Source organism: Elephas maximus, chromosome 5, assembly GCF_024166365.1.
Source record: "Elephas maximus indicus isolate mEleMax1 chromosome 5, mEleMax1 primary haplotype, whole genome shotgun sequence".
Taxonomy (NCBI): Eukaryota; Metazoa; Chordata; class Mammalia; order Proboscidea; family Elephantidae; genus Elephas; species Elephas maximus.
In genome coordinates, this window is record NC_064823.1 from 55,226,757 (window position 1) to 55,504,309 (window position 277,553).

The 277,553-nt window shown below is 37.4% G+C and overlaps 1 protein-coding gene across 6 annotated transcripts; it reads right to left on the reverse strand.

Annotated features, from left to right (window-relative positions):
- Window positions 1-386: 386 nt before the first annotated feature.
- On the reverse strand, window positions 387-180,316 carry RAP1GDS1 (Rap1 GTPase-GDP dissociation stimulator 1). Of its 6 annotated transcripts, none has more exons than XM_049885653.1 (15): window positions 180,121-180,316; window positions 156,791-156,898; window positions 121,414-121,536; window positions 114,590-114,715; window positions 75,161-75,307; window positions 62,737-62,865; window positions 58,142-58,267; window positions 41,199-41,342; window positions 40,443-40,574; window positions 38,961-39,095; window positions 37,915-38,040; window positions 21,534-21,673; window positions 9,050-9,176; window positions 3,723-3,851; window positions 387-1,065 (listed from the first exon to the last, which is right to left on the reverse strand). In XM_049885653.1, exons 1-15 carry the CDS (start codon window positions 180,122-180,124, stop codon window positions 938-940), a joined length of 1,824 nt encoding a protein of 607 aa, XP_049741610.1. In that variant the 5' UTR covers window positions 180,125-180,316; the 3' UTR covers window positions 387-937. The 6 variants fall into 6 exon arrangements, with proteins under 6 accessions (XP_049741610.1, XP_049741609.1, XP_049741608.1 ...); XM_049885652.1 differs by having other exon boundaries at window positions 21,534-21,670; window positions 156,791-156,901; XM_049885651.1 differs by having other exon boundaries at window positions 156,791-156,901.
- Between the last annotated feature and the right edge of the window lie 97,237 nt (window positions 180,317-277,553).

The following is a 277,553-nucleotide window of genomic DNA, read 5'->3' on the forward strand; positions in this document are numbered from 1 at the left end:
ACTATGAAAGATAAATTTCTTGCTTTCAAGCTGAATGATGAAAAATAGCAAATAAATCCATTCTCAATGAACTATACTCAATTTCCTCAATTGAAAACAAGTGTCAAGTGACTTTTAAAGACAAGTGTTGGACAATGCTGATTAACTGATGGAAGAAGTTCTGAGGTGAAAATGCACATGTATCAGAATCTAGAAAAACAAGATCCACTAATCTAATAGGGGTTCTTCAACCCCTTAGTTCAACACTGAAAACTACAAATGTTTTCAACATCAAGCTACTGATGACAGTCAATTATAATATGGAATCAAAAACCTCAGAAAGTCTGAGATAAGTTTATGGCGGTTTCAATATCCTACAGATTTAGGAAAAAGGAGAAACCATAGGGTAAAGAGTAAGACCATTAGAATTTTATTTAACTCTAGGTACCATGGGTTTGACATTAGTAGATAAGATTAATGAATGAGCGGCCATACAATTTTTTGGTCACTGTGCTTCCCAAGCACCAAAAATGGAGCTATTTTTACTATTCAATTCCATCTTTAATAAACTAGACAGCTCCTGCTGCATTCTGTTTTGTTTCTAATTTATCAGTACATAATTATGCAGTTTACTGAGGGTGAAGAGCAAGTCATTTTGTAGTACCAAGTTTACATCATTGTAGGACTACAACATGCACATTCTACTTAATGTAGCTCAAGCAACAGGAAGAAAACAGTTATGGGTGGAGACTTGTTTTTGACAAATTCATGTTCACATGAACTATGGGTTTAGAAATCTTATTGGGCAGGTACCTACAGCAGTTCTTCAATTGGTACTGGAACATTACACGCATGCACAAAGTGATACGGTAGTGAATGAAGTGGAAGAGGCAGTTGGATGGAGGACAAAGGGGAAATCAGAGATGGGATGATGCCATGTATCAGGGAGGGGTAGGTCTCAGCTTTCCACAGTAAGTCTCTGCTCTGTGAGAGAGGCCTGTTGGGCAACACTTTTGTTCTCATGACTGCGAAGTTTGGACACAACATCTAGAAAGGCCAAATCTTGTACTTCCTTGTGTAGAGATTCTGGAAGACAAAAATAAGATAGATATGCTCCCGTTGGTTGTTCTAATTTTACTGTACAATCTATCTAAAACATATACCCAAATGTTTATTTTGTGAGACTGAGTTATAAAACTAGTGACAATTCTGAAAAAAGACACAGCAGTAGCTTAACAATGTCTTTTTTAGGGGTATATAATAATAATAAAAATAAAAACCTTACTTGCCATATTTATAAAAAGATAAATCAGATGTCAAGTTCTGCAGTCTAAGGTTGATTAGGGTAATGAGTTATACTTAAACACAGCTTGTTGTGTGATCTCAAGGTTCTGTCTTAAGCCTATAACCAGTTCAAATATGAAGTCCAATGACTTACAGAAAAATGTCAGATCTACTCTAATTAATTCTGTGGCAAATCAAGAGTTTAAACTTCACATCCTTTCAACAAATTTATTGGTCTGCTTTATTGTCTATATATCGTTAATTTTCCCCCAAATTGTATGGCAGAAATATAAAACTCTTGGTATGGCCAAACTATCAAGTAATCTAACATTTCTTTCCCTCCCTTCATCTCTCTCTTCCTCCTGCCCTCTCTCTCTTCCTTTCTTCTTTCTCTCTTTCCCTTCCTCTCTCTCTTTCCTTCCTTCCTTTTTAAAAAAACTCTTTGTGAGCCATTCTAATCTAGACTGGTTGTTCTCTAAACTGGCTGTGCAGTAACCATAATTCTTAAATGCGGGCTTGGAAATACTTTATCAAAGGTGCTCTAATGAATATGGTTATCTTAAGAGCAGCATTCACTATTTGCCAGGAAACTGTGATGATATCCATGCTGCTCTTTCCAAAGTTTCACTATGATGCCCAGGTTTTAATAGAAAAATGATTTATCATACCAAGAAACAGAAGATCTAATCTGAATGAAAAAACAAAAAAACCCATACCAACACACATCATAGTCAAACTTCTGAAACCTAAAGACAAAAATAATTTTGAAAGCAGTGAGAAAAATGACATTACCTATAGAGGAAAAACCATTAAAAAACATGAATTTCTCATGAGAAACCATAAAGGCCACAAGAAAATGGCACATCTTTCAAGTGCTGAGAGAAACAACTGTCAATTCAGAATCCTACACCCAGCAAAAAATGTTTTTTCAGGAATAAAGAGGAAATCAAAACATGAAGACAAACTAAGAGGAATTTGTCGCTAGCAGTCCTAGCCTAAAAAAAAAAAAAAGCTAAAACAAGTTCTCCAGAAAGGAAATGAGAGAAAAAAAAAAAAAGGAAGCTTGGAAGAAAGAAGGAACACAGTAAACAAAAACATGGGTAACAGATTTTCCTTTTTGAGTTTTCTGAATTGTAATTGGTGGCTGGAACAAAAATCAAAACACTATCTGAAGCAATTCAGAATGTATGTAGAGGAAAAAATTAAGGCATATTACAAATGAGGCAAGGTAAGGAGAGCTCAAAAGAGGCTTCTATACTTGAACTGGTAAAATGACAACACCAATAGACTGTGATAGTACGTATGTATAATGTAATACCTAAAGCAACCACTAGAAAAACTATAAAAGGAGTACTCTAACACTATAAATAAATGGAAATGGAACAAATGGATATATCAAAATATAATTCTAAAAAATGTCCAAGCAACTCACAGGAAATCGGGGGGGGGGGGCGGGACAGAAAACGAAAAATGAAACTGCAGATTTAAGCTATAATACATCAACCATTACATTAAATGTAAATGGCATAAATACATCTATTAAAAGAGACTGACAGACAGGCTTAAAAAAACATGACCCAACTACATGCTGTTTACAAAAGACTTGCTTCAAATACAATGACATTGGAGGTTGAAAGTAAAAGAATAGAAAAAGATCTGTCATACGAATTTATAAAAATAAAGCGGGAGTGGCTATATTAATATCAGATATAGTAGATTTCAGAGCAAAGAAAATTACCAGGAGAGGGACATTACATAATGATAAAAGAACCGATTCACCAAGAAGGCATAGCAATCCTAAATGTATATGCACCTAAAAACAGAGCTACAAAATATGTGAATCAAAAACTGATAGAACTGGAAGGAGAAATAGATAAATCCACAATTACAGCTGGAGACTTCAACACCCCTCTCGCAACAGTTGATAAAACAACTAATTAGATAATGAGCAAGGATATAGAAGACCACCACCACCAACCAAAAGGATATAATCGAAATTTATAGAACACTGCGCCCAACAACAGCACAATACTCTTTTCAAGTGTCCATGAAACGTATACCAAGATATGTCAAAGATTCCTGGAACAAATTCTTTACTTAATATCACACCATACCAAACCAAAACTTGTTCTTCATAAGTATAGGAAGAATCTTCCAGGAATATTTTCAGTGTAAAAGTAATTCTCTATTCTCCATTAACTAATTTCTAATGCATTCAAAACTCAAAGCCATCATTTACTACAGTAAAACCTCTGAAAGCTGGAACCTGTCAGAGAAGGAAAACTCAAATATTTTCCACTAATAGAGAACAATAGAAAAGTGGTAAGACTGCACCCTGTGTCAAAGGTAGAAAACTTATAAGACCCAGAAAAACAAGGCAGTACTGTCGAGTTTCAGCTCTCACAGCTGGAAATTATTCTATATTTAATGTCAACCATATGTTGATGGGAAATACTTACCAGATCCCATGACAGCACAGATCAGGACCATAGAATTGTATTTGATTTCAGGAGCACTTCTCTCATCTGCTAACAGTCTGTGTAAAATGCGTACAAGTTTAGCACTTTCTAGATCTTTCTCGGCAGTGCCTAGAATATGAAACAAATGAAGTATAAGTTATAATCACTGTGTATGAACCTGGTACAATCTAGCTGAAACACTGCTCCTTTTCTAAAAAGTAACCACGTGAAAACTTACCAAAAGGGACTGAAAACAATGACCTAGATATGTAATATTAAATTCAGACCTTGTGAAAAGAATAGAACTAGATTTCAGCAGACATTTCAGGAGTTTGGGCTTAACATTCAATATTACAGCACTGCTTTTAATATGAGACAATTAAAAAAAGCTTTGTTATGAAATGCACTAAACACATACAAAAATAGGAAAGACAGTATAGGTGATACCCCTATGTACCTATCACCATCTTCAAGAATTATTATGGCCAATTTTCTTTCATTCATCTCTACTCTCATCCACTCCAAATAATTTAGGAGGAAATCCTATAATCAGATCATTTCATCCATAAATATTTCAGTATGTATCTTTAAAATATAAGAACTCTTAATACAGTTCCTATCAAAATCCCAACAGTTTTCTGTAGACACAGGCAAGCTTATTCTAAAATTTATATGGAAAGGCACAGGCCATAAAATAACTAAAACAATCTTGACAAAGAATAAAGTGGAAGGAATTACTTTGTCCTATATTAAAACTTATGGAAACCTTGGTAGCATAGTGGTTAAGAGCTACGGCTGCTAACTAAAAGGTCTGTGGTACGAATTCACCAGGCCCTCCCTGGAAACCGTATGGGGCAGTTCTGCTTTGTCCTATAGGGTTGCTATGAGTTGGAATTGACTCGACGGCAATGGGTTTGGTTTTTGGTTTTTGATATTAAAACTTATGGGAATAATGGTGGTTCAGTGGTAGAAATCTTGCCTTCCATGTGGGAGACCCAGGTTCAATTCCCAGCCCATATACCTCATGTGCAGCGACCATCCGTGTGTCAGTGGAGGGCTGCACATTGCTATGATGTTGAATAGTTTTCAATGGAGCTTCCAAAGATGAGGAGGAAAGGCCTGGCAACTTATTTCTGAAAACCAGCCAATGAAAACCACATGGATCACAATGGCCTGATCCACAACTGATCATAAGGATGGTGCAGAACCGAACAGCATTTTGTTTCAACTGTGGATGGGGTCACCATGAGTCAGGGAACAACTTTATGGTACCTAACAACATATTAAGGTTTACTACATAGTTACATTAATCAAGGGAGTGTGGTATGGGCAGATAAATAGACACACAGGTCAGTGGAACAGAACAGAAGACCCAGAAAAAGACCCACACAAATATGCTGAAATGATTTTTGACACAGGTACAAAATCAACTCTGTGAAGAAAAGATAGTCTTTTCAACAAATGGCGCTGAAGCAATTAGACATTCATAGGCAAAAATAAGAATCTTGACCCAAACCTTGTACCTTATACAAAAATTAACTCAAAATGGATCACATGCTTAAATGTAAAACTAAAATGATAAACATTTTTGAAGGAAAAAAAAAACGCAAAACATAGATACCACTGACTTCTGACAGGGATCACAACAGAGGGTCCTGGACAGAGCGGGAGAAAAATGTAGAACAAAATTCAAATTCATGGGAGAAGGCCAGACTTACTGGTCTACAGAGACTGGAGGAACCCCTGAGACTATCAACTCCGCTAATTCAAAATGGAAACCACTCCCGAAGCCTACTTTTCAGCCATAGACAGGCCTATAAAACAAACAGCAACATATGCAAGGAACGTGCTTCTTAGTTCAATCAAGTATATGAGACCAAATTTGCAACACCTGCCCAAAAGCAAAGATGAGAAGGCAGGGAGCTACAGGAAAACTGGACAAATAGACATGGGGAACCCGGAGTGGAGAGCAGCAGAGTGCTCACACATAGCAGGGATTGCAACCGATGTCACAAAACAATCTGTGTATAAATTTTTGAATGAGAAATTAATCTGAGCTATAAACTTTCACCTAAAGCACAATTAAAAAAAAAAAAATCTTTGGGACCTAAACCCATGCTGTCGAGTCAATTCTGATTCATAGTGACCCTATAGGGCAGAAGAGAACTGCCTCATAGGGTTTCCAAGGCTGTAATCTTTATGGAAGCAGAGTGTCACACACTTTTGCTCTTTAGGACCTAGGGCTAAGCAAAGAATTCATAGAGTTGACACCAAAACCACAATCCATAAAAGGAAATAATAAATTGGACCTTGTCAAAATTAAAAAAACTTGCTCAGTAAAAGCCCATGTAACAAGCCCTGGTGGCACAACAGTTAAGCTCCCAGTTGCTAACTAACAGGTTGTCAGTTTGAATCCACCCAGTGGTTCCACTGGGGAAAAGACCAAGTGACTTGCTCCTGTAAAGACTACATACAGCCTAAGAAACCCTATGGGGCAGTTCTACTCTGTCCTATAGGGTCACTATGAATTGGAATCAACTTGACAGCATGCAACAACAACAAAAGCTCACGTGAAAAGGATGAGAAGAAAATCTACGGACTGGGAGAAAATATTGGCAAACTACATATCCAACAAATGACTAGTATCTAGAATATATAAAGAACTCTCAAAACTCAGTAGTAAAAAAAACCCAAACAATCCAATTAGAAAATGGGTAAAAGACATGATAGACATTTCATCAAAGAATACATATAGATAGCAAATAAGCACACGAAAAGGTGTAAAACATCATTAGCCATTAGGGAAATGCAAATTAAAGCCACAATGAACTAAAAAATTACTATATAGCTCCCAAAATGGCCAAAATAAAAAATAGTGACAACACCACACACTGGTGAAGATGCAGAGAAAGTAGATCACTCATGCGCTCTGGTGCAAATATATATCCACTCTGGAAAAGTTTCTTAAAAAAAATCATTCAACTATGATACAAGCCAGTGAGTGCACTTCTGGGCATTTATTGCAGAGAAATGAAAATTTACGTTCATGCAAAAACCCGTATACAATGTTCATAGCAGCTTTGTTTTTCGAAGCCCAAAACTGGAGTCAGTACAAGTATCCTTCAAGAGGTGACTGGTTAAACCATGGTAAAAAAAAAAAAAAAAAACTACTCAGCCATAAAAAGAACGAACTATTGATACATGAAACAACTTGGGTGATTCTCTAGGTTATCATGCTGAGCAAAAAAATTAATCACAAAAGGTTACATACTATATGATTCCATTCATATAACATTTTTGAAAAAACAAATTTTAGTTATGAACAACAGATTAGTAGTTGCCAGGGGTTAGTGATAGAGTAGAGAACAAGGGTGGGAGGGAAGTGGGTGTGGTTGTAAAAGAGCAACACAAGGGATCCTTTGGGAGTTGGAGCTGTTCAGTATCTGGATTGTGGTAGGAGACACATGAACCGACACAGGTGACAACACTCTACATAAATTATCACACACACATAAATGAGTACAAGTAAAACTGGGAGTAGTCTGAATAAGACTGATGGGTGGACCGTATCAATGTCAATATCCTCACTGTGGTATTATACCATAGCTTCGGAAAATGTTTCATTGGGAGAAACTGGGCAAAGGATCCAAGGGAGCTCTCTATTATTTTTTACAATTGCATGTCAATGTATAATTATCACACTTACACAAAATATAAGGACTCTTAAAAATATACTATTATATTTTTATAATTATATACTATTATCCTACAAATAAATATAATAGTTACTTAATCAAATAGCCAGTAAGGATACAAAGCTGGAGAAACACAGTTTTCAAAGTATGATGTATAGTTAAAAGGATGTAAAGATGTATTGCCACTTTATATAGTTCTATGGTAAGGTAATCAGGCAAATGCTCAGCTATTCGCAAGATGATGAAATTATAGCTTGTTTGGAAGGTACTGGTTATGAAGGGCACAAACCCAGATTTATCCCAGGATGAGAAGTCAAGAATATTCTGAAATTGATCCATTGCTTTAAGCCATATAAAATCAGACCATGATCCCAGTTCGGTATTAAAATGTCCTCACTGATTCCCAACCTTTCATAGATTTCCCCTTAAAGGTGTCTGGACTTCTAGACTGACTTATACAATCTACCCAAATCATGTGAGAGATGGTAACCACAGCAGACTAGGCTAGGACTAGAAATCTCTGAAGGAGTCACACAGGCCAGTTCCACCAAAGCATCTCGAACCACAACATCAGTGTGAGCAAGCATAAATGTTCATGAAGGCTTCTATTTTATCTTTAATATCCAAGCAAATTTTAGACCCTACTTATAGTATTCCTATGAATTTATTTTTAATTATAAATTACTTTACAATGTAAAACTCTTTAAGATGACAGAAATTCAAATATTTCGTACCTCAGATCTGAGTAAATCTAACACTGGAGGAAGATATACCACGTTTATGTTTCGGTTTCTCCCTCCTAGGATAGGTCTGCTTGTCCCAGTTTAAGAATTATGGATATAAACCATCGGTGGGAATTAAGAGGTGATCAGTTACAGTATTTACTGAAATGGTTTTAAATCAAACAGGACACTGCCTACCCCAAGTCTGTAGTCCCTCTTTGTGTAAAGTGACCTTAGGTTTTAACCGTCTGTTTTAGAGACTGGATTTTGAGGCTAGATGCTTATGAGTTAGCATCCCTTGAAGAATTTTGCCCAAAGGAATGCTCTACGTTAGACAGAAACTAACTGAATCAATTAGGCTCTGCTTTTTTTTTTCAGGAGTTCTGAATGCAAAACACATGAAAGAGTACACAGAAGCTGAGAGCTCAGAGTGGAGGCAATGCTACAAAGCAACAGGAACCATGGTGATAGGGAAAGGGAGATTAGAGGAGAGAATCTGTAGTAGAGAACCGGCAGAGATGGAAGAAAAGGGCTGAGTCACTGGAAGAATAACAGATTGCTATACTTGTTATTGTACTCTAAATATGGTTTCAGTTCTCCATGAAGCCTACTGAAAATGTTTTCTGTACCTTCATGTAGTCTTAAAGTGGCTATAACTTGAGGTAGTACTTGAAAGTTAAACTAAGCTGAAAGCATTGCGCTAAAAATGCTGCCAAAAGCTCAATCAAAAGAAACAGCTGTGGTAACAACTATATACACGGTATGATCTTCTATATACTCAGATAAAGGTGCAGACAGAAGCTGACAAAGCGCTTCCAGTCAAGGTTCTGTCTGACTTCTATTCCACTCCTGCGCTTCCTTTCATCCAGATAAAAATAGGAGAAAACAAGTTTGTCACTGGAGTACTTACCCAATTCTAAAGCTGCTATTAGTGCCAAAGCAACAAGGGCTTCATTCTGCATTATTACATGTTCACTAGTTGCCATGGTAACTAGATGCTTGATGCCACCACTCTGTACAATGGTTTTAATTACATCCTACAATAATAAATACCACAGAATTATAAATTTTAATTTTAAACATAAAGAAAGTATATTATAATCAGTCAATTTATTGTTGAGTGGTTCTTCTGGCAGTGTCTTGTACAAATCATTACATTTAACCATAAATGTTTTTTCTTCCCAGATGAAAAAAGCTTTCAGCTTTAAATAAATTCATCAAAAAATGACAACTTAAATTGCCTAAGTGGAAAAGACCATTGCAGTTCACATTCAGTGCAAGAAATAGAATCCCAGAAGCTACCAAAGCCAAAGAAAAATGCCATTGCCCTAAAGGTGGACCTGTCACAGGATCAACAAAATTTGAAATTAAAAATGTTCTTCTTTTGGTAGTTGTTCTCCAAATGCTATGGGTAAATTTGTTTTTGTTTGTTCTGGTAGCTTTTACCCCTTGGTTGAACCTGGCAAATGTGAGAACTGGAACACACACAGACACACAGACACACAGGCACACACAAAGGGACTTGTGCAGAACTTCAATGAAAATTCTCTGTCTCCCCCTCTTTTTCAGGGTGCCTACAACTTTGGACTTTCCGTGGCAGAGAAAGACATAGGCGCCACCAGATTTGAGAAATCCCAGCACCAACACTCACCACTGACTTTGAGCAAAATACTGAATCTCTCTGTATATCAGTGACTTCATCTATAATGCTGGGATAAAATAATTGTGTATCTCATCGATTTCTGTGATACTTAAAATGCTATCACATGAAAAGCAATTATAAGCATGTCTGGCAAAAGTTATATATATATATGTACATATATAAATAATGGTTACATTTATTTCTATTACCCATTTTTTGTCTTCATCCTACTGAGGGTTTTGTTGTCTTAGAACTCTTGAAAAAAATATGACTTTGTGTAAAGTCTCAATTACAGAGTATTTTAAAAGTAATTTTCTTTGCTACTTTTCACTATTTTTAGTAATTTGAAGTAATTGCTGGATATTTTAAGAAGCAGCCTCTCCAAGTTAGATAATGATATAAAATTAACTGTAAATAAAATATTTTCAAATTAATTTGCAAAAATCTCTGAAAAAGTTTCTTTTATGCTTTCTTCTTATGTAAATTTTTAGAAAACCAGAGACAGCAGGTTTGTTTTGAGCCCAAACTTGCTGAGTGAGCGAACATTCTAAATCAATGGAGTCCAAGTATCAATTTTTATAATAGTTGTATTTTAGCATCTAATGAATCTTTTCCCATCAACCTCTTTTAGAAAGTGATACTGTCTTTTAAGGCCTTTTCTAAAGAATATGCTACAATATGCTACAATACAGTGTTTCTTCACTGGGAATTTATTTGAAACTGATGTTACATTCTTAAAGCTAGTAAATACTGTGATAAAAATTATAAAGAAGCTTATCAAACAAAGAAAACAAAAGATTCATAGATACATATGCCATCACCTAGGAAAGGTCCCTGGAGAGTCAATTCATCCTCTATTTTATGATTCACCTTGAAAAGTCCACTATAGTAGAAGGAAGAGCAGGGAATGAATGAAGGAAATTTGTACATCAGGAATGAATAGCACCTCCATAAGTATAGCTTCTTTCCCATCTCACTTTTCTGGAACAGGTATCTGCACATTTCCTTTTAAAAAGAAATGCTCCTCCTTCTTCAACAACTGAAGAACTACTCTATAGAGTCACTTTGCCTGATATAACGGGGGATAAAATCTTAAAAAAAAAAAAAAAGGGCAGGGTACTTCTGACATGACAGGAGAACACAGTAATACTGATAGCAGTGGTTAAGCATTCAGCTGCTAACCAAAAGGTTGGCAGTTCAAATCCAGCAGCTGCTCTTTGGAAACCCTATGGGACAGTTCTACTCTGTCCTATAGAGTTGCTATGAGTTGGAATTGATGGCAACAGGTTTGGTTTTTAGTTTATCCTTTATGGAGCAATAACTACATGCTGGGCACTGTACTGGGTATCTTACAGATACCAGCTCATTTTTATCCTCACATAGAATCCCATTTAAAACCCAAAAACCAAACCCAGTGCTGTCGGATCAATTCTGGCTCATAGCGACCCTATGGGATAGAGGAGAACTGCCCCACAAAGCTTCCAAGGAGCGCCTGGCAGATTCGAACTGCTGACCCTTTGGTTAGCAGCCATAGCACTTAACCACTATGCCACCAGGGTTTCCTCCCATTTAGGTATATGTTATTTTCTGCTTACAGATGAAGAAGCTGAAGTTCAGTTATGAAATTTGCTTAAGGTCACACAGTGATTAAGCAGTAAAGCCAATATTCAAATCAGCAGTTTGGCTTTGGGGTCCTTGTTCTTAACCATTTGTGATCTATCCAAAAGTTTATGTGCTGAATTCATTATAGCGCCATGCACAGGCAATCATTTAATGTGTTTTGAAGTTCTATGAATATACTTTAAAATTATATGTTAACTTCGAGATACTAAAAAAAAAAGATACTTGTACTAGTTCATAGAGCAAGAAGCTTCACATGGAAAATTACAAATAATTTTAACCAACAGACTTCTAAAATTAATCCAGAGATGATTTGAACCTCTCTGAAGTCGTTTCACTTCCGGTAAGTGGCATACATAATGCAGCATTTCTCTGAGTAGTTCTCCTAAACCCCAGATGTCTCTGCAAAGTCTAGAAAATTTTCAGAAATATTTTACACTGTTTTACAAAGTCTGAAACAATATATTATTTTGCAGTCCTATTTATTAAAGGCTTTTCTTATGGAAAGCTAAATTTTAGTACATATAAAAACCAAAGCAAATTATTCATGCTAACAATCTCATGTTTATAGCCAATTTGCCTTTGATTACTGACATAAACCCAGCTAAAGACTTTGTTGAAACTGTGTAATGATGCTGATTTTAACTGCATGTTGTGAGATAGGCTTGGAGTTGAGATAATCAATTTATAAGATTGCAGATTGGTGTAGCCACTAACCTAATAAAAATGTTCTTAGCACTGTATCATAAAAGCCCAGTTTAGTATAAAATTTGAATTTGGTGGATGAATGAGCAAATGAATAAATACATTTGTTAAAACCAGGTTTTAGCTTGCTAACTAAAAAAGAATGTTTTATTCTTAAAGAGTAAGTACCTACTTTGATAGGAAGGAGTTTTTTATATTCCTAGTGTAAAGGCAAACTACCATGTTTTTCTGTTTTTAATGTCTGGAGTCAGAAAGACCAGATAGCTGGTTAGGAGTCCTAGCCTAGGGCACTCTTTCAAGGGAAGGTGTGAATTTACCTAAGGACAAACAAGCAGGAACAAGCTGTATGTGGCTGAGATGACTAAGCCAGTGCAAAACCCTCTGAGTCAATACAAACTACTGGAGAGCTGGACTACAAGACAGGAGGTTAGCGTACTTTAAAAGGATTATGATCTTCAAAGCTTAATAACACAAGCAGAAAGCTGTGATCCACAAGTTAGTCAAGAATTTGTAAAAATATAACAAATTCATACCTAGTGTTTAATTATTTCAAAAGCTTATTCCAGACCGGTATTTTCCAAATTGTATCCTGTGAAATGTCAATAGATGTCACTTGCAAAAAGTGAGATAAATAGCTCAGTCAAACAGCTTGGGGATCAGTGGATGAAGTAGCTAGGGAGGTTTATTTGTAGGAGTGGTAAAGTGTGCTATGAATCTCAAAGGGGAGGAGAGGGAATGCACTATTCTCCTAACTCATCCTACCTCGTTTTTTGTAAAACATTCACTGGGATTATTATTTGACTGAACATACTTTTTTTTTTAAATAATTTTTATTGTGCTTTAAGTGAAAGGTTACAAATCAAGTCACTCTGTCACATATAAGCTTATATACAGCTTACTCCATACTCCCACTTATTCTCCCTCTAATGAGTCAGCCCACTCCCTCCTTCCAGTCTCTCCTTTTGTGACCGTTTTGCCAGTTTCTAACCCTCTCTACCCTCCTATCTCCCCTCCAGACAGAGACGCCAATAGAGTCTCAAGTGTCCACCTGATACAGGTAAGCTCACTCTTCATCAGCATCTCTCTCCAACCCATTGTCCAGTCCCTTCCAAGTCTGATGAGTTGTCTTCAAGAATGGTTCCTATCCTGGGTCAACAGAAGGTTTGGGGACCATGACCGCTGGGATTCCTCTGGTCTCAGTCAGACCATTAAGTCTGGTCTTTTTATGAAAATTTGGGGTCTGCATCTCATTGTACTCCTGCTCCCTCAGGGGTTCTCTGTTGTGCCCCCTGTCAGGGCAGTGAACGGTTGTGGCCAGGCTCCATCTAGTTCTTTTGGTCTCAGAATGATGTAAGTCTCTGGTTCATGTGGCCCTTTCTGTCTCTTGGGCTCATAGTTATCGTGTGACCTTGGTGATCTTCATTCTCCTTTGATCCAGGTGGGTTGAGACCAACTGATGCATCTTAGATGGCCGCCTGTTAGCATTTAAGACCCCAGACGCCACACTTCAAAGTGGGGTGTAGACTGTTTTCATAATAGAATTATTTTTCCAATCGACTTAAAAGTCCCCTTAAGCCATAGTCCCCAAACCCGCACCCTTGCTCCGCTGACCTTCGAAGCATTCAGTTTATCCAGGAAACTTCTTTGCTTTTGGTCCAGTCCAATTGAGCTGACCTTCCATGTATTGAGTGTTGTCCTTCCCTTCACCTAAAGCAGTTCTTATTTACTAATTAATAAGTAAAAAACCCTCTCCCACCCTCCCTCCCTCGTAACCACAAAAGTATGTGTTCTTCTCAGTTTCTACTATTTCTCAAGATCTTATAATAGTGGTCTTATACAATATTTGTCCTTTTGCCTCTGACTAGTTTCGCTCAGCATAATGCCTTCCAGGTTCCTCCATGTTATGACATGTTTCACAGATTCGTCACTGTTCTTTATCGATGCCTAGTATTCCATTGTGTGAATATACCACAATTTATTTACCCATTCATCCGTTGACGGACACCTTGGTTGCTTCCAGCTTTTTGCTATTGTAAACAGAGCTGCAATAAACATGGGTGTGCATATATCTGTTTGTGTGAAGGCTCTTGTTTCTCTAGGGTATATTCCGAGGAGTGGGATTTCTGGTTTGTATGGTAGTTCTATTTCTAACTTTTTAAGAAAACGCCAGATCGATTTCCAAAGTGGTTGTACCATTTTACATTCCCACCAGCAGTGTGGAAGAGTTCCAATCTCTCTGCAGCCTCTCCAACATCTATTATTTTGTGTTTTTTTGGATTAATGCCAGCCTTGTTGGAGTGAGATGGAATCTCATCATAGTTTTAATTTGCATTTCTCTAATGGCTAATGATCGAGAGAGCATTTTCTCATGTATCTGTTAGCTGCCTGAATATTTTCTTTAGTGAAGTGCTTGTACATATCCTTGGCCCACTTTTTGATTGGGTTGTTTGTCTTTTTGTGGTTGAGTTTTAACAGAATCATATAGATTTTAGAGATCAGGCACTGGTCGGAGATGTCATAGCTGAATTTTTTTTCCCAATCTGTAGGTGGTCTTTTTACTCTTCTGGTGAAGTCTTTAGATGAACATAGGTGTTGGATTTTTAGGAGCTCCCAGTTATCTGGTTTCTCTTTGGCATTTTCAGTAATGTTTTGTATTCTGTTTATGCCTTGTATTAGGGCTCCTAATATTGTCCCTATTTTTTATTCCATGATCTTTATTGTTTTAGACTTTATGTTTAGGTCTTTGATCCACTCGGAGTTAGTTTTTATGCATGGTGTCAGGAATGGGTCCTGTTTCATTTTTTTGCAAATGGACATCCAGTTATGCCAGCACCATTTGTTAAAAAGACTATCTTTTCCCCAATTAACTGACACTGGGCCTTTGTCAAATATCAGCTGTTCATATGTGGATGGATTTATATCTGGGTTCTCAATTCTGTTCCATTGGTCTACGTGCCTGTTGCTGTAGTACCAGGCTGTTTTGACTACTGTGGCTGTATAATAGGTTCTAAAATCAGGTAGAGTGAGGCCTCCCACTTTCTTCTTCTTTTTCAGTAATGCTTTACTTATCCAGGGCTTCTTTCCCTTCCATATGAAGTTGGTGATTTGTTTCTCCATCACCTTAAAAAATATCATTGGAATTTGGATCGGAAGTGCATTGTATGTACACACGGCTTTTGGTAGAATAGACATTTTTACTACGTTAAATCTTCCTATCCATGACCAGGGTATGTTTTTCCACGAAAGTAGGCCCTTTTTAGTTTCTTGCAGTAGTACTTTGTAGTTTTCTTTGTACAGGTCTTTTACTTCTTTGGTAAGATTTATTCCTAGGTATTTTATCTTCTTGGGGGCTACTGTGAATGGTATTGATTTGGTGATTTCCTCTTCGATGTTCTTTCTGTCGATGTAGAGGAATCCAAGTGATTTTTGTATGTTTATCTTATAACCTGAGACTCTGCCAAACTCTTCTATTACTTTCAGTAGTTTTCTGGAGGATTCCTTAGGGTTTTCTGTGTATAAGATCATGTCATCTGCAAATAGAGATAATTTTACTTCCTCCTTGCCAATCCGGATGCCCTTTATTTCTTTGTTTAGCCTAATTGCTCTGGCTAGGACCTCTAGCACAATGTTGAATAAGAGCGGTGATAAAGGGCATCCTTGTCTGGTTCCCGTTCTCAAGGGAAATGCTTTCAGGCTCTCTCCATTTAGAGTGATGTTGGCTGTTGGCTTTGTATAGATGCCCTTTATTATGTTGAGGAATTTTCTTTCAATTCCTATTTTGCTGAAAGTTTTTATCATGAATGAATGGGTGTTGGACTTTGTCAAATGCCTTTTCTGCATCAATTGATAAGATCATGTGGATTTTGTCTTTTTATTTATATGGTGGATTACATTAATGGTTTTTCTAATATTAAACCACGTGGTATAAATCCCACTTGGTCGTGGTGGATTATTTTTTTGATATGTTGTTGAATTCTATTGGCTAGAATTTTGTTGAGGATTTTTGCATCTATGTTTACGAGGGATATAGGCCTGAAATTTTCTTTTTTTGTGGTGTCTTTACCTGGTTTTGGTATCAGGGATACGGTGGCTTCATAGAATGAGTTAGGTAGTATTCCATCATCTTCTATGCTTTGAAATACCTTTAGTAGTAGTGGTGTTATCTCTTCTCTGAAAGTTTGGTAAAACTCTGCAGTGAAGCCGTCTAGGCCAGGGCTTTTTTTTGTTGGGAGTTTTTTGATTACCTTTTCAATCTCTTTTTTTGTTATGGATCTATTTAGTTGTTCTACTTCTGATTGTGTTAGTTTAGGTAGGTAGTGTTTTTCTAGGAATTCATCCATTTCTTCTAGGTTTTCAAATTTGTTAGAGTACAATTTTTCATAATAATCTGATGTGATTCTTTTAATTTCAGTTGGGTTTGTTGTGATATGGCCCATCTCGTTTCTTATTCAGGTTATTTGTTTCCTTTCCTGTATTTCTTTAGTCAGTCTGGCCAATGGTTTATCAATTTTGTTAAAGAACCAGCTTTTGGCTTTGCTAACTCTTTCAGTTGTTTTTCTGTTCTCTAATTCATTTAGTTCAGTTCTAATTTTTATTATTTGTTTTCTTCTGGTGCCTGATGGATTCTTTTGTTGCTTGCTTTCTATTTGTTCAAGTTGTCGGGACAGTTCTCTGATTTTGGCTCTTTCTTCTTTTTGTATGTGTGCATTTATCAATATAAATTGGCCTCTGAGCACTGCTTTTGCTGTGTCCCAGAGGTTTTGATAGAAAGTGTTTTCATTCTCGTTGTATTCTATGAATTTCCTTATTCCCTCCGCGATGTCTTCTATAACCCAGTCTTTTTTCAGCAGGGTATTGTTCAGTTTCCAAGTATTTGATTTCTTTTCCCTAATTTTTCTGTTCTTCATTTCCACTTTTATGCCCTTGTGGTCTGAGAAGATGCTGTGTAATATTTTGATGTTTTGGATTCTGCAAAGGTTTGTTTTATGACCTAATATGTCGTCTACTCTAGAGAATGTTCCATGTGCACTAGAAAAAAAGTATACTTTGCAGCTGTTGGGTGGAGTGTTCTGTGTAAGTCTATGAGGTCAAGTTGGTTGACTGTGGCAATTAGGTCTTCCGTGTCTCTATTGAGCTTCGTACTGGAAGTCCTGTCCTTCTCCGAAAGTGGTGTGTTGAAGTCTCCTACTATAATTGTGGAGGTGTCTATCTCACTTTTCAGTTCTGTTAAAGTTTGGTTTATGCATCTTGCAGCCCTGTCACTGGGTGCATAAATATTTAATATGGTTGTATCTTCCTGGTCAATTGTCCCTTTTATCATTATGTAGTGTCCTTCTTTATCCTTTGTGGTGGATTTAACTTTAAAGTCTATTTTGTCAGAAATTAATATTGCTACTCCTGCTCCTTTTTGCTTGTTGTTTGCTTGATATATTTTTTTTTTTTCCATCCCTTGAGTTTTAGTTTGTTTGTGTCTCTAAGTCTAAGGTGTGTCTCTTGTAGGCAGCATATAGATGGATCGTGTTTCTTTGTCCAGTCTGAGACTCTCTGTCTCTTTATTGGTGCATTTAGTCCATTTACATCCAGCGTAATTATAGATAAGTATGTGTTTAGTGCTGTCATTTTGATACCTTTTTATGTGTGTTGTTGACAATTTCATTTTTCCACTTACTTTTTTGTGCTGAGACGTTTTTCTTTGTAAATTGTGTGTTCCTCATTTTCCTAGCAGTTGAATTTATGTTTGCTGAGTCGTTATGTTTTTCTTGGTTTTTATTTTGAGTTATGGAGTTGTTATACCTCTTTGTGGTTACCTTAATATTTACCCCTATTTTTCTAAGTAAAAACCTAACTTGTATTGTCCTATATCGCCTTGTTTCCCTCTCTATCTGGCAGTTCTATGCCTCTTGTATTTAGTCCCTCTTTTTGATTATTGTGATCTTTTACATATTGACTTCAATGATGCCCTGTTTTGAGCATTTTTTTCTTTTTAAAAATTAATCTTAATTTGTTGTTGTGATTTCCCTATTTGAGTTGACGTCGGGATGTTCTGGTCTGTGACCTTGTGTTGTGCTGGTATCTGATATTATTGATTTTTTGACCAATTTCTTTTAGTATTTCTTATAGCTTTGGTTTGGTTTTTGCAAATTCTCTAAGCTTGTGTTTATTTGTAAATGCTTTAATTTCACCTTCATATCTGAGAGAGAGTTTTGCTGGATATATGATCCTTGGCTGGCAGTTTTTCTCCTTCAGTGCTCTATATATGTCATCCCATTGCCTTCTTGACTGCATGGTTTCTGCTGAGTAGTCTGAACTTATTCTTATTGATTCTCTTTTGTAGAAGACCTTTCTTTTATCCCTGGCTGCTTTTAAAATTTTCTCTTTATCTTTGGTTTTGGCAAGTTTGATGATAGTATGTCTTGGTGATTTTCTTTTTGGATCAATCTTAAATGGGGGTCAACGAGCATCTTGGATAGATATCCTCTCGTCTTTCATGATGTCAGGGAAGTTTTCCGCCAACAGGTCTTCAACTATTCTTTCTGTATTTTCTGTTATCCCTCCCTGTTCTGGAACTCCAATCACACACAAGTTACTCTTCTTGATAGAGTCCCACATGATTCTTAGGGTTTCTTCATTTTTTAAAATTCTTTTATCTGATTTTTTTTCAGCTATATTGGTGTCCACTCCCTTGTCTTCCAGGTCCCCCACTCTCCATTCCAATTGCTCGATTCTGTGCCTCTGACTTCCTACTGAGTTGTCTAATTTTGTAATTTTACTGTTAATCTTTTGGATTTCTGAATGCTGTCTATGGATTCTTGCAGCTTATTAATTTTTCCACTATGTTCTTGAATAATCTTTTTGATTTCTTCAACTTCTTTATCAGTGTGTTCCTTGGCTTTTTCTGTAGATTGCCTTATTTCATTTCTGAGGTCATCCCTGATGTCTTGAAGCATTCTGTAAATTAGTTTTTTTATTCTGCATCTGCCAATTCCAGGATTGTTTCTTCATTTGGGAAAGATTTTGATTCTTTAGTTTGGGGAGTTGTAGAAGCAATCATGGTCTGCTCCTTTATGTCGTTTGGTATCGACTGCTGTCTCCGAGCCATCTATAAGGTATTGTAGTGATTTATTTTATATTTGCTCACTGAGTCTCATCTTGTTTTGTTTTCTTTCAATATATGTAGATGGGCTACTAGATTGCGCTGTCTTGATTGTTGTAGTCCTTGAATCACTTCTGTCCTATTACCAGGTGGCTTGGGCTGTTACCAGATATATAAGCCTAAGAGTCCATTCACTACTCTTGAGTAGAATCTCATTTTGGGTCACCAAGTGTGTGGTGCAGACTGTCACCTATCCACCTACAGGTGTAGTGGTGATAGTTGTGTGCACCAGATTCTAGTAGCAGCAGGGGTTCACACTCCACAGGGGGCAGGATGCTGACAGGCTTCCCCCAAGTGCCAGTGAGGTACGTGTGTATCTATTCCTAAAGCACTTTGGTGGGTGGGCTCTGCAGCTGTACCTTAGGCACCCAATGCAAGTACCTCTACAGATTGGTAGGTGTCACCCTCCTTAGACCCCTAAGGCAGGAGGCTAGGTGGTCTGGGGGGAGCTTCAGCCCTCAGTTCCCTGTTGTGGGTCAGTGAGGACTCTGTTTAATAAGCAGAGACATCAGACCTGGGAAACTTGTCTTTCCAGTAATCCGCTAAAACAATTACAGTCAGATCCGTATCAGAAATGCCTTTGCATTATAATAGCCACCTTGTTCCCTGTAGGGATGAAAGCCCAAGACTGTGGATCTCATATACTTGGCTGGAGCTGGTTCTGTATTTTCAGTCCAATTTCGGGAAGTCAGGGAAGGATTTTTGGTCCCTGGGTTTTTTGTAGCTCCTTCTCTCAGGCCAGGAGAATGGGTTAGGAAAAGACAAAAAAAAAAAAAAAAACACAAACAAACAAACAACAAAAACCGCAGAGCACTTCACTCTCTGGCTCAGGAAATTCCAAAGGTAATGAAGCCGCCTGGGAAGGGGAGGGGAGGGATCAGATAGATAGGAGAGAGTACCACCCCGGAATATAGACAACGTTACTTATCTTGCTTGGGATGACTGTTTTATCTGAGATTCCCGAGGGGTGTGTAGCCTGTCTGCGTTGGCTGGGTCGAGATTTCCCCCAAGGGTCAGGCCCGCGTCCTTTGCTTGTGCTGTCTCAGAAGCCGTGGTCAGTTCCTCCACTCCCAGTGCAAAGCGCAGCGCCAAGGTTCCCTGGCTGGGACGCCACACTTCAAGCTCCACAACCAGTCGCTGCCTCCCAGTGACTTCTCCTCATGTCAGCTGCGTCGCTGCGCTGCCTTCGTGCACTGGCTGGGCTTCCCCTGTGGTCACTTCCGGGGGCTAGGCTGCGTCCCGTGTTTTCGCCATCTCAGGATGCCGTGTTCAGCTCCCCTGCACCTAGTCCAAAGCCCGGCACCAAGGTTTCCTGACTGGGATGCTGGCTCCAGGCTCCGAAAACAGTCGTTGCTTCCCCATGGTTGTTCGTTCTCAGTCTCTGTCACTCAGGTCAACTCTTTAGATCTGTGTTTGATGGTCAGGGTTTGTAGACTGTCACGTATGCAATCGATTCACTTGTTTTTCTGAGTCTTTGTTGCAAGAGGGATCCGAGGAGGCTTCTACCTAGTCAGCCATCTTGGCCCCGCCTCCTGATCGAACATACTTTGAGAACTGCTACTCAAAAGGAATGATCAAATACACTTCAATGTTTGCCAAATTTAACAGTAATTTAAATTTTAAAAGGGTGAGAAAAGTAACGGTTATAATCCAGAGCTCACACAAAATACAGACCTTGTGGCGCTTATCATGTGCCAGGTACCAGCTGAACACTTCATATATATGATCTCACTGAATCCTACTCAAAACACTTTCAGGCAGGTATTATCATTCCGGTTTTATGTATTAAGATATAAAGTGACTTGACTAAGTAAATGGTAGAGAGAAAATGTGAAGCCATACTGTCTGATTCCAAAGCCTTACTCTTAATTATTATGGAATTTGTTGATGTTGTTAGGTGCTGTCTAGGTTCCTCTGACTCATAGCGACTTTACTTATAACAGAAGGAAACGTTGCCCTGTTCTGCACCATCCTCAAAATTGTTATTATGTTTGAGTTTATTGTTGCAGCCACTGTATCAATCCATGTTATGGAACAGAACTAAATAAAAAAGCTCAGTCTTCAATCTTTTTTTCACAATCATTGATTAATGTACTTACCTCTTTGGTAGACATCTGATAAATTCAATTCATTACGGTTTCTCCATGGAATTCACTTTGAACAATATACATAAATACATAAAAATACAAGTTTATGATGTAGAATTTAGGGTACTGGGTTTTCCAAACAGGTCACTCAATGGTTACCAGGGACCCGTAATCCTCTGGAACTTACCTTTGATTTACTGTGTCGTATGAGGGCAGACAGCAGTCTGTTTGACTCCCCCATCACACCAGCATGGTCTTTGGCTTCACACCATTCTACCAAACGCTCCACTAATTTCACATTCTTTCCCAGTTGTTCAGCAGCTTCTGCTATAGGAAAGAAGGCAAGCCACAAAGGAATGAATCACTGATAGGCAATCAACTGAAATAACTGGTAAAGATGTAAGAGTGGAAGAAAATTACATGCCTGAAAATCACAAGATTAAAGCACGAACTACAAATACAGGTAGCCTCCAGGGTTACAAACACTGACTTATGGACAACTACTACTTGCCCTCTAATGTTATGGAACTTTGCCCTCACTTTGAAACTACTGAATCAACCCCTACTTGCAAAACAAATTCATCATAATCACCTTCACTTGCAGCACATGCAGCTTTTAAGTCACTAAAAAGGCTTCAGAGTCTTTTCTTGCACTAAAAACCACCAAACCAAACCCATTACCTTTGAGTCAATTCCAACTCATAGTAACCCTTTAAGGCAGATTAGAAATGAAACAGGCTGCTCAGCCATATCTTGAACAGTACCTGAGCCATTTTTTTCTCGTTTCTTCTTTCTCTTCTTTCCCTCCCCCAGCCCATCCCTGCCTCCAAGTAAGATTCTGATGTTAGCTTTCCAAATAGTTAAGTGTTAACCAATGTTTTCTCTAGGACTGTGGAAAACAAGTGATATTGATCTAAGCCTGTCGAATAAGACGAAGGATGGCGCCAGCTACCCGCTGAGCTACTGGGATAATGGCAGGAAAAGATCAACATGTTTGAGATACAACCACCAAAACCAAACAGAAGAAAGAACGTGCACATTCCACAAGTCCCCAAAACTTATGGCCCCTTTATCCCTTAAAAACCTGAGCTGAGAGAGGCGGGGCCAAGATGGCGGACTAGGTGGACACTACTGCGGATCCCTCTTGCAACAAAGACTCGGAAAAACAAGTGAATCGATCACATACATAACAATCTACGAACTCTGAACAACAAACACAGACTTAGAGACGGACAACCAACAAATACAGGCAGACAGCGATCATTTTCAGAACCAGGAGCCAGCGTACCAGGCAGGTGACCTTCGGAGCCCGATCTGGGGCAGAGCCCAGAGGGGCAGACGGCACAGAAAAGGGACCCAGCTCTACACCCCGAACTCATCCCGGGAGGGAGCCTAGCTGGTTGGCGCGGGCGGCGTAGTGGCGCAGCCAGTAGGAGAAGCACCCGGGAGGCAGTGACTGATCTTGGAGCGGGGAGAGCAGCGTCCCAGCCAGGGAGCCGTCCCGCCAGGAGTTTGGCCGGAAGCGGGCGTGGCGCAAGCGTGGGGATCAGCTATATTAACCTAAAGCGACCCCGGGGGCGGGCCCAGCCGTTCGTGCGGGTCCGCCCACCCAGTTCGCGCGAGCGGAGCGGCGCTCCGGAGGGAGAAGTCCCCGAGAGGAAGTGACTGGTCTTGGAGCGGGGAGAGCAGCGTCCCAGCCGGGGAGCCGTCCCGCCGGGATATTGGCAGGTGCGGGCAGAGCGTGAACGCGGGACTCAGCTCTATATTCTGAGGTGCTACACTCCTAGCTCTCTGATCCCTCCCCCACCCTCCCCAGGCAGCTCCATTAACATCCGAATACCCTGAGCCAGAAGGAGAACTCTGATAGGGATCTGACTGCATTTTTTTTTTAGCTGATTACCTGGAAAAACTAGTTTCCCAGTGATGGCTCGGAGCCAGCAGTCCATATCAAACCACATAAAGAAACAGACCATGACAGCTTCTCCAACCTCCCAAAGAATCAAAATCTTTCCCAAATGAAGATACAATCCTGGAATTATCAGATACAGAATATAAAAAACTAATTTACAGAATGCTTAAAGACATCACAAATGAAATTAGGCTAACTGCAGAAAAAGCCAAGGAACACACTGATAAAACTGTTGAAGAACTCAAAAAGATTATTCAAGAACATAGTGGAAAAATTAATAAGTTGCAAGAATCCATAGAGAGAGAGCATGTAGAAATCCAAAAGATTAACAGTAAAATTACAGAATTAGACAACGCAACAGGAAGTCAGAGGAGCAGACTCGAGCAATTAGAATGTAGACTGGGACTTCTGCAGGACCAGGGAATCAACACCAACATAGCTGAAAAAAAAATCAGATAAAAGAATTAAAAAAAATGAAGAAACCCTAAGAATCATGTGGGACTCTATCAAGAAGGATAACTTGCGGGTGATTGGAGTCCCAGAACAGGGAGGGATAACAGAAAATACAGAAAGAACAGTTGAAGACCTGCTGGCGGAAAACTTCCCTGACATCATGAAAGATGCAAGGATATCTATCCAAGATGCTCATCGAACCCCATTTAAGATTGATACAAAAAGAAAAACACCAAGACATATTATCATCAAACTCACCAAAACCAAAGACAAACAGAAAATTTTAAAAGCAGCCAGGGAGAAAAGAAAGGTTTCCTTCAAGGGAGAATCAATAGGAATATGTTCAGACTACTCAGCAGAAACCATGCAGGCAAGAAGGGAATGGGTCGACGTATACAGAGCACTGAAGGAGAAAAACTGCCAACCAAGGATCATATATCCAGCAAAACTATCTCCGAAATATGAAGGAGAAATTAAGATATTTACAGATAAACACAAGTTTAGAGAATTTGCAAAAACTAAACCAAGACTGCAAGAAATGCTAAAGGAGATTGTTTGGCCTGATGACCAATAATATCAGGTACCAGCACAATACAAGGTCACAAAACAGAAAGTCCTGATATCAACGCAACTCAAATAGGGAAAGCACAAAAACAAACAAATTAAGATTAATCCTAATAAATAAATAAATAAGCAAAATAATACACATAACAGGGAATCATGGAAATCAATAGATAAACGATCACAATAATCAAAAAGAGGGACTAAATATAGGAGGCATTGAGCTGCCAGATGGAGTGTGATACAAGGCGATATAGAACGATACAAGTTAGGTTTTCACTTAGAAAAACAGGGGTAAATAATAAGGTAACCACAAAAAGAAATATCAATTCCATAACTCAAGAAAAACGTAACGTCTCAACTAACATAAAGTTAAACATTATGAAAATGAGGATCTCACAATCTACTAAGAAAACCTTCTCAGCACAAAAAAGTATGTGGAAAAATGAAATGGCCAACAACCCACATGAAAAGGCATCAAAATGACAGCACTAAAAACTTATTTATCTATAATTACACTGAATGTAAATGGACTAAATGCACCAATAAAGAGACAGAGAGTCACGGACTGGATAAAGAAACACGATCTATCTATATGCTGCCTACAAGAGACACACCTTAGACTTAGAGACACAAACAAACTAAAACTCAAAGGATGGAAAAAAATATATCAAGCAAATAATAAGCAAAAAAGAAGAGGAGTAGCAATATTAATTTCTGACAAAATAGACTTTAGACTTAAATCCGCCACAAAGGATAAAGAAGGACACTACATAATGATAAAAGGGACAATTGATCAGGCAGACATAACCATATTAAATATTTATGCACCCAATGACAGGGCTGCAAGATACATAAACCAAACTTTAACAGAACTGAAAAGTGAGATAGACACCTCCACATTTATAGTAGGAGACTTCAACACACCACTTTCGGAGAAAGACAGGACATCCAGTAAGAAGCTCAACAGAGACACGGAAGATCTAATTACAACAATCAACCAACTTGACCTCATTGACTTATACAGAACTCTCCACCCAACTGCTGCAAAATATACTTTCTTTTCTAGTGCACATGGAACATTCTCTAGAATAGACCACATATTAGGTCATAAAACAAATCTTTGCAGAATCCAAAACATCGAAATATTACAAAGCATCTTCTCAGACCACAAGGCAATGAAGCTAGAAATCAATAACAGAAAAACTAGGGAAAAGAAATCAAATACTTGGAAAATGAACAATACCCTACTGAAAAAAGACTGGGTTATAGAAGACATCAAGGAGGGAATAAGGAAATTCATAGAAAGAAACGAGAATGAAAATACTTCCTATCAAAACCTCTGGGACACAGCAAAAGCAGTGCTCAGAGGCCAATTTATATTGATAAACGCACACATACAAAAAGAAGAAAGAGCCAAAATCAGAGCTCAGAGGCCAATTTATATCGATAAATGCACACATACAAAAAGAAGAAAGAGCCAAAATCAGAGAACTGTCCCTACAACTTGAACAAATAGAAACTGAGCAACAAAAGAATCCATCAGGCTCCAGAAGAAAACAAATAATAAAAATTAGAGCTGAACTAAATGAATTAGAGAACAGAAAAACAATTGAAAGAATTAACAAAGCCAAAAGCTGGTTCTTTGAAAAAATTAACAAAATTGATAAACCATTGGCTAGACTGACCAAAGAAAAACAGGAAAGGAAACAAAAAACCCGAATAAGAAACGAGAAGGACCACATCACAACAGAGCCAAATGAAATTAAAAGAATCATTTCAGATTACTACGAAAAATTGTACTCTAACAAATTTGAAAACCTAGAAGAAATGGATAAATTCTTGGAAAAATACTACCTACCTAAACTAACACATTCAGAAGTAGAACAACTAAATAGACCCATAACAAAAAAAGAGATTGAAACGGTAATCAAAAAACTTCCAACAAAAAAAAGTCCTGGCCCAGATGGCTTCACTGCAGAGTTCTACCAAACCTTCAGAGAAGACTTAACACTACTACTGCAGGTATTTCAAAGCATAGAAGAAGATGGAATACTACCCAACTCATTCTATGAAGCTACCATCTCCCTGATACCAAAACCAGGTAAAGACATTACAAAAAAAGAAAATTTTAGACCTATATCCCTCACGAACATAGATGCAAAAATCTCAACAAAATTCTAGCCAATAGAATCCAACAACACATCAAAAAAATAATTCACCCTGATCAAGTGGGATTTATACCAGGTATGCAAGGCTGGTTTAATATCAGAAAAACCATTAATGTAATCCATCACATAAATAAAACAAAAGATAAAAACCACATGATCTTATCAATAGATGCAGAAAAGGCATTTGACAAAGTTCAACACCCATTTATGATAAAAACTCTCACCAAAATAGGAATTGAAGGAAAATTCCTCAACATAATAAAGGGCATCTATGCAAAGCCAACAGCCAATATCACTCTAAATGGAGAGAACCTGAAAGCATTTCCCTAGAGAACGGGAACCAGACAAGGATGTCCTTCATCACCGCTCTTATTCAACATCGTACTTGAAGTCCTAGCCAGGGAAATTAGGCTAGACAAAGAAATAAAGGGTATCCAGATTGGCAAGGAGGAAGTAAAGCTATCACTATTTGCAGATGACATGATCGTATACACAGAAAACCCTAAGGAATCCTCCAGAAAACTACTGAAACTAATAGAAGAGTTTGGCAGAGTCTCAGGTTATAAAATAAACATACAAAAATCACTTGGAGGGCGGAGCCAAGATGGCGGACTAGGCAGACGCTACCTCGGATCCCTCTTACAACAAAAACACGGAAGAACAAGTGAATCGATCACATACATAACAATCTATGAACCCTGAACAACAAACACAGATTTAGAGACGGAGATCGAACTAATACGGGGAAGCAGCGATTGTTTCCAGAGCCTGGAGCCAGCGTACCAGTCAGGTACGGCACAAGCACAGAGAGCGGCTCCACCCCCCTGAACTAACCCCGGGAGGGGGACCAGCCGGTTCCATGGGCGGCGTGGGACGCAGCCGGTAGGAGAAGTCCCCGGGAGGCAGTGACTGGTCTTGGAGCAGAAAGAGCAGCGTCCGAGCCAGGGAACCATCCCGCAGGGATTTGGACTGGACGCAGGCGGCTTCATTAACATCTGAATAGCCTGAGCCAGAGGGAGAACTCTGATAGGGTTCTGACTGCATTTTTTTTTTTAGCGGATTTTCTGGAAAAACTAGTTTCCCAGTGATGGCTCGGAGACAACAGTCCATATCAAACCACTTAAAGAAGCAGACCATGACAGCTTCTCCAACCCCCCAAACAAAAGAATCAAAATCTTTCCCAAATGAAGATACAATCTTGGAATTATCAGATACAGAATATAAAAAACTAATTTACAGAATGCTTAATGATATCACAAATGAAATTAGGATAACTGCAGAAAAAGCCAAGGAACACACTGATAAAACTGTTGAAGAACTCAAAAAGATTATTCAAGAACATAGTGGAAAAATTAATAAGTTGCAAGAATCCATAGAGAGACAACATGTAGAAATCCAAAAGATTAACAATAAAATAACAGAATTAGACAATGCAATAGGAAGTCAGAGGAGCAGACTCGAGCAATTAGAATGCAGACTGGGACATCTGGAGGACCAGGGAATCGACACCAACATAGCTGAAAAAAAATCAGACAAAAGAATTTAAAAAAATGAAGAAACCCTAAGAATTATGTGGGACTCTATCAAGAAGGATAACCTGCGGGTGATTGGAGTCCCAGAACAGGGAGGGGGGACAGAAAACACAGAGAAAATAGTTGAAGAACTCCTGACAGAAAACTTCCCTGACATCATGAAAGACGAAAGGATATCTATCCAAGATGCTCATCGAACCCCATTTAAGATTGATACAAAAAGAAAAACACCAAGACATATTATCATCAAACTCACCAAAACCAAAGATAAACAGAAAATTTTAAAAGCAGCCAGGGAGAAAAGAAAGGTTTCCTTCAAGGGAGAATCAATAAGAATAAGTTCAGACTACTCAGCAGAAACCATGTAGGCAAGAAGGGAATGGGACGACATATACAGAACACTGAAGGAGAAAAACTGTCAGCCAAGGATCATATATCCAGCAAAACTCTCTCTGAAATATGAAGGCGAAATTAAGATATTTACAGACAAATACAAGTTTAGAGAATTTGCAAAAAACAAACCAAAGCTACAGGAAATACTAAAGGATATTGTTTGGTCAGAGAACCAATAATATCAGATATCAGCACAACACAAGGTCACAAAACAGAATGTCCTGATATCAACTCAAATAGGGAAATCATAAAAACAAATTAAGATTAATTAAAAAAAAAAATACATAACAGGGAATCATGGAAGTCAATAGGTAAAAGATCACAATAATCAAAAAGAGGGACTAAATACAGGAGGCATTGAACTGCCATATGGAGAGTGATACAAGGCGATATAGAACAATGCAAGTTAGGTTTTTACTTAGAAAAATAGGGGTAAATAATAAGGTAACCACAAAAAGGTAGAACAACTCTATAACTCAAGATAAAAACCAAGAAAAACGTAACGACTCAACTAACATAAAGTCAAGCACTATGAAAATGAGGATCTCACAATTTACTAAGAAAAACACCTCAGCACAAAAAAGTATGTGGAAAAATGAAATTGTCAACAACACACATAAAAAGGCATCAAAATGACAGCACTAAAAACTTATTTATCTATAATTACCCTGAATGTAAATGGACTAAATGCACCAATAAAGAGACAGAGAGTCACAGACTGGATAAAGAAACACGATCCATGTATATGCTGCCTACAAGAGACACACCTTAGACTTAGAGACACAAACAAACTAAAAGTCAAAGGATGGAAAAAGTATATCAAGCAAACAATAAGCAAAAAAGAAGAGGAGTAGCAATATTAATTTCTGACAAAATAGACTTTAGACTTAAATCCACCACAAAGGATAAAGAAGGACACTATATAATGATAAAAGGGACAATTGATCAGGAAGACATAACCATATTAAATATTTATGCACCCAATGACAGGGCTGCAAGATACATAAATCAAATTTTAACAGAATTGAAAAGCGAGATAGATCCCTCCACAATTATAGTAGGAGACTTCAACACACCACTTTCGGAGAAGGACAGGACATCCAGTAAGAAGCTCAACAGAGACACGGAAGATCTAATTACAACAATCAACAAACTTGACCTCATTGACTTATACAGAACCCTCCACCCAACTGCTGCAAAGTATACTTTTTTTTCGAGCGCACATGGAACATTCTCTAGAATAGACCACATATTAGGTCATAAAACAAACCTTTGCAGAGTCCAAAACATCGAAATACTACAAAGCATCTTCTCAGACCACAAGGCAATAAAACTAGAGATCAATAACAGAAAAACTAGGGAAAAGAAATCAAATACTTGGAAAATGAACAACACCCTTCTGAAAAAAGACTGGGTTATAGAAGACATTAAGGAGGGAATAAGGAAATTCATAGAAAACAACGAGAATGAAAATACTTCCTATCAAAACCTCTGGGACACAGCAAAAGCAGTGCTCAGAGGCCAATTTATATCAATAAATGCACACATACAAAAAGAAGAAAGAGCCAAAAGCAGAGAATTGTCCCTACAACTTGAACAAATAGAAACTGAGCAACAAAAGAATCCATCAGGCACCAGAAGAAAACAAATAATAAAAATTAGAGCTGAACTAAATGAATTAGAGAACAGAAAAACAATTGAAAGAATTAACAAAGCCAAAAGCTGGTTCTTTGAAAAAATTAACAAAATTGATAAACCATTGGCTAGACTGACTAAAGAAATACAGGAAAGGAAACAAATAACCCGAATAAGAAATGAGAAGGACCACATCACAACAGAACCAAATGAAATTAAAAGAATCATTTCAGATTATTATGAAAAATTGTACTCTAACAAATTTGCAAACCTAGAAGAAATGGATGAATTCCTGGAAAAACACTACCTACCTAAACTAACACAATCAGAAGTAGAACAACTAAATAGACCCATAACAAAAAAAGAGATTGAAACGGTAATCAAAAAACTCCCAACAAAAAAAAGCCCTGGCCCGGACGGCTTCACTGCAGAGTTCTACCAAACTTTCAGAGAAGAGTTAACACCACTACTACTAAAGGTATTCCAAAGCATAGAAAATGACGGAATACTACCCAACTCATTCTATGAAGCCACCATCTCCCTGATACCAAAACCAGGTAAAGACATTACAAAAAAAGAAAATTATAGACCTATATCCCTCATGAACATTGATGCAAAAATCCTCAACAAAATTCTAGCCAATAGAATCCAACAACACATCAAAAAAATAATTCACCCTGATCAAGTGGGATTTATACCAGGTATGCAAGGCTGGTTTAATATCAGAAAAACCATTAATGTAATCCATCACATAAATAAAACAAAAGACAAAAACCACATGATCTTATCAATTGATGCAGAAAAGGCATTTGACAAAGTTCAACACCCATTTATGATAAAAACTCTCACCAAAATAGGAATTGAAGGAAAATTCCTCAACATAATAAAGGGCATCTATGCAAAGCCAACAGCCAATATCACTCTAAATGGAGAGAACCTGAAAGCATTTCCCTTGAGAACGGGAACCAGACAAGGATGCCCTTTATCACCGCTCTTATTCAACATCGTGTTGGAAGTCCTAGCCAGGGCAATTAGGCTAGACAAAGAAATAAAAGGTATCCGGATTGGCAAGGAAGAAGTAAAGTTATCACTATTTCCAGATGACATGATCGTATACACAGAAAACCCTAAGGAATCCTCCAGAAAACTACTGAAACTAATAGAAGAGTTTGGCAGAGTCTCAGGTTATAAAATAAACATACAAAAATCACTTGGATTCCTCTACATCAACAAAAAGAACACCGAAGAGGAAATCACCAAATCAATACCATTCACAGTAGCCCCCAAGAAGATAAGATACTTAGGAATAAATCTTACCAAGGATGTAAAAGACCTATACAAAGAAAACTACAAAGCTCTACTACAAGAAATTCAAAAGGACATACTTAAGTGGAAAAACATACCCTGCTCATGGATAGGAAGACTTAACACAGTAAAAATGTCTATCCTACCAAAAGCCATCTATACATTTAACGCACTTCCGATCCAAATTCCAATGTCATATTTTAAGGGGATAGAGAAACAAATCACCAATTTCATATGGAAGGGAAAGAAGCCCCGGATAAGCAAAGCACTACTGAAAAAGAAGAAGAAAGTGGGAGGCCTCACCTTACCTGACTTCAGAACCTATTATACAGCCACAGTAGTCAAAACAGCCTGGTATTGGTACAACAACAGACACATAGACCAATGGAACAGAATTGAGAACCCAGACATAGATCCATCCACGTATGAGCAGCTGATATTTGACAAAGGACCAGCGTCAACTAACTGGGGAAAAGACAGCCTTTTTAACAAATGGTGCTGGCATAACTGGATATCCATTTGCAAAAAAATGAAACAGGACCCATACCTCACACCATGCACAAAAACTAACTCCAAGTGGATCAAAGACCTAAACATAAAGACTAAAACAATAAAGATCATGGAAGAAAAAATTGGGACAACCCTAGGAGCCCTAATACAAGGTATAAACAGAATACAAAACATTACCAAAAATGATGAAGAGAAACCCGATAACTGGGAGCTCCTAAAAATCAAACACCTATGCTCATCTAAAGACTTCTCCAAAAGAGTAAAAAGACCACCTACAGACTGGGAAAGAATTTTCAGCTATGACATCTGCGACCAGCGCCTGATCTCTAAAATCTACATGATTCTGTCAAAACTCAACCACAAAAAGACAAACAACCCAATCAAGAAGTGGGCAAAGGATATGAACACACATTTCACTGAAGAAGATATTCAGGCAGCCAACAGATACATGAGAAAACGCTCTCGATCATTAGCCATTAGAGAAATGCAAATTAAAACTTCGATGAGATTCCATCTCACACCAGCAAGGCTGGCATTAATCCAAAAAACACAAAAGAATAAATGTTGGAGAGGCTGCGGAGAGATTGGAACTCTCATACACTGCTGGTGGGAATGTAAAATGGTACAACCACTTTGGAAATCTATCTGGCGTTATCTTAAACAGTTAGAAATAGAACTACCATACAACCCAGAAATCCCACTCCTAGGAATATACCCTAGAGATACAAGAGCCTTCATACAAACAGATACATGCACACCCATGTTTATTGCAGCTCTGTTTACAATAGCAAAAAGTTGGAAGCAACCACGGTGTCCATCAACGGATGAATGGGTAAATAAATTGTGGTATATTCACACAGTGGAATACTACGCATCGATAAAGAACAGTGACGAATCTCTGAAACATTTCATAACATGGAGGAACCTGGAAGGCATTATGCTGAGCGAAATGAGTCAGAGGCAAAAGGACAAATATTGTATAAGACCACTATTATAAGATCTTGAGAAATAGTAGAAACTGAGAAGAACACATACTTTTGTGGTTACGAGGGGGGGAGGGAGGGAGGGTGGGAGAGGGTTTTTTATTGATTAATCAGTAGATAAGAACTGTTTTAGGTGAAGGGAAAGACAACACTCAATACATGGAAGGTCAGCTCAATTGGACTGGACCAAAGCAAAGAAGTTTCCGGGATAAAATGAATGCTTCAAAGGTCAGCGGAGAAAGTGCGGGGGTCTGGGGAACATGGTTTGCGGGGGCTTCTAAGTCAGTTGGCAAAATAATTCTATTATGAAATCATTCTGCATCCCACTTTGAAATGTGGCGTCTGGGGTCTTAAATTCTAACAAGCGGCCATCTAAGATGCAGCAATTGGTCTCAACCCACTTGGAGCAAAGGAAAATGAAGAACACCAAGGCCACACGACAACTAAGAGCCCAAGAGACAGAAAGGGCCACATGAACCAGAGACCTACATCATCTTGAGACCAGAAGAACTAGTTGGTGCCCGGCCACAATCGATGACTGCCCTGACAGGGAGCACAGCAGACGACCCCTGAGGGAGCTGGAGATCAGTGGGATACAGACCCCAAATTCTCATAAAAAGACCAAACTTAATGGTCTGACTGAGACTGGAGGAATCCCGGCGGCCATGGTCCCCAGACCCTCAGTTGACACAGGACAGGAACCATCCCCGAAGACAACTCATCAGAAATGAAAGGGACTGGTCAGCGGGTGGGAGAGAGACGCTGATGAAGAGTGAGCTAATTATATCAGGTGGACACTTGAGATTGTGCTGGCAACTCTTGTCTGGAGGGGGGATGGGAGGATAGAGAGAGAGGGAAGCCGGCAAAATTGTCAAGAAAGGAGAGAATGAAAGGGCTGACTCAAGAGGGGGAGAGCAAGTGGGAGTAGGGAGTGAGATGTATGTAAACTTATATGTGACAGACTGATTGGATTTGTAAACGTTCACTTGAAGCTTAATAAAAGTTATTAAAAAAAAAACAAACAAAAAACAAAACAAAACAAAAAAAAATCACTTGGATTCCTCTACATCAACAAAAAGAACACCAAAGAGGAAATAACCAAATCAATACCATTCACAGTAGCCCCCAAGAAGATAAAATACTTAGGAATAAATCTTACCAAGGATGTAAAAGACCTATACAAAGAAAACTATAAAACTCTGCTACAAGAAATTCAAAAGGACATAGTTAAGTGGAAAAACATACCCTGCTCATGGATAGGAAGACTTAACATAGTAAAAATGTCTATTCTACCAAAAGCCATCTATACATATAACGCACTTCCAATCCAAATACCAATGTCATATTTTAAGGGGATAGAGAAACAAATCACTAATTTCATATGGAAGGGAAAGAACCCCCGGATAAGCAAAGCATTACTGAAAAAGAAGAAGAAAGTGGGAGGCCTCACTCTACCTGATTTCAGAACCTATTATACAGCCACAGTAGTCAAAACAGCCTGGTATTGGTACAACAACAGGCACATAGAACAATGGAACAGATTTGAGAACCCAGATATAAATCCATCCATGTATGAGCAGCTGATATTCGACAAAGGACCAGTGTCAGTCAATTGGGGAAATGATAGTCTTTTTAACAAATGGTGCTGGCATAACTGGATATCCATTTGCAAAAGAATGAAACAGGACCCATACCTCACACCATGCACAAAAACTAACTCCAAGTGGATCAAAGACCTAAACATAAAGACTAAAACGATAAAGATCATGGAAGAAAAAATTGGGACAACCCTAGGAGCCCTAATACAGGGCATAAACAGAATATAAAACATTACCAAAAATGCCAAAGAGAAACCAGATAACTGGGAGCTCCTAAAAATCAAACACCTATGCTCATCTAAAGACTTCACCAAAAGAGTAAAAAGACCACCTACAGACTGGGAAAGAATATTCAGCTATGACATCTCAGACCAGCGCCTGATCTCTAAAATCTACATGATTCTGTCAAAACTCAACCACAAAAAGACAAACAACCCAATCAAGAAGTGGGCAAAGGATATGAACACACATTTCACTAAAGAAGATATTCAGGCAGCCAACAGACACATGAGAAAATGCTCCCGATCATTAGCCATTAGAGAAATGCAAATTAAAACTATGATGAGATTCCATCTCACACCAACTAGACTGGCATTAATCCAAAAAACACAAAATAATAAATGTTGGAGAGGCTGCGGAGAGATTGGAACTCTCATACACTGCTGGTGGGATTGTAAAATGGTACAACCACTTTGGAAATCCATCTGGTGTTATCTTAAACAGTTAGAAATAGAACTACCATACAACCCAGAAATCCCACTCCTCGGAATATACCCTAGAGATATAAGAGCCTTCACACAAACAGATATATGCACACCCATGTTTATTGCAGCTCTGTTTACAATAGCAAAAAGCTGGAAGCAACCAAGGTGTCCGTCAACGGATGAATGGGTAAATAAATTGTGGTATATTCACACAATGGAATACTACGCATCGATAAAGAACAGTGACGAATCTCTGAAACATTTCATAACATGGAGGAACCTGGAAGGCATTATGCTGAGCGAAATGAGTCAGAGGCAAAAGGACAAATATTGTATAAGACCACTATTATAAGATCTTGAGAAATAGAAAAAACGGAGAAGAACACATACTTTTGTGGTTACAAAGGGGATAAGGAGGGAGGGAGGGAGAGGGTTTTTTACTGATCAATTAGTAGATAAGAACTGCTTTGGGTGAAGGGAAAGACAACACTCAATACAAGGAAGGTCAGTCTAATTGGACTGGACTAAAAGCAAAGAGGTTTCCGGGATAAAATGAAAGCTTCAAAGGTCAGCGGAGCAGGGGCTGGGGTCTGGGGAACATGGTTTGAGGGGACTTCTAAGTCAATGGGCAAAACAATTCTATTATGAAAACATTCTGCATCCCACTTTGAAATGTGGCGTCTGGGGTCCTAAATGCCAACAAGCGGCCATCTAAGATACATCAATTGGTCTCAACCCACCTGGAGCAAAGGCAAAGGAAGAACACCAAGGTCACACGACAACTAAGAACCCAAGAGACAGAAAGGGCCACATGAACCAGAGACCTACATTATCCTGAGACCAGAAGAACTAGTTGGTGCCCGGCCACAATGATGTCTGCCCTGTCAGGGAGCACAACAGACAATTCCTGAGGGAGCAGGAGACCAATGGGATACAGACCCCAAATTCTCATAAAAAGACCATACTTAATGGTATGACTGAGACTAGAGGAATCCCGGAGGCAGTGCTCCCCAGACCTTTTGATGGCACAGGACAGGAACCATCCCCGAAGACAACTCATCAGACATGAAAGGGACTGGTCAGCGGGGGGAAGAGAGATGCTGATGAAGAGTGAGCTAATTATATCAGGTGGACACTGGAGAGTTTGTTGGCAACTCTTGACTGGAGGGGGGATGGGAAGATAGAGAGGGAAGACGGCAAAATTGGCACGAAACGAGAGACTGAAAGGGCTGACTCAATAGGGGGAGAGCAAGTGGGAGAAGGGAGTAAGATGTGTGTAAACTTACATGTGACAGACTGATTGGAATGGTAAATGTTCACTTGAAGCTTAATAAAAAAAAAAAACAAAAACCTGAACTGATTGGTAGCTTGGTGAGACAGACAGCTTTAGGAGATCATCCCTCTCTGTCTCCATATACCGGTATATCTAATAAAGCTCTTGCTCAAGAATTGGCTGTTTGCGGCAGGCGGCTCTAACTTGTGAAACTGCGGTAACAGAAGTGCCCCATAAGGTTCCCAAGGCTGTAAATTTTTACGAAAGCCGACTGTCACATCTTTCTCCTCAGAGCAGCTGGTGAGTTTGAACCACCGACCTTTTTTGGTTAACTGCCCTAAGCGTTTTAAGCACTGTGCCACCAGGGCTCCCTTTTCTCACACTATACCAAAAAAAACCCCCACTGCCATGGAGTCAGTTCCGACTCATAGGTGCCCTATGGTGCAGAATTATAACTGCCCCAAAAGGTTTCCATGGCTGTAAATATTTATGGAAGCAGACTGCCACATCTTTCTCCAGCGGAGCAGCTGATGGATTTGAACCTTTTGGTTAGCAGCCAAGTGCTTAACCACTGCACCACCAGGGCTCCTTTTCTCATACTAAAGTAAGGCTAACTAATAACCATATGCACCTGCTCACTTTCCTACAAATTCGACTTAAAGACTTAAAGACACAGGAACTGATCTTGTTCATTACCTGGGGACTACCCGTACTCCATATCTGATGGACTATTTGGCTTTTTCTATAAAGTTGTGAACTTTCATGCAAAATATAAGAACAACTGTATGCTCTCTTGGTTAAACCTGACAGTCTATTAGTACTATGGCAGACTGTAGCTAAAAGCTGTAAGAAGGACTCTAAGCAATCAATACAAAGAGGAGTTTAGAATTTAGAAAGAAACACAATTCATTCCAAGGGGTGGTTTTCAATGCTATCTCTAGAAATAAAAAAATGCTTTTCCTGTTTGCAAAATTAATTACAAAAAATTTTTCACTGTCACAGCATTGAGGCATGATGATTTTAAAGACAAGGTAAAGATAGGCATGGAATGCCAAAAAACAAACAAATGAACAATCCTTCAGGAACTGCTAATTAAAAGCCACAACTGAATCAGTTGCTGTCAAGTCGATTTTGACTCATGGAGACCCCATGTGTTTCAGAGAGGACTGTGCTCCATAGGATTTTCAATGGCTGTGATCTTTTGGAAATAGATCACCAGGCCTTTCTTCCAAGGCATCTCTTGGTGATTCGAACTGCCAACCTTTTGGTTAGTAGCACAGTGCTTAATCATTTGCAATACCCAGCCAGGTACCATAAACCAACCTAAAAATAAGATTGAGGTACGGTACAATTTCCATGTAAACCGAATTATAACAGGCAAGGGAACTAATAAAGGGGATTCCAAAACCAATCTCTTTTTCTCCTTTATTTGGTATTTATCTTCATGATTATATAATTCTGAAAGCTATAAACAAGCCTTTTCTCCGAGTAGACACATTAAGACTATCAAAAATGCAACTTCAGAAAGCTTTTGCTCTTACCTTGTGCATCTATTAACATTCTTAATGTTCCCAGAAGTTTGAACTGAACTGGAGGCATTTCAGATTTTAGGAATTTCAAAACTGCCTCTGTGACCCCAGCTGATAACATCTTTCCTTTATTTACAACTAGAGAGAGAGAAAGAAAAACTATGGTTAAAATGGTATTAGCACTCCTGATGATAAACACTCAAAGATACATTTATTGGATGTCTACTGGTAAGGCCCTATGCTATACGTATCTGTTTAGAAAAGTCACTTTTCTGTGACTTTTATGTATTTTTTTAATAAATATCTTGTATGTCCATAGGAGTATAACATACAAAACCATATTTGCTAGCTTTTTAACATGAATTATCAAGACATTTACTTGAATAATCTATAAAGGATATCTGAAAATGTATTCTAATTCAGCAAACACAATTTTTTCAGCTTTCCTGTCATTGACCTGTGTTAATGTAGATATTAACAAATAATATTAATCTCCTGTATGAACCAAACTGAATTCACATGGATTGGATCTTAATATAGTTATACTTATTTACCTAATCAGAAATTTATATTTAGGAAGTAGAATAAAAAAATAGTTTTAACTATCTTCTGTATTATTTCCCATGATCATGTGATTGCATGGCTCAAAAGCCTTTAATCCAAAAAGACACATCAATTTTAAAAAGCTGTATGTCTGCTTGTAGAAAAAAAGCTTAAAAAATCATTCTTTAGGGGATAAGGCTAACTGATGCTACTATATCTCAACTGAAGATGCTTAAAAAAGTTTAACTCAAAATGATGAAAATCCAAGAGCTCACAAAAGGTAATACAATATCTGAATGATCGGAACAAAGACTAAGATTATGCTCATACAGTCTCAGAAAAGCTACTTAATACACACTCTCCAGTTGTTCGTAACAAAAATGTGAACAATTGGAAGACTTTTTTTTGTTCTTTTCTTGGTTATAACAGGTCAACTAATATTTACATACAGTAAATATCTTCCCAAAACAATAGATTTTATTGCCTACATAGCTGCCTCCTACTTTCAGCCTCACCTGGAATGGCCAGGTTTCTGAGGGCACTCAGTGCTGCATGCTGTACGGTTACATTTCCATCTTCTACATGTCTGTTCAGGAGATCCATCAGGTTTTCTACAATCCCATTGTCTACCATATGGATACAATTTCCATCTGAACAAAACAAAAGCACTTTTTTTATACTCCTCTAAAAATATCTACAAATATTTTATAGTATTGGCTCCTGCCCATTACCTACATTAGAGAAAATGAAGCTACAGAAAGAGTGAATTCTACTGCTTTGTCTCATCCAATTTATAGATTTTTCTGTTTACTGAGAAAGAAGTCTAATGATAGACATTATTAAAACAGATAAATTTAAAAAATGGGGAATCTCTAGCTTAGAACTTGATGAGCCAGAGGATGAATAACTAGAAACCACAATGCTTAAAACGTCCATCAATAGTTTCCACCTATAGTGAAGTCTGTTTGCGTTCTGCAAATGTTAACACTACAGTAACGGTGCGCTGTATTTTGTTATCATGGTTAATACTTGTTTTTCAATGAAATAATTTATTAAATATTTGCAAAGCAGTGAGAATGGTATAATGAATTGTTATGTACCCCTTATCTACTTACAATGATCATCCATATCCCCAGCCTTAACTCCATTATTTTTAACTAACATATGAAATCAAGATGGTCCCCAAAAAGGAAGGAGTAAAAATGGAATAAGTAATACACTATAACATGCTATACCAATTGTTTGTATTGGAATAAGGTGAAATTAAAAAAAAAAAAAAAAAACCCATATTTCCTAGACATAGTATTATCATGAGTTTTCTGACTGAACAGTAGGAATGCCAGATTTCAGAAACAAACATAAAAGGTCTGGTGCCTCTGAAATTAGTATTAAGCTCAACCAGAGGATTAACCACACTTAAGTTTTCTAGGCATAAAAGTATGAATTGAGGTACAACAACCCTAAGATGAATACTCAGATTACTAAACCCAAAATCAAAGCACGAGGCAAAAGAGCATGCCCTCTCAGATCAGATGTCTATCGGAAGGAGACTCAAGTTTACTAAGCTTGGGAGCGCAAAGTACTCAAAAGAAGCACTTCATGAACTTTTTCTGTAATATATTTAAACTACTAAAAAAAAAAACCCACCAAACCCGAAGCCATCGAGTCAATTCCAACTTTAGGGACCTTATAGGACAGAGTAAAACTGCCCCATAGGATTTTCCAAGGAGTGGTTGGTGGATTCGAACCACAGACTTTTTGGTTAGCAGCCGAGCTCTACTCCACCAAGGCTCCATTTAAACTACTAAAAAAAAACTAGAGATAAGTTAAACAGCATAAAATATGTAATTATTTCAGAGCTCTGAAAAACTAAGAACACACATACATACTACAAATACTTCTGAACTGTTCCAGTTTTAGTACACGTGATGTCAAAGCAAAAAACAACCAAACGATATAGCATATTTGATATTACAAGGATGAACTAATACAGTTACCATTTCGGGCAAAATTTGCGATCGCCAATGCTCCAGCAAGCTGAAGCTGGTGGTTGCTGGATGGAATCCAAGAAAGCACCTTTTGAAACACATTGCCTTTTCCTCCTTCAAATAATTTCTGCATGGATTCATCTGGAGGTAAATGAAACAAATAGTTAAAGAAGAGAAAAATAATTAGGAGTAACAAATATCCCTTTCTAAATGAATATCCAACTGGGAAACTATATATCTCCTCATGTACTACAAATTCATAAGGAGAAAAATAATGGTTCTTTTTATAATCAACTTCAGTAAAGACCAGACAATAGAATTTAGAATTTTTCTAGTCCAAGTCACACTGGATGCTGACAAGCAGCTATCTAGCTGTTACCTGAATAGAAAATCAGCCTTCGCTCTTGCACACTGCTATCCCCCTCAACCTCTGCGTGCTAATCAGCAGAAAGTTTTCCTTCTATAACGCAAAATTTGTGCCTTGCTGTAATTTCCATTTGTCCTAGGTTGGCCCTTTGGTGCCACAGCTGTCTCTTCCATATGACAGTTCTTCACAGATTGGAAGAGAGTCAAGACTCCTCTTTTTCAGGTTCATTATCTCTACTTTTCTTCGTATGAAATGTTCAAGGTTTCAAAATCACCCAACTGACAAGATTAAATAATAGGAAAACGGGAAAATGCCTAGCATGGTGCCTACGGAAAAGACTTAATATATTTTTAAAAATCTGATTAGCATGTTCTTAGCTAGCATAGAAGACAACTCACCTCCAAGAAGTAGTAAAACCATTAGATCTGAAGCTGTTTTGAGCTCAGCAATATCATCTTCTTTGTCACTATCCACCTTCTGTTGAACAATCTCTAGTAGACATTCTACCAGGCCTGCTTCAACCAGCTGTAGCTTAATAGCATCTAAAGAACAATGTCAAAAAAATAACCAAAATTTGAGATGAAACAGGAACTCTGACATAAGCAATCCATTATAAAGACGGAACCAAGGAAAAGGCATGAGTTACATAACATTCTTGAAAGATTTAGTTTCAAAAGGAAGTATCTGACAGTACGGCTTAAATACACAAAAGCTTTATTTCAGTTTTCTATTTGAAATTATGCCACCATTCACAATGTCTCACAGCACATAAATGAACAGATTCTCAGCTCAGAAGGCAGGTAATATCACTCCACTATTATTCCAGATCCTACTTTCATTTTAAAATACCGTAAAATATTTCACAGTAATTTAAAATAAAACACACAATACCTGTTATAGAAATTAAAAGATATCCACTAATGGGGCTGGACAATTTGTATCTGCTACAAAGTTACTGAAAAGTAAAAACAAAAACAAAAACACCCACTACAGTCGAGTCGATTCCGACTCACAGTGACCCTGCAGGACAGAGCAGAGCTGGTGGATCTGAACTGCTGCCGACCTTTCAGTTAGCAGTCAAGCACTTTCACCACTGTGTCACCAAGACTCCTCATCGAAAAACAGAGCGTTATCCATAAATTTCAGTCTATACCATACGTGTATCTGGATTCATGTATGTATGCACAGTATTCTTCCACGGCAGTTGATAAATCTGTAACTTTATAGAACTTGAAAAGTCATGTTTTTAAAAAGAGCTTCAGGTTTTTATTAATTTAAAGCTCTCTTGAGTGATGGGTACATGATGGTTTATTATACTACACTCCTCTACTTTTGCATAGTAAAACTGAAAGGAAAAAACCTTTGAAGCTTTCTGATAGCTAACAAAATAAGGAATTTTAGAAACAATTTACATACGAATTATATTTAAAAAAATTATCTCCACAGCAAACTCCTCTTGCACATCAAATCAATTTATTATGCCAATGCCATTAATATCGTGACTAGTCCTAATTACAGTACTGATTCCACTAGCCTTTTTTGTTATGGTAAATACATACATACATATATATATACATATATATATATAAGTATATATAACAAGTCATTTGCCATTTCAACATTTTTCAAATGTACAGTTCAGAGACATTACATTTATCATATTGTACAACCATCACTGCCATCCATTTCCAAATTTTCCCATAACCCTATAGAGAAGCTCAGTGTCCTCTAAGCAATGGCTCTTCTTCCCTTCTCCCTCTCACCTGTGGTAACCGCTAATAAACTTTGGTCTTTACACATCTGCCTACTGTGGTTGTTGTTAGCTGTCTTTGAGTCATCTCTGTCTCATGGTGATCCCATGAACCAAACATTGCCCAGTCCTGTACCATCTTCCCAATTGTTGGTATGTTCAATTCCATTGTTGTGGCCACTGTGTATTTTGAGTGCCTTCCAACCTAGGGGGTTCGTCTTCCAGCACTATATTTTTTTGTGATCCATAAGGTTTTCACTGGCTAATTTTCAGAAGTAGATAGCCAGGACTTTCTTCCTAGTCTGTCTTACTCTGGAAGCTCTGCTGAAACCTGTCCATTATGGGGGTCACACTCTGCTAGTATTTGAAATACTGAGGGCATAGCTCTGAGCATCATAGCAATATGCAAGCTACCACAGTGCAACAAACTGACAGATGATGGTTGCCTATTTCAGTTATTTCAATATTTCATTTAAGTGGGATATTTTTATTTGTGCTTTTGAGGCTAACTAATTTCACTAAGCTTAATCTTTTTAAGATTCATCCATGTACCAGGATGTATCATGACTTCGTTTCCCTTTATGCCAGTGTAATTTTCCAGTGTCCGCAACACGTTTTGTTGATCCATTCATCTGTTGATGGACATGTAGGCTGTTCCCATCTTTTAGCTATTGTGAATAGTGCTGCAATGAACATTGATTGTACATGGATCTATTTGTGTTCCTGTTATAAATTATTTTAGGTATATACCTAGCAGTAGAATTACTGGGTCATATGGTAATTCTATGTTTACCTTTTTGAAAAACAGCCAAACTGTTTTCTACGGTGGTGATACCATTTTGCAGTACTGCCAGCAATGCATGAGGGTTAAAATTTTTCCACATCCTCACCAACACCTGTTTTCTATTTTTTTATCATAGCCATGTTAGAGTGGGGATCAAGTGGCTTTTTCACTGTAGTTTTGATTTGGATTTCCCTAATGACTGTTGGGAGCTGGTAGTGCAGTAGTTAAGAACTTGGCTGCTAATCAAAATTTGGCAGTTTGAATCCACCAGTTGCTCCTTGGAAACTCCATGGGGCAGTTCTCTCTGTCCTACAGGGTCTCACTGAGTTGGAATGGACTCAACAGCAACGGGTTTGGGTTTTTTTTTTTTTTTTTGGTAATGACTAATGATATTGAGTATCTTTTAATGTGCTTATTGGCAATTTGCGGTTTTTAATAAAATGTCTATTCAAGTTCTTTGCCCATTTTGTTTATGACTGGTTGTCTTTATGCTGTTAAGTCTAGGGGTTCTTTAAATATTTTGGATGCTTAACCTTTATCTGATATATACCAAAACCCATTGCCGTTGAGTCGATTCCGACTCACAACGACCCTGCAGGACATAGCAGAACTGCCCCATAGGGTCTTCAAGGCTGTAAATCTTTACAGAAGCAGATGCCAAATCTTCTCCCGTGGAGCAGGTAGTAAATTCTAACCGCCAATCTTTCAGTTAGCAGCTAAGCGCTTAACCACTGTAACTCCAGGGCTCCTTTATCAGATATATAGTACCCCCCCCCAGCACCAATTTTTCCCCAATCTGTAAACTGTCTCTTCATTCTCTTGATAAAGTCCTTTGATGAACAAAAGTTTTTAATTTTAAATTAAGTCCTATTTATCTACCTTGTCTTTTGTTGATCATGCTTTTGGTGTCAGCTCTAAGAATCCATTTTTAAATACTAAGTCCCAAAGTATTACCCCTATGATTTCTTCTAAGAGTTTTATGGTTCTAGTTCTTATATTTAGGTCCTTGACTCATTTCGAGTTGATTTACATGCATGGTGTGACATCTGGGTCCAGCTTTGTTTTTTGGTATGTGGAAATACAGTTGTCCCAGCACCACTTATTAAAGAGACTAAAAAAGAACACAGTAGTTAAAGTGATTGTTAACTGAAAGCTCAGCAGCTTTATTTCCAGATTCTCTCAATTCTATTCCATTTGTCCATATGTCTATCATCATACCAGTACTAGACTGTGTTGATTACTGTAGGTGTACAGTATGTTTTGAGATCAGGAATTGCGAGTTTTCCGACTTTGCTCTTCTTTTTCAAGATTGCTTTGGCTATTCAGGGCCCCTTACAGTTTCATATAAATTTGAGGGTTGGTTTTCCATTTCTGCAAAAGCCAGAAATTTTGATGGGAATTGGAATGAATCTAGAGAATGTACTGGGTAGCACTAACATCTTAACACCTGGTTTTCCAATCCATGAACCCAGAATGTGCTTCCATTTATTTAGGTCTTCTTTAATTTCCTTCAGTAATGATTTAAAGTTCCCAGTGTACAAGTCTTTCGCTCCTTTGCGTAAATTTATTCCTAAGTATTTTATTCTTCCAGATGCTATTGTAAATGGTACTGTTTCTGTAATTTCCTTTTCAGAATGCTCACTGCTGATATACAGAAACCCAAGTGATTTTTATGTGTTGACCCTGTATCATGCCACTTCGACAAATTACTATATTTTTACGCAAATAATGCTAGCCTTCTACTTCTGTCTGCCAACTGTGCCCTCCACCTGCATCGAAAGCATGCTGTGCTAATTTTTTTCTTACAGCAACATGTAAAAAAAAAAAAAAGTATTGGCAGAGTGGCACTTACAAAAATATCTTGTGGGGGCAGGGCATGGTTGACAAACATACAAGGTGTACATTATTTGCATAAAAAGATAGTAGCTTATTAGCTTTCTTATGGATTCTTTAGGGCTTTCAATACATAGAATCGTAACATCAGCAAAAAAGTCATAGGTTTACTTCTTCTCAATTTGGGTACTTTTTATCTCTTTTTCTTGTTCTGTTAGGGATTCCAGTACAATACTAAATAGCAGCGCTTAGAGGAGGTGCTTAGAGGAGGCATCGTTGTCTTGTTCCTGAACTTAAGGGGAAAGCTCTCAGTCTTTCCCCATTGACTGTGATGTTAGCCATGGGTTTTTCAAAATGTCCGTTATCATATTAGGAATGCCCCTTCTATGCCTATCTTGTTGAGCGTTATCATCAAAGGATGATGGATTTTGTCACATCTTATCTGCTTCAACTGAGGTTCTTTTCCTTCGCTCTTTAATGTGGTGTGTTACAAGGACAAATTTTTCTAATGTTGAGCCACCCTTGCAATCCTGGGATAAATCCCACTTGATCGTGGTATATAGTTCTCTTAGTATGCTTTTTGATTCAAGTTGCTAGTATTTTGTTGAGTATTCTGTCATCTATATTCATAAGGGACAATGATCTCTAGTTTTCTTGTGGTGTCTCTGGCTTTCGTATCACGGTAATGATGTTGTTGTTGTTAGGCACCATGGAATCTATTTTTGATTCACAGTGTCCCCACGTGACAAGAGTAGAACTGTTCCATAAGGATTCCTAGCCTGTCATCTTTACAGAAGCAGATCAACAGGTCTTTCTCCCACCAAGCTGCTGGGTGAGTTTGAACCGACACCTTTTGGTTAGCAGTTGAACGCTTAACCATTGCACTACAAGGGCTCCTTGAGTAATGACAACCTCATAAAATGAGTTAGAAGGTATTCCTCCATTTAAGAAGAATTGGGGACACTTCTATAAATGTTTGGTAAAATTCCCCAGTGAAACCATCTGGCTGAGGCTATTCTTTTTTGGGAGATGTGAGATTACTGTTTCAAACTCTTCACTTGTTATGGGTGTATTAAGATCTGCTATTCCGTCTTGAGTCAGTGTAGGCAGTTTGTGTTTCCTGGAATTTTTCCATTTCACCTAAGTTATCTAATTTGTAGGTGCACAACTGTTCACAATAACCTTTATGATCACTTTTATTTCTGTAGAGTCAATCATAATGTCCCCACTATCACTTCTGATTTTAGGTATTTGTGTCTTCTCTTTTTGTCAGTCTAGCTAGAAGTTTGTCAATTTTTTTGAACTTTTAAAAAAAAACCAACTTCTGATTTCACTGATTTTCCATCCTCTATTTCATCTATCTCTGTCCTTCTTCTGGTATAGCTTTAGGGTTGGTTTGCTCTTCTTTTTCTGGTTACTCAAAGTTGCAGAGTTAAGTTATTGATTTTATATCTTTATTCTTTTTTAATGTGTTTATTGCTATAGAGTTCCTTCTGAGCACTGCCTTCACTGCATCCCACAAGTTTTGGTATGTTGTGCTTTCATTTTTATTTGCCTCTAAGCATTTTCTAATTTTTCTCATTTCTTCCTTGCTGCTTGTTTAAAAGTGTGGTGTTTAATTTCTCACATATTTGTATCTTTTCCAGCTTTTCTTCTGTTATTAATTTCCAATAAGAGAAACTGTTGGAGAATATACTTTATATGATTCCAATCTTTTTAAATTTATTGAGGCTTGCTCTGTGACATAACACATTGTCTACCCTGGAGAATGATCCATGTACACTGGAGAAGAATGTATAATTGTGCTATTGGTAGGTGGGATGTTCTATATATGTCTGTTAGGTATAGTTGGTTTAGTGCTGTTCAGTTCCTCTATTACCTTATTTTCTTTTGAGATGTTCTGTCCATTAAAGTGGTACAATGATATCTCCAACTATTATTTCCCTCCTCAATTCTGTCAGTGTTTGCTTTATGTATTTTGGGCCTCTAATATTTTTAATGTTAGGTAGGAGCGCTAGTGACACAGTGGTTAAAAACTTGGCTGCTAACCAAAAGGTCAGCAGTTCGAATCCACCAGCCGCTCCTTAGAAATCCTATGGGGCAGTTTTACTCTGCCCTATAGGGTCATTATGAATGAACTGGAATCAACTCGGTGGCAATGTGTTTGGTTTGCTTTGAATGTTAGGTACATATATAATTGTTATACCTTCTTGAACTGACCATTTTATCATATTATATTGTCCTTCTTTGTCTCTTATAACAGATTTTTTCTTAATGTCTATTCTGTCTGATACTAAATCGGCCATGGCAGATCTCTTCTGGTTACTACTTGCACGGAATATTTTTTCCATCCTTTAATTTTAAAATAATTTATGTCCTGTGCCTAGGAAGTGCCTCTTGTAGACAGAACGTATTAGATTTTGTTTTCTTTTATCTATTCTGCCACTCTCTGACTTTTGATTTGAACACTTATTCCATTATTATTCACAGTAATTACTGCTAAGGAAGGACTTCTGGCATTCTGTTATTCTGGGTGTGTGTTTTATACCTTCTTTGTCCCTCATTTCCTAAAATACTCCCAACTTTTGTTAAATTTTTTCCTCCTTCCCTTTTGTGTGTATTTAAAAAAAAAATTCTTTGTGATTGCCCTGATGGTTGTTATTTAACATCTTACATTTATAACGGCCTGCTTTAAACTGATAACAAACTTCAGTAACATACAAAAACTTTAACACCATTCCCTTTCCCACTAATGCTGTTTTATCACCTATTACATCTTTATACATCATGTGCCCTATAACATTAGTTTATACTTATTTTTTAAGGACGTGTTATCATAAAGCATGAAGGAAATAACAATTAAAATTGTCAGGCAAAAATATTTTAAAACGTGACCTTATGCTTTCCCATCCAATTACCTTTAATGGAGACGTCTCTTTCTATGTACAGCTTTGGGTTACTTTCTAGTGTCCTTTCTTTCCTACCTGAAGGACTCCCTTTAGGATATGAACTCTCAGCTTCTATTTATATGAGATTGTCTTAATTTCATCCTAATTCTTCTTTTTTCATCCTAATTCTTGAAGGACAGTTTCACCAGATATGGTATTCTTGGTTGATATACATGTATATATATATATATATACACACACACACAGACATATATTTTATATATATATATACTTTTTTTTCCCCTTTTCTTTCAACACTTTAAATATGTCATTCCATTGCCTTCTGGCCTCCAAGGTTGCTGAGGAGAAATTATCACTTAATCCTATTGGGGATCCTTTGTATGTATCTGTTCCTCTTTTGCTGCTTTTAGGATTCTCTCTTTATCTTTAGTTTTGAGAGCCTGATTATAATGTATTTCGCTGTGGATCTCTTTGGGTTTATCCTACTTGGAGTTTGTTAAGCTTCTTTTGTTTGTAGACTCATGGCATTTGTCTGATTTGGAAAGTTTTCTGCTATTATTTCTTCAAATATTCTTTCTGTCCCTTTTTTCTCTACTGTCTCCTTCTGGGGTTCTCATGATGAGTCTATCTGCTCCCTTGATGATGGCTTATATCATCAAGCTAAACTCAGAAGACTTGAGCCTTCTCTTGTTGCTCCTCAGTCTCCATATTTCAATTACCTTGTTCTCTAGATCATTGATCTTTGTTCTGCCAGTTCAAATCTATTTTGAAATCCTTCCAATGAGGTTTCTTTTTTTAATTTCAGTTAGTCTATCTTTTAATTCCAGTATTTCTGTTTGGTTTAAGTGTCTCTTTTTTTAATACTCTCATTTTGTTCATCCATCATTTTTCTAATTTAATTCTTTGTATATATTTTCCTTTCGAATTTTGATCTTGTTTAACGTTGTATTATATTCTTCAATTTATTCATTGTTTAGGGTCCCAAAGATATAATTTCTCTCCTTCTGTCTTGTTCACTTGAATGGCCCATCATTTCCATTTGAGTGTGTGTGTGTGCCTTGTGACTTTTTGTTGAATCCGGTACATTCAAGTTTTATAAGGTGTTAGCTTTCTCAATTCTCCACCTGTATGGTGCTTTTGACAGCACAGATTTTTGCAAGAAACTTTTAGAAGGGCACTATTTTCGGACTTTGATTACTGCTCCTTCTCCCTCCCTATGTATCTCCAGCTCAGACCAGACCAAGGTTTCAGTTTTTCAGAAGCTCCCAGGCAGATCTGAAAACACACTAATCAATCCACCCTTTTACGGGGGTATCCTTTAGTCTTTTGGTTATTGTCTCTCACCTGCTGTGAGGGTTCCTTTAGCAGCTCCCAGAAAGGCTAAAAAGCACACACTGAATAGATCACCCTCAGTATATGTGTATGCCCCTTGGTCCTTTGTCACTGCTCCCTTCCTTATGATGTGAGGGCTGCAAGTTTGGCCAGACTGCAGTTTCAGTCTCCCAGGTCACCTTCAGACTGGTCAGAATATACTTTGAGAACAGTCTGCTAGCAAGATCTGTTTTATTTATTTCAGAGCCAGCGATCAGGATTCTTCCCCATCCACAGGGGAGCCGCTGGCTGATTAGCGCTGCAGCTGCTTCTGTCTGTCTGCCATGCTGGGAGCAGGAGGGGTGGGGTCACCATGAACAGTCCACCAGGGAGGTCTGTGCTTTTAGTTTTGGAGCCAAAGGTCAAAGCCCCTATGAGTACACAGGAGAGTCCTGTTTTGGTTGGTGGTATGGTGGGGCAACAACTGTAGCTTTGCTGGTGCCATCTGCCACCCTAGGAGTAGGGGGGGGACACTCTGAACACTTCACTGAAAAGATCTTTGATATTCATTTCAGAGCTAGAGATTGGGGAATCTTCCCACTGCACAGGAGATCATGCGTTGGCTGGTGGTGCAGAATGGCTGCAGGGCACTGAAGCCGTCCATCTACTACTCCAGGAGCGGGATGAGGGCGGGCAGTGGGAGAAGCACTTTTTCTACCATATGATTTATCCTTGTCTTTTTCAGTTTACAATTCCTTGTTGCTGTTCTTTGTCCACCATTTCAGAGTTCTCACAGGGCTGAATATGGGGGTGCTAGTTGCTTCTACTGGTGTTCAGGGGAAGGGTTGGGCTATTAGATCTGTTCACACCACCATCTTCCTTGACTGAAGTTTTCATATTCACATCCATATCTGTCTCCTCCATTAGGGCAGCTATTGTATCTTATTTATCTTTGTATTTTAACCTAAACTGGCCTACATACATGCTCTATATGTATTTGATACTACCTTTTTTTTTTTTTTTTTTAGTATAAAGGCTGATTACAAACTGCGTTTAGAAATACATACGCTACATGGGGATTTTTTAATTTAGATTTTATTTTTTGGCTAGATTTTATTTTAATCCTTGGTATCCCCAAGCTGCATATGCACACATGGACAGCAACGGCAGTTTTAACTTGCCATTTGGAATAAACACTTAGACTTTTTAAAATTTAGACTGTTTAAGGCAATTCTGGGTGTAAAAACTTAGCTTTTTTCTACCACCAGGACCACTGATCTTTTTTTAATAGTATCTTAGGATACACAGAATACTCAACCTGGAATTTTTTTTTAAAGGTACATTTGCACTGTGCTGTGCTGAAAGTAGGGCGTTTCCTTGGTTACAGAATGCTAGGGCTAGAAATGCATGGCGACTGGTATTGAAAACCATGATGCAAAAGCCTTCAAATTAAAAATCTCGAACTATACAAATCCCAACTTAAAATGTTGGAACCACTCTCCTTTGCATATCATGAAAACCAAGAATGATATGCTAAGGATTAGTCCAGAAGCAAGTTTTCAAAGGTATCATTCAATCACTGCACAATTATAAAACAGATAAAGATTAAGGTGGTGTGGAAGAAAATAGGAATAAGTTAAAAAAAATTCTTATCTGAAATATTCAAGGAAAGTTACAGGTAATTTTCTGGCAAAAAAAAAAAAAAAAATGACTGAAAGTCATGATAGAAGTTTTATTTGGCCAAACTACCAAATGAGACAAAAACCAAATATCTCCCCAATGAACAAGACCTAAAGTATTTACAAAATTTAAAATGTGTCAAGACTGAAGTTTGCAGATCTCCTCAGTTTGTCGGTAATTCCATATATATGTGGGAGGATTAAAACGCCATAAATTAGTAGGAATAGCAAGGCATTCTGCCAAAGCAAACAGCCCAGGACACAATTACCAACACCATTCTGCCCAGAGACGTCTACTTCAATTACTGTTTGTACATATGTGTGTGTACACATACACACACATAAACATTTAAATATGTATAAATGGAGAAAAAACCCACAAATGCATAAACGTGCATAAAACATACATATTAAGTTTGGTCAGTTACTAAAAAACAAATGAGCATGTAACTACCGCTTAAATAAAAAAATTTTGTTCCCAACAACCTAGGATATCCCCCTGTGCATTCACCTTTCCAATTTTAAATCCTTTACTTCCTCCCTCTCAAATAATTACACCGATCTTTATGGCACTCTTTTCCCTACTTTTCTTTATTGTTTTGCCGTAAATATTCATTCCTAAAAACTATAGATTAGCTTTACTTTCTTTTGGAACATTATAAAAATGGAACCATACGAAGTGTATTATTCAGGGTTAGGCTTTTACCTTTCAACATTGTAAGATTCATCCATACTGTTGGTTATAGCTGTCTTCATTACTTTTCATAGTTGTATATTTTCCATTACATGAACACACCCAATTTACTTATTCTGTTGATGGACATGGGTGTTCGGTTATTATAAAACAATGCTGCTATGAACATTCCTATAATGGTTTCTGGCATACATGTACACACTTTTTCTGGGTATATTCCTAGGAATGGAATTAATGGATCATAGGGAATGCACATCTTCAACTTCAGTAGATACTAGCTGTTTTCCAAATTATATCAATTTACACTCCTACCAGCAGTTAATGAGCATTCCCATCACTCCACACACTCATCAACGCTTACTATTACCAGACTTTCCAGTGGGTATATGGTGATATTTTTCTTTTTGGCTTTCTATTTACAGAATATTTTGCATTCCCTGATTCTAAATGAGACTGACCATATTTTCATTTACTTACCAGCCATTTGGATTTTATCTTTTGTTTAGCGCATCCTCAAAACTCTTGTACATTTCCCACTGGGTTTTCTCTGCTTTTCTTAATGATTTGTGAGAGTTTTATATATATTGTACACATGAGACCTGTCAGTTATATATGTTGCAAATATCGTCTCTCACCCACTGTCTTATTTTTCACTCTTTCTTCATGGTGTCTTTTGAACAAGAAAAGTTTTTACTTTTAAAGTAACCAAAATTTATCAATCTTTTCCTTTATGGTTTCGGCTTTTGTGACCTACAAAAAATTTCTGTATGCCAAAGCCATAAAGAAATTCTATCTTACCTTTTAAGACAGCTTTCTGGTTTTAACTCTAGTATTTAGGTCAACAGTCTATCTGAAATTAATTTTTGTATGTAGTATGATGTGGGAGAGGGGTGTTTCCAATTGTATTTTTCTTATTCCCAGCTTTAATTTTTCAAAGAACTGTTCTTTTCCCATTGCTTTGCAGTAACATCTTTCTTTAAAATATAAATTAAGCATCTATTAACACATTCATTTGTTTCTGGGCTATATATTTGTTCTGTTGGTCCTCCTGTCCATCCTTTTAGCAATATCACACTGTCTTAATTAGTACAGTTTCAACACAATTAAGCTTTATTATTGTTACCCAGTAAAACCAGTTCTGCCATCGTTTTCCTCTCACAGTATCTTGACTATTCATGGCCTTTTGGATTCTGGTTAGAATTGCACTGAGTCTACAGATCAATGGGGGGGACTTAGCATCATTATAAAATTGAGATATCCAATCTATAAAAAATGATATTGCTTTCCATTTATTTAGATCTTTTTTTCTTTCAGTGATATTCTGCAGTTCTCTGCATAGCGATACTGCACATCTTTTATTAGTTCATTCTAAAGTATTTAATTTTTTATACAATAGTAAACAGTATTGTCAAGGATTGAACTGTGTCCCCCAAAAGTATGTGTCAACTTGGCTAAGCCATGATTCCCAGTATTGCGTGGTTGCCCTCCATTTTATCATCTGATGTAATTTTCCTATGTGTTGTAAATCCTTATCTCTGCCTGTGGTTAATGAGGCAAGATTAGGTTATGTTGAAGAGGATTAGGGTGGGATGCAACACCCTTACCCAGGTTACAGCCCTGATCTGATGTAAGGAGAGTTTCCCTGGGTGTGGCATGTATCACCTTTTATCTTACAAGAGACAAAAGGAGAGAGAGAGGGACCTCACTACCACCAACAAAGAAGAGCCAGGAGCAGAGCATAACCTTTGGACCCAGGGTTCCTCAGCTGAGAATGTCCTAGACTCTGGAGGAAGACAGATGCCAAGCCACACGAAGATTACCCAGGAGTAGAAGCCCAAAGAGACAAGGACCTTCCTGTTGAGCCGACAAAGACAGAAAGCCTTCCCCTAGAGCTAGCACCCTGTGAGAAATAAACTGTGAGAAAATAAACTAAACTGTGAGAAAATAAATTAGTTTGCTAAAACTATGCACTTGTAGTATTTCTGTTACAGCAGCAGTAGATAAGAACATTAAAAAAAATTTATTTCCTAACAATTTTTTTTTTTGCTAGTAATAAAAATATAATGGGGGGGGCTAGCAATCTAAATTCTGATTAATTCCAAAAATTAAAATATAGATTGTTTTGGATCTTTGACAGAATGATATCAATATTTTATTTCTTTCTTATTCTACTACACTGAATAGTTCCTACAATATAATATTGAATAGAAGTGGTGATGATCTTGCTGTTAATCCCAATCTCAAAGCAAATGCCTCTGTTTTACCACTGAGTACTATGTTTTCTGTACGCTTCTGTTATATACCCTTTTCAGAAGAAAGAACCTCCGTCCTAGTGCTGGTTGCGCTAAGTGTTTTTTTTAAATCATTAATGTATGTTTAATCTTATCAAATACACCCATGAGTCTGAGATGATCATATGATTTTTCCCCTTTGATATTTTAGTGTTATGAATTATATTGACTACATTTTGGATGTTAAACTAGTTTGCATTTCCATAATAAATCCAACTTGGTTATGATGATAAATTTTTAAATATAGTTCTGGATTCGGTTTGCTAAAATATTTTGGGAAATTTTGGAACTATGTGCATGGGGAGACTGCTCTTTAATTTTCATCCTTGTATTACTTTTGCTGGGATTTGGTATAAAGGTTATGTTAGTCTCGTTAAAATAAATTAGGAAGTATATCTGCTTTTACTATTCTCTAGAAAAATTTAAGATTGGTATAATTCTTACTTTATAAGTTAAGTAAAACTTACTGGTGAAACTACCTGGGCTTGGGGTTTCCTTTCTGGGAACGTTTTTAATTATAGATATAATTTCTTTAATAAGGTTACTCAACTTTTCTGTTTCTTCTTGTGTCAGTTTTAAGTTATATTTTTCTAACTATCCATATCATTCATATTTTAAAATTAGCACCAAATTGTTCACATTATCCTCTTAATGTCTATAAGATCTGTGATGTGTCCTTTTGCATTTCTTTTTTGTACTGGTTATTTACACCATCATCTCTCTCTTTTTTCTGATTAATCTTATTAGTAGTTTACCAATTTTGTTAACCTTTTCAGACTTAATATTGGCTATTATATGCTTGCATTGTATGTTTTCTATCTTATCTATTTCAGCTTTTTATTTCCTTCTTCCTACTTTTTTTTTTGTACTTTCTTTGGGTTTAATTTGTTATCTTCCCCCCAACTTCCTGAGATAAATGCTGAATTCATTTTTTTTAGCTTTTTTCCTTTTATAATATATGCATTTAAAGCAAAGAAAGTATGGATTTATCTGCATCACATAATATTTGATATATAATATTGCATTATGAGGAAATTTTCTAATTTCCATTATGACTTCTTCTTTGATCTATGAGGTACTAGAATTGTATTTCTTAGTATCTAAACATTCAGGGATTTCCTAATTATCTTATTACTGTTGATTACTAGATAATTCACTTAGGTCAGAGACTGTACTCTGTATGATTACAATTCTTTCAAATTTGTTGAAACTTTTTTTTATACCAGGTATATATTGTCAATATTTTTAAATGTTCCACGTGTACTTGAAAAGAAAGTGCTCTGAAGTTGGGTGCAATGTTCTAAAACATGTCCATTAGATCAATTCTCTTAATCATGTTGTTCTAACTTTCTACATGCTTGTTTTTCCCTCAGCTTGTTCTATAAATTACTGAAAGAGGTATATTAAAATCTCCCACAATGTTTGTGGGTTTGTCTATTTTTCCTCATAGTTCTGATTTTTTTTTCCCATATGTTTTGGGCTAATGTATAATTATTGTATCTTCCTTGGGAATTGAACTTTATATCATTACAAAGTCATATTTTTATCTCTAGCAAGTCTTTTTACCTTAAAGTCTATTTTATCTAATATTAATCTAACTATTCCAGACTTCTTTAGATTTGAATGGTATATTTTCCCATTCATTCATATTTCCTGATATTTAAGAAGTATCTCTTTAAAAAAGTATAGGTGGTTTTTTAAAATCCAGTCAATTGATTTTTTAACATTTAGGCCATTTACAATTAATGTAATTACTGAAATACTACGTTTTAAATCTACTGTATTTTTAATGCTGTAGAGAGAGCATTGTTCCCTCTGTTCCATATTCTTTTTTCTCTCCTCTCTTGTATTCTTTTGGATTGATAAACTATTAAAAAAAAATTTCCCCCATTAACACTTCTATTAGTTAGTAGTTATTATGTTTTGATTATTTCAGTAGTCACTCCAGAAGTTGAAATCACTGAATAATAAAAATCTAATACCACCTTCCTCCACACAATACAAGAGTCTTGGAACCCTTTAACGCCAAACCTCCCCCATGATTTATGTTCACTTTGTGGTATATTTTTAGTTAGATACATTTTAAATCTCAAAATAAATCATTTTTATAATTATATATAGTCCATGTTCATGAGCTTGACTGACATATTTACTAGGATTTTTTTCTCTTTGTATTCTTCCTTGCATCTGTAACTTCCCATCTGGAATAATCATCCTTCTACCTAAGAAACACCCTTTATCATTTCTTTTAGTGAGGGTATACTGGTGGTGAACTTTACCTGCTTTTATCTGAAAATGCCTTCATCTTAAAGGATATTTGCATTAGCCTTAGAATTCTAGATTGGCACTTATTTTCTTTCAGTCTACAGAAGACATTGTTCCACTGTCATCTGACTTTCACTGTTGCTGTTAAAAAGTTAGCTGTCAATTTAATTGTTGATCCTTTGAAGGCTATTTTTTCTGGCTACTTTTATGTTTCTGTTATTGGTTCTCTACAATTTCAATACGATGCATCTAGATGTGGATTTATTTTTTGTTTATCATGGTTTGGATTCACTGGGCTTCTTAAATTTTTTATATTTTCCATTAATTTCTGGTAAGTTGTCTCTCATCATTTCTTCAAATATTACCTTAAACCTTTCTTCTGTCTCCTTCCTTCTGGAGCTCCAAAAAAAAAAAAAAAAAGTATATGAGAGCTTCTCCTTTTTCCCACTGTATCATTTCTCCTTTTATATGTACACTGGTTCTTTATTTTCTCTTTATGCTTCGTTCTGAATTTTCTTATGAACTACAGCTGGTCCTCAGGTTACGAACACCTGGCCTATGTACAACCTGTAGCTGCAAACCAATCCCCGTAAAGCTCATTATATTAAAAATTCAAGGTACATACAATGGTTCATGATAACAAATGAGAGCTACTTTGCAACATGCATCAAAATGTTATAACTGTATTATGTCAAAGATGTTTTAGTATATCTGAAAGTGTTTCTTTAATGCTTTTTATGCATAGAAAGGTACACTATATAGTATAAATGAAGACAAACATTTGACTAACTAATGTTAGATATGAACCGTATCTAACTGTTCTGACTTACAAATTTGACTTAAAGACAGACTTAGGAATGGAACTCGTTCATAATCCAGGGACTTTCTGTATCTTACAGTTCCCTGGGCCTCTAATTCAACAACATGTAATCTGCTGTTAAACCTATCCATTAGATTCTTAATTTTCATTGTGTTCTTCAGTTCAGGAATTTTCATTTCTTTTTCAAATCTGCTATGTCAATTCACATGGCTTCTAGTTTCCTTCTAAATATTTCAAGCTTATTTTTAACTCTTTGAACATAATAGCCATACCTGTTTTGAGTCGATGTCTAATAATGCCAGTATCTGGAGATTTGTTGCTGTTGACTATTTGTGGTGCTTCTTGCTTACAATGTCTGGTCCTCTTTGGTTATGTGTAAGATACTATATCTGAAAAATTATTTATTAAAATAACTTGAGGCCTAAACTGATGTTATCTTTCTCCAAAGAGGATTTTTGTTTACTTTTATTATGTTCCTAAGAGTAGTATCAATCTGAGATCATCTTAATCCATGCTCATAGTCTGAGATTAGATGGGTCACTTATATGACTCAAAGTTAGGCTGTAGTTAAAGGGATAGCTTGGTTACTCTGGTTCACTCTTACTCCTACGGTACATCCCTTAAGATTTTTAGCCCAAAGAAGGGAATGGTTTCACCAGTGTCCTCACTCTTTGCAGGCCCAGGACTTGAATTTTTATCCCTGCAAGGGTACAAAAATGCAGCCCAGGGTCTCAGCTGCCTTTTTCTGCGTGGCACAGGAATGTGAAAGTTACAGAACTATCTTGACTTACATTTTAAAGTCGAAAGATTTTGGAAGGTAGCTTTGGCCAATGTAGATACAGTTATGGAGCGGATAATGTAGTTGAAGCTAAGAGATACCCAAAATAAAATTCATCACATTATTAATAAAACAAAGAAGGTTTTGAGTAAAACAGCTGGTCATTAGAAAAGCAAGTGAAAATGCTAACATTATAAAATTATGAAGATATTCATTTATTTTCTCACCATTTTCTGCCAATGGAGCAAGAACTTCAAAAATCATTTCCCTTTTATCATGTTCTATTTGTTTCTTGAAGAGTTTTACCAGCTCTTCAGCAATGTTTGTACTGGCAAACTGTTCTTTACTTGACTCTGCAAAATAAAAGACAAAACTTAAGCAAACAATATTAAACCCAGAAATTGTTTCCTATTACTTTCAGTGTTTGGTCATTTTGTAGCATTACTTATAAACACTCTTCAAATATAGGAATAAGTGAATCCATAATTTAATGCTCTTCAAAAGGAAAAATGTCTAAGGCTTTAGAGAACATGTTCTCACCCTATTATACTCAAGGGTATAAAAAAAAGTTCACTTGTATAACATATAGGTAACCATAGCAACAATAAAAGCACTAAATTAAAAATTCATACTTTCAAAGCTTTTAGTAAAAGAAAAAAATTAGTTATAACAGATGGCATTTTACATGACTGAACTAAATGTGACCTATCTTATCTTTAGTATTATTAAATGGTATGCTTTTGCACTGTTCCTGGCACCCCTATTAATAAAGGCCAATTCTTCACATGTATTTGAGGTCTCATTCGTTTTTGCTCCTTACTCTAAGAGCCTCACCATGATCATTTAAATATATTTTAGTATTTCTCACATTAAACAAACAATATCAAAACAAACACACTCCCTCTACTCCACTCCTTTCTTCAACTACCAATCTATGTTCACTTTCACAAATTCTTGACAAAATTGTCTTCATATATTGTCTACTTTCTTAACTCACACACATCCCTATGCCCATTTCAAATTTGTTTCGGCCCATCTCTAAACTAATCCTCAGTTTCTTTGCCACCAGACCACTATAAATTCTATTTCCTTGGGACTTGGTCCTTTGGCTTCTTATCTTCTCAGTACTTACTCTTACCCTAGGCAATCTCTCTTTCATATCATCAAAAAGCATCTATATATTGATACATAATTATATCCCTGGACTCTAGGCTACTTATTTAATTCTTGTTTGACATTTCCACTTGGCTAACTCTCTAGAATTCCAAACACAGTATACCCAAAATGAACTTTTCATCTTTCCCTGATATCTGTTCCTCCTCCAGACTTCCTTAACTCAGTAAATGGCCACATCAGCTATCTGTCTGCACAGGCAGAAATCTGGGAATCATGGTCACCTCTTCTGTCTCAACTTCCACATCCAATGAATCATCAAGGTCTATCAATCAACTCCCAAAAAACATCTGGAACCCATTCCACTCTCTCCAATTCTCAGAATTTCTTTGGCCACATCAGGTATCCTACTAATTTTTCTAAGATAACTTTCTCTTAGAGAATTCTGACCTAATCTAATCTAGACTGGCTGCTCCCTCTTTTGGGGGCACTGTTGACATCCTGGAATCTCCCATTATCATTGTCTTGGTGGATCCTTTTACCATTTTCCTATGTTAGATACGTTATTATCTATGTCATTTCTCCTCCATATATGTTTTGTTTTGGTGGAGACAACCTCCAGGACCTTCCTGAGAAAAGGTGGATAGAGAAGGTATTTTGAAATTTTGACCGAAAATGCTCTTTCTCACCTAGAATCTATGTCTCTAATTTAAATTAATCCTTTACTTCAATGCATTACTTTCTTATATTACCAATTAATGAGTAATTACATGCTTAATACAATTGCAAATTCAGTTAATAAATATCCATGTCACCCACTAAAACATAAGCTTCTTGAGGGCAGGGGCAGTGTATACTACTTTAACCACCAAAAACACAGAACACGGTATAGTGCCTGGTACACAGCAAGTGTTCAAAATAAATCTATCTATTGAATGAACAAGTAAATGAATACTAGAATTAGATTCTGCTATCTAGTCTTCTGTGAATCTCGGTGTTAATTATCAGATAAGAAACATTGTAAACCCCACTTTAAAACAGGAAGGACAAAAACAAATGTTAATATGGCATAATACAGTTTTGATTCACTCTATGGTTATACTACTGTTGGTGCATGCATCAGTAGTTCTATATCCAAATGATGAAAATCCCCTTCAATACTTTAGCATGATTCCTTAAAAAAAAAAAAAAAAAAAAGATTCCTTAGTGCCATAAAAAAAGAGATGGGGTGAGGTGTCTTTTCCCATAAGCTACCTAAACCTTTGGAGATCATATCCTGCAATTGTTAATACACCCTACCCTAAAAGGAGGTTAATTTGAACCAAATAGGGATGATTTAATTCCTGTACATTTTGAGCTGTTCCTGTTTCAGACAATTCTTCAAATGAAATGAATTTCAGAAGCATAAAATCACAGGTGAAAGACATCACCACTTATCTAGTTATATGCTCTTACTCTTTAAAATAATAGTGTTAACACTTTTATCAATCCATATCCTATTCCTCCAAACATTTATTAAACTGAAACAAGATCACTGCTACTGTGTAACTCAGGCCCTTGTTGCCAGCACAAGAAACGATGCACCATGAGTAATACAGGAATTAAAGAACAAAATAATCTGTACATTTTCTATAATCCTATAGGTGGGTAGAGAGAAAAGACAGCGTGAAGCATGATTTGGACACAATATCTGAATTAAATGCCATGGATTCTTAACAGGCCATTAGCAAGAAGTCTCATTTTCTAAGGTTTTATTTTTATCAGTTATACATGTATCTACTTTAAAGAGTTATTTAAGTTATAATACTTATGCAGTTTCCAGGACCTTCTCCCTCATTTCTTCTTCCTCAGAAGTAAGCACATAAAGTTCTTTTAGTTAAGTCATTGGATTAACTATAAGGATTAGGACCGTATCTACTTCATAGGGACCATGTAAAGATACGTGAGGTTTAGTACAGATCCAGGACCCTCTTTTACAGTAAGACTTCTATGACTAAAATCTCTCAAGGTCACCCTTCTTTGATTAAAATCGTTCTTATATTCATTTCACCATCAGATGGTTACAATCACTAATCCTTTCTCCTTGATTCTCCATTGAGAAATGGAGATCATGGTTCACTGGGGTGCAGTGTACCAACAACTCAACTTCTCGTGAGATTAAGCAGTTCTTCAGTTCCTGGAGTACTCAAAAGCTTTGGGCACATAAACATAAAAGCCAAGAAAAGGTCCTCAGTGAGCAGCTGCAATTATTTAAGTTCTTATACAGCACAGTTTATCCAAGGACTACTACTCCCTTTTCTTTGCTTTGTGCTTACTATTTCTCAAGATATGGTGAGATAAAATTCAACAGTCTTAGCTTTTTATACACTCTTCTAAAACTTTAAAAAAAAAAAAAAGGAGGCCCTCCTTAGAATGAAGGATGACTTTGTTGTAGAGTTTATACTCTGGAGCACCAATGCCCCACAGAAACGTAATGAGAGCCACAAATAGGAATCACAGATGTAATTTTAAATTTCCTCTTAAACACACTAAAAATATATATATATAAAAAGAAACTTGAAATTAATTTTAATGATGTGTTTTATTTAACCTAACATATTCAAATTATTACTTCAACATGTAACCAACATAAAAAATATTGGTGAGGTATTTTACATTCTTTTTTTCATACTAAGTCTTTGAAAACCAGTGTGTATTTTAAACTTAAAACACACCTCAATTCGGACAATCCATATTTCAATGCTCAATAGCCATATATGGCTGGTGGCCATTGTATTGGACAATGCCATTCTAAGGACTACTTTTATACAAATGTAAAATTAAATGACTTGTATTATATACTTTGATAAAACTAAAGGCACATTAAAACAGATTTGAAACAATCAAGTTTATGTTTCCGTTACAAAGTTATAAAGTATCAGTGTGGGATTATAATAGGATTTCTGTCTTATTTCTATCAACTATACTGTGCACAAACTCCTACATCCCATTTTAATAATGCAAAACAATAATCTCATGAAAGAGTAAAGAAATGTTCTTTCATTCTTGGTCTCACTCAAATGATGGAAAAGAAAATTTGTGTTAGAGACTAGTATGGAAAAGAAGGAAAGCTGAAGAGAAGACACACACAAATACATGGAATATGAATGACTTAAAAATTAACTCTGATAAATAATTCTAATTCCCTTAATTAAAAGCATTGATATCAAGACTTTTGTGTATAGCCCATAAGAACATGGGTTTTTCAGTTAGAAAAACCAAAATAGAGTCCTGGTGCTTTCATTCCTTTATAAAGTAGGGATAATTAATAAAATAGAACTGATTTATTTGGTTTCACTATCCCCATCAACACCATTTGGCTTCACTAACCCCATAATAAACAATGTTCTTATGAACACAGAGTATATGAGAAGATGAAGTGCCCTAGTGGCAGAGTGGCTAAGCACAGCTGCTAACTGGACGGTCAGTGGTTCAAACCTACAAGCCTCTCCTCAGGAGAAAGATGTGACAGTCTGCTTCTGTAAAGATTAACAGCCTTGGAAACCCTATAGGGCAGTTCTATGCTGTCCTACAGGGTCACTGTGAGTCGGAATTGACTCGATGGCAATGGGTTTTTGATATATGGATTTCCAGGTTCTTAACATCCAAAGGAGAAGTTGTAAGTGCATTAATAAGTTAGTAACATTTGTGGTTCATAACTAGGACTTACCAAGTTCTGCTAAATTGCCAAATGCAACAAGACACATTTCTGTAAGAGCTGCATTTTGGCAATGGATGCCCAGTAATTTCACTAAGGTAGGAATAACACCCATATTGATAAGCTGAGCTTGAAGGGAATCTGTAAAAAAGAAAAAACAAAAGTTCACATATTGAATGAACATTATTAAGAAGGAAACACCTCTTATTCTCCCTTTTTGACAATATTTTGAAATAGCGAACTCAGTGCTATTTCAATTATAGTAAAGGAAGACGAAGTCCATTCATAAGATTGTCTTGAAAATTTTAAAGACATTGGTTCAAAATGAGTTGAGTCTTCACTCTTTTCAATGTCCCAAAGAAATTTAGAAATAAAAACAATTCAAACAATTTATTAAATCTTTTTTTTTTTAAAACAAGGTCTTATACCTTTTATATCAGGCTTTCAAAATGCACCAATAAGTAAACATCAGTGGCTTTTAAATGAAAAGGTTAGACAAAGTAATATTTGCATTATAGGAAATCACAGAGTATATGAGAAGCACAGGAAAAAAGAAAGTTTAATAAAGACCAAGAAAGGAGAAAAAAGTCTTAGAATTCCTTAAAAGTTTCTTCATAATAAAGAATGAAAAGTATATAATAAATACACAAAAATTACTGGTTCAGAGTACTTGCAAGCAGAGAGTTCTTTGATAACTGTTAGGAAAGAATATAGTTTTAACAAGAAAAAAAGCAAGTTACTTAAAATTTTTTTCTATTCATAGTTTTATTTAATTATACTGACAGATCTTCTCAGTAAAAGAAAGGAAAATTTGGCTTGAGAGGTGAAGAGAAGGAGGTCAACACAGCCTTGTCATCATTGCTTGCCTTCATTTTCTAAGCGACTAATTTGTTTTAACGTATTAAACGTGCCTTGGATTTCCACAATGGTTCTTCGTGGACAAATGATAAAATACCTGCAGCAAAGTTGAAGGGAAATAAACCAAAATGAAAACCAACAGAATTGCCTCTTAGAGTAAGGTAAGAAAAAAGACACTCACAAGCCTATGCAAAACACTATTACTGTCAATAACTCGTTCGTTCAAAGATACAGGGATATTCTTTCAGTAATTTTCTTTTTCTCTTTAAAATTATATGCCATTTTCAAGTTAATTTTCCCCAAATTTTTTAAAATTACCGATCAGAAATCTAAAGATTTCTTAGAAAAGAATTCCTTTTATAACACGCACCCCTTTGAGAGAGTTTTCTTACTAATCTTTTTATCGCTCTTCATGGTTAATTTGTGTATGAGGAGGTGTTTGGTGATTATCAGAAAGCAACATTACGCCAGGGCTGAGCTGCCTCACAGGCCAGACATTACTTCCCCAGTGGTCTTTATGGAGAAATTTTCAGCTTTTAGAGTGAAGTATGAAGAGAGCCAACAGAAGCTTATTGCTCATGAAAACTGATGAGTAATTATGGGTAACTACCTGGTTTTTTTTTTTTTAGATGATGAGGGTACATCTATACTAGAAAGGGGTCTATTACTAAAATAAGAATGAAAATTGGGTCTGTGAAAAAAGGAAAGTTGCATTTAGAGTTTAAATAGTCTAAAACAATTTCAAATTTTGCAATGGAATTATAAATCCTAAAAAGATGAAATACACTGATTAAAAAAAAACTAACCCTAAAAAAAGATTTGGAGTATTAAACTCCCTGAATCTCCACGTTCGTACATTAAGAAAAAAAAAAAAAAGAAAAAGTAATGTGCTGAGTTAAATGATTTGTTTTTCGCTTTTGATGGTAAGTACAATTCACCAAATAATGATTCACAATACGTTTTATCTTACAGGCAAAATATTTGCATTATATTATAGGGTGTAGTATTATACTTAAATATTCTATTGGCAGAACACTTGCATTATTGGTTACAGTTTTTATAATCATGCACAAAAGAACTTCTTTCCAAGTCAGAAATAATTTTGATTACTTACCAGTAACTAGAGTTCTTTATTACTAATTCGGCCCTGCAGATCCTTGTTTTAGCAGTATTCGTCTTATTATTTATATGGTTATTTATTTTAATTACCTCTTCAAATACTGCAGAGCTGCTGGATCATTAAATTTTAGGTACGTAAGCGTGAGCACTAGCGCATGCATTGAGTGTGAGTCAAACTCCACTAGATGTCTGCATATATGTAAGCATCACACACCCCCTCAGTACTGCTGGTACAAACTATAAAAATCCAACAGTCCAGGGACATCAGAGTGTTAACAAATTTTGTGAAACGGATAACCAGCAGGGGAATGCCACTTTGAAGACCATGTTCATGTTCTCCGAACTTGGCTTCTCCACCACAAATGTCCCACTTTTAAAATATTACAAATTTTGGTTCAGGGAAGAGGGACAAAATGTTAAGAAATGTTGCAGAACAGAGCTTAATACAATCTTTGGCATATAAACTGAAACAGAAATACTTGATATTGTGGCAAATCAGGAGAAAAAGCAGCAAAGCCAAATGGCATATGGTATGAATCGCCATAATTCGTGAAAATCATGTTATTTGTAAAAATGTGTTTTAAAGCTACCCAGGAGCCAAATTAATTATATACTCACATACAACACACATACCACACACAAATAAAAAGAAAAATATGTAGTCATCCAATTGGACAGGCTCACTTTGGACCATTTAGGTGTTTTCTTTTATATCTGCTTCTACGATGCTAACAAAAACAAAAATTATACTCAATTCTACACTGTTCATACTTACTGAAAACAAGTCATTCTCCTTGGATAATGAAGGCCCAGAGGAGAAAAAAAGCTCTACTTAAACAAGATGATATAAATCCGTTATTTTTTAAACAAACAGAACAGTGGGTCTCAAAGTGTGGTCCATGGATCCCTGGGGGTACCTGACAACTTTTCAGAGGATCACAAAGTAAATACTATCTTCATAAAAATAGCAGGATATTATCTGCCTTTTTTTTTTTTTTTTTTTTTTTACTGTCTCGACATTTGCACTGAGGATCCTAAACCTTTGGTAAGTAAACTGCTGGTGCCTTAGCATAAATCTAGACAGTGGCACCAAATTGTACTAGCAGTCATATTCTTGACCATCACACAAAGTAAAACAAAATACATTTATTCTCAACAAAGCTTTTGAAAAATTATTTTTCACAAAAAATGTTATTTTATCCTAATGTAATGGGTTTATTATTACTCTAAAATGCAATACTGAATAATTTAAAATAATTTCTTCATTTTAATTTCAAATACAGTAAATGTCAATAGCTATAACTCATACACATATAACAAAAGTTCTTTGAGGTCCTCAGTAATTATTAAGACTATAAAAAAGTGTCTTGAGACCAAAAGTTTGAGAACTGCTGTCCTAGAGAAAAAAAAAAAGAGGATAACCTAATATTTATTGGAGATTGAAAAAAAAAGAAACATGGGAGAGATTCTGAAGTTCGATGAAGTTTTTGGCAGATGTGATAACAGGAAAGAAAGAAATAAAATTTAAAAGCATGCTACGTATTCTAGATTTTGGTGCTCAGATATTTTGGGAGAAATCACAATAATAAAGAACCTGAATATCTCATCTTGCATGAGTGATATCAGGAATGTGATTTTTAAATGAATGACTAACTGGAAAAAATTCTTAGAACCACAAATAGTTCTAATCCTCTAAATACATTTGAAAGAAAGTGAAACAACAGTAAGACTGAGACTTTTACGTCCCTCAACAAATACCAGCAACTCCAGGGGAATGTTTATCAGAGCTCAACAAACACAACAATTCACGAAAATGCAACCCAGGCCCATACACAGCAAACAATTACCATGTGTGAAAGACAGTCTTTAGACAGCACAATGTCATAAAAGTCTGAAGACTTTAAAAAACTGCTCCTGATACACATCACAGACAAATACTGACCAAAATACAGAATTACAAAATTACATAATATCAAGATGGCACAGGCCCTACATGATCTATGGGAGGAAGAGGAAGAAAGGCACTGAGGGGGTGCAATACAGATGCATATACAAAGAGATATAAGGCAATCAACACATGCGCTGGTGTGAACACTTACCTACCTACATTTGAATTTCAATGGTTCCAAGTTCTTCAGGTCACACTCAGGGAAACTCCAAAGAATGGAGATCTGGAGAGAAGATCTAAAGTTGAAGAACCTTTTCCCCCTGAGTTTTAGGTTTAATGTTTAAAACACTGGTATAGACTATAGGTCCAGGAAAGTATGCAGAGAATTCCAGTAACTCAGTTGAAGTTATATTGATCAATTACTAAAAGTAATACACTTCTTAAGATTATAAAAGATTTATCTCATTCCTAAGAAAATGCTCTTATAGACAATGTTATAAGGTTATGAAGATTATTGGTAAATAGAACTTAATGATGAAATTGTGTCAAAGACAAGACAGACACACAATTCAAAATACAGTTATAACATCTGTGTGTGTGTGTGTGTGCGTGTGTGTATGGCATATACACTATTCAGAGTATATCCAGTACAACATTTCTATTTATAAATATAGGCTTGTATATAAACCCTATTAACAGTCAAAGGAGTTATTTACACTTGAAAAAAATGAAGACAAGCATATGCCAAGTCATGATCAGAGTTCTGACACAAACTGGCTAAAAACCACGTGGGCGTAATACAGATTGAAGAAAATTGCCCTTGACTAACGGCATTATTTGGAGCGCTGGTGGGACAGTGGTTAAGAGCTTGGCTGCTAACCAAAAGGTCAGCAGTTCGAATCTACCCGCCGCTCCTTGGAAACCCTATGGGGCAATTGTACTCTGTCCTATACAGTCACTATGAGTCAAAATTGGCTTGATGGCAACAGGTAATGGCATATTTATATTTCCCAAAAAAGGATATGAAAATTTAAAATTACGTAACAGTGAAGAGCTTTTGAGTTTAATCAAGTTTTAGCTCTCTAATAACACTGAGAAGAAAACGAATCTAAATAAGCCACCAAGGGAATGATTAGTGGCTGAAAACTTTACACAAAAGACAAGTGCAGGTACAGGCAAAGACTTTCTTTTCAGTTTCTTTTTAGTATATTTTTACTGACTGATCAGGACAATGGAGAACTTTTACTCTAAACCTAATGTTGAGCATAGAAAACTGGAGATATTTATGTGTCTTTAAAATTAACTTTAAATCAATTATTTTTAAGCAAAACATGCATTATGTGTCTTGGACCCAGATTACTCTTTTAATTTAAGCCCCAGGTGATACATTTCAGTGTTACATAGCAATTTGGAAAGAAAAAAAAAAAAGAGAATAAAAATTCATTAGTATTAAGAATATGAAAGGTTTAAAACAATACATTTATACATTTTTGGTTTTTTAAAAGTTAACAAAAAATAGGAAAAGAGAATTCAAAACTTTCTGGGTTCTGCAACAGTCTCTATAGAGCAAAGTTTTCCTTCTTGGAAAAATTTTAGATATAAATGATAAAATTAGGTGAATGGGTGTAATGTAAAACAACTGAAACAACAGCAAAAAACCCTAAGCAAAAATCACAAGCAGTAAGAAAAACGTTTTATTGTTAAGAGATCTACCCATTTACCGTTGCAAGTAACTCATGTAACACACCAAACATATTAACAAGATACACCTTTATAATCATAACTTTCCAAAATCCAGCTAATATCCCAGTTTTTCAAAGAGTAATTTAAAAAAATTCAACATAATACAGGCAATATAGGCAGTTCAGTACTAAATGGATTTTACTTGTAGTCAGAATACAGAATTATTTATTTTTATAAAAGTTAATTTACACATTAGAATTTTCTGCTTGTAGTTTCTCTCTGAATGGACTTTTTATGTGGCCTAAATTAGGCATGCACTGATACTTAGCTAAAATACATAATTCATCTGAGTTGTTAGCCTTAAGTTTTTAGAGCGCCAAATGTCATTTCTGGCATTTATAAACTTGTGCACGATTAGATCATGTACTTGGTCCTTGTGCTCGCAGAGAATACCATCACATTTTAACTACTGTAGTAACATCAGTATAAACACCAGACATTTGAGAAAGAGTCAGATTTATTGTTACTATCTGAATATTCATTCCACATATAGGTATTCTTGTACAGAGAAAATCTCCCTATGTGCTTCATATGCTGACATTTTATCAGTAAACTGAAATATAAGCACATATTTATTATTACAATATTAAAACTCTGCAAGAGTTAATGATGGCAAAACACACACACATATACAAAAATACACTGACAAAATAAGAGATCAGATGTTCTAATCTCTGCATAATTTATAACATAAGATAAAATAAATGTTAGACATTTTCAAAACTGTTTTAGTTACTTAATTCCATTCAGGCCATGACTCTTCCAAGAAAAAAGTCCAATTTGGGAATTCTATACCTTTTGTGAGGATGAATTAAGATTAGAAAGCCATCTTCGCCACCTCGAAATTTTACAATAGAGGATAAAAATCTCCAAAATAATACTGAATAACATCTATGATTAATCAGTCACCTTCAATCCAGATATAAAGCAAATAAAGAAAAGAAAAACATGTTAGAGAATGAGGATTCCCAAACATATTTTGTTCCTCCATTTCCCCCGGTTAAAAGTGGACCATCTATTCAGTATCAGTCATAATGCCAAACATGTTATCATGACTGCAGAAGCAATCTAGCAGCTGAAGATACTAAGGAAAATATTACTTCTGCAATATAATACCAAACTTCAACTATTAGGCTACTAAAATCATTAACAAAGAAACCGTAACAATGATTTCATTTTTGTGACAAAATTTCACATTTATTCTTACATCGAGAAGTTCACTCTACAATGGCCAAAGCTGAATATTAACTCCAACATTCGACAATGTGAAACTCGACTAACATGTGCATTTGGTGCACCTCCACTAAAAACCAAGTTCTCAGCCTGCCCATTCAGTGAGAGTATTATTATAATAATCATCTAGGAAGATCAGGACTAGAAACTAGCCTTGTCTAATCGGTCAAATTTAATAGACTGAATCAGCAGGAGAGATAAAACAGCTCTCTTTCAACAAAGTAGTTAGTTTAAAATGTCATTTGTAGCTGAACTTCACGAATGTAACCTGTTTCAAAAAACTGGTAAGAAAGCTCTGTTGGACCAAGTAAAAATTCAGAATTTTTTTACAAAGAGAACAACAGTTAGTAAATAAATAATTTATATCTTATTAATATTTTTAAAAAGCCTAATAACTTCTCCACTGCAGAATAAAATCTTAGCCTACTTTTTATTAGAGGGACTAAACATAACTCGTCTTAAAAAGATGCTAGCTTAAAAGTACATTTCCTGTGCTTTTATGAACAGAAAACAAAGTAGAATATTAAAAAAAAATCATATCATTAATCAAAAATACAATGCTTTTGACTGAGATGATTTTAGGCAGTAAGGTTTTAGTACTCAGTAAATAAATGGAATTATTAATGAACTTGTACCCAGAGTAAGTAAACTTTGGAAACAGTTGTTCACGCATACAAAGCAAATCATTTTCTAGATCAAAAGATACATTCTAACACCTAGGAAATTGTTCTTTCTCACCTATAATAGAAATATAAAAGCGTTAAGAGTGTGCATGTAGCTTACTCAGGCCAAAGTGTTTTCAGTTGGAATTATTCCTAATCAGTTTCTATTCTTCCCATTTTAAATATGAAAAACAAACTAAGTCGATGCACTGACTTCACTAGGAAAATGAATAAACTGATTAAAACTTTGAAACTTTTGCCCCTGGCTGAACTGAAGGTATGAAATTAGCAGCTAAAATTAATTACATACTAAATGACTAGAGATTAGATTAAATTAAATTAGAGAAGAAAAAATACAGTACAGGCCTACTTCAAACAACTGAATGTATTATGCTTAATACTCACATTCAATTGTTATGCTTAAATAACATAACCCAGGAGTAGCGTTTCCTAAATAGCATAGACTGTCACCCTTCAACTACAGCTCAGTTATCCCAGCAGCAAATGAATGTGAGAATTATCACGAGAGTATCCCAGAGAGAGTATCCCAGGTACCACAAAGAAAGAGAAATTAGTATTTCAATAACAAGGAGTTATTAAGATATTAGAGCTCATTTGTAGGTACTACATATATTTTTATGCATATGTATACATAATACACATATATCTATGCAGATATATATGATAAAGATCACACGAAGAAATCAGTCATAGATTGTGTATGTTAATTTTAGAAGGAAACTAATTTTTTCTTCCCTGATGATGTGTTTATTGCCTCTACCTTTCTTATGGTGCAACTTTTGCAAAACAAGTAACCTTAGTTTTTGCTTTACTGCTTTTCGTTATTTATAACTTTATTCAGAGTTATAATAAAACTTTTCTCTCTATAATAAACTTTTCTCTTTACTTTGTGTCTCTAGTATGATATATTAAGAAAAAATCTAAACTTTCAATTACAGGGTGCCAAAGAGGTATTTATTAATTATGGTTACTTTTAATATAACAATAATGATGGCCACCAACATACTTACAAAGTTTTAAATTATCCTGGTCTCTAGTGCTTTGCTTTAGATTACTGTTTAGATTACCTGTTTGCTTTTATTCAAACTTACAATTAACTATCAAGTAAACAGATTTATCAAGTTTGTGGATCACCTACTGTAAATTTTTAACCATAGATCTGGTATCTACTACTATCAGCATGTTTTAAATGCCACTTTCTGCTGCTTGCTGCCCATCTATGTAAACAGGGAATATCAATGCAGTATGCAACAGTTTATAATGCTTCTAACTTTATTAAAATGTATTCCAAAAACTATTTTTCCACTAAGTGTTGATTTTGTTAATAAAAAATTTTAGACAATACTAAGCATTCAGAAAAGTGAATCAATACTTTCCAAAATCCTACTATGTCCTAAAATACTATTATGTTTGAAAATAGCTGGATAACTGAGCAAAATTTTCAGTCTTCACTGCAATGATTTGTTTTTTTTTTTAATCAAAGCTAGGAAAAAAACAGACTCAAGAAACTTGAGAGAAAAAATATCTACAATAAACGGTCCGAGTCTCTTATTTATAGAACTAAAATTTTAAAGTTATAACTAGGTGAAGAAAACTTCAGGAAGTTCAGCACATTCCCTCAAACTCAAACATCAATGTGCTCTTCTCTAGCCACAATCGTTAAATATTCAGACTATTTTGGCAAGTCAGAGAATTGAAAAGTAATTTTTATCCATGTGAAAAACAGGTATGCTTTTCCAAAAAGGATGAATTTGGAATGATTATTTACTAAAGAAAAGTCTTATTCTATTTAAATATGATTTTAATTATAAAATACTGATCCAATTTCTCTGGCTAAGCAATTATGACTTTTATTACTCACATATTCCATACTTAACCTGTCTGAGTGGAGAAACTCTTAATTGTTTAATCAGTGAGGAAACTTGTAATATACTTGTACTGGACCTGTATGTTAACTTAGGACTTTAAGGACTAACAATTTGCCAATGTTGTTTATGAATAAGGCTTAAGTTACTGGGACCAAGAACAGAGTAAATGTTTCTGCTAGAGTAGAAAGGAGAAATTTATCATTCAAATATTTTACTCATACACTAGCAGAGGCTTGTGTATCAAAATTCAATAACAGACATAAAAAAACCCTGATATATCTGTGCTAATAAACATGCCTCCTGAGTTTAGAAATCTTGTTTTTTTTTTTTTGGTCTCAGTGACTCACTGAAGTGCTCAGTATCAATACGAAATGATATGAAGTTAATAAGCCCCCAAAACAAAAGCCATTGCCGTCGAGTCAATTCCGACTCATAGCGACCCTATAGGACAGAGTAGAACTACCCCACAGAGTTTCCAAGAAGCACCTGGTGGATTTGATCTGCTGACCTTTTGGTTAGCAACCACAGCACTGAACCACTATGCCACCAGGGTTTCCATAAAGTTAATAAAGACCCGATATTTAATTTGGTAAGTTTTTAAACACAAATTTTAAAGAAAAGAGTAAGTCATGAGATACAACAATAAAGGATATAATTTATGTTAAAGAACATTAAGGAGAAAAAGGAACACTTCGTAAAACTATGATCCTCAGTAAAGACAGAATGTAATGAGGTGGCAGAGGAAAGAAGAGAAGAATTACAAGTCTGGCATTTGCTTCTTTACAATACTAAAGATTGCTTCTATTTTATCTATTAAGTTTTGAAAGCTGCATTCAAATTGTAGCTTTTAGAATAATAACAAAAACATTCCTGGTCCAATAATGTTCTGAGAAAAGCTGATACAGCTTTCCAAAGTACTTAAGTTATTCTTTAGGAATACTTGCGCACTAGGAAAAAAACCTTCTCTCAACAAAGAAATGTACTATGCGTTTACACTGTGCACTTTGCGTGTTGTTAATCATTACATTCTCAGTACGTACACTTTTTTAATCCTCAAATTAGCGATAATTTTGAAAACCATTTGGCCATTTGATACGATTTTGTATAAATTTTTGAACAGTTTCTTCAAAGGACAAGCTAGTTCAAATGCATAGTGAGACCAATTCTTCATATCTTACAGCTGCTACAATAACTTTATCACTAGTTTCTTTTATTCATCATGCTAAACCATTCTGCCACTTAGAACTTGTCTTACTTTCTCAGGTGTCCCACTTGAACTGAAATAGGAAAAGGAATCAACATGAACAATTGGCAAATGACTTCTTAGCACAACTCAGACACCTGTGTTTTATGGTCAAATTTCGATTATTCATTTTGTGGATTATCCGGATTCTCCTTTTTGTTTCTCCTATTCATCTTTAGGACACTTTCTTTTAAAAAAATAATTTCATCAGAGGGCAGGAAAAGTAAAAGTAATTACCTCTATAAAGACTACCATTTATTATCAGCTTAATATATGAGTTGGAATTGGCTCGACGGCAACAGATTTGGTTTTGGTTTTAAGTTTAACAGGCAAACCACTTGATGAACAAGAACTATTTTTTATATTGTTATGGATAATTTCAATTCAGAGGTTTAAAAGTGGTGACCCTCAGACAGGATGCAGCCTGAAGATATGCTCTGTTTAGCTTGTATATGGTGTTAAAACGGCAAATGTAATCCAACATTTAAGAACCAGAAGATGTCACATAAAAAGCTATATATTCAGTTTTTACTCTCTCAAATCAAAAGATTCGCAGTACTTGGCCAAACTGTCACATAGAAACTACTGGCTAGAGAACACCAGCTCTCCTCTTTCAATGGGATGTGGACTTTTCAATTTGCCACATAACACCAAGGCCAAATGTCAGCAGCTATTTGTCATCATTATTTAACTCTTTTTTAAGTATTTCTAATTCCTTTTCATTATTGCTCAGACCCACAACTATGAAAAGTGAAAAAATAAAAAATACACTGTGCAAACCTATAGGACAGAGTAGAACTGCCCCAAAGGATTTTCAAGGAGCGGCCAGTGGATTCGAACTGCTGACCTTTTGGTTAGCAGCTGAACATTTAACCACTGTGCCACCCGGGCTCCAATTATTTTTCATTATTACTCGGACCCACAACTACCAAAAGTGAAAAACTTAAAAAACATGCTGAGAAGACCATATATTTCCAGAACACATGGAAGTAAAAAATAATATTACATGCTTAATATGCAAATAAAATGTGTGTCTGTCAAAAGACTACAACTTCTCTGCCATTATGAAACAAACCATAGAAAAACTTCTTTGTGCTAACCAGGCACCTACAGGAATTTGAGTTTCTGATCCACGCAGTAATTCATATAAGATAATAAATGAATGAATGAATGATACACCATACTTGTAAATGTATAGTGAAGGCCTTAATATTGTTTTTATGCTCAATTAACAACCATATAGGCTATCTGGTAATTTGTTGCTAGATTCGAAGAATGTGCTTTAGACAGAAAAGAAAGTGCTCTTTATGAGTATTTATTAAATTTCCAAATTCAGGTATCTGCAATTACTCTGAACTTCATTTTTCGAAGGACAGCTTTTAAAGTAATGATATTTTAATTCTTCCAAGGAGTAAATCTAATAATTTAGATAAAATAATTTTACTTATATAGACAGTGTGAGTGTTTAAAAGATACTCCTGGAATTAATATAAAGTAATCAACATGAAGCTATTTTAATACTGTTTACTGAAAAATATTGATAGCAAAGCTTAAACCATACCATAGTTTTTTTTTGGCAGGGGGGAGGTACTGATTAACATAGGGCAACCTTTCAAAAACTAGTCCCATCTAGTATATTATACCATTTTGTATTTTTTAAACATTGTATTTTAATATTGGATAATTGTCAATTTTATATGCCACTTATGAATTTTTATTCATTGTTTCTCTAGATATTTTTGTTTTATACTATAATAAAGATGATTTTTAAAGATAAAAGCAAGTTTTCAGTTTTGTTTACCATTCTCATTGCTATAGTTCATCAGCATGCCACAAAAGACAGTCAAGAGCTTCTCATTGGCGGGATCTGTTATACCGCACAGTGACCTTAAATGGTCAATTACAATCTGTGCACCACCTGCTTGGTCAACTGCACTTCTGCCCTCATCTGTAAAACAAAGAGTTAAATTAAAAATAAAAGAAAAAAGAAATGTACCTTACAATTTCAAATACAAAACACAACAGTGTTATTCCTTATTTAGTGAATAAATAGAAATTAAATCTAAGCAGGACATTAAACATGTCTTCTTGGAAAAACAAAATAAAACAAACAAACATGAAAATGGGAGTGGATGGGGAAAAGAAACAATCAAAGATTACTCTCATTGGCATCATATAGAAGATAAAGGAAACTCTTTGTGCTCTAGGAGTTTATACCATGTGAAATTTTGCTCCTCTTTGTTTCACAAGTAACAATTCTGTGTAAGAATGGAAAAAAAAAAAAAAGGAACTAAGTGATATTCTACCAGTATAAATTTTTTTCCCTCAGACTAGAAGCCACTAAATATATCTATCACTGGCTTTTAAAGTCAGTTATTATCAAAGAAAACAGTTTGGGACACAGCATAATTCTAGATCACAACACGTAACTCCTAAATATTAGTATTAGTCTTCTTAATGGCATTTTCTGTAGTCCAGAAGTGTGTTCCCTTTTCCAACTCTTGATGGTTTATGTTTCATTTTTCCTTATTCCCTGCATTATAAAACACACTAATAAACTTCATCATAACAATCAGTGGTCAACTGAGAGTCATGTGTATCTTTCATTATATGTACCTCTAAATTACATAGAACAGACGTCATTTAAGTGTTAGACTATATGACTAGCTTTAGATTTTCTAATATTGAACATAGGAAAGAATTTATTTCTAAATCTGACTTACTTATATAACATATAACAGACTCTAGAACAGTGCTATTCAAAAGAAACATGAGTCCATACGTAAATTAAAATTTCTAGTAGCCAAAATGAGAAGGTAAAAAGAAACGGGTGAAAAAACTTCAGTAATTATAAATCCCAAATATTATCATTTCAACATGTAATTAATATAAAAATTACTAATGAGGCACTTTACATCCTATTCTTTGTACAAAATCTTTGAAATCCAAGTGTACTTACTTGCACAAAAGTGAATTTACATCTCAATTCAGACTGGCCACATTTCAACTGCTCAATAGCCTAGCATAGCTACTGAGTAGCGACTGGCTGCCATACAGGACAGCACAGCTCTAGAAGCAGAGCAAAAGAAATGGCTCACAAAAGCAATATAGCTATGGAGTTGGTAGGCAAATAAATTTTTTTTTTTCATTTTCCTAGTAAAACATGTCATATCTTTATAATCTTTATAATCATTGGTGGGTCATATTAAACAATGGAACTTAATATATCATTTCTTATGGTTCATATATAGTAAGGCCTCAGAGACACTAGTTTCAAACTCTCAAAAAATTTTAAGGCAATCCATGGTAAAAGGAAACAAAACAGTATTTCAGTCTTATGTTCATGTAGTACTATTATATAAGTGCAGGGTAAGATCCTATGATAATCAGTTAATAGTAAAATTACAGAAAATTCCTATAGTGTCAGATGAGAAAACCAAGAACGTCAATCAAATCTCAATTAGAAATCTAATTTCCAAAGTCTTACTTCCCAATAACATAAATGGAAATTATCTAAAATTACTGGATCCTTTGTGTGTGGATGATGTCACAAAAAACTGAACATTAGGATTACAAATCTAAATTTTCAGACCTTCAATAACATAAATGTAAAGTATATCCCATCCCTAAGTTATAAAACTCAAATAGTATTTAATTGCTGAGCAAATATGGCTTTTAAAATACAACTTGTGCATACTCAGTACTCAGAAAAAATCTTACAGAGCAGCTAGACTAAGCCTTAATTTCATTTACTGGAAAACTAAGGCTTAGAAACTACATGGAGCAGAGTTGCACCGAATTTTAAATGCTAGGGTGACTTCCTGTCAACATGTTCCAAAATTTCAATAATTTAATAAATTTTAACACAAATTTATTTTAAAAATTTAATAATCCAATAATTAAGAACATAACTACAATTAAAAGGCAAATTAACTATTTGTGTTGCAGAGCCACAAATGTTTTTCTTCCCTTTCTTCCATCCCTCCCCTCTGTCTGAATTGTCTGCAATATAGCTCTTTACTCATGTGTTATCAAGAGTAGGCTGAAGAATATAAACTCAATCTCTATACTAGAAACTACATCATGACCAAATTTGAGAAGAAAAACAAAGCAAAACAGTAATGGACAGTACAGCTGGAAAAGTATTAACTATCATTACAGGAATGTTTATGCAGTTTTTTTGACAAGTCAAGGAAATAAAATGAGAGAATTTTAATGATGTTTTTAAAAGAATATGAGGATGCAAAGGATTAAATAATAATGCTGCATTCTTTTACCCTACCAGAATCAGTGACAGAGTCAGTGTTTAAAAGGATCTTACAAAGCACTTTAAATACATATTAGAACATCTGTAATTCCAAGAATCTGTATACACCTAAAACCCAGTGCTGTGGAGTTGATTCCGACTCATAGCGACCCTATAGGACAGAGCAGAACTGCCCCATAGAGTTTCCAAGGAATGCTTGGCGGATTCGAACTGCTGACCCTTTGGTTAGCAGCCGTAGCACTTAACCACTATGCCACCAGGGTATAGGGTTGCTATGAGTTGGAATCGACTCGACAGCACTGGGTTTGGTTTTTTTTTTGGTATACACCTACTTCTCACTTACTACCTTGTTATCTGACATTTCACATTTACGACTATAGCAAAAAAAAATAATCTACTATCCAACTATGTTGCCCGTTAATGAGGCAGTGGGCAAGGCAGCAATGGCTGTGGAGCCTTCCCTTCCTTGAGGAGGGTCTCTGGGTGGCCTGTGGTAGGCTGGGCTATGCTGCCCCGCACCTTTTGCCAGGGGAGGCCCCACGTCCACCTGCCAAGAGGAGCTGGCCTCCTCCGTGACCACAGCCTCTGGGGGGATGTGCAGGTAACACTGACCCAGCAGGCGCCTGTTCTGGGTTCCCAGCTCTTAGGTGGCCTGAGCCCCTGCGATTCAAAACTGTGGTGGGGTAGAAAGGGAGGAAAGAGAGAGACATCGGAGAGGGTGTTTGGAAGAAATGCACGCGAGTTTAATGACATCCCAAAATGAGCCAAACTGGGCTTGAAGTCTCAGTGTTGGTGGGGCCCGGTGTGAAGTCAAGCTCCCAGTGCCCTTGCTGGAAGCCTCAAGCCTTGGCCCAGAGAGCACAGCAAGCTCCAGGGATCTTGAACCAGGACTTGCAGGGGTAGGAGTGGACCCCTGGAGGCAGCTCCTTGAGGGAAAATCTGACCCAGCACAGGAGGAAGGTGAAGTGGTTAAGCCTTGGGCCCTCCAGTCACACAGCCTGGCTTTATCCACCTTTGTCTCCTCCAAGCCTTCTCCACAGAGGAATAAGCCATAATTGGACTCATCACAGTGAAAAGCACATCAGTAGTCTTAAGCTATTATTTTTATATTTCTAAATAAAAAAAAAAATCAGACAAATGGATCATCTGAAAACAGAAAAAAAAAAAAAACCTCTCCGTTTTAGTGTAACGCCAATTTTCACGTAATGCAATGTATGTTCTCTGGAGCCTAACCATGTTGATAAATAAGAAGTGTAAGCTTGGTTTTCTACAACCAAAGTAACTCTACAGTTTTATGTTATTAAAATATCATTATTGTTGATTAAAAAATAATTTTCAAATAAAAACAAGTTCTAAAATCCCTGAATGTGGGTTCTTTTAACTCTCCTCGTAATAAACGTCTAGCTTGTAAGCCACCCTGAGCTGTCACCTCTAGAAATATGATTTAATTAATTTTCCATCATTATGAGGTATCCAACCAATGAATAAAGTGTAGCCCACCAACTCTTTGAGCACTGCTATATTCTTCAATGGTGACCTGTCTCAGAGTAGTTTCCAGTACAAGAATGACCTTTCTTCACCCTAGATTACCAGCAGGGCTTTAAATGTAAAGGACACTGTATTTCCATTGCTCTTCAGTAGCCCACAGCAGGAAGCAATAAACCATGCGTGTGTCATGGTTATTTTGAGAAAAAGTGTTGCCAGGTAGGTATTCTATTATCAGGAAAAGTTATACAATAAGGCTAAGGAAAGAACCTAAAAGCAACAAATGAATACAACTATTGTGACATGTGTTATATAAAAAATGTGTTATATAGTGCTTCCTAATTTCAGATTTGCCCTTATCTCCCCAAATAAGACTTCCCTCCTTATGGGGACTACATATTTACCTTGTGGGTAGCACATGCCTAATACACAGCAAGCATCTAGTGTTTACTGAAATAGGGCCTATGGCTAGATTTTGGTAAATTATCATTCACCCTAAGGACAAGTATGTGGATAGGGAGGTGGGGAGGTGAGAGGGGGAGCAGGTATGAGAATATGAATGAAAATAATTTGCTTTATGTTTTTACCAACACAATATGGTTTACATCTTTGTTTTTTGAACTTTATTTGAATAGAATCTGTTGTTTATATATTTTGTGCTTAGCTTCTTACAGTCAACATTATGTTTGTGAAATTCATACAATTTGCTGCATGCTTCCTTGCTGTATAATACCTATGGTATGACTACCCCACTATTACTTGTCTATTCCTTTATTATTATTTGAGATGTTCCCAAGTTTGGGCTTTTACTTACAATGCGCAAATGGAATTGCTGATTCATAGTCTGCATATCTTCCACTTTCTAGATAATGACAAAATGAAAAACAGGTTTCCAAAGCTAGTGTATACTTCTTCCAGCAGTGTGTGAGAAATCCTGTTGCTACAGTCCTTCGCTATCACTAGGTATTATTGGATTTTTAAATTTTAGGCGATCTGATGGGTTAGGCTGAACCTCCTCCAGAATATATGACGAGCAGGTTTGCCTACAGGTCACTTTTCTATGCATTCAGTAGACAGTTAATTTAGTGTCAAGAGTATACAGCATGTACATGGGAAAAAAATAATACAACAGTTCAAGATAAGAAGGGGAACAGAGATAATTGAGATGGATGGATAGATGGATGGATGGGCAAGTGGTTGAGTGGATATTCAAATTTAAGGAAAAAACTGAAAGAAGCTATTAGAAAATAGCTGACAAAATTAGTTAGGAATGACCCTGAAACTTTTTTACACACACGCCTATAGAAAAGCCTTATAACGACATCAACACACAAACACACATATATTTATTTCTATTATCACCAACATTTCAAAAAGAGAAGTAAGAAGGTTCAAGCCTGGAAGACTAAGGAGGAAAACTGGGGAGACAGTCTAATACTGGGGGAAAAACACTGGCATCTGACCTGGATTTAAAAAATCTCAGCCCTACAACAATTTCCCAGCTGTGTGAACTTGGACAATTAGTTACCTAAATTCTGAATTTCCATTTCGTCAGCTATGAAATGGGGATAATGATTCTTCCATCTCTGCGGGTGCAGTAAGAATTAAACAATGTAAATGGAAATACATGGGAGCCCCTCCCTAATACACTGTCTAGACACAGTAAGAACTCAATGTTTCCTTTTCTTTTTATTCTTAAAGTCACTTTTATTTGGTTTGACTATAAATAAAATCAAAGTAGGCTCAGAAGAGAAGCTCATTATATAAAAGAAGTCCATAAACTACAACAGTTACTTTATCTAAAATTAATTTTTCAAAATACTAATTTTTTTTTACAATTTAAAAAGCCTTTAATTTTCATGCTGCCTTCCACTTCTGTGGCTTAAATACTACATTTTTCTTATTCTCAGAAATTCTCAGTGTCAAATACAAATTCTATTGTAAAAAATTATATCTATATACATATTGATATTAGTTTTCCTCCCACAATTTTATTATTTAGATAAAAAAGAATCTTGGTTTCTTATGAGAAACCCTGGTGACACAGTGGTTAAGTGCTTAGCTGCTAACTGAAAGGTCAGTGGTTCAAACCCACCAGCCACTCCATGGGAGAAAGATACAGCAGTCTGCTTCTGAAAAGATCTACAGTCTTGAACAATCTATGGGGCAATTCCACTCTGTCCTATATGGTCACTATGAGTCAGAATCAACTTGATGGCAATGGGTTTGTTTTGGGTTTTGGTTCCTTATGCATTCATCTGCTCAAACTACTTATTCCCTACCAGAAGTTATACTCTTTTGTAACATCAGGAATGGTTACTATGGTAATGATTTTAGGATGGAGCACAACATAAAATTATGACTACATTAGAGAAATAACAACAGGAGATGGTCATACTAATAAGACGATTTCATCTAAAATGTGTTAAAAATTAATACTGAGAAACTTGAGAAAACAGTGCAGATGTGGAGACATTATTGTTGAATAAATAATCTTTTCTGATTTCAAAGTTTTAGCAACTAAAAAGAATTCGTCTTTAACATTTTGATGTGTCATGTATTTGTGAACTGCCTCGCTCTGTGTTCTATAACCGAACCCTGAGTGGCACAAACAATCTGTAAACAATTCCTAACTCAAAGTTTGCTGGTCTGAACCTACCCAGCAGCCTACGAAAGAAAGGCCTGGCGATCTGCTTCCGTAAAGAATATGGCCAAGAAAACCCTCTGAAACAGTCCTCCTCTGTAACACGCTGGGTCACTATGAATCAGAACTGACTCGGTGACAACAGGTTTTGTTTTGTTTTTACAGAACATAAAGTTCTAAAAAGGCTCTCCTGTGGTGCAGTGGTTAAATGCTCAGCTGCTAATCAAAAGCTCAGTAGTCTGAATCCACTAGCCACCCCCCTGGAGAAAGGTGTGGCAGTCTGTTTCCGTAAAGATTACAGCAGTTCTACTCTGTCCTACAGCATCACTACGAGTCGAAATCAACTAGACAGCAGTGGGTTTGGGGTTAAAACTGCAAATGCTTTTTTTAAAGTCACTGGAGGCCAAAATGAAAGCTCAGGCACTAAGGAGCTAGATACAAAAAGATTTTTATTGTAAATGTACTTCAGAGATAGCAACGATGTAATTAGTGAATTAAGAAAGTAAATTATAAAATAATAGTATATTTCTTTTTTTCTCATATTTTCGCTCAGGTTTTTCTTAAATGATGATGATTAACGGTGAAGTCTGCTCAACTTGACCAAAGTAAAAGATGACGCTAAGAAGTACACAAGAATAAGACAAGATAATGTTCTACATCCTAGACTGGTGAGTAGTGTCTAGGGTCTTAAAAGCTTGTGAGCAGCCATTTAAGACACAACTATTGGTCTCTACTCATCTGGAACAAAAGAGAAAGAAGGAAACCAACGCCTCAGAGAAGAAACCAGGCTGCAGGAGTAATGGCTCACACGAACCACGAAGCCCTGAGGCCAGAAGAACTAGATGGTCCCCTGCTACCACTGACAACCATTCCGACCAGGGACAGAGTAGATGGTCCTGGACAGAATGGGAGAAGAATGTACAACAAAACTCAAAGTCCTAAAAAAGGGCAGACTTAGTGGACCACTACAGACTAGAGAAACCCCAAGACTATCATCCTTTGATATCCTGTAAACTTGGAACTGAAGCCACTCTGGAGGTTACCTTTCAGCCCAATAACTGATTGGCTCATAAAACAAATTACCACCTGTGAGTACTGTGCTCCTTTTAAATAATCATCTAAAAGGAGCCCAAACGGCCAATATTTACCCAAAGCAAAGATGAGAAGGTAAGGGGGAGACAGGGAAGCTAGATAAATGGAAACAGATCAGAATAGAAATAATGAAAATGCTAACATATTGTGAAAAATGTAACCAATTACACTGAATAGTATGTATACAAAGGGGAACCTAATTTGCTGTGTAAACTTTCACAAAAACTGCAATTAAAAAAAAAAAGAAAAAAATTGTGATGATTAAATACCAGCATTTTAAACTAGAACTTGGAAAATCTGAATTCTAATTCAAATTTCCCTTAGTAACCAAAAAAATACTATTGAAAAAAAGGCACACTGAAATAAATATTCAGTTCAGCAAGACAATAGCACTTTTTTGGCTTTAATTGAGAACCTATTTTTGAGGATTCACTTCCGAAAAGGTCTTTGGCACCTTTCCCCCAAAATCTTTTTAGGGTAGCCATGAACTTAATAAATATTAACATCAATCTATATCACAGAATAGCTTCTAAAATGCATATTAAACAGAGAAGTCAACCGGCAAAATATATTTCACATGTAATTGGCTCAGAGCTGAAAGTGGTATAATACAATCACTTGGTTTTCATATCCACATCAAAACTAACGGAGAGTCACAAATCCATTCATTGAGATCCATTTTGAGAGTGACAGAAATTTCTAAAACCTTATGCCTTAAATAACAATACTTAGAAGCATAAGAAAAAGTAAAAAACAAATTCTACAACCTTTTCTTTAATTTTGTAAAATTACAGGCAGTCCCCGGCTTAAGAACATCTGACTTACAGACAACGACTACTTGCTCTTTAATGTTACATAAGCGAGCGTTTTTTTTTTTTTTTTAAGCCTGCCCTCACTTTGAAATGACTGACCCAATCCCTACTTGCAACAAATTCTTCATCATAATCATCTTCACTTGTTGCACGTGCAGCTTTTAAAATGATCAAAAAGGCTTCCAGCCTTTTCTTGCACTAAAGTAAGGCTAAACAGAACCGTATGCACCTGTTCCGACTTAACTACAAATCTGACTTAAGGACTTAAAGACATAGTTAGGAATGGACCTTAGATCTCATTTGTAAACCCGGGACTGAAGATACCAGTTACAAGATCCTTGTTTTTCCATCCTCTACTTTCAGACTCATGATCGTGTCCATCTTCTCCAACCATTTTAAGCACTGTATTTTTATGCAAATAATGGGTGCCTTATGCATTTGTCTTCCGGCTGCTTCCTCCATCCCCTCCGTGAGGTATTTTTATAAGTGCATCACGCTACTTTTTTCTATTAGGCACATAAATGGTTTAGAAATGAGTCTTTGCTCCATAGGCTAAGAGTGATAGTGATGGATGCTTTGCATGCTAGTGAGCAATTTGAGACTTAAAAAGATGTACTTGTCAACAGCAATCTACAGCTGGGAGAGACACAAGAGGACATTAGGAATCCCTGTGTTCCAGGCATACAAGGATGACAAAAGACTGAATGGAAAGCAGGACTACTTGGAAAAGCCCTCCAGTACCCACAGACCCCATTCTAAGTACAAGGTAAGAAAACCCACTACTAAAGCAATCTGAAGACTATACCGCATAGAGATAACGTTGGCAACAACAAAACCCAGACCCAGCTCAACTGCTGACTAGATTAGCTCAACCCCTAACCCATACTAAAAGCCTGAAATAAAAAATGTATTTCCAGTTGTAAATACTGTTAATCTCAATATCTACTGTTTTTTTACACACAGCGTCCAGCATTCTATTAAAAAAAAGATATTTTAAAGAAGAAAAAACAAAAATCCATTGGCAAGAGATAAATCATCAACAGAACTAAATTCAGAGGTGACCTGGATGTTTAAATGATCAAACAGGGACTTTAAAGTAATTATGATTTATATATTAGAGTATACAGTGGAAAAAGAATAGAGGTAGAATTTTGCAGAGAAATGGAAACTCTAACAAAGAGTTAAAAAGAAATGCCAGGAATGAAAAACATGGTATCAAAGATGAAGAAACACTGAATCATCTCAAGAGGCTGATTAGCAGACTCAACAAACAGAGGAAAGGCTCAAGAGAATTTGAAGACAGGTCAACGGAAGTTAAACTAAAACACAAAGGAACAAAAAGGATGTGTTGTGGGGGGAACCCAGAGCATTAAACAAGAACTGAGGGACAACAGCAAATGGTCACACATCAGTGTAACAGAAATCCCAGAAGGAGAAGAGATAGCAGGATAGAATAAATATCTAAAGGGTAAATGGCTAAGAAGTTTTTTTCAAAAATAATCAAAGGCATGCCACAAATCTCTAAAACTTAGAGAACCCCAAACAAAATGAGAATACATATACTACACATGATGATATAATATTTGAAGGTAACCTACAATAAAAGGGAAAAAGGTACAAAGAGTAGTTAAAACAATAAGAAAACAACCAGAAAGACAGATTTTAAATCAACTATATAAAAATCACACATTAAACACATATGGTCTAAAAAACTAACAAACCACTTACTGTCGAGTCAATTTCTAACCCTATGTGTGTCAGAGTAGAGCTGCACTCCCTAAGATTTTTAATGACTGTTATAGTTCAGAAGTAGATTGCTAGGCCTTTCTTCTGGACGGACTAGAACGACCAACCTCTCAGTTAGTAGCCGAGAGAGAGCTTAACCATTTGTGCCATCCAGACAAGCCCATATAGTCTAAACCTCCAATTAAAAGGTAGATATGGTCAGACTGGATTAAAAAAGAAAAAAAAACACACTACCTACAAGTAACTTAGTTATAAATAAGGACATTAAGTTAAAAATGAAAGGATGGCAAAAGATATACAAACAGTAAACAAAGGAAAACTGGTGTGTCTATGTTATCAGACAAAGTAGATCTACTTCACAACAAGCAATATTACCAAGGATAAAGAGGGACATTATTCAGTGATAAGGGGTTAACTCATCAAGAAGGTAACAACCCTAAATGTATAAGCACCCATCAACAGAGCTTTAAAATATGAAAACCTGACCAAACTGGGAAGAAACTGACAAGCCCATAATTATAGAAATAGGTGATAAAAATTTGTTAACTTAGTATTTTTTGTGGCAGGCACAATGGATAATAACAGGAATATTAAAAAGTCCTTGCTTTCAGATTTTCTATTCCAGTTAGGAAAACAGAGGAGTAAACAGAATAAAAGGTTCAAAACAGTTTTATACAGTGTTATGGAAACACATACAAGGACAAATCAGGAAAAACGGAGAAAGGTTTACATAAAACTTCACAGAAAAAAAACGTTCATTAAAAATATATTCGCCTACTATCTACCTGGTGGCGTAGTGGTTAAGCGCTACAGCTGCTAACCAAAGGGTCGGCAGTTCAAATCTGCCAGGTGCTCCTTGGGAACTATGAGGCAGTCCTACTCTGTCCTATAGGGTCGCTACGAGTCGGAATCGACTCGATGGCACTGGGCTGGGTACTATCTATAAGTAATGAACTTACAATAACAGGCAGATTTACATGGTAAAATGTGTTTTCTCCAGCTCATCTATATTCTGAATAGAAATAGTATTTCCTTATTCAAAGGACTGATTATTTACATATATAATCAGTTTAATTATGGTATTTCAACACCAGAGACCAAATTAGCACTCATTTTCATGCCTTTATCAAACTCTTTTGGAGGTTTTTTACTATGGGTGGTATAGTGGTTAAGTGCTACGGCTGCTAACCAAAGGGTCAGCAGTTCGAATCTGCCAGGCGCTCCTTAGAAACCCTATGGGACAGTTCTAGACTCTGTCCTATACGGTCGCTATGAGTCGGAATTGACTTGACGGCACTGGGTTTGGGTTTATTATGGGTCAGGAGCCTTGGTGATACAGTGGTTAGGCACTCATCTGCTAACTGAAAGGTCGGTGGTTTGAACCCACGAGCCACACCACATGAGAAAGATGTGGCAGTCTGCTCACAGAAAGATTTGCAGCCTTGGAAACCCTATGTGGCAGTTCTATTCTGTCCTACAGGGTTACTATGACTCGGAATTGACTCAATGGCAATGGGCTTGGTTTTTTTTTTTTTTTTATTTAAGCATTGGACTACTAAAAAAAGGCTAGCGATTCAAACCCACCCAGAGGCACCTTGGAAGACAGGTACCTCGAAGATATGCTTCCAAAAGGTCATAGCCTTGAAAACTCTACGGAGCAGTTCTATTCCACACACATGGGGTCACCATTGAGAAGGAATTGACTTGACTCGATGATGAGGACAACAACGTGATTCACAGTTTCAGAGCTAGGTGCTAGAAATACAAAGATAATTTACAGTTCTATTTGGATGAGGGGAAGAAAAGAGAAATGTGAAGAAAAACATTTAAGCAGTAAACGCAATTATGCATTAAGAGCACAAATAAGGAAATCTGTTTTACCTGGAGGAGTCAGATAAAGATTCATGGTCATGATTCTTAAAAGGTCTTTCAAGCCCTTATTGTTTATCAAATGATTTTAAATACTGTGGATTTTTTGCTTAGATTATGATTGGAATTTTTTTCCTTATTCACTCTACTGAGGAAAAATTTATGTAAAATAAAACTACATATATTTAAAGTGAATAGTTGATGAGTTTCTGACAGTACTATACACCCTGGAAACTGCCACCACAATCAAGATATTGAACATTTTCATCACAACCAAAAGAGTCCCTGTGCCCCTTTGCAGGCCATCTCTCCTGCCTTTGGACCTAGGCAACTATGGATCTGTTTTCTATCACTATATATCAGTTTGCATTTTATATAAATATATTCTATAATACATACTATTTATGCCTGGCTTCTTTCATTCAGCCTGATTTTGAGACTTAACCATAGCGTCAGTTTAAGTGGTTTGCTGGTTTGTTCTTCACTGCTGATCGGTAGTCCATTGTATAGATTTAAGACGTAATCAATACTCTGTTAACCTACGTTGATGGACCTCTGTGTTGTTTCTAGTTTTGAGCTACTGCGAATAAAACTGCTTTGAATATTTATATGTAGGTTTTTAGGTATCAAAAATTGGAATAATGAACTGAAACTCGAACAGCTTCATATCTAGGTGTGATGGTTAAGGTCAGTCAACTTGTCTGGGCAATGATTCTCAGTGGTTTGACAGTTATGATGTAGTCTGTCAGGGATGTAATGATGTAATCACCTCCATGATGAGATGTAATAAAATGTAATTACCTCCATGATGAGATCTGCTATGAGCAGCCAATCAGTTGAAAATGAGATTCTTTTGGGGCGTGGCCTTCATCTGATATATATGGACTTTCTGGAAAAGCTCGCTGCCTTTTGCTTGCTCAGGATACTGCATCTGGTGAGTAATCATCTGACCGCTGGTTCTTGGGATTTGAGCCAGTGGCTTGCTGTACTCCCACCAATCTTGGGATTTATTGGCCTCTGCAGCCTGTGAGCCAACAGCCTGCTGTCAGACCTGCTGATCTTGGGTCTGTCAGCCTCTGCAGCTATATAAGTGAGAAGTCTCCAGCCTGACGCCTGACCCACAGACTTGGGACTTTCCACTCTCTACAACTGAGTGAGACATTTCCTTGATATAAATCTCAATCTCTTTCTCACTCTCCCCCCTCCCTCTCTCTCTATATATGAGCTTCACTGGTTTTGCTTCTCTAGAGAACCCAGCCCAAGACACTAGATAAGCACAGGGCTTCTCCAAAATCAATTCAGTCAGTTTAGAAAAGCATGAGCCCCATTTAAAAAAACTGATTTTAAGTGTATAACTTTTCCAACTAACTTTACGATAGCATAATCATCCACTTTCAGAAAGAGAAAAAAAAAAAAAAAAACAGGGCTAAAAGACACAAGGGTGGTTAAGAAATAAAATTCCTAGGAATGAATAATAAGAAATTATGTCATAATGATTCAGGACTGTGATGAGAAGGCAGCAACTAGACCTTTTATAAAGACTAACATAACCTATCCCACTCTTGTTGTTGTCAGGTGCTGTCTAGTCAGTTCTGACTCATAGCAGCCCTATGCACAACAGGACAAAACACTGCTCAGTCTTGAGCCACCCTTGCAATCGTTGTTATGCTTGAGCTCATTGTTGCAGCCACTGTGTCAATCCACCTCGTTGAGGGTCTTCCTCTTTTCTGCTGACCCTGTACTCTGCCAAGCATGATGTCCTTCTCCAGGGACTGGTCCCTCCTGACAACATGTCCAAAGTATGTAAGATGAAGTCTCACCACCCTTGTCTCTAAGGAGCATTCTTCTAGGACAGATTTGTTCATTCTTTTGGCAGTCCATGGTATATCAAATTTTCTTCCCCAACACCACAATTCCAAGGTGTCAGTTCTTCTTTAGTCTTCCTTATTCATTGTCAACCTTTCACATGCATATGATAAAATTGAAAATACCACAGCTTGGGTCAGGAGCACCTTAGTCTTCAAGGTGACATCTTTGCTCTTGAACACTTTAACGAAGTCCTTTGCAGCAGATTTACCCAGTGCAATGCATCTTCTGATTTCTTGACTGCTGCTTCCATGGCTGTTGATTGTGGATCCAAGTACAATGAAATCCATGACAACTTCAATCTTTTCTCCGTTTATCATGATGTTGCTCATTGGTCCAGTTGTGAGGATTTTTGTTTTCTTTCTGTTGAGGTGCAATCCATACTGAAGGCTGTGGTCTTTGATCTTCATTAGTAAATGCTTCAAGTCCTCTTCACTTTCAACAAGCAAAGCTGTGTCATCTGCATAATGCAGGTTGCTAATGAATCTTCCTCCAATCCTGATGCCCCGTTCTTCTTCTTATAGTCCAGCTTCTCGTATTATTTGCTCAGCATACAGATTGAATAGGTATGGTGAAAGAATACAACCCTGATGTATACCTTTCCTAACTTTAAACCAATCAGCATTCCCTTGTTCTGTGAGAACAACTGCCTCTTGATCTACGTAAAGGTTCCTCATGAGCGCAATGAAGTGTTCTGGAATTTCCATTCTTTGTAATGTTATCCATAATTTGTTATGATCCATGCAGTTGAATGCCTTTATACACTCAATAAAACACAGGTAAACATCCTTCTGGTATTCTCTGCTTTCAGCCAGGATCCATCTGACATCAGCAATGATATCCCTGGTTCCACGTCCTCTTATGAAACTAGCCCAAATTTCTGGCAGTTCCCTGTTGATATACTGCTGCAGCCGTTTTTGAATGCTCTTCAGCAAAATTTTGCTTGCGTGTGAGATTAATGATATTATTCTATAATTTCCATATTCAGTTGGGTCACCTTTCTTGGGAACAGACATAAATATGGATCTCCTCCAGAGAGTTGGCCAGGAAGCTGTCTTCCGTATTTCTTGGCATGGACGAGTGAGCACCTCCAGCGTGGCAACCGTTTGTTGAAACATCTCATCCAGACTAAGACAGACTAGGAAGAAGGACCTGGCAGCCTACTTCTGAAAAGCATTAGCCAGTGAAAACGTTATGAATAGCAGCAGAACACTGTCTGACATGGAGCTGGAAGATGAGCCCCCAAGGTTGGAAGGCACTCAAAAGATAACTGGGGAAGAGCTGCCTCCTTCAAAGTACAGTTGACCTTAATGGCACGGATGAAGTAAACCTTTCGGGACCTTCATTTGCTGATGTGGCACGACTCAAAATGAAAAGAAACAGCTGCAAACATCCATTAATAATTGGAACCTGGAATGTACAAAGTATGAATCTAGGAAAACTGGCAATTGTCAAAAATGAAATGGAAAGCATAAACATCGATATCCTAGTCATTAGTGAGCTGAAGTGGACTGGTTTTGGCCATTTTGAATCAGACAATCATATAGTCTACTATGCTGACAATGACAACTTGAAGAGGAATGGTGTTGCACTCATCGTCAAAAAGAACATTTCAAGATCTATCCTGAAGTACAACACTGGCAGAGGTAGGATAATATTCACATGCCTACAAAGAAGACCAGTTAATCAACCACGAAAAGACAAACAACCCAATCAAAAAGTGGGCAAAGGATATGAACACACAGTTCACTAAAGAAAATATTCAGGCAGCTAACAGATACATGAGAAAATGCTCTCGATCATTAGCCATTAGAGAAATGCAAATTAAAACTGCGATGAGATTCCATCTCACTCCAACAAGGCTGGCATTAATCCAAAAAACACAAAATAATAAATGTTGCAGAGGCTGCGGAGAGATTGGAACTCTTATACACTGCTGGTGGGAATGTAAAATGGTACAACCACTTTGGAAATCTATATGGCGTTTTCTTAAAAAGTTAGAAATAGAACTACCATTCAACCCAGAAATCCCACTCCTTGGAATATACCCTAGAGAAATAAGAGCCTTGACACAAACAGACATATGCACACCCATGCTTATTGCAGCACTGTTTACAATAGCAAAAAGCTGGAAGCAACCAAGGTGCCCATCAACAGATGAATGGTTTAATAAATTATGGTATATTCACACAAAGAAATACTATGCATCAATAAAGAACTGACGAATTTGTGAAACATTTCATAACATGGAGGAACCTGGAAGGCATTATGCTGAGTGAAATTAGTCAGAGGCAAAAGGACAAATATTGTATAAGACCACTATTAATAAGTTCTTGAGAAATAGTAAAAACTGAGAAGAACACATTCTTTTGTGGTTACGAGAAGGGGGAGGGATGGAGGGTGGGAGAGGGTTATTTACTGATTAGTTAATAGATAAGAACTACTTTAGGTGAAGGGAAGGACAATACTCAACACAGGGAAGGTGAGCTCAACTGGACTGGACCAAAAGCAAAGAAGTTTCCGGGATAAACTGAATGCTTCGAAGGTCAGCGGAGCAAGGGCAGGGGTTTAGGGACTATGGCTTAAGGGGATTTTTAAGTCAATTGGCAAAATAAATTCTATTATGAAAACATTCTGCATCCCACTTTGAAGTGTGGCGTCTGGGGTCTTAAATGCTAACAAGTAGCCATCTAAGATGTATCAATTGGTGTCAACTCACCTGGATCAAAGGAGAATGAAGATCACCAAGGTCACATGATAACTATGAGCCCAAGAGACAGAAAGGGCCACATGAACCAGAGACTTACATCATCCGGAGACCAAAAGAACTAGATGGTGCCTGGCCACAACCAATGACTGCCCTGACAGGGAGCACAACAGAGAACCCCTGAGGGAGCAGGAGAACAGTGGGATGCAGACCCCAAATTCTCATAAAAAGACCAGACTTAATGGTCTGACTGAGACTAGAAGAATCCCGGCGGTCATGGTCCCCAAACCTTCTGTTGGCCCAGGACAGGAACCATTCCCAAAGACAACTCATCAGACATGGAAGGGACTGGACAATGGGTTGGAGAGAGATGCTGGTGAAGAGTGAGCTACTCGTATCAGGTGGACACTTGAGACTGTGTTGGTATCTCCTGTCTGGAGGGGAGATGGGAGGGGAGAGAGGGTTAGAAACTGGCAAAACGGTCACGAAAGGAGACTGGAAGGAGGGAGCAGGCTGACTCATTAGGGGGAGAGTAAATGGGAGTATGCAGTAAGCTCATATGTGACAGACTGACTTGATTTGTAAACTTTCACTTAAAGCACAATAAAACTTATTTAAAAAAAAAAAAAGAAGAAGACCAGTTAATACGGCTATTATTCAAATTTACCCACCAACCACTAGGGTCAAAGATGAAGAAATAGAAGATTTTTATTAGCTGCTGCAGTCTGAAATTAACCGAACATGCAATCAAGATGCATTGACAAGTACTGGCAATTGGAATGCAAAAGCTGGAAACAAAGAAGAAGGATCAGTAGTTGAAAATATGGCCTTGGTGACAGAAACAATGCCGGAGATCGAATGATAGAATTTTGCAAGACCAACAACTTCTTCATTGCAAATACCTTTTTTCACCAACATAAACGACGACTACACACATGGGCCTCACCAGATGGAACACACAGAAATCAAATTGACTACATCTGTGGAAAGAGACCATGGAAAAGCTCAATATCATCAGTCAGAACAAGGCCAGGGGACGAGTGTGGAAGAGACCATTAATTGCTCATATGCAAGTTCAAGCTGAAACTGAAGAAAGTCAGAGCAAGTCCACGAGAGCCAAAATACGACCTTGAGTATATCCCACCTGAATTTAGAGACCATCTCAAGAAGAGATTTGACGCATTGAACACTAGTGACCGAAGACCAGATGAGTTGTAGAATGGTATCAAGGACATCATACATGAAGAAAGCAAGAGGTCATTGAAAAGATAGGAATGAAATAAAAGACCAAGATGGATGTCAGAGAAGACTCTGAAACTTGCTCTCGAACGTTGTCGAGCAGCTAAAGCAAAAGGAAGAATTGATGAAGGAAAAGAACTGAACAGAAGATTTCAAAGGGCATCTCAAGAAGACAAAGTAAAGAATTATAATGACATGTGCAAAGAGCTGGAGATGGAAAAGGGAAGAACATGCCTGGCGTTTCTCAAGCTGAAAGAACTGAAGAAAAAATTCAAACTTCGAGTTGCAATAGTGAAGGATTCTACGGGGAAAATATTAAACAATGCGGGAAGCATCAAAAGAAGATGGAAGGAATACACAGAGTCATTATACCAAAAAAAATTAGTCGATGTTCAACCATTCCGAGAGGTGACATATGATCAGGAACCAATGGTACTGAAGGAAGAAGTCCAAGCTGCTCTGAAGCCATTGGTGAAAAACAAGGCTCCAGGAATTGATGGAATATCAATTGAGATGTTTCAACAAACGGATGCAGCGCTGGAGGTGCTCACTCATCTATCCCACTCTTAGAAGTCATTAAATATCTTCATCTGCAGGTTTGGCTGTCAATCAATTTTAATATCAAGTTACTTTAAAAAAAAAAAAAGCACTCATGATTCTCATTCACTTATGGCTTCCTGAAATATACAGTAATCGGAAACAAATCTTCTAACTTATCTGTATTCCTTCCTCTTTTATTATAAACCATTGGAATAATACTGATTTGCTCTAATAAAGATTAGGTGATATAAATAACATATATTAAATACTTATTAAAAAAACAAAAAAAAACCTAACTGGCCAATATTCTAAGTGTGTTGTCATAGTTGTTGTTAGGTGCTGTTGAGTTGGTTCTGACTCCTAGCGGCCCTATCTGCAACAGAACAAAACACTGTCTGGTCCTGTGCCATCCTCATAATTGTTGTTATGTTTGAACCCATTTTTGCAGCCTCTGTGTCAATCCATCACGTTGAGGGTCTTCCTCTTTTTTGCTGACTCTCTACTTTACTAAGCATAATATCCTTCCCCAGGGACTGGTCCCCCCGATAGCATGTCCAAAGTATGTGAGATGAAGTATTGCCATCCTTTCTAAGTAGCACTCTGGCTGTACTTCTTCAAGATAGATTTGTTTGTTCTTCTGGCAGTCCATGCTATATTCAATAGTCTTCACCAACACCATAATTCAAAGGCATCAATTCTTCTGTCTTCCTTATTCATTGCCTAGCTTTTGTATGTATATGAAGCAACTGAAAATACCATGGCTTGGATCATTATATGCTTGATGGCGTAAAATAAATGAGTGTTCACTTCAAATGACAAGTGGTCCAAGAAAAGAACCTGTTAGTTTTTGTTCTTTTATCTTTTTATTCCTGCTTATTTTAAGGGTGTTTTCAGGTCACTAAGAAAAACTGTTTGCTCCTAACTTGACACATTAATATTGTTTCATTATTTAAGCACCAATGTATTTCATTTAAAGCACAGTATGAAAAAAATTTTAAGAGAGCTACTAAATAGAAAATACAGGGTCAGCAAAAAAGAAAACCCTCAATGAGATGGATTGACACAGTGGCTACAACAATGGGCTCAAGCATAACAACGACTGTAAGCATGGCACAGGATGGGGCTGTGTTTCGTTCTGTAGTACAGAGGGTTGCTATGAATCAGAACCAACTCGACGGCACCTAACAACAACAACAAGCTAAATAGAAAAAGTTAGCCTTGCAATACCAATAAGTGAGAGAAGCTGAAAAGGTCATATCAATCAAAAAAAGCTGAACAAAACTGAATTAAAAATTGTATTTATAAAAATATGTAGGGTGTGTATAAATTTGCATACCACTCTTCATTCCAAGAAAAAAGAAATTTATCTAATACACTAAGGACAACGTAATTTTAATTTTCTGTACACCTAGTATGTAGTAGAAATAGTAGTACAGTAAAACCTGCGAAAGCCTGAAACCTGTCACAAGAAAAACTCAAATATTTTCCACTGATAGACAGAAAAGTGGTAAGCTATACCATGTCAAAGGCGGAAAACTTGCAAGACATGGAAAAACAAAGCAGTCCCGTCAAGTTTCAGATCTCACAGCGTTCACTGCACAAAGTAACAAGTATATGTCTGAAAAACTGAGGGGTAAGCCTACGTTCCATCACGTGTCTATCAGTCTGCTGTACTGTGGTGGTCTGCTTGTTCCTGTGATAGCGGAAGCTTTGCCACTGGTATTTCAAATACCAACAGGGTCACCCTTGGTAAACAGGTTTCAGGGGAGCTTCCGGACTAAGACAAACTAGGAAGAAGGACCTGGCAGTTTACTTCTGAAAAAATTGGCCAATGAAAACCTTATGAATAGCAGTAAACCACTATCTGATACAGTGCCAGAGGATGAGCCCCTCAGTTTGGAAAGCCCTCAAAAAGTGACGGGGTAAGAGCTGCCTCCTCAAAGTAGAGTCAACCTTAATGACTGGGCTAGAGTCAAGCTTTCAGGACCTTCATTTGCTGATGTGGCATGACTCAAAATGAGAAGAAACAACTGCAAACATCCATTAATAATCAAAATGTACAAAGTATGAATCTAGGAAACTTGGAAGTCGTAAGAAATGTAATGGAATACATAAACATCAATATCCTAGGCATAAGTAAGTTGGAATGGACTGGTAAGGGCCATTTTGAATCAGACAATCACATAGTTTTCTGTGCCAGGAATGACAATTAAAGAAGAATGACACTGCATTCATTATCAAAAAGAACATTTTGAGACCTATCCTGAAGTACAATGCTGTCAGTGATAGGACAATGTCTGCAAGCCTACAAGGAAGACCAGATAATATGATTACTATTCAAACTTACGCATGAATTACTAATACTAAAGATGAGGAAACTGAAGATTTTCCCCAACTTCTGCAGTCTGGAGTTGATCAAACATACAATCAAGATACATTGATAATCACTGGTGATTGGAATGCGGAAGCTAGAACAAAGAAGGATTGGTAGTTGGAAAATATGGCCTTGGGGACAGAAACAGTGCCGGAGAGCTCATGACAGAATTTTGCAAGACCAACGACTTCTTAATTGCAAATACCATTTTTCAACAACATAAATGGCAACTATACACACGGACCTCACTGGATAGAAAATACAGGAATCAAATCAATTACATCTGTGGAAAGAGACAATGGAAAATCTCAATATCATCAGTCAGAACAAGGCCAGGTGCCAACTGTAGAGCACACCATCAATTGCTCATAAGCGAATTCAAGTTGAAGCTGAGGAAAATTACAATTCCATGAAAGCCAAAATATGACCTTGAGATCCCACCTGAATTTGGAAGCCACCTCAAGGATAGATTTGACACATTTTAGACTGATGATCAAAGACCACACGAGTTGTGAGAAGACATCAAGGGCATCATATGTGAAAAAAGCAAAAGGTCATTAAAAAGACAGGAAAGAAAAGGCCAAAATGAATGTCAGAAGAGACTCTGAAACTTGCTCTTGAACACTGAGTAGCTAAAGCAAATGGAGGAAATGATGAGGTCAAAGAGCTGAAGATTTCAAAGGTCAGCTCAAGAAGACAATAAAGTATAATGACATTTGCAAAGACCTGGAGCTAGGAAACCAAAAGGGAAGAACATGCTTAGCATTTCTCAAGCTGAAAAAACTGAAGAAAAAATTCAAGTCTTGAGTAGCAATATTGAAGGATTCTACCGGAAAAATAACAAACAATGCAGGAAACATCAAAAGCAGATGGAAGGAATACAGTCACTGTACCAAAAAGAATTGGTCGATGTGCAATCATTTCAGGAGGTAGCATGTGATCAAGAACCAATGGTATTGAAGGAAGAAGTCCGAGGTGCACTGAAGGCACTGGCAAAAAATAAGGCTCCAGGAATTGATGGATGATCAACTGAAATGTTTCAACAAAGAGATGCAGCCCTGGAGGCACTCACTTGTCTGTGCCAAGAAATTTGGACGACAGCTAGCTACCTGGCCAGCCAACTGAAAAGATACATATTTATATCCATTTCAAAGAAAGGAAATCCAAGAGAATGCAGAAATTATCAAACAATATCATTAATATCATATACAAGCAAAATTTTGCTGAAAATTACTCAAAAGTGGTTACAGCAATACATAGACAGGGAACTGCCAGAGATTCAAGCTGGATTCAGAAGAGGACATGGAATCAGGGATAACACTGCTGATAGCAGATGGATCTTGGCTGAAAGCCAAGAATATCAGAAAGATGTTTACCTGTGTTTTATTGACTATGCAACAGCATTCAACTGTGTTGATCATTCCAAATTATGGATAATATTGAGAAGCAAGGGAATTCAAGAACATTTAATTGCACTCATGAGGAACCTGTACATAGATCAAGAAGCAGTTGTTCGAACAGAACAAGGGGATGCTGCATGGTTTAAAATCAAGAAAGGTGTGTGTCAGGGTCGCATCCTTTTACCATACTTATTCAATCTGTATGCTGAGCAATAAACCAAGAAGCTGGACTATATGAAGAAGTATGTGGCATCAGGAATGGTGAAAGACTCATTAAAAACCTGCAATATGCAGATGACACAGCCTTGCTTGCTGAGAGTGAAAAAGACTTGAAGCACTCACTGATGAAGATCAAAGACCACAGCCTTCAGCACGGATTATGCCTCAACCTAAAAAAAACAAGAATTCTCACAAATGGACCCATAATGAACACCACGATAAATGGAGAAAATATTGAAGTTGTCAAGGATTTCATTTTACTTGGATGCACAATCAACACCCACGAAAGCAGCAGTCAAGAAATCAAACACATCTCATTGGGGAAATCTGCTGCAACAGACCTCTTTAAAGTGTTAAAAAGCAAAGGTGTCACTTTGAGGACTAAAGTACACCTTACCCAAACCATGCTACTTTCAATTGCCTCATATGCATGCAAAAGCTGGACAATGAATAAGGAAGATGCAAGAAGAATTGATGCCTTTGAATTATGGCGTTGGTGAAGAATCTTGAATATACCACAGACTGCCAGAAGAATGAACAAATCCGTCCTGGAAGAAGTACTGCCAAAGTGCTCTTTGGAAGTGAGGATGGTGAGACTTTGTTTCATGTACTTTGGACATGTTATCAGGAGAGACTGGTCTCTGGAGAAGGGCATCATCTTGGTAAAGTAGTTGTTGTTGTTAGGCACCATCTTATAAGCGACCCTATATACAGGAGAATGAAACACTGCCCGGTCCTGTGCTATCCTCACAATCGTTGCTATGCTTGCTTGAGCCCATTGTTGCAGCCACTGTGTCTTCCATCTCGTTAAGGGTCTTTCTCTTTTTTCCAGACCCTCTACTTTACCAAGCATGATGTCCTTCTCCAGGGTTGATCCCTCCCAATAACATGTCCAAAGTATGTGAGACACAGTCTCACCATCCTTGCTTCTAAGGAGCATTCTGACTGTACTTCTTCCAAGATAGGGCAGTCCATGGTATTCAATATTCTTCACCAACACCACAATTCAGAAGCATCAGTTTTTCTTCAGTAGAGGGTCAGCAAAAAAGAGGAAGACCCTCAATGAGACTGATCAACACAGTGGCTGCAACAATGCGTTCAAACATAAGGATTGTGAAGATGGTGCAGGACTGACAGTGTTTCATTCTGTTGTACACATGGTCACTATGAGTTGGAACTGACTTGACGGCACCTAACAACAAGCAGACCAGGTATGCCTAGCTGGTTTACTGATAATATTAAAATCTCTCATTTTTAATTTCCTTCATTTTACTAGGAACCCCAAATTAAAATGTCCCTTTTTCACCCAATCAATAAAAAGGGAAGGCAGTATTTCATACACTCCTCTACACTTACAGTGTTGTGAAGAATAAAGGACCAAACATGATAAAGCATGTTTACACACACACACACACACACACTCTAATGAAATTTTAAAATTTTCAAAATATATTAAAAGCTTTTTCTCTATCACTTGGTTCTGCTCCACTTATTTCAGTTAGGTAGAGTTTATTTTTATGATTTATAACACACTAAATAGAACGTTAGTTAGGATTAAGCAAAAAACCAAACCCACTGCCGTCGAGCCAATTCTGACTCATAGTGACCCTGGTAGTGTAGTGATTAAGAGTTCGGCTACTAACCAAAAGGTCGGCAGTTCAAATCCACCAGGCGCTCCTTGGAATCCTGTGGGACAGTTCTACTCTGTTCTATAGTTAGGATTAGATAAGAGCTGAACTACTAATACTGAAGCAGAAGCATATTTAAATGACAGTGATAACTGCCTCTGATGTAGTACTTAGAGATACGCTTTTTAGTCCAACACTATCATTAATACAGCTTTTGACCCTGAAAAAGTCACTTAAACTCTCAGGCCTCAGTTTCCTTATCTGTAAATTTTCTAAGGGGTGGATCCAATGACTTCTAACGTCCCTTCTATTTTAATCCTAGGTAGCTTTATGCCCTTTAACTTTCTAATTTCTCTTGGTTCTGTGGATCTACCTTTACATCCTGTTCACTACAACTCAGATACCCTGGTCTCCTTTAGGTTCTTTGAACAAACTAAACTGCCTCCACTCTCAGTGCTTTGTAATTGCTACCCTTTTATATATTCTTCCCCTTCTCATTAGATAGCTAACTTATTCTCATTGTTCAGACCTCAGCACAAATTAACGTCCTCAGCGAGAACTTCCTCTACCCTCAAACACTCCCCATCACATAACCTTGTTTACTCCCTTGATATTGATGATCACAATCTGTAAATAGCTTGTTTCTGGAGTATTTACTTACTTATTGTCTATCACCTCCTACGCAAGCCCCACAAGGATAGAGACTTCTTGTTCTTATTTTCTCCTGTGATCCAATTGTCTGGTACAGTAGCCTGAACACAGTGGGCTCAATCTTTATTTGTTGATTAAATGATTTGGTGTACATATACGCCAAAGAATGCTAAGTAATAGAATGTGAATTTCCTGGCATTTACTCATCATCACTACTGCAAACATACTCCAATCATACGGCTCATGGTGTAGGTACAGAGACTTTCTGTAGGCAGGAATGGCATGTCTACAACGACATAAAAATATATTCCTAATTCTATTTTCACTCAGTAGAGAGAAATTTTTCCCCGTGTTATATATATAAAAAAGGCTATTAAAACAAAAAGATTCAATGGGTTAAATCTTTGTTACTTTATTAGCCTACTATGGTAGCATCTCTCTCGGTTTTTATCTGCAATCCTCAGTATCATACTATATCTGGATTCAAGAAAACATTTTCTAAAGGACAAAGGATTATCTTCCAGTATAAATATTCTAGTCCTTAAATCCACATAGTATAAATGTATTTTCTCAGTAAGTGAATTTTATTTATAAGTACAACCATTACCGTACGTGAGCTATATCCTCAAAGGAGGGAATGGATCATTTTTGATGTTAAATAGGGGTCTTCATACTCAAAAAGGTTTGGCAACAGATGACCTAAATCATTAATAGTATTGTCATTTTTGTATGTCAGATGATTCCACTGGCTATTCTGATATGCAAGATTATAAAGGATTTATTTTTTGTACTCCTATTACATATGGTCTTTTAATTTTGCCACGTTATTTTATTTTCTTGGGGTAGCAGAAATGGTAAATACACATACCTACATGGTTTTAAAGATAAAGTCAAAAGGTATTTATAAATGTTACTAGGGAAGAAAATGAAATTCTGATGCTAACATTTTCCTCTATAACTTCGTCAAAATAATCTCTATTATGTAGCTTAGATATATTCAAACATGTTTTAAGCATTCGAATAAAAAATTTGAACCCATCAACATCTTTTCTGAAATTCAAAAAGCAATTTTATTCACAGCTCCAGGTAAAATGCATGAAAGACTAGATACAAAAGCAAACGCTACAAATGTCACATCAGTGATATTATAAAAACGAGTCATGGAAAAAAAGCCACCATGACCATTAAACACTTATCAAAAAAGAAGCATAAAACTTACAGTTCTGTGACATGGTATGATATTCAGGTTTTAATTTTGCTCTTATAAGAAAATTTCAAAGTATTTTATATTTTCATTTATAATGCACGATATGGAGAAAAGGAACAGAACAAAATCCTTCAACTCCCAAAACACTAGTTCCACAGATGCAGTTTAAAATTAGGTCACTGCACATTTGATGGACATAGCTTTGGTGTGCCCGATGGTATTTGTATTAATTTCTGTACTTCAATAAATTTTTCCCATCACTCCCAACTGTCTGCTAATTCTACTTTTTCAAAAATCCTTTATATAATAACAGAGCATTCATAAACAATCTACATTTGCTAAAGATATCACTGAAGTTTTTCTACTCCATATCTTTATATATTTCTGTATTATCATTTCATTAGTAAGACTGAATCCTTGTTTTATAAACAAATTATAAAATAACAGTAAACTATTTCCATTAAAATTACCTAAAATGGCTTCTCAGCGTTCAGAAAATATAAATAACTTATTACTCCAATTTACTAGTCCAATATGTTCAAGATCCAAATTAAATTTTATCCTAAATATTTTAAATGAGATGTTTTTGTGCCAACTATTTCATACTTAAAAGAAATTATATCAGACCAACGTATCCATGTGTGTATTATGTATATATATAGTTACAACTCAGAATTTAATCTGAACTGATGAAAGCACAGTTTCTCAAAGGGTACAAATATTTATTCTGATTCAGCAGGGAGAATGTGAATTATTCACCTTTAAATAGTATTTCTGTTTTATATCCCCTTCTAGCCAAGAGAAATAATCCCAACTTGTAGCAGGGATAACTTTAATTGTAAGCAAAAAAGTTCTCAGTACCTCAGTGCTTAGGCTCTGTTCCCAACAAGAGAAAAAAAAAAGAACACTATTAAGAAGCCCCAGTACCCAGTGCCGTTGAGTCGATGAGTAGAAGATATATGTTGACTATATTTCAATAAGCAGATTAGAAATTTTATGTTAAATGTATCCAAGCTTATACTTCATCCTTAACAAGTAAAATCAGAGTGCTAAAGGTAGGAAAAACAAAATAGATTTAAACAACAAAAACAAAAACTTATTTATCTATTTATACAGAGCTTTACTATTAGACTTTTTCCACTCTAGCTACGACTTGCTACTCAGGAAAGACAATTCCAAAGGCCATTCGGGCTTTTGATCTGGAAGCTGGAAGGAAACCTGTTATCTAAGAGACAAAAAATCCAAGAGATCCCCCCATCCAAAATTTACTTGACAACCATATATGACTTCTTATTGAACTCAAAAATATGTTATGTGCAATGCTCTCTCACATTGCCTTAACTTTCACATCTATAAACTTGGTAACAATTATTCAAAAACTATCATTCCATTTATTTAGCAGAACATCAGCTTTTTATAACATAGTATTTGGAGGAGGAGTTGCTGGGTGGTACAAATGGTTAATGTGCTCAGCCGCTAATCGAAAGGTTGGAGGTTTGAGTCCACCCAGAGGCACCTTGGAAGAAAGGCCTAGTGATCTATTTCCCAAAAAATCAGCCACTGAAAACCCTGTGGAGCAGTTCTACTCTGATACACATGGAGTCTCCTTAAGCCGGTGTCACGGATTGAATTATAACCCCCCAAAAATGTGTGTATCAACTTGGTTAGGCCATGATTTCCAGTAGTCTGTGGTTGTCCTCCATTCTGTGATTGTAATTTTATGTAAAAGCGGATTAGGGTGGGATTGTAACACCCTTTCCAGGTCACATCCTGATCCAATGTAAAGGGAGTTTCTCTCGGGTGTGGCCTGCACCGCCTTTTCTCTCTCAAGAGATAAAAAGAAAGGGAAGCAAGCAGAGAGTTGGGGACCTCATACCAGCAAGAAAGCAACACCTGGAGCAGAGCACATCCACTGGACCCAGGGTACCTGAACCTGAGAAGATCCTCGACCAGAGGAAAATTGAGGACAAAGACCTTCCTCCAGAGCCGACAAAGGGAGAGAAAGCCCTCCTGTGGAGCTGATGCCCTGAATTTGGACTTCTAGCTAGACTGTAAAAAAATAAATTTCTCTTTGTTAAAGCCATCCACTTGTGGTATTTCTGTTATAGCAGCACTAGATGACTAAGACAGTCAGAATCAACTCAACGGCAACTAGTTTATTTGGAAACTAATAAAGCATTGGAAAAAAAGCAGCTATATATGCTCTGTCCAATAATTTTTATCAAGGTGAAAATCTACACTCTTGGATTTCTTAATACGATTTTAATAAACAAGAGGAATTTCAATGTGATATTAAGTACAAAAATGGAAAAAAAGGTCATAGTTTCTCAAAGTGTAAACTATCTGAAGGGTTACTTAAGTACTTCACATTGCTTAAAACAGATACAGTGCTATAAAAGAACCAACCAAACTGAGAATTAAAAACCTAATTTGGGTACTGTCTCTCACTTTGTATTTTAATTTCATTCTCTGCGCTAGAATGTATTTACATTACACCTTGGCTACTTTAATAGCTTCCTGATACCTCTGCTTCATATCTCTTCCCATTGCAATCCAAACTATGTGCCGAAAACATTAATTCAAGTTATTTTCAGTGACTGTTTCCTGTCCACAAATCAAAGTACAAAGTAACTCCACAGACTACATACATTTTAAGTGCAAACTCATAGTAATAAGTGGATGTAAAATCTCTGACCACAGAAGACCTCTCCTACCACCTGGTTATTTAACCTGCCTCTATTTTTTTCACAGCCCCAGTTCTGAACATTCCCCGCTCACCACAAGTTTCCAATCATCACCTTGCTGCTGACTTTTAACAGATGGGTTTGACTCCTACTTTATTGGGAAGACTGAGGTCATGCCAGAAATAATCCCTGACTGTTCTCTTCTACCTCAAAATTCTGCGACACTTTCTGCTATCTTCTCTCCTTTTCTAAGGCAGAAATGTTCCTTCCCATTCTAACACCAACCTGTTCACATGGGTTCATGATTTCATATCTTCATATTTCATCTCTGACCTTTCTTCACCAATTATCCCCTCTTTAGGAACTTTATTCTGTCCTTGTCCATAGGGTCTTAGCCTCCACTACTCCATGTAACTCTTACAACGTTGCCTTTTCCTTAAACTACTATCATCTCTTCTTTTTATCAAGCTATTTTCTTATCACTTATCATATCCTTTGAAATTAGATTTTTCTCCACAAGACTCAATTAAAAAAATTTTTTTAAATGATTGTCTCTTGATCAAACCACTAAAAATTTAGTATGGCAGTACTAACATTCAACGTTTTTAGAATTCATGACAATAAACCTATTTTCCTCAAATATTTCAGTGCTTCTTTATTTCTTTTACCCCCTAAGTGTGAATGTTTCCCTCATTCTTTCAATTAAAGATTTCTGACACTCCCACAGGTCAACCATCACTTTTAAATGCATGAATCTCGAAGTTCTGTCATCTGAGTGTGCCAATAGTACCTCAAGCTCAGCGTATTTCCAAACATATCCACCTGGTAGAGAATCTCACTACTTCTATCATTGGTGTTACCTAGATTCAAATTTTGGACTCAGATTCTTTTCCTCTTTCTTGATATCTACATAGATTTTTAAACATACACACACACACAAAAGCATACACACCCTTACTCTTTCTCATTCTCTCTTCCATTTGTTCAAGTTTGACCAGAAACAACAGCCTTAACCCACTGCCGTCGTGTCAATTCCAACTCATAGTAACCCTTTAGGACAGAGCAGAACTGCCTCACAGGCTTTCCAAGGAGAGGATGGTAGATTTGAACTGCTGACCTTCTGGTTAGCAGCCAAGGTTATTCTTCACTTAGTCTACCAATAATCTGTAACTAGGAATGTGCATTAGAACCATCTAGGGAGCTCCTGCAGAACAAGCATACGTATACCAGTCTAAATTCTAGCCTCAGAGATTCTGATTTACTGGTTCTAGAGTCTGGCCAAGAAAATGTATTTTGAAAAAGCTCCCAAAATGGTTCAGATTCAAACTTCCGGTAAAAATGACTGCCTATTTTATAATTACGTCACTTTCAAATTAATTTTTTCTATAGTATTAATTTAAGCAGTTCATTTTTTTTCCTTATTGGCTCCTCATTGTACAAAATCTTCCCCATTTTAGTTCCAGGCATTTCTTTCTACCATATTATTCACTTTTTAAAAAATATTTCTGGAAAGTCTCTTAATCTTCTATTCACAGTTCTAAATTCAATATAGATTAAATGTCTCCTTCTCCATAAATACCACTAGATGAGCTCAAACACAAAACGAGCTGCTTCCTAGAACTGTATTTAGCATGGGAAAAAAAAAAGATTTGTTGCATGACTAGGCGGAGAAAGATTATCAGAAAAACCATTTCCCCCCTCACATTATTTGCACGAAGTATTATAATGAAATATGCAAAGACATGGAGATAGAAAACCAAAAGGGAAGAACATGCTCAGCATTTCTCAAGCCGAAACAACTGAAGAAAAAATTCGAGCCCCGAGTTGCAATACTGAAGGATTCTATGGGGAAAATACTGAACAACGCAGGAAGCATCAAAAGCAGATGGAAGGAATATACAGTCCCTGTACCAAAAAGATCTGGTCGATGTTCAACTATTGCAGGAAGTGGCATATGATCAAGAAAGAACCAGTAGTACTGAAGGAAGAAGCCCAAGTTGCAATGGTGAAAAGCAAGGATCCAGGAACTGACAAAATACCAGTTGAGATGTTTCAACAAACAGATACAATGCTGGCAGCATTCACTTGTCTATACCAAGAAATTTGGAACACAGCTACCTGGTCAACTGAATGGAAGAGATCAGTATTTATGCCCATTCCAAAGAAAGGTGATTCAACACAATGTGGAATTATCAAACATCATTAATATCACATGCAAGTAAAATTTTGCTGAAGATAATTCAAAAGCAGTTCCAGAAGAATATTGACAGGGAACAACCAGAAATTCAAGCTGGATTCAGGAGAGGACATAGAACGAGGGATATCATTGCTGATGTCCAATATTGGCTAAAAGCAGAGAATACCAGAAAGATGCTTACCTGTGTTTTATTGACCATACAAAGGCATTCGACTGTGTTAATAATAACAAATTATGGGTAACACTGAGAATGAAAATTCCAGAACGCTTAATTGTGCTCATGCAGAACCTGTATATAGACCAAGAGACTGAACAAGTGGATACTGCATGGTTTAAAATCAGGACAGGTGTACATCAGGGTTGTATCTGTTCACCAAACTTATTCAATCTGTATGCTGAGCAAATAATCCGAGAAACTGGACTACAGAAAGAAGAATGCAGCATCAGGACTGCAGGAAGACTCATTAACAACCTGCGATACGCAGATGACACAACCTTGCTTGTGGAACATGAAGAGGATTTGAAGTACTTACTGATGAAGATCAAAGACTATAGCCTTCGCTACAGATTACACCTCAACAGAAAGAAAACAACAAATTCTCACAACTTGACCAACATCATGATAAAAGGAGAAAAGGTTGAAGTTGTCAAGGATTTCATTTTACTTGGATCCACAAATCAACACCCACGGAAACAGCAGTCAAGAAATCAAACAACATGAGACTATGTTGGCATCTCCTGTCTGAAGGGGAGGTGAGAGGATAGAGAGTGTCAGAAGCTGGCCGAATGGACATGAAAAGACATAGAGGAAGGAAGGAGTGTGCTGTCTCATTAGGGGGAGGGCAATTAGGAGTATATAGCAAGATGTCTATAAATTTTTGTATGAGAGTCCGACTTGATTTGTAAACTTTCACTTAAAGCACAATAAAAACTAAAAAGAAAAAAACTACTAAAAAAGAAACCAACTTATTGCACTGGGCAAATCTGCTGCAAAAGACCTCTTTCAAGTATCAAACAAAGATGTCACTTTGAGAACTAAGGTGTGCCTGATCCAAGCCATGGTGTTTTCAATCATCTCATATGCGTGCGAAAGCTGGAGAATGAATAAGGAAGACTGAAGAAGTGATGCTTTTGAATTATGATGTTGATGAAGAATATTGAATATACCACAGACTGCCAAAAGAATGAGCAGAACTGTCTTGAAAGAAGTATGGCCAGAATGCTCCTTAGAAGGGAAGATGGCGAGACTTCATCTCATGTACTTCGGACATATTATTAGGAGGGACCAGTCCCTGGAGAGGGACATCATGCTTGGTAGAGAGTCAGTGAAAAGGAGAAAGACCCTCAATGAGATGGATTAACACAGTGGCTGCAACAATAGCTTCAAACGTAGCAAAGATCTGAGGATGGCACAGGACCAGACAGTGTTTTGTTCTGTTGCACATAGGGTTGCTATGAGTTGGAACTGATTCAATGACACCTAACAACAAAAACATTATTTGCACTGGTTTTCTAGAACAAAGGTTTATTAATTATTACAAACTAATTACAGGGTGATACTAACTAACCAGGAATCACCTGATGTAGAGGCTTGTGGTCCAGTATAGAAATTCTCCCAAAGCTACAGCTGCCTCACCTATCAATACAGGTTGTAAAAGAGAAGGCAGAAGCTAGTAATTCCCTGTTGATTACCTGCTCAGACCAAGGTCCAAAGATTATTAATTTCCTCTCCTCAAATCTTATTTTGGGGCTGCCAGTTTTTTGTTGATGTTTTCCTAGAGTCCAATTTGGAGAGAAAAAAAAATTAGAGGCAATTCTGCCCTCCACTTGAATTGCACAAACCCAGTAAAAAAATTACTATTGCAACTCATGCTTCAGAATTTTATAGATATGTATTTCTCATCACATAAGGCTGAAAGAAGCAAGGTCATTTCCTACAGAAGACAGACTATGTACGTCTCCTGCATATTTTTTTTTAACTTTTAATTTTGAAATAATTATCAACTCACAGGAAGTTTCAAAAAACAACACAGAAAGGTCTTATTACCCTTCATCTAGCTTCTTCAATAGTAACATTTATATAATTCTAGGACAATATCAGGAAACCCTGGTGGCGTAGTAGTTAAGTGCTACGGCTCTTAACAAAGAGGTCAGCAGTTCGAATCTGCCAGGTGCTCCTTGGAAACTACGGGGCAGTTCTACTCTGTCCTATAGGGTCACTATGAGTCAGAATTGACTTGATGGCAGTGGGTTTTAATGGGTTAGTACAATATCACGACCAAGACATGACACTGGTACACAATTTACAGATCTTACTCAAATTTTATGGTCCCTGGGTAGCACAAATGGTTTGCACTTGACTACTAAAGGTTGATGGCTCCAATCCACCCAGCGCCACCGTGAAAAGTAGGGCTGGTGATCTGCTTCCATAAAGATTACATAAAGAAAACCCTACTGGAACAGTTTTACTCTGTAACACATGGGGTCAGCATCAGTCGGAATTGACTTGATGACAGCAGGGTTTTTATTTATTTTCTTAAATTCAGATTTTACCAGTTTATACACGCATGCATGAGTGTGTGTGCGTGCATGTATAGTTCAATGCAATCTATGAAAGCCAAAACTCGACGGGACTGTCTTATTTTTTGGGGTCTCACAAGTTTTTTGCCTTTGACAGGGTGCAGTCTTGCCACTTTTCTTTCTCTCTCCTTTTAGTGGAAGATATTTGAGCTTTCGTTCTCTTGACAGGCTTCCACTTTACAAAGATTCTGGCTTTTGCAGGTTTTACTGTATATTTGTGTAACCACCACCTGTATGTGACACTTAGAAATATTCACTTTCATGCAAATCAGATTTTTCTCAAATTGATAGCTGTCCTTTAAGTCAAAATAAGCTTTTTATTTTGGTCTCAGAAATTAGGACTTGGATATATTATACAACACACAGAAACTGCCCAGGTATAATGAATGCAAAGTAGAATTGTACAGTGGTTTAAAACTAGGAATAGATTCAAATCAAAACTTCAAATTTTTAAGTTCTATGCTTGAAGCCAAGTTCAGCCACCAAAAAGCAACACATCTGGGCTATAGCACCCTAACAGAACAACCTCTGCTGAAGTACTCAGTATTAACTCTTGGATTCTGTTAGAGGTTAGGACGAGAAACATTCGTACGGTGAACATCTGGGCAGCTTTTGTAGCACTATTATTGAAGACACTGTCCATAACACTAGTCAATAACATTTACATATTTTAACTAGGGATGTGCACAGACTAATCCAGGTAGGTGATGTTATTCTGATGTTAAATTCCTCCTAGCATTTTGTCACAATTTTTTGTTTCAGAATTAGAATATTTCTTTTTAGCATAAAATAGAAATTACATGGCCTATCAAGTTCTTTTTTCACCTTGTGCTACATTAGTGCTCATATATACTATATTTATATTACCCTTGATTCCAACTAAATGTATATGATTTCTAGAATCTGTATCTTTATTTTAAATATCTTGGGTTCATTAGCACATTACAACATGTACTTTTTAGGAATAACAATCATAGTATTTTCTTTGCACAGTGCTTTATAAATTGTATTGTACTTCTATATATAAATCTTATTTAATCCATATACAACCCCACTTGACCAATGAGGTAACTAAGATTCAGAAAGATTAAATAAAAATTTTGTTAATGGTGTAACTGTAACTAAAATCCATTTGCACTATCTGCTTCTAGAGGACACATTAAAATACTAATTTATAATTAAGTTTCAAATAAATTACTGTATATTTCTTTTCTAAGCAATGCACTATTTGCACAGTTTCTAAAAATGGCTCCAATTGGTACTGTGCCCTTCTGTATCCTTTTATTTTTATTCTGATCAGAAACTATAGGTTTAGCTTATATTCTGTAACTATCATGAAGTTGTGTTTCTGTATGCATTTTGTCTTTTCTACTACATTAAACGCTTTTTAATGGCATGAATCTTTACTGTAGAGCCTATCACAATGTTACAAAACAACATTTATTTCAAACTATATATTTGGGATATCTTTACAATGGAGTATTTTCATGTGGTAATAGTTACAATTACTATCTTTAAAAATAGTTGTTTATTCTTGTATACATGAAGTACTTTATAATAAGCCCATTCATGAAACACAACATATTGATAAAAATTGAGGAATCTTATTTCTGTCACTTATTGGCTGATTATTCTAAAAATGAACACTGAAAAAAATAAGGTAAATCTATAAACCTGCAAAACCTTTTAATAATATAAGTAATTAAATAACCTAAATTATAACCCTGAAATAAACACTTATTTTAAATTCCAGAACATAAATAGTTCCCTGTTGAATATAATTGCTGCAAACACACTTTGATCACTTACATAATTTTGAAGCATGCCTGCATTATATTAAAACATACTTATCCAACCAACTTGCATTATAAAACATTGTACAATTATTGCTAATTATTTTTCAACATTTTGAAGTCAGATCTATAAACTCTTTCTTTACCCTTTATATAAAAATACTGTTAAATAACTAGAATCAGTAAATATCCAAATAGATCCATGCACATACCGTAATTTTACGCAAATAAAATTACATGCCTTGTATGTTTGTTTGCCAACTGTGCTCTCCGCTCACAAGGTATTTTTATAAGCACCCCGCGCTGATTTTTTTTATATGCTGCTATTAAAAAAAATTTAGCATAGCACACTTACAAAAATATCTCACAGGAGGAAGGCACAGTTGGCAAACAAACGTAGACAGTGTGCGTTATTTGCGTAAAATGAGGTATTTGGGCATCATTTCTATTCATACTTGAAGTCAATGAATTAAAACTTATTTCACTTCATAAGCACTGGCTTTGGGAAACCTAATTATTGCCTCACTTTGAATATTTATTCATTCATCAGGAACAAGAGTACAATTTTCTTTTGTCTATCACATAAAACAGCATACCACATAAGCTTAAGTGTGTATTTTTCTTTCCAATAACAGGAATAATTATATAATAACAAGCATTAACATTATTTCTGTAAGTGGGCATATTTGTTTAATTTTAACATGTGTCAATTTCATTTATATATATTACTCATCCTCTGGAGTATAAAAAGTCACAAAAATTTAATTTCATGTAATTATTTCCTTCTATCTACAAAATACCTTTTAATCAGTCTATTGAATATCAATTATTTCCTGACATCAAGCACTAACATCCACAAACAGAAAATTCAGTCTCCAATCACCAAGTTGTCCCAAAGAATTCCAAATATGGGTGGCAATGTAACATGAAACTATTGAAAAATATAAGGCCATTTAAATATATCAACAAGGTAAGATGCATGGTTATACAAACAAAATTAATAACTAAAAGAAGGGAATACCAGTACAAACACAGCTTGCTGATTTCTTTCCTTATTAAAACACAAAACTTTCTTCCTTAATCTGAAAGATGTCAAGCTGCTCTTGAAAAATTATTTCAGCAAAGTTAAAGGGCAGAGGAGTTTTCTAATACTGTTTATACCAGAAGTCTACCTGGATACCTTGAAACAGAAACCTATAACTGAAGCGCCCTGGAGGCTCTCTGGGAGAAAAGAGAATAGCCATTTTAAATTAAAAAAAAAAAAAAAAAAAAGTCCCTGCTCGTAATTTTTTCATTTCTATAAGCAAGATAGAGACTGGGACTCAAAAAGTTCATCAGCAGTAAAGCCTAACTCCACCCCACTCAGCAGTTGTATCAGTCTGATGTTAGGATTATATGAGACGGTTCTCTTCCATTAGGAAGAGCCCCTAAAATGGGCACTGTCAAGGCTGGTAAAACTGAAATCTGACCACTTTTTTCCCCAAAAGATTTCCTGGATTTTATGGTGTGTGTAATTCTTTTTACAGCTAAAGTTCTTCTTTCAAATACACTAACCCAGTGCCCTCGGGAACTGAAATATGCTAGCAAATGTTTTATTTTTTAGGTGTATAAGTAAAAAAATTTATAAAATGCACACAAATTTCTCAAACTTTTATTTCCAACAGTGAATTCCTTATAGTACTTTCTGTATACATCCCTTTTACTATCTTTGGTAAGCATAATATGATCCTGAATAAACCCATGCCAAAAAATTACTCACTTGGAGTACATTTACAAAACGTAAGTCAACTGATTAGCTTGACAACTAAGACTGATGAAACACCAACATATGAATTTTAAAACACACTTTATTTGGAAGAAAATGACTCTATGTAAATTTTTCTATTTTCTTTTTAAGAATGAAGCATTACATTCTTGAGAGGAAAGAAGGCTGATACATTAATTAATATACAAGTCATCAAATACTGTTTAAAAAAGAAATTTCTGGGTTCTTTAAAACTTCTAATTGTCACAAAATGTAATGAGAAACTCATTTCAAGTAAATTCACAAATCAACCACACAGCATTACATTTACAGATTTTTATATCCCCCTTTTCATTCAAATATAGGCACTGTAGTTTTCCTACAAATGATTATTCTAGAGAAATCACTAAGAAGTTCACAGAAATTTAATTTCAAATAAAAAGATAAGAAAGCATGCAGTCTTATGAAATTTACATGCATAAGACAGCATGGCACAATGAACACATTTTCACCATGTTTTTTAGTAATATATTACTTCTCATATTTATTCATTTTTAAGACTGCTAACTTTATTTCCCTTAAATAAGGTTAAAAGATGGCCTGTATGCTTAATTTTTCATTTAACTATAATTTCCACTGAACTGAATGATCATGGAGTGCTTATATTTATAAATGAATGAAACCCAGAAAATTTTAACTTCATATCCACAGAACTTCATACTACAGACTTTATAAGTATAGAGTAAAATTATATGATAAACATTGCAATGCTAAACACTGTAATAACAGGCTTCGGTTTCATCAAGAATGGTAATCTTATTAACTAGACATTTATTACCCTGACTTCAAGGCCTCTTTAGAGTACACAGGAAATAAAATTACTCTGTGCCCATAAAGATCATAGCAACACAAGACAAAGGTCACTGTTTCTTCTATTTTGCTAATATTAAATGAAACTCCAGGACTAAAGTACTCAAAACAGATAATATTTCATATGTTCAAACATGCAAAATTCAAGAATAACTAAACAAGATTTAGAGAATACTTTCGGTAGTCTTAAATTCCAGTAATAAAAACATAAGAAGGAAAAAAATGAAAACAGTAATGATCAATACTCTTTACACATACATGCCATCAATCTTTGACTATAATCTGGCAGAGATTTTTTTCAATACATAATGTTAAAATTAATCATATAAAATATACATTAAATAGCTCATTCTTGAAAGCTGAGATTACAAGCTATGGTGTTTAATAAAAACCCTAAAGAAATACAAAACTAGACAAATAACACTAAGTTTTATAAATAAAGCTAATAGCCTAGGATAAAAAGAATCGGCACGTAGGAGCAGACAGGTAAATTTGTAAGCAGTATTGGGGTCTGGAAACTGTAATTTAAGAGTTATATTAAGACAGCTCATGCTCAGAAAAAGTTTCAGAAAAAGTAAACAAAGAAAAAACAAATTAGGCTTTTTTTTTTTTACCACTACTGTTACAGATAAGTTATAACTGATAACTGCAATCTTAATCCTTTTTTCCTATTTCCTTTTTATACCATAAATAAATATTTTTATGACCTGATTTTTTATCAGGCTCATAGGTATAAAGGACTTTTTGAGTAATTACATATTATAAAAAGGCCTTGTCTTTTGTGTTTATAACAAAGATGTATTTTGAAAAGTGATTATAAACTCAAGGGCAAAGTAGGCATTTAAAGCTATTTTAGTTATATAAATAGAAGTAAAATTTCTAGGCTTTCAGGTGAATGATAAAATGTGTATTTGTTTCAGAAACCAGAAATCTAAATAAAATCAGGATAAGCCTAATTAAAGTGAATGTACTCAAGATTTTTCTGTATTTTGTCTATATACAGGTAGGAGGGAGAAGTAGAAAACGTAACGTATTTGTAATAAACCCATACCCAAGATCTTCCCTCCCTCTGCCTAATATAGCGATGTACTACAGCAGGCGGGGAGGATGACAATGATGTCACGACAAATCTGAATGGAGTCAATGCAAATGCAGCCAGCCATTCTAGCTTTTGGGAAGATAATGGATTTCATGAATGGTTTTACTGAACTGCACGTAATTAAAGATGTATTTGGACAGACTTAGAAACTTCAAAAAACTGTTCAAAATCATTCTCATTCAGATAGTACTTTAATAAAAAAACTTAATTAAAAAGACATCTATATATTTTTCTTCTAAATTTAAAAGCCCCAATGTCTTACAAATTAACTTACTTTCCTCTGAAAGAGTATCCTCCTCTTATGATACAGAGGGAAAAAATTCATTTCCTGTAACCTCTCAGTTAAGAATGATACGGCCTAAATTTCCAACAGTTCTGCTAAATAAGTCATCCTGGCCCATGTCAGTGTCTTAGTAAGCCTAGAAAAGTCAGTGCTAACACCAGAAGTAAAATTAATCTGAAAATCGTAATTCTTAAACAAAAAAATTAAGTGTATTATTGATACTGCAATACTTACGACTGTCATAGCATATGTTTCCCAGAGCCCTGCCTGTTTGCAGCAGCACTTCTTGGTCTTTGCTATTTAGCAGCTGCACCAGAGGTGAAATCAATCCAGCATCCACACACGGAATTCGCATAAATTCTGAAAGTAAAAGATACTTTATTAAAAATCTAAAGATTTTCAGTTTATATAAATCAACTCCCTTAATAAAATACCTACTATCAAAATGTGTACAGGGTTTTACTATTAAAGAGTACATTTCTGTTCAAAAGTACCCTGCTAAAACCTTACTAAAAACTTCATGAAATTAGTACACAAGAAATGAATGGGGTCATATTTTTCTTTGCTGATAGTCTCTGCCATAACCAAAGGGATTTTTAATTAACTTTCATGACACCTAATTTATTACTCTTTTTCCATAATAACTGGATGTACTTTGAAAGTAAACATGTGATGATGGAAATATTGTCAGCATTCTTTCTACGAGCCTTATAATTAAAGTACTGCGGTGAAACTAAGCCATCAACTTGCCTAATTTCTTTCATTATAACCCAAAAACCCATTGCCTTTGAGTTGATTTTGACTCATAGCAACCCTATATGGCAGAGTAGTACTGCCCCACAGGGTTTCAAAGGCTGTAAATCTTTTCAGAGCAGACTGCTGTACCTTTCTCCCACTGAGCAGCTGGTGGGTTGGAACTGCTGACTTTTTGGTTCGCAGTCGAGCGCTTTAACCACTATGCCACCAGAGCTCCTTTCTTCTACTATATGTTCTCTAAAAAGCTAAAACATAAATTTCTTTAAAAGATTCCAGTGAATCATTTAAAAAATATAGGTTCTTTTCATTGGTAAGATCTAGCAGAATCATCTATTCCTTATCATCATTCCTATAAAAACATTCCTATCCTTTATTAAAATCCATTTTTATGATGTCTCACTCTATCTACTGTTGCACCCACACATTCATAGGTCTAAAAAAACACCAAATGTTAAGCTTTCTTAAAATTCAAACTCACTTTTTTCCTTTGCTTTAAAGTAAAACATTTACTGATGCCCAATCATACCACCAAGAAGCCCTGGTGGCGCAGTGGTTAAGAACTTGGCCACTAATCAAAAGGTCAGTAGTTCAAACTCACCAGTCACTCTGCACAAGAAAGATGTGGCAGTCTGCTCCCAGAAAGATTACAGCCTTGGAAACCCTATGGGGTAGTTGTACTCTGTCCTATAGGGTCGCTATGAGTCGGAATCGACTGGATGGCAATGGGTTAACGATACCACCAGAGTCATGATTAGAAATAAACATTTTTTAGCAATTTATGGTGGGCTTTTTTACTATAACATTTGAGGATAACGAAGATTTCTAATGAATGGAAGTTCATCAATAATGAACACCTGAATTGTCATTTTGGACATATGACTTACCACAAGGATGTTTCAGTCAATAAAGTTACTCAACAAATAGCTAAGTCCTTGACCCATAACCAATTCTAATAAAAAAACCACAATCTTTTCAAGTGGGTCCACTCAATTTTTTCTACATGCACACACATAACCAATCCTTCCTCACTTCCTCTTCATTTTCAAATTCCTACTGCACACCATATAGGGGTGTTATGTGAGCTGTTAGCTCTGAACCAACTTCATTCCCCATCTAACATAACCATAAGTCACAGATGTGCTCCTCACTACCTAAACAAAGGATTTCATTTCTATTATGTCTCTTACTTACCACTATATTACTGAAACCTTCTCTAATTTAAATTTCCAAGATTCAGAGTCCTTCTTACTTCTAAAGCTAACTTTTGGTAGGTTTGGTGGTTTATCAACTCATACCCCACCAAAATCCCAATGCTGTCAAGTTAATTCGGATTCACAGTGACCCTACAGGACAGAGTACAACTGCCCCACAGGGTTTCCAAGGCCATAATCTTTACGGAAGCAGACTGCCATATCTTTCTCCCATGGAGTGGTTGGTGGGTTCAAACCGCTGACCTCTTGGTTAACAGGCAAGTAATTAACCACTGTACCCCCAGGGCCTCATATTCCACCACCCACTGGGAAAACAAATTATGTTATATACTTGCATGAATTTAACAACTACCTATAAAAAAAAAAAAAAAAATTTTTTTTTTTTTTTACCTATAGGGGATCACAAATCAATCTACTTGTCTACTTTTTAAATTAATGGCCACTTTAGAATTTTTTTTTTTTTTTAGGAGCCCTGATGGCACAGTGGTTAAGAGCTTGGCTGCTAACCAAAAGGTCAGCAGTTTGAATCCACCAGCTGCTCCTTGGAAACCCTATGGGGCAGTTCTATTTTGTTATATAGGGTCGCTATGAGTCGGAATTGACAGCACAAGTTCTTTTTTGGTTTTTGAATTTTTATAGATTTTAAATATTAAATGAACATGCCATCACCTCAAATTAAAGACAGAGGTGTTTATTATCCTTTTCACCTAGTTTCCAACAATGGGATCATTTCAATGATGAATGAAACAAAAAATTTAGGAATACTTTCTGATTTGTAATCTATTTCATAAGTGAAAGCTGTTGGTATATCTTATTGCTTTGTTTTGTTGTTGCTATTTTTCTAATGGCGGAAATATCAAATTACTTTTTTTCCTTGTCCTTCTGTTCTAATTGCTCATATGATAACAATCTGTCTTTCAAAATATTGACTCTAATCAATAGCTTCAGGTATTCTTTAAATGATGGGGGGTAAATAATTATAGGAAAATTGTAGAATCTAATAACTGTTCTGAACCACTTTATACTCAACAGCATATAAAGACAAAACAAAGCTAGTATATTCTTCGGCTTTTAGTCGATGTAAAAGTAATACTTCAGTCCCTGGAGGAAGTAAAGTCCTTCTAAAACCTTTTGCTTTTCAATTTATTTTTTTAACTGAGGAGTGGCAGCCCTCCTTAGCTAATCTTAATGACATGAAGTCACCATGCTTCAGATGGATATATGTGTGAAAAATACACCAGGAATTTATAAGAAATATGTTTAAATTATATTGGAGAGGCTACAAAATGGCTACAGTGGTTATCCTCACTCAGAAAGGGTTCCTACTACACGTATCCCTCTATTTACACCACATGAGCCTGCTACCTGGGCACAGCAGACTGTTCTCTGACCTAAGTTCAGCATATAGACAGGCTGACCAACAGCCTATCAAGTGGTCTGGTGTGAAAGAACTGCTGAACAGAGCAATTGTGATGAACTAAAAAAATGAGACCCTTTCTCTAGGGAATCTGAACTCCAGAGATCTATAAAGTTCTTGAGGCGGGGGCAGTAGGAGGGAGAGGCTGAAGGCAAGGTACAGAATAACCGTGACTAGAAATCAAAATCAGTGGAAGCCATTAGGCAACAGAAGGCAGAAACCTGTATTTGTATATGTGTCTGTATAACACAGAAATTTTTTTTCTGCATGTATAGAAATTCATACAAAGATTCTGAAGAATAGACACCATTCTATCTCAATAACCATCCAAATTTAGTAACACGAAGCTGATTTCCTCCTATTATTCTTTTTTTTCTTTGAATGTAGCAAAATATTCACTTAAATTCTTGTTGACTGAATATTTCTCTATCTCTCTAAATTCAGAGTGCCGATTCCTTGCTCTCTTGCTTTTTCTTTCTCAAACCTACCTGAATTACATATTCATTATCATCAGTAACGTACAGGCTGTGATGAAGACCATAAACTAAATCATTTTCTTTTTATACACACTGAGATTTATAAAATGCCTTTTTGCATATCTACTTACAAACAAAAAAACCCGACAACTAAATGTATTTTTCCTGGTATCAGCTACTTTAATCTAACGTTTATAAGCCAAATAAAAACACTGAGTGTGAGAGTCTACCTTAATGTTTGTTGGACTTCACAGTAGTGGATATTCAGAGTATGAATTTTCTCTAATAACCTCCCTATATTTTCTCTTGGCCTTTTATGCTTTTCTTTAAAAGAACGAGGAAAACTTTACTGTTTGAATAGAAAAGAATAAGTAGTTTTACAAGCGGGCTGTCAAACTGATACTATTTTTCATTCATACTTTATCTGTGTTGCCCTTGTTTTTTAAAGATAATACTGATAACCATGATTTAGACTATGCTTGTTTATATAGCATGCTTACAAAAGGAGTTTAAGCTTCCTACACTGAAGTGCCAAGTGAAACTTTAAGTTACCCAACAAATATGGTGCAATTTTTCTAAAGTATTGATTTTACTCAAAGATTTTTTTGGGGTATACACATTTTACACAAAATAAAATGTACTTATTATGGAGTATGGGGCAAAATTAAAATAGATTTAAATGAAAAAAAACATGATACTTTCCTGCTTCTGGTGGTGCTGCCCACCCCCAGCACCTTGGGAGTATACTTTCACTCTTATTGTTAAAAAGGAAGAAATAGTCAATGGATAGATAATTCCTGCCTTGTTTACTTCTCCTTTGCCTCAAATCATTCTTAAATCTATTACATAGGGGAATATTTTTCATTTAAAAGTCTAAAAGCCTTTTACTACAATTTAGGGCAATAGCTGTTCTCCCATGTGAAACTTTTCCATGGAACTTATTAACATCGTCTGGATTTTGTATGTCAGCATACAGTGCAGTATGTTAATCTGCAGAGATTCTTTTTGTATGTGCAAATTTTAAAATAATTATATTTTATGTTTAATCCAGCTCTAAAAATTATATACTAATATTTCTCTTTTAATAGTTATATAATATATACAGCATATTACATGTTACAGATTAATTCCAATCTCTTTTTTCCCAGATTCATTTGATCTTTTTTCATTGTCAAGCTTCTAACAAGAATACAAGCCCAATTTATAACCTCTGTTGGGTTCTGGGTTGGGTCATGTTACTTTAATAAAGCTTTAATATACTTTTTCAGCCAGTCATTTAAAAAAAGAAAAGTGGTGGCTAAGTAATAAATATCCAAATTGTTTTAACCAGTATCCCATTTATTTTCATCAGTAATGGTTAGTGATATGCCCTAACAAGCCTCTGATTAGAAGTAAAAAAGGTAAAAATTCTAGTGTCTATAAAACATAGCTTTTATTTACTACAAAATTACTAAAGGAAACTTCTACCAGCAGAGTTATCATGAAATTGTGATAAAATATCATGAGGATATTAAGTAATAGTACACAGGAATGCAATTCATTTTCCAAAAAAATTTATTATCCAAAATTTCTCAATCTATACTATAATGTGTCTGCCCATTTTTACAAAAAAGGATTTCAAGATCAAATCTGAATTTCTACCTTAATTTCTAGAAATTTATACTGTGCCTATAACAGGTTTAAAGATAAACTACTTGATCTTAAAAACCATGCTGCTTTGTGTGTAAGATTCAGACAGGGGTTGGTCTAGGTTATAAAACAGTATCTGGAAGAGTTCCAGTTTTAAACCAGATCTGCTTTTAGGTGTTCTTTGCTGCCCAAGGCAATCACTACCTATTTGGAGGAGTTCAAATCTGCTTAACAGTACACTGAATATGCCCAGGCCACTAGGAAGCCCATGGACATTTAAGATCAGCTAGAATCCAAAACACGGCATGGTGATTACATAATTGTAACAGCATAGATGGGACATACAAACAATGGTTGGCCAGTTTTCAGTTAATCAAAAACCAAAAAATGATTTATCAGCATAGAATCTCACTGGTACTTGAAAGATGTTTTAAGAACCTCTTAAAAAAGTGAAAAGGTTTCATGTGCTTTTCTTTTTAGTAACACACATATGAACAAGTTGTTTTACTGGGCCAGAAAAACAATGAATACCAGTACTTCGCAATACAACTTGCCATGGCGATTACACAAATGAAGCCAGAAAATTTTAAGTTCTTCTCTTTAAGGTATAATATATGCAATTTACTAAAATAAACGGTCTAAAAATAATATCAAACTGACAAATTGAAGCATACTAAAGGTATTACATTTAGTACGGGCCCTCTCTCATGCTTACAAATTCCTTTAAGAATTGTGTTCTTCTTAAGCTGACTGAACTAAAATAATATACTAATACTTCTGCTATAACTTAATCCTTCCAAGGAGTCCCTCACTGGATATAAACTAATAGAATGGGATGGATTAAGTATTATATAATCTAAACTTTGTCGCTATTGTTGATTTTCCAGAGTATTCTTACATGGAAATTTAAGGAATACATGTTTGCTCAGAAGGTGAGGGAAGAAGACAGAACTGCACTTCTGAAGTCGAGTGTCAGTGTCAGGAGGACCAAAACCAAAAACCAAACCCAGTGCCGTCGAGTCGATTCCGACTCATGGCGACCCTACAGGACAGAGTAGGACTGCCCCATAGAGTTTCCAAGAAGCGCCTGGCGGATTCGAACTGCCGACCCTTTGGTTAGCAGCCACAGCACTTAACCACTACACCACCAGGGTTTCCATCAGTAGGACAGGCCACACCAAAAAAAAAACAGTGAGTTTATCTGGTTGTAACACAAATCAAGATATACATAAAAAAGGTAAGCCCTCCTATGACAATGAAGATAAATAACTTATCTCAAAGATCCTATAACCAAAGAAATAAATAATACAAGTATAGCTGGGACTAGCTGTCATTTTCCTGAATGCTACAGCAAAGGAAAGCAATAGCAAATGAGAAATGTATGGATAGAATGACTATAACTATAGTCATTTTAAACAATTACATGAAAAAGTCAAAGAAAAGAGAAACAGAAAGAAAGAAAAAATGTCTACTCTACAAAATTAAAACATAAATGAATAAAACATACTGACAAGTAAGGTGTAAAACTGAAGATGTTCCCAGCAGAAAAGTTCTTGAGGAAAACCTCACCATTTTTGGCTACTTCTGCTATGATGTTAGCTACTTTGGCTGTGCAGGAAGACTGTGGAGTCAACAGATCTGCAAAGAGTTGAAGTATTCCACTTCCTTGGATTTTTTCACTTGTTTCCGTATCTGAAAGAGAAGCATACAAAGACTTTCAATGAAAACCTTCAACTGTAACAGTGACAACTTTGTCTACAATGAAGACTTTAAACTCTTCAAGCATTCTTCCCGTCCATAATAGAAATTAGTTTCAGTATATATTCAGAAGTATGTATTTATATAAAATAACCTTCAGCTACATGTTACTGTTTTTATCTTGAGTTTTAATCTGCACTAAACACTTTAAAATACAATTTTTTGTCAGTCTACAGTCAGACTATAAAGGAAGTCTTTCTGCATGTACCACTTGCATACCAAACTTACTTTTCAATGTTAGTTCCAAATTTTCAGAGGAAGGTTTTTTTTCCACTTCCTTTTTGATTTCTTAGATCTGTAATAGTTATTTTAAATAAACTCTATGGTTCCCTATAATCCTAAAGCAATTTTTTAAAAAATGAATGGCAACTATTAATGAGCAAGAAACTCATCTATCATTTTATATGGAATGAATGAGGATAGCTGAAGAGACTACATAGTTCCATATGACTATTCAGTTTTCATACAACTCATTCAAACCACCATTAGTGAAGAATGGAAATAGAAAACAGTAAAACAGAACTCTATTTGGTGACACAGAAATTCAAGAGGCCCTTTCTTCTTTCCTTTCCTTTCCTAAAAATATAAACAGGCTATGAAACCAAACCCCTTATTTTGCTGTGTATATTTCCAACAACAATAAAAATAAAATATATTAAAAAAAAAAAAAGTCCAAGCCCTTCCATGTACTTGTTATTTAGAGTACAACCTATTAAAATAAAAGATGATAGGAATATCTGAAATGATGAAGAAAGTAAAGAAAAGCTCAAGGAAATAAAATTTAAAATTACCATTTTATTCTGAACAATGAAGAAAATAACATGTATTTAAAGACAAGATTGTAAGGCTCATTAAAATGTTTAATTTGATGATTCTATGTGTACCTCCATTACATCCTCTGAATATACATACAAATAATAAAGAACCCTAAAAACTTCCTGTTAAAGAGCAACTGAAATAATCAATAGACAGTAGGAAAATAACTCTTAGTAGGTTGTCCACACACACAAAAAAATCATGTATTTCTTTACAGCAAGTACTGACTGGTTAGTGTACTGGCTTTCAAACTGTAGGTTCCAATCCATCAGTGAGCTCTGAAATCTATTTGGTGAAGGAGAACCAGAGATTTTTTAAAAAGAGAAAGAGAATTAACAACACATGCAACAATAACAAAAGAACAGAAAAAAAGCTTTGAACACAGTATGGTGAAACGCTACTAGTGAAGCTTTAGTTTGAATTATGTGCATAGGTATATGACTGTACGTATATGTGCATATAAAATGTATTTCTAATCGTGGGTTCTGGTCAAAAGTTAAAAACCACTGTATCATGCATCCCTTGACTGCCTAGGACTATGGGTTAAAACACACACAAAAAAACCTGCTGCCATCAGGTCGATTCCAACTCACAGCGACCACAGCACTCCTTTAATATCATCGGGAGGGGTTAGAATTGTCAAATAGTTTGTATTCACTGAAGCAACAGAAAATTGTGCTTTTACAGATTTATTATCTAAGAAGAATAATCATTTGCAAATCATAGTGTGTGTGTATGGCATTAGTACCACAGAGAAAATAACCAAGATTATTCATGCTGAAACTCCTTCCATGCATTTCCTTTTCCTGCTGTAAGCCTAGTCACTTTTCAAACACTGTATTTTAGTTTCTTATATTTTATGTACTATATAATAAAAAGGCTCTTTTGGAGACACTCTAAGACAATCTTTATTAACGGAAGGGAGAGCAGCCCAGAAAGATGAAGTAAACTTATCTAAAGTCACCAATCATAAAAATCACAGAGCTTAAACTAAAGTCTCAGATTCTACATTAACAAGTGAACATGTGGGTCACCTGGTGTCATTTTGTTTAGAAACATATTTAAGCACTAACAGATGAAATCTGTCCTATTCTATGCTATCATTCTACTGTTTCTTACAATTCAGGTTATTACAAGTGCAGAGGACACATGATAGGGCACACAACAGAGCACCTATACTTTCCTCGAGTCTAGTTTAAAATATAATGTGCCTTTTTTGCTTTTACTTCTTGGTCTAAAAAAAATGTTTTTAAGGCACAGAAAATATAATACCTAAGATCCATTAATTTATTTCTTTTTAGGAAGAAGGCAAAAAGAACTGAACTCAATTTGCCATGTTAAAACCCTTCCTTCCCTGACCACTGCTACCAGAAGATGCAACCTTAGGATGCTGGGTCAGATTGCCCAGGGATTTAGTCCCACCATCTGCTGATGCTGGGATGACAGCAAGAGTCTGGCAAACGGCATGAATCGTGATTAAATGTGATGCTGTGACATTTGTGTATGTGAAGGGGAGCAGTTAACTGCAAATCACCCATGCATGTCCCATTGTAACTAGAACTGAAATAACAGCTTCACAGGCACAGGCAAAGGAAAAAAAGAAAACAAAATGCAGAACTCTTGTGCTCTGACTGATGAGGCTTTCCACAGATTAAAATCCAAAGAACTAGAAGAATAATCACAATTAAGTATTTGGGAATAGTATTTTTTAATGCTATTGGCAGAGAATTAAAAGGAAAAATATAATCTAACTTTTCATATAACTCTGATCTAATATTCAGAAATATTTAACAGGAATTCTATTTACTTGCTAACGTGGATTTCTATGTAAGTTTGAGTCTAAATTAAACAACTGAGAATTACCTTCTTTGCTTTGGCATAAAAACATGAACCAAATACTCCTTATCACTGAAGTGCTACTATCTAATCAATATTCCAAATTTCTAACCTCATTGAATACAAATACTTTTTCCACTGCCATTCTATTGCATCTCAAAATGTATATTTATCTGTGAGCCAAAAGATTTTCTCAGATATTTGTAAGCACCCTTGAAATGATTTTAAACGGGCATCAAGAAGTAGTCAAAGGTTGACGTCTGCAGGTCTAAATGAACGGCTACTTGTACAAAATCATGCACTGTGACCAGAAGTTCTAAAAAAAAAAAAAAAAGTAGACTTTTCATTATCTTTAGCCAGACTATTACTGACATTTTAACTACAACTTATCGGCACTCATTTTTAATGCTTACGGGAATCAATTCAACATCTTTCTTCCTCTTCACATTTAGGTGCAGTCATAAAAATGTTTGCGTATGCCTATAGATTACAGGTAGCTGACAGTCCTGGAATTTCGAAGGACCCATATATGCAGGGCACTGCTACTTTAAAATAGTATCTGTGTGAGTAACTGCAGGAGTCCTGTCCATCACAGTTGCCCTTGCAGTCCTGCAAGCAGTCATTCTGTCCCCGCAGCCCTATGTCCACACTCCATCTGACCTGTAGCAGCTTAGTTATGAAACTGCCAGTGATACAAAGAAGAGGAAAACTGGGACTTTCAGCCAGAGAAACTTGAAGCCAGGCTACAACACCATATGGGGAGAAGTTAAAGCACGGCTCATACAACTTCTCAAGGCCAAGAGGAGAAGGGAGGGAATAAGTGGAATGGGAAGGAAATCATAATTTAAGATTATGGCACGAAAAAGGCTAAGGTTTCCAACAAAGCTGCCAAGTAAATACATTAAAATAATTGGCTTTTCAGTTAAATACCAAGAGGAGGCTTTCAAGTATGCTGCTACAGTAAGCTGAATTTATGATGTTATGTTAACATATAGGTTTCACAGTGATAAATTAATAAAAAGCATTTGATAACCAATTTACAGTAAACCTCGTTAGAAAATAAAAATGACTGCTATTACTATCATTGTATTTTGATGAAAATGTATGCAGATTAGATTGATGGTATAAAAAATTTTTTTTTTAATAATTTTAAAGTAATAAAAATGTTTTCAATTTTACTTAGATTTGCTGGAACAATAAAGAACTGACACTTTCATATTCTCTGTTTAAGGGATCCTTTTGGCAGATTGTGAGGAAAAGACAGGTTTGTATCAAGGACTAAGATTTCGGATTGACTACAAAGACTAGAACTATGACTCAAAGAGCCACGGGTCTCCAGGTCTCTGGAAAGCTGTATATTTCCTAAGTAGCAGGGTTTTAGAATAGAATATAACAAGAGACCTGATCCTGTGTCTAGGTGATCTTATCCAAACCCAAGGCATTTACTACCACAGATAGAAGTCCCAATCCTCTCTCATTTTAGCCAATGGAAAACAAAACATTTGCACTTGAATATACCACAAATAACTCAAATATATTCAAAATCAAATTTGTCCTCTTTCCCTTAAATTCATTCTAGTCTATCTCAGTAAACGGCAGGAAACCCATCTAAGCCAGAAGCCCTAGAATGATTATAAATTCTTCTTTTTCAGTAAACGCCTTCCTAAATCACCTACTTTAATCATAACTCAGGTCCCACAGATGCCACCTCACTATCTTTTGCATCTATTCTTTCCTTTCTACGTTCATATTTCAAGTTCTTCTCAGTTCCCACCTTTATTAAATGCAATAATCTGCTAAACAATCTCCTCCCTACCTCTTGTGCTCCCTGTTTTCCCCCAAGCTATCATCTACAACGATACCAAGATAAACTTCTGGAAATGCAAATTTTATGTCACTCCCTTATTTTAAATTTTTAAGGGTCTTCCCTAACTTTTAATTAAACATTCAAACCTATCCATGATATTTCCCAATCTTATCTCCTAATACGCCTCCAGAGGCATCTTACATTCTAGCCAGGCTAAATTACTTACAGTAACTCACATTAATCATCTTATTTCATATCTCCTTACTAAAGGCAATGTTCCCTCTCTAATATGTAGCCCCACCTCTACCACTTTAGCTAACTCCTATTCAGTGTTCTCATTCAAGGCTACTTGACTGAAAGTCATTCAATGTCTTTTTAGTGGTATTTGACTACCATAAAAACTGTATTTAAATATATATTGAGAGCATTTAATTTTTTTAAAGCATTTTCAAACACATCTCTTTACTTTTAAAAGTCATATGATAAGCAGAGAAAATACTGAAGTTATCAAGGATCTCGTTTTACGTGGATCTATTATCAACGCCCATGGAAGCAGCAGTCAAGAAATCTGCATCGGGCAAATCTGCTGCAAAAGATCTCTTTAAAGTGTTATAAAGCAAAGACGTCACTTTGAGGACTAAGGTGCACCTGACTCAAGCCACAGTATTTGGTATTTCCAATTGCCTCATTTGCATGTGAAAACTGGACAATGAATAACGAGGACTGCAGAAGAATTGATGCCTCTGAATTATGGTGTTGGTGCAGAGTATTGAATATACCATGGACTGCCAAGGAAATCCTGGTGGCATAGTGGTTGAGAGATACGGCTGCTAATGAAAAGGTCAGCAATTCAAATCCACCAGCTGCGCTTTGGAAACCTCGTGAGGCAGTTCTACTCTGTCCTGTAGGGTCACCATTAGTCAGAATTGACTTGACGACAACAGGTTTGGGTTTTTTTTTTTATGATCCTATAATTATTAAAAAATGAAGAGCTGTATGGTTAAAAAATAAATACAAGATATTTACTCAGTAACTGAACATCAAAAAGAACTGTGTTAATGGTTGTGGTAAAACAGGACTATGTAACTAGAACTACTCACCTAGAAGCTGAAAGTAATTATTCAAGACATGGTCAGCATAGCAAATACAGATTTCCTCACTGTAAACTAAGAGAATGAGGATATAGTAAAATATAATGAAAGAACAATAATTCCAGTAAAAGACCCATCTCCATTTTGTCAAACACTTTGGGGGAAAATACGAAGTAAACAAAGTTAAATAGATTTGGCATGTACAGGAGTCTACAGTATTCTTCAAAGTCCTTTATCTGTTAACTGTGTGAGCCTACAAGGTTACACACTGTTTCTCAAATAAACAAGCCATTTTTTTTCTTTTATTATTTTGTTGTTGAGAATATACATAGTAAAGCATACACCAATTCAACTGTTTCTACGTGTACGATTCAGTGACACTATTACATTCTTCAAGTTGTGCAAGCATCCTCACCCTCCGTTTCTGAGTCGTTCCCCCCCATTAATGTAAACTCACTGCCCCCTAAGGTTTCTATCTAATCTTTTGAGTTGCTATTGTCAATTTGATCCCATACAGACAGTTCTTAAAAAAGCATAATGCTCAGGGCAGACACTCCTTACTAGTTAAAATATTGTTTGATTTTAAGAAGACTTCAGGGGACACATTTTTCGGTTTATCTCAGGGCAATAATTTCAGGTGTTCATCCAGCCTCTCCATGGGTCCAGAATGTCTGGAGTCCATGAGAATTTATTCTGCATTTTCTCCTTTTTGATCAGGATTCATCTATAGACTCTTTGATGAAAATGTTCATTAATGGCAGTTATTTCTTGTTGGAGCACCTCAGAGAATGAGTGATCAAAGGAACCCACTTAGGGAAATACAACTTTACACAAATTGCAAGTCAATGCAGTTTTAAAATTTACTCTACTTTTCCCCAGAAAACAAACAAAAAATGTAAATAGAAATGCAAAAGAAGATGAGGAGTCACTTAAAATTTATATTATATAGGCATTCCTTGGAAATTCTATGGGGCAGTTCTACTCTGTTCTATAGGGTCGCTATGAGTCGGAATCGACTCGATGGCACTGGGTTTGGTTTTGGTTTTGGTGACCTTAGTCAAAGGAAACAAAATTGACTGGCTCACAATATTATCTTAAAGTAAGATATAAGTAAGAAATGTCCAACAACAGATATTCACATTGTGGTCTATTCATCCAAAAGAACATATACAGTCATTAAAAACATCATTTTAAAAGAATATTTAGCACCATGGATAAGTGTTGAAAAATAATTTAAAAAAACAAAGCTAAGACATTTATATGTTAAGATTCAAATTTTAAAATAAAAAAATTTTTTTCTGCATTTTCCAAATGCTATAAAATGTTTACACTATTATATATCAGAAAATATATTTTAAAATCTGTATGTATCAGGGCACAAAAAGTAAAAGAAACACTTTTGTATTTATCAGCTCACATAACTGCCAAGTCTGGATGTAGAGTGAGTTTCATGAATATTCTCACCACAGCTCCTGCTCCATTACTCTGAAATCCTCTCAACTCTCCTATTTGCTGGCATTGGCCCCAGACTAGGTCACGTTATGGTTTTAAAAAAAAAAAAATGGCTGTAGCAGTTCCAGGTCTTCTAGGTACACACTACACAATTCCGAGCAAGACAAAGTCTTTCCCCTCTCCTTGAAAGCCACCCCCCAAAGATGACCAAATGGATCACGTTTCACAATGATTGAACCAGTATGAACTAATCACTTTGGCCAGATAAATGACATGTATTGACTGGCTTGGGCATCAACCAATCTCTGAGAATGGGGAGTTGAAGATTCTGATTGGCTAATGCTAATCATAACCTATCCCTGGACTCCAGGGGGTCAGAGAAACATCTCACTGTAATCTAATGGCCTTCCCAAAGGAAAAGAGATAGGAAACAGAGAAAAAGATTTTAAAAAAGGAGGTATAATAAAGAATCTTAAACAGTAAAGAAAAAAATAAATTGAAAAATAAAAAAGCCTAACTGATCAAGGTCTACGGTAATTTTGCTTTATTAAAAAACGTAATGAAAAAGAAACCAAAACCAAGTAAAATCATTTGTATTAAGTAAAGCTTAAAAGTGTATAAAGTTCTTTGGGAGTTAAATTACAAGTTCTTTTTAAGTACAATCACAGAGAGAAAAGAAATTCAAAGTTATCAAACTAGGCTCAAGAAAAGAAATGAGAATGAGGAGCAAAAAAGAGGCTACTACATATTAAGAATAAATGTGATATTACTTTTAATTTTGCTAAGATTAAAAATCACTTTAGGACAGATGGCCTAATGCTGAAATGATAAAGAATCAATAATTTTAAGTAAGCTCTTTGTAGCGGTATTAAATTTATTATAGAGAATGGCTAAGTTACAAGCTATGACACAAGAGTTGTTGACTATAAACTATGAGGAAACTGATTATTTATAAAAGTACGTATTTAGGAAAAAATGAAGTCCTATCTTGAGAAATGAATGGAAGAAATAACAAACTAACACACTTCAAGAAAAGTAATATACAAGATTTGTCAGGTAAAATGGTGACTGTTATTGAATAAACTATGAGAGACTTTGAGAAATGATAAACGAGTATTTTATCATTTCTCAAAGTCTCTCATAACTTATTCAAGACATCAAGAGTATGGCTGAAATACCACCTGGAAAATGCTGATAATTCTATACAAAATATAGAAACCTAGCACTACAACAGAAAACAAAAATCCTCACAACTGGGCCAATGAGCAACATCATGACAAACGGAGAAAAGATTGAAGTTGTCAAGGATTTCATTTTACTTGGATCCACAATCAACAGCCATGGAAGCAGCAGTCAAGAAATCAAAAGATGCGTTGCATTGGGCAAATGTGCTACAAAGCACCTCTTCAAAGTGCTAAAGAGCAAAGATGTCACTCCGAAGACTAAGGTGCACCTGACCCAAGCCATGGTATTTTCAATCACATCATACGCATGTGAAAGCTGAACAATGAATAAGGAAGACCGAAGAAGAGTTGATGCCTCTGAATTGTGGTGCTGGCGAAGAATATTGAATATACCATGAACTGTGAAAAGAATGAACAAATCTGTCTTGGAAGAAGTGCTGCCAGAATGCTCCTTAGAGGCAAGGATGGTGAGACTGAGTCTTACATACTTTGGACATGTTGTCAGGAAGGATCAGTCCCTGGAGAAGGGCATCATGCTTGGCAGAGTACAGGGTCAGCGGAAAAAGGAAGACCCTCAACGAGGTGGATTGACACAGTGGCTGCAACAATGAGCTCAAGCATAACAACGATTTTAAGGATGGCGCAGGACCGGGCGGTGTTTCGTTCTGTTGTGCATGGGGTCGCTATGAGTTAGAACTGACTCGACGGCACCTAACAACAACAACAAGCACTACAACTGCACCGACTCATTCTGAAAACAGAGCAAGAATTAAGTAGAGATTTTCAGGCAGTTTTTCCGTGGGATGAAGGATTAACTTTAGTCTCTGGTTCCTAGGAGGTAACCTCTAAATCCATAAAATTTCCCCAGTAATTGGAATGTCCCTGTTATTCATAGAGGACTTCAGGCCGCACCTGAGAGTATTTGCTAAGATGATGACTCAGGATGGGGACTGGCCACAGCAGAAAGATCTACTACCTGATTATCAGTTGGACTTCTAGGGAGGGAAGGAGCCTGGAGATTGAGGTTCAATCATGTGGCCAACGAGTCAATCAATAATGCCTATGTAAGAAACCCCAATAAAAGCTCTGAGCACCGAAGCTTGCGTGAGCTTCTTGGATGGTTATAGACACTAATGCACCGAGATGCTAACACATCCCTGGACACACAGGTCCTTCTTTTGTATTCCTCTCTCCCTCCTCCTGAACCTCTGGAAACTACTCATCTTTTTACTATCTCTATAGTTTTGCCTTTTCCAGAATGTCATATACTTGGAAACACAGTATGTAGCCTTTTCAGACCAGCATCTTTCACATAGCAATATGCATTTAAAGTTGCTCCATATCTTTTCACAGCTTGAGAGTTCATCTCTTTTTATTGCTGAATTATATTCAGATATACCAGAATTTGTTTAACCATTCCTCTACTGAAGGGCATCTCGGTTGCTTCCAATTATTGGCAATTATGAATAAAGCTGCTATAAACATCTGTGTGCAGCATTTTGTGTGGATTTAAGTTTTCAACTAATTTGAGAGCTATTTCAACTATTTGGGAGTGCTGTTTCTGGATCACATGCTAAGCCTATGTTTGCCTTTATAAGAAATCACCAATCTGTCTTACAAAGAGGCTGTATTTTGTATTCCTACAAGTAATAAACAAGAATTGCTGTTGTTCCAAATCGCTGCCAGTATTTTGAATTTGAGTCTTTCTAATGGGTATGTAGTGGTATCTCATTGTTGTTTCAATTTGCGATTCCCTACTGAGATATGATGTTGAACATTTTTTTCACACGCTCATTGTCATCCGCGTATCTTATTTAATGAGGTATCTGTTCAGACCTTTTGTCCATTTTGTACTTCGGTTCCTGGTTTTCTCATTGGTGAATTTTAAGAGTTCTTCGTATATTTTAGATACAAGTCCTTTATCAGATATTGTTTTACAAATATTTCTTCCCAGTCTGTAGCTTGTTTTTTCATTCTCTTAATAGTGTTTTTTTTTAAAATAGTGTTTAGTGTAAAGCAAAAGGTTTTGAATTTTAACGAAGTCCAACTTATCAAATTTTGCTTTCATGTATCATGCTTTCAGTGTTGTACCTAAAAAGTTATCACCAAACCCAAGGTCGCCTAGATTTTCTGTGATCTTCTAGAAGTGTTACAGTTGTGCATTTTACAATTAGGTCCATGGTCTACTTTGAGTTAATTTTTGTGAAAGATGTAAAGTCTATAGGTCAATTTCTTAGCTCTCTGTCATGGATTGAATTTTATCCACCAAATACATCTGTCAACTTGGCTAGGTCATGATTACCAGTGTTGTATGACTGTCTACCATTTTAACATCTGATATGATTTCTCTATGTGTTGTAAATCCTATCACTATGATGTAATAAAATGGATTGGCGGCAGTTACACTGATGAGGTCTACAAAATGAGATAGTGTCTTAAACCAATCTCTCTTGAGATATAGAAGAGAGAAGCCAGCAGAGAGACATAGGGACCTCATACTACCAAGAAAGCAGTGCCCGGAGTTTTGGATCTGAGGTTCTTGTGCTGAGATGCTCCTAGACTAAGGTAAGACTGATGATAAGGACCTTCCACCAGAGCTGATAGAGAGAGAAAGCCTTCTCCTGGAGCTGGCACCATGAGTTTGGACTCCTAGCCTACTGCACCATGAAAGAATAAACTTCTCTTCGTTAAAGCCATCCATCTGTGGTATTTCTGTTACAGCAAGCATGAGATGACTAAGATACTCTATTCTGTTCTACTGATCTATTTATTATTTTACCAATACCACACTGTCTTAATGACTGTAGTTTTATAAACCATTGCTGTTGGGTTGATTCCAACTCATAGTGGCACTATAGTGCACAGTAGAACTGTCCCATAGGGTTTCCAAGGAGCAGGCGGTGGGTTTGAACTACAGACCTTTTGGTTAGCAGCAGAATGCTTAACCACTAGGTCTTAAAGTTGGTTAGTGTCGGTCCTCCAACTTTGTTTTTCTTCAATATTGTGTTGGCTCTTCTTTCCATATAAACTTGAGTCAGTTTGTTGATATCCACAAAACCACAAAATAATTGCTGGAACCTTTTTATTGGGATTGTGTTAAATCTGTAGATCAACATGGGAAGAACCGATATCTTACGAAATCTGAGTCTTCCCATCCATGAACATGGAATCTCTCCCCAGTTATTTAAATCTTCTTTAATTTCTTTTCCAGTGCTTTGTCCCCCACGTGTCTGTCGGTTTGTCGTACTGTGTGGGCTTGTGTGTTGCTGTGATGCTGGAAGCTATGCCACCGGTATTCAGATACCAGCAGGGTCACCCATGGAGGACAGGTTTCCACTGAGCTTCCAGACTAAGACAGACTAGGAACAAGGACCGAGCAGTCTACCTCTGAAAAGCATTAGCCAGTGAAAACCTGAGGAATAGCTGCGGAACACTGTCTGATATAGTGCTGGAAGATGAGCCCCCAGGTTGGAAGGCACTCAAAAGATGACTGGGGAAGAGCTGCCTCCTAAAAGTAGAGTTGACCTTAATGATGTGGATGGAATAAAGCTTTCAGGACCTTCGTCTGCTGATGTGGCACGACTCAAAATGAGAAGAAACAGCTGCAAACATCCATTAATAATCGGAACCTGGAATGTACGAAGTATGAATCTAGGAAAATTAGAAATCGTCAAAAATGAGATGGAATGCATAAACATCAATATCCTAGGCATTAGCGAGCTGAAATGGACTAGTATTGGCCATTTTGAATTGGACAATCATATAGTCTACTATGCTGGGAATGACAACTTGAAGAGGAATGGTGTTGCATTCATCGTCAAAAAGAACGTTTCAAGATGTATCCTGAAGTACAACACTGTCAGTGACAGGATAATATCCATACGCCTACAAGGAAGACCAGTTAATACAACTATTATTCAAATTTACGCATCAACCACTAGGGCCAAAGATGAAGAAACAGAAGATTTTTATCAGCTCCTCAGTCTGAAATTGATCGAACATGCGATCAAGAGGCATTGACAATTCCTGGCAACTGGAATGCAAAAGTTGGAAACAAAGAAGAACCACCAGTAGTTGGAAAATGTGGCCTTGGTGACAGAAACAATGCTGGAGATTGAATGAGAATTTTGCAAGATCAAATTTCATTGCAAATTGCAAATTTCATTGCAAATACCTTCTTTCACCAACATAAACGGCGACTAAACACATGGACCTTGCCAGATGGAACACACAGAAATCAAATTGACTACATCTGTAGAAAGAGATGATGGAAAAGCTCAATATCATCAGTCAGAACAAGGCCAGGGGCCGACTGTGGAACAGACCATCAATTGCTCACATGCAAGTTCAAGCTGAAACCGAAGAAAATCAGAGCAAGTCCACGAGAGCCAAAATATGACCTTGAGTATATCCCACCTGAATTTAGAAACCATCTCAAGAAGAGATTTGACGCATTGAACACTAGTGACCGAAGACGAGATGCGTTGTGGGATGACATCTAGGACATCGTCCATGAAGAAAGCAAGAGGTCACTGAAAAGACAGGAAAGAAAGAAAAGACCAAGATGGATGTCAGAGGAGACTCTGAAACTTGCTCTTGAGCGTCAGGCAGCTAAAGCAAAAGGAAGAATCCATGAAGTAAAAGAACTGAACAGAGGCCTTTCAAAGGGCCTCTCGAGAAGACAAAGTGAAGTATTATAATGACATGTGCAAAGAGCTGGAGATGGAAAACCAAAAGGGAAGAACACGCTCGGCATTTCTCAAGCTGAAAGAACTGAAGAAAAAATTCAAGCCTCGAGTTGCAATAGTGAAGGATTCCATGGGGAAAATATTAAACGACGCAGGAAGCATCAAAAGAAGATGGAAGGAATACACAGAGTCATTATACCAAAATGAATTAGTCGATATTCAACCATTTCAAGAGATGGCATATGATCAGGAACCAATGGTACTGAAGGAGGAAGACCAAGCTGCTCTGAAGGCATTGGTGAAAAACAAGGCTCCACGAATTGATGGAATATCAATTGAGATGTTTCCACAAATAGATGCAGTGCTGGAGATGCTCACTTGTCTATGCCAAGAAATATGGAAGACAGCTTCCTGGCCAACTGACTGGAAGAGATCCATATTTATGCCTATTCCCAAGAAAGGTGATCCAACTGAATGTGGAAATTATAGAACAATATCAATATCACATGCAAGCAAAATTTGGTGAAGATCTTTGAAAAACGGCTGCAGCAGTATATCGACAGGGAACTGCTAGAAATTCAGGCCAGTTTCAGAAGACGCCGTGGAACCAGGGTATCATTGCTGATGGCAGATGGATCCTGGCTGAAAGCAGAGAATACCAGAAGGATGTTTACCTGTGTTTTATTGACTATGCAAAGGCATTCAACTGTGTGGATCATAACAAACTACGGATAACACTACAAAGAATGGGAATTCGAGAACACTTAATTGTGCTCATGAGGAACCTTTACATAGATCAAGAGGCAGTTGTTCGGACAGAACAAGGGGATACTGATTGGTTTAAAGTCAGGAAAGGTGTGCGTCAGGGTTATATATTTTCACCATACCTGTTCAATCTGTATGCTGGACAAATAATCCAAGAAGTTGGACTATATGAAGAAGAACGGGGCATCGGGATTGGAGGAAGACTCATTAACAACCTGTGTTATGCAGATGACACAACCTTGCTTGCTGAAAGTGAAGAGGACCTGAAGCACTTACTAATGAAGATCAAAGATCACAGCCTTCAGTATGGATTACACCTCAACAGAAAGGAAACAAAAATACTCACAACTGGACCAATGAGCAACATCATGATGAATGGAGAAAAAAATTGAAGTTGTCAAGGATTTCATTTTACTTGGATCCACAATCAATAGCCACGGAAGCAGCACTCAAGAAATCAAAAGACGCATTGCATTGGGTCAATCTGCTGCAAAGGACCTCTTCAAAGTGTTGAAGAGCAAAGATGTCACCCTGAAGACTACGGTGCGCCTGATCCAAGCCATGGTATTTTCAGTCACATTATATGCATGTGAAAGCTGGACAATGAATAAGGAAGACCAAAAAAGAGTTGACGCCTTTGAATTGTGGCGTTGGCGAAGAATATTGAATATACCACGGACTGTCAGAAGAATGAACAAATCTGTCTTGGAAGAAGTACAGCCAGAACGCTCCTTAGAGGCAAGGATGACAAGACTGTGTCTTACATACTTTGGACCTATTGTCAGGAGGGATCAGTCCCTGGAGAAGGACATCATGCTCGGCAGAGTACAGGGTCAGCAGAAAAGAGGAAGACCCTGAACGAGGTGAATTGACACAGTGGCTGCAACAATGAGCTCAAGCATAACGACGATTGTAAGGATGGCGCGGGACCAGGCAGTGTTTCGTTCTGTTGTGCATAGGGTCGCTATGAGTCGGAACCGACTCGACGGCACGTGACAACAACAACAAGTGCTTTGTAGTTATCTTCATACAGATTTTGTAGATATTTTGTTAGGTTTATAACTTAAGTATTTCATTTTCGTGTGTTAAATGGTATGCTTGGAATTTCAAATTCTAATTGATCATTGTGGATAAACAGAAAAGCAACTGATTTTTGTATATTAACCTTGTATCTTGCAATTTTGCTATAATTGCTTATTTGTTTCCAAGAGTTTTTAGTAGATTCTTTGGGGTTTTCTGCACAGATGTCTAATTGTGCTGCCTGCGAAGTAAGTTTTATTGTTTCCTTCTCAATTTGTATATACCCTACCCCCACCCCCTTTTCATGTCTTATTACATTAGCTAGGAAAATGCTGAATATGAGGGATGAGAAGAAACATCCTTGGCTTGTCACCAACTTTATGGGAAAGTGTACAGTTTCTTATCATTAAGTATGATGTTGTTGCAGGTGTTTGGAGGTGTTCCTCATCAAATTGAAAAAGTTCACCTCTGTCCCTGGTTTGCTGAGAGATTTATGAGTATTTGTTGGATTTTGTCAAATGCTTTTTTTCTGCATCATTTGATATGGTGTTTTCTAGGATCCTTCCTCATAGCCTATTGATGTGATGGATTACATTAACTGATTTTCAAATGCTGAATCAGCCTTGAATACCTGGAGCAAATATCACTTGGTCATGGTGTACGATCTTTTTATACATACCTGGATATGATTTTCTAATATTTTGCTGAGGATTTCTACATGTATATACTTGTGAGAGTTATTGGTCTGTAATTTTCTTCTCTTGTAATAGCTTTGTTTGATTTTGTTATGAGGGTCATGATGGCTTCACAGAATGACTTAGGAAGCATCCCCTACATTTATTTTCTGGAAAAGGTTGAAAGAATTGGTATCATTTTTTCCTTCATTGGTAGAATTCACCAGTGAAACCATCTGGGCCTGGTGCTTTCTGTTTTGGAAGGTTATTAATCGTTGAGTCAATTTTTTTTTTTTTTTAAACAGGTATAGGCTCAGATTATTTATTTCTCCTTGTGAGCTTACGTAGACTGTATCATTAAAGAAACTGATAAATTTCATTGAAGTTATCAAATTTGAGAGTGTGGAGTTGTTCACAATACTCCTTAATTATCCTTTTAATTTCTATGCACCTCTTTCATTTCTAGTAATTGTAGAATATTAGTAATTGTATCTTCTATTTCCCTTGGTTACTCTGGCTAGACGTTTATCAATTTTATTGATCTTTTCAAACAACCGCTTTTGGTTCCACTAGTTACCTATATTAATTTTTTCAATTTTATTGATTTCTGCTCTTATTTTTATTTTTTTCTTCTTGCTTACTTTGAATTTAATTTACTGTTCTTTTTCTAGTTTGCTAATATGGAAGTTTAAATTATTGATTTTAGATCTTTCTTCTTTACAATACATACATTCAGTGACATAAATTTCCCCCTAAGCAATACCTTTCCTGAATCCTATAAATTTTGATAACTTGTATTTTAATTTTCATTTAGTTCAAAACATAGTTTAATTTCTCTTGAGACTTCTTTTTTGACCCATGTTTTATTAAGAAACATACTGTTTAAACTTCAAATATTTTGGGATTTTCCATCTATCACTGCTGTTGATTTCTAGCTAATCCCACTGAGGTTTGGAAACATGCTTTTATGATTTGTATTCCTTCAAGTTTGTTAAGGTGCTTTATGGCCCAGAATGAGTTCTTGTTAGTGAATGTTTCATATGAGCTTGAGAAAAATGTATATTCTGCTGATGTTGGATGAAGTACTATATAAATGTCAACCAGATCCAGTTGATTGATGATGCTGTTCAACTATATCCTTAATGATTTTTTGCCTGCTGGATCTTTCAATTACTGACAGAGGAGTACTGAACTCTCCAGTTACGAAAACAGATTTGTCTATTTCTCCTTTTAATTCTATCAATTTTAGTCTCACGTACTTTGATCCTCTCTCTTGTTAGCTGCATGAACATTCAGGATTGATATGTCTTAATGGAGAACCGACCCCTTTATCAATATGTAATGCCATTCTTATCCCTAATAATTTTCCTTGCTTTGAAGTCTGCTTTGTCAGAAATCAATATAGCTACACCGGCTTTCTTCTGATTAGAGTAAGCATGGTATATCTTCCTCCATCATTTTACTTTTAATCTATTTGTGTCTTTATATTTAAAGTGGATTTCTTATAAAAACATACTTGGGAGTTTTTTTTTTAAATGCTGCCAGTATCTATCTTTTAATTGGTGTACTGAGACTATTCACATTTAAAGTAATTGTTAATATAGTTGGATTAGTATCTACCATATTTGAAACCTTTCTATTCATTTTTATTTATTTTTTTTGTCTTCTACTGTTTTTCTGCTTTCTCTGGTTTTAATTAAGCATTTTATATGATTTTACTTTCTTTCCTCTCTTAGTGTATCAGTTATACTTCCTTTTAAAATTTTCCTTAGGGGTCCTAGAGAGTTTTCAAATTTATAACTAATCTAAGTCCGCTTTCAAATAACAATATACAGCTTTATAGGTAGTGCAGGTACATTATAACTGAGTATTCCTAATTCCTCCCTCCTATTAAAGCCATTCTTCATTTCTGTCATGGTTCTTTTTATTTTTAGTATTTCCTTTTAATTCCTTTCTTAAGAGTTTCCATCTCTCTACTTACATTACCCATCTGATCTTGCATGTTGTCCACCATTTCCATTACAGCCCACAGCATATTTCATCATGTTGTTGTTAGGTGCCGTCAAGTCAGTTTCAACTAATAGCAACCCTATGTAAAACAGAAAGGGATAATGCCTAGTCCAGTTCATTCTCACAATCCTTGCTATGTTTGAGCCTATTTGTTGCAGCTACTGTCAATCTATCTCACTGAGGGCCTTTCTCTTTTTTGCTGATCCTCTATTTCACCAAGCATAATGTCCGTCTCCAGGGACTGGTCCCTCCTGATAACATGTCCAAAGTAAGAGACACAAAGTATCGCCATCCTTGCTTCCAAGGGACATTCTAGCTGTACTTCTTCCAAGACAGATTTGTTTGTTCTCTGGCAGTCCATGGTATATTCAATATTCTTTGCCAATACCACAATTCAAAGGCCTCAATTCTTCTTTGTCTTCCTTATTCACTGTCCACCTTTTATATGCAAATGAGGCGACTGAAAATACCATGGCTTGGGTCAGGTGCACGTTAGTCCTCAAAGTGACATCTTTGCTTTTTAACACTTTAAAGAGGCTTTTGCAATGCATTGTTTGATTTCCTGACTGCTGCTTCCGTGGGCATTGATAGTAGATCCAAGTAAAATGAAATCCTTGACAACTTCAGTATCTGAGAGACAGTTTTGCTGGATACATGATTCTTGGCTGACAATTTGTTTCCTTCAATGCTTTATATAAGTCATCCCATTGCCTTTTTGCCTAAATGGTTTCGGCTGAGTAGTCTGAGCTTATTCTTGTTGATTCTTCTTTGTAGGTGACTTTTTGTTTATCCCTAGCTGGTCTTAAAATTCTCTATCTTTGGTTTTGGCAAATTTGATTATAATATGTCTTGGTGACTTTCTTTTAAAATCTACCTTATGTGGAGTTCCATAAGCACCTTGGACAGATATCTTCTCATCTTTCACGATATCAGGGAAGTTTTCTGTCAACAAATCTTCTACAATTCTCTCTGTATTTTCTGTTATCCCTCCCTGTTCTGGTACTCCAGTGACTTGTAGGTTATTTCTCTTGAAAGAGTCCCACATGATTCTTAAGGTTTCTTCATCTTTTTAAATTCTTTTATCTGATTTTTCTTCATATATATTGGTGCCAAGTGCTTTATACTCAAGTTCACAAATTCTGCCTTCCACTTGGTCAATTCTGCTCCTCTGACTTTCCACTGAGTTGTCTAATTCTGCAATTTTATTGTTAATCTTCTGAATCTCTGATTGCTGTCTGTGGCTTTCTCCAGCTTATTAAATTTTTCATTATGTTCCTGAATAACCTTTTTAATTTCTTTAACTGCTTTATCTGTGTATTCCTTGGCTTGTTCTGTGTATTGCCTCATTTCCTTCCTGATGTCTTGAAGGGTTCTGTATATTAATATTTTGTATTCTGCATCTGGCAATTCCAGGAAGGCACGTTCATCTAGATGATCCCTTGACTCTTTGTTTTGAGAGCTTGTTGAGGCGATCATGGTCTGTTTCTTTATGTGACTTGATATTGACTGTTGCCTCCGAGCCATTTATAAGTTATTGTATTAGTTTATTTTATGTTTGCATACTGTATCATAGCTTCTTGCTTTGTTTTGTTTTGATATGTCCAAATGGGTTGCTTGAGCAAGCTAGCTTGATTATTTTTGCCTTGGCTAGAGCTGTTATCAGGTATATTGGTCTAGCGGTCCATTCGCTTTTCTTGTATGAATTCAGCTCAGGTGTCCAGGTAGCTGATCATCAAGTGTGTGGTACAGGCTGGGTCCTACAGTCTTAGAAGGGCAGGGGTGATTGGTATAGGTACCGGTATCTGGTGGCAGCAGGGGGTCATGCTCTGAACATGTCAGAGGGCTGAGAATCATCCCCCAAGTGTCTCTGAGGAAAGTGTGTCCCTCTTCCCTACAGCATACAGGTAGGTGGGTTCTGCAGAAGGACCATGGGTACCCAGTGTTTTTGGTTATAAGGACTGGGAGGTACCAGTTATCTTTGGACCCCTGTCACAGGTGGCTAGGTGACCTGAGTGGAGCCACCAGTCCTTAGGTCCCTGATGTCGGTAGACGAGGACCCTGTTTAATAGGCAAAGCAGTGTCAAACATCAAACACCCACCTCTCCACCACACAGCTGAAACAGCTGTAGTCTGCCAATAAGTGCCCATTCTCCTGAAATAGGCCCACATAGGCCCATTCAGGGGGGAAAAGGTATTCAAAGTCCACAGACCATTTATGCCTGGACAGGAGCCGCTTCTGTCCTGAGAAATTATCTTTTCCCCCAACTGTGAATTTATTCCTTCTCCAAGCCTAGAAGGATGGCTCTAGGCACTCAACAAGGCCTATCTCAGGCCCAGGGAAATCAACAGCCACTGAAGCCAGCTTGGGGGTGGGGGTGCAGTAAAATATATGCAAGCCCTTAGCTTTTGCTGAGAGCACCGTTCTCTGGTTCTGGAGGTGTGAGTAGGCTGTGGCTGGCTGCTTCTCCCTGAGGAAACTGCAGCCGAACACGAACACTAGTATCAGCCCATCGCAGCCGCTCCTGGGAATACTGCCTGAGGGCTCCCGGCAAATTCAGGTCTGGTAACTCCTCTCCCCGTCGCTCAGTTTTTTTTCCTAATTTTGCCTTTGATGTTCAGGGCTCCTAGCTTGTCATAAATATACTCGTTTTACTTGTTTTTTCGGGTCTTTGTTGTAAGAGGGCTCGCTGGAAGCGTCTGTCTATTCTGCCATCTTGCCCCGCCTCAGAGACTGCTTTTCGAATAGATCTGAGCCTTGCAGATCTTTCAGCTGTAATCTCATTAACAACATAGGAGATCCACTGATGCGGTGGTAAAGTGTGGGCGAGGGGAAACGTTCTGTGATTAGGTCATAGTCTTTTAGCTGGCCTGTGTCCTTCAGACTCATATAGAGTTGCTATGAGTGGGAATTGACTGGACGGCAGTGGGTTTTGGTTTGGTTTTAGTGCCCTTCAGAAGTGCTTCTCAGATTTTTTTTTTCCCCCCCGAGGTGAGACATGAAGGCTAGTGGAGGCTGGAGTTAGGTATTTCCCTTTTCCCATATCAAATTAAAAAAAAACATTGCCGTTGACTAATTCCAACTCATGGTGACCCCATGTGTCACAGAGTAGAACTGATCCATAGGGTTTTCTTGGATAATCTTATGAAAGCAGATCACCAAGCCTATCTTTGGAAGTACTGCCTGCGTAGGTTTGAACTACCAGCCTTCAGGTTAGTAGTCAAGCACAAACTGTTTATGCCACCTAGGAACCTTCCCATTCTAAGTAGGCTCCGGTTAAAACCCAAGTTGGTTAGGCTCTGTTAAGAGTTTTTCTTGAGGACAGGGATTTTAAGGAAAATAGGATGTTCTAGGCATTTTTTTTTTTTAGGCTTATATCCAAATGGTTACTTTTCCCCTCCCGCTGCTGGAAGCAGTAGAAAATTTTTCTCTCATCTTCCCCACTGACAACCTGATAGGCCTCCTGGAAAAAAAGCTCTTGAAACTGTGAGGGTCCCCTTTAGGCTGGGCCCCCCAGGAGATTTTACTTCTCAAGTTAGTCCATGATCAGTCTCAAGCAATTAGTTAATTACTCTTTATGTATTCCCACCAGTTGCTGGCTCCAGTAACACTGTGATTCTTTGTATTTGCCTATCTCACCAGTGCTTTGGGGGCAGTGCTTGCCCTGTGACCTCAATTTTTTGATGGATCTAACGAGAGCTTTTGATTTTCAGTTTGTTGAGCCTTTTTCTTGTTGTTAGGATGCTGATAACCTCCAAGTTCTGTACATGCCAAACCAGAAACTGGAAGTCAAACTGCTGATAATTTTGACACATAGTGAGATTGTCTTATATTTTAAGAGTTCTATCAAGAATTCTGAAGAGTGGAAATATTCAAGGACAGCTTGACCAAAGTAAACAACGTCATTAAGATATGCACAAGAGAAAATGATGTCTGTGCTAAAGAATATAAAATATATAATGTGGCAACACCACCAACAAAGGCCAAAAAACAAGTGTATGGTCACATGTGTAGATGTATAGGCATACAAGTGTACAGGTAGGTACAGATGAGTATATACGTGTTCACAAATAGAAGTATCTATACATACGTGCACATTCAGACACGTGCGTGCATATACATTCACAGAGAACATAGTTACAGATACTCCTCAGATATAATCAAGCTCCTTGCAAGAATGATTTCATGGGTTTGAAGGCTTAGGATCTTAGTCTCATGCGAGAACTCGGTCAAGAGGCATCACAAAATCCACGTTCTTCATCCTGGTGAGGTGAGTAGTGTCTGGGGTCTTAAAAGCTTGCGGGCAGCCATCTAAGATACAACTACTGGTCTCATTAGAAGCAAAAGAGAAGGAACGAAACTGAAGTCTCAGAGAACAAACTAGTCTACAGAGCTAATAGCCTACATGAGCCACAGCCTCATCTACTCTGAAACAAGAAGTACTAGATGGTGCTTGGCTATCACTCCATTCTGATCAGGACCACAATTCATGGACCGTGACAGAATGGGAAGAAATGCAGAACAGAACTCAAATTATTAAAAAGTTCAGACTCACTGGACCAGTTGAGACTAGAGGACTCCCAAAGACTGTCACTCTTTAGACCCTGAAATGAGACTATCCCCTGAAGTTGCCTTTTAGTGAAATACCAAATTGGCATACAAAATAAAGAATATTATCCATGAGTACAGTGCTGCATTAAAAATCACCTATATGAGATCAAAAGGTTAACAATTACTCTAAAACAAAGACAAGAAGATAAGAAGGCAGGGAAACTGGAGTACTGGAAACAGAACGACCAGAACACAATTAAAAAGAATGTAGACAAAACGAGACTCCATGGGCACATGAGCCCAAGGGGCAAGGATGAGAAGGCAGGAGGGGACAGAAAAGCTGGTAATAGGGAACCCAAGGACGAGAAGGGGAGAGTGTCGACATGTTGTGGGCTTGGCAACCAATGTCACAAAACAGTATGTGTACTAATTTACTGTTTAATGAGAAGCTAGTTTGTTCTGCAAACCTTCATCTGAAGTACAGTAAAAAAAAAAGAAAAAAAGAGAATGTTGACACATTGTGAAAAATGTAACTAATGTCACTGAACAATTTGTGCAGAAACTGTCAAATAGGAACCTAATTTTCTGTGTAAACTTTTACCAAAAACACAGCAAAATATTATTTAAAAAAACAACAGCGGACATATTATGTAGAAGTATCAATAACTAAAAAAAAAATAACTAGTTCATGCAAAAACTGAAGTTTTCACTTTGCATTAGGCTAATCAGGTTTTAAGTTATATTTTTTCAAAAGCAAACATGCAAAAATGTTCTTTTAAACCTGCGGAAATCATTGTAGAAAATTACCTTGTCTTCATATTATTCCTCCCACATGCACACATCAGAAAGAAAAGATGATCACTCTATAACTAAGCTATTATGAGCCAAATGAAAACATTCTGTTTGCTCCTTTAGTACAATGAGGAGAAAAGATGCATAATACTAACTATGGGGAAAAAATTATAAGCATCGAAAATAAATTCATCTTACAGAACATCTTGAATATTAAAAATTAACTGAATATTAAAAATTATTTGCTAATCTTAGGGCTGTTAGAAAATGGAATAGATCCCCTCCTATAAAAAGCAGCTCTTCATAAGGGCTGAATAACCATTTGCTAAGGATGTGACAGAAAAGATTACTATCTGAATATTGGGTTAATAAGGTGCTTACAAACTGTAAGATTCAACGAAACTGATTAAAAACACATTCCCTAACCCCGAAAATAAGGAACTAAACAGTTCTAGAAGTATCACAGTAAAAACATTATAACCTCGCCTTTAATTTTAATAGTATTACTTAGCATCCTGTCTTCCTCTTTCTGTCACTTAGACTTCTCTGCACTTTTTCTTCCTCCTCATTCTAATTTTATCACACTCTGCTTCATTGTTTTTAGGAATACCAGAATAAGAAAAAATGTCTAGGAAACAAACAGATAGTTCAAAGTTTCTTTCTTTTTGTGTCACCCTCATAGATATATGGTTTTTTTCTTACAATTTTCTTCCTCTCTTTTCTTTAGATTTATCAGTCAATTCCACTGTCTTAGAAACGACAGGCTAAGTCTTCCTTTCCAATGTGACAATTGCTTTTATTTTTCTCTTTGTTGGCTATTACATCAAGAAATTTCCTATAATGCTTAACAGACCATTCGATAATCATTCATTCTAAATATATATATTCATATTATTTTAACTATTCTTTATCTACTAATTCCCATTAGGTCAGTATTTGTCCCTGAATACCCAAAGGAAGATATAAATTATATTAAGCCTCACTCGAATCCGCCAGGTGCTCCTTGGAAACTCTATGGGGCAGTTCTACTCTGTCTTATAGGGTCGCTATGAGTCGGAAACGACTCGACAGCACTGGGTGTTTTTTACTGGGTTTAGTATCCTAAATGACCTTAACTTTGAGATTATAAACTATGTTGTACTTTCCATTCTTAAGAAAAAATTACCCTAATATTAATACTTTCAATAAATGATCTTATTATAAACAAGTTTCATAATACTAAAAATGGAAAGATTTACTATTTTTAATATTAATTGATTAGGCTAAGGATTTATGGTTTGAAACTACACATTCTTATTTTCTAAGAAAATCATTAACTAAAAAGACTATTTCCTTAACATGAAAAAGAACTTTTACATTAAATCAAGCGCTGTTATATTTAATGGGGAAGTACTGAAAGGCTTGTCATTAATATCAGAAACTAAATAAGGTATTAACCATATCACTGGTACTTAACATTTTGCTAGATGTTCAAGTAAACACATTAAGTCACAGATTCAGCTACAAGGGAAGGAGGACATAAAAATATCATTCTTTGTACATGTTATAATTGCATATCTAAAAAACCCAATGAATTAGTTAAAATTTTATTTTAACTAATAAGTGAGTTCAAAAGGCAAATTAATACAAATACAAATAAAAAAATCATATACCTTTCAAATTGATTTCTAACCATAACCACTTAAAAGTTACAATGGGAAGAAAATCCATTACAACAACAAAAATGAAATACTTAGGAATACTTTAAGTAAGAAATACATGGAAGGCATATTAACCAAGCTATAGTATCTTACAGAGACATAAAAAGAAGAGTTGAAAAACAGAACATACAATCTATACTTTTTGATTGGCAGACTAAATATTGAGAAATTTTCAATTCTTTTCAAATTAATGTATAGCTTACCACAATCCCAAAAGAATTCTTCTTGGGAATATGACAAAGTATTTCTAAAATTTATGATATAAGAAACAGTTGGAAATAACAAAAATTTTAAAAAGATACATTTACAAAATTTATTGTCTAGAAAAAAAATTGGAACCTCATTAAAAAAATCAAAACCTAACCCGTTGCTGCTGTGTCAATTCCAACTCATAGCGACTCTATAGCAGAGAACAGAACTGCCCTATAAGGTTTTCAAGGAGCAGCTGGTGGATTCGAACTGCCGACCATACAGCAACCATACACACATTCGATCCTCATACATCAAATAAAGTGTTAAGCATAATACAAATAAACTACAATAACAAGACTACATGTCATATTTTACAAAGAGCTTCCATTAGAAAAAACAGTGATCCGCCAAGTTTTTACTGTTTCCCCAAATGGCTTATTATATAGATTCCAAAGTCAGTCAACTAATGAAACTTTAATTTTCTTTGTTTTACAATCCCACAGGAGTACTCAGGAAATCTGAATTGTAAGAGGTAAGACTGAAGGCATCTAAATCATGTAAAAAAGCTGTCTAGAGTAAATACAACCCATCTAGGCTATCAGGTACCTTAGAAAGTAAAAACTAGCATGATACTGCCCATATCTTTAGTTTCTAGTTCAAACATTTGTAACTATAGTAAAGACACTCAGAATAGGTTAATTTAATCAATCTATATTACTTTGGAGTCTCTGGTTAATGCACTCAGCTGCTAACTGAAAGGTTGGAGGAGGTTTGAGTACACTCAAAGGTGCCTTAGGAGAAAGGCATCATGATCTACTTTTAAAAAATATCTCACTGAAAACCCCATGGGGCACAACTGCACTACGACACACATGGGGTTGTCATGAGCAGGAATTGATGGCAACTCGTTGGTTATTTATTACATTTTGCATGGGCCCTGAGGATTTTTTCATGGTCTTTATTTTAATCTTTAAAATCTTAAGTTTCATATTTGAACATGTCTTTGAGTTATCTACCCCGGTAAGTTTTCACAAGTATATTGTAGGTCCTTTCAATATATAGATTCTGGTCTTCTTTTTACTTGTGGGAAGTTTATAAAACATCTTAAACGTAAGTTCTGTTTCAGTGTTTTGTTTTTCTTCTTATGGATTCCAACTGCATGCATGTTGGATCTTTCTGCCTGTCTTCTATATTAGTCCGTTTCTCTCTGATCGTTTTTATTCTATTTTGCTTTCATTCTTCTGCCCATTTCCGTATCTTTCCTCAATGCCCCTTATTAAATTTTTAGTCACATTTATTCTCCCTTTGGTACTTTGTAATTCAGTTTTAATTACTAAAATAATTCTTTTTCTTCAATTTCTGGCCAACTCTCATTTCACATCTTCTTAGTTTTTATCCACTTCTGTTCCAAGTTCCTGATTTTAGGTTTTTTTCCCCTTCTAGAATATGCAAAGCTTAAGACTGTTTAATGTAAGTCATGGTGTGGTGTTACTGATAACTGCTTCCTGGTTGGCTTAGGAGGAGAATTTTCATCAGCTAAAATGTTTTGAGTCTCCTTTTCTACTTTTTTCCTATACCAGCTTTGTATGTCTGTCGTCTGGAATTCCTTATTCAACGTATAATTTTTATTTTCCTTAGCTAGCATTAAAAAGTTGCATGAAGCTGAGTAAAGATTTGGAATGGACCCCTAGGTTTCTTAATTCTAAACCTTCCTCTTCTGAACTGAAACCAAAGGGCGTGGTTAGTGACTCTTCTGATTTTGTGGTTTTCTTACTTCTACAGGACATTTAATTTCCCCCTTGCTTCCTTCTCCCTCTTTACCATCAAGTCTAAAAGGGAGATCTTCTCCTTCACCCCTGAAAATAGTGATATCCTGAGACTCGTGCCTAGGGTCTTGTGCACTTTTAACTCTCTTCCTCCTGATTTCCTAGTAGCCAATTTTCTAACCTACTAGCTCTCAGATGAGACATTAGTATTTTCCCACCAAAACAGAACTTTTTTTTCTGTTGTTGTTTTTAGGTCTTCCTGCAATCCTGATGCCACATTCATCTTCATAGAATCGAGATTCTCAGATTAGTTGCTCAGTACACAGATTGAATAAGTACAGTGAAAGGATACAACCCTGACACACACCCTTCCTGGCTTTAAATACGCAGTATCCCCTTGTTCTGTTCGAATGACTGCCTCTTGATCTATGTACAGGTTCCTCATGATCACAATTAAGTGTTCTGGGATTCCCATTTTTCACAATGTTATCCATAATTTGTTACAATCCACATGGCCGAATGCCTGTGCATACTCAATAAAACACAGGTAAACATCTTTCTGGTATTCTCTTCTTTCAACTGAGATCCATCTAATATCAGCAATGACACCCCTTGTTCCAAGTCCTCTTCTGAATCCAACTTGAATTTCTGGCAGTTCCCTGTCAATGTATTGCTGCAGCCACTTCTGAATGATCTTTAGCAAAATTTTACTTGGGTGTGAGATTAATGATATTCTACAATAATTTCCACATTCAGTTGGATCACCTTTCCTTGGAATAGGCATAAATATGGATCTCTTTGTGTTGGCTGGTAAGGAAGTTGTCATCCAGATATCTTGACACAGATGAGTGAGCACTTCCAGTGCTACATCCATTTGTCGAAACATCTCAATTGGTATTCCATCAATTCCTGGAGCTTTGTTTTTCCCTAATGCCTTCGATGCAGCTTGGACTTTCTCTTTCAGTACCATGGGTTCCTGACCATATGCTACCTCCTGAAATGGCTGAACATCGACCAATTCTTTTTGGTATAGCAACTCTGTGTATTCCTTCCATTTTCTTTTGATGCTTCCTGTATCGTTTAATATTTCCCACACAGAATCCTTCAATATAGCAACTAGAGCTTTCAATTTTTTTTTCAGCTGTTTCAGCTTGAGAAATGCCAAGCGCGTTCTTCCCTTTTGGTTTTCTAATTCCATGTTACAGTAACATGTCATTATAATACTTTGTCTTCTAGAGTTGCCCTTTGAAATCTTCTGTTCAGCTCTTTTACTTTATCATTTCTCATTTGCTTTAGCTACTCAAGGTTCAAGAGCAAGTTTCAGAGTCTCTTCTGAAATCCATTTTGGTCTTCTCTGTCTTTTTAACAACCTTTTGCTTTCTTCACATATGATGTCCTTGATGTCATTCCACAGGTTGTCTGGTCTTTGGTCATTAGTGCTCAACGTGTCAAATCTTTTCTTGAGATAAGTCTCTAAATTCCAGTGAGATATACTCAAGGTCTTACTTTGGCTCTTGTAGAATTGTTCTAATTTTCTTCAGCCTCAACCTGAACTTGTATATGAGCAACTGATGCGCTGTTCAGCAGTCACCCCTACCCTTGTCCTAACTGATATGAGTTTTTCCATCGTCCGTTTCCACAAATGTGGTCTTTTGATTCCCGTGTATTCTATCTGGCAAGATCCACATGTGTAGTCACCATTTATGTTACTGAAAAAAGGTATTTGCAATGAAGAAATCGCTGGTCATGTAAATCTCAGGTATCATTTCTATCACCAAGGCCATATTTTCTAACTACCAATTCTTCTTCATTTCCAACTTTTGCATTCCAATCATCAATAATTATCAATGCACCCAGGTTGCATGTTTGATCAATTTCAGACTGCAGAAGTTGGTAAAGATCTTCAATTTTTTCATCTTTGGTCTTAGTGGTTGGTATGTAAATTTGAATAATAGTGGTGTTAACTGATCTTCCTTGCAGGCTTACGGATATTATCATACTTCATACATTCATACTTCATACATTCCATGTTCCAATTGTTAATGGATGTTTGCAGCTGTTTTTTCTCTTTTTGAGTGGTGCCACATCAGCAAACAGAGGTCCCAAAAGCTTGACTCTATCCACGCTATTAAGGCTGACTTTACTTTGAGGAGGCAGGTCTTCCACAGTTATCTTCTGAGTGCCTTCCAACCTGAGGGGCTCATCTTCCAGCACAACATCAATGTTCTGCTGCTATTCATAAAGTTTTCATCAGCTAATTCTTTTCAGAAGTAGAATAAAGCCCTTCTTCTTAGTCTGTTTTAGTCTGCAAGCTCAGCTGAAACCTGTCCACCATGGCTGGCCCTGCTGGTATTTGAATACCGGTGGCATACCTTCCAGCATCACAGCAACATGCAAGGCTCCACCATATAACAAACCGATAGATGCATGGGAGGCTCTTTCTAGAGACAATATAATCTTTGTAAGGGTCGTTATGAGTCAGAACCGATTCAATGGCACCTAACCAACAACAACAACATCACCACCTCTATGCTTCTGGTTCCCCATTCCTCTTTTCCATGTACTCTGTAGTCTTCACTGAACTTAATCATAGGGTGTGGTTAGTTAATTTTATTTGCTTTCTTTGTTCATCTGTATGGTTTTTTAGACAATGTGTAAAGAGGCTGAGATTTAGGTGGCTGTCACTTTTCTATGGCAATTCACAAGTCTCAACTCATCAGAAATTCTCAATGTCTTTTTAGCTGACTATTTTCTCTAGTTTAGTCTAATGTCTCTCATAGCTTTCAAAATCTTATCTTTATTTGGTAAAAACTGAACCTTTGGTAATTAAAGATGAGCAACAGTCACAAGCTTTCATGAACAATGGACCCAACTAAAATAGATGAAATAACTAAATGAGACACATAATACCGAAAAAAAAAAAAAAAAGGAAGGAAGGTGAACAATGTATTGAACTCAGCTTGCAAAAGAAGCATACATGGTTTCTGTGGTACAGTGATACACTGGGGTAAAAAACAAAGTGACATCTAGATACTATTATAAAAGAGCAGAATAAAATAATTTTTATTTCCATTACAGCAACAGTATTCCATGCTAAGTCCATGATTATGGACTTAGCACGAACCTGTACACAGATCAAGAGGCAGTTTTTCAAGCAGAACAAGGGGATACTGCATGGTTTAAAGTCAGGAAAGGTGTGCGTCAGGGTTGAATCCTTTCACCATACCTATTCAATCTGTATGCTGAGCAAATAATACGAGAAGCTGGATTATATGAAGAACACTGCATTGGGATTGGAGCAAGACTCATTAACCAACCTGCATTACGTAGATGACACAACCCTGCTTGCTGAAAGTGAAGAGGACTTGAAGCACTTACTGATGAAGATCAAAGACCACAGCCTTCAGTATGGATTACACCCCAACAAAAATCCTCACAACTGAACCAATAAGCAACATCACGATAAATGGAGAAATGATTGCAGTTGTCAAGGATTTCTTTTTACCTGGATCCACAATCAACGCCCATGGAAGCAGCAGTCAAGAAATCAAAAGACACATTGCATTAGGCCAATCTGCTGCAAAAGACCTCTTTAAGTTTTAAAAACAAGGATGTCACCTTGAAAACTGAGGTACCTGACCCCCGCCATGGTGTCTTCAATTGTCTTATATGCACATGAAAGCTGGACGATGAATAAGGAAGACAGAAGAAGAACTGATGCCTTTGAAATGTGGTGCTGGTAAAGAATATTGAATATACCATGGACTGCCAAAAGAACGAACAAATCTGTCTTAGAGGCAAGGATGGTGAAACTAAGTCTCAAATACTTTGGACATATTATCAGGAGAGGTCAGTCCCTGGAGAGGGACATCATGCTTGGTAGAGGGTCAGCGAAAAAGAGGAAGACCCTCAATGAGATGGACTGACACAGCGGCTGCAACAATGGGCTCAATCAAGCATACCAATGACTGTGATGATGGCGCAGGACTAGGCAGTGTTTCGTTCTTTTGTATACAGGATCACTATGAGTCAGAACCAGCTTGACAACACCTAACAACAACACTGAAAAAAGTACTTGATAATAAGTTTCAGTGCCTCTGACTTAGGACGTAATTTTGCTATCTGAAGTCTGTATCAGAAGTATTGAAGGCATAAAGCAGACTAAAAGAAAATGACAACAGAAAGTTCTCACTGGTAAGAGACTATTCATGGAGTAATCTACATTAGCAGCTTGGGGCATTATTTGGCGTATCCAGCATTATAGCCTAGAAGGGAGCCAACAAATCAATACAACAAATAAAATAAACTGTAACCTAAGAATTCAATAGATAAGTGGGCTAAAAAAATAACAATTCAGCAGGGAAGAGGGTATTTGATATACATTTAGGAATTCGAGTTTTAGCTTTGGGACCAGATAATAAACATTTTTCCTATAAAGACAAGTAAAAAACTTGTGTCCTTTTAGAGAATTGTTCTACAGTAATTAATATAAGCAATAATGTGACTTCTGCATGAACTAGGAAGTGTCATCAGACAAGTAACCAAATAAAGTTAAAACGCAAAGGTAAATGAGACGATAAGACAGAGAAAAACAGTCTACTCCTTCAGGAAAAGAGTTTAAGGCTGTATCTATGATTCGGCTGGCATTATTATTTAGTTCCCACACCAATGCAACATAGTCCCCAGTCTCTTAGACTGGAACAGAATTTTAATTATGAATAGAATGTTAAGTTTTTGTGTCTTTGGGCTTTTTATGGTAGTAGTAGGTGATATATAGATACCATGTTCTTGATGACCAATTCCTGTCTTAATGCCTAGGGATGAAATAGGTGGCCTATTATTTGAAATGTTCAAATAAGCATGAAATAGAGTAACCACACTACAATTCCTCAAGCATTTACTGACAATCCCCTAACTATAACCTGAATCAAAACAGAATGGAATAAACAGAGGCTGATTTCCTGGCTGGTGGCCTTCATGTATTCACTAAAAAATTTTAAAACTGAGATCAGAAGTATTTATACGAGTGAATGAATGCCTCTATATTAAGATCAGAGACTTACACAAAATGTTTCCTATAAAATCTAAAGATCTGATTTCTCTTACCATAAAATAAAAACTGTATTTAGTGTTACTAAGGAGTCCCTAGGTGGTACAAATGATCAACACCAAACCAAAAGGTGGAGGTTTGAGTCTACCCAGAGACACCTTGAAAGAAATATCTGGTGATCTATTTCACACAAAAAAATCAGCCACTGAAAACCCAATGGAGGACAGTTCTACCTGATACACAGGGTCACCATGAGTCCAAATGAATTCTTTGCAACTAGTATATAAAGTTGCCAAAAAGAGGAAAAAAAAAAAAATCACTCTGAAGTCATAAATCAAAGTAACAGTTTTCATTTCAGATTATAATCATCTGTAATGAATAATTCAAATATACCAGATCTCTATGGTATAAATAGTTTAAAAGCATTGTTTCTTTTAATTTCAGAAATATTCTTTCCAATGACAGGTCAGTAGACTGTAAAATCAAATTTTAATTTAGATTTCCATTACACATATTCCCATCTTATTCTTCTACACAATGGAGAAATTTTTCTTTCTTGATCAGGTGCAACTTCATGCAAATGACATTTTTAGCTAAAACACCTGAGACTAAAAATGTCATTGCCTGCATATAGTTGCATCTGACCAAGAAAGAGAAATTTCTTCATTCTATAGAAGAGTAAGATGGGAATACATGTAATGGAAATCTAAAATCCAGGTGGTACAGTGGTTAAGAGCAGTTCAAATCCACCAGTCACTCTTTGGAAACCCTATGGTGCAGTTCTACTCTGTCCTATAGGGTCAAGATGAGTCGGAACTGACTCAATGGCAAGGGGTCTGGTTTTTTGGTTTTGTATAAGAAAAGCACAAACAGATTCACCTAAGTTGGATGTTTTATAATTTTACCTTTAAGAGAACAGATGTAACAATGATCAATCACTTTCTGCAGTGAAGTAAGGATAAATGTAGAACATAAACATCCTACTGGTATATTTTTACTTGTTTAAAAGCTAGATACCAATTCTATAAAAGATATCAATAAATACCAAATAAATACCTATGATCAGTCTATAACTCAAGGGGAAAAAAAGCTTATATATCATCCCTATGTTTAGCAATAAAAATTTTAAAGAAAAAACAAAAAATTAAGAAACAATATTAAAATCTAGCTTCTTAAATTAAGTTCATAGTCATAAACCCAGCAAAAAAAACTACTCTTCACTTAGAGTGTAATTTTCTTTTTTTTAATTTTGTCAACTAAGAGTTAAAATCTAGACTCTGGATTCTGCCAGAGCAAGGCAAGTAACTTCACCGAGGCTGTTTCCACATCCTTTAAATGTTAATAATAATATCTAACTCATGGGGCTATTACCTGTTGCCGTCGATAACCAGGCCAGAGCTATGCGCACACACAATCAATGATATTATTCCTGAATCAAAACTGCACGTTTTTATCAATTCCCCGTATGAGATTGAACTGTGTCCTCTATCAATATAGTGAAGTCCTAAGCCCTGGTACCTGTGACTGTGACCTTATTTGGAAACAGGATCTTTGTGGATGTAAAAAAGTTAAGGTGAAATCATACTGGATTAGATTGGGCCTTAAACCCAATCACTGATATCCTTATAAGGGATACAAAGGAGACACAGGAAAGAAGACCAAATGACTATGGAGGCAAAGATTGGAGTGATGCATCTGCAAGCCAGAGAACACCAAAGATTGCTGCAAACCACCAGAAGCTAGGAGTGAGGTGTGGAACAGATTCTCCCTTGCAGCCTCCAGAAGGAACTAACCCTGCAGACGCCTTGATTTCAGACTTCTACCCTCCAGTACTCTGAGAAGATAAATTTGTTGTTTTAAGCCACCCCATTTGTGGTACTCTGTTACAGCAGCCTTAGTAAACTGAACTGCTACATTCCTTCTTCCTATGTAAACGTCTCATTTCAATAGCGATAGACATTATTTAATTAGCAAAGACATTGAGATGAGTTTGTTACAAATTCTTAACAAGACATATTCCTTTTGTTTCCCTCTGGACAGTCATTAAATTCATAGTCTGTTGTTGTTATTAATACCTCATGCTTATTTGACCTTAACATTTTATAACATACAATTTCAAGACCATTTTCAATACACAGGTTCAATGAATAATTTCCATGATGGGTCTGAAATTTAATCTAACAATTATATACTTCCTAGTATCTCTTGAATCTGCTCTTTAAAAAGCTAAACTTTTGCTTCCTTCTTTCTTCACTTTTCTTCTTCGTCTCCATCTCTCTGTCTTCCAGTCTTTCCAAGAGAGGACGGAGCAACCCTCTACATATGATGGAGGAAATACCTTCTGTATCTTTCAGATTCTGAAGCAAATGGCCCATATAGAAATTCTATTTTTTTCGAACATCGAGGAAAAAAAGGGACCACTGAAATTACAGAGAACTCCTGAAAAAAAGTAAATTTGAGGTACTCAATTTATTTAGACTAATTGCATTATTATGTAAAACTCAGGTTATTATGTTGTTCTCTCTAGTCTCTGATCATGGAAATATTTTACATCCGTGTGGCAAGGCAAATGTACCAACTGAGAAGTAACTCTGCGAAACTTAATTTTAATTTTATTAAATTTAAATAGTCTCATGTGCCTAGTGTCTACATTAACGGATAGCATAGCCTTAGACATTGTTCTTTTCTGTCTTCCTATTTCTTTATCATCTTAAGCATTATCCAGACACTCTCACTGAACTCATTGTTTCAAACCCCTTCTCTGTTACCTCTAAGATTGAACAGCTTGAGAATTATAATCTCAAAATCAAAGAGAATTACTAAAAAGGAATTTTAAAGCTAGCTAGCTTTAAAATGTGCTTTTTTGATGGAGAGTACTGTGATCAAGTATTTAAGATATTCTTATTAGATGGAGGGAGGGAGGCAGGGAGGGAGGCAGGGAGGGAGGGAGGAAGGAAGGACACAATACCTCCGAGTGCTTGAAACTGAAACCTTAACAATACATACTTTCCCCTGAATTCTCTCTCAGCTACATAATTAGTTCCAGGATAAGACAATGGTATAATTAACCACAAGTACAGGACAAACCATAGCACGAACAAGTAGAATTAAGGGAACAAATGAAGATCACTTTGTACTTGTCTATTCACAGAAATTCGTGAACAGAAAAATGATACATCAAATGCAATAATACAATGTGTTAGTCAATGAAGAGCTGTGTAATTTCTATCTCTAGTAAAATTTACCAAAACAACAAAGATTGAGTCTTACTTCAATTTTAATAGGTTTTTTTTAAAATGACTGCTGATGGTTCTTTCCTACTGAAACTATACATACACATTATTTTAAAGTTATACCAAAAGTGACCATAAGATCTCAGAAAAAAAATTTTTAAGTGTTTTAAGCTCCCCCCTGTCTCTTCTCTCTTCTCCCCTTCCCACGCATAAACACACTGCCTTATTTTTAAAGCACAAATGTAAGTGTTAAGAAAAACAACTGTGATGCTTGTCTGTCTGGAATGAAATAATGGCCTCCCTCTGGGACTGGTATTAATGTCATCACCACCAATCAATTCCTTTCGTTCTTTTGCCTATCAACTTGGCTTTCTACACGTTGGGGGGTGCGGAGTGGGGGCGGAGAAGTATGGGGGAAGGGGCAGAGGGTGGGAGGTTGGAACATATAAAACAACCCCAGTATTCAGAGATAGAATTCAAGTTATGTGCTAAACTACCAATCTCTGGATGATTGCTGATTTGATTCTTTTGTTTGACATTTGAGTAAACATAATGGAACTTACTATTTTGAGCCAGGGCTTGAAGCAGACAATCCAAGCATCCTTCTAAACTATCCTCAGTCCTGTCTACAGCTGTTATCTTCAGCTTCTTCAAGGTGTCACTGAGATTATCTGCTTACAGAAAAAAGAAAAATGAGAAAACTCACCAACCTTATAACCATCATATCTTACATGATAAAAGGACAGAGTTACCACTGCAAGCAAAAGACTCCGGTTATACTGAATTAATCCCTACATGCATTCCAAAATAGAAATGGACTGCATTTATCAAAAAAAATTTTTAAACAAAATTTTATCCACTTAACTGAAGTAGGATATATTCATTCTATATGTGTATGATATCAGTAATATTTCACAGATTGTCACAGAACATCTTTTTCAGCAGTCTTATACCTTATTAAACTTGTTTAGAAAACCAGCCACAACTAATCAAGAAAAACTAAATGTTCCCAAAAACTTACACAGCTTTGTAAATAGTATTTGTTTAATTGTTTGCTTCCTCCTATGTATTTTAAGGAAACCCTGGTGGCATAGTGGTTAAGCGCTACGGCTGCTAACGAAAGGGTCAGCAGTTCAAATCCGCCAGGCGCTCCTTGGAAACTCTATGGGGCAGTTCTACTCTGTCCTATAGGGTCGCTATAAGTTGGAATCGACTCGATGGCACTGGGTTTGGTTTATGTATTTTAAAGACATAAAATAAAAATAAAGGTTTAGAAAGTTTCAAAATAAAATGACATCAAATAGTACAAAGTGCGTGATGGCTAAAAAACCTACTTTAACACTGCCATTTGAGAAGTACTCCAAGTCAAAGTATTGCTTTAAGCTGAAATCTGTAAATTTTAGATTATAAAGCTACGCTCTCCTCCTAAATTATACGCAGATTCCTATGGACCATAGATTACCAAAACCCCTTTACAAACCCAAATCAATCCCGCTGCCATAGAGTCAATTCCAACCTGTAGCGACTCCATGACCCCTTTACACTATTAAAAATCATTCAGAACCCCCAATAGCTTCTGTTTATGTCAATTATTCCTGTTGATATTTAGCTATTAAAAATTAAAACTGAGACTTAGAAATGAGAAAAGTGGCATCATTTTACATTTTTGTAAATCTCTGTACTGTGTGACTTAATAGATGGTAACCAGATTCTCATATCTGATTCTGTAATCAATCTTTTTTGATTTGTTGATCTGGTTGAGTACATAAAGAAAATCCAGCCTCACACATACACACAGAAGAAAAACAGAGGAGTACTTTAATAGCCTTACAGATAATCGTGGATATTCTTTGATACTACACTAAAACAAGTGATAGCTGCTTAAGGTTAGTTGCCATGTGAAATCTGAAAACATTATCAGTGAACTTCTGCAACCGTTACATTAATATCCACTGGTCTCCTGCATATTGAATCCTTTATCCATGCATAATTTTATCATCATACACTTGTCATTTGCAAAAGATTAAGTCCATGGGTTATGCAGATCTTCTAAATGTTGACACATTTCATTGTACTATTTCAAAATATCTAATTTGTTAGTATCACCACCAATCTCATCAAAAAAGTCTTTTAGTACTGGGAAGCTGTCAAGTTCAAAGTGACAGAAGAAGTTTTCCAAAATTCTAATTTTTCACTGAAAGCTCCAATTTTATCAGCAACAAAAATACTGTCAGTGTTTTCCTTAAAATGACAACTTCATTCATTTGTGAGGAAATGTCTGCCAAATACACAAGAAAAACCATACGTCTGCTAGTTCTTTCAAATAAAAATGGTATTCCACAAAAAAGTGCCTATGTCAGCTCACAACTTAAACAACTGTACAAGTGCCTTTCTTTAAAACCACCATCAGACTTCATCATGTAGTGAAAGTGTTTTATGTATACTTCCCATTGCATCACACAGAGTATTAAAATAATTTTTTTCTGCTTCATCACAGACATTAAGTGACACACATACTGTTTTACTTCAAATATGTGATGGTGAAGAGTTCAATGACTACTAGTACAGTTTGGTCCTATCGTTGCTGGGTGTCATCAAGTCAATTCCAATTCACAGTGACTTCATGTAACAGAGCAGAACTGCCCAATAGGATTTTCTTCGCTGTAATCTTTATGGAAGCAGATCACCAGGTCTTTCTCCTGAGAAGCTGCTGGGTGGGTTTGAAACACAAGCCTTTTGGTTAGTAGCAGAGTGCTTACCACTGTGCTCCCTGATTTACCCACACGAAAGCACCAGCACCATACGAAACTCACAATTGCTCTTGTACCATGTCAGTGCAGATGTCAATCCAATGGAGGAAAAAGAATAATATCTTGATATTATTATGCAAATAGTTTTGACCTCATGGACGCCTGAAGAGATAGGGAGGACCTCCAAGGGGTCCACAGTCTACACATAATTACTGCTTTACTATCAGACTTGCAGACATTCTCTTACTTCAAAGTAAAGTATAAGTTTTAATATACTTTTGCGCATTGCCAGGTGATGACAATTCTTAAAGTATGATGAAAGTCTGTTATAAAAATGAAACATTTTACTTTGTCAATCTAGGAATAAGCAGATTTAAAATTTTATATCGAATAATACTAACATGCTCTAGTTATGTCCAATTCAACCTGCGACTAATCTAGTAATCCTAAACCTACTCTTTTTTAAAAATCTCAGATTATCATTTATAATTATTTTCTTAAGGGCCAGATAGTTTTAAGAAATTTTCTTTTTCCTAAATAAAAAGAAAACTCTACCCATATGTCTCTTTTCTTCTATACACTAAAAAGAAGTTATAGCCTATCTATCTATCTCAGATATATTTGTTCAATTTTAAATGAGTGTTAAATTGATTTTTCTGAAATAAAGTATAAATAATATAAAACTACTAAATTCATATTATTAAAAGTGATAAAAAGAAATTATCATATAGAGGAAAAATAAGGTGCTAATCAAAGTATAGCAATTCAACAAAATTTTATCAGTCAACAAGTTATAAAAGCAGTTAAGCTTTACTGGTATTACTGCAGAGCCCTGGTGGTACAGTGGTTAAGCGCTCGGCAGCTAACCAAAATGTTGGTGGTTCAAAACCACCAGCTGTCTCGCAGGAGCAAGATGTGGCAGTCTGCTTCCGTAAAGATTTACAGCCTTGGAAACCCTATATAGGGTTGCTATAAGTTGAAATCGACTCGATGGCAGTAGGTTTTTCTTTGTTAGTTTGTTTGGGTACCACTGTATACTTTGAATGCACTGCCTTATCCAGTCTGCACATCAATCCTATGGCAGAGATTAAATATACTCTTATTATCCCCATTTTACACATCTAAACACTTATTTGACCTGTACAAAAAATGTAAGGTAGACTGTAATAATATTTGCCTCATTTTACTCAAATGCAGTTTATAAACTGAGGCACAGGTGGCATAATTTGCTCAAAATCACAAAGCTAACAATTGGTAGAGCCTAGATTCAATCTCAAGCACTCTGAGTCCAGGGTTCTCTTCATTAATACGCCCTACTGCTGCCCCTAGTGTATTTAATGAGAACTTACTTGCACATTACTGTATTAGATTCTATTAGAGGATAATTTGAAAATATTTAACTGTATTGTAATGTAATGCTTGGTACATCATGAGAGATACAAAAAACAAAATGAATAAAAAGTTTGAAAGAAGTTATTTTGAAAACTGCAGTGTAACATGTATGAGTCACTCAGTCGGCACAAATTTACTCATTTAAGTAAGTGTTCATAGCTCTGACTATAATTTCAATTTTGTCTTTTCTCCTTAAACTAGTCTTATATTATTAAGTCAGCCTGTCACCTTGGATACTTCATAATATGACAAACTGAGTAGGTCCAAAACTAAATACGTCATCTTCCCTCCAAACTAATTTTCTTCTCCCAACTTGCTTTCTCACTTTATCAAAGGTACTCCCCTGCCCTAATCTCTCAGATGCCTCTTGTTATGGGTTGAATTGTGTCCCCCCAAAAAAGATACGCTGAAGTCCTAAATTCCTGGTACCTGTGAACATGACCTTGTTTGGAAACAGGGTCTAAGATGATGTTATTAATTAGATTAACATAAGGTCACACCAGAGTAGTTGTTGCTGTTAGCTACTGTAGAGCTGGCCTCCATCTTATGGCAACCCCGTATACAACAGGATCAGACGGTTGTGACTCACAGGATTTTCAATGGCTCATTTTCAGAAATATATCGCCTGACCTTTCTTCCTAGTCTAAGTCTGGAAGCGCCACTGAAACCTGATTAGCATCAAAGCAACACATAAGCCTCCACTGACAGACACGTGGTAGCTTTGCTTGAGGTGCACTGGCCAGAATTTAAACCCTGCATGGAGGGCAAGAATCTACCGCTGAACCACCACAGCTCTCATACCGGAGTAGGTTGGGTCTAAATCCCATCTAAGTGCTGTCCTTATAAAAAAGGGAGAACACAGAAAGACAGACAAAGCACTTTTCACGACTCTGCACCTTAGAGCCAAAAAATACTTGGAATTACCAGAACATAGGAAAGAAGCTTGGAACAGGTTTTCCTTCAAAGCCCCAGAAAAAATCAACATGGCTGACACCCTGGACTCTCAGCCTCCAGAACTGTGAGATAATAAATGTGTTGTTTAAAGTCACACATTTTGTGGTATTTTGTTACGGCAGCCCTACAAATCTAATACATCTACACTGGCATCTAAACCCAAAACCAAACCCACTGCCATCGAGTCGATTCTGACTCACAGCAACCCTGCAGGACAGAACAGAATTGCTCCATAGCATTTCCAAGGAGCGGCTGGTGGATTCGAACTGTCAACCTCTTGGTTAGCAGCTGAATGCTTAATCACTGTGCCACTAGGGCTCTCACTGGCATCTACATTCTTTTTAATTCACTCCTTTTTTTTTTTTTTTTTTTTTTATCCCATCCGTAACATTCTTTCCCCCTGCTTTTCAAATGACTGGTTCTTCTCATCAAGTTTCAGCTTAGAGGTCACCACCTTGGAGATCATTCCTGCCTATTCTAAGTCTTCTCCTCCTCCCTGCCATCCAGGCTTATTCTCTATCACTGTAGCCACCCTCCTCGGCACTATTCACAATTTGTAATCATATATGAGGGCCATGTCTACTCTACTCATTGCATACCCCCATCGCTTAGTACAAAAGAGATGGCTATTAATTTTGTTCAATGAATTAACTAAGGGAATGAATTATTTGCAGAAAGCTGTCTAGCCACCATCCTTTGTATCACATACTTTACAGCCAAAGTCTGACAGCAGGGAAGGTAAATGTTACCTGTTAAGTATCTACTATGCACTCCATATTATCAGAAATATAAATAATGCTGTCGGTGGGTGCCATCGAGTTGATTTGGACTCACAGCAACCCCATGTGACAGAGTAGAACTGCCCCATATATTTTCTAGGCTATCATCCTTAGGGGAGCAGATGACCACGTCTTTCTCCTGTTTAGTCACTGCGTGTGTTCAAACGGCCTACCTTCTGGTTAGCAGTCAAGCACTTAACCGTAATGCCACCAGTAATCTTATGTGAATCCACATATAAAAATAAAGTGTTAGAATGCTCTATATCTTGACTGGAGTGGTGGTTACGTTTTAGTGTATGTGAATTTTACCTCAATTTTAAGAGTATTTTGGAAAAGTAAAATGATGAGGGCAGAAAGCCCATACCCACTGGCTTCAAGCTTCTTCACAGTAGAGACTCCATTACAGTAACACTTAATAAAATAGAGCTCAGGCACTACCTCCATTCTCAGGGAGAAGAATGATTGATCTGATTGATAAGTTGAGGAGGAAGAAGTACACATGCATGTGTGTACATGGCTCAGTCCCTTCTGGGTTCCTGCTCTTTTACAATCAGGTCTGCTTATAGGGGCAAGAATTCTCTGTTCTTCCATACCTTTGGTTATCCGGCTGTGCCAGTGATAAGATCAGTATTTAATTCAAACCCAAAACCAAACCTGTTGCCGTCGAGTCGACTCCAACTCACAGCAACCCTATAGGACAGGACAGAATTGCCCCATAGAGTTTCCAAGGAGCGCCTGGCGGATTTGAACTGCCAACCTTTACGTTCGCAGCCGTAGCACTTAACCACTACGCCACCGGGGTTTCCAGTATTTAATTCAGCAGTGAAGTATTAACAGTTCCATTGTCACTATATAAGTCCCGTCTTCCACTGTACACTGTCAATTTTAAAGAATATATTTTGAACTCCATCAGATGACTCATTTGCTTATATCTTCACTAGTTCTGAACCTGAGTAAAGAGAAGGTATTATTTTTCAACCCCCTCAAACCACGATAGTAAGTGTAAGTAGAAAATCATTACCATACAAATTGTTTCCTGTGTAAAACCAGATTTCTGTATTTTGTATTACTTAAGATTTGTTAAGACAATGAAACTGTTCTAACAAAACATTTCCAGTTTCTGACTGGTAGAGGAGTAGATGCCGGTTTGCATTAGAGGTTCCAGGACTAAGAAATACTAATAACTAAAATATTTTTCTCTTAAAAGAGCAATTTCTTTCCTATACAAGGCAGCATGATCTGACTTGTGAAAGAAACCATGGCATCTTCAAAAGATTAATGCAAAGCTGACTTTGGTTATTAATCTGTCTCCTACTACTTAACCACTTAATCGTTTCTAAAACTACAACCTAGCCTCTAAAAACTTCAGTCCTCTAAAAAATCTATCAAAACTACTTTGGCAAAAACCTTAAATGATATCTTGGCAAATTCAATGGATTTTTCTCAATCCTCTTACTTGATATAACTGCAGCAATGAACTTTTTAAATTACCTTTTCTCTTAACTTCAAAAGCCAGTCTGACCATTTGCTCCTAGCCTTCAACAGATCTTCCTTCACTTGCTGCCTCTTTAATGTTGTGTGCCCTCGGCTCTGCCTAGAGAGAACCCTCTTTTTCTGAGTACTATGCACATCCACTAGAGTATTAAGATGGCATGCTTTCTTTCTGTCCTTCCTTCATTTCTGCCCAGCTACCTATCAATATAAACAACCACCACTTTTTTGGCTTGTTATACGTGGATAAAATCTGACTGCCACTTTTGATAACTCAGGTCACTAGTGTTGATTCCACTGATTTAGCCAGCCATTATTCCAAAAGTTTTCTCCTAAAAGTCCCTTTTAGAGATATATAAACATTAACGAGAAACTAATTTGCTCTGTAAACTTTCACCTAAATCACAATTCAAAAAAAAAAAAAAGATATACAAACAGATATATTTTGCTGCTAGAATTTTCAAACAACCTTGCCTAACTATTTCTATTCCTCTTTTTTTTTTTTATCTTAAATCCTGTGTACCATTACCCACCAGAGGTTCTTTACATTCCAGGTCTCTCTTCTATAAATCAGAAACACTAATTATTTACTGGCATACTGCTATGGAAAAGTTTTAATAAGATCTAAATTTTTGCAGTTATAAGAGAACTTTTTCTCTCCTTTTTAATATCTAAGAAAAAGTGATGGAAAAATAAGGTTATTTTTATTTTTAAATAGCTTGACTATAAAAGCACTTAAGATTATCACCATCATCAAAGAATATACTTCACGATGGTTAAAAGACAGTCCCAAAGAGCTAGCCTCAACACAAGACAGTGTTATATTAAGCTAGAAAGTCCTGAAATTCTTTATGCTATTAGTGGTAGCATATTTTTCAGAGTATGTCATCCTCACAGATATTATCCAGAAATGGTTGCTTTATTTTCAAGGTTATTGACTCTAAAATATACTACATATTTTTAAATGTTACTCAATTCTATCACTTTGCTATATACTAGTAGAGATGGTGATGTAGTGGTTAAGTGCTACGGCTTGGCAGTTTGAATCCACCAGACGCTCCTTGGAAACTCTATGGGGCAGCTCTACTCTGTCCTACAGAATCACTTTGAGTTGAAATCACCTTGAAGGCAACAGGCTTAGTAGAGAGATAGATGGATAGACAGATAAATGTGTGGGTCATCTTTGCACAACTATACCAGTATTGATGACAAACCCCATTAGGAGACAAGGGCATGAACAAGTATTACTAACTGGGCTTATAAAAGTTCAAGACCTTTCCTCCCAAAGTTCACTCTTCAGCCAAAGATTATACAGGTCTATAAAACAAACAGTAACACACGTGAGAAACGTTCTTAATTCAACCACGTATACAAGACCAAAAGCAAAGATGAGAAGGCAGTAAGGGAGAGGAAGAATGGAAGGATGAAAACAGGGAACCTGGGGCGGGAAGGGGAGAGTGTTGACACATCGCAGGGATTGCAATCAATGTCATAAAACAACATGTGTATGAATTGTTGAATGAGTAACTAATTTGCTCTGTAAACTTCACGAGCACGCACACACACACAAAAGTTCAAAATCTTTCTACTGACCTTTAAAATTTTGTTCACTATTTGCTAAATATATGGCCACTCAGTAATAAAAATGCTCTTACTTAAAAAAAGACTTAAAGAGTTTCTTGCCATTGAAGCTAATATAATTTTCATTTAACTCTCTAGTAACAAAGTTTTACTATTATTATCCACATCAAATATAAAAATAAAAAAAAAAGATTCCTATGCTAATGTGGTTTTCAAACACCTAGAATGTATGCAATGTATGAATGGGAGATTTTAAAATTCATCTAAAAAAATGAATGGTATTAATTCAATCTGGGACAATTGGCTTAGGGAGCTCGAAATAACAATCTCTCCTGAATATTACGTTGCAAACTTATCTAAAAGGTTTAGTATTTGATGCAATGGAAGTTATTTTAAAAGTTTTGGTAAGGTAGGAAGAAATGATTTTTTTGCTAGTATAACAAGTGTAAAGTATTACAGTTAAAAATTGCAATATTTGCAGTGTTAGCATACTGTAATTTGGTTTTCTGTGTGGTATGTTTACAAAGTTAGTCCTGAGACAGGGCTAAAATTGAGAACCTTTAAACAAATTAGTCAATTGCTTCTTCCATTAAACTATACCATGAATGAAGGAAAAAAATTTTTTTTTAAATTTATTTGTTTTAATGCTTCTGCTAGTTGAGTAACTCACAGATTAACAAAGGATATAACCTCCCTCTGATTACCCCTCAAATTTTTAAAAATAAATCTTAAATCCTCTAATTTTCTCATTATTACTAGAGTAAGCACATGTTGTTTCTGAGTCTATGGAACCTGAGTTCAACTTTCCAACCTCTAATTCATCCATGCTAGAAATCTCAAAAACACATTCTTCCTTCATTATGTATTTTATTTTGTTCACATCAGCAAATAGAGATCATGTTACCTCTTCTTTTCTAATGCTTAGAAATCAAGTAAGAAAATAGTTTCAAACTCTATTCTTTCATGGCCTACCAATTAAGTTCACTATCTTACGTTAAAATGTAATACAGGAAATTTTCCTTTCTGCTTTTAATACTGTTGCAACCCTCCATGACTCCTGGGGTAGAGCTGTGGAGGTTATGTTCATATAAACACACACACACACAGTAAAACCACAAGAAACAGACATATTTCTTGTCAAGCTAAAAAATGTAAGTAGAAATATCAAGCATGCCTCTCAATTGCTACTGCTGCTACTATAGATGCTTGCTGTCAAAGTATTAACTGGGGGGAAAAACGACAGTTTGAAAAAGTATCTAAGATTTAATCATTTACTATTACCTTCACAATTATTATTTGGTCACAGAATAAAGAACTTGAAAATTAAAAAGAACATGACCCATCAACAGATGAATGGATAAACAAATTATGGATATATACACACAACAGAATACCACGCAACAATACAGAACAGTGATGAATTCACAAAACATCTTACAATACGGATGTATCTGGAGGCCATTATGCTCCATGAAATATGTCAATCATAAAAAGACAAATATTGTATGAGACCACTATTATAAAAACTCAAGAAAAGACATACACAGATGCCCAGGGCCTGTGGGCTATAACAAAAGATATAACACCTGTTTGTTTCATCCAAGTTCTGGAATGAGAAGATCAAGAGGGAGGACTGGAAAAAATATTTAAAAAAAGAAAAAAGGTTTACACACAGAAAAAATCAAACTTTTGATAGTTACAACGGAGGGAAGGGACAGGAAGGGAAAATCTTTAACTGTATCATAGACAAGCGTCAACTCCGGTGAAGGGAAAGACAACACACGATAAAGGGGAAACTCAGCACAACTTGACCGAGGCAAAGTCATAGAAGCTTCCTGAAAAAAAAAACCAAACCCAGCGCCATCAAGTCGATTCCGACTCATATCGACCCTACAGGACACAGCAGAACTGCCCCATAGAGTTTCCAAGGAGTGCCTGGAGGATGTGAACTGCTGACCCTTTGGTTAGCAGCCGTAGCACTTAACCACTACATCACCAGGGTTTCCAGAAGCTTCCTAGACACATCTAAATACCTTGAGCAACCAAGTTGCTGGAACTGAGGGCCAGGGACCATGGTCTCAGGAGATATCTAGGTCAAATGGCATAACATAGTTCATAAAGAAAAAGTTCTACGTCCTACTTTGGTAAGTAGCATCTGGGGTCTTCCAAAGCTTGTGAACGGCCATCTAAGATATATCTATTGGTCCCATCCTGACCAGAGCAAAGGAGAATGAAGAAAACCAAGGACACAAGGACTAAAGGACTACATGAACCAGAGACTCCACCCGCCTGAACCCAGAGCTAGATGGTGCCCGGTCACCACCACTGACCACTCTGACAGGGATCACAGTAGAGGGTCCCGGACAGAGTGGGAGAAAAATGAAGAACAAAATACAAATTTAAAAAGAAAAAAAAAAAAAGACCAGACTTACTGGTCTGACAGAGACTGGAGGAACCCCCGAGACTATGGCCCACCAGACACCCTGCTAACTCATAACTGAAGCCACACCTCAAGCCCACTTTACAAAGATAGATCTATAAAACAAACAGTAACACATGTGAGGAACATGCTTCTTAGTTCAATCACATACTGTATAGGAGACCAAATGGGCAACTCCTGCCCCAAAGCAAGATGAAAGGCAGGAAAGGACAGGAAACCCAGACGAATGGACACGGGAACCTGGAGTGCAAAGGGGAAAGTACTGACACATTGTGGGCATGCAACCAATGTTACAAAACAATTTGTGTATAAATTTTGAATGATAAAAATCTGCACTATAAACTTTCGCCTAAAGCAGAATAAAATTTAAAAAAGATAATATGAAGCTACTGTGAATGGGCGATTTTCAAGTTAATTTCCAAGATTAAGTTCCAAAGAAGCACAATTGAACAGGAATCTATTTAAGCATCACATATTTTTAGTGAACACATACAAACAACTTGGAAAAAAGAACAAAAATGTAACTGTTCAAAGTTCATATCTGCAATACTTATTTTCAAGGACAATTCAGAGAATACTAGAATTAGAAATATTTGTTGTAATTAAAAAAGAAGAAAGTTAAGAGTTCTAAACTATTCTATTTAATGAAAGAACTCCAAACCAAATTTCCACAGTTTTCGCACTCCTAGTTCCTATCTAGGGAGCCCTGGAATGCAGTAGTTAAGTGCTAGGCTGCTAACCAAAAGATCAAAAGCTTAGTGGTTTGAACCCACCAGCTGCTCCACAGGAGAAAGATGTGGTAATCTGCTTCCATAAAAGATTTACAGCCTTTGAAAACCTACGGTGTAGCTCCACTCTGTCTTACAGGGTCATTAAAAGTCAGAATCAACTCAATGGCAACAGGTTTGGTTCAGGTTTTTAGCTTCTATCTGGAGTTCCTGGATAGCACTTGACTGCTAGTCAAAAGGCTGGCAGTTTGATCCCACCTAGAAGTGCCTTAGAAGACAGCTCTGGAGACCTGCTTCCAAAGGGTCATAGCCTTGAAAATCCTATGCAGCAGTTCTACTTTGCACACATGGGGTCACCATGACTTGGAATGGACTCGACTGCAACTAACAACAAAGTTTCTATCTGCCTTAGACTAAGACAACTTAGGAAGAAAGACCTGGTGATCTACTTCCGGAAATTAGCTAAGAAAAACCCCATGGGACACTGAATATTGTCCGAGACTTCGACCTGCTTACTTTGGACATGTCATCAAAAGGAACCACTCACCGGAGAAGGGCATCCTGTTTAGTAAAGTGGAGGCCCAGTGAGGGTGAGGGAAACCCTCAATAAGATGGACTGACACAATGGCTGCGGCAATGGAGTCAAACATATCAACAATCATTCAGATGGCAAAGGACTAGGGAACATTCCGTTCTGTTTACACCGGAAGGGGTCACCATGAGTTGGAGCTGACTCAAAAGTAACTAACAGCAAAGCGTCTATCCTCATTAATTTATTACTTCAACAAGCAGTAAAACCTATTCATACAAATGGATTTTATATGATTCCTCAGGTTGCAATAATACCATAACTCTGTGCCTATTCACCAGTTATCCATACACCTACTCACTGGATATACCTCTTTCACTGCATAAGTTGATTATAATTGCATATCTTATGTCATTTACCCATCTCACTTCAGACAAGATTAAGATTTTATACAAAATACAAAGGCTTAGAAGGATTTAATCAACCCCCCTGTATATGTCATGTAATTTGAACTATATGTCAATTGATTAAATTTCAAGATTTAATTTCATAAACAATTTTATTTAAGAAATTATTTTTGTGGAATTTTATAGAGCTCTAATTTCCCTATAGTTTCCATTTTACTAGTTTTATAAAACTTTTTTGCTTTACTTCTACTATTAGATGGGGGATTCTTCTAGGACAGGAAATTCTTCTAAAATACTCACATTACTCTCTACAGTGGAAACTTAATAAATCCTGAAAAGCCACATTACTTTGAGTTAACTGTATTTGTATCTTTTATTACAAATTAGTGTCAGTTGACATACGATAGATTTTATTAAGATGGGCTTTACTAAAAACAATCACTGCATTTTACTGTAAATTTTCTTTCTAATTATTTAAAAAATCTGAGAAAAACTCTTGAGCAGTCCCTTGTCACTCATCCTTTAATGGATTTAAAGCCTATTTTAGTTTGAACCAGAAACACTATAGTCTTACCAGTCTTGTTTGATTAAAAGGTCAAAGGCCTGATAGATGATCTTCAAAACTAGAGTATTAACCTTAATGGATAAGAGCAAGATACAGTTTGCAAAATTTTATTTCACACAATGCCAAAGGGTCTTTTCACTTAGAATTCGAGAATTTACTTATCTGTTTTGTAACTATGAAACACAGTTTTAGCATATGACATGACACAGGTTGCTAATAAGTTAACGCACTGTGTTTTTTATTAGATACTGGTTCACACTGAGATCCCCTAATTAATTCTTTGTCCTAGAACGGACCAAAAATATTAGGGTGAGTTCCTCCCCTAAATAGTTTTCTAAAATGGAAAGGTTTAAGATATTACCATGTGAAATAGCGGTCAATACCCAGGCTGTTATAAACCAACTCAGAAAATCACTGGTGATAAATAAACGGAGCTTTTTTTTTTTTTTTGATGGCATCTGCCAGAGAATTTTAAAGAAACCTAAGAATTATGAATTATACTGGGAAAATGTTGGTGAAAATATGTAATGTGTCATTACAAACATCTGTGTTGAAGAATTGCTGGAATGATTTTTTTTATATAAGAGCGGCTCTAAAAGATGCTGAAAACTATGTACTTTCAAATTTCACTCTTGTATAGGTAAGCTAATTGAGTCCATAATATGGAAGAAACTCTCTAAACACCAAAATAAAAGTAACTAATTGAAAGATATTTTCCCTGCTCCAGCTCCTTACATGTGTTTGCAAGCCAACCTGAGACATCACAAAATGCAGCTATCAGTATCCTATTGCCAGGATTCTTGCAGAAAAATGCTCTATTAGTTTACTATCCAATGTTACCTAATTTCTCAGGTCTCATTTATTTCTTGACTCTTAGATCAGCCCCTTAGATTAGTACTTAGCTGCGACCTTCACTGCCCTCCTGGATACTACTCAAGTGTCTGCCTATAATGCTTTGGCTCCTGTCACTTAGATTCAATGGTAAGAGATATGCTGTCTCCAACCTCTGCCCTGGACTCTAGGCTATGCCTGACAGGGGAGGAACACTGGACAAAGAACAGAAAACAAACATGATTTAAACAAGAGGAAATTTTAACTGAAAATTTATTGAAATTTTTATAGGCTATATAGGGTTGTTGTTGCTGTTAGCTCCCACTGAACAGGCACTGACTCATGGAGGCCTTATGTATAACAGCACAAAATGTTGTCCAGTCTTGCACCATCTTAATGATGTTTGGTAAGTTTAAGCCCATTGTTGTGACTACTGGGTAGTACCTTTCAACCTAGGGGGTTCGTCCTCCAGTACTATACAGGGCAGTATTCTGCTGTGATTCATACGTTTTTTTCAATGGTTAATTTTCAGAAGTAGATCTCCAGGCCTTTGTTCCAAGTCTGTCTTAGTCCGGAAGCTGTGCTGAAGCCTGTCCACCATAGGTAACCCTGTTGGTATTTAAAATATGGGTGGCATAGCTTCCAGCATCACAGCAATATGCAAGCCACCATGGTATGACAAACTGACAGGCGGTGGTGCAGAGAGTATATATAGAGACACGTGTGGAGTTACCTACTTAAGACTTTCAAAAAGTCTTAAACACGATTTTTCACCAGAACATATCCAAAACAGTGACTAATTAAATATAAAGATGGAGAAAGAAGTAAAGGCCTTGCATTATAATGTTTGTAAGAGAACTAGATTAAATAATGAAAAAACAAAACCCACTGCTGTCGGGTCGATTCCAACTCATAGTGACCCTGTAGGACAGAGGAGAACTGCCCCATAGGGTTTCCAAAGAGCAGCTGGTGCATTTGAACTGCTGACCCTTTGGTTAGCAGCTGAACGCTTAACCATCGCACCACCAGGGCTCCAAAGAACGAAAAAAAGGGCCTAACTGGGGTTTCCTTTAGATGGAGAAATATACAAAACAGTATTTCATTAAAATTGGTGCAAAGCAGGTATCTCGTTTAATAGCCAAGTAAGTAACATGGAGAGATAATATATACTGAAATTTACAAATGTTTAGGCTACACCAACTTTTCTGGGTAATAAAATGCCAACCAAAGAAAAATAATACAAACACATAAATGTGACAGATAAATATAACATGGGAATATATTAGTAGTACCTTAATAATTTTTAAAATCTAATATCATAAAATAATACTGCTTGGATTATCATACATGTAAGATTTATGTTGTGTGGTTTCTGTCTCCTAATCTGATCGAAATGGACAGAGATACAAATACCTTTCATAGAAAAGTAAAGAATTACTATATATAAAAAATTAGAATTAGTTCTTTTCAATGGACTATGAGAATCTATAGTCATGAAAGTTATTATAAGGTAAAAACTAGGTTAAGATATTCTCAAGCTTCTATTCATTCAGCAAATGAACTAAGTGCCTAGCAAGTACCAAACACTATACCAGATGCTAAAGATACAAAGACGAATACAACATTCCAGTTTCTCTCAGTATAGAAAACATTTTTTTATTTTAATTTTAGTGTATATTATCTTCGCATGTTCCAGTTCTGCTGAGTCAGAATCGACTTGAAAGCAACAGGCTGACCAGAAACAACTAATATTAGCAGTTTCTTGTGTATCCTTCCAGACGCATTCTGTATATGCAATTTTATGCCACTGGAAGGGTATACGTATGTGCATGTGTGTGTGTGTATATATATACTCACACACATATATATATACACACACATACATACATGCACACACACCTGCACATGTGTACAGGAGCCCTGGCGGTGAAAATGGCTAGGGCTTGGCTGTTAACTGAAAAATGGTGATTTGAACCCAGCTGGTTTTTTGGTTAGTCACTCTGTTGAAGAAAGACTTGGCAATCTGCTTCTATAAAGATTAAAACCAAAAACCAAACCCATTGCCCTCAAGTCGATTCCAACTCACAGTGACCCTACAGGGCAGAGCAGAACTGCCCCATAGGGTTTCCGAGAAATGGCTGGTGGATTTGAACTGCCAACCTTTCAGTTAGGTTAGCAGCTGAACTCTTAACCACTGTGCCACCAGGGTTCCTCTCACAGTTCAAGAGGCTAGAAATTCTAAATTTAACATGTGGCTCTAGGGGGAGGTTCCTCCTTGTCTATTTCATTTTATATTAGCAGGCAATCCTTGGAGTTCCTGGACTTGTATATTCATTCCTCTCCATGGTCTTCAGATAGCATCTGTCTTCCACAGTATATGCTCCTTCCATGCTGTGTTGAATCTGTTGTTTTTATAACTCAGAAGTGTTTTAGTTTAGACACACCCTATACTGATATAGCCTCATTAACATAACAGAGATCCTGTTTCCAAATAGGACTATAGCCATGGTTCTGTTGCTAGGTGCCATCGAGTTCATTCTGACACGTGGACTCATGGTGACTCCATGCGTGCAGAGAAGAATTGCTCTACAAGGTTTTCAAGGCTGTTACCTTTTGGAAGCAGATCGCCAGGCCTGTTTAGATCTTCCTTCTTCATTCTTCCTGATGTTCATGCCTGGGTATTAATAATTTAGGTAATTCTTATGGCCATACCACCAATTACTCCAGATTCACTAAATACAAACAGGTGGTCTGGAATCTCTGGAGAGAACACCCACACTATTCCCCGAAAGGAACCTACAGACTCCTAGGTTTCACTGTCAAAGTAAAAATTATTTGATTCTCCATAGGAATTAAGGCTCTTACAATTTTGCATATGCAATGGATTGAACTGTGTCCCCCCAAAATATGAGTCAACTTGGTTAGGTCATGTGTAGTTGTCCTCCATTCTGTGATTCTCCTATGTGTTATAAATCATAATCTCCGCCTGCGGTTAAGGAGGATTAGGGTGGGAGTAAAATCCTTGTTCAGGCCACATCCCTGATCCAATGGAAAGGGAGTTTCCCTGGGGTGTTGCCTGTACCACCTTTTATCTTACAAGAGATAAACGGAAAGGGAAGCAAGCAGAGTTAGGGACCTCATATCACCATGAAGGCAGTGCCAGGAGCAGAGTGCATCCTTTGGACCTGAGGTCCCTCTGCTGAGATGCTCCCAGACCAAGGGAAGACTGATGCATCACAAGGATCTTCTTCCAGAGCCAACAGAGGGAGAAAGACTTTCCCTGGAGCCGATACCCGGAATTCAGACTTTTAGCCTACTGGACTGTGAAAGAATAAATTTCTCTTTGTTAAACCCATTCACTTGTGGTATTTCTGTTATAGCAGCACTAGGTGACTAAGACAGCATATAAGAAAGAGGACTAAAAATTTCAAAACAGGACTCTACCAAGGCTAATGAATTTAACCCTTCTCCCACATGAACAAATAAAAGCGTGGATGTACAAAATAAGAAAGCAACATAATGAAAATTACTTAAATAATCTATTCCCTATGCTCTTTTAAAATTATAAATTTTAGTGATAACCAGCTCATAAAAACATTTTATCACTCTATCTTGACTAAAAGAAATTGCCAAGAGCAAATAGAAACAGTATTTCCTACTGTTTATCCATGGAAGCCATTCCTGTACTTAAAGATGCAAACAAAAAAAGGGACTATCTACAAGGCTGATATACATTTACAAAGAAAAACGAAACTCAAGTGTGGTGCAACCAGATCACTTTTACATGGCCTTTCTCACCATGGTCTTGCAACTTCCACCAAATGACTGGGTGGAGCTATGCAAATGAGGTGATTATGGCCCACCAGGAGAATTAGATAGCTTGCTAATAATGTAAAAAGGTGCATGGTACCATTGTTGGGGTGGGACCATGCAAATAAGGTATAGGAATCCTAACAAGGGGACTGGTCAGTTTTGCTACCCACTAGGCTTAAGATGAGCCATCCCAGAGGCACAAAGAAAGAGGATCTCACCACCAACAAGAAAGAACAGCCAGGAAGGGATCATGTCTTTTGGCCATGGGATTCCTGCGTTGAGAAGCTCCTAGAACCAGGAGACCGAGAGAGAGAGCACTAAAACATCTAAGCAGTGGCACAGAAACAGCGCACCAGAGGCAGGGAACTGGCAGGAGACAGTGCAGTGGGCTTCCCAACTCACAGAGCAAGAAAGCTAAATGCCTTTGGGCACTTGGTGGAGCTAGGTTTGCCAACCTACGGAGCTAAAGCTGAGCACCCCCGGGCCAAGCCTTAGTGGCAGAGTGGGGTGCCTCTGGGTACTTATCAGCAAAGCTGTGTTTGTAATACTTTCTTGCCTTAGCAGCACAGAGTCCAAACTGAGGGGCCGAGGGCCAGAGAGAGACCTGCCTTTGAGCACGGCTGAGAAGAGGATATTGTGATGGAAGAGCTGTATCCTGAGGGTTCCTCAACCTGAATTGTAACCTGTTACTTTCCTAATAAGCTCCATAACTGTGAGTATGGTCTATGAGTTCTGCGTGGCCATTGCAAAGAATTATTAAGCTCAGTAGCGAAGTGGAGTGCTGTGGGAGGGACAGCTGGTGTCAGAAATGGTAAAATGTTAGAAGGTGGAGGCATGTCTGACTTCCCCTCATAGGAATCAGCCAGGAGCTGTTTATCCTGATTCTTTTTCCTCCTTGAGAAGTTAGAGGAAGTCAGACACCCCTGCCATGCCATTTTCACATGGAGGAATTAAGAATATACTTAGAGGCATACATATATAAGCTAGTTGTTGTTATGTACCAAAGAGTCAATTCCGACTCATAGTGACTCTATTGGACAGAGTAAAATTGCCGCACAGGGTTTTCTAGGCTGTAATCTTTAAGGGAGCAGATCACCAGGTCTTTTCTCCCACAGAGCCACTGGTGGGTTCAAACCGCCACCTTTCAGGTAGCAGCCAAGCGCTGAACCATTGTGCCACCAGGGCTCCTTTACATAAGCTAGTAGGAAAAAAAAAAAAGCTAGAGAAGTCCCAAATTCACAAAGTCTAATAGTAAATAAAATGTGATAAAATCATTCATCAGTAAAAAGTACTCTATATGCAAAACACTCTGCAAAACTGTAAAATTATTTCTAAACTCACTCTGCATGACAGACGTTGCAAAAATAGAGATTACACTATACAAAGTCACAAAGAGGAGCCCTGGTGGCGAAGCAGTTAAGAGCTCGGTTGCTAACCAAAAGGTCAGCAGTTCGAATCCACCTGCTGCTCCTGGGAAACCCAATGGGGCAGTTTTACTCCGTCCTATAGGGTCTCTGAGTTGGAATCAACTTGACGGCAACGGGTAAGTCACAAAGAAGGAGCCCTGGTGGTGCAATGGTTAAGCGCTCAGCTGCTAACTGAAAGAAAGGTAGGAAGTTTGAACCCACCAGCCACTCCATAGGAAAAAGACCTGGTGATCTGCTTCTGTAAAGATTTACAGCCTTGGGAATTCTACTGGGCAGTTCTACTCTGTCCTATAGATTGCTATGGGGTAGAATCAACGGCAATGGATTTGGTTTTGGTTTAAGTCACAAAGACATAAGAAAATGAGATGTCAAAGAAATGTGAAGCACTATGGCGAGATTACAAATTCTCAGGGAAGAAAATATCACGTCATTCTATGTAAAGTGTAACATCTTAAAAATGTTTGAAGAAACCTATGCTTACCTTACAGTCCATTAAACATGGTAAGAAATACAGCAATACTATACATAGTGAGGAGCCCTGGTGGCCCCTGACTTACAAATCAAAAAGTCTAACTCAACAGGTCCAAAATTGAATATTCATGTCTCCTCTTCCAAAGGACTGAATACACATTAACAGATCCTACAGTCTCATTACTGAACAGAATAAAACTCTTCTCAATCCATATTCAATCAGTTTATTACCATTTGCAAGTAATCCGTTCTTTATTTGCAAATTCTACTCCACTGCCAAAAGCCATTAAACATTTTTACCCAAACTGCAACCACTTCTCAACTGTTCTCTAGTTTCTCATCTAATCCTTTCCATAATCAACTGACAAATTAATAAATTTCCTAAACCACAGCTTTGAACCATCCCTTAACTACACAATAATGTTTAATGGTCACTCAATAAACAAGTCGAGTTCAGCTTGGGATTTAAGGGTCTTTAAAAAAAATTTTTTTTTTTTTATTATCTGGTCTTTATCTATTAATACTTTTTCATCTCTATCGCCCACTATTACCTTGCTCCAGTCAAACGTGGCTATTTAATCATATCCTGAAAACTCCTGCTATGTTCCCTTTTTACTTCATATGTCATTTCTCCTCACTCCCATTCTCACCCTGATAAACAGTCTCCATTTCTACCTTTCATTTGGTTCCAATAACAGCAATTCTCAAAAACCTTCTCTCCATCCCCAAATCTGTAATACATGGAAAGCCCTTTTACATTACTTACACATTTGTTTCAAGTGGCTTATAATCTTAAAAGATGAGTGTATGTATCCTATCTTTCCTATTAAGATTATAAACAACTTGAAACAAGAGTATCTTATTCATCTTTGGTCTCCCATCATACATTATACATTACACATAGTTAATATGCAATAAATATTACATACATGTTGAGTTTATAATAAAATATATACATAAAATAATTGCCATGGTCCAAAGGTCATATAGTAAGTTTCCTTTACTTTCTTGGGTAGAAAAATCAATGCCATGAGAATTTTTTTTTAATTACCTTATTTCTTGAGAAGAAAAGATTAAAAAGTGATTTTTTTTCTACCATCAGTAGTGTGCCTTCCACCTCCTATGCTGTATACAAATCTTTATAATTTCCTTGGCTCAGAATATAAAATTGCTTTCCAAGGTTTCAATTTTATGTTATTGCATATACCTACTGATGGCACGCTAAATCGCCTTATCGTTGAAAGCAACATTGTAGAAGGATATGGCTTCCCTGGAGGCTGTCTCAAAACAACCTGGGTAAGAACCCAACTCTTTTTTTTTTTTTTTTCTTTTAAAGAGAGGAAAGACATAGTACAATTATACGTTCATATCCCCTTTGACATATCCAATAACCCAAATATTTGTTTGGAGCCTATACTTTTCAGGCTCAAAGGTAAAAAAATAACAGATACGTGGTTTTAAGTTCAACAATTAATTCAGCTAAGACTTACTGAATACCTGCTATGTGAAACGCATTGTGAAGACACAAAGATTAGTAAGACAATTTTCACCTTCTGGAATTCACGATTAAATGCACAACACACACACACATAAACAACTCTAATATAAGGCAGATTATGTAAGTGCTAAAAAGCTTCTAACAAGTTACAAATAGCTATCAGGAGAGAAAGAGGTTAATTTAGTCAAAGCGGACCTGAGAAGGCCTCACAGGGAAAGATGGGTTTATAGTTGACTTTTTCAAAATTTTTCAAAATTAATTATTTTTAAATAAATAATTTTCTTTGTTTTAACTACTTTTAGTCACTAACGTTATAAGAGCATTTTCCCCCCCAAAAAAGTACTGACTGAACATGTAAAGTTTTAATTAAATGGGTTTTTTAAACTCATCCTGAAACATGGGGAAATGTATTCCACAGGCCAGATTTGGTAATTAAGAAAATTGGGGTAAGTTCAAGGGCAAGGCACAACACATGCAATAATCTGATTTATTATTTATTTAAAATTACTCCTACAGAAAGCTTGTTGTTGTTGTTAGCTGCCTTTGGAGTTGGCCCCCCGACTCATGGAGACCCTGTGTGTCACAGGGTAGAACTGCTCCAAAGGGTTTTCTTTTCTGTAATCTTTACGGAGGAGCCCTGGTGGCAAAAATGGTTAAGCAGCTGCACAGGAGAAAGACCTGGCAATCTGCTTCCCTGAAGATTACAGCCAAGAAAATCGTATGTGGCAGTTCTACTCTGTCACATGTGCTTGACTTGACAGCACCTAATAACAATCTTTATGGAAGCAGTTTGCCAGGCCTTTCTTCCATGGAGCTGCTGGGTGGGTTCAAACCTTCTGAACCACAAAGTTTTGTCACATATAAATGGGCCACCCTATTTTTACAATTTGTTCAGTGTACCAACAGCACCTACATTAAAAGGGAAAAAACAATCATTTTTCATTCAAACCATCTTACCCTGCAGCCCTGGCCTCTTCCTGACATACAGCCGAAGCTCTGAATCAGTGCTTGGAACATCTGCTTTTCCAGTAATCTTCAGTGACACCATATCTAGATTTAGATATTTCCTTGGAGATTCTGAATTGCCATAATCTAACTCTGAACATGTTGTTAGAACTCTACTAACAGATAAAAGAACCGTGCATCTCAAGCTTAAACAACTTGCACAAAGGGGTGGGAAAAGTCCAGCTGATAGATGCCCATGGAGCAAATTTAAAAAGAGGGAATTATGATCGACAGGAGTGAAAGCAAATTGGGGAACATGTAGAAGTATGGTATTCCAAGTTAATACATCCCCTCAGCTCACCCAGTCCAAAAAAACTTCAGGCTTTTAACTAACATTACAGAATTCATCTGTAATTACGGCATTTAACAGTTAAGCAATAGGATTAAAATTTGAGGGATGAATTATACGTATTTTTACAAAACTTGTATTTGCTTTTAAATATCTCATCCAAACCAACCTCTTGAGATTAACTATAAATACAAGACAACTAAAATCAGATTAGGCAGATTTAGGCAGAGCAAACTAGGAAAGAATAACACGTAAGTTCACCAACAACATGGGCTGAGCACAGGAATACTGCACGCTGTAGTCACCCACACCAATTCAAATCAGCTAGCAGCTCTCTTTCCTCACGTTCCTCGTGGCCTCTGACAAGTCATCGTTTCAACCTATGAGGCTGTCCGCTTTCCCCCATCGAAAATAAATGTCCGTGCAGGTTGTAAAATAGCCCTCACAAACTATGTGCTCACATTTCCCCGCCTCGGGATGAGCAGTCCCCAGAATAAGGAAAGGTCGTGCTGACAGGGGAGTTCCATTAAGTGGTCTTTCTCCCGATCGGACAGGAACCTCGAGCCCAGAAGACGTGGGAAAAAGGTAGCAGGCGGCCTTCACAGAAACGGGGACGGGGCAAAGGATGCGAGCTGGCGAGCCTGGCTCCGGGGTGCCCGGGCTCGGGCAGGAAGAATGGAGGAGGGGAGGCGAGGCAGTGAGGTGCCGAGCCGGGCGGCGGTCCGGTCCCGCGTACCGACCCCACCCCGCACTCGGGACCCTCCCAGTCCGGGTGCCCGGCGTGCGTCCCGCGTGCGCCGACTCTCCCCGGAGGAAAAGCCACCGTCTCACACCCGTGGAATTGAGATATCCGGCAACTTTGCGCGAAAAATACTTCCTACCCTGCAGCACGGCGAGGAAGAGAAAAATGTCAGGCGATGACGGGGAAGGAAGGATGACTTACCCATGTTCCTCCCAGAAAGTGAGGAGCCGGTAGGGCGCAGCGAAGGTCTCCGGTGCAGGCGGCGCGGTGCTGTGTCCTCCTTCAACCTCCGTCTCTCCCGCAGCCAGGGAGGGACCCGCGGGGGGCGGCCGCCGGGGAGGAGCAGCTGCTGCCGCTGCTGCTGCTGCTGCCGCTGCTGCCGCTGCTGCTGCTGCAGGCGGCTCGGCCGCGGCGGGGACGAGCGGCGGGGGGCGGGGCGGGGCGGGGTGGGGCGGGGCGGGCGGGCGCAGCCTGCGCCGGGCGCGGCTCCGGGCGGGCGGGCAGCGGAGGCGCCGAGCCGGCCGAAGGAGCGCCGGCCCCGACGCGCGGCCCGAGAGAGCCCCGCCCCTCCCATAGAGCATGCTCAGTACATTCCCCCTTAAAAAAAAAAAAAAACCCGAGGCTAGTGAGTGTGAGCGTGCGGGTGGGCGTGTTTGCGGACCGGCTGCAGCCGCCGTGGAGGAGCCTCATGGCGGCCATGTGAGGGGCAGAGGGTGGGCCGGAGAGGGCAGGACACGGGAACACTGATCCCGAATTGCTGCTATCCCGACACCCCCCAGGCTTGCTTCCCCACCCCAAGCTCCGCCAGCTCACACTCAGAAAACAGGCCTGTGTTTATTACAAGACAGCCCGGCTCACTTGGGGTAATTTCCCGGAGAACAGCTGGAATGGACGTGTGGGCGATGAGGCCAACGCTTCCCGGAGATACCTGAGGGCGCCCATTTTCAGAAAAGCCTGTGGGGGCCCGCTGGACACAACGGGGAGGAGGCCGCTGGGAGGACGCTGAATATTAATAGGCATATCTCTAGGGCAGTTAAAGCTGCCCTAGCTTGTGGCTAGTTTTAAAACAGAGAGGTCGGGGCAGCGCAGAAGAGTGATCTCCCCGGCATTTTCTCAGGGAGTGTGTTCTCCGAGGAGTGCGGCCTTCCATTCCCCGGAGGAGAATCCCCTCGCGCGCTCCAGAAAGACGCTTGAAAGGCTCTTTAACAAGGGTGCCCTCGGCGGTCGGGCTCCACCCCACCCGGAAAAGCCCGGCTCCGCCCCGCTCCCTTGGAACGCGGGAGGAACAACGCTCCCAAGGCAAGAAAATAGGCTTCGGCCCGAAACGGCTGCGGGCACCCCGGGTGGAGCCGGGTGGAGCCTCCCTGCACCTCCTTAGCTCAGGGGATAACCATGCAGGGGTGCTTCCCAAGCCGACGCGCCTTTTCAGGGCGCTCTCCCGACTGAGCATGCGCGCGAGGCGGGTGCCCGTTTTCGGTCCTGAGCCGGGCGAGGAGGCTAGGGGGACACCTTGCTCTCTGGGCGCACTTGTTTCGCCCTGACTTCTGAATGGCTGGGGTGAGGACTCAGGCCGCTCTTTTGAGGCAGCAAAGACCGCAGTCTTGCAGGGGACAATGAGCGCAGAGTCGGCAGCACAACCTGTGAGAGGAAGATGCTGAATAGCTGAATCGAGATTTCTTTCCACTTTTTCAAACCAATGTTGAGAAAAGGTTTTTTTTGTTTGTTTGTTTTTCCCATGCATGGCCCTCTTACAGTCAGGTCAGTTTATCTTTGATACTACAAGTACACGCCTGAAGGGAGCCTGTCATTTGTTAAGCAGAAGACATTTTGTGTGCCTTTTCTAAAACAAAAATGAAACATAATTAAGAAGAAAGTTTGGTAAATTAAGAAAATACAGGTTACAGAAGTCAAAGATACTAGTATATTCTGATGCACATGGCAGAATCACACACCTCACTCTCCTACTGCCGTGCATCCCTTTCTCTAATATAAGGATGCGCTTCCTGTTTGCTTCAAAATAATCTTACACGTCAATGCAAGCCCCACCACCTTTTCCTCCCCACCCCACCAGTCCCACACACGCACGCAACCCCCTTATTCCAAATTCATTGCTTAATCTATCCCGAAGGCCGCACTGGGACCTTGCTGTATTTCTGCTTCTCATTTTTGTTTATTGGTTGTGTTTTTTTTGGGGGGGGGGGAGTTTACTGGGGGGAGGCCTTTTTTCTCTTTCTTTAACCTTCCTTAATCTCTTCCGGATCCTCAAATTCACTTGCGTCACTTTTCCTGTTACTTGTTTTTCTAATTATATTGCAATAATTATAGTAATTTCTTACAGTATTATGTATCTTTCATTTGGACGTATGAATTAAAACAAAAGCCACTGAAGTGGCTTTGTGATCTCCCACCTGACACATTTCAGTGTATTTTGTGTTCTGCTTGAATCGACAAGCGGTTCCCTCAGCATTCCTACCAACTGAAACCAAAGGATTGTCCGGGCATACTGCATAGAGTGAGTCCAAAGCACTGGCGTGTAACCGTAGCGGGACTCAGTAACTGACTGCTGGTTGCAGAAGCAGATCAGGTATGGATCTGTGTAAGGTCTACCCTTTCATACAACCCTATCGCCTTCCAACCTTACCTTTCTTGTCCTAGCTATTATAGAAATATATATATGTTTTTTTTTCATGTCTTTACTTTCTTCCTTCATCTGTTTACTCAAAAGTCACCTGCATGAGGACTTTCCTGGCCACTTTATCTAAAATTTCAACATTCCTACATCACTTCCCCACTTCCATGGTTTATTTTTTTGACTTAGCACTTATCAGTATCTAAGAAAATAGATATTTTGCTTATTGCCTGCCATCACACTTAAATGTAAGCTCTCCAAGGGCAGGAATTTTTGTCCATTTTATTTGCAGTTATACCCCCAGTGCCTAGAACACTGGCTAGCACATAGCAAGCATGATGTGTTGTGTAAATTAAAATCTTTTCATGTTTGTTTTTAGAGTTTTTATTCTCAAGGAGAACAAATATGGTGTTAATATTCTCCTTATAAACTCTAGCACCTGACTATGTAAAATTAGTTATTCAATAAATATAATAATGACAACTGCTATATCTGTGCTAGTTCTATCTGAAACTATTACGTTTCTATGAGGTAGAGTCTTTGTACAAATTTGCTCATTCAGTTAGTCCATATTGAGAGTCTACTATGTACCAGACATGATTAAAAACAAAAACCAAATCCATTGCTATCAAGTCAATTCCAACTCATAGAGACTATACGAAAGGGTAGAGCTACTACATAGGGTTTCTAAGGAGCAGCAGGTGGATTTGAACTATCAACCTTTTTTGATTAGCAGCTGAGCTCTTAACCACGGTGCCAAGGCACTGGATGTACAAAATCAAGTAAACTGTGGCCCTTGCCTTCAAGAAGCTTATATGTTAGAAATATTGTTTTGGTAGTACTTCTGGCCTCACATGAATCAATAGAAAATATTCTGAAGTCAAGAGACTCCTCCAGAAATCAATCTACTAGTGCCATGCTGCACGTTAGGAAATGGTCAGAATTTGATTAGATCTGCTACAAAATAAAGAGAAAGTCTTGCCCAATACAGAGGTTTTCAAATGTCTATCCAGGAAATATTATAAAGTATCACAGATTTATTTGAATAACAAGGTCTGTTATAAAATGGTTTATGATTAGCCAAATAGCTGTTGTTTGTGGGGGTAGGGAGGAGGATCAAGGAAAATGTCTATGAGAAAGGATCGCAAGCAGTACATTTTAGCAAGGTTTATAACCTAACTTACCTCATTGATGTACATAACCTTAAAGCGGCTAGAGATGATTTAAATTCTTCAGAAGAAATGTACTAGGAGGGGCAGAACAAGAGGAACTGAATAGAAGCAAGAATGTGCTTTAAAAGAATAATAGGGAACTGATTGCTGCTTCGTCCTGTGATGTTCTGAATATCATTTAGGAGAATCTCACTGGAGTAGTTAACTGAACTTTGCAGTGATAAAAAATGATTTGGCAGTGAAAATTCTTCTGCCTAAGCTGTTTTTAAAAGGCCTCATTGGTAAGGTTAGGCTAATCCAGGTTCAACAATTGATATGTCCTCACCCACTAACTCACTGTAGGGCCTGTGCCACCTCCTTTTCATTTACTTATTTTATTAACCATTTTCTAAATCTTATGAAATCTAAATTTTTTCATAGGCTACTACCTCAATCTACTACTGTCTACATATTTCAAACAACTATAGGCCTATATTATATACATTTTTAGATGGTACAAACCACTTCAGAATCAATCAGTTGAGTAGTTAATATTAAAATATTTAACCTACTTTAATTTCAATTGGCTTTGCCATTCTGTTGTTTTAAAAGGAGGATTAGAAGCTTGGTATGCACCTAGGATTCTAAATCATAACATGCAGGGATTTGTCGTATTTGTATCTGTCAAGAGACAAGAATGCCCAGTTCCATTCACTACTAACTGCCTCTGTGGCACTTAATTTTGTCTCTTTGGGCAGTTCACCATTTTGTCTCTGACTCTCAAATTTATTGTTCATAAAAATTGTTAATTATAATATATGTCTGTCAGGGGAAAAAACCATGAAGTGTCTTTCAAATGTAAGCAATGTTTTTAGACTGCGTCCTGGCTTTCTGAAAGGAATTTAGTTCTACAGTTAAAATTACCTCCACCCTATACCCCAACCATCCACGTGCACACATTTTCACAGATTCAATGAAGATGCCCTCCGACTCTTCAAGCTTTCCATTCCTCTTACCCTGGACTAGCCTAAGGCAAAACTGGGAAATAAATGAAATTAGTTTTTGATGCTCTTGGAATTATTTACTGAGTACCTACTATGTGTCAGAAACTCTCATCTAATACTAACCACATAAGCATTTTGTAGATAAGGAAATGGAAAATCAAGATATTTGAATTAATTTGCCTAATGTCATATGACCAACAAAAAGTAGAGCTGGAATTTGAACTAGGTTGGTTTGATTTCTAAGCCCTTGCTCCTTCCATTTCATCCCATTGCCTCATGTAAACTTGTTTCCTTGCCCCTAACCTCACCTCCACTATGACATTCCAAGAAAAAGAGATACCCTTATTTTATCTTACTCTTTCTCTGCACTGGCAAAGTTACCTGTCTTGTTTGGTTTCTATCTAGGAATACTTTCCTTTTCAGAGTAGTAGTCTATATCAGTAGGCTCTTAACCATCCTTTCCTCTTGGCCTTTTAGATAAAAAATAATTAAAAGGCGGAGCTCTGATGAGATTATCTTGTTTCCTTCATATACTGTGTAAAGCTCAAGCAAAAACAAACAAACGAACCCATTGCCTCAGAGTCAATTCTGACTCACAGCGACCCTATAAGTCAGAGTAGAACTGCCGCATTGAATTTCCAAGGAGCGCCTGGTGGATTCAAACTGCTGACCTTTTGGTTAGCAGCCGTAGCGCTTAACCACTACGTCACCAGGGTTTTCATGTACAGCTCAAATCACCAGTAATTTCTCATTTTTCCCTACTCTTAGGAATTTTCTTGACCCCCTTGAAGTCTTTTCCATCTCCTTTTCAGGGGTCCTCTTTTATCTGCTTTAAATCCACTTAAAGACTTACTTCCTTAAGGAGACATTTTGATTTAATCTCATCTAGCCGTGATGCAGTAATTCTTAGAGGTTATAAAGGTTCTATAATAAAAGCTGGCTCATTCAATCTTTTGAGTAGAAAATTCTCATCAACCAACATGTCTACCCACCTACAGGTCAATAATAATTGATTCTCATAACAATGATCCTGAGGGACTACAAGACTGAAGTATTAAAGACTGAATTAAGTTTGTTTAATGTAGTTGTATTAGTTTCCTGTTGCTATTGTAACAAATTACTCCAAATGTAGTGACTTAAAACAACATAAATTTCTTATTTGGAGATCAGAAGTTCAAAATGAGCCTCAGTGGGCTAATTCCAACGTGGTGGCAGGGAAGAGTTTCTTCCCAAGGCTCTAGGTGAAACATTCCCTTGCCTTTTCGGCTTCTATACGTTGCCTGCGTTCCTTGACTCATGGCCCCTTTCTGGCCTGCCATCACATCACTTCAGCCTCTGCTTTCATCATTATATCTCCTTTTCTCACTCTTTTGCCTCTTTCTTTCCCTTGTAGGGACCATTGTAATTATATTGGGCCCGCCCAGATAAGCCAAGATAATCTCCCCAGCTCATGATCTGTAATTTATTACATCTGCAAAGTTTCTTATGCCATGTAAGATAAGATATTCACAGGTTGCAGGCATTAGAACATAGGCATCTTTGGGTGGGAGACATTATTCTGCCTCTCACAGTAATTAATATTAAATTTATTTTGTCCCATTAAATTTAAAACAAAAATTTAAAAAGGCCTATACTATAGTATTTTTTATACTATAGTACAGATGGAAACCCTGGTGGCCTAGTAGTTAAGAGCTATGGCTGCTAACCAAAAGGTCTACAGTTCGAATCCACCAGGTGCTCCTTGGAAACCCTATGTGGCAGTCCTACTCTGTCCTTGAGGGTCACTATGAGTTGGAATCAACTCAACGGCAATGGGTATAGTACGGATGGAGCCCTGGTGGTGCAGTGGTTAAGAGCTACAACTATTAACCAAAAGGTCAGCAGTTCAAATCCATCAGCCACTCCTTGGAAGCCCTATGGGGCAGTTCTACTCTGCTTATAGGGTCACCATGAGTCACATTCGACTTGATGGCAATGGGGTATTTTTTGGTTACAGTTCAGATGATATATGTATTTATGTATATGTGAGTGTGTTTGATATTTTATTTCTGAAGCATGAGGGGACATCATTAATGGAGAGTAAGAGGAGGATAAGGGAAGATGGGAAATTTGAGGAAAGAAGAGAGAGCATGAAATAATTTTTTCCAAATTCGTGGAAAGCAAAACTAAAGAGAAATTAAGTAGAATTGCTGGGAAGTGTTGAATATCCATTTGAGGTTTGCGATTACCAATGTAAAGTGTAATATATCAGCCTGGTTGTATTATTTTCCTCAACAGCATATCACTGCTTATGTTCAGGCCTAAAGAAGGCCAACAGTTGAGTTTAACCAGCACTGGGATTTTGCCAGGTGAGTATGACAGTGAGAAAGAGAAAAGAGGCTTAAGAGTTGTCGTAAGGAAGTGGGTATACTGATAGCCCATGGAATCAAAACTGGATAAAGAGATAAGCGAAGGTTGCTGGGGACAGGCTAAATTGAGAGGAAGTGAATTGGAAATCCTGATGTGGTCAAAGAATGATTGCAATGCCGGTAAAAGCGCATGTGAGCTGGAAGATTTAGATGTTTGAAATTTATATTTCAGAGATAGTACAGTTTATAACCCTATGCATCTTTGTAAGACCAATGACATATTCATTGCAAATACCTTTTCTTCAACAACATAAATTGTGACTATGCACGTAGACATCACCTGATGGAAAACACAGGAATCGAGTTGTCTACGTCTGTGGAAAGAGACAATGAAAAAGATCAATATCATCAGTCAGAACAAGACCAAGGGCCGACTGTGGAACAGCCAATCAATTGCTCATATGCAAGTTCATTTTGAAGAAAATTAAAACAAGTCCAAGAGAACTGTGTTAGTTATCTAGTGCTGCTATAACAGAAATACCACAAGTGGATGGTATTAACAAAGAGAAATTTATTTCCTTGCAAAAAAGTAGGCTAAAAGTCCAAATTTAGGGTTTCGGCTTCAGGCTTTCTCTCTCTTTTGGTTCTGGAGGAAGGTCTTTGTCCTCAATCTTCCCTTGGTCAAGGAGCTTCTCAGGTGCAGGGACCTCAAGTCCAAAGGATGCACTCTGCTCCCACTGCTGTCTTGGTGGTATGAGGTTCCCAACTCTCTGCTTGCTTCCCTTTCCTTTTATCTCTTGAGAGATAAAAGATGGTGCAGGCCACACCCCAGGGAAACTCCCTTTGCCTTGGGTCAGGGAGTTAACCTGAGTAAGGGTGGTGTTACAATGCCACCCTAACCCTCTCAACATAAAATTACAATCACAAAATGTAGGACAACCATACAATACTGGGAATCATGGCCTAACCAAGTTGACACATATTTTGGGGGGGGGACACAATTCAATCCATGGCAAGAATCAAAATGAGTATATCCCACCTAAATTTTGAGACCATTTCAAGAGTAGATTTGATGCATTGAACACTAATGACTGAAGGCCAGTCCAGTTGTGGGATGATATCAAGGACATCATAGATGAAGAAGCCAAAGGTCATTAAAAAGAAAGAAGAGACCAAAATGGATGTCAGAAGAGACTCTGAACATGCTCTTGAACATAGAGTAGCTAAAGCAAATGAAAGAAATGATGAAGTAAAAAAAGCTGAACAGATTTCAAAGGGGAGCTCGAGAAGACAAGTTAAAGTATTATAATGAAATGTGCAAAGATTTGGAGTTACAAAACCAAAAGGGAAGAAAGAAGACACTCAGCATTTCTCAAGCTGAAATAACTGAAGAAAAAAATCAGGCCTTGAGTTGCAATTTTGAAGGGTTCTAAATGTTGAACGATGGAAGAAGCATCAAAACAAAGTAGAAGGAATACACAGAGTCACTGTACTGAAAGGAAATTGGTCAACATACAATCATTTCAGGAGACAAAATATGATAAAGTACAGATGGTACTGAAGGAGGAAGTCCAAGCTGCACTGAAGGCATTGAGGAAAAACAAGGCTCCAAGGATTGATGGAATACCAATTGAGATGTTTCAGCAAATGAATGAAGCGCTAGAGGTGATCACAAGTCTATGCCAAGAAATTTGGAAGGCAGCTATCTGGCCAACTGACTGGAAGAGATCCAAATTTGTGCCCATTCCAAAGGAAGGTGATTCAACAGAACATGGAAATTATCAAACAATATCATTAATATCACACACAAGTAAAATTTTTCTGAAGGTCATTCAAAAGCAGCTGCAGCAGTACATTGACAGAGAACTGCCAGAAATTCAAGCTGGTTCAGAAGAGGACAAGGAATGAGGAATTATCATTGCTCATGTTAGATGGATGTTGGCTGAAAGCAGAGAAGATCAGAGAGATGTTTATCTGTGTTCTAGTGACTATGAAAAATGCATATGATTGTGTGGATTGTAACAAATTATGGATTACATTGCGAAGAATGGGAATCTCAGAATACTAAATTGTGCTCTAGCCGAATTTGTACATAGACCAAGAGGCAGTCATTCAAACAGAACAACGGGATACCGTGTGGTTTAAAGTCAGGAAAGGTGTGTGTCAGGGTTGTATCCTTTCACCATACTTATTCAATATGTATGCTGAGCAAATAATCTGAGAAAAAAAGAAGCTGGACTATATGAAGAAGAATGCAGCATCAGCATTGGTGAAAGACTCATTAACAGCCTGCAATACGCAGACGACACAACCTTGCTTGCAGAAAGCAAAGAGATCTTGAATCACTTATTGATGAAAATCAAAGACTACGGCCTTCAGTATGGATTACACTTCAACATAAAGGAAACAAAAATCCTCACAACTGGACCAATAAGCGACATCATGATAAGTGGAGAAAATATTGAAGTTGTCAAGAATTTCATTTTACTTAGATCCGTAATCAATGCCTATGGAAGCAGCAGTCAAGAAATCAATCTATCGCATAAAGCAAATCTTCTGCAAAAGACCTCTTTAAAGTGTTAAAAAGCAAAGATGTCACCTCAAGGACCGCAGTGTGCCTGACCCAAGCCATGGCATTTTCAATCACCTCATATGCATGTGAAAGCTGGACAATGAATAAGGAAGACCAAAGAAGAATTGATGCCTTTGAATTAGAATTATGGCATTGACAAAGAATGTTAAATATACCATGGACTGCCAGAAGAATGAACAAATTTGTCTTGGAAGAGTACATTCAGAATGTTCCTTAGAAGTGAGGATGACATGACTTCATTTTCAAGTACTTTGGACATTTATCAGGAGGGACCAGCCCCTGGAGAAGAACATCATGCTTGATAAAGCAGAGGGTCAGTGAAAAAGAGGAAGACCCTCCATGAGATGGACTGACACAGTGGCAGCAACAATGGGCTCAAACACAGCAACGATTGTGAGGATAGCACAGGACTGGGCAGTGTTTCTTTCCATTGTACCTAGGGTTGCTATGAGTCAGAACTGACTTGACGGCACCTAACAACCACAACAACAGTTCATAAATTCTAGGGCATGACGTTGGGAGTAGATGGCTGAAGAAAAGAAGAGGAAAATTTAAGAAGTCACGAAAGTTAAAAGTCGAATGTATAGCCTTTCATCCTCATGAAATTTGAAATGCCAGAGAGTGATGACAAAAGTAGGAGTGGAATGTGAGCCAGGAGCTAGGTTATCTGGGAGTAAAGTAGAATGGCCAAGAGATCAGCACATAGCAGCAACAAGATTTAGAGAGGTATATAGCCAGATGGTATGAATTTCAAAAGAAGAGTTCACTGCAAGCAGACAATGGAGAGCAAGGAGAATCTACTGGCCCTATAGTAGGTGGGGTGTGAGGAAAAAAGCAGAGGTAACTTTTTGAGTAAAATGTTGTCCTCTTCTTGAACGTCAGTTTTCAGTCAAAAGATGTCAGGGAATACTCTCTGAAGATTGAGTATGTAAGGGAAGATTTTGTTATCTATTGCGGCTGGGAAACCCTGGTGGTGTAGTGGTTAAGTGCTAGGGCTGCTAACTTAAAGGCTGGCACTTCAAATCTGCCAGGTGCTCCTTGGAAACTATGGGGCAGTTCTACTCTGTCCTATAGGGTCGCTATGGGTCTGAACCGACTCGACGGCAGTGGGTTTGGTTTTTTTTGGTTTATTGCTGCTTGACAAACCATGCCAAAACTTACTGATTTAAAACAATAATTCTATCATCTGTCAAGATGGGTTGACTGGGCCCAGCTGGGAAATTCTCCTGGTACACTTGAAGTCATCTGGGGGTTTGACCGGACTGCAACATCCACGATGGCTCACTCATGTATCTGGTGCATTAGTGGAGATGGCTGGAATGCTGGGCTCAATTGGGATGGCTAGGCTTGTCACTGTCCTTTCTCTCTCTCTCTCCACACGGTCTTAGGGTCTCTCCCCCCTCAACAGGAACTTTTCAGCAGAATAGCTAGACTTCACATTTGGCAGTTCCAGTGGAAGCTGCTAGGACTTCTTGAGGCTTAGACCCAGAACTGGCACAGCTTCACTTCTGCCACATTCTATTGATTAAAGTGAGTCAAAGGGCCACCCCAGATTTAAGGGACGTAACTACCCAATGATGTCAGTACCAGGAGGTGTAATCCACTGGGAGCCATCTAAAGAGACCAGCTTCTTCAAGAAGTTTGTTGATCCAGATCTGGGCTTATTTAGAGGACAGAATGGAAGGGTTTGAATGAAAGTGGGGATTCAGTCAGATTAGAGATTACAGGGACGTATGGGATGGACAAACAGGTTGTAGTGGATGACAGAGGGACTTGTACTTCCAAGGATGATTGAGTTAAGCAGGAATTTGAGGCTAGACGGAACTAGTTCTACTAAAGTATAATGTTTTAATTCCTTTTTGATCATACGGCCCTAGCTAAAAATTTTTAAACACTCCCCATATATGCATAATTATATAATTATTAATTATATATATTTAATAATGTTCTACTGTAATATGTACTTCATAAAACAAGTACAAAACAGAAATTGAGTGATGTAATAAAGATAAACAATAATTTTCAAATAATATTATTTTGTTTATTAATGGTTCAACAACCTTTTGCCCTTTTTGGTGAGAACAATTTTGGTTGACACTGTCTCATTAATTTAAAAAGCCTTGATTAACACATCATGATACAGTGGCTCGGAGGTCTGGTTCTAAGTTCAGTTTATTGCCTTATTGATTTCAATTGGTATTTTAGCTGAAACAGTGATTTCACAAAAATAAGTACAACCACATGGAAGTGCACCATTAGTTGTACTTGCTAAATCATGATACTCATTTTCCCACCCATTTCCAATTGTGCAAAGGGTTTTGTTGAAATTTCTCTAACAAATGTATATTATCCCCAATATCAGTCAGTTATTCTTGCAAACTAATCAGAAGTATTGCATTTTGTATTTTTAATAAATGGGTTTAGAACCCATTGAAACTTCTCATTTGGAAGATTTTTAAAAACAATTTTAAAAAATTCTATTTCCCAGATTTTAGTGTGCAAATATTAAGTGTTTACGTTATTTTCAGTAATAAAATTATACAATGATGAAACATTTCCAACTACAGTATCTATTTTTAAAATGTCTTTTGAACAGCAGTTGCTTTCTCCTTCATTATTACAAATGTCACCTTTGCCTTGAAGGAACTGATTAAGCATATTATTGTTTTTTCAAAAATATCTGATATTTGCTTGTATTCATACAAAAGGTTACAAGCTGGGGACATGTCTCTATTTTGTTAAAAAAAAATTTAAGTGTTACTGAGCTTTTAGTGGAATAATCTTTTCTACAAGATAACCAGTAAACTGGTTACTGTGTGGTGAAAGATTTTCATGGTCATCCATTATAATAAAGTTTTACAAGGACTGTTGTTATTTTAAAGGTCTTATTTTATAAAATTTAACTGCACTGGCAACATTCTATGTAGCACATAAACTATGGAACAGTATAATACATGAAAAGGAAATGGACTGATGAGTGCCTTGCTGCCAATTCCTTCTGGTGGGGATATTTTATATGCTGTGTGTTTGACTTCTGGACTAGTGAGAACAATGGTGTCAGTTAGTACTAGAAAAGTCAGTATTAGAAAAGCAGAAAAAAAAATCTTTCATATTTTCTAGGCACAAAATAACCATGTGTAAAATCTAATATTTTCTTTTGGCTTCCCATTGTTTTGTTTTCCATACCCGACTTTGGAAACCACATTCTTTGAGGAGAGTGAGGAGAATAGACACTTTGTTCTAACAATATGGTCCTAAGAACTTAGCTCAGTAAAAACAGTGACTTTGGGGTGACTGGTTCTTCTGGAGACACCTAGTGTGGTAGAGGTTTCGTGCGAAAAATCTTGCTGCACCACAATTATTAAGCACCAACTCTATGTCAGACAATGATTATAACAATGACTTTTAGATTGAAAGAGAGGAATTGGGGAGGAGGAAAAAGGATGAAGAGAGTGATACTAGTAGTTTATTTTTCTAAGCAAAATTCTTAACCACGAAATCAGATAAAATTAGAACTATTAGTGTTTTTCAAGACCTCTAGATGATAAAGAAATCTGATCCAATGTCTAGTCTTCAGGTATGAATTATTTACATTTATTAATTCACTCACCTAACATTTTTCATTACTTTTTTACATACATTTTAAAAGTGAAGTAACTCAGTTCCCAGGAGGCTAGGTGATTTACCAAAGATTCCACTATTTGGTGGTACAGAGAACACTGGTACCCAAGTTTCCTATTAAAAATACTTCTTTTACAAAGCTCTTCAGTTACTGAAATGGAATTTAGTCAGGCATGAAATGCTATAAATAAATAAATAAAATACAAGACTACCCCTGAAACAAAAAGCACAACAGGACTTGTGCCATCAGGGAAAAGCATGAACATTCAGATGCTGAAGTCAGGGAACAATATGCTGAGTTCAGAAAAGTTTAGCTGTTGGTATGCTGCAGAAAACGCATGAGTCAAAAAAAGAAAGTAGATGGAAAAATTTGCCTTGGAAGAACAAATAAGCACATTCGATCAGTGGCTCACAGGCAAATCCTATAATTACTGCAAATAATAACGTAGAAAAAGAGTATCTTGTTGGTTCTTTGGAAATCATTATAAAATTGGCATTGGATGTAGGAGCCTGGAGTTCAGTGGAAAGAAGAGTTCATTCTCTCCTTTGCCTCGTAACTCATAACTTTGCCATGTAACTCGTGACTTTACCTACGCAACTCTTTGCCTACTTAACTCGTAAATTTGCCTTTTCTTCTCCTGGCCTCTTCTTCTCCTCAGTGTTGATGGGACCTCTTTTCTTTCCTTTCTTTCTCTTCCATCACTCCTCTGCACATTCTTCCTAAATGTCTTCATTGAGTCCTAAGGCTATAGGTCATCTCTCATCTTGACACTGAGCTTCAGATTTTTATATCCAGCTACCTACCTGATATCTCCCCTTGCATATCTCATAAAGAATTCAAATTTTATATATCCAAAATAGAAGTTTTGACTGTCCCCCTTACCCCTAGTCTGCTTGTTTCCCAACCTTTACCAACTCATTTTGTTTAAACCAAAAACCTAGGAATCAGAAATTGTTCCTTCTCTTTCCCCTCCCTCACCCTCACACCCAATCCATTCATATCTTTCTTCTTTCAAAACATATTTCATATCTGCCCACTTCTATCTCCAGTACACCACCCTGGTCCAAGCCACTATCTTCTTTTGTCTAGACTTCTTCAGGAGTCTTCTAACTTGTGTCCCTACTTCCTCTCTTGCCCCCTTGCAGCCTAATCTCCAGACAGCCAGAGCCGTCCTACTAAAATATAAATCAGATCTCATCAGTCCCCTGCTTAAAACCTTCCAAAAGTGTTCCTACTTCACTTAAAAGAAAATTCAAACACCATACCCCAGTTTATAAGGACTTGTGTGCTCTATTCATGCTTGAGTTTTTGTCATTGTTTTAAACCACTGGGTTTTTTTTTACACTGCATTTCTTTCTGTTTCTTGATTATGCCAAGCTAATTCTTGCCTTAGAGCCAGGGAACTTGCTATTTCCTCAGCCAGGAATGCTCTTTCCTTAGATATTTCCATAACTGCCTTCTTGTCATTCAGGTCACAGCTCAAATGTCTCAAAGGAACTCAATTTCTTCTGTTCTATAATGTACACAAACAAATAAATCTAAAGCAGGTACTCAGTCACTCAGTCACTTCACCCTGTTTTACTTTCTTCATACCCTTATTATTATCTGATATTTTCTTTATTTATTTGTTTTTCTTGCTCAACTAGAATGTGACTCCAATGAGAACAAGTATTTTGTCTTTCTTGTTAACAGGCACTATTAAAACATTATCTGATGTGATTTTCTTTTAAACATCAATTGCATGCTCTAATTTAGTGCACTGAAGAGAGAGCTGTAGAGATAGAATATCCTGATCCATTAATGCTATTTAATGGGAGAAAGGGCCATATCTAGCAACAGTTGTTTGGTAGTAGGAAAGATGTCTAATGTAACAGCTTTTTTCTAAAGAGTCTTAATAGTTTTAGATTTCTGATTGAGGGAATGAATGAATAGACTCAAGGAGCTTTTCTGAGCATGTGCTGTACTGGTGACAGCAATAGGATTATACAGGAGAAAAGATTGTGGAAGGGAGCCAACTTATTTGTCCACCTGATTATATTGTGAAAGATTGAGAGAATAGAACAAAGACAGTGTTAAAATAGCGTAGGAGAAATATACTAGGTTAGAGCTGGTTAGAATTCAAATCTATTGTATAAACAGAGATTGGGTACTATAAAACATGATTCAGGCTTCAAGAAAATTTACAATATAAAGGTAAACCACACCCATTGCTGTCAAGTGGATTAGGACTCAGGTGTGTCAGAGTAGAACTGCACTCCATAGGGTTTTCAATGGCTGTAATCTTTTGGAAGTAGATCTCCACGGCTTTCTTCCAAAATGCCTCTGGGTGGATTCACAATGCCAGCTTTTCAGTTAGTAGCCAAGCTGCAAACCATTTGTGCCACCCAAGGATCTTGCAATATGAAGGTAGAGGCACAATATGCATAGTTAAATGGAATCCCAATTCTTCTTGGACTCACCTCATGCATACCTTCAGGCCAGGCCACTCAGTTTTAGCCCTTAAATAAATCCAACTCTGAAAGTATTACTTAGATATATAGACTTATTAAAGGCTTAATGGGAAAACGGAGGAGGGAGTCATACAGCACTGCTCCTCTTTCTGCAACACTTTTTTTTTTCTTTTTCATAATTGCCTTGCCCTGGTGGCACAGTGGTTAAGAGTTTGCTGTTAACCAAAACTTCAGCAGTTCGAAACCACCAGCTGCTCCTTGGAAACCCTATGGGGAAGTTCTGCTCTGTCCTATAGAGTTGCTGTGAGTCAGAATCAACTTAATGGCAACAGGTTTATAATAGTTTATTCCTACTGGCTTTTCCCCATAATCTCTTCTGCAGCCTTTCTAACCACCTTTCTCAGTCCTCCTTTTTTCCTTCCCCCAACTGAAAATCCATCTAGCTTGCATAGGGTTCTCAGCAAACCAAAATCTAGTTGTCAGCAAAGCTATGACCTCCTATGGTTCCACAAGTGCATTCTAGGATGGTCGGCATAGGGGCGTGGGTTGGGGAGAATGGCTCAGCTCTTACGTCACAGCTATGTTTGGAAAATGGGAAATAATCCAATGATAACCCACCCAGTGCCATTGAGTCGGAATGATATTAGAGTTTAAATTTAGTGATGAGGTTTAGTTGGAAATAAGTCTGAAAAGGTAACTCAGGGCATAAGTAGCCTTGAATGCCCTTCTGAACATTGTTGTCTTTGCTTTATAGGTCAGTGAGAAATCTTGAATGTTTTTGAACAGAGACGTTTCATCATCAAATTGTACTAAAGGCAGATAACTGTGAGAACATAAGAGAGATGAATTAGAGAAATAACCAACTGAAGACAGGAACACAGGTTAGCAGCTGTTTGAAAGGTATTCAGTGATGAGGATATAAGATAGAGTAATGGAAATGACATGGAGGAGACAATTTTTAGATACATTTTAAACTTAAGAATCTTCAGAGTGTTAAGTTTGGTTGGATGTAGCTGGTGCGAGGGTTCCCTTTTTCTAGCTTTGGCAACCAGTAGGAGAGAGATGCGATTAACTGAGTTAGGGAATGTAAATAATAAATAGTTGTTCTATTTCTCTGTGTATTTTATGATTTGTTGTTGTGCACAGGAATAATGATTTAGATGTCAAACCAGACAAGTGTGAGTAAGAAAGCAGCACGCCCACAGGAAGATGTAAAGCATTCAGAAATGCAGGTGTGGAGTTTAAAGGAAAGGTCAAGGCAAGAGAAAATTAGCTGCACAGAATGAAATGTACAAGTGAAAGCTATGGAAGCAGATAATATGATGCATGAACAAATGTGGAACTAGAAGAAAATAGTGCTAAGAACAGAACCTGTTTATAAGGAAGTATTTTATTTAAGAAAGTTGTGGAAAAGAGGAGTAGAGAAACAAGTTGGCCAAGAGTTTTCAGAAGGAGAAAGAGTGTCAATAAAAAGGAGACTATTATTTTTGAAAAAGTGAGGGCAGCGTGAGAACATAGGAATAAGACAAGACAATTTACAAGTGGATATCGAATTCTGATATACTATAGATCTTTAATCAGAAAGTTTGACTACCATAAACTGTCACAGTTATAAGCCCTGGTTATAGTGAAAGGTTAAGTAAGAGTTAGGGGAGAGCTTCGGTTGTGATGGTAGGCTAGAAGACCCAAAAGAATTCCCATTTTCAGGGCCCTTTTGTGCAAGTCCTGAAATCTAAATTAGATCTCTTCCCTTTCTCCATATCTTCTTGATCAGGCCTCAGTAAACTTTTTCTGTAAAGGGCCAGATGGTAAATATTTCAGACTTTGTGAGCCATACTGTCTCTGTCTATACTACTCAACTCTGCTGTTATAAAGCAAAAGCAGACATGACAATAGGTAAATGAATGGGCATGACTGTGTTCCAATAAAATTTTATTTATGAAACAGATAGTGAGCTGGATTTGGAACATGGGCAGGAGATTACCAACTCTATTTCTGATCAATTAATGCCCATGAGATTGCTATCTGGTTAGAATGAGACATGTTTGATCTTGGTGTGAGTGTTTAACTACAGATCTCTCACAGAGCTGGTTCAGTTTTGTCCAGGTAAAAATTACTTTTATCTTCAGAGTTTTTGACCTAGATGTGATGAACATTGATCGGGTGATATCTGCAGACCCAGAAAGTGAGGTGGTGGTGTTAAATCATCAAGGGTACTATTGGTTTTGTTAAGGAAAAGCCTTGTATGGTTCCCTGAATATCTACAGGCCCTTTGATGTTCCTTGGGATCTTGACAACTACATGCAGATTTTGTAGTTCTTTCATTATCTTCTTACTCTCCAATTTAATTGATAAATCAACATGTGCTAAGGAACAGATCAATCCCATTGATATGTTTTAGTTATAAGAAAATTACCTGTCTTATTTGTTTGCATTAAAAGTACAATTTGCTTGGATGCTGTTATTAATCATTGCAATTAAAATGGGTTAAAAACACTCAAAATTGGTTACCGTTACTTTTTTTACTCTTCAGCCAATATTTACTATGTTCTTTAGTTTTTTTTTTATTCAATTAGGCTTGATCCTTTAGTCGCAGTTAAAATTCAATATATATTCATTCATTCATTCATTGAAATCTCATAGAGTGCCATGTAAAAGGCAAAATGCATTGTGCTAGGAATACAAAGATAATCCTGATCAATCTCTGTCCTCAAGATGCTCTCAGTCAAGGTATAATAGAGCGTCCAAAAGGAAAGATTGGTCAACAGTACCAAATATGGCAGAAAGGTCAACTTTGAGAAGTGAAAAACAGGCTTTGGATTTAGCAGGAAGAAAATCATAGGTGACCTCGGAAAGTATAGTGTCAGTAGAATATCAGTGTAAGTAGACCTAACTCTTGAATTCTTCACGCTCTCACCGGTGCTCACATGCTCAGATTCTCAATGGTACAACACAAGGCAGTTTTTGTTTCTAGCAGAGCCTGTCTGTTGAACTCTTTCTTTACTTTCCTGTTGGATTGGACCTCAGCTGTATTCATCAGAGCTCTTAGCTGTAAGCCGTAGAAGCCAGCTCTGTCAAGTGTAAGCAAAAAGGGATTTTAGTGAAAGATATTGGCTACCTTGCAGAATTTCTGAAAGTGCAGAAGCAAGCTTGGAAGCTACACAGATAGGAACTAAGTCTGAAGTCTGAAGTTGCTAGTCCCGTGAAGACACCACTATTCAGACCTCGTATTGTAAATAGCTGACACCACTAATAAGGAACACCAGACACTGCTGCTAAAACTGCCACCACTGCTGCTTCTGGACTGGATGTCGCACAGTCCCTGCTTCCTTGTATCACTAGCTCCTGAGGCAAAGTGGAGCCTGGGTGCATTTTATTTTACCTGCAAGGAGGCTAGGAAAGAAAGTATTGGATTCTAGAACCGGCAGGGAGATTTTGTCACCCATCAAGATTTGTAAGATGTACAGTTTCCCAAATACAGAAAAGGGTTCAAATGCTGGGCAGTCAAAGAAATAACGATTATCTGTTACAGGGACTCAGAAAGACATACACAGGCATCCTTTACTTCTTTTACCTAAGCCTAAGACTCAGAGTCAGTCCTAAAAATTCAGTTCTTTAGTTTTTCCATCCTTGTGTCTTTAAGAGCACCTTGGTGGTGCAGTGGTTAAGAGCTTGGTTGCTAACCAGAAGGCTGGCAGTTCGAATCCACCATCTGCTCCTCGGAAACCCTATGGGGCAATTCTACTCTGTCACTATGAGTTAGAATGGACTCAGCAGCAATGGGTTTGGGTTGATTTTGTGTCTTTAAGAAAAAATAACATTACTCAGTCCAGAAGAGACAAAATATCCCCAGGATCTCAAATGCCCAAAAGATCCCCAAACGTTTTCTGTTCCAAAAAGCAAAACCCTGGAAACTCATAAGTTAAAAGATTTAAAGACACGAAAACAAAAAAACACCAAAAAATCCATTGCTCCCTCATCTCCCTTCAATTCTCCTGTAAAACCTTCAGGAGCCCTGGTGGCTGAGTGGTTAAGAGCTCGGCTGCTAACCAAAAGGTTGGCAGTTTGAATCTACCAGCCACTCCTTGGAAACCCTAGCTCTGCTCTGTATATGGTTACTATGAGTCAGAATCAACTCTACAGCAGCAGATAGAGTATAAAAGTTTCAATTCATTCTTTGTACCCAAGGCAATAAAGGGGGAGGAAGAAAGGGAATTACCTGCTACCCTCTCTATTCTAGGCAAGGTATTCTCCCCCATCTTTTCAGGAATGTTTTCCTGTTTTAAAGGGTTCACCTTTACCATTGTCCCTGGTATGGGGTATTTTGAGGATGGCTCCATATTTCTCTCTCCACACTTTTCTTTACTGTTTGTCCTTAATGCTTCCCATTATCCTCCCCTAAGTTTAGGACAGTAGGAGTAATATGTGGGATGAATAATGACCATAATACAATTAAAAAAAAAAAAAGAAGCAGCAGCAGCTAGGTAACATTCATTTTCTCAGATCCTTATCTTTTTCTGGCACACAGAGAATTAAATTGGATGACAGGATTTTTTGTTTGTTTGTTTCATAATTCTGCGTAACTTGTCTACAGATAGGAGTTTGTCTTTATGTGCAAGGGTTCAAGCTGGCAGCCTTCAGGAATAATTTGGCCTGCAGATTCTTTTGTGTGGCATACATGATTTTTAAACATTTTAAAATATGAATACCTTTAGACTTGTGTAGCCTCTTTGGTTTTCTACAGATTGCCCCACTCCTTGCTGCTTCACACATTTATGCTTCCTGCCTTGATCTTTGACAGTATCTGTACTGAGACCCCTGCTAATTCTAATCTGCAGTGATCAGATTTTATTTCCACAGTTAGTCTCAATTATCTTTAGATTTTTGGCTGTAGCCAACTTTTGTTTGTTTGTCTGGTTTTAATTACTTTTCTCATCTTTGGAATAATTTACCAATAATATGTAATACTATTGTTTTTATAGCAGCTAGTTTCATTTGGCTTGCTGATATCCTTCCCACTGGATCCCCAACAGTAGCAACTTTGAATTTTTTGAAAATTCTTTTTATTTATCTTCATTGTTTATCACCTTTTCTGCAAGATCCATCTACTGCCGTTGAGTTGGTTCCGACTCATGGTGACCCTACAGGACAGAGTAGAACTGCCCCATAGAGTTTCCAAGGAGCACCTGGTGGATTCGAACCGCCAACCTCTTGGTTAGCAGCCGCAGTACTTAACCACTACGCCACCAGGGTTTCCTTCTGCAAGATAGATAACTTTATTCCTAGATAGTTACAGGTGGTATAGCTGATTTGATGGCTATCAACTCCTCCCATCCAGCCAGTCAGAGGTCCGGGCTTGAGCTGAACACAGGTCCGTCTGTCTCCAGAGCCTGTTCTCTTTCTACAACAACTCTCTGCCTCTTGTGATCATCTTGGGAACACTTGTGATCACTTCAGCTTTACCACCTATCTTTAGATTTCCAACTAATTCTTTCTTGTTAGGAAGGTCCAAATAAGCTGCTCACAAAGCCTTTTAAGTATGGATCATTTGTATTTTCCTCAATTGATTTCAGAGGAGATATTTTGCAAGCAAATATATTTTGTTTTTACCAAACAATTGAAAAAAAAAATTCTCCGCCTCTCTAGAGCATCTGTCAGAAAACAGGGACTCATATGTAGGTCAAGGATCAAAGATACAACAGGCCAGAAGTCAGTTTATTATAAATGGTACTAGACTGAGCACATGTTCTGTCAGCTCTTTTCTGCATTGTGTACCTTCTCTGCTCTCCTTTTGTTCTTTGCTTTCTTCCTGTCATGTTATTGGGATAATAAGATGAAGGCTGGGTAAGTTTTTAAGGCTCCCCCCACCCTGAAAGGCTTTGTGGAACCACGTGTTTGTCTACCTTTGATACGGGTCTTAAGATAAAGGGGTAAAAAAGAGTCCATGAGGCTTTCGTGTAGGTCCAACCTATTTCATCAGGAGAGAGACAAGATAGTACCATTAACAAATGCTTTTGCCAGAAGTGCACATTGGGATTGAGTATGGCAGCTGGTTAAGAGTCAGGATTTGGGATCCTGACCGTATGTCTTTATTCAGAGATGGAACTAAGCATACATTTCTTGGACTTTAAATCAAAGTTCATTTGCCTGGTATAAAAAACATTAGTTTTTTTTTTTTTTTCTTGCCCTATTGTTCTAGATTTTTTACTCTGTACTTGTAATTTCTATAATCAAATGATAGGATCACTCTACCGTAATTCCAATAGTGTTATTGAACATACTTTTCTGATTTGCTTGCTATGCTGGCATTGCTATAAACTCTGAAAGCCATGGAAAATTCCTTTTATTTTCCTTTATTTACCAATTGTCTTAGTTATCTAGTGCTGCCATAACAGATTACCACAAGTGGATGGCTTTAACAAAGAGAAACTTATTCTCTCACAGTGTAGTAGGCTAGTGATGTTCTGGTATTTTTTTTCAGAGTGATTTTTGTCTCTGAAGATTTTAAGTAAAATAATTACAAAGAAATTAAAATAAGGAGTCTTCTACAATAAGACAAATCTAGTTACTATATATCTAACAATCATTTCCAAAACCTAAATTTGGCTAGAAGCCCCAATTTAGGGTGCCAGCTCCAGGGGACGGTTTTCTCTCTGTTAGCTCTGGAGGAAGGTCCTTGTCATCAATCTTCCTTGGTCAAGGAGCTTCTCAAACCAGGGACCCTGGGTCCAAAAGATGCACTATTCTCCTGGCTGTTTCTTGGTGGTATGAGGTCCCCATGTCTCTCTACTCACGTCTCTCTTCTATATATCAAAAAAGATTGATTTAAAACACAACTTAATCTTATAGATTGAGTCCTGCTTATTAGCACAACTGCCACTAATTCCAACTCATTAACACCATCAAAACCAAAAAACCAAACCCGTTGCTGTTGAGTTGAATCAATTCTGACTCATAGTGACCCTGTAGGACAGAGTAGAACTGTTCTATAGGGTTCCCAAGGAGTAAATGGTGGATTTGAACTACTGACCTTTTGATTAGGAGCCTCAGCTCTTAACCGCTGCACCACCAGGGCTCCGTTAACGTAGCGGTAGGATTTACAACACAGAGGAAAATCACTTCAGATGACAAAATGGCAGACAATCATACAATACCGAGAATCATGGCCTAGCCAATTTGACACATATTTTGGGGGGACACGATTCAATCCATGACACCAATTATCTACTTTTTTTTCCTTTTTTAAAATTATAAAGGTAAGATATACTATTTAACATTGTTTACCTTTATACTAAATTTCTGATTCAAAATTAGACATTGGACCTTCTTCCAATGCAAGTTTTATCTTCTTTTACATTCCCAAAAAACCCAGTGCCATTGAGTCGATTCCAACACATAGCGACCCTGTAGGACATAGTAGAACTGCCCCATAGAGTTTCCAAGGAGCACCTGGCAGATTAACGCATATTTATTAAAATTTGGATAAAGTTCTCTTCACTACCTTAGTTGACCTGCTGTAGTGTATGAAATAATTTGGTTTTGGAAAGGATTGTTAGATATATAGTAACTAGATTTATCTTATTGTAGAAGATATTTTAATTTCTTTAAATTTTTTTTACTTAAAATCTTCAAAGGTAAAAGTCACTCTGAAGAAAACAAACCAGAACATCAGTGTCCAATAGAATTTTCTGCCTATAATGGAAATATTCTATAGTTCTGCTGTTCAGTATGGTAGCCACTAGCCACATGTGGCTATTGGGCACTTAAAATGTGGCCAGTGCAATTAAGGAATTGAATCCTTAATTTAATTTTAATTAATTTAAGTTTAAATAGGCAGATATGGCTGGTGGCTACATTACTGAACAGTACTGAGTAGAACATGCTTTCTACAATTAGTTTTTTTAGTTTATACCTTCTATTTCACTCCTTGACATTTCAGACTTGATATATCAACAAAATATTAAGTTTTTTTTTTTTATTCGTGAGCTTATATAGACAATGAAAGTAAAAATTAAAGACTCCTTGAGATTAAAGGCTGCAATCTCAAAGAGAAGGTTCAGATCTGAATAGGTTCTTCTGTTTCTCTGTTTCCCCAGGAACATTCAGCTCAATTGAATTTAAAAGCATGAGTAATTTCATTTCAAAGTTGAGTGATACAATCATGGTTTCAATTTTAGTATCATATTAGCATCTATTTTATCCTTGTGCATGGTGTGGTGGAGAGAATACTGGGTTAGAGTTTTAAGATTCATTTTCAATTTACATCTCTGTCATATAGCAACTGAGTGACCTGGGGCAAGTCATTTATTTATCCTTGGTTCAGTTTCCTTATCTACAACATGGGGATAATGATCTATGTCCTAGTTGTGAGAGTGAGAATTAGATGCTTGGTGAACTATTACATGCTAAATAAATATATTATACCTTCCTTTTTAATCAAAACTTATAATTTGGAAATAGAAAAAATGATGTGTGTTTGAGTTGATTGATTTGTTCCCTACCAGGGGGACACGTGACTGGGTAGATTTTCTTTTGTTGTTGTTAGCTGCCACAACTTATGGCAACCCCATGCACAACAGAACAAAATGCTGCCCAATTCCAGTCCTGCACCATCCGCATAATCGACTGAGGATAGGAAAGTTGTGATCCATAGGGTTTTCTTTGGCTAATTTTTGGAAGCAGATCGCCAGGCCTTTCTCCTTAGTCTGTCTTAGTCATGAAGCTCTGCTGAAATCTGTTCAGAATCACAGCAACACACAAGCTTCCAATGAGGCGCAGATAGTGGCTTCAAGAGTCTCCAACATGGAGGCTGAGAATTCTACCATGAACCACCACTGTCCTCACTCTTAGTCTACATGCCTCATGTATATTCTCCTTCAAAATTATCTTACTTAGCTATGACTGTTTGTTCTTCTGTGTGAATTTTTAGATTATCTCTCAAGTTCCATGAAAATTCTGTTTTGAATTGCATCGAATTTATAGATAAATTTGGGAGGTTTACCATCTTAACCACAGTGAATATCCCCTAATATGCGGGTGGTATAACTCTGCATTGAATCAAGTCTTCTTTCCTAGTCTTTAATAATTTTCTGCAACTTTCTCCAAAATATTCTAGATATATTTTGATAGATATTTTTTCTACTATGTTCTTAGACTAATATATGTTTTTAGGCCTTCCTAAAAACCAAATCCGTTGCCATCGAGTCGATTCTGACTCAATGTTGTTATTAGGTGCTATCAAGTTGATTCTGACTCATAGTGACCCTATGTACTACAGAACGAAACACTGCCTGGTGCTGCACCATCCTCACAATCCTTGTTATGCTTGAGCCCATTGTTACAGCCACTGTGTCAATCCATCTCATTGAGGGTCTTCCCTTTTTCGCTGACCCTCTACTTTACAAAGCATGATGTCCTTCTCAAGGGACTGATTCCTCCTAATAGCATGTCCAAAGTATGTGAGATGTAGTCTCACCATGCTTGCCTCTAGGGAGCATTCTGGTTGTACTTCTTCCAAGACAGATTTGTTTGTTCTTTTGGCAGTCCATGGTATATTCAATATTCTTCGCCCACACCATAATTCAAAGGCATCGATTCTTCTTTGGTCTTTTTTGTTCATCTTCCAGCTTTCACATGTATATGAGGCAACTGAAAACACCATGGCTTGGGTCAGGCACACCTCAATCTTAAAGTAAAACTGCTGCATAGGATTTCCAAGAAGCAGCGTTGTGGATTCGAACTGCCGACTTTTTGGTTAACAGTCGAGCTCTTAACCATTGCACCACCAGGGCACCTCTTTGACTCTAGTGAACATTATATTTTGTAAGTCATTATTATGGATATATAGGAATGCTATCAATTTTTATATCTGATATTTTTATATCCAACAACCATGTTGGAATCTATTATTAGTTCTAATAGTAGATTGGAAGATTAATAGATTTAATTTAAATAGATTTATGGATTCTTCCAGATCTTCTGTATAGTCAGACATAGACATCTTCTCTAAGTACAGTTTTGTTTCTTTCTTTCCAATTCTTATGTATCTTAATGTCAATGTTACTACTGTTTTACCATTAAGTGTGGTATTAGTGGTCGGTTTTTGATAGAACTCTTTGTTACTCCTGATTGGCTAAGAGATTTTCTTAAATAGTAAATGACTGTTGAATTTTATTTAATACTTCTCTGGACCTATTGAGATTGAGCTATTCTTTCTTTTCTTTAATAACCATACTTGGCCATAATTTTTTAAAAAGTATTCACTGATGATTATGATTTGTTAAATTTTATTTAGACTTATTTTTTTACATCTAAATTAATAATGGACATTAGCCTATAATTTTCTTTTCTTGGGTTTTTTCATTGTTCCGTCTTGATATTAAGGTTATAGTAGCTTCACGAACAGAGTTCAACCACTCCCCCTCTATTGCTACTACTCCCTTGAATCTTTTGTATAATAAAGAAGTTATCTATTTTTTCAAGTGTTTATAAAACTTGTTTTAGAATTTTGTTGTCCCAATGTCTTTTGTGGGAGTAAGAAGGGATTTTTGATTTTTTGTTAAGCTCTTTAATGGTTGTAATTTAACTTTTATCAATTATAACTTACATTAACAATTGTAATTTATATTTTCCTTAAAAACTATCCATTTCACCTAAGTTTACAGGTTTACTGACAGAAAGCTATTCTTAATACCAAATTCTTTTTTGTTTTTACTGTAGATATATCTATAGATAAACTCTGTTTTAGAACTTAATCTATTTGAGTCTTTTCTCATTTTGTCTTATAGATAACACAATAGATTTCTGTACTTCATAGATTTCTTTTTCTTTTCAAGAAATAGCTTTTGCATTTGTTGGCTTTCTCTATTCCATCTGCAATCTTCATTCCCCTTCTCCATGTAATCTAACGCATTCATAGGTTCCAGGGATTAAGACATGGACATCTTTAAACCAAAAAAATCCATTGCCTTCGAGTTGCTTCCAACTCATAGCAACCTTATAGGACAGAGTAGAACTGCCCCATTGGGTTTCCAAGGAGCAGCTGGTGGATTCAAACTGCTGACCTTTTGATTAGCAGCAAAACCCTTAATCACTGTGCCACCAGGGCCCCTCCCTACCACAAAAAGTATTATAATTTCAAATCAGAGGGAGAAAGAAATTATAAATGATATTGAAATAAGTGGCTAGCCATTTGGAAAATTAGAAATAGAAATATCTATTTTACTCCTTATATCATAAACTTAGCTGGATCAAAGAGACACATTTTATTAAACAAAGTCATAAATGTACAAGATGAAAACATGGGTGAGCAAGGTAGACATTTTAAGGATTATCAGTAAAACTAAAGACACAAAGTATAATTCTAAAGTTACTATTTAAAAAGTTCTATGGAAAAATCATCATAAATAAAATAAAAAGACAGTAAAAAATCCACAAACTAGAGAAAAAAAAATTGTGTTAAGTTTGCTAAACAAAGGGCCGGTATGCCTAATATACAAAGAGCTCTTAAAATCAGTATGAAAAAGGCAGCCAACCCAACAGAAAAATGAAAGTGGATAAAGATATTGAACAGATAGCAGAAGAAATATGAATGAGTACCAAACATATAATTTTTTCTTTTACTTTGAGCATCTTTTATTTTACAATTCAGAAACAAATTTTTAATGTAGATTTCATATTAGGTAAGTTGTAACAGTCTTCCCTGTTCTATCAAGGATTGTAAATTTTATAAGTACTCTGTGAGATTCCTGTTTGCATCATAGCAAGGAGATAAAATATACTGGATAATGGATAAGAATTTTGACTGAAGAAATTATCAGTAGTTTTTATAACTTGTTAAATTCGTAGAACTTATTTTTTTTCCATGGGGTAGTATAGTGGACTGAATGATGACCCCCCAAAAGATATGTCTACCTCCAAATCCTTGGAGCCTGTAAATAATACCATAAAAAGCCTAAGAGTAAATATTACTATATATGGCAAAAGATGTGATTAAGTAAAAGATCTTGAGAGAAAGAGTTTATCCTGCTGGGCCCTAAATGCAATCACATGTATCCTTATAAGAGAGAGACAAAGGGAGTTTTGGAACAGACACACAGAGGGGAATGTGAGGTGAAGGCAGAGGCAGAGATGGAGCAGTATGGCCACAAGCCAAGGAATACCTACAGCCACCAGAAGCTGAAAGAGGCAAGGAACAGATTCTCCGCTAGAGCCTCCAGAAGGAGTGTGGCCCTGCCAAGACCTTGGTATTAGACTTGGGGCCTCCAGAAGGGTGAGAGAACTTTCTGTTGTTTTAAGCCACCACATTTGCAGTGATTTGTTATGGTAGCCACAGGACACTAACACAGATACATTAAAGAAACAAATATCACAGTGATTACCTTGTAATCCTGATTCAAAATAGCCTAATTATTATTCACTAATATTTTAAACTATAAAACTGAGATTAGGGTGAGGATCATTTATACTTTTAGAAAACTACTCAAAATTAAAAATTTTTTTTGTGTTAGTCAATGAGAATATTATCATAATGTTTTGGTAGGTGTTCAAGAATTGCAAGAAATGCTTTTAATTAAGTTCTATCTTATTTACATTTTGCTTTGTTTTTTATGCAGTGGCAAAATGCAAATATTTCTCATGGGTACTTTCATATTTGAATGCATAAAAATATCCTCAAATCTCATGTGATTTATTATGAACATTAACCTTGCCTTAATATTTTTTCAAGTGGGTGTGGCTAGCGAGGGAGCTGTTTTAAAAATACCGTGCTTTTGGGGGAGTTTTTAGTTTTATTACTTTTATTAAGCCAAATGATACCATAAAAAGAATCCTTTTTTTTTTTTTTAAACCGAGGTAGACAAAATAACTGTAGCTTTGAAGTTTCAGATACAAGAGACATATATCCTTAAAAGTAATTATCATACTACCCAAACAGCGCATGATTTAAAATGATAATGCAAAATAATTTTACTTTCTCATGAATTGCTCTTTTAGCTTTAGCATTTTGGTTTAAATTCTTGAACACAATTCATTTGATGTGCTTGTTGTGTAGATGTTTTTTTCCCTGAAGGATTTTCAGAATATTGCATCAGCTTGTGTTTCCCTGGTTGCCATTTCTGAGAATTTGAAGAGGCTCCCAGAGAGATTATAGCTAAGTGAGAACTCATTATCTAAATACATTTGCTTTGAAATTATGCCCTAGGATTTGAATCTGTTTACCATCATCTCCTTTCTGGCCTTGATTATTAAGGTAGTTCTTAGTTTCCCACAGACATCATTTTTAGTAACCAAAAGAGAAGCAATGTTTTTTAAAATGACACATAACTATAATATCAGAAAAACAATTTGTCTTCATTGGAAGTGTAATTAAAATTGAGTCAAGGTGATTTGTACTTATCTATTTATGTTTTTCCGTGTACATTATACTTGTATTTCTTAAAAATACATGGAGTAATTTAGTACACAATTTTCTGCACATTTCCTAATTACACATCAACAGAAATGAAATATGCTTCATAATAACTCCACTGTGTGTTTCAGAGAAGTTGTCTCGTCTACAAAGAGATACAGAAGTCTATAAGTCTTCAAACTATCAATACCAAAAAAAAACCAGTTGCTCTTGAGTCAATTCCAACTCATGGCGACCCCACGTGCTGCAAAGTAGAACTGCACTCCATACAGTTTTCAAGGCTGTGACATTTTGAAAGCCTTTCCTTCAAGGCCTTGATTGAGTTCGAACCGCCAACCTTTCAGCTAGTAGTCAAGTGCTTAACAGTTTGCACCACCCAGAGGCTCCTCAAACTGCCAATGATGATAGTAAAATAGCACATTACAGGTGCAAAACTCTCTTCTTCATTCCTGGGAGTACCTTGATTTAATTAATTAAAATTCTATAACCTTTTTAATTACCTAGGTTTTCTTAACAGCATTGCATGTATTTGCAGGATGGCGATGTTATGGATTGAATTGTGTCCCCCCCAAAATGTGTGTCAACTTGGCTAGGCCATGATTCCCAGTATTGTGCGATTGCCCACCATTTTGTCATCTGATGTGATTTTCCTGTGTTCTAAATCCTGCCTTTATGATGTTAATGAGGCAGGATTAGAGGCACTTATGTTAATGAGGCAGGACCCAATCTACGAGATTAGGTTGTAACTTCAGATATAGAGAGAAGTGAAGAGAAAGACAGGGGAACCTCATACCACCAAGAAACAAGAGCCAGGAGAATAGTGTGTCCTTCAGACTGGGGATCCCTGTGCTGAGAAACTGCTAGACAAGGGGAAGATTGATGATAAGGAGCCAACAGAGACAGAAAGCCTTCCCCTGGAGCTGGCACCCTGAATTTAGAGTTCTAGCCTACTAGATTGTGAAAGAATAAATTTCTGTTTCTTAAAGCCATCCACTTGTAGTATTTCTGTTATAGCAGCACTAGGTAACTAAGACAGTTGAAGACTTTTATGAATTCGCGATCCTTTAGATTAGAGATGTGTTTGTACAGATAGACATTAAACTTTTTATTTCCACTGTTGTCTGGATTATACTATTTTAGATATGTTCAAGAATGTAACGACAATGTCACCTTAGGGTCTGTTTCTACAGTAGAAGTAAAACTATTTTTAAAAAGTAGGGCATGTATGTGTGTCAACTGAATCCCTGAATGTTTTACTTCAGTTTATCTATGAAAAAAAGTATAGCTAACTATGGCTTGGGTTGAGGGGCAAAATTCAGAAGTTTACACAAATGTTGATTTTTCAAACTGAGTGAGACAGTAATACTGACTTATTTGTTTAAATAATTTATTTATAAAAATTGGCAGTGAAAATTGTAAAACATGGACAAATTTTCACATTTCCCTTATGTTGGCCAATTCAATAATGAATGATTTAAAGACAGATGCTATGAACATCAATTGGCAAGGTTATAGGAAGAAGAAACTCAGTTTATCTCTAAAAGAAAAATAGAGTTTCATAATTCACCCAAGTCCACTTTTAGCCCCTCTTTTTATTCTGATAATTATTGAGACGTTATCTCATTTGAGATATTCTTGCACCAGCTTTTCTTCATAAGGTCTAGATGAGGAGGGATTCCCTGGGGATACAATTTCCTTTGCAGTATGAAGAGGGGTCTGTTGGGTAATCTTTTCAGCCTTCTTGTGTGCTGCCACGCATACTCACAAAGATTAACTGAGGACTTGCTGGTTTTGTGGGAACGATATGCAATTTTGTTAGACTGGCTTTTCATTTTGGTGGCTTAGTGCTTAAGAGCTTGGTTGCTAACCAAAAGGTCGGCAGTTCGAATCCACCATCTGCTTCTTGGAAACCCTGTGGGGTTTCTACTCTGGCCTATAGGGCTGCTATGAATCAGAATCAACACAACGGCAATGGATTTTTTTTTTTTTTAATATAGATAGTTGTTCTCATACAATTTCTGAAAGAACTAGCTTTCTTATAGGCTGTTGATAGGAATCAGAAAAACGGAGATAGAGTTTCATGGAGATGGTAGGGGAAGTGACATTGAGAGGAAGATAGACATTTCCAGGTATACCAAACAATTCTTGGGTATAGGGACACAGATGATGTGAGGAGCCATCTCCATGGACATATGTGGTCAGTGCATGGAAGTGAGGTTGGTTATTCCCACAACCCTATCGAGAGTTACGGATTTTTGGTAGTAAAAGGATGAGTTCATATTTGGATAGGGAAAAATGTTTTTATTATTTTTCACAGCAGTTTATTTGTGGGCACTCTGTATTCATGCGCAATGTAATGGCCCTATCCTTACATGAAAGTCCTTACATGTCTGGGCCAAGCTCACTTTCATGAGCTTGGCCCAGACATTACATGAAGATAGTGGCTGAGGAGATGCAGAGTGGGTCATCTCTATGATTCCCAACGGGTGTCATACCCTAGCAATGCTGAACCATCTAAAGAAGTATGATTGGGAAAATTGGGGCATAAGAAGGGATGGAGTCTCCTTGCCATCCAGACTAATTAGGCTAATCTTTCGTTGGATCTACTTTAGGCTATCTTTAGATTATAATTAGTGTCTCTTTAAAATGCTATGATCTTAACCTAGGATTTTATTATCTATTACCTGAAATATTGCAACAGCCACTGAATGAGACTCTAAGCCACTAATTTCTACCCAGTTCAATCTCTACAGTGCCAATGTGGTATCTTCCAAAACACTAGTGTTTGAACACCTCTCCACTAATAATTTTCCATTGGCTCTCTGTTAACTAAAAAAATAACCTTAAATTAGTGGTCTTCAATGGAAATGGTGCAATCCTCTAGGGGTGTTAGCAACTCTATGGCTGCATTTTTGGTTGCCATGGGATTTGGAGGTACCTCTGGCTTTTATTGGGCAGAGGCCAAGGAGGCTAGATGCCCAGAAATGCGCAGTCTTGCTCAATGAAAAATCGGTTCAGATCCCGCACAACTTTCAAATATCTCCCCTGAAATTCACAGAGGTAAAAAACCAGTTAATGCATTTAAACAAGAGATTTCCAGGAGTGGAAGTATTGTATAAATTGCAAGAGATATGTACTTACTTTTGTTCGGAACTTTGTGTTTTGGAGAATCATGTCACTGATGGTGGATACTGCTTGGTGTATTTGAGTTGCCAAAAATGCATCTGCATTTGTGGCTGTCACATTTATGGTGAGCCTATATATAGTTGCAAGCATCTGACTACTTCCTATGTTTCCCAGTGTAGTTGTGACCAAGCACTGATGTATTGAAATACATAGTTTTGTTATAAATTACTTTCCTTTTATTTCTCTGATGTATGACATTAAATGTTATATTGAAGATTTTGAAACCATGTGTAGATGGGCTATATTATCCATGAATTTCATTTCAGGAGGCTAATAGAAGCAAATATTTGTTAATAGTAAGGATTATTTGGCTTAAAATATGTATAAAGCAAGGTCACAGAATTATTCGTACTATACTCAGATGAGCAAAGAAAAGGGAGTTTCTTTGTTTTGTCTAGGAGTGATCTTATATTCTCCATTAGTTCTCAGTCATTGTGTAGTAGATAAAAAAAAAAGAAAGATAAAAGAAAACCTAAATTTTAATCTAAACCTGCAAATATAATCTAATAAAATAATTTAAAAAAAACCCCTTTGGGTAAATGTGTAGATTCTTAACATAGAGTGCCCAGTCTCTCAGCTTTCTTTTCCCTTCACTCTTTCTCTCCAGGATTCTCTGGGGTGGGAGGAGGGGTGGTACAGCTTACATGGCCCTGTGGTGATAAGGGGAGGTGTTCCTTCCTCCCTATCTAGGTGACCTTTGGCTTTAAATACCATCTGCTTTTGGCTTTAAATACCATTCTGCCTTTGGCTTTAAATACCATCTAGATGCTGCTAATGTCTAGTAGACTGATCTACCATCTCCAATCCTAAATTCTGCTCTGGAGAATATCTGCCCCCCAACTTGACATCTCCGCATGAATGTCTAGTTGACACCTCAAACTTAACATGGCCAAAACAAAACTCGATTCCGCTTTCCTTAAATCCACATCTTCTACCAATGCTTTCCCATCTAAGTAAATGGCACTGTACCCCAGTTGCTCATACCAACAACATAAACCAAAGCCCCCATTCCTCTCCTTCCCTTGTGTTGCAATCTGACCCATCAGCAAGATCTATTGACTCTACTTCCCAAATACATGCCATATCCAACAACATTCATCATCTCCTTTGTTACAACCTAGTCTAAACCTCTATTAGCTCTCACTTGGACTACTACAATCACTTCTTGCCTGGCCTACCTGTTTTCTCTCTTGTCCCTTACAGTCCATCCTTCACACAGCAGCTGGAATTATCTATCAATGTGTAAGTCCGATCAAGTCACTCCCCTTCATAAACTCCTTCCATGACTCCCCATTGTAACTGGAATAAAATCCAAACTCTCTACCATGGCCTATAAGGCCCTGTATCTTCCAGCCTCTGCTTACCTCTCTGACTTCATCTCCTGCCACTGTCCTCTTCATTCACCCTGTTCTAGCCCACTCCAGATCTTCCCCCAGATCTCAGGTAAAAAATCTCTCCTTCAGAAAGCTCTGCCTGTCATTTTCATCTCTGTATCAAAACATATGTATTGGTTGGCTGGCTGGCTAATCCATGCTGAGAAGGCTGGGTGGGTATTCTCCCTGAACTGGTGACCACGGAAGTACAATGTTTGGGGTGATGTGGTAGCACCCTGAAGCCTGGATATTTGCCTTGGACCTTAAAATCCTCTCACAGAATGTTGTCTCTAGTGACCCCAGGCTATACCAGTCTACCAGCATTCTCAGTACCTTCAGGTTGCCTCCCTGAAGCATTCATGAACTTCTGGGATCCCTGTAGGATAGACATACCCAGGTCACAAGGAGGCAGGAGATGTACCTTAGGTTTACTTTGTGACCCTTATCTACCACCACTTCCACACGTTTCCCAAGCCATGTTGGACATTGCACTGAGCGAAGGCTGGGTTTCTCCTAGGCCTGTGACCTTTCCAGCACTGCTCCAAAAACTGAATCACTAGACCAAATGTTCCTGGTCTTTACAATTTTCTTGATGTTTCTAAATGTGTTTACCCCTATATCCCTACTCTCTCACCTCCAATTGCTGTTCTGTCTAAAATAATGAACCAGCAGAGAGAAAACATAGATCCTGGAGTCTGTCCTCCTTGCTCTCCCTACCTCTTTTCTTGCTGCTATAATCCATGAAGATCGTAAAGACAAGCTCTTTCTTCTTAACCTTTCTGTCTGGATTAGATTTTCCTTATACAAAATGTGTAAACCAAAACCAAACCCACTGCCATTGAGTCAGTTCAGACTCATGGTGATCCCCAGGTGTTACAGAGTAGAATTGCTCCCATAGGGTTTTCTTGGTTGTAATCTTTACAGAGGCAGATTGCCAGGCATTTCTTCTGTGATACCTCAGGGTGGGTTTGAACTGCCAACCTCTAGGTTAGTGGTTGAGTGCGAACTGTTTGCGCCACCTAGGGATCTTACAAAATATATGTAGACTGCTTTTTAAAATATTAAGGGATAGAGCAAGGAATTTAGTAAATTGTTTTTTCTCTAGAGGCCTGTTGGCACAGTGGTTAAGAGCTCGCCTGCTAACCAAAAGGTTGGCAGTTCAAATCCATCAGCTGCTCCTTGGAAACTCTGTGGGGCAGTTCAACTCTGTCCTATAAGGTTGCTATGAGTTGGAATCGACTCAACAGCAACAGGTTCGGGTTTTTCTCTCTCTTACAAAACCTAGCTCTCTCAATTCCTTTCCTTCTAAAGAGGTCAAGAAGGCTTGTTTTGAAACTCAAAGCTAACCAAAGGCCACTTTATTCTACAGTATTTCCCTGGGGTGATAAGCTTCATCTTGGCTTTGGAAGTAGTAGAATGCAATGAAAAATGCTTTAAAGGAGACGTTAAAATACATCAATTTACTTTTCACAAAATATTACCCCTACTACTTGGACAAAGCACATTACAACCTGATTCCTATCTACTTATCATTTCATTCTCATTTCCTGTTATATCCTGTCTGCTTCAAAAAACCCTATTCTTCAGACACAATACATTTCTCATGATTTTCTAAACACAACATATTTCACGCTGTTTATTTTGCAGAGAATATCCTTCTCTAACTTATCCTTGGAAACCCTGGTGGCTTAGAGGTTAAGTGCTATGGCAGCTAACCAAAGCATCAGCAGTTTGAATCCGCCAGGAGCTGGAAACTCTATGGGGGAGTTCTACTCTGTCCTATAGGGTCAATGTGAGTTGGAATCAAATCAACAGCACCGGGTTTTGGGTAACTTATCTTTTGCCTGGCAAAGTCTTTCTTATCCTTTCACACTTAGCTTAAATGTCACCTCCCCAGTGAAGCCTTATCTGACTAATTTGTCTTCTTTAATATCCTAACAATATGTGTATATCACCACTGTAGCATGTATCACGTTATATTACAATTATTTCTTTACTACTACTTTGTTTGGAAGCCCTGGTGGCGTAGTGGTTAAGAGCTATGGCTGCTAACCAAAAGCTAGGCAGTTCGAATCCACCAGGGACTCCTTGGAAACCCTACAGGGCAAGGCAGTTCTACTTTAATAGCAGGGGCAAAGTTTTACTCACCTCTTTACCATCAGCCTTTAATATTCTGGCTAAACATATCTCCTCTGTTTCTGTTATGGAGTTCCTGCAATGATATAATTCTTCCCTTACTTTGGAACCTGAAAATGTGAATGCAACAAGCAGTAAAAATGAGGAGTATTCAATAAAAATAAAATCATTTTTCACATTACCTCTTTTATATATATATATATATTTCCCTCTCCTCCCCCGTCCAGGATAAAGAATTCATGTTAGGAAAAAACTTCTGATGAATTAAAAAAAAATCATTTTACACAAATTTCAAAAATAATTATAAACAAAAAAAAAATCCCACACGTTCTATTTTACATTAATAAACAATCAGAATACTTAAAATATTCCAATCATGCTTTAAAGAATGAATATGCTAACTAGAAAAACAAAGAAAAGATGAAGATAATAACTAATTGTACAATTTAAACATCAATTAACAATAAAATAAGAGGTTTCTGTTTTATGAAAAAGAATCAGATAACAAGACAGAGAAATTATGTCCTCTCTTTTTTCCTTCATTTCCTTCTTTTATAATGCAATAATAGCAGGACTTCTTTCACAAGTAGGGGAAGGTATGTCAAAAGAATGCATGTAAAAGAATTTATCACTCAAGGGAAGGCCGTGTTCTCAAGAGGTTAAGTTAAAGCAGGAGCTTGGAGATCCAGAGTTTTCTTTAACGCCCTGTACTGTTTTGTTTAATCAAAATCTTTTTGCTCTCACCCACCCCACTGAAGCCTGTGACTGCTATTTTCCTATTTGAGCTTCAGGACCAGAACATTCTGCTTTTTTACTTTTGCAGAACTCGGAGACTATAAAAATGTAACATTTTCTTTAGGAGTTATGAGAGCATGCCCGTGAAATATTTTAAGTTTTTCACTTAGGCAAATGAAGTGGTTTGAATAGTGTTCCCCCCCAAATTCATATCCACCAGAATCACAGAATGTGACCTTATTTGGAAATAGGATCTTTGTAGATGTAATTGGTTAAGGATCTCAAGACAAGGTCATTCTGGATTTAGGGTGGGCCCTAAACCCAACGACAGATGTCCTTATAAGAAGAGATAAAGACGCACAGAGACAGACAGAGAAGAGTGCTATCAGAAGACAGAGGCAGAGACTGGAGAGATGCAGCTATAAACTAAGGAATGCCAAGGATTGTTGGCAGCTTCCAGAAGTTGTAAGATGGAAGGAAGAATTTTTCCATGAAGACTTCAGAGGGCTCATGGCCTGGCACCCAAAAAAACCAAACCAAACCTGTTGCCATCTAGTCAATTCCTGCTCATAGTGACAATGTAGGACGGAGTAGAACAGCCTCATAGGGTTTCCAAGGATGTAATCCCATGGAAGCAGGCTGCCACATTTTTTATCCGTTGAGCAGCTGGTGGGTTCGAACTGCTAATCTTTGGATTAGCAGCCAAGCGCTTAACTACTGTGCCACTAGGGCGCCTTCATGGCCTGGCAGACACCTTGATTTTCGACTCAAAGCCATCAGAGAAAATACATTTCTGTTGTTTTAAGCCACTAAGTTTGTGGTCATTCATTACGGCAGCCCTAGGAAACTAACGCAGTAAAATAGATAATTCTCAGCCCGTGCTTTATTTTAGGAGCCCTGGTGGCGAAGTGGTTAAGAGCTATGAGTCGGAATTGACTGGATGGCACACAACAATGACTTTGTCTTAGGAAGCAGAGAGGTCCAGGGATTTGGTGAGGGAAGAGTGTTTCTTTCTGTGAATTTTCCCATCACTGCTTACAACAATGTAATCCTCCTGTTGGTAGCCAATCTAAAGGATGACTGTCCCTTGGGAATTAAGGAATCTTTGCAAAGCATCCCTGAAGCCATTTTGAACTAGAAAGTATCTGATGACTGAATAAATGGGGTCTGCAAAGTTTCACTTAATTATTTTCACAGGTATGTAGATGATATTGTCACAGCGCTAGGTTAGTTTGTGCACTGCACAACTCCAGAGGTGGTGTTCACATCAATGTCAATATTCAGTAGAGTCCAGCAATGCGCAATGTGAAGAGATCCACATGCTGAGATTCATAAAGTACAATTTTATCTAAAAGCATTATTGAATTACTGGCAGTTGCTTGTTGTGTATTTTTCTCCCTGAGTAGATTTTTTAAATTACAATTTCTCTCCTGTTGTGGCAACCTTCTTAAAAAGATGTTCTTAGATTAAAAATATCTGTTAACTTTGCTACTCTAATAAACCTATACCCTGGGAGTGTCTTCTATTGTTCCCTTCCTTTTGTCACCCTTACCAGTCAATCCCAAAGCTCTTTTTATTTCTTCTTCGTAATATTCCTTAAATGCTGTCTACCTTTGCGTAACAACTGCTTTACTCCAGGCCTTCATGAGCTTCTGGCTAAGGTGACTATAAACAGGTTCCTATACCATTTTGTTTACCTTCTCTTTTGACTAGAGACTAATCTTTGCAAAGATAATTTCTTATTATTTCAGCCCCCTGATGAGAAACTTTCACTGACTTCCTTTTGCTTGTAGAATTAAACCCAAGTTTCTTGGCCTTTCATTCAAGTCTGTTTACTTATTCTACTGAAGCTCTTTTCTCCCTACTTTTCATCACTGTTCCTTTAAAGTTGGTGAATTTACAATAATATTAAACAGAAGTAGTGAAATTTGGATTTCCCTCTATTGGTTCCCTCTTCTTTATTTTAGCCTGTCGCCACTTCAAAATGAGTTCTAGAAATAGAGCACACATGAGGCATACAGAGGAAGAAGATCTGGCTTAAATTTCTCTTATCTATTTATTTAATTTTCAGCTTTAGAGGCCTTATTTTATAAGGCATTTGAAAAGAAAAAAACTAAATGTCATGTAAGAAAGTTTTCTCAGAGCTGATAAGATTATATAACTATTCAACAAGCAAAGAATTGACAATAATTTACCTATTTATTAGTAATCATCAGTTTTTATATTTCATCACAAAATAGACAGGTTATAAAGCAGTTAATTAAAATTCGATTTCATGAAACTTTCCATCCATATTGAGAATGTATGTGTCTTAAATTTAAGAACCTATTTTTAAAACATTAAAATCATTTAAATTTCTCATGTAATCCTAGTTTTAAAGGTTTTTACATTATTGCCATTTCCCAGTAATTATTCTGCTAACAAGTAAAAATCCAATCTTTTCCATTTACACATCAAGTGGTCCTGACACTGGTTGAATATTAAAGTTCTGTTGCTAATATCTCATACATTTTGACTTTAACAGTGAGATTTATTACACATGAATGGACTTCAGAGTAGGTAGCATTCATTACTCAGTATGTGAAACTTCAAACTTACAACATTGATAAAGTAGGGAACTAAAGCACTATCTGAAGCCCTGAAGTCAGGGAATTTAATGATGAGTTAGTCACCTATGTATTTAGGTCCATTAGAACATTTTAAAAGGATAGATGGTAGAAGAATTCTATATAGAACCTGGACATACTCGGGCAAAACAGAAATTCCTAGGGTTTTGTAATGGAAAGAAACAATGAAAGGGTAGATCATGAAGTAAATAAGGCATTGCTAAGATCTGTCTAAATGTTCAGAAACTGAAGGCAAAAAGAGCTGATCATTAAGAGCAGTGGCAGTCCAGCATGCTGTTATCTGACAATACCCAGCAAGCCACAATAATGATCACCATAGCAATCTTTTCCTTCCTGAAAGCTTTCAACCGAGCCAATTGGAGAATTTGTTTTCCATGACAATATCTCTCCAATTCTGTAATTAAAATATCAAATAGAATTTTGTCAAATTAGCATTTCAGCCAGTTCTATAGAATCCCATCTGTCCTTAAAGTGCAGGGTAACTGAATAATCATTTTAATACTGTCTTAATATAATTCCTGGAAAAAAAAAAAAACTGTTTTAGCTGCAGCAAACCACATTTAATAATTGGAGCTGGAATACCACTGCTGACATTGGCAGAGTAGGAAAAAAACAAAAACAAAAAAACATATGTTATTTAGGCTGGTTCTGGATATCTGTTTTTTTCCCCCTTTAGTGTTTATCCACTTAGAGCTGAAGAAATATAAAGGCCAAATGACAATCTGACAAGCTATTCAGCCAGAAGATATCAACAAGTCAGGAAGTTTTATGTAGAAAACCTACTCAGAAATAGATGTTAGAAATAAAGGCAAAAAATAAAGGTTAGGAAATCATGAAATGAGTTTGGACTTCAAAAAATTGACATGTACATCTGTGTACATTGTTTTATTCCTTGTGAAAATGTCAGGAATGTCATCATTTGTTATTTTTTACATGTTAACAACTTAGGGTAACCTATTATCATAGCAGTAGAGGAAAAAAGCACTCAACCTAGCCTTGTGAGGTGGGTGTGCTGGCTAGGAGAGTGGTGCTTAAGAATGCTGAATGAGAAGATACCAATCAAGAGCAGTGAAAGATAGGAAACATGTGGCTTGTGTTGTTCTGAAAAGGGGTCCATTAAATCCCAGTAAGAAAAACAAAAATCACCAGTTTCCTCTATTATTTTGTGATGCTATGTTTGTTGTATGGTTAGAGTGACTCTTCTGAGTTGGGAATATATCTGTTAATATAGCCTTAAACTGTACGTCATGGATTGAATTATGTCCCCCCCAAAATGTGTGTTGTCAGCTTGGTTAAGCCATTCTGCCCAGTATTGAGTGGTTGTCCACCATTTTATGTTAAATGGATTAGGGAGGGATTGTAACACCACCCTCACTCAGGTCACCTCCCTCATCTAAGGTAAAGGGAGTTTCCTTGGGGTGTGGCCTGCACCACCTTTTATCTTTCGAGAGATAAAATGGAAAGGGATGCAAGCAGAGAGTTGGGAACCTCATACCATGAAGAAAGCAACACCAGGAGCAGAGCGCATAACTTTGGACCCTGGGTCCCTGCGCCTGAGAAGTCCCTCGACCAGGGAAAGATTGAGAACAAGGACCTTCCTCCAGAGCCGACAGAGAAGGCTTTCCCCTGGAGCCCATGCCCTGAATTTGGACTTGTAACCTACTAGACTGTGAGAAAATACATTTCTTTTTGCTAAAGCCATCCACTTGTGGTATTTCTGTTATGGCAGCACTAAATGACTAAGACACCATATAAAACCTATAATTTACCATTTCAAATAGAGAATAAAACTACGACAACAACGTTTTTAACTCTAAATTGGAGGTAATATAGTTATTAAGCATCTTAATGAAATCTGTTTTTATTAAATATCATGACCTTTTAAAAACAGCATTTCTTACATGATAATGTTGCTTGTACTTGGTGGTTTTATGAAACTTTGGCCTGACCTCCTTTCACAGAAGGCTAGGCTAGTTACGGAGGCTGATAGACCACAAGTTAGATCACATTAGGTGGTTACCTGGTGTGCTAGGAGAAACAGGAACCAGAGTGAATGCAAATGGAGTCTTAGAGAATTGACAGTCAAAACCAGGAAAATTAAATTTGCTGTTTCCAAGAGGTAATCCTAGACCAGAAATAGAAGACAGGCCCAGGAGACAGTTGAAAGGCCAATGGCATAGAGACTGCTCATACGATGGCACTGACATTCTGGAAGGTTTATGCTCTTGTTTTAAATTGTTATTAATATTATGGAAAAGATGCACATGGTAAAAAAAATTAAATGTCTACATACATAGGGATATAAAATGAAAAGTAAAATATCCCTCTCCCTTCCTTTTCCCCTCCCCCATTTCTACTCCCCAGCGATAACCATTAAAAAACAAAACAAAACAAAACCCAGTGCCCTCCAGTGGATTCCGACTCATAGCGACCCTACTAACAGTTTTTTATTTGTCCTTCCAGGAATTTTCTATGCATAGTCGTACATAGAGATTTCACTTTTAAAATTACTATTTTGGAATTTATATTAAATATAAATGTAAGGCGTATAATACTCCCAGTGAGCAGAGGCTCCCAATGTATATCTATAAAACCAGCAAAATTCTAAAAAATGATGCATGTAAACAAAAGGAACATTCATTTAGTAACCATCTTTTATTAGGTTAAGTGAAAATTATTGGAACTGAATGTAAAGAAAAGGAATAACCTTAAAGCAATCACACATGTGCCTTTTTAATTCTTTAAATAAGACTGGAATTATACTATAAACTAGTTTGATATCTAGATTTATTATTTTTTAACCAACAATATACATTTTTGTGAAGTCTTTCCACATCATCCTATATAGATCTACCTTAACCTTTTTGATTACTGCACAGTATTCTATTCTGTAGACTTTTTGCTGTAATTTATATAACCAGTTCCATATTAGTGAACACAGAAAAGTGCTGAGTTTTTGCTATTTCAAACAATGTACAATTACCAAAAAAACCAAACTCGTTGCTGTCGAGTTGATTCTGACTCATAGTGACCCTATAGGACAGAGCTGAACTGCCATGTAGGGTTTCCAAGGAGTGGTTGGTGGATTTGAACTGCCAACCTTTTGGTGAGCAGCCGAGCTCCAACGTAAAACTAGGCATGTTATGTTTTTTGCGTATTTGTGTGAGTAGATCTGTTTGTTAAATTCCACTTAAAGGATATTATGTCAATTTTTAAATTTTAATAGGTGTTGACAAATTGTCCACCAAAGAAGCCAAGCCAAATTATATCCATGAAAAGCAGAGGAATGTACCTGTTTCCCCAAAGATTCACCAACACTGGGTATTTCAACTTTTTAATCTTTGCTAATGTCCTAGGTGAAAAAGCTGGTATATCATTTTTTAGAAGTCCATTGAATTAATTACAAGTGAAGTAGATGATTTTTTCATAAGATTCTCAGCTATTTTTATTCCTTTTCTCTGTTAATATGGGATAGATCATATCTCTGTTCTCTCAAAACTCTCCAGTAGTTCTCTATTTTATCCAAAGTAAAATTCAAAGTTCTTCTTACCTATGCGGCCCTAAAAGATCTGGCTCCCTCCCTGACCTTATGCATCAGTCACTCTCATTCTACTCTGCTCTGACCACTCAGACTTTCTATTTCTCAAGCATGCCAGATAAGCTTGTGTTTCAGGACCTTTGCCGTTGCTGTTCCTGCTGCCTGGAATTGATAGAAGTATAGCCAGAATGCTCCTTCGTCTCACCAAATTTGTACGTGTTATCAGGAGAGACTAGCCCCTAGAGAAGGACATGCTTGGTAAGGAAGAGCATCAGCAAAAAAGAGGAAGACCCTCAACAAGATGGATTGACACAGTGGGCTCAAGCATAATGATTGCGAGGATGGCGCAGGATCAGGTGGCGTTTCATTCTGTTGTACATAGGGTCTCTATGAGTTGGAACCAACTTGATGGCACCTAATAACAGCAACAACTATAGTAGCATAGTTCATTCCCTTCAGGTTGCTGCTCAAATGCCACTTTTTGGGAGAACTTGTACCTTTCTACCTTATTGAAATTAGCATATGCCTTCTTCCGCCCCGTCTCCCTCACCCAGCTTGATTTTTCTTCATATTGCTTCATTACAAGTTACCTCACATATTTTACATCTATATTTATATATACACAAATTGTGTATATATATTAGTAGTTGCCAAAGGGAGGTGAGTTCAGCCCCCAGGAGACATTTGACAATGTCCAAAGGATGACCTATTCTGGTTTTTGTGTCTTGGTGGTATGAGGTTCTCATGTCTCTCTGCTCGCTTCTCTCTTTTATAGCTTAAAAGATATTGATTTAAGACACAACTTAATCTTATAGATTGAGTCCTGCCTCATTAACATAACTGCCTCAGATCCCATCTCATTAAAATCATAGAGGTAGGATTTACAGCACATAGGATAATCACATCAGATGACAAAACAGTGGACAATCACACAATACTGGGAATCATGGCCTAGTCAAGTTGACATATATTTTGGGGGGACACAATTCCATCCATGACATTCTACCATTTCGTCCCCCAAATTCATGTCCTCGCCATATATAAAACACATTCACCCCATCATATCATAGCAAAAGTCTTAATTCAACTCCAAGTTCAAATTCGAAAAATTCCTCTTCATCTGTAAAATCTAGAATACGAGTTATCTGCTCCTACAGTACAATGGCAGAACAGGCACAGGCTAGACATTTTCATGAAAAATGTGAGAAACTGGAGGGAAAGAAGGGATAACAGGCACCAAGCAAGTCAGCAGAACACATCACATTAGCCCTCAAAGCTTTGAAAATAATCCTCTGTTCTCTGAGACCATTTAGACAATGGCCCTGCCCTCCAGACTTTATGTGTTGGCCACATTCTTCAGATTCTAAATGGAGGCTCCTGGGCCCTGGACTTCAGCTCTGCCTTCAAGGCCCACTAGGATGGCACCTTTACTCCCTCAGTTTTGGGAGGTCTCATTCTCATGGTCCATCTGTATGACGACTCCTACCCCTTGAGACCCCAGAAGTCATAGCCCTACATTTTGAGGCTGCGGCAGCTCTGCTTCCTGTGTTCCTTGTCTCTCCAGCTTCTGCTTCCTGGTTCCTTGGCATCTCAGCCCCTTGGGACTCGCTACCCACTTGTGCCCTGATGGGGCAAGTGTTCCAAAGCTCTTTAGCTTCACCCATATATACGTGCCTGGAGGCACCCCACTTCACCTGTAAACTTGAGCCAGAAGGTACACAGCTCTCTTGCTCTGTAGGTCAGTGAGCCTAGCTGCACTGATCAGTACTCAGAGTGAGCTTTGTGAGTCGGCTCCATCACTGGCTCGGGCTGGTCTCCCGGTTCTGCTGCTGCCGTTTCTCTGCTGCTTCTTCTCGCAGTCTGTGTCTCCAGTGTAACAGCTCTCCTCACTTCCTTCTGAGTCCTCACCAGAATTGTCTTTGATGTCCATATTTCACCAACAGTCTCTTTGAGGCAAGCTAGGCTTTTATTATTAGGCACTTTAAAACTCTTCCAGCCTCTATCCATTCACAGTTTCAAAACCAACCAACCCAGTGCTGTCGAGTCGATTCCAACTCATAGCGACACTATAGGACAGGGTAGAACTGCCCCATAGAGTTTCCAAGGAGCGCCTGGCAGATTCGAACTGCCGACCCTTTGGTTAGCAGCCGTAGCACTTAACCACTACACCACCAGGGTTTCCAGTTTCAAAACAGCTTCCACATTTTAGGTATCTGTCAGCGCAGTGCCCCACTCTCAGGGTACCAAATTCTGTCTTAGTCATCTAGTGCTGCTATAACAGAAATACCACAAATGCATGGCTTTAACATACAGAAATTTATTCCCTCATAGCCTAGGAGGCTAGAAGTCCGAATTTAGGGTGCCAGCTCCAGGGAAAGGCTTTCTCTGTCTGTAGGTTCTAGAGGAAGGTGCTAGTCATCAACCTTTCCCAGTCAAGGAGCTTCTCAGTGCTGGGCCCTGGGTCCAAAGGACATGCTCTGCTCCTGGCTCTTGTTTCTTGGTGGTATGAAGTCCCCATGCCTCTCTGTTCACTTCTCTCTTTTCTATCGCAAAAGAGATTGACTTAAAACACAACCTAATCTTGTAGATTGAGTCCTGCCTCATTAACATAACTGCCTCTAATCCTGCCACATTAACATCATAGAGGTAGGATTTACAACACAAGAAAATCATATCAGATGACAAAATGGTGGACAATCACATAATACTGGGAATCATGGCCTAGCCAAGTTGACATATGTTTTGGGGGGACACAATTCAATCCATGACAGCACCTAACAACAACAACAGCAATCTCATCTGACAATAGGGTTTTCTTTGTTAATAAGACCGTTTCAGTGTAGGGTGTGTCTTAAACTAATCACTTTTGAGATATAAAAGGAACAGATTAGGCACAGAAGCCAGCAAGCATAAATGAGGAAAGATAGATGCCACATGGAAATCTCCAAGGAACACCGTGAAAAAAGGATTTTCTCCTAGAGCGGACAGAGAGAGGCTTCCCTAAAGCTGGCATTCTGAATTTGGACTTTTGGCTTCCTAGAGTGTGAGATAATTAATTTCTGTTCTTTAAAGCCAACCACTTGTGTTGTTTCTGTTATAACGTGCGTTAGTTAGAGTGTTGCTATAACAAAAATACCACAGGTGGATGGCTTTAATAAACAGAAATTTATTCTCTTACAGTCTAGGAGGCTAGAAGTCCAAATTCAGGGTGCCAGCTCCATGGGAAGACTTCTTGGGGAAGGTGTGGGCATCTATCTTCCTCTGGTATAGAAATTTCTCAGTGTAGGGACCCCAGGTCTAAAGGATATGCTCAGCTTCTGGCTCTTCTTTCTTGGTGGTAGGAAGGCCCCTCTCCTCTCTGCTTGCTTCTGTGTTTTATGTCTCAAAAGAGATTGACTCAAGATACAACCAAATCCTGTAGATTGTGTCCTGCCTCATTAACATCATAGAGACTAGGATTTACAACACAGTGAAAAAATACGTCAGATCACAAAATGGAGGACAACCACACAATACTGGGAATCATGGCCTAGCCAAGTTGACACATATTTTTGGAGGACACAATTCAATCTATAACAGAGCAGCACTAAGAAACTAAGACAGTAGTCAAATGTATTAATCTATTCCTGTATGAGAAAACTATGGAATTTTATTTGGGATGACATTGAATTAATCTATTACATTTAGGGAGAATTTTCATATTTATATTACTGAGTCTGTCTGTACCAGATCAAGGTAGATCTCCATTTAGTCAAACCTTTTTTTATGTCTCCCCTCCAAATATTTTTTCAAATAGGTCCTATATTTTTCTTTTAAGTTTACTCTTAAGTATTTTATTTTAGGTTTATGATTTTGTGAATGGGATGTTTTCTTTTATTTTCTAACATATTTCGCACCCATCCCTCCCCCCGCCAGTGTCTTTTTTTTTTTTATTAGGACATAAGGAGTGGAAATGTGAATCCGATTTGAAAGCACAGAGGCAAGAGAAACAATTTCAGTTTGGGGCTATATTTGATCTTGGTTTTGTCTAGGTCTTCTCTTACTTTCCACCTACCCATTCCAGAACTAAGAATGGCCTTCTCTATCATTCAGCCAATCTATCTCAGCATCTTTCTCAGTTGACCAGCTCCCAACCATTTACCTGAACACTTTAAAATATTTAAAAGAGGCTGTTATAAATCTCCATATTGTCTTCTGTGTCTTTACATTTTCTTTTTTAATATTATGAGTTCTGGTGATTTTTAAAAGTAAGTTTATGACTATATTTTTCTGCTCAATTTTCTCACTCCCATGAAATCAGTAGAACTATGATCTAAGTTTTACTATATATAGTACACTATCACCTAAGTATACTATATATATAGTAAACCTACATATTTATGGCTTATATCCAGAGACATAGGAGTACAGGGAGCATGCCAAAACCCCAAGAGTAGGTAGGACTGGAAACCACACTTAATTCATCAGCTTGGCATATATATACTACCAACGTCATTTTCAAGTTTGCAGAAAAGCCAATGTCTGCCTCCAGTGGCCTCCCCACCTCAAACTGTCCAAAAAGAAGTAAAGAGGGAGAACCAAAAAGTCTAATAAGGCCTTTAGCACCAGAATTTTTGGTTACAGTACTTGTTGTCTCTACTGAGTTCCTGTTCTGCACAGTCTGAGGAATATCTACTGCAGAATGATACCTTATCTTGTCCAGATCTCTTCAGTGCTGTACGATAGTTCCATCGTTAGATATCAAGTTTATGCTGTGTTGTTGTTGCTAGTTGCCATCGAGTCACCCAGACCATAGTGATCCACAGGGTTTTCATTGACTGATTTTCAGAAGTAGATCATCAGGCCTTTCTTCCTACTCTTTCTTAGTCTGGAAGCTCTGATGAAACCTGGTCAGCATCATAGCAAAACACAAGCCTCCGCTACCACTGTACCACCACAGTTCCCTCCAGCCCGGTATAGTTATCCCATAGTTAGACTTCCAGCTTATGTTGTGTTATTATTACTAGCTGCCGTCTAGTCGACACATTTTTAGCCCTCTACAGTTATCCCATAGTTAGGCTTTAAGATTATACACTCACATATCTTGCCATTGATCACAAAAGCTGACAGCATGCTAGGTTGGTGGGAACTGGCACAGCTTCCTGCTTCTCGCATGTACTTTGACCAAAACTGTGCTTATCCTAGAATTCTAGGTGCTTTTGTTGGCTGGGTCTTAAACTCAAATCACCTAGGGAGAGTTCTACTCTAAAGCCCTTGGTGTCATTTTCCAGTGAAAAATCTTGGGCAGAACCACCTCAATCTGTCAGAAAATTTCTAACAGTGTTTTAAACCTAAAAAAGGAAGTTGTTCAGAGTCTAATTCATTTTTTTCAAGTGGCTCCTTCATCAGCATGCAAACTTTCCCACATAATGGCTTAGTAGGTTGTGTGTACTAAGAAGTCTTTAGGAAAACATCAGGCTATGAGACCTTCCCCCAAGAGAACAGTGCCTGAACATCTTTCATAAAGGAAAACAGAGAAGGTCTCCAAGGAGACTGGCTACGTGTACCTAAACCAAGAAGTGCTGCCAGCTTGTCACTCAATGTTTCAGGTTCAGCATTGCCTTGACACTGTTATACATGCAAGTTATCAAAAACCAAAGCAGGCCAGAGGAAGGTATGGGAATTTGGAGAGAGAGGAATGGGAAAGTGTGCAGGCAATTGCCTAAAATGCCTCTTGGAGCTTTCAGTTTGTCGGGATCAGCCAGGTGTAAAGGACTAGAAACATAAGGGATACTATATAAATATGAGTCTTGTATGCAAGTTGTTAAAACAGTCCACGTAAGTTCTGCTGTGATTAGAATACAAATGTCATCTCTTTTCAACATTAACAAAATTATATTCTATCCTCACACAATGCTTTAGGCATCTCATTTACCAACACATTTGGACATCAGATAGGAATAAATTAAAGTATATCATTTATAGTGTATGAAAATCACAGAAAAGCTTATTGATTCCTAAATTAGGATAATATATTTCAGCTGGTCCAGTCTTTTATCAATAAATCTTAATTGAATTTTCAAGTTAGAGCCTGCAGGGAAAATGTACTTTAGTTTTTTTAGAATTCCAGAAACACTGAACCCAAACATTGTGAATGTTCCCTGACAAAATGTAACTGGATCACTCTGCAACAAAGATGAGTCAATTCTCTCCATTTGTTCAAATGAAAATCATTCACATATTTTCAATCTAAGGTTTTTAACTACTCTGTAAAAGTAATCCGTTTTTCTTATAAACTACACTTTACATGCAGTTTAGCTTAGCCAGTTTGGCCAGTAGAGTATTACTAAATATTACTCCTCCTCCTTCAAAAGCATTCTCAAATTTCAGCACTATTTTCAGTGTAATCACGCATTAAACCTTTACCTCTGGGATAAACAAAAAGATGACTGCATATATTAAAGAGACTATTCCCTTTAGGGAATTTTGGCAGCATTTTTATGGAAAATAAATAATGCATGCCAGATACATTAATGGAATAAAAAGTCATGGGAATAATCCCAAGGATTAAAAATGAAAACTCAGTGTTTAGTTGAGGTGCTTCTTTTGGAATTTTAGCCTCTGTTCATCTGAAATGTTCAAAGTCAATGTGCACTGTTTTCTTGAGATTTGGCTTCCATTAATACGGTCTGTCTTAATTTGTGTTCTCCCAAAAGCATACTCTGAAACAAGGACGTGTGCACATGGAATACTTGGGAGGTATTATGGATTAAATTGTGTCTCCCCAAAATATATGCTGCAAATTCTAACCCCTATGCCTGTGCTTATAATCCCACTTGGGAACAGGTTTTCTTTGTTATGTTAATGGGCAGTATTAATGTAGGGTGTGTTTTGAGTCAATCTCTTTTGAAATATAACAGACTAACGAGCAGCAAAAAAGCACAGATGGGGGAAAAGAGATGTCATGCTACATAAGATCTCCAGGGAACAGAAGTTGAAAATAGGCAAGGACCTTCCCCCAGAGCCAACAAAGACAGAAAGCCTTCCTTTAGAGCTGGGGCCCTGAATTCAGTACTCTAGCCTCCTAAACTGTGAGAAAATAAATTTCTGTTTGTTAGGGCCACCCACTTATGGTATTTCTGTTATAACAAAAAACCAAACCAAACCCATTCCCATTGAGTCGATTCCGACTCATAGTGACCCTACAGGACAGAGTAGAACTGCCCCACAGGGTGTTCAAGGTGCGCCTGGTGGATTCGAACTGCCAGCCTTTTGGTTAGCAGCCGTAGCACTTACCCACTGCGCCATGAGGGTTTCCATTTCTATTATAGTAGCACTAAATAACTAAGAAGCAGGCAAACTGAGGAAGCCTAATTGAGATACCAAACCAGCTGTCGTTCAGTCGACCCCAACTCATAGTGATCCTATAGGACAGAGTAGACCTGCCCCATACGGTTTCCAAAGCTATAAATCTTTATGGAAACAGATCCTGAGGAGCAACTGGTGGGTTTGAACTGCCAACCTTTCGGTTAGCAGCCAAGTGCTTAACTAATGTGCCACCAGGGCTCCTCATGTTGTCATGCCTTAAAACTATTTTGCTGGAGACTAGAGATGATGGGAGATTTATTCGCCTATTTCCAGCCCCCATTGGCTGTGCTTGCTTTTAATAATTTGAGTACAGCAAAATCCCATGGTGCCAAAGAAAACCTTAGGCAGAGAGACACAGCATTTGAGGTGGAAAGCTGTCAGCGAGCTCGAAACTGTCCCCCGCTGTTGTAGGAGGACTCATCTGGGCTTAGGAGATGTGGGTAGGGATCAGTGTCTGTTACATGGTTTTAGTCATTATATGTTCACAGAGAGTAGGAGAAAGCAAAAAGAGTAGTAGGACACTGGTTGTTAAAATAGAAATTTCAATATTGTTCTTTGTAATAGGAATTTCAATATTGTTCATGTGATATTAAACAAATAACGGGCTGTATCACAGTTTTTTATTTTTCAGTTTAAATAAAGATTAAGAAAATCCACTGTCTTAGATATCTAGTGCTGCTATAACAGAAATACCACAAATGGATGACTTTAGTAAGGAGAAATTTATTCTTTCACAGTCCAGTAGGCTAGAAGTCAGAATTCAGGGCGCCAGCCCCATGGAAGGGCTTTCCGTCTCTGTTGGCTCTGAAGGAAGGTCCTTGTCATCAGTCTTCTTGGTCTGAGAGCACCTCAGTGCAGGAACCTTGGATCCAAAGGACAGGCTGTGCTCCCAGCACTGCTTTCTTGGTGGTATGAGGTCCTCCGGTCTCTCTGCTTGCTTCTCTTTTTTATATCTCAAAAGAGACTGGCTTAAGACACTATCTAATCTTGTAGATTTCATCAATATAACTGCCACTAATCCATCTCATTTCTTCATAGTGATAGGATTTACAACACATAGGGAAATCATATAAAATGGTGGAAAATCACACAATATTTGGACTCATGGCCCAGCTAAGTTGACAGGTATTTTTGGGGGGCATGATTCAATCCATGACATCCAATTTTAGTGCAGATTCCAAATGTCAAATGTAAAATAGGTAGAATACCACATAGAATAGGAAAAATGCAAAGGAGCTCTCCAGGTAATACAGAAAGTTCCCGTTAATAAAGGCAAGAAGATTTTGGGACCGTGAAAAATCGGAGAGAAGCTATTCCCCTGGTAATAAATAATTAGTAGCTTGAAATGATGAAGTAAAAGAGCTGAACAGAAGATGTCAAAGCATGGTTTGAGAAGACAAAGTATTATAATAAAATGTGCAAAAACCTGGAGTTTTAAAAACTAAAAGGGAAGAACACACTCAACATTTCTCAAGCTGAAAGAACTGAAGAAAAAATTCAAACCTTGAGTTGCAATGCTGAAGGACCCTATGAGCAAAGCATTGAATGATGCAGGAAGCATGAAAAGAAAGTGGAAGAAATACAGTCACTGTACCAAAATGAATTGGTGGAAGTTCAACCATTTCAGGAGGTAGCACATGATCAAGAACTGATGGTACTGAAGGAAGAAGTTCAAGATGAACTGAAGACATTGGTGAAAAACAAGGCAGCAGGAATTGATGGAATATCAATTGAGATGTTTCAACAAATGGGTGCAATGCTGGAAATGCTCACTTGTCTATGCCAAGAAATCTGGAAGACAGCAAACTGGCCAACCGACTGGAAGAAATCCATATTTGTGCCCATCCCAAAGAAAGCTGATCCAACTGAATGCAGAAATTATCAAACAATATCATTAATATCACACGAAAGTAAAATTTTGCTGAAGATCATTCAAAAGCTGTTGCAGCAGTACGTAAACAGGGAACTGCCAGAAATTCAAGCCAGATTCAGAAAAGGATGTGGGATGAGGGATATCACTGCTGATGTCAGACAGATCTTGGCTGAAAGCCGAGAATACCAGAAAAGATATTTATCTGTGTTTTTGACTATGACTGTGGGGATCATAACAAATTACAGATAACATTGCAAAGAATGGGAATTCCAGAACATTTAATTGTGCTAATGAAGAACCTGTACTTAGACCAAGAAGCAGCCACTTGAACAGAACAAGGGGATACTGCTTAGTTTAAAATAAGAAAAAGTATGCATCAGTGTTGAATCCTCTCACCATACTTGTTCAGTCTGTATGCTGAGCAAACAATTCAAGAAGCTGGACTCTATGAAGAAGAACACGGCATCAGGATTGGAGGAAGACTCATTAACAACCTGTAATATGCAGATGACACAACCTTACTTGCAGAAAGTGAAGAGGACTTGAAGCAATTACTGATGAAGATCAAAGACTACAGCCTTCACTATGGATTGCACTTCAACATAAAGAAAACAAAAATCCTTACAACTGGACAAATAAGCAACATCATGATAATTGGAGAAAAAATTGAAGTTGTCGAGGATTTCATTTTACTTGGATCCACAATCAACAGCCACGGAAGCAGCATTCAAGAAATCAAATGAGTATTTCATTGGGCAAATCTGCTGCAATAGACCTTTTATAAGTGTTGAAAAACAAAGATGTCACTTTGAGGACTAAGGTGTGTCTGACCCAAGCCATGATATTCACATGCATATGAAAGCTGGATAATGAATAAGGAAGACCCAAGAAGAATTGATGCCTTTGAATTATGGTGTTGTCGAAGAATATTGAATATATTATGCCCTGCCAGAAGAATGAACAAGTCTGTACTGGAAGAAATACAGCCAAAATGCTCCTTATAAGTGAGGACGTCAAGACTTTGTCTAATGAACTTTGGACATTTATCAGGAGTGGCCAGTCCCTGAAGAAGGTCATCGTGCTTGGTGTCATGGATTGAATTATGTCCCCCCAAAAATGTATCAACTTGGTTATGCCATGATTCCCAGTATTGTGTGGTTGTCCTCCACTTTGTGATTGTAATTTTAAGTTAAGAGGATTAAGATGGGATCAAAACACCACTCTTACTCAGGTTGCCTCCCTTATCCAAGGTAAAGGGATTTTCCCTGGGGTGTGGCCTGCACCACCTTTTATCTCTTAAGATAAAAGGATAAAAGGAAAGAGAAGCAAGCAGAAAGTTGGGGACCTCACACCACCAAGAAAGCAGCACCAGGAGCAGAGCACATAACTTTGTGTCTGGGGTCCCTGCGCCTGAGAAGCTCCACGACCATGGGAGGGTTGAGGACAACAACCTTCTTCCAGAGCCAACAGAGAGAGAAAGACTTCCCTTGGAGCCGATGCCTTGAATTTGGACTTTTAGCTTACTTTACTGTGAGGAAATAAATTTCTCTTTGTTAAAGCCATCCACTTGTGGTGTTTCTGTTACGGCAGCACTAGATGACTAAGACACTTGGTAAAGTAAAAGGTCAATAAAGAGGGGAAAGACCATCAATGAGATGGATTGACACAGTGGCTGTAACAATGGGCTCAAAGAGCAAGATTGTGAACATGGTGCAGGATCCAGCACTGTTTTATTCTGTTATACATAGGGTTGATATGAGTCAGAACTGTCTCGATGGCACCTAACAACAGCAACAGCTTGAAATAGCAAAGCATTTTGCAAAGAGGAGGTATTCAAAGAGGATATTTTCATATATAGTATGCAAAAGTGAAATTCCAGCAAATTTGGCTGTAAAGGTTGAAAACTGGCCTACAAATTTTGGACCCACAATACATGGAAGTGATATCTTAGTAAACACCAGCGTGAGGCAAGAAAAACGTGGGCCTCGCAGACAATAAGTTGTAATATTCAGTTATAGACCAAGAGGATTTTTATCTGGAACAAAGTAGAGGCCAATGTCTTAGGCTCAGAGTTTTCACTAATTGCTTAGTGAGTGAACATTTGCAAATTAATGTCAGAACCCCACTTTCAAGTTAGAAGTTTCTTTAGCAAGAACAGAAAATTCATTTCATAAAGCTTGATCCAAGTGACTCAGGCAACATGACCAAGACAATGTTTTTCTTTCTATGTTTCTTAACTACAATTCCCTGGTGTTGGTGCCATCCGTGAAGGCACCCTGTAGCTTCTTTATTGAAACAAAAGCCTCTTTATTCAACTTATATCATGTGTCTATTCTTGAACCAATCACTGTTGTCAGGGCAATGGATAAATACTAATTAGTGGCAGCCTGAGTCATATATCTCAGCCTTGAAACTTGAGTAGATTTCATGTTCACAACAATTGAGGTGCTTTTACCAATATAAAAGGTTCATGCTTTGGGATGGTCAAACCCAGCATGTATAGTAGTATATCATTTGTTGTTGTGGAATATAATTATATAATCACCACAAAGTGAACAATAATTTTTCATTTTATGTGTGGCTCCTGTCATTTTCAATTAGATCTTTCTCTCAAAGATACAAGTTAAAAATTCCTTCAGAGTTGCAATTAACGAGCGTTTGTTTGGGGGATGTGATTGCTAAGGTTATGTGTCAACTTGGCTAGGCCATGTTCTTGCTGGTTTGGCAGATATTGTGTAATCATCCTCCGTTTTGTGATCTGATGTGAGCAGCCAGCCCTCTCTTGATCCTGCATCTGACTTCTGGTTGTTGGGACATTGGGACATGAAGCAGCAGCCTGTTGTGTGACATGCAGGTTTTGGAATTCACCAGCTTCTGCAGCCCTGTGAACCAGCAACCTGTGGACTGACCTGCTGATTTGGGGTTTGTCAGCCCTCGCAACCACATAAGTCAGGAGAAGCTTCCAGCCTGACACCTGACCTAGATTTGGAACTTGCTAGTCTTCACAACTGCGTGAGCCATTTCCTTGAAGTAAATCTTTCTGTATAGATATTCATATACATATACACACTTCACCAGTTTTGCTCCTCTAGAGAACCCAGCCTAAGTCCAGGGAAGAACACCCAATCAAACAGTCAAACAGGGAAGCACCACCCTTTAAAAATGCGATTTAGCCATATTTATTTGTGCTTAGGAATGTTTGTTGTCGTTAAGTTGGCGCCAACAGAACAAAATGTTGCTGGGTCCTGTGCAATCATCATGATGATTGGTGTATGTCATGGATTGAATTATGTCCCCCAAAATATCTGTCAACTTGGCTAGGTCATGATCCCTTGTATGATTGTATGATTGTCTACCATTTTATCTTCTGATGTGATTTCCCTATATGTTGTAAATCCTATCACTATGATGTAATGAAATGGATTATCGGCAGTTACATCAATGAGGTCTACAAGATTAGGTAGTGTCTTAAGCCAATCTCTCTTGAGATATAAAAGACAGAAGTGAGCAGAGAGATATAGGGACCTCATCTCATCAAGAAAGCAGCGCCAGAAGCAGAATGTGTCCTTTGGACTCGAAGTTCCTGAGCTGAGATGCTCCCAGACCAAGGGAAGACTGATAACAAGGACCTTCCTCCAGAGCTGACAGACAGAAAGCCTTCCCCTGGAACCAGCACCCTGAATTCGGACTTGAGGCCTACCGGACTGTGAGAGAATAAGCTTCTCTTTGTTAAAGCCATCCACTTGTGGAATTTCTGTTATAGCAGCAATAGATGACTAAGACAGTGTATGTTATAATTATAATCCTTTTTGTCTCTACTTCTAATTTTTTTTTTTTTTTTTTTTATAATATGTAATATATATACATATATATATAATATTATATATATGTTACATGCTTCACTGGTTTTGCTTCTCTAAAGAGCCCAGCCTAAGAAACAAAGCATCTGCCTCAGGGGAGGCCGTTACAGATTCCTCCAACAAAGCTGTAATAATCTCACCAGATGGGGCTGGAAGGGCTAGTTTTACTGACAAAGGAGACTCAGCAGAATTTAGGGGTTCAGCGTGCCCAGCTTCATCAGCTATCTGTCCATATGTCCCCATTTAAATTTTCAGGATCTCAGTTTCTTCCTGATCAAGTCCCTCATTTTAGTCTCAGGCACCTTGTGATGTTGGAAATTTAATCCGCATTGTAATTTAGCCACTTGTATGAGGAGAGTCTGGGTTTGTTTTTCAGCAATATCAGTTCTGTGGCTACAGGAGATTAGATTTTCTTTCAGGGCATACATAGCAACTTTCAGGTCTTTTATGTGGCATTTGAGCTGGGAATTTCAAGCCACGAGCTTACCTTTTCTTTACATTGTCCAGCAAAACTAGGAGCAACCAGCCAATGTCGTTGTACTCGTCAGTTTAACAAAAATGTTTCAAGATATCAAATACACGATCACTCAAAACTTGTCTCTTGTAAGTATTTGATTAAGAGTGTCCAATGGTGATATTTTGTGTATCTCTATTGCCATATCACACCATGGGCTATGAGTGGCCTCTTTTCTACTGGAAATAGAGCCAGTAAAGTCTTTAAATATTACCAGCTTTGAAAACCAATTTCAGAATTACCAAAGCCAGTTCAGAGAACTCAATCTTAAGATTCTGTTCCTGAGACAACTTGGTACCAAAAAGTCTTAGGTTATCTAGGGAAACAGAACCAGTGATTGATCAATTTATCTATCTGTCTGTCTGTCTACCTGTCTATTTGTCTGTCTGTCCACCTGCCTGACTATCATAAAAAAAAAAAATACCTAGAAATTTACTTCAAAGAATTGGTTCATGTGATTGTAGAGGGCTGGCAGGTCCAAAATCCATGTTAGATGACAGGCTGTCTACTTCTAATTTTATCTCTAATAATAATAATAATGATATTAGCAACAGTTATAATTGTTGCCTACTATGAGTTAGACATTATACAAGATATATTTCAACATGAAAGGTAAGGATTAACTTGTCCAAGACTAATTTCCTTTAGGCCGGTCTCCAAGAAAAAAGGAAGTGGCCTTCTAAAAAGCTCCAAAAAAGCTGGTCACAGCCAAACCTTAAGGAAGTCAATCCTGGTCAGCCATAAGACCTACACTACAGCTTCTAATCATGACAAAGGAGGGGCTCATGCTCCCTTGAAATACAAAAACTGAGCTTGCAAAATAGGGCTGAAGCCAAGGATATGTCATCTATCTTGCTAGAGTATTTTCATCTTGAGTCATCTGAGGGCAGGGGGACAAATGTTTCCTTAATCACGCAGCTTAAAATTCTATAGACCAGGGATTGATTCCTAAACCAGAGTCTGATACCAGACTAAAGTAGATCTCTGTGTGCTACCTTAGAAAGCAAAAGGGGACCCACATACTTCTTACTGCTCCTGCCTCCATGAATTTTCCTCAATACTTTGCTGTAGCAGGTCTGTTAAGTATGATGACTGGCCATTGTTCTTTGTTTACATGACAAAATATTATTCTATCTAATTAAAACACTAACCCTCTGAGGTATATCAGTCATCATCCTTAATTTTAAGCAACTGAAGCTAATTCTGTTTAGATGATTAAGCAGAAAAAGGAGTATACTGAAAGGATATTGGTTAGCTTACAGAATTGTTGGGAGGCCCGGACAACTAGACTTAAAATTAAGGTGCTAAGAACAATTCTGAAAAGCACACTGCAGAGTTTGCTCAAGGAGGAAACTGCTGCTTCTGTTGCTGGCTCACAGAGCGCTACAGAAGGTGGTGCCAACTCCAGACTCCACACCTAGACCACTTCTGTGCCAAACATTTGTCCTTAAAACCACTGAAGAGCTATATACACCTTACTGCCACCACCAAAAGAATGCAATGTTATTGTCCCTCATGCCAGCAAAAATGGATTCTGACCGTATCCTCCTTCCTCCTGTTGCTCATTACCAGTCAAATTCTCTTGGGTGTCAGTCTAGTTAGAGAAGCCACTGTCAAGTCCCTAGGCCTAGCTGCAAGAGAGGCTGGTAATTAAATTCATCCTGTGGAAGGAACACCCTTAAGATTGAGCCTTTTCCATTACGGTAATGATGCTTCAAAATGTGCTGGGTAGTCAGAAGACATGGCAAATATTCGTGTTCAACAGAGTAAGTAATTTTATTTTACCTGTGAAGAAACAGAAACTCAGGCAATTTCAATAACATTTCTAACGTTACAGAGTCCCTGTATAGTGCAAATGGTTAATGCACTCAGCTGCTAACCAGAAGTTTGGCCATTAGGGTCCACTCAGAGGTGCCCTGGAAGAAAGGGTGACCTACTTCTGAAAAGACAGCCATTGAAAACTCTGTGGAACACAGTTCTACCCTGACACACACGAGGTTGCTATGAGTTGAAATCATCAACAAATGGCTTTCTAAAGTTACACAGCCAGAACGGGGAGAGTCAGTCTATTAATCCAGGTCTGTTTGACTCTAAAGCCCATACCCTTATTCGCAGTTTGTTTGTTTTTTTTCCTCCAAGGCCAAACCATATAGACCAGCACACATTCTCAAACATACAATTTGTTAATAAAAACAGTCCTGCTATTGTCACCAGAGTGTTGGCAGTGTGGTTCAAGTGGGGATATGTAGTGAGAATCTGGTTTGTTTTGCTCTGTTTTTGCCTACTCATTATTCCTTTTCTGTTCTTCTGGTAATAGCAACCTTTCCTTTGGGGAGCCATCCATCTCCAGATTTATATTATATATATTATACATATAATCTTTGTGGGAGTGTTGGCATAACATTTTTATTTCATCCCCTAGGAGGAGTGGGCATGCAAATTAGCCTGGCCAATCCTTGATGTCACAATGTAATCATAAAAGTTCTTATCAGAGGAAGGCAGGAGATTAGAGTGAGTAAAAGGCAATGTGACAATGGAAGCAGAGATTGGAGCGATGTGGCTACAAGCCAAGGAATGCAAGAAGCCTCCAGAAGCTAAAGGAGGCAAGAAACAGATCCCCCCCAGAGTCTCCAGAAGAAACAAGCCCTTCTGAAGCCTTGATTTTAGCCCTATAATACTCATTTCAGACTTCTGACCTCTAGAATCGTAAGAGAATAAATTTGTGTTGTTTTAAACCCTGAGGCTGTGGTAATTCATTTCAGTGGCAACAAGAAAACCAATATACCCTCCTTCCAGAGAGATGAGGGAGATAGAGGAAGGCACATAGAAGAATGATGAAGATGACAATGATGGTGGTAATGATGTAGTTTGAAACCCTTGATTTAGCTGTGTCTTAGCCAGCACTATCCCAGGACATTGTAGTTAGGCAGCTGAGTTAATTTGTATTGCACTTCTGTCACTTACAACTTTGAGAGTCTTATTTTCAAAATTTCTTATAGTAAAGTTTAAAGAAAATGAGAATGTAACGCAAAGAAATTTCTTCTTTTCCATGCACTAAGGTAAACTGGATCTCATGAGGAAAGAAGAAGGTTTTCTGAATGCATTGGTGCACATTAGCTAAGCATATTCAGGTAGAGACAGTAATGGAACTAAAAACGTTCAAAAAAATCTCTGAAGGCAAAAAAAAAGTAAAGCTAATGCTTTAGTTAGTCAGTACTGAATATAAACTTGTTATTATCTTTGTTATTGATCATGTGCTACCTCCTGAAATGGTTGAATATTGACGAAGTCTTTTTGGTACAGTGACTCTGTGTATTCCTTCCATCTTCTTTTGATGCTCCGTGAATCATTCAGTATTTTTCCCATAGAATCCTTCATTTAAAGCCCTTACTGATGAAGATCAAAGACTACAGCTTTCAGTATGGATTACATCTCAACATAAAGAAAACAAAAATCCTCACAACTGGACCAATAAATAGCATCAGGATAAACAAAGACTGAAGTTGTCAAGGATTTCATTTTACTTTGATCCACAATCAATGCCCACGGAAGCAGCAGCAGCAGTCAAGAAATCAAACGACGTACTGCACTGGGCAAATCTGCTGCAAAAGACCGTGTTAAAGTGTTAAAAAGCAAAGATGTTACTTTAAGGACTAAGGTGTACACCTGACCCAAGCCATGGTGTTTTCAATCGTCTCATATGCATGTGAAAGATGGACAATGAATAAGGAAGGCCAAAGAAGAATTGAAGCCTTTGAATTATAGTGCTGGGAAAGAATATTGAATATACCATGGACTGCCAAAAGAATGAACAAATTTGTCTTGGAAGAAGTAGAGCCAGAATGCTCCTTAGAAGCAAGGATGACAAGACTGCGTCTCACATACTTTGGATGTGTTATCAGGAGGGATCAGTCCCTGGAGAAAGACAACATGCGTGGTAAAGTAAACCGTCAGTGAACAAAAGAAAGACCCTCAACTAGATGGATGGACACAGTGGCTGCAACAACGGGCTTAAGTATGAAAACAATCAACAGGATGGCGCAGGACTGGCCAGTGAGTGTTTTCTTCTGTTGTACATAAGGTGGTTATGCGTCGGAAGTGACTTGGTGACACCTAACAACAACAACAATTATTTATGGATGAAATAGGAAAGATTTAACTTTTGAGTCATTGAAGTTCATTAGTTTCAAGAGTGAAGTTGTCATCTTGGTCAAATACAAATTTTGTTCTTGGTTTAACGAAAAATCCGTTGTTGTCAAGTTGGTTACAACTCACAGTGACCCTATAGGATAGAGTAGAACTATCCCCATAGAGTTTCCAAGGAGTGTCTGGTAGATTCAAACTGCCGACCTTTTGGTTAGTAGCCGAGCTCTTAACCACTGCACCACTTGGTTTAGGAGGATTAATTCCCCCGAAGCATTCCAGTCATCTGGGATTTAAAAAGGAGTAGTGCTTAGATCATTAGGCAATATGACTGATTGCAGCCCAACACCTGATAAATATAGCAAAGATTTTTATATTCTTACCTTTTCTCTAACTTGGAAAGAAAGCAGTTACATGAGCAGAGGCAGTTCCAACAAAGGAACACAGTCACTTATACACTTTGATGAAAAGATGGTTCATTTCTCTGGGGGAGTCCATCTTTATTTTCATTTTGGAGGTGAAATATAGAGAAATGAAACATTCAGAGTTGAACCAGTTTGGGTAATCAAAAGGATGAAAAATGTTGCAGTTTGAGTTTGCCTGGCATTTAGACATAGTTTAAGAGGTGCTGTCTCAGTTATCTAGCTCTGTTGTAATAGAGATACCACAAATGGATGGCTTTAACAAACAAATTTATTTTCTCACAGTGTAGGAGGCTAGAATTCCAAATTCAGGGCGCCAGCTCCAGGGGAAGACTTTCCCTCTCTCTTGGCTCTGGGGGAAGGTCGTTCACTAATCTTCCCCTGGTCTAGGAGCGTCTCAGCACAATGACCCTGAGTTCAGAGGACTTGTGCGCGCCTGGCTCTTCTTGCTTTGTGGTAATGAGGTCTCCTTGTCTCTCTGCTCACTTCTCTCTTTTGTCTCTCAAAAGGGATTCACTCAAGATACAAACTAATCTAGTAGATTGAGTCCTGGCTCATTAACATAACTGCCTCTAACCCTGCCTTATTAACATTATAGAGGTAGGATTTATAATACATAGCAAAATCATATCAGATGACGAAATGGTGGACAATTACACAATACTGGGAACATGGAGTAGTTAATTTGATACACATTTTTTGGGGACACAATTTAATCCATAACAGGTGCTTTAAACTTGAATCCAATAGTGATTTGAACAATTACAATAATTTTACATTCATGTAATTTAATTGTTCTGAAGTTAGGTGTTTTCATATTTCTTGATTGCTTATTATATGCCCGACACTGTGCTATGCACTTTACATACATTTTTTAATTTGTCACATTAACCTAATGGAATAGGTACTGCTATTATTTTCATTTTATCCATAAGAAAATAGAGGCTTTGAGAGATTAGCAACTTGCCCAATGTCACGTGACTAATAAGTAAAAAAGTCAAGATACAGACTTAGGCAGTTGGATTCTATAAGTAACTGCTGACTTACTGCAGAGCCTGCTCTCTAAATCAGTAAGCCCAAACCACCTCCATCTTGAAATTTACCTTTGTTTTAAGCGTTTCTGGGTGGCCATAACAGTTAAGCACTCAACCACTAGCAGAAAAATTGGTGGTTCAGACCCACCCAGATGTACGTCAGCAGACAGGCCTAGTGATCTGCTCTGAAAGGTCACAGCCTTGAAAAACCTGTGTAGCAGTTCTACTCTGCACACATGGGGTCACCATGAGTCAGAACTGACTCAACAACAGCAACAGCAGCCTTGGTTTTATTTATATCTTTTTAGTGTTTCTACTCTCTATACTTTGAGATATATAAATATTTATGGAAATTTATGACTAACAGCTGCCCCATGAACCTATGAAAATGCCATTTTCTTAATTTAGAACTACAGTAGGAAAGATCATAACTGATCTAACATTTGGAAGAAATTATTTTTCATGGAGTAATTGTAAAAAAAAAACATTCTTTGCTAGGACTAATTACTGCTCTTCTATACAATTGACTGAGACTGATTCTAAACAGATATTTATTTACTTTCTCTCACTTAAGTAGTTGTGTTCTCTAGGGTTCTATCCTAAGCCTTGTTCACTTCCTCTACATACCTGAATGACTACATCATAATTTTGTTTACCATATATGTTCAATAACTCACAAATCTGTATCAATAACCCAAACCTCTCTCCCAAAATCCAGTTGCTTAATGGTTATCTTTACATAGCAGATCCACAGATTCTTTAAACATGATCAAACCGGAATTCATTATCCCTTCCCTTGACCACACTCCTTTCCATTGTGACCCAAACAATCCTATTTTATCTTCTCTGTGCACTGTTCCAGTAATAGCACCATCACTCATATCTAAGTAACTTCAATTCCTCTCTTGTCTCTTCTACATCTTTTTACATATGCAATCAACCACTTGATTCTAATAATTTTACTCTTACTTTATTTAAACCATTAATTTTATTTATGTTTCTATTTTTTCCCACTGTTTTTATATTAACAGAAAGACTATTAAGTAATTCAGAATTCCATTATGTCTCTACTAAGTCTTTCTTTTCTAGTCTTTCCTTCTTCACGAACATTCTCTACAGAGATAGGTCTAGAGGATTTTCACTTCTGACTATGATGGACTTGAATAAAAGAGTTTGAAGCTAGAATTCTAAGCAAGAATCAGCTTTTAAAAAATATGAATAAAATAAAAACAGGATTGAAAGCATCAGAGAGCTACCGAGGCAACTAGGAATTGATGCGCCAAGATTCTGAAGAGAAGATACAGAAATTGAGATGATCCCAATATTCTGTACTGTTGATCTCTTCAAGGCATTTGCGAATTGTGTGTGGTACAGAATGAGAGAATTAGAAATCAACCAGAAAGCGGTGGCCAAGAGATTGATAAATTGAGCAGAGTTTTCATAAGTCTGTTGATGCTGAGGAGACAAAATGTGGCATTCACAGTCCATCAAAGAAAAGAAAACACCCAAACTTTCAGTAGGAATGCGTGAAGGTTCAGTTGGGACCTGGCTTTGGCCTTACAGCAACCCTAAGAAACTAATATATCATATATCTCAATTTGGACTAGCCACATCTAAAATGCTTACACGTGGCTACTGACTAACATAATGGACAGCATGACCCTGAAGCAGTGATTCTCAAAAGGGAGTTTTTGCCCCCTAGAGGATATTTGGCAGTCTCTGAAGATATTTTTGGAGCCCCTGTGTGGTGCAAATGGTTAACGTGCTCTGCTACTAACTGAAAGGTTGGCAGTTCGAGTCCACCCAGAGGAGCCGCAGAAGAGAGGTCTGGTGATCTACTTTTGAAAAATCAGCCACTAAAAACCCCATGGAGCACCGTTCTATTCTGACACACATGGGGTCACCATGAGTCATAACTGAATTGACAGCAAGTGGTTTAAAGATATTTTTGATTATCATGATTGGGAAAAAGTGCTACTGGGTTCTAGTAGATAGAAGCCCTGAATTCTGGTAAACATCGTATAATATACAAACAGTCCTCTCCCTCCATCCTCCCCCCAACTACCGCCACAATAAAGTATTATTCAATCCAAAATATCGATACTACTGTGGTTGAGAAACCCTGCTCTAGACTAACTCCTAAAATCATAGTACAAAAGTCTGTAACTAATAAGCTAATGGGGTAGAGGAAGAGATTGAATAGTAAAATTACTTGACTAATTTGAGGAAGAGAATATAAGAATGGAAAGACAAGGAAATATAGAACATGTGGGACAAATAAAAAATAGTAATATTAATAATTACAGTAAACATAAATTAATAAGTATCCAGTTAAGACTAAGATTGTCAGGAGGGGAAAATGTCCACAACTATATGTTGCAAAGAAAACATCTTAGATATTTGGATAAAGAAAAAGTTGAAGATAAAATGGTTAAAAAGTCCAGACCATGCAAACACTAACCAAAAGAAAACTGGTATAGCTATACAAATATCAAAATAGGTTTTAATGCAAGATGTATTACTAGAAAAAAAGAGAAATTCCATAATAATACAAGGATCTTCCATTGGAGTGACTGATTTAAAATGGCATATTATCACATTACTTCACTGATACAAATCTTTCAATGTCTCCCCATTGCCTATTGATAAAGCTCAAACCCAATTATGGCAGATAAGGTCCTTCACGAATCACACATCTCACCACCAGCATCTCATATAATTTCTTTCCTCAAAATTTATGTTCAGAAGTGTTGAAAAACAAACAGTTACTCAAAATTACCCTATTGTTTTAAACTCTGTGTGCCTTTGTTCAAACTGGTCCCTTAACCAGGAACGCTTTCCTTCATGGAAATCATCTGAAAAAAATCTTTCTATTTGTCTTTCAAAGTTGTTATTTAGTTATCTCCTATCTAATGGCTTTTCTGATTGACCCCCGATATAATCCTTCCTTCTCCATACATTTCTATATCTCATAAACACCTAAAAAAAATTATTGGTTATAATATACTTATTTGTTTTTATAGTCTGCCTTTTGTACTAGTCAACAGAAAGATACTAGGCACTCATTAACTTTAACTGAAGTTATTTGTATTCAAAAGCTACTTGTTATAGAGTTGTCTAATATTTTTATCAATGTATTTTGCCAAAAAATATAGTCCTTTTAGATTCAGCTAAGATAATTTATGAGTTGTTTATATAATGATTTCTATTAGTTTTTTAAAATTAAGAACTTATTGTTTTACTAATTTTATGTCTATGAATGCGAACAGTTAGTAAAATGAGTTTTGCTTGTATAATATCTTTCCATCTATATTTATGCTGGTATAATATCTTCAGATATCTGTACATTCTTTAAACAGAGTGAATATCTATTTATATTGCTTACATGTTGCTATGGATTGCTTGATTCCTTTGTATAGTAATGCTAACTTTCTAGACTCATTAAACCAAATTGTAATCAGTACATGAGTTAACATGGAAAACTTTTATTTTTCATACATTTTATAAAAAGCATGAGTCTACACTTGTCTGAGAATTTAGAGTAAAATATTCAAGAAACTATTCTGTGCAGCACCAGGGTGATATCATTAGGAAAACTGCAATGATAACGTTTTTATTTTTGGATATGTTTCAAAATGTATTCAGCTGATTCTACAGTTCTTTCTGCTAGTATTACAAATTAAAATAGTCACAACTGATTTCTTAAATGAATTCGTTTATATCCAGGCTAATGATATTTTTATAATTTCAAAATAGAGGAATTTCATATATGATGTTGTAGTAGACAGGTTGAGGGTGAGAACTCAGGGTCAAGCTGCTTGGATCTGAATCTTAGCTTTGCTATATCCCTGCTATGTAATATTGGGCAATTTCCTTTTAACCACCCTAAGCCCCAGTTTTTTTACCTGTAAAATGCAGTCCTTACTTTATAGGTCATTTTGAAGCTTAAATGACTTAATATAGATAAAACAGCACAGTTTCTGACACATAGTAATGCTCAATGAAAATGAGCTTATATAGCAGATATAAAAAAAAAAATTATAGCTAAGTAAAATCAATAAATCATATAGTTAATTAAAAGAACTATTTTGCATCTATCATATATCAAAGTACTGATAACAAAAGTCACCACTTAGCGAATACTGTGCTAAATATTTTTTAAACATTATTTCATTTAATTTTTACAATAGCTTGTGAGTTAGATATAATGTCCTTTTATTGATATGTTAACCAAGGGTCAGAGAGTATATGCCCAAAGTTATATATCCAGCAAGAATTTTTTGACATGCTTACTTAAAGCAGGCATTTAAAATCAAGAATATTTTAGGGGAGGTGGGGCCAAGACAGTGGAGTAGTCAGATGCTTCCAGTGATCCTTCTTACCACAAAGACCTGAAAAAACAAGCAAAATGATTATATTTATGACAAGATAGGAGCCCTGAACATCAAGGCAAAGTTAGAAAATGGACTGAAAGGCAGCAGGAAAGAGAGACAGTTCAGAAGTGGAGAGGAGTTGCTGGACCTGAATCTCCGGAAACCCTCAGGCACCATTTCCAGAAGCAACTGCAGAGGACTGGTGGGAGCGTTCGGCCACAGTTTCCTCAGGGAGAAACAGCCAGACACACACCTCTGGAACCAGAGAAGAACAGCGCTCTCAACAAAAGCTAGGTACTCGAATATATTTTACTGCTGCCTCAGCCCCCAAACTGGCTTCAATGGCTGTTGATTTCCCTGGGCCTGAGATAGGCTCTGCTGAGTGTCCTGAGGCATTCTCCCAGCCTTGAAGAAGGACTAAATTCACAATTGGGGGAAAAGATAATCTGCCAGCTCTACTAACATGGGGAGCTCAGGACAGAAGCAGCTCCAGTCCAGCATAAATGGTCCATGGGCTTTGAACACCTTTCCCCTATGCATGGACCTGTGTGGGCCTATTTCGGGAGAATAAGCCCTTGTGGGCAGACTGCAACTGTTTCAGCTGTGCGGTGGAGAGATGGGTGTTTCATGTTTGACACCACTTTGCCTATTAAACAGGGTCCTCACCTACCCATACCAGGGGCCTAAGGACTGGTGGCTCCACTCAGGTCACCAAGCCACCTGTGACAGGGATCCAAGGATAACTGGCACCTCCCAGTCCTTACAACCAAAACCATTGGGTCCCCATAGTCCATCTGCAGAACTCACCCACCTATGCTCTCTAGAGAACAGGGAAGCGCTTTCCTCACAGGCACTCAGGGGACGATTGTCAGCCCCCTGCCTTGTTCAGAGCATAACCTTCTGCGGCAATAAGATACCAGTTCCTACACCAAACACCCCTGTCCCTCTAACACTGTAGGACACAGCCTGTACCACACATGTGATGACTAAAAACGTGGACACCTGAGGTGAATCCATCCAAGAAAACAGAATGGACTCCTAGGCTGATATACATGAAAACAGCTCTAGCCACCTGGTGACAGGACATTAGAGCTTCAAAGGTGAAAATAATCAGGCTAGCTCACTCAAGCAACCTATTTGGGCATATCAAAATGAAACAAAGCAAGAAGCTATGACACGGTAAGCAAACATAAACTAATACAATAACTTATAGATGGCTCAGAGACAACACTCAATATCAAATCACACAAAGAAGCAGACCATGATCACTTCAACATGCTCTCAAAAAAAAAAAGAATCAAGAGATCTTCTGGATGAAGGTGGCTTCCTGGGATTACCAGATGCAGAATACAAAAGATTAATACACAGAACTCTTCAAGACATCAGGAAACAGATCAGGAAGGAGATCAGGCAATATGCAGAACAAGTCAAGGAACACACAGCTGAAGAAATTAAAAAGGTAATTCAAGAACATAATGAAAAATGTAATAAGTTGCAAGAATCCATACAGAGACAGCAACCAAAAATTCAGAAAGTTAACAATAAAATTACAGAAATCGAAAACTCAATAAAAAGTCAGAGGAGCAGAATTGAGCAAGTGGAAGGCAGATTTGGTGAGACTGAAGGTAAAGCACTTGGCACCAATATATTGGAAGAAAAATCAGATAAAAGAAATTTAAAAAGTGAAGAAAACTTAAGAATCATGTGGGACTCTATCAAGAGAACTAACCTACAAGTGATTGGAGTACTAGAACAGTGAGGGATAACAGAAAATACAGAGAGAATTGTTGAAATGGCAGAAAACTTCCCTGACATCGTGAAAGATGAGAAGATATCTATCCAAGATGCTCATCAAACTCCACGTAAGGTAGATCTTAAAAGAAAGCCACCAAGCATATTATAATCAAACTTGCCAAGACCAAAGATAAAGAGAGAATTTTAAGAGCAGTTAGGGATAAACGAAGAGTCACCTACAAAGGAGAGTCAATAAGAGTAAGGTCGGACTACTCGGCAGAAACCATGCAGTCAAGAAGGCAACAGGATGACTTATATAAAGCATTGAAGGAAAAGAACTCCCAGTCAAGAATCATATATCCAGCAAAACTGTTTCTCAAATATGAAGGTGAAATTAGGACATTTCCAGATAAACAGAGGTTTAGGGAGTTCACAAAAACCAAACCAAACTACCAGAAATACTAAAGGGAGTTCTCTGGTTACAAAATCAATAATATCAGATATCAACCCAAGACTAGAACACTGGACAGAGCAATCAGAAGTCAACCCAGATAGGGAAATTACAAAAATAAATCAAGAAAAAAAAAAAAAAACACTCAAAACAGGGAAACAGAGATGTCATTATGTAAAAGAAGACAACATTAAAACAATAAAGAGAACTAAGAAATGTAGTCATAGATCTTTCATATGGAGAGGAAGACAACACTATCTAAAGAAATGAAAGTTAGGTTTAAACTTAGAAAAATAGGGTTAAATATTAAGGTAGCCAGAAAGGAGACTAACAACCCTACTTATCAAAATAAGATACAAGAAAAAAAATAGAGAGTCAGCAGAAACTAAATCAACAACAATGAATAAGAGGAAAAGACAAAACATAAGTTACTCAGCACCAAAAATTAAGTGGGAAAAAGAAATTGTCAACAACACACAAAAAAAGACATCGAAATGACAGCACTAAACTCATACCTATACATACTTATGCTGAATATAAATGGACTAAACGCACCAACAAAGAGATAGAGACCGGCAGAATGGATCCGACTATATGCTGCCTATAAGAGGCACACTTTAGACTTAAAGACACAAACAAACTACAACTCAAAGGATGGAAAAAAATATATCCAGCAAACAACAATCAAAAAAGAGCAAGAGTGGTGATATTAATTTCTGACAAAATGGACTTTAAAATTAAATCTACCACAAAGGATAAGGAAGGACACTACATAATGATCAAAGGGAAAATATACAGGGAGGATATAACCATATTAAATATTCATGCACCCAATGACAGGGCTACAAGGTACATAAAACAAACTCTAACAGCATTGAAAAGCAAGATAGACTGCTCCACAATTATAGTAGGAGACTTCAATACACCACTTTTGGTGAAGGACAGAACATCCAGAAAGAAGTTCAATAAAGGCACAGAAGATCTAAATGCCACAATCAACAAACTTGACCTCATAGACATATACAGAACACTCCACCCAATAGCAGCAAGGTATGTTTTCTTTCTAGTGTGCATGGAACATTCTCCTGAACAGACCACATATTAGGTCATAAAGCAGAATCCAAAACATTGAAATATTACAAAGCATCTTCTCTGACCATAGCACATAAAAGTGGAAATCAATAACAGAAAAAGCAAGGAAAATAAATCAAACATTTGGAAACTCAACAATACCCTGCTCAAAAACGACTGGGTTATAGAAGATATCAAGGATGGAATAAAGAAATCCATAGAATCCAATGAGAATGAAAACACTTCCTATCAGAACCTTTGGGAGACAGCGAAAGCAGTGCTCAGTGGTCAATTTATATCAATAAATGCACACATCCAAAAAGAAGAAAGGGCCAAAATCAAAGAATTATCCCTACAACTTGAACAAATGGAAAGAGAGCAACAAAAGAAACCCTCAGGCACCAGAAGAAAGCAAATAATAACAATTAGAACAGAATTAAATGAATTAGAGAACAGAAAAACAATTGAAAGAGTTAACAAGACCAAAAGCTGGATCTTTGAAAAAATTAAGAAAATTGATAAACCATTGACCAAACTGACAAAAGAAAAACAGGAGAAGAAGCAAATAACCTGAATAAGAAATGAGATGGGTGATATTACAACAGACCAACTGAAGGTAAAAGAATCATATCAGATGACTATGAAAAATTGTACTGTAACAAATTTGAAAACCTAGAAGAAATGGATGAATTTCTAGGAACACACTACCCACCTAAACGAACACAAACAGAGTAGAACAACTCAATAAACCCATAACAAAAGAATAGATTGAAAAGGTAATTAAAAAACTCCCAAAAAGAAAAGCCCTGGCCTGGACGCCTTCACTGCAGAGTTCTACCAAACTTTCGGAGAAGAGTTAACACCACTACTACTAAAGATATTTCAAAGCATAGAAAAGGACGGAACACTTGCAAACTCATTCTATGAAGCCACCATATCCCTAATATCAAAACCAGGTAAAGACATCAAAAAAAAAAAAAAAAAGAAAGAAAGAAAATTACATACCTGTATCCCTCATGAACTTAGATGCAGAAATCCTCAACAAAATTCTAGCCAATAGAATTCAACAACCTATCAAAAAAATAATTCACCATGACCAAGTGGGATTCATACCAGGTGTGGTTCAACATTAGAAAAACAATTAATGCAATCCATCATACAAATAAAAGAAAAGACAAGAACCACATGATTTTATCAATTAATACAGAAAAGGCATTTGGCAAAGTTCATCACCCATCATGATAAAAACTCTCAGCAAAATAGGAATAGAAGGAAAATTCCTCAGCATAATAAAAGGCATTTATACAAAGCCAACAGCCAACATCATCCTAAATGGAAAGTGTCTGAAAGTATTCCCCTAGAGATCGGGAACCAGACAAGGATGCTGTTTATCACCACTCTTATTCAACATTGTTCTGGAAGTCCTAGCCAGAGCAGTTAGGCTAGATAAAGAAATAAAGGGCATCCAGATCAGCAAGGAACCAGTAAAAGCATGACATGATCTTATACAAAGAAAACCCTAAAGAATCCTCCAGAAAACTACTGAAACTAATAGAAGAGCTCAGCAGAGTATTGAGATAAAAGATAAACACTAAAATCAGTTGGATTCCTCTACACCAACAAAAAAAACATTGAAGAGGAAATCACCAAATCAATACCATTTACAGCAGCCCTCAAGGAGAGAAATTACATAGGAAGAAATCTTATCAGAGACGTAAAAGACCTATAGAAAGAAAATTACAAGACACTACTGCAAGAAACCAAGAGACCTACATAAGTGGAAAAACATACCTTGCTCATGGATAGGAAGACTTAACACTGTAAAAATATCTATTCTACCAAATGCCATCTATAGATACAATGTAATTCTAATCAAAATTCCAAAGACATTTTTCAATGAGATGGAGAAAAGAATCACCAACTTCACATGGAAGGGAAAGAGGCCCCGGATAAGTAAAGTATTACTGAAAAAGAAGAACCTATTATATGCCACAGTAGTCAAAACAGCCTGGTACTCGTACAACAAGAGATACATAGACCAATGAAACACAGTTGAGAATCCAGAGATAAAATCCAACCACATATGAGCAGCTGATATTTGACAAAGGCCCAAGGTCAGTTAAATGGGGAAAAGACAGTCTGTTTAACAAATGGTGCTGGCATAACTGGATATCCACCTGCAAAAAAATAAAACAAGACCCATACCTCACACCATGCACAAAAACAAACTCAAAATGGATCAAAGACCTAAAGATAAAATCTAAAACACTAAAGATCATGGAAGAAAAAATAGGAACAATGATAGGAGCCCTACTACATGGCATAAAGAGTATACAAAACAATACTAATACTGCAGGAGAGAAAGTAGATAACTGGGAGCTCCTAAAAATCAAACACCTATGCTCATGCAAAGGCTTCACCAAAACAGTAAAAAGATTACCTATAGACTGGGAAAAAATTTTTAGCTTTGACATTTCTGATCAGCACCTGATCTCTAAAATCTATAGGATACTGCAAAAACTCAGCTACAAAAAGACAAATAACCTAATTAAAAAATGGGCAAAAGATATGAACAGACACTTCACTAAGGAAGACATTCAGGTAGCTAACAGATACATGAGGAAATGCTCAGGGTCATTAGCCTTCAGAGAAATGCAAATCAAAACTACAATGAGATTCCATCTCACTGCAACAAGGCTGGCATTAATCCAAAAAACACAAAATAGTAAATGTTGGAGAGGTTTTGGAGAGACTGGAACACTTATACACTACTGGTGGGAATGTAAAATGTTTCAACCACTTTGGAAATCGATTTGGTTCTTTCTTATAAAACTAGAAATAGAACTACTATATGATCCAGCAATCCCGCTCCTTGGAATATATCCCAGAGAAATAAGACCCTTTACATGAACAGATATGTGCACACCTATATTGATTGCAGTAATGTGTACAGTAGCAAAAAGATGGAAGCAACCAAGGTGCCCATCAATGGATGAATAGATAAATAAATGATGGTATATTCACATAATAGAATACTACATATTGATAAAGAACATGGAGGAATCTGGAAGGCATTATGCTGAGTGAAATTAGTTGCAAAAGGACAAATATTGTTTGAGAACACTAGTATAAGAACTCAAAAAATTGTTTAAACAGAGAAGAAAATATTCTTTGATGGTTATGAGAGTGGGGAGGGAGGGAGGGAGAGGGGTTTTCATTAATTAGATAGTAGATAAGAACTACTTTATGTGAAGGGAAGGACAACACACAATACAGGGAAGGTCAGCACGACTGGACTAAACCAAAAGCAAAGAAGTTTCCAGAATAAACTGAATGCTTTGAAGGCCAGCATAGCAGGGGTGGGTGTTTGGGGACCATGGTTTCAGGGGACATCTAAGTCAATTGGCATAATAAAATCTATTAAGAAAACATTCTGCATCACACCTTCGAGAGAGGCATCTGGGGTCTTAAATGCTAGCAAGCGGCAATCTAAGATGCATCAATTGGTCTTAACCCACCTGGATCAAAGGAGAATGAAGGACACCAAAGACACAAGGTAATTAAAAGCCCAAGAGACAGAAAGGGCCACATAAACCAGAGACTACAACAGCCCGAGACCAGAAGAGCTAGATGGTGCCCGGCTACAATCGATGACTGCCCTGATGGGGAACAACAGAGAATCCCTGAGGGAGCAGGAGAGCAGTAAGATGCGGACCTCAAATTTTCATAAAAAGACCAGACGTAATGGTCTGACTGAGACTAGAAGTACCCCGGGGGATAATGGTCCCCAGACCTTCTCTTCGCCCAAGACAGGAACCATTCCCAAAGCCAACTCTTCAGAGAGGAATTGGACTGGACTATGGGATGGTGAAGAGTGAGCTTCTTGGATCAAGTAGACACATGAGACTATGTAGACAGCTTCTGTCTGGAGGGGAGATGAGAGGGCAGAGGGGATCAGAGGCTAGTGGAATGGACATGAAAAGAGATAGTGGAGGGAAGCAGTGTGTTGTCTCATTAGGAGAGAACAACTAGGAATATATAGCAAAGTTTATATAAATTTTTGTATGAGACTGACTTGATTTGTAAACTTTCACATAAAGTACAATAAAAATTAATTTTTTTTTTCTTTGTAAGCAGAAGCATCCTTAATGACACACTAATTCAACAAACACTAATTGTGCACCTTCTATGTGTCAGGTTCTATTTTGTGCACAGGAAATATATCTGTTAACAAAACAGATTCTTTTGCCTTCACAGAGCTTACTTTTGAGGAGAGAATCCCATTGCTGTTAAGTTGGTTCAGACTCACAGTGACCCTATAGGACAGAGTAGACCTGCCCCATAGGGTTTCCAAAGAGCAGCTGGTAAATTCAAACTACTGGCCTTTTGGTTAGCATCCGATCTCTTTACCACTTTGCCACCAGGGAATTTTGAAGGGAGAGTGTCTTAGGCTTGGTTCTCTAGAGAAGCAAAACCAGTAAAGCATGTAAATATACATATAGAAAGAGATTTACATCAAGGAAATGACTTACTCGGTTGTAGAGGCTGGAATTTTCCAAGGTCATGGGTCAGGAGAGAGGCTTCTCCTGATTCAGGTAGCCACAGGGGGTGGCGAACCCAAGATCAGCAGGTCAGAGAGCAGGGCTCTTGCTCAGAAGCTGCAAAGATCAATGAATCCTAAGATCGGCAGGCAAGACCACAGGTAAGCTGCCAGCTCAAGTCCCAAGAACTGGAGGTCAGATGAACAAGAACCAGCTGCAGGAACAAGCAGGTGTGAAAAGCCCTCAAGCCTTGCCAGAACGTCCGCTTATATCCGATGCAGGCCACACACCCAAGGAAACTCCCTTTCAAGTGATTGGCTACTCACAGCAGATTCCATCATGGGGTGATCACATATTGAATCTCAACAGGGAAGTGATCACATTTATGACTGCCAAAACACTGAGAGTCATAGTCCAGCCAAATTGACACACAATCCCAACCACCACAGAGAGCAGTACTTAATAAATAAAATACTTGATAAAATAAGTAAGTAAATTATTTGTATATTAAAAATGATAGGGGATATAGAGAAAAATAAAACAGAAAAGGTAGAGAGGGAATAAAGGAGTGTTGGTGGTGATTTTACATAGAGTGGTCAGGGCAGAAGATCCCCTGTTAGTGCAAACAGTTTGTGCTCAGCTGGTAAATGAAAAGCTGGTGGTTTAAACCCACCTAGCAAAGCCACAGAAGAAAGGCTTGGAAATCTGCTTCTATAAAAGATTACAGCCAAAAAAACTTATGGAGATTCGTTCTACTCTGTAACACATGGGGCCGCCGTGAGTCAAAACTGCCTCCACAGCAATGAATTTAATGGGCGAGGGAAGGTCCATTGATTTGGTCACATGTGAGCAAAGACATAAAATTGGTAAGAGGTTTAACCTTGTGGATATCTGGACAAAGAGTTTCAGGGAGAGAAAACAGCAAATGTAAAGGCCCTGTGGTTGAAGAGTGCCTTGTTAAGATACTGGCTTTTACTCTGAATGAGATGAAGAGTCATTCAAGGATTTTTAGCAGAGGAATAGTGTGATCCAACTTTTAATTTAAAGAACCACACATATTTTTGTACTGAGAATAGCTGAAGGGAGTGTATATTGGATGGTAAAGAATTAAACAAAACAATTCCAAAGCCGCTGCCATTGAGTTGATTCTGACTCATAGAAACCCTATAGGACAGTGGATAACTGCCCCATAGGGTTTCCAAGGAGTGGCTGGTGGATTCAAACTGCCAACTTTTTGGTTAGCCGCCAAGCTCTCAACCACTGCGCCACCAGGGTTCCAATCTTTAGTGAAGCAGACTGCCAAATTTTTCTCCCTTGGAACGGTTGGTGGGTTTGAACCACTGAACTTTTGGTTAGCACCCGAGCACATAACCATTGCTGATATAAAGAGAATACCAAATTACTGAGGCTTAAGTAGGATAGAGGTTTATTCTTTGAGGTGAATTAGCCAGGTTGGTAGTGTGGCTTCGTTACACATGGCCAATCTGGGACCAGGTTCTGTCTATTTTGTTAGTCCCCCATCCTTTAGGCATTGTCTGTATTTGCTGTGATCACTGTATGATCACTGGATCATACAGAAAGGGAAAAGAGGTTTCAGGGTAAATGCCTTCCTTTTTATGTTGAAAATGAACTGAAAGTTGCACCCTTCACCTCTGCTCACATTCCACTGGCCCAGGCATATAGCCACATCTGCTTCAGGGGAGACTAGGAAAGGGAGTATCTAATAGTGGGTGGGATGAGGCTAAGGGAGTACGTGCACAGCCTAAACTCTATACTAGAGATGGAGAAACAGAATTTGTTGGAGAACTAGAAGTTTATGTAAATACAGGTAGGTATGATGGTGTCTTGGATCAGAGTTAAATGAAAATGGATAATGAGAAGTGGTCAGAATGTGGTTATATTTTGAAGACCCATCCAACAGGATTTGCTGACAAAGTGAATGTGATGTGTGAAAAATAGAGAGGAATCAAGGATGACTATTGTTTTGGGCCTGATACAAGCTGAGATGGAGGAGAATGTGGATGTAGTAGACTTAAGGAAGAAGATTGTGAGTTTTAGATATGCCTAATTAGACATGGTTATGGATTGAATTATGTCCCCCAAAATGTGTGTTGTAAATCCTAACCTCTATGCCAGTGGTTATAATTGCAACTGGGAATGGGTTGTCTTTATTATTAATGAGGCAGGATTAGTGTAGGGTGTATCTTGAGTCAATCTCTTTTGAGGTATAAAAGAGATTAAACAAGCAAACTAGGAAGCAGAGATGCGGGAAGAGACATGCCAAGCTACATGAAGATTGTCAGAAAGACAAGGACCTTCCTCCAGCTGAAAGAGAAAGAAAGCCTTCTCCTAGAGCCAGCATCCTGAATTCAGACTGCTAGCCTCCTAAAGCGTGAGAAAATAAATTTGTTTGTTAAAGCCACCCATTTGTGATATTTCTGTTACAGCAGCCCTAGATAACTAAGACAGACATACAAATGGAAACGTGAAGTAAGAGACTGGATATTCCATGTTGTCATGGATTGAATTATGTTGTCCCAAAAATGTGTGTATCAATTTGGCTGGGCCATGATTCCCAGTATTGTGTGGTTGTCCTCCATTTTGTGATTGTACTTTTATGTAAAAGAGGATTAGGGTGGGATTGTAACATACTTACCCAGGTCACGTCCCTGATTCAATGGAAAGGGAGTTTCCCTGGGATATGGCCTGCGTCACCTTTTGTCTCTCAAGAGATGAAAAGGAAAGGGAAGAGAGCAGAGAGGCGGGACCTCATACCACTAAGAAAGCAATGCTGAGAGCTGAGTGCATCCTTTGGGGTCCCCACACAGAGATGCTCCCAGACAAAGGGAAGACTGATGTATCACAAGAACCTTCCTCCAGAGCTGAGAGAGAGAAAACCTTGCCCAGGAGCCAGTGCCCTGAATTTGGACTTCTGGCCTACCGGACTGTGAGAGAAAAGACTTCTCTTTGTTAAAGCCATCCACTTGTGGTATTTCTGTTATAGCAGCACTAGATGACTAAGACACATGTCAATAAATACATATCTGTATTGTTCATTCTGAAGAGCTAGTTTTTTTATTTTATGGCTATAGAATCAGTTATTATAAGTCCCCTATTAATGGAAATAGGAGCCCTGGTGGTGCAGTGGTTAAGAGCTATGGCTGCTAACCAAAAGGTCAGCGGTTGGAATCCACCAGCTGCTCCTTGGAAACCCTATGGAGCAGTGCTACTCTGTTCTATAGGGTCACTATAAGTCAGAATCAACTCTACGGCAACAGGTTTATTGATGGACATACAGATTTTTCTGGTTTTGTTTTTAACTGTATTAATAGTACTCTGATGAATATTTTTGGACGTTTATCATTGATATATGTCCAATAATTTCCTTAAGCTCAACATTAAAATTGTTACATCAAAAAGCTGCACATTTGAAACTCTGCTATACAATGCTCCTACCAATAGTGCTGAAATTATCAATCTTTCAAATTTTTGCCAATCTAATAGGGGAAAAAAGATGTATTTTTATCGTTTTAATTTTCATTTTAAAATTTCTATTCAAACCCTCCTTTCTTATATCTACTCACCATTTTTATTTCTTCTTTAGCAAAGAAATACGTGTCCTGTTTTCTATTCTTCATTATTTTCTTATTGATTTTTTTAAGAGAGTTTGAATTTTAAACTCCAGTTAAAGTTTTTAATGCTACTGCTTCACTGAATATTTTTCCTCAAGGCTATTTAAGGTCTGAGAACAAAGTCAGTAGCTGTTGGCTTTTAAAAAAAATGGTTAATTTTTCCTTCTTCCACCCATTTCTAATTATTCGATAATTAAATGATGGGGGGAGGGCTTAGAATATTCTGACTCTGGACTTTGGTATGAGAACAGAACTGTCCCTTGATGTCAGGATGGGCTTGAGTATTTCCTGTGCTCCTGGGGAGCTGAGAAAGCAACTGTTATCTTCTTTAGGAATTCCTTGTGAAAGGGGACAAAGAAGATGCTGCACCTTGGGCAGCTCTCCCAAAGTTTTGTCTTTGTGAAGTGGGAAGTAATATACAGAAGTTTGAACTATTGATCCCAGCTTTTAAACTCTGTGCCTAATTAAGAACATTAGTCTGCTCATCTGGTCATTTGAGTCTCCGCCAAGTCTCCAGAATGTTGACAGTCAAGATTTCAGAGCTAAGTATTCAAGCACATAGAATTTACTAAAGGTAAATTTGACATGTGTTTCATGATATGAATAATTGTTACTGTCCTGAAAGATAAGTAGGAATCCGTGGTAAGCAGTTCTTTCTTTTTTTTTCCTATATTTTATTTATTTTGTTGTTGTTGTTGAGAATATACACAGCGAAATATACACCAATTTAACAGTTTCTATGTGTACAATTTAGTGATATTGATTACATTCCTTGTGTGCAACCAATCTCACCCTCCTTTTCTGTGTTGTTCCTCCCTCGTTAACATAAATTCGCAGCCTCCTAAGGCTTCTGTCTAATCTTTTGAGTTGCTGTTGTCAGTTTGATCCCATATAGATAGTTCTTAAAAGAACATAATGCTCAAGGTAGACCTTTTTTACTAGTTAAGCTAAACTATTCAGTTTTAAGATGACTTCAGGGGATATTTTTGGCTTAAGCTTATCTCAGGGCAATAGTTTCAGGGTTTCATCCAAACTTCATGGCTCCAGAAAGTCTAGAATCCATGAGAATTTGAAATTCTGTTCTGTATTTTCACCCTGTCTTGGTCATCTAGGACTGCTATAACAGAAATACCACAAGAGGATGGCTTTAACAAACAGAAATGTATTCCCTCACAGTCTAGTAGGCTATAAGTCCAAATTCAGCTCCAGGGGAAGGCTTTCTCTCTCTGTCAGCTCTGGAGGAAGGTCCTTGTTATCAGTCTTCCCTTGGTCAAGGAGCTTCTCAGTACAGGAACCCCAGGTCCAAAGGATGCGCTATTCTCCTGGCTCTTGTTTCTTGGTGGTATGAGGCCCGTACTCTGCTCTCTTCCCTTTCCTTTTATCTCTTGTAAGATAAAAGGTGGTGTAGGCCACACCCCAGGGAAACTCCCTTTACATTGGATCAGGTATGTGACCTAAATGAGGGTGTTACATTCCACCCCAGTCCTTTTTAGCATAATTTAATCTTGCCTCATCAACCACAGTCAGAGATTAGAATTCACAACGCATAGGGAAATCACATCAGGTGACAAAATGGTAGACAATCATACAATGCTGGTAATGATGACCTAGCCAAGTTGACATTTTTGGGGGACATAATTCAATCCATGACACACCCTTTTGATCAGGATTCTTCTATGAATTCTTTAATCAAAATGTTCAGTAATGGTAGCTGGGCACCATCCAGTTCTGCTGTCATGGCAAACCAGGCAGTTGTTCATGGAGGCAATTACTCACACATTCCACATCCTCCTCCTATTCCTGACTTTCGTTTTCCTCTGTTGCTCCAAGTGAATAAAGACCAATTGTTATGTCTTGGACAGTTGCTTGCAAGCTTTTAGGGCCCCAGGAACTAGACAAAGAACTAGGAGGTAAAACAGAAGCACTAAACACATTATTAGGCCAAGTAAATGGGATGTCCCATGAAACCAAGACCCCATACCTCCAAACCAAGGAACCAAATCTCAGGAGGTTTTGAGTTGTACATAAGCAGCTTCACCAGCTACTCTTTTCTTTTCTGTTGTTATAAATATATCTATCACACAATGTTTGCCAATTCAACTTTTTACAGATGTACAACTTACTGACAGCAATTATAGTAACCCGCTACCCTTAATCAGCGAAATTTTTCCATCACCGTTAACCTCCCCTTTCCCGCTTCCCTCTGGTCCCTGGTAAACACTAATAAACTTTGGTTTCCATACATTTGCTTTTTCTTGTCTTTTTACATAAGTGAGGTCATACAATACTTGTCCTTTTGTGATTGGCTTATTTCACTCAGGATAATGTCTTCAGGCTCCATCCATATTGTAGCATGTATCAAGACTGCCTTTCTTCTACTGGCTAAGTAGTATTCCATTGTATGTACATACCACATTTTGTTGACCTATTCATCTGTTGATGGGCATTTAGGTTGTTCCTACCTTTTGGTTATTGTGAATAGTGCTACAATGAACATTGGTGTACAAGTCTTTTTTTGAGTCTCTGTTTTCAAGTCTTTTTGGTATATACCTAGGAATGGACTTGCTGGGTCATGTGATAGTTCTATTTTTAGCTTTTGAGGAACTGCCACACCGTTTTCCACAATGGCTGTTTTGCATTCCCATAAGCAATGGTTAAAGATTCCAATTTCCCCATATCCTTGCCAACATCTTTTATTATGTTTTTTTTTTTTTTTTTTTAATCCTAGCCATCCTAGTGGTAGTGAAATGGTATCTCATTGTGGTTTTGATTTGCATCCCTCTGATGGCTAATGACACTGAGCATCTTGACATGTGTTTGGTAGCCATTTGAATGTCCTCTTTGGTGAAATGTCTGGTCAAGTCCTTTGCCCATTTTATGATTGGAGTATTTGTCTTTTTGTTGTTAAATTATTGAAGTTTTATATGTATTTTGGCTGTTAGATTCTTGTCAGATACATGGCTTCAGAAGATAGTCTCCCCAGTCAATAGCTTGTCTTTTCACTTTTTTGGTAAAATCTTTTGATGCTTTTTAATTTTTATGAGGTCCCATTTATTTATTTTGTCTTTTGCTATTTGTGCTTTTGTTGTTATATTAGATAATCAGTTGTTAAAGCTGGGCCTGACAGTGTTGCCCCTGCTTGTTCTAAGAATTTTGTGGTTTTAGTTTGCACATTTAGGTCCTTAATTCATTTCGAAATAGTTTTTGTTTATGGTGTGAGGCATGTATCTGGTTTCATTTTTCTGCATCTGGAAATTCAATTTTCCCAGCATCATCTATTAAAGAGACTCTTCTTTCCCCATCGAATTGACTTAGCACCCTTGTCAAAAATCAGTTGACTGACAAATAATGTGGGTTTATTTCTGGACTCTCAATTCTATTCCATTGGTCTCTGTGTCTATTGTTACACTCGTACCAGGCTGTTTTGATTACTGTAGCTGTATAAAAAAACAAACAAACAAAAAACCCCAAAGCCATTGCTGTCAAGTCTATTCCTACTCATAGCAACTCTACAGGACAGAGTAGAACTGCCCCATAGGGTTTCCAAGGAGTGCCTGGTGGATTCGAAATGCCAGCCTTTTGGTTAGCAGCTGTAGCTCTTAACCACTATGCTACCAGGGCTTCCATAGCTGTGTAGTAAGTTTTAAAATTAGGAAATGTTAGTCCTCCTACTTTGTCCTTCTCTTCCAGCATTGCTTTAGCTATTCAGAGCCTCTTGCCATTCCATATAAAGTTGAGGATTATTATTTTTTTTTTTCTCTGTAAACAAGGCTATCAGCATTTTGGCTGGAATTGTGTTGAATCTATAGATCGCTTTGGGTAATATTGCAGTCTTAATATTAAGTCTTCCAATCCATGGACATGAAATGAACATCTTTCCATTTATTTAAGTCTTCTTTAATGTCTTTCAGCAGTGTTTTATAGTTTTCATTGCATAAACCATTCATGTCCCTGGTTAGACTTATTCCTAAGTATTTTATTCTATTAGATACTACTGTAAATAGAATTGTTTCCCTAATTTTCCTTTCAGATTTCTAATTGCTGGTGTATAGAAACTCAGGTAATTTTTGTTTGTTGACCTTGTACTCTGCAGCTTTGGTAAATTCCTCTATTAGTCCTAAAAGTTTTCTTGTGGGCTCTTTGGGATTTCCTATACATACAATCTGTCATTCATGAATAGTGATAATTTTACTTCTCTTCCAATCTGGATACGTTTTATTTCTTTTTCTTGTCTTATTGCTCTGGCTGTTGTTGTTAGGTGCCATCGAGTTGCTTCCAACTCATAGTGACCCTATAGGACAGAGTAGAGCTGTTGCTACTGGGAAACCACATAGGTTTTCCAAGGAGTGGCTGGTAGATTTGAACTACCAACCTTTTGGTTAGCAGCTGAGCTCTTACCACTATGCCACCAGGGTTCCACTTTGTTCTGGCTAGGACTTCTAATACAACATTGAATAGAAGTGATAAGAGTGGGCACCCTTGCCTTGTTCCCGATTTCAAGGGGAAAGCTCTCAGTCTTTTCCTGTTAAGTATAACATTGGCTGCTGGCTTTTCATATATGCCCTGAATCATATTGAGGAATTTCCTTTCTTTTCCAATCTTTTTCAGCTCTTTAACTTGGAGCTTCTTCAGGTCTGCTGTGCTCAGGTCGATCTGCTTGTCATACTTCAGTTCGCAGATCTGGCTGTCTTTCTTCTTGAGCTTCTCACAGATGTTCTCCACAGGGATGTGGTGGGCTAGGGGCTTCGACACCTCATTGATGCTCTTGGTGGCTGCATCATCTGTGGCCCCTATGTAGTAACACAACTGGTTTTCATCAAGAAAGAGTGTTGGATTTTATCAAATGCTTTTTGTGTCTCCATAGAGATGATCATGTTGTTCTTTTTCTTTATTCTGTTGATGTGTCATACTACATTGATTGTTTTTCTAATGTTGAACCATCCTTACATTCCTGGAATAAATCCCACTTGGCAGTGGCTTATGACTCTTAATATGTTTGCTAGTATTTTGTTGAGGATTTTTGCATCTATATGGGTTTGGGTATTCATGAGAGATATTGGCCTGCAGTTTTCTTTTCTTGTTGTGTCTTTGTCTAGTGTTGGTATCAGGGTTATGTTTTCTCCACAGAATGAATTAGGGAGTATTTTTTTTTTTTTTCCCTACCTTTTGGAGGAGTTTAAACAATATTGGTGTCAATTCTTTTCTAAAGGTTTGGTAGAATTCCCCAGTGAAGCCATCTGGCTCAGGACTTTCTTGGTGGGAAATTTTTTGATCACTCATTTGATCTCTTCACTTGTTATGCGTCTGTTGAAACTTTCTATTTCCTCTTGAGTCAGTTTGGGTAGGTTGTGTGCTTCTAAGAGTTTGTCTATTTCATCTACGTTATCCAGTTTATTGCCATACAGTTGTTCATGATATTCTGTCATAATTCTCTTTATTTCTTTTGGGTCAGTTGTAATGTCCCCTATTTCATTTTTTATTTTGGTTATTTGCATCTTTTCTCTTTGTCAGCCTAGCTAAAGGTTTGTCAATTTTATTGATCTTTTCAAGGAACCAACTTTTGGTTTTATTGATTCCCTCCTTTGTTTTGTTTTTGATTTTATTTATTTCTGCTCTGATCTTTGTTATTTACTTTCTTCTGGTAGGCTTAGGTTTAGTTTGTTCTTATCTTTCTAGTTCCTGGAGTTGTTGAGTTAGGCTGTTAATTTGAGATCTTTCTTCTTTTTTATGTGGCATTTATTGCTATAAGTTCTCCTCTGAGTACTGCCTTTGCTGCATCCTATAAGTTTTGGTAAGTTGTGCTAGAAGTTCTTTCAATGGTTTCAATGAAACAGTTCTTCTGTTATAGAGTTCCCTCTTATTTTATTAATTTTCCTGATATTTTCAATAGAAATGATCAATATTAAAGGTTTATTCTGACCCTATGGGGAGCTTAAACTTGATCATACTTATACTGACTAATTAACACATATGTAAAAATCCAAGACCTTGGGTTCCTACTTCACGGATTTATAGGGATTAATGCTTCTAGTATGCATTGTTAAAGATGAATTGTCACTCAAACTTCTTCCTCTATTATCCAGTCAAAACTCAGGGTAGATAAGACCACTGTTCTTACTTTATCCCCTGCCATAGGTGGCCTCATCACATGAAGAAAAGGAGCAGGAAAACAAAATGTATGACGGGGAAGGTCCAGGTTTGGGAAAGAATGTATTTCAGAATTTTCATTCATTCCTTCATTCACAAGTATTTGTATGCCCTTCTTGGTATAATTGTTCAAGCATTGGACAACCTCTTTCTTTAAGGGCTGGCCTGAGAGTTCAAGGCAGCACCAGTGGGGCTCTGAAGCTCTGGATATATGCTCAGGGTTGGAATATAAATCTTACTCAGCTTTTCACATGATGCAAATGCTAGCTATTGTTTTCAGTTGCTACACTGGCCAAATCTCTTGCCAACTCCTGTCACCTGTTCTTCTACTGACAAAGCCTACATCCCCAGGCATGTGGCTCAGACCAGGCCAATCAGAGTACTTCTTCCTCTGATAAGGTAGATCATGTGACCCAAGTCACAATATTTCCCCGGAATTGTGGTAGATGGAAGAGTCCCTGGGTAGCACAAGTGGGTAAGTGCTCAGCTACTAAATAAAATGCTGATGCTTTGAAATCCACCCAGAGGAACCTTGGAAGAAGGGCCTGGTGATCTATTTCTGAAAGATCACAGCCATTGAAAACCCTAGGGAATGTAGTTCTACTCTGAAACAATGGGATCACCATGAGTCAGAATCGACTCAACAGCAACTGGATTATTTATTTGTTTGTTTTGTTTGCAGATGGAACTAGCATGTAAGGCATTGCTTTTGAATACCAGTGTTGGTAGTTTTTGCAACTGGAGATGCCCGTGACTCTATTTCTGGCTTCGTGTTAGCAGTGGACTATAACAAAACTAGAGAGAGCAGAGTAGAGAGAGAGAGAAAGGCAGAGACAGAGAGAGATACAAGGTAACATTGAATGTCATTTCTAGGTATGAGGTTCCAAAAGCTGTCACTCCTTAGGGGACTGGTTGGTGCAAGATTCTGAGCAGAGTTGGGGAGAAAGGCCGCCTTCTCAACTTTGTATCACACTTTACCATCTGGACTTCAAAGCAGCGCTATTCATGCTTAGAATGTGTCTTTTGTAAGCAGTTCCTTCAACCTCTGTCCGCCAAGCCCCTATCTTCTATCAGCAGTGTCCCCAACTCACATCTCCCAAGAAAAGCAACCATTTTCAAGTATAAAAGAGTCTTAATTTCAGGAGAGGCATTCACTCAAGGGAACCAAATTTGTGGAAATGCAACTCATGTCTACCAAGCAGACAGCATTTTACACAACTAAACCAAACCCTTCTTTTTCTAATTATAGACTTTGCTGTATATTTACATAACAAAAAATCTAAGAGATTTGATCAGAACAAAGGAACTGTTTGTCCCAAATATGTTTCCATGCTTTTGTGAAACATAAAATTCTTGGCAGCTTTGAAATGGCAGTCTTTTCAGCTCCTACTCTTCTAAACCACAGTGTCAAGCGTCAGCCTGAGCTCAGGCTCAAGGTCCCCTGTGTTGCCTTCCTCCTAGCAGTCTGTGCAAGAAGCTTTTCACAGACTTGTGCCTTACAAATGGAAATTTTAGCCTGTAGGAGATGGCAACGCAGGTGACTTTTCTTTTTGCTCCAGATATCACTTTATTGTTCCAATGGCAGATCATAAAAATCTGAGCAGAGCTATTCTATGAGTAGTTAGATATACAAGACTGAAACAAAGTGAAACGTTAGGAAAATAAATAGAAATTTAGAAACAATTCCAGTAGAGGTAGGAGATGAATTAATCTGTCATGTGGTAGGTTCCGTGACAGTTGAGTCACATTTGCGAGGGCTGAACCAGAAGCCTTCAAAAGAGATCAGGTTAGAGCTTAATGCAGTCCACATAGCTCTACTTGGATCTATGACAAATGCAAAAAAAAAAAACTAAACCCATTGCCGTTGAGTAGATTCTGACTCATGGCAACCCCACGTATGATGGAGTAGAACTGCTCCATGGGTTTTCTTGGCTGAAATCTTTATGGGAGCAGAGCAGATTGTCAGGTATTTCTTCCACAGCACCCCACGATGAGTTCGACCTTTAGGTTAGCAGCTGGCTGCAAACTTCTGGCACCACCCAGGGACCTCAGCAAGTCTTCCTAATTCTTGCCCTGCCAAATAACAAAACCCTGGTGGCACAGTGGTTAAGTACTACGGCTGCTAACCAAGAGGTCGGCAGTTTGAATCCACCAGGCACTCCCTGGAAACTCTATGGGGCAGTTCTACTTTGTCCTATAGAGTCACTATGAGTCGGAATTGACTGGACCGCAGTGGGTTTGGTATTTTTTTTTTTTTTGGATCTTGATCAGTTCCTTTCAGTTTCAGTTCTTACAATAGCCCACTCCTCAGTATTTTTTTTTAATGGTTTATTTTTGTTGTTGTTGAAAAGGTACACAGCAAAACATACACTAATTTAACAATTTCTATGTGAACAATTTAGTGACATTGATAACATTCTTCAAATTGTACAACCATTCTCACCCTCCGTTCCCAAATTATCCCTCCACCATTAACAAAAACTCAGTGCCCCCTAAGCCTACCTTTTCTACTTGATTGGGTTCCTGATCTGGCCCCACTCCTCTTTCTGCTTTTGCTATTGCTATTAATAATATAACCAAAAAAAAAAAAAAACCCATTGCCGTGGAATGAATTCCTCCCAGGCCTTAGTGACCACCCCAAAGACTAAAATCAGCTTCATTTCAACTATTTACAGTAATTAGAATCCTGGTTTAAACTACCTTTAGCTTTCTGTTACCTGAAGCTGAACACATTCTTGACTTACTAAAGGGAGTTTCGAGAGGCAAAGAAATAACTCCTAACCTGAAAAAGAGGGAATGATTAAGTAGCTGAAAGTCATGACGAATGTAAAAAGGCAGTATATAAGAAGGAAATTCTGTTAAAAGAGTGGGATTTCTGATTTAAAGGATACATAGGCTAGTCATTGGGATGACAAGAAGATCAAAGTAAAGGCTCTGTAGGAAGGTGATTGATGTGGAACAGAGATGGAGGTCTACAGAGTCAAGGAGAGAAAGAAGTATGAACTAAAGGCACTGGAGTTGTTAAATTCCCTCAGGATGTAGGGGACATTGTTTTTTTTTTTAATCCTTTTTTTTTTTTTTTAATTGTATCTTAGATGAAGGTTTACAGAACAAACTAGTTTCTCATCAAACAGTCAGGACACACATTGTTCAATGACATTAGTTAACTGCCCCAAGACATGCCAACACTCTCCCTTCTCAACCCTGGGTTCCCCATTGCCAGCTTTCCTGTTCCCTCCTGCCCTCCAGTCCCTGCCCCAGGGCTGGTGTACCCCTTTAGTCTTGCTTTGTTCCATGGGCCTGTTCAATCTTTGGCTGAAGGGTGAACCACAGGAGTGACTTCATTACTGAGCTGAAAGTGTGTCTGGGGGCCATGCTGTAAGGGTTTCTCTAGTCTGTCAGGCCAGCAAGCCAGTCTTTCTTTCTGAGTTAGAATTTTGTTCTACATTTTTCTCCAGCTCTGTCCGGGACCCTCTGTTGTAACTCCTGTCAGAGTAGTCCGTGGTGGTAGGCAGGCACCATCTAGTTGTTCTGGACTCAGTCTGGTGGAGGCCATGGTAGATGTGGTCCATTAGTCCTTTGGACCAATCTTTCCCTTGTATCTTTAGTTTTCTTCGTTCTTCCTTGTTCCCAAAGGGGCGAGACCAGTAGATGGTCACTCACAGGCTTTTAAGACCCCAGAAACTACTCACCAAAGTAGAATTTAAAACATATTCTTTATAAATTATGTTATGCCAATTGAGCTAGATATTCTCTGAGACCTTGGAGAAGACATTGTTGTAGGGGGGAATGTACTGGCGTGGGCTGAAGGCATCAAAGGAGAAGGAAGAAATGTCTGAGAGATGAGAGCTAAAATGCTATGAAGTGAGGAGGGGATTTAGACTAAGGATATACATTTCCAATGTTGAGATTGAAAAGGAGGGTGGTAGCTCTATTGTCTGGAAGTAATGTTGGGAACCTAAGAGAAAATAAATTCTGAAGAATGGATCATATTTTTTCTGCTTCTACCCTTGCTGTACTCCTAGTTCTACCCATAGACTTTTTCTTGCTCCTCCCCCTTTGGGCAATTTAGGTCAGATTGCAACATTGCAAATAAAGTATATAGTTCTCCAAACCTCGTTCCCCGATTAGGAGTTAGCAACAATCAAAAAAGAATTATTATTTCAGGTATACAGGTATTATACCTGACACATTATTGAGCATTTACTAGATGTCTGGCACTATTCAAAGTGATATACAAGCATTAACTCACTGAATCCTCATTTAAAAAAATCAACTTTACCCTAAAGCAACATTGAACATTATGGTTTGGGGTGTGAAAGACAAAATGCACCAGACAATTAAGGAGATGATTTTATTTAGCCCTTGCAATAGGGGCAATGTTTATTAATGAGGAATGTCTTAAAGAAAAGGAAGGGGTTTGGGGTTTTACAGAGACAGGTGAGTCATCTGTGAGCTTTATGGGAGTCATTAGGAAGGATGGAGACATCTTGGAATATGTGAGGGCAGGGTTGTGCTTTGTGGTTAGCACTGTGGTAGGGGGAAAAGATCCCAGACTCAAATTTACTTAATAGAGATTTTTTCTTAAGCCAAGACAAAGACAATCATTTGAATGAGGGATTTCCAGTGTGCATTGGGCACAAGAGACTAGCAGAATCCACTGAACCACAGTTAAAAAAAAAAAAATAGGGAGCAGCTAATATACTATTATAGAAGGAAGTAAAAAATTATAGAAGGAAGTAAAGTCAAGAAAAATCCTGATTGGTTATTCACTAATACATCACTGTCAAAGGCAGGATAACAAAAGCTGAGACTTTACATCGGTAGGTTTAAAGAGGTTTTGTTGATTTATTTACTGGTTGGTGATAGGTTTAAAGAGTTTGTGTTGACTAGTTACTGTTTGGTGACTCTAGGTGGGTTTCACAGGACATTGCCAGATACTCAGTTCTGGAAATGTAGGGGTTACATGAAGTCTCCTTGGGAACAAACTAATAGCATTATTTTTGTCAGGCAGAACTGCTCTAACCAGTTTAGTTTTCTGGCTCTATGGGTTTTCTACACAAAACGGATTTCTAGGCCTGGACCCCATCCCAGGTTCTTTTACTCTGGTCAAGCACCTCATATAATTTTAAGGTCTCTGGAGCCCTGGTGGCACAGTGGTTAAGAACTCAGCTGCTAACCAAAAGGGTTGGCAGCTCGAATCTACCAGTCACTCCTTGGAAACCCTATGGGGCAGTTCTACTCTATCCTATAAGGGCGCTATGAGTTGGAATCGACTCAACAGCAATGGGTCATACCAGTACAAAAGGGTGGGGAGATTTCTCAACCCTGGCTGCTCTCAACATAGGATTCAGGTAAAGGTTCAACACTGAATGTTGCAATCAATTTAATAACAGTTTTCAAAGTTTATGCCTCTAATTAAAACCCCTTAATATGAATTAAAGGCAAGACCTATTATTGTACAAGTTATGTAAAATTATCTGTTGTTATAATTTAAGAAGGATGGCAATTTAGGATCATCCTCGGTATTACATTTTAGGAAAAGCTAGTATCTAATAGATAACTGGGAAGTAATTATTTATGACACAAAATGATTACTTAAAACTTTTAACAAGTTTCCCAATTATCTATTTTTGGTAATAGTGTCAACAGTGAGAGAACACTCAAAAGCTTAACAATAAGAAAAATAAGGTTGCCCTCTGGGAAAGCTACTCTTAGTGACTTAAAAACAAAAAAAACAACCAGGAATGGTGTCTCTCTGGGTCATAAAAGGGTCATAGGTTACCCTAAAGCATCAAACAGTGTTTTGCACAGAGTAAAACAGTGACAATGCAGGAATAAACTAGAAGACTGTGTATAACTGAAGGATTAATGAGCTTGAGAATGCCCCAAACTATAATCAAAATAACCCTGGCAACATTTTAAAAGGCTGATCTGAAATATGATTACAATTTAATAAGTAAAACCATAAGCAGGTGTTTTATGCCTTATTTAGAGAGACTGTGTAAACAAAAAGGTAAGTTCTGTTTGATGATTTAAATTGTGTCTCAAAAAAAAAAAAAAAAGGTATGTTAAAGTCCTAACCACTGCACCTGTGAATGTGACCCTGTTTGGAATTAGGGTGTTTGAAGATGATATCAGTTAACTTGAGATCATACTGAAAAAGTGTGGGTCCTAATCCTATACAACTGTTGCCCTTATAAAAGAGATGCAGAGACAGGGAGGAAGAGGAAGGACAATACCTGATTCTGCAGGTAGAAGCTAAGGAATGCCTGGACCTATCAGAAGCTAGTGGATAGATTCTTCCTCAAAGCCTCACAAGGAATCAACATGGCTGACATCCTGGTCAACATTCTGATCCAGACTCTCAGCCTCCAGAAGTGTGAGATAATAAATTTCTATTATTTGAAGCCATTCACTCTGTTATTTTGTTACAACAGCCCTAGGAAACTAACAGAGTGTCCATCCAAGCACTTTTTGACGGAGAATGCTCCGACTGATGAAAATGGCCTTGGGGAGGTGAGAACTCAGGCTTCTTTAACCTGATTCCATTAACCACTTGAATTGTATAACTAATGTTCCTATCCTAATTCTATATTTACTAAACAGCATTGTAATTTTAATTTGATTTCCCATGGTTGTATCAGGAACAAACTTTGGATTTTGTGAGTTTTACATTCTCCATACTAAACATGGCAAAATTGAACTGCAACCATGCATTTAGCTATTTCTCTGCAGATAAATCATTAGTTCTTTCACCTTAGAAACTCAGAGGCTAACATACTACGGTTAGAATTATATTTTAGATTACTTTCTCAGGCTGCAGTGTGGAGACTGGATTTCTGGAATCAGGCAGACAGGTAAGAAGGAGTTGTTGAGATTATGTAAGCAGGAGATAATGAAAACCTCAAATAGAGTGTTTAAGCAAAAGGATGGCAATTGGAACCCACTAGCAGCTTTACTGAAGAAAGTTGTGGCAGTCTGCATCTGTAAAGATCACAGCCTTGGAAACCCTATGGGGCAGTTCTACTTTGTCTTATAGGGTTGCTATGAGTTGAATTGACTCTACGGCAACGGGTTTGGTTTAGAGTTGTGGGAATGTGGAGCCAGAACAGCAAATGTTTATTTGCACCCTTATCAGTCCTGGGTATTATTTTCTCTATCTGCTCATTTAATAACAATGTTATCTCATTGTTGTTTGGATTTTAATGTCTTTGGTTACTAGTGAAGATGAAAATCTATCACTTGATTAATTCTTTTGTTTAACTACTGTTTAATTTGTAAAAATCTACTTTTTCTTTTATAAAATGCTTTAGATCATAAATGTACAAGAGATTGCAATGACTTAGAATTAACCAACAATAATAATTGGGATTTTAACCATACAAGACTAAGTAGCACAAATCGAAATGGAAAGCAACCCCATTTTACTTTGATGTAATATATTAACTTTGGTCTGATCTTCAGTTTTGATTTACACAACGTCGCCTGGGAAACAGAATTTACTGACTCAGCATAGTCCAAAGGACTGGTGTTGTAGAAGAATCCAAAAAAATTAATTCTGGAGAATGGAGTAAACTCCTCCAGAATTTAATCAGCCCTAAGGCTCAGGAAAATAATTTTTTTTTTTTTTTTTTTTTAATGAGGCTAGAAAGGTAACCCATAAGCAAACTCCACTGTTAATATTTTTATTTCTGGTGTTTATTTAGTGTGTAATAAGCAAAGACGATCGCAATAAAGAACCTTCATTTTTAAAAAGAAAGTTAAGTCACCCATAATTCTACCTCCATAACATGCATCTTATTTTATTATTATTATTTTTAATGCTTCTTTAGTTTTTGTGTTTGTGTACTTGGTGTGAGTTTGATGCCTCTAAGAAATAACTGTTGCCATTGAGTCAATTCCAACTCATAGCCACCCTATAGGACACAGTGGAACTGCCCCATAGGGTTTCCAAGGAGTAGCTGGTGGATTTGAACTGCTGACCTCTTGGTTAGTAGCCAAGTTCTTAACCACTACACCACCAGGGCTCCTGATGCTTCCCATAGTGTTTGTGAATTCACTCAAATGAGTTTCTTCTCTCTGTGCTCTAAAGATACTCCTGGATTTTCTGGAATAGTAGTAGCTACACACCATAGCCCTTATTAGATGCTACTGTAGTGATATGCTGAACGATTTATTTCCATGGACCAAAGATTCTTACAATCCAAATTCAAATTTGAAAGGTATGCAAATAGCAGCTTTTAATCATTTTACAAATCATTTTGCATTTAGTTATTTCCTTTTCTTCTCAAATACTTCTTGATATAAAAGTAATGTGTAAGCATTATAGCACTGTGAAAACTGTATAGATCTGGAATGAAATCTGAACTTTTATCTTAGCCCTGTAACTTGTAAGCCTTGCATTCATTAGCAATCTTTTTGAACCTTAGTTTTCTCTACTGTAAAATAAAAATTTTACATGGTTTATCTAGGGATCAGATAATGCCAAATCATAGATTATGCACCCAATGAATGTCAGTTTTCTTATTCTAGGAGTTGATTTCACTATGATGTTCCTTTATGCTGAAGTAAAAGTTGACTTTATGGGTATGGTTAAAAAGACCAGTGCAGAAAAATCCATGCTTACTTCAGCTTTCCTGAGCACACGTGAAGCTGTCCTTTGATTAATGGTATAGTCAACATCTGAGATTTAACTACAACTTAATTTTTTTTCCAGCATTGCCTCCAACTGTTGGGATTCCTTGATTAACCACAAAAAAAGAAAAGAAGAAAAGAAAAAAAATCTTAAGCCTTAAAATAAGCATAGAGGAATTCATGAAGCTACAAAAATTCTTTAAAGTTACAAAAGATAATTATCCTCAAAATTCCTGTAAGTCTCATTTGTATCAGACGTGTTAAAAATAATCAAAACTCACTGAAATTTGAACATAAGCTTTATTCTGAGCAGTTATTCTACATGCATGTTGTTGTTAGGTGCTGTCGAGTCGGTTCCGACTCATGGTGGCCCTATGCACAACAGAAGAAAACACTGCCTGGTCCTGAGCCATCCTTACAATCGTTATGCTTGAGCTCATTGTTGCAGCCACTGTGTCAATCCACCTCATTGAGGCTCTTCCTCTTTTCCACTGACCTTGTACTCTGCCAAGTGTGATGTCCTTCTCTAGGGACTGATCCCTCCTGAGAACATGTCCAAAGTATGTAAGACGCAGTCTCGCCATCCTTGCTTCTAAAGAGCATTCTGGTTGTACTTCTTCTAAGACAGATTTGTTCATTCTTTTGGCAGTCCATGGTATATTCAATATTCTTCGCCAACGCCACAATTCAAAGGCGTCTATTCTTCTTTGGTCTTCCTTATTCATTGTCCAGCTTTCACATGCATATGATGTGATTGAAAATACATATGGGGAGACAATTTTGATTCCAGAAAAAGCAAATGGCTCAAAGTAAACTAGGTACAATGAGGCTTATAAAGAGAAGGGGAGGGAGAAATACAGAAGATAAACCATTGGTTAGTCTTAACATGATTGGTTGAAACCTGCCCTCCCCCTTTTATTGAGATCAACTGATATGAGGTCAGAGCCCTGCTAGTACAGTAATTAAGAGCTTGGCTGCTAACGAAAAGTTGGCAGTTCGAATCCACCAGCCACTCCTTGGAAACCCTATGGGGCTACTCTGTCCTACAGGGTCACTATGAGTCAGAAATGACTTGAGGACTATGGGTTTTTTTTTTTTTTTTTTTTGATGTCAGATCACAAGTTGGTCTCTGGTGCTCCACCTAGCCATACCTTTTGAAATTCAAATTTAGGAAGCCTGGCTTTGAACAGGAAAGAAAAGAATAGCAATTCTGAGTGAAAGAAAAGCTGCTGGCAGAATTAATTTTAGTTGGAAATTTCCTTACAATGAATATTTGGTTTCCTGGGTAAGAAAATCTTAAAATCAAAGTAAGATGTCTGTTATTAATTTTTGTCTTTGACATACTTTTGCTGTTTTCTAGCACCACGCTTTGCCTAACATGGGGGGTATGACCTGAAGGAGTCCTGTATGTATACTCTTTGCTGCCCACCTCAGAGGGGGTGGCATCCAACACTATTAGGAAAGCTAGGTTCTAGCAAAACTAGGTCCTGGCAACTTGAGATGGATTCAGAGATTTCCACTGCTGCTGGAACCAGAAGAATCTCTAGTCCCTTGTAAAGCATCTTCCTTTTCTCTCAGCCAGAAAACTGATGGGCCTCTCCTTGACCTGATTGGGATCTTTCTGGCCTTAGATCTGTGGTTTTCTCGTTTTTTCTTTTTAATAAACTTTAAGACTCAGAACACCTTAAACTACATGCTTGGTCCTAACATTTCTGTATGTCCTGTTTGATTTGCCTGAGGAATGAACTAGTCAGTGGTATATGGGGGTGAGGTAGAGTTTAACTATTTGATGGGTTGTTCTAAATTAGTGTGTGGAACTCTTCTCACTAATGGCCTTATGACCTATAATAGCAACTGGTGCTTCCAAACTTGAAATTTTTATTCCCTTTAAAATCTCCAACTTAATTCTCATTTTTGGTCTGAGGAATTCCTCAAGTTTTCAGATCAACCCTCTATCAGCGATAGATGATATACCATGAGTCCAAGGAATCTCTTTGACTCATATTTCTCCAATGGAAAGTCAAAAATCTATTCTTCAGTAACAGTTGATTCAGGTAAGAACAGATACCAAAACTATTTTGTTGATAAGGAGCACAGTATTTGCACAGTCTCGAAGTAAACTAATCACAAATTACTAATTAAATAGGAAAACTAGTAACTCCATTGTAAATTGGAGAAAACTGTCAGATACTACCTTAACCAAGGATCAAAGTTAATATCACCAATAACGGGACAAATTGACATCATGTGTCTTCTGATTCGAAATTGTTCTAGGGTAAAAACATCCCAAGTTTTAGTAAAGCAAAAAGAAAGGTTTTATTTGAGAGGCAAAAGTAGGAAATGGATAAGCATGCTGCCAGAGCGATACCTGCCAGAATTCAAGGAATATTACAGAATAGACAAAAGTGGGAAAACAAACAAGCATGCTGCTAGAACCTTATCTACCCGAGTCCAAAGAAATTACGGAATAGACAAAAGAGGTAAAATGAACGACCATGCTGCAACAGCCATGCCTGCCCAAGTCTGAGGAACGTTACAGAATCATCAGTATGTATTAACGTTACAAATGGGCAAAACCATTGAAATCTTCACCATCTCACAGGCTGGCTCAAAACTGTTGAGTCACTGTGATTCTACATTTTGAATCATCTTACTTAACAATCATTGGTATGAGTTTCAGTAACGATTGTCAGGAGGGTCCTCATCGGTCCAACAAATCTTACTATTCACTACAGGCTAATAGAAAAAGATAAGAGTGGAAAGTATGTGGGTCTTTTGTGCTTTGTTTTCTTAGTTTATGTGAAAGGTTTCCTAAAGATGCTTTCCAAGATTGTTAACCCTATTGTCTTTACACTTCAGAACCCCGTTGATGTGTTCTTGTGAGTCCTTGTGGGTGCTTGTGAGTCTAGTTCCAACTGAGTCACATTCTTTGTACTCAAGGACAAGGAATAATGGTTCCAATATTATTTCCTAAATCATTCCCTCCTTTTGATTGCAGATTGGAGCTAACACATTGATGATCAATACCTGGGCTTAGTCAGGCTCCTAGATGGTCATGGCAGGCTCTTTAAACTCATGGTGCTAATTTTCCACTGGATACCATCTGGTTCTTCACCAGAATCTTAAGTAAGGTGATGTTTTCTTTAATCACGTTGCTGAAGTGAGCTGACTTGAGGTACATCAACATTTTAGCCCAAGGCCCTCTTTTGCCTTTTAAGAGTGTAAGACAAAAGAAGATAAGTTTTATTAGGCCTAATACTATCAGGATGCAGACTAAGAATATTACTATTCCTTGTAATAGTGATCTAGCCCATATACTTATTCCTGACTTTTAACCAACCAAATAAATCTGGCATTTGTAGGAGTGTTACAGTATGTAACCAAGTAGCTTGCTGTCTAATTTTTGTATACCGTGTTCTACTTCTCTTGTGTTATTTATTCCAAATGCAGCAAGAGGTATTTACAACAGAACAGACTACAATTTCTTGGACTAATAAAAAATCTAAGACTATTGTGTTATCTAATGTCACCTTGACTAATGAGATCAGAGATTGCTGTTATGCTTCCATCCCACTAGCAACTTTGTCTGCTATTTGTCCCATAGTAATTGATAAGTTCCTTAAAAATTTCTCCAATTCAACTATACCATAAGTAGGAATTAAAGCTCTTAGAAATGACCAACCTCACCCTGAGTGTTGGACCAATGGGCTTTCTTCTGACTCTCATTTTACAATGTGTAACAAATTAACATTACTTTTCATATATTTACTAGCATCATCACTATGACTATCTAAAGGTAATCCTAAAGCTTCCAAAGTGCATTAGCTGTGCATTTCCCAGAAATTTAAACAAGAGATTGCTCATGTAAATTCACTATCAGTTGGAAAGGGATCATCTAAACTAGTATAGTTGGATCCACCACACAAAAACATATATCCATAATGAGCACACAAAGTTTGTCTAGAGGAAATAGAAGGTATAGAAAATTTACATGTGACAACCAAGTTTCCATTAGAGAATACATGATTAGCAAAATAATATAGGATGGGCCTCTCTAGTTGGAGGGCTTCAGTTAATCTACTTAAAACATACTAAGTGTTCTTCCCAAGTGCAGCCTGCCCCTCCTTGGTTTGTCTATTAACAGTCATGGGCCACTTTCTCAGAAGCAGAAATGGAGCTTAAGAAAAAATGAAGTTTGAGCCATGAGATCAATCTCCTCTGAGAATGTGGTTTCTTTGAGATGCATAGCACAGGGGTCAGTTTGACTACAAACATGAGGTATTTCATTAGACACTGTCTTAAAGACTGAACTAATTACTGATTTACCTTAAACATAGCTCTCAGTCTGATCTTTAGAGTCAGTTTCCCAAAACAGACTGAATTCTTCAAAAAAGCACAAAGCCCAGAGCAAAATGGTCTTACTGTTTTACCTGGATCATTGCTTGACTCGAAAGTGACTTCAGGAACCAGTTTTTTTTTTTTTTCCCCTCAAAGCTCAAACTTTAAAAGGACACCCAAAGGCAGTGGGCTGTATGGGTTACCCCAACCTCCATGAAAGCCAAAAATCTGGATTCCAGAAGAGTTACAACTGTTTTGTCATTCCTTCCTTTGAATCATAATTCTGCTATAGAACCTTTGATAAAAAATGTTCAATAAATGGTAGTTGGGCACCATCTTGTTTTTAAGACTCCAGGCACTATAAAGCAAACTAGGAGGTAGAACAGAAATGCTAACTATAATATTAGGACATTTGTCTAAAATAACCAATGAAACCATGACCCTGAGTCTTTTAAACCAAGGAAACAAATCTCATGAGGTGTTTGTCTATATATAAGCAGCACCCAGTAATTGCTTTTTATGTGCCACAATAGCAACTACATTCTGCAAAACCTGATTGTGTATTAATGTAAGTACCCATTGCTGTCAAGCCAATTCTGGTTCATAGCGACCCTATAGGACAGAGTAGAACTGCCCCATAGAGCTTCCAAGGGGCTCCTGGTGGATTCAAACTGCCAACCTTTTTGATTGGCAGCCGTAGCTCTTAACCACTATGCC

Excerpts from the sequence above, each read along its gene's own strand:
- RAP1GDS1 (XM_049885651.1), bottom strand. Across the intron at positions 114,716-121,413 it reads AGCAGAAGTAGCCAAAAATG|AATTTATGCGAATTCCGTGT; the intron begins GTGAGGTTTTCC and ends TTTTACTTTCAG. Across the intron at positions 3,852-9,049 it reads AATAGCAGCTTTAGAATTGG|GCACTGCCGAGAAAGATCTA; the intron begins GTAAGTACTCCA and ends TTCATATTCTAG.